General features: G+C 42.7%; 3 protein-coding genes across 7 annotated transcripts in view; 2 read left to right on the top strand and 1 right to left on the bottom strand.

The window, feature by feature from the left end:
• Positions 1-1,795, top strand: part of pex10 (peroxisomal biogenesis factor 10) — an 8,286-nt gene extending 6,491 nt beyond the window's left edge. For all 3 annotated transcript variants that reach the window (XM_072586290.1, XM_072586291.1, XM_072586292.1), the window contains exons 6-7: positions 1-36; positions 739-1,795. The exon at positions 1-36 is cut by the window's left edge and continues 97 nt beyond it. In XM_072586290.1, coding sequence (XP_072442391.1) covers positions 1-36; positions 739-807 — 105 coding nt within the window. In that variant the 3' untranslated portion in view covers positions 808-1,795. The remainder of the gene's footprint in view (positions 37-738) is intronic.
• rer1 (retention in endoplasmic reticulum sorting receptor 1) lies at positions 1,517-34,163 on the bottom strand. Its single transcript, XM_072586293.1, has 7 exons — positions 34,036-34,163; positions 17,646-17,733; positions 15,063-15,167; positions 14,051-14,150; positions 11,108-11,186; positions 7,658-7,793; positions 1,517-5,525 (listed from the first exon to the last, which is right to left on the bottom strand). The coding sequence occupies exons 2-7, from the start codon at positions 17,724-17,726 to the stop codon at positions 5,436-5,438; spliced, it is 591 nt and encodes a 196-aa protein (XP_072442394.1). The 5' UTR covers positions 17,727-17,733; positions 34,036-34,163; the 3' UTR covers positions 1,517-5,435.
• Positions 34,164-55,079: 20,916 nt separating this feature from the next.
• LOC140486985 (MORN repeat-containing protein 1-like) lies at positions 55,080-249,686 on the top strand. 3 transcript variants are annotated; one of them, XM_072586286.1, is made up of 14 exons: positions 55,080-55,176; positions 61,501-61,572; positions 63,709-63,807; positions 66,135-66,245; positions 66,398-66,488; positions 75,229-75,316; positions 96,087-96,183; positions 99,167-99,277; positions 104,238-104,358; positions 108,549-108,736; positions 195,262-195,401; positions 207,802-207,863; positions 242,607-242,683; positions 249,080-249,686. In XM_072586286.1, exons 1-14 carry the CDS (start codon positions 55,116-55,118, stop codon positions 249,226-249,228), a joined length of 1,467 nt encoding a protein of 488 aa, XP_072442387.1. In that variant the 5' UTR covers positions 55,080-55,115; the 3' UTR covers positions 249,229-249,686. The 3 variants fall into 3 exon arrangements, with proteins under 3 accessions (XP_072442387.1, XP_072442389.1, XP_072442388.1); XM_072586287.1 differs by having other exon boundaries at positions 55,118-55,231; XM_072586288.1 differs by lacking the exons at positions 195,262-195,401; positions 207,802-207,863; positions 242,607-242,683; positions 249,080-249,686 and adding an exon at positions 158,388-159,531.
• Positions 249,687-288,358: the final 38,672 nt, after the last annotated feature.

The raw sequence follows: 288,358 nt of genomic DNA, 5'->3' as shown, positions 1-288,358 counted from the left end.
TGCTGGGAATGCATCATGGAATGGTGCAATACAAAGGTGAGATGATGACAAAATGCATTTATGTAGCATCATTAATGGAACAAAACATCCAAGGGCGCACTGCAGGAGCCATGTTAAAAAGATATTGATCCAGGTTATAACAATAGAGTTTAAGAAAAGTAAGGAAAGGAGAGAGATGGAGTTTTCGGGTTGTTTGGGCGGCGCGGCGCAGATACTGATGGATTAATGGAATTCAAAGAATTCCTGTGGAAGCCATTCAGCCAGTTGAGTCCACACTGACCTTTCAAAGAGCATCCCATTGCATTACCCTATCCCTGTAACCTGCATATCTCAGGACCCTATGGGCAATTTCCCATGGCCAACCCACCTAATATGCACATCTTTGGACAGTGGGGGGAAGCCAGAGAACCCCATACGTACACAAGGAGATGTGCAAACTCCAACACAGAGGTGGGATAGACCCTGGGTCCCTGGCAATGTAACGTAACAGTGCTGCCCCACTTGTGAAAGAATCCAGAGATTGAGGAGAGCAGAGATCTCATTTGTAGGGTTGATGTGGGCATTAATTTAGTGCACATCTGGGGAAAGGAGACAAACTGTTCCAATTTATAGCAGAATACCTCCTGGTTACCATCTTTCTTAATGTGAAGAGACTTGAGCTGGTCTCAGGCAGTGTATTAATAACTCCCCATTATTTCTGAAGGACCAACAGTTAATTTGTTTTCAATTTACTTTCAGGCAGAATGTCCACTTTGTCGGGAGACATTCCAGCCACACAGACTCATCTACTTGCGTCATTACATTTAGGATGAAAGAAATAGCATTTCTTTAATGCCTGTCACAACTTCAAGAGATCCCAAAGTACAGCTAACGAAGTACATTTGACCTGCAATTACTTAAGTTTGAAAGAAGAGGCTCAATAGACGTGTGGTTCGGAGACTTCCATCTGATTGACATTGAAGCACAACAACAAAAGCGAACAGAACAACTAAGTCAGCAGCATGTCTGCTCAAAGGAATTGTGACAAGTATGCTGAAATATTACTGCTTTCAAGATCAGATGAAAACCTTAGAGTTCAGACTGTTTGATGCCAAGCTTTATATCTGAAAATAATAGGAGTTGAAGTACTAAACCATTCTCCTTTGCCATTGTTTATCCTTCTATTTTTCAGGATATTATACCTTTGGTACACTTCCATTGGATGCAGCAACTGAGGAGCTCACTTGTTCTGTGTACTTAAATTATGGGAGATAACTCAACCATGGAGGATCTCCAGAGTGCTGTACTGTTTTTACTGGTGAGAATGCAGGAGCTGATAAAGTCCCCTGCTCCCTTACAGCGCTGGTTTGAATGAGAGACATTGTTGTCCAGGCTAGCACAAACCACAACTGGCTCTTGCTGCTGTTGTGTATTGCTAAGTCCAGTAATGTTAAATGTTTACAGTGTACTTATCCATACTCTGGGAAAATGACAGCCATCTAAAGTAGTATTTACAATTCAGTGGTCAGGCTAGTCACTTTATTTAATTCATTTAATTGTTTCATTTTTGTTTTCCCAGAGGAAGAGGGCTGAGAAACAGCATTACAAATTTATTTTGTTCACCTTTATTACAAGTAAAGAAAAGTTATAACATGTGACGCAGAGTTGGGAGTTCATAAAACCTAGCACAAGAAACATGTTTATTTAAAGAAAGGCAATTGGATGTGTATGTGGTGCTGCATAATGCAACACATCGATTTGCACAATGACTAATGATTTGGTTTCATATAAAATTATATAAAATGCACCATTGTAAGAGTTGCTTTCTCTCTAATCTGATTTTAAAACATCAAGCACACCTACATCACACTAAGACAGCACTACAGAAACAAAAATCTCATTAAGCTAAAATAAAAACGGTAATGTTGCAGAGAACAATTTCTGTGCAATGTTTAAATTCATCTCCAGTTACTCCCAACACCCGTGAACAGATCTGTAACAACTGGTAATTTCACCCTCATGGAGTCAAACATCCACCTGTTTATTTAAATATATCAAAAGGAGATGGGACTCCTTCTAGTAAAGGATGCTGGGATTATTCCCTCAGACAGCATAAAAGGCTGCAAAGGCCCTGACTCTAAAATTCTAGTTGACATAAACATCACCTATGGACATTGTGAACAATGTGAAGCAGCAGGTAGCCAAGGTTAATCTTAAAAAAATAAAATCTCTGTACAAGCACAACACTGGTGGAGCTGCTTCACTAAAAGGGGGAGAGGGGGGAGTGGGTGGTTTGTAAGATCTCTCCATGTCCACCTGCTCAGCTGTACTGCATTTACACCTTATATACTAACAGGCTGCTCTTGCCTGTGCCCTGCTGAGGTGAAAAGTTTGAAGAACAGATGCCAGCAATCCCAGTAAATGCGTCACATTAAATAATTGTCAGTAAGGTGCATGTCAAATACACGATTGTTCACATCAGCATTGTAGCACACAAGGTTTCCAGCTTTGTTTTCAATGCAGTTACATCCTTGGTTCCAGAACTTATTTCTGCTTTATCCCCTCTAGTTCTTTCCCTTTAGCTCCTGATGGACTGACCCCTGCAAGTTTACAATTGAATAGGGTGCCCTTCACACAGTGGTAATTCTTCCATTCAGTGTAGACTATATCTGTAACGTGTGCAGATACTGTAAAGTGTGACAAGAGTTTGATAAAGCATTCACAATGCATACTTTTGACAGAGATCATTTGACTGAACAGGAACCCTTGCTATCCCTGCCTACCACCACCACCTCCCTCCACAAACCATCTTGGAACCCTGAACCAGTGACAGTGTAAAACAGACTCCTACCTCAAAAGATTAAGCAAACAGTGAACAAGTCCAGCAAGAGTTGGTATAACCTAGCACTAGTGTTAGCGCTTACTTGACATCTATTCCAATTGCATCAATTCCTGCACATCACACTCACAATGTGATTTAAATAGATATTATATACAGTAAATGCACTCCATGGCAAACAAAAATGCAAGTGGATTGTGGCGTTACCCTGGTTACGCTAGACTTACCAACTCCCAAGCTACAGCACTAGAAGCAAGGATGTCGCTTTTGATCTGCATGTTGGGTGAACAGGATGAAAGGTGAAAGAAATATTATGTGGAAAAACCTAATAAAAACTGGCAACTTCAATCTCCCTCTAGTTTAAGTATTTTAAATACAAAATTAGAATGAAAACGGTTAAGAAAACTAAATACAGACTGGAAATACATACATCACTAAGTAATGTGAAGTCAGGGGTTATACTAAACTATGAGAGTATTGCATTGTAGAGTATTATTTATGCTGTCAGGACACTCCCCAGTAATAAACAGATTGAACAGGTGTACCTTAAAATTAGATGCCACGTACTGTATCTTTCTTTGGATATGGTAAATTACATCTGGAAAGTTAAAGTTTTGTTAAATAAATTAGGTTAAACTGACTCATGCATCACAGGTAAAGTCAGTCTTGTTTATATGTTCCATGCAGGCAACAAGACATTTTCTAAAGGGCAAGGGCTGCTACATTGTGCTGACTATTTCTTTAAAGTAACCTACAGTCTTCAACCCTTCTGTTCAGAGGGTGAAGCTGCTATAGGTTCAAACATTTTAAACTTTGGGGTGTGATGGTGGTTGGATGGGGATCTGATTGGAGGGAGAGTTTGTTAGTACAATTATATAAATCAGGGCATTATCACATTCGGAATATATTCATCCACCTGGTTTGACATTATGACAAATTATTGGGCTGGAGAGCTGAAAATCACACTGGTCAATAAATGATAAAGTCTTTTCATTTGACATCATGTTAATGTGTTGAATTGTGCTGAGGATTCATTTGGTCTCCCAGGTCTCCAGTCTTTTATCCAAAGTGGATAGGCTTTATGAGAGTCTCAACCAGCTAAGTGACTAGAGAAGTGAAGTTTTGCAGTCAATATTAATTTTCAGCTGGGGGCTGAGTGCAAATCCTGGACCACCCCCTCATGCTGCCACAGCTGGCATCAGTGCAGCTGCAGTGCACAATGGGGAACTGGAGTTCCATTTCCATAGGATAATCCAAACACAAACCTATGCACTTTCATATCTCAACCCTGTATTATATGTGATGATTTTAGCTACCCACTGTGAATCTATATTTAATACACAAATGCCCTCTTCCACCATTTCTTTGAACTGGAGGTCCAAATTAGTGCCAATTATAATTTTTGATATGTAATATTTTCCAATGAGGGACTTAATTGGTTTAATGTCTGCAGATCTGTTCTGGAACATTATCCTTTGTTTGCCCTTACTGCTTCTCAGATACTGGTCTCGTTCACACTTTTATCATAAAACCCACCAATCTTTCCCTCTCCCCTTCCCATTATTCATTGTAGGCTTACTATTTACTTTAGCATGTACAGTAAAAAGAGCTCCACTGTATCTTAAAGCTACCCCCTTCCCTTACATCATGAAAACTGTTGAATTTTAACATTTTTTTTCAAAAAAGTAGAACAAAACAAATTCTTGAACACACTTGTAATTGAGGCATCTACCAGTACCTTGTAGCAATCCAAAGTTTAAAGCTCAGCATAGAGTTCATATTGGAAATTTTTTATCAAAATTTTATTTCTTTCGCATTATTAACATCTAGCCTGATGAATTTGAAATACAATGCCATGACTCGGGACATAGATGACAATGTCCTCAAAGTTGACTCGGATTTAAAAATGGGAGAGGAGGAAAGTCCGATCTCCATCTTCAAGTTATTTGGTTCCACAGCACTCAAAAGTGAGCATTTTAGCTTCAAAAGCTGCAAGCCTGTGTTTCGGTGTTCTTGCAAACCTCTTTCCTCTCACTCTCCAAATTCCTCCAATTGCTTCTCCACAACTCTTCCAAGAGGCCACAACATAAAAACTGCGCTTCCAAAATTTGATTTAAACCCAGAAAACATGGTAAATAGCCATCCAATTCTCAACCATTAATTACCAACTACTGATATTGTAGCATCTTAATACTGCAATTTCCTTGTCAAAAGCCTCAGTAACTTGGGGGAGTCATAGCAAGTAGTCTAATTACCCAAGTATGGAACTGATTTGATAGTTTAATTCTTTCTTTCTTACCACATGACGAAAAGGAGGAAGTACAGTTGAAGCAACTGGCAAAAGAAATACAATTAAAGGGAAATTTAAATGAAGTCATCTATAAATTAAATCAAAATGGTCAGGACAAAACGTCTGCGTGTATGTATATCATATTATAAACACTGTCTCTGTGCCAAAAAAATCTCATAACTAAATCACCTTCTAAAATGTACACTTCAGAAAGGCCTGGAGCAAACATGATAATAATAGTCATGTCACGGTTGTGATTATTGTCCAATGTTTACATGTAAAGAGGAGGGGGAGAAGATAATCCAGGAGTGCCATGCAGCACTTTTTCTAACTGGCAAAAGCTTTCGTAGAATCCTCCTTCCCCTTGTACGTCCTTTTCCCATGTGTGAACGGTAGATATCTGTACTTGATCATGTGCTGTTTAAAAGGGCAAAAGAAAAATTACTGAATAATAATTTCATACAATTTCATACTCAGCACTATCAGCGGGAATATGGTTATCTTTCTCTCATTATGTGACCCATGGCAGTGGCTGCTGTCAGCACTTGACTTTGGAGGACATCACTGGATCCCTAGTCAGTTGATGGCATTCAGAATTGGGGGTCCAAGCTGTTTTTTTATTCCCAGAAATAGGGCTAATTACTAAGATGCAGACAGCTGTACCAAGCTCAGCAAAGTCTGAGGCATTGACCAATGGCTTTCTGTCTCACGCGACCTAATAGAGTCAGAGATGTATAGCATCTTTGGTCCAACCCGTCCATGCCGACCAGATATCCCAACCCAATCTAGTCCTACCTGCCAGCACCCGGCCCATATCCCTCCGAACCCTTCCTATTCATATACCCATCCTAAATTCCTTTTAAATGTTGCAATTGTACCAGCCTCCACCACGTCCTCTGGCAGCTCATGCCATACACATACCACCCTCTGGATGAAAAATGTTGCTCCTTAGGTCTCTTTTAGATCTTTCTCCTCTCACCCTAAACCTATGCCCTCGAGTTCTAAATTCCCCCGCCACAGGGAATAAACTTTGTCTATTTACCCTATCCATGCCCCTCATGATTTTGTAAACCTCTATAAGGTCACCCCTCAGCCTTCAACGCTCCAGGGAATACAGCCCCTGCCTCTTCAGCCTCTCCCTATAGCTCAAATCCTCCAACCCTGGCAACATCCTTTTCTGAACCCTTTAAAGTTTCACAATATGTTTTCGATAGGAAGGAGACTAGAGTTGCATGCAATATTCCAACAGTGGCCTAACCAATGTCCTGTATAGCCGCAACATGACCTCCCAACCCCTGTACTCAATACTCTGACCAAAAGAAAGCATACTAAACGCCTTCTTCACTATCCTATCTCCCTGCGACTCCACTTTCAAGGTGCTATGAACCAGCACTCTTAAGATCTCTTTGTTCAGCAACACTCCCTAGGGACCTTACCATTAAGTGTATAAGTCCTGCTAAGATTTGCTTTCCCAAAATGCAGCACCTCGCATTTATCTGAATTAAACTCCATCTGCCACTTCTCAGCCCATTAGCCCATCTGGTCAAGATCCTGTTGTAATCTGAGGTAACCCTCTTCGCTGTCCATTACACCTCCAATTTTGGTATCATCTGCAAACTTACTAACTGTACCTCTTATGCTCGCATCCAAATCATTTATGTAAATGACAAAAAATAGAGGACCCAGCATCGATCCTTGTGGCACTCCACTGGTCACAGGCCTCCAGTCTGAAAACTAACCCTCTACCACCACCCTCTGTCTTCTACCTTTGAGCCAATTCTGTATTCTGAGAGATCTAACCTTGCTAACCAGTCTCCCATGGGGAACCTTGTCGAACACCTTACTAAATTCCAAATAGATCACATCTGCCGCTCTACCCTCATCAATCCTCTTTGTTACTTCTTCAAAAAACTCAATCAAGTTTGTGAGACATGGTTTCCCACGCACAAAGCCATGTTGACTATCCTGAATCAGTCCCTGCCTTTCCAAGTACATGTACATCCTGTCCCTCAGGATTCCATCCAACAACGTGCCCACCACTGACATCAGGCTCACTGGTCCATAGTTCCCTGGCTTGTCCTTACTGCCCTTCTTAAACAGTGGCACCACGTTTGCCAATCTCCAGTCTTCCGGCACCTCACCTGTGACTATCGATGATACAAATAATCTTTGACCCAACAACATGGCTCAAAGCCAAAATTACATTTATGCTGAATTGTTAGTGTTTCTTTTATTGCCGACTTGGAGCTATTTGAAAATATTTCAATTATTTGAATTGGGACCTGCACAGCCTACAGTTTGGGATTTCTTCCACCCAAGCTGTTCAGTAACCAGCACTGACGTAGTTATTGGTGTGCATCGCAGAACAGCATTAAAAACTGCCACTGACATCAATTTTGCCAAGAAAGACGTTGGAACCCTTATGAAGTACAGGTTTCACACTCTGCTCATTACTATGTTGCTTACAGTGGTAGATTTAAGGTTAGGTTCGAATTATATATCTTTGTTCTATCTGTAAAGCAGTGTGTTTCATAATCGATTGGATTTACCTTAATCTGCCTCTTCATGGTAATGCAGAATAGCATAATGAAGTACATGACCAAGATTGGCCAGAAAACAGGTACATTGAAGGCATCGAAAAATGTGCAAACCATGGCTACTATTATTCCTTTTGTAGCAGAGTGCCTGAAAGCAAATACAGACAAAAAAAGGTCAGTTATCATGTTTCATTGGCCATTTTCATCCCATAAAACCTTTTCAGCACAATGACTGTTTGGCTGGTACAGATTTAGATAAACCAGTCAACCTCCAAATCGCTATTCTGCGTGCATAAATCTAGGTAACAAGTGTCAGTAAACATTTTGACCACAAGGGAAATCCTGGCCACACATGAATCTTCTCTCTTCCAATATACAAGCATGTCCACGACTCACTGGAAATTCAGCAAAATCCAGCATCTTAACTAATTATTTTTCGCCCTCATCAAATGAATACTTGGATTGACGCAGTGCCCTCACTACTATCTCAGCTGAGATCAAGATTTCAGATTGGGCTGAGAATCAAACCCAAGACCTCCCAAGCAGCATGGATTAACTACTTTCTACTTTCAATAATTAAATCACTGCAAATCAGAGCAGAGTTGGCAAAGAGGAAATCGGATAGAGGAGTTAAACATCTTGGAGTGACTTGGATCGAGTAGGTAGAGAAAAACTACTCCCAGTGGTGGAAGGTTCTAGAATCAGAGAATGCAGATTCACGATGGCTGGTAAATGAACCAAAGGCATCATGAGAAAAACATTTTCCTTTAAAATAAAGGAAGTGATTAGAGTCTAAAAAGGTGGTGAAGCAGATTAGGTCATGGCCTTCAAAAAGCAACTTACAATGTATTTGATGGAAAATTTATTGCAGGACTGCAGAGAGAGCGAGCTAGAACACACTAAATTGGGAGACCTTCTTGTGGTGCAAAAGTATCTTTGAATCTCCACAGTGTGGAAACCTGATCCTTGAAGCGGGAGGCCCCGGCTCAAGTCCCATATACCCCAGAGGTGTATAATAACATCTCTGAACAGGAAAATAGGTCAATTTTTTTTTAAAAAAGACTTAATTGGCTGAATTGACTGTGCTCCAACCATTCCAAGACATTATTAAACCTATCAGTAGCTGCACAGTTAAGTCCAATCTTCAGCAAACTGACTGTAAATCTAAGAGGGTTATCTCGACAAGAACTCTTTCTTCCCCAGTATTTTAAAGTAATGGATCTCTTCATCTCCCTCAATCCTAGCTTCCGCTGCCAAAACCTTATGTTTTATTTGAAAGTCAAGCTTATTATTCTTGATTGCAGCATTCTTTCATAATTTTAGTGTTTAAGCACACAATCTAATGCCTGGCTCTAATGAAGTACCACAGCTGCATTGAAAGTCCATCTGATTAAGACTCATTAAACTAAGAACTCTATTTGACTCCAGATAATATTCAACATGACGCTAAAATCCTACTGTGCCTGTTTAACAGCAAAGACTAATCCATCTGTCCTGGCAAAACATTTCTTTCAGGTGACATCACCAAAATAGAATTAATTGATATTTCATCTTATTACTATTAGTGGGATCTTACTATGCAAAATATCTGCACTCTTGATCCCATAAAACAGTCGCTCCACTTGGCTGATATCCTCAGGAGGTGTTTCAAAGATAAGCTAATATCTTTTTAGAAAGGTTCCTGGGTCGTTCAGCAGCAACTTTGAAAGAAAATTATAAAAGATCTGCTTATTTTTCCTGGAAACATTAATGGTGGAAATTGAAGTTTAGCTGATGAAGTTTTTTTTAAAGTTTTGATTCTCAATTGGCCACAAGAAGCACTTTTAGATGGTGATTTAGATGGATTCAGCTGACCTCTAAATTGTTCACGAAATTTATGTTGTGTGATGATCACTTTTCATGTTTTTCTCCTTCCCATTGACACCTCCACCTTTCTGAGAGATTGCTGTAGCTCTGCTATAATTTTGCATCAAGTTATTGAATAGAAGGCAATCCTGACCAAATTACTCATTACAATATACTTTGTGGTTCCAGGAGACGCTTCTGATGAACATGATTTTAAATATATAAAAGTAAGAAGAGCGAGATAATTAGTGCTTTGCAACAGATTTTAACACCCAGGTGTCCATTGTCCTCCCATCTCCTAATGATGATGTGGAGGAGCCGGTGCTGGACCACGGTGGACAAGGTCAGAAGTCAGACGACACCAGGTTATAGTCCAACAGGTTCATGTGAAACCATGAGCTTTCACCTGACGAAGGGGCAATGCTCCACCAGCTTGGGATTTCAAATAAATCTGTTGGACTATAACCTAGTGTCGTTTGACTTCTGACCTTCTCCAACTTGGCTGCCTAGGCCCTGGATCTAAGAAATATACATTAAGTATTGGTTAGATAGTTGGTGAGGCGACAATGCCAGTTGAATAACCATCTTTCCCACCCCTCATTCTTTCAAACATGGATATTAGTTTTGCAGAAGACAACGGCCAGCATTCTCCAGTTGTCATCATTTGAATATTCTGTGAAAGAAACCTTGCATTTACAGACCCATCAAGAAACATTTAAAGTAACTTCTTATATAATGAAAGCTAAAGATTAGATGCTGGAAATCTGAAACAAACCCAGAACATACTGGAGAAACTCAGCAGGTTTGGCAGTATCCCTGGAGAGTTGAAAACAGTTCCTATCTCAAGTCCATATTTAGACCTTTTTGAATCATATGACAATTCTTCAGAACAGATATAACAAACTATTTGGAGACGGGACATTGCTGTTGTATGAACAAACATAGCAACCGTTTTACACTTAGGTCTTATTTTCAGTAGGTCAGGGTGAGATGATCTTCGGAGGGTCGGTGCGGACTTGATAGGCCAAATGGTTGCTTCCACACTGCAGGGATTCTATGATATAAATTCCCTACTCCTGTCCAGTCTCCTTCATCCTCTAAAGCAATAGTGTCAGACTGAACCTGATGTGCAGATCTTAAACCATGGAATTCTCTTCTGAAATCCCTCTGTCTCCTCCCCTTCAATAATTAACGGAGCCAGACTTTTGGTCACAGCTGGCAATTATTTTAAACTGCAAAATGGCACTTTCTTCCTGTGCAAAGTAATCAGAATTCTTTTTGTGAGCATACCAAACTACATCCAGTACTATCACCTCACTTGCCATTATAAACACAATGGGCCAGTTAAGTGTGTCAGCGTGCTTAAATTACAAATGCAGAACATCATAACACAAGCAGAGCGCTGTACATCTCTGGCGAGCTGTCAAAAGTCAGGCACTGCACGTTCAAAATGAATCTAATAACTCCATCACGCTTGATCCATGTTCTTTTGTCAATTCACTCGCAGCAGTGAAAAAAGCAAGCTCCAGATACCATGGAGGAAGGGTTTGCATTACAGAGTTTTGAATTTCATGGTGCAGTCACAGTGAAGGATGATCCAGTCTCCAAATGACTTACCAGAACTTGAACTCTGGCAGCCTTCTTATAAACGGTCTAAATTCCTCATTTTGCTTTGTTGGTAAAGCAGGTCCATCATCTGGGAACGAGAGAGGAGTAACATTAATACTTACCAACAGTTACAACACAGTAGTCTCACACAAAGAAAGAACTTTAACACACATCGCACTTTCGCCACCTCAGAAGGTCACAAAATGCTCTACAGCCAATCAGGTACTTTTGAAGTGTAGTCACCATTTTACTATGGGGAACACGGTAGCTGAATTGTGCACAGCAAGATCCCACAAAGTGAAATTCAGACACTGACCTTGTCTCCTTGGCACCACTGGTTCTTGTAGGAGAAAGTGAGGACTGCAGATGCTGGAGATCACAGTTGAGAGTGTGCTGCTGGAAAAGCACAGAAGAGCAGAATTTTGACGTTTTGGGCAAAAGCCCTTCTTCGGGCATTATGCCTGAAGCGTCGATAATCCTGCTCCTTGGATGCTGCCTGACCTGCTGTGCTTTTCCAGCACCACACTCATGACCACCAATTGTTGTGTCAACTAAATCACACAGTAGCTTAGAAAATGTCACTGTATAAAGTTCAGTACATTACTTTTTGATTTTTAAAAAATGATATACAAGTAACTTTAAATTTGTTTCTGTGGCTGTGAAAACTATCAATGCAAACAGACTGTTAATCTTACCTGTATCTTTTAGACATGAGATCTGTGTCCAATTTCTAATTGCTAAGTAGGTAGAGTCACTCTTTGATTTTATTGGAATCTATCATAGATAATCTGACTGTGCACTTGCATCAATGTGAATTGATCAGAGACAGTCAGCATGGGTTTGTGATAGGGAGGTCATATCTGATTATCTGGTTGAATGTCTGACACTGCATGGAGTGCCTCTCACTGCCCAATGGCATGGACTGGCTGGAATCTGCAGTTGGAGGAAAAAGATTGGGTTTCGCACATGTGACCCAATAACCATAATAATGCAGAATCTTCAGGTGAATCCCACTGTCTTGTAAAATTAAATTTCTATTGTGCACCCAGAAGACTAAGTACGGATTATTAGTCAGAGCAACAGTGTCAGGTGAAAGCATAGACAAAGGAATAATGAATGTAAAAACATAATCAAACCTAAATTAATAATTGCATCTTCTCTACTACATGAGCTCTGGGCCCAAGGGGAGCCCCTGTTCACTGGCAGTGTAATTGCTGCATACTGACAGTATAAAATCAGTCAGTCAAGTAAAGCTCATTGATTAAATTCGACATTTCTTTCGCAGTTGTAATTATTACCCACGCACACACAGAGACCCATTCAGTGGTGCACACAAACAGCAGCAAGCCATTAAAAGAGTACTTCTGCTGACAACCTGCCATCTGTGACAGCCTCAGCATCAACATACAAGACTCTGCAGTTCTCAAATATACATTGCCCAGAGAATCATTGGATTTGCAATAAATGTAAATCTCCTGATAGAACCACCTAAACGTTTCAGTGATGGGCAGTCAACCTTGGGAAAATGCAAGCCAGAACCGCTGCAAGTCACACAGAAAACTTAACAATATTCACATCTCCATGAATCATTATGACAACACCAATTTCAATATCTAACTTTCGATGCTTAGCCTGACCACCCCTCATGGAGGAAGGATCAGATAAACATAGGGGCTTTCAACAAGGACTAAATTAAAAACACTTCACAGGACAAAACAAAAATAGGCACATCACATAACGCACAGACCTCACTAAAACATTTCAGACCTATACCATGGTCTCCATATTCCATAATGCAACATAACGAGGTAAACTTCCTTTACAGAGAATGCTTAGCATGTAGAATTTTCAGTCATGAACCACTACTGAAGGGGAGATTGGGAAGATTTTTTTTAAAAAAAAAAGTTGCTGAACTTGGCAGCCCATCCTCCAGTGCACTACAGTTACAGTGTGTGCTATCTACAAGATGCACTGCAGCAAAGCACCATGGCTTCTTCAAAAGCACGTCCCACAGCTGCAACCTGGGCCACCTCAAAGAACAAGTGCAGCAGATGCATAGGAACACCACAGTCTACAAGTTTCCCTTCAAGTCACACACCATCCTGACTTGCAACTATATTGCTACTCTCTCTGTGTCACTGGGTCAAAAACCTGGGAGTTCCTAATAATACTTACACCACGAGATTGGAGGAGTTCAAGAAGGTGTTTCACCAACATCTGGTTAAACATGGGTAATAAATGCTGATCTTTCCATATTCCACCAACCAATGAAATGGAAACAGAACACAGTAAAACAGAAATGTTAAAATCTATGGTGAATATAGGAGTTGGATTATATTTGGTGTCTCATATGGAGGAAAACATTGGCACCATCAGAATTAAGTAGTTTGTTTTGCTGCTGTAATATTCTGGAATGGCAAAGCCAAAAAAAAAAATTCATTCATTTATTAAAGCAAAATATTCAGCGCTGAAAATTGGAAACATAAAACAGCAAGTGACGTAAGGAAGATCAGCATTTGTTGCAAGGAAAGACTGTATGGATCCTCCAACAAAGCTAAAATATCAGGTTCAGGTACAGCTTGGACACTGCAACAATGCATTCAAAAGGTGTTAACAGACTCAGCATCAACTATTCAATCACATATTTCCAATATAGCAGAAATAAATCTTTCTAATTTCTAGATAGCTGGAAGTTTGATAAATCATTTTTCCAATTCACTAATCAGCTTAATTTTACATGCTACTTTTATTTGCAATATTCATTTCTCCATTCAGCTGAGATCAAGCCCCTCCTTCCCACTCAATCCTGTTTCCACAACAAGTACAAATGGAGTTTGATCATTATGTTTCTGATCATTCTCCTCTAAATTAGAAAATCCAATTTCACAAGATCTTGGCATTCTGCAAATTGCTGACATGTTAACTCCCAAAAAACCATTGAAGTCTCAATACCTGAATCCTCCATTAGTGAAGGGTCAACTTTTGGGGAGAGGAAAGCAATGAAGAGGTTGAGGTGGTAAATCCCCAAGGCGTACGTCACAATGTACCATCCCTGAACAATTAAAAAAAGTCACAAATTAGCATCAAAACAGACAGTATTCTAATGGACGCCTATCTTTAAAATGTCACAGATAGCTACAGAACATATTCAAAAGGAAAATGGAATATGGAAATTAAAGTACCAGATGTGGAGTACCAGTTTTGATTCCATGCATCACACCCGAGGAAGAATAAATTAGTCTTGGAGGGTGTGCGGCATGGATTTACTAAAATGATGTCTGAAATAAATCTTCAGAATTCTTGCTCCTAAAGAGCCACAAGTTTCTGCTGTAGGTGGACGATATGTGCATTCAACCATGATGTTCAGTATAGTCAAAACATCTACTGTCTGAATTTGTACAGGATGTGGGAAGACTCCTACAAAGTGCAAATAATATGCATTGATGCACCTCAATAGGGTAAGCCTATTCAGGAGATCAAATGAGAAGTGGAAAAGTGAAGACAAATGGAATGTTTGCTAGAAATTGGATGATATTAGATCTAAAACTAGTCTACCATAATAATACTTGCCACATTCTCCAATTAGTAAGGATTTGTTCAGTACCATGCTCAAAACACAATGGTAATTGGTTTGCTTCACTGGCTTTTCCTCTATTTGTTACCTCAATGTTGCACTCAGTTCAGGGCCAATAGGTAAGAAATGGGCATTTTTACTTTATGGCACAGGAAATCATTCCATTAGTCTGATCTGGATTTGATGCAAAATCAAGAGTCACAAAATCAGAGGGCATAGTGCTACTGCTTTGTCCGTTATTCTGTGCCCCCTCCTCAAAATCTCAACAAAAAGAAAAACGTTGTTTGCAGAAGTTTGCTCCTCAGCTTTCTAAAGATCAAGGCAAGAAACTGTGTCACATGAAATGGAATTTGTTGCAGCCACCCAGTAACAGCACAGGCATATACTCACCTGCAGGATATAAACTCTAATCATGTAGACTGCACCAAAGACAAATGTTACAATCCATCGCATAATGCCATAGGGTGTGGACTTGTCTAAGAAGGACTGGTAGATCTACAAAAGAACATTTTTAAAGATTTCAGTATTTACTTCTTTGTTGATCTTTTCTTTAAACAGATTAATATACTACCTCATCAGAGGAACAATCTTCAAACTAGGAAGCTGTTGTGTTAACTTATCTTGACCTAGGACAGCTGCTGAGTTGCTACAACAATCTCAGGAAAACTGAGCTAATGGGAAAAAAAAGGGGGGGAATGTTACACAAGGATTCCTTCTGAAATAAAAACAGAAATTGCAGGCAAAGATCAGCGGGTCTGGATGCATGTGTGGAAAGAAAACAGAGCTAACGTCTCAAGTCTGGTGACGCTTCATCAGAACTGTTCTGAAGAGAAGTCACTGAACTCGAAATATTGACTCTGATTTCTTCCCACACATCCTACCAGACCTGCTGACTTTTGCCAGCAATTTCTCTTTTTGTTTCAGATCTCTAGCATCTGCAGTTGTTCTATGTTTTGTCTTAGATTCCTTCTGAAAGTTATTTGTATGGATATCAGGTAAGAACCGGGAGATCAGTGTTCCCTCACTTTCCTTTTATAATCTAATAGTTTGCCAACATAACAACTATGTGGGCAGCATGACAGGAATTTAACGGTGGAAATATACCCTAGATGAATCGGTGCCCTCTTTACAGAAAGTTTAAGAAAAATGCTTTCTCTGAACCATCAACCACAAATATTTCACGTCAGTATTTACTGTGGAGAAAGATATGGAAGCTAGGGAACTCACAGCGATAAATATTGATGTCTTGAAAACAGTCCGCATTAGAGAAGAGATGCTGGAGGTCTTAAAAAGGAAAAAGGTAGATAAAACTCCAGGTCCTGATAAAGTGTATCCCAGGACATTGTGGGAAGCCACGGAAGAAATTCCAAGGCCCCTAGCAGAGATTATTGCAACATCTACAGCCACAGGTAAGGTGCTAGAAAACTGGATAGTGGCTAATGTTGTGCCTTTATTTAAGAAGGGCTCTAAGAGAAGCTTTGAAACTACAGACCAATGATTCTAATGTCAGCGGTGGATAAGTTATTAGAGGGGATTCTGAGAGACAGAATTTACATGCAATTTGAAAAAGCAAGGACTGATTACGGATAGTCAGCTTGGCTTTGTGTGTGGGAAATTATGTGTCTCAAACTTGATTGAATTTTATGAGCATGTGACCAAGAAAATGGATGAGGGCAGAGTGCGTTAGACATTGTCTACATGGACTTGAGCAAGGCCTTTGACAAGGTTCCATATGATAGACTGGTTAATTAAATTATATCACATGGGTTCCAGGGAGAGCTTGCCAAACTGATACAAAATTGGCTTGACAGTAGGCGACAGAGCGTGGTGGTGATGGAGGATTGTTCTTCAGATTAGAGGTCTCTGACAGGCGGTGTTCCACAGAGACTGGTGGTAGATCCACTGTTGTTTTTCATTTATATGAATGATTTGGATGAGAATATAGCAAGCATGGTTATTAAGTTTGCAGATAACACCAAAACTGGTGGTATAGCAGACAGTGAAGAAGGTTATCTAAGAGTACAATGGGATCTTAAATAACTGGGTCAATGGGCCGAGGAATGGCAGATGGAGTTTAATTTAGATAAATGTGAGGCATTTTGGTAAGATGAACAAGGGCAGAACTTACACAGTTAGTGGCAGGGCCCTGAGAAATGTTGTTGAACAGAGGGGCCTAGAGGTTCAGGTACATAGTTCCTTAAAAGTTGCGTCACAGGTAGATAGGGTGGTGAAGAAGGCATTTGGTATACTTGCTCAGGTCACTGAGCATAGGAGCTGGGAGATCGTGGTGTGTTTGTACAAAATGTTGGTGAGGCCACTTTTGGAATACTGTGTGCAGTTCTGGTCACCATGTTATAGGAGGGATATTATTAAATTGGAATGGGTGCAGAAAAGATTTACCAGGATATTGCCCGGACTAGAGGGTTTGAGATATAAGTAGAGGCTGGATAGGCTGGGATTTTGTTCATTGGAGCTTAGAAGTTTGAGGGGTGATCTTAGAGATTTATAAAATCATGAGGGACATAGATAAAGTGAAGAGGAAAGGTCTTTCCCAATGGTAAGGGAGTTTGAAACAAGAGGGCATAATTTTAAAGTGAGAGAAGGAAATTTAAAAGGGACCTGAGGGGCAACCTTTTCACACAGGGTAGTTCGTAAATGAAATGGACTGCCAGAGAAAGTAGTAAATGCAGGTACAGTTACAAGATTTAAATCATTTGGACAGGTACTTGAATAGGAAAGGTTTAGAGGGGCATGGGACAAAAGCAGGCAAATGAGACTAGTTTAGTTTGGGAAACCTGGTTGGCATGGATGGGTTGGTCTGAAGAGTCTGTTTCTGTGCTGTATGACTCTACGCCTCAAAGTGCACATGTTTTGTGCCAAAAATTTCTCAATGATATTCTCAAAATGGATAGAAGTGGAGTTCACTCCTATTCAAGGAGTTTTAAGAGGGAGGAAAGAAGGATGGTGTCTTACCTGTCCAATCTGCGTAAAAAACCTGCCGATTGCTGATGGTTTCCCGTGAATGGCATCTCCACTGCTGTCCCCTTCTGACATAATGTTTCTAATAGAATAACAAAATATTTTGAGGGTTGGGGCACTTCTGTTTTCATTAACAGTTTAGATCATATTACCAACCCTCCCCACCCCCCCCCCCCCGAATCAGTGCATTTCCACCAGCTCCCGGTCACTTCATTTACTGTCCCTCTCCCCAACTCTGGTTAGCTCTAATACCTACCCACCAGTTGTACAAGTCCCAAAAATAGAGAACTCCTTCCCTAATTCCCTTCATTATGTTACATCTTGTTCCCTTCAAACACTTCTTTAAAACTCTCTCACCACATTTTCAGTTTTTACTCCTTGCTCCCTCTTCTTGTTGAAGTTTGACAGACTAAACCTTCTTGATATGTTACACAAGTGCTTAATAAATGCAAGATACTGTTGTTTCATCACTCTCAATGCTAAATACTATCAATTCCAAGGAGAAAGTGAGGACTGCAGATGCTGGAGATCAGAGCCGAAAATGTGTTGCTGGAAAAGCGCAGGTCAGGCAGCATCCAAGGAGCAGGAGAATCGACGTTTCGTGCATGAGCCCGAAGAAGGGGCTTCCTGAAGAAGGGCTCATGCCCGAAACGTCGATTCTCCTGCTCCTTGGATGCTGCCTGACTATCAATTCCAACCCCATTCCAATACCTCTTTTTCCTCACATAATTGGAAGAGTTGTTGAACTGGACTAACAGTACAGAGTATATAAATTCATATCCCCAACCCGACAAACTACAAAACAAACAATAATGAAATCTGTGGGCCAGTATGAGAAGAAATGCTCAAAGTCTGTTGGACTGTGCCGCAAATCAACTGGTTCATCAGTGCAACTCATGAAAGAGAAGGAAACCCATTATCCATCCAATTTGTACACCATCCTTCTCAGACATTGACACAATACCCTCAAGGAAACTAGGAATGATTAATAAATACAGCTTTGCAACGATTGCCCAGCCCAAAATCAATTAAAAATATTCTGTGTTGGATTTTCACAATATCAACTGCAGTGCTGATTTTATATACAAAAGCAACTAACATACCTAATTTAATTGGAGTTTTATAACTTAGACAATAAAATCACTTCCTTCATTGCTGATATCCTAAACTCAGACTTTAAAACAGGGTTATTGAGAACGCAAAAATGTTATGTTAAACATCTACAGCCTGTCTGTACACTCATCCAGCCAGAGTTCCAGATCAAGGGCTGTACAGAAACTGCAAACAACGAGATATTCTTGTCTGACAAGATGGCTCAATGTTACAGTGCCTTGTACCTTGGCTGAGAGCTCAGGGAGCAACAACACACCCTTTCTTTTACCAAGTGCACAATGATGCTCAGCTAATGAATGGTCAGATGTCATAAGGGAGCCTTTCTCTGACGAAATACAAGTGAAGGAGTTCACCTCAAGCAACAGGATAGCACTAACCAATTTCTGAGGAAGAGTCACTCAACCAGAAATGTTAACTCTGATTTCTCTCCATAGATGCTGCCAGACCTGTTGAACTTTTCTTGCAATTTCTGTTTTAATTTCTGGTTTACAGTATCCACAGTCCTTTCTGTTTTTATTGAGCAAGTAAAGGTTTCATAGGAAAATGGAAGAAGTTGGGGCAGTTCAGATTTCTATCATGAGCATTTCCACTCTGCTCACAAGTCTGATGAGAAGTCAATTATTTTTCAGGAAAATGGTCCACTCAATATCCAAATTCTACAATGGTCAGAACTACTTAACTTTAATACGTAGGAATCCATTGTTGCCAGTGTTTTGGGATGACATCCCATGATTACACTCAGTCACGTGAAAAGATCAACAGTAGTTGGTGATGGAACAACAAAATTTCTTTTTGTTTTACTGATCCAATTTTAACTGGAATCAAAGCCACCAAAACAGCCAGCCTTTTTAGCCTCTGAATCAGATTGCCAATTTGTGTTGAATTAGCAGTAATCTGGTACCACAGTAAGTGGATCTGAAAGATCAAAAAACGTTATAGTTTCTTCTGCAAATGGGCTGCAAAGGGACTTGAAACCAGGATAATATTTACTCCAACGGAGATTATGTGAAGCCCAGTGTCACAGGTACAGAAACCAATTGGGAAGTGGACAGAATCAGATCACAACCAGACACACAACGTAAAACAAGCAGTCAATAGTCAAAGAATCAGAAGGCCTCAGTCCAATGGTAACACACTCCTATTATTTAAAATCAACCATATCATTGCCTGTTCTAAACTTGGTCTTTGTCAACGAATTTCCACCTCTCCCAGCCTTCTGCTCTTCCTGGGAGTCAGCACTGACAGTGGATGCACTCTGGAATGTAATTAGATGGTTGCGGGCTGAAGAATGATCTAAAGAGACACTTCAACAGAACATTAAGGAAGTGCTGCATTATCAGGGGTGCCATCTTTGAGGTAAGACATTAAACAGAGACCGGTTGCTGTTCTTAACCAACAATTCCTAAAACAGATTAACTGTTGCAACAAATCATTTGTCGTAGCTTTTGTGAAAATTGGCTACCACATTTCAGAAATGTTTCACTGCCTGTGAAGTGCTTTGGGATACTCTCTGATGCCGAAAGAGGGTCTACAAATGAAACGTTCTTACTCTCTCAAATGCTGAGAGAAGAATGAAGGCAATATGAAGAGTGAGAAATGAGAATGCTCCTGGGGATGCAGTAACTGAAATCAATAAGAATCTGATAATGCTCATGTGAGGAAGTACAAAAAATTAATATATCAAAAGGAAGAAAGGATGTGTGGAACATGACTGCGCAAATCACAAAAGGACAAAAGTGAAACAGCTAATCCAATTACTGTTAGGTACTTAGAGGGAAAAAACACACAATGCCTATCATTAGAGGAAATGTTCTAGGGAAAATAATGGGCCTAAAAGCCAGTAAGTACCCTGGATATGGTGGGATGCATCCTTGAATATTAATAGAATTGTCTCAAGAGCACAGATGCACTGGCTGTAACTTTCCAAGAATCCTTCAATTTTAGACAAGTCCTGGAGGATTGGGAAATTGCCAATATAACTTTATTTAGAAAGGGAAGGAGTCAAAAATAGACAGGTGAATATAGGCCAGTTAGCTTAATGTCTGTTGTTGGTAAAATGTTAGAGTCTATTATAAATGATGTGATAACAGAGCATTTAGAATTACATAGTATGATCAAGCACAGTAGCATGGCTTCATGAAGGGAAAGTCATGTCTGACAAACTTGCTAGAAACCTTTGAGGATGTAACAAGCATTTAGATAAAGGGGAAATAGTGGATGTAACACTTTTGGATTTTCAGAAGGAATTTGATAGGGTCTAACCTTATTAAGTAGCCTAAGTGAATGAGGTAGTAAACTAGCATGGATAGAGAATAACTAACTAACTAAAAAACAGAAAAAGGTTCTTGTAGCAATAGTACTGTCCCTACCTCTGATCAAGGAGGCCTGTGTTCAGATCCTAGCTGCTCCAGAAGTGTGTCATAACATCTCTGAACCCATTGATTAGCAATATATAGAAGATAGAGTTGTGAGAAGGAGGGCATTTTCAGGACTGTCATCTCTAACTAGTGGAGTGCCCCAGAGATCAGTGCTGGGGCCACAATTATTTATAATATATTACTAACTTTGATGATGAAAGTGAATATGCTGTAGCTGAGTTTGCGGTTGACACCAAAAATAAGTGGAAAGGCAGGTGGTGAGGATGGCAAACTGTACAGAGGGATATGGATATGTTAAGCAAATTGGCAAAAACCTAGTAGATGGAATGTAATGTGGGAAAATGTAAGGTTATGCATTTTGGTAGGCAGAATAGAGGAGCTGAATATTAATTAAATTCAGAAATATTACAGAAAGCTACAGCACAGGAGTCCTCATGCATTAATTTCAAAAAGATAGCACACAAATTCAGCAGGTAATAGGGAAGGCAATAGAATGTTGGCATTTATTTAATAGGAAATGAGTATAAAAACAAGCAAGATTTGCTGAAACTATGCAAGGCACTAGTCAGACCTCAGCTGGAATACTTAGAGCAGTTCTGGGTCCCTTATCTGAGGTAAGATATAGTGGCATTGGAAACAGTCCCGAGAAGGTTCACTAGACTGATCCCAGTATGTAGGGACTGTCTTATGAGGTGAGGTTGAGCAAATTAGGCTTGTACTCATTGATGCAGCAAAATCTATGTTTCAGGCAAAAGCCCTTCATCAGGAATACCTGAAGGGCTTTTGCCTGAAACATCGATTTTCCTGCTACTCGGATGCTGCCTGAACTGCTGTGCTTTTCCAGCACCACTCTAATCCAGATCTGGTTTCCAGCATCTGCAGTCATTGTTTTTACTTTGTACTCATTGGTGTTTAGAAAAATGAGAGGTGACCTAATTGAAACATACAAGATTCTAAGGGATTTGACTGGTTAGATGCAAAGTGGTTGCTTCCCATTGTGGGAGAGTCTAGATCACAGGGCATCATCTCTGAATAATTTAAATCAGAGATGGGGTGGAATTTCCTCTCAGAGAACAATGAATTTGTGGAATTCTTTATCACAGAGGGCTGTAGAGGCTGGGTTGTTCAGTATATTCAAAGCTGAGATAGACAGATTTTTAATCAGTAAGGGAATTGAGGGTTGTGGAGAAAGACTGGAAAGACTGGATCATCAGATCAGCCATGATGTCACTGAGTGTCACAGCAGTCTCAATGGGCTGAATAATAGCTTATTCCTGCTCCCATGTTGATGGTCTAGGTGTAAACACGTGAATCAGGAGAAGGCCTCTTGGCTGTTTTTTAAAATAGTGATTCAATTAAGATCAAGGCTGGTCTTATTTTGACCTCAAATATGCTTGGCTGCCTCCCCCAATTCCCTTTTGAGTCTCTTGTTAGTCAAGAATCTATTTATTCCATCATACAAATATTCAAGACCCCGCCTCCACCATCTTCTGGAAGAGTTCCACAGACACATAACCCTCAGAGCAAATCTCATCTCTGTCTTAAATAGGAGATCTTTCATTTTTAAAATGTTCTACATATGTATTTTTGAACTTAGATCAGAAATAAATTGCTCTGAATCCAGGACAACTTTCAACTGCTTTGCAAATGAGACAGGAAGGAGCCAGTTTAGGATGGAGCAAGAAAGTGATATTTACTGCTGAACTTTTCCTGTTTCCCAAATAACAAAATGGTTATTGTGATGGTGACACTCTTTTTGGAGGGGTCAGGAGAGGGAAGGATACCAAGGGATGAAAAAGGGCAGACAGATCACAACAATGTCACTTCCTGACATGTAGTTTAAAGGTAATGCTGTTTATTATTTAAAATCAGAAATTCGTGGCTATAAGTAACAATTGGGTGTGAAACTGGGGAGGGCATACAATTTCTAAATTTGAAATGGATTAAATGATACATAGAAAATACTTAAGAGAAACTAAATGACAACATTTTCAATTCTTGATAAACCAGCTTTTGGCAAAGCTTGGTGAAATTCAACAAAACTGTTAATGAACTCACTGCAATTTGGCAGATGGAACACTTGCACTGAAAACTTGTCAGCCACATTACTCAGTACGCAGCCTTAACTGTGATAAGCAGCTCCACATGAGACAACTAACAAAGTCTGATAGCGCCTACACTTCAAAAAAAAGCACAAGCACTCTCCAATATACAGCAATGGTTCTGCATATGAAGGTCACACAAATACTGCTAAACAATTCCCAACTGATTTTCCAAAATGATACTGGGGCTAACAAGGTTAAATTGAGGGCAAGTTTCATAGCCTCTACAGTCCAGAGGATTAAGGGTGATTTAGTTGAGGTGCTTATGATGATTAAAAGATTTAGTGGGCTGGAATGAAATTCCTTCTTCTGAAGGATTTAGACAATTCAAATGAGTTGAGGGTCCTTGTGGTGCAGCGGTAGTGCCCCTACCTCTGAAACCAGAGATCTGTGTTCAATTCCCACCTGCTCCAGAGGTGTGTCCTAATCAACCTGTTCAATGATGTTAGGAAATATCTTCAAAATGAGTTTACCTTCACCAGAAGTGGATTTTTAACTGGAAGAAAAAAAAAATTACATTGTTCCAGGCAACTGCTAACAGTAAAATTCTGAGGTCAGACTGACTGAATTCATCCACTTTTCTCAGAATACTGCAAAAGATAGAACAGAGATGCCATTGCTGAAGAATCATAAACAAAATTACATTGTTGAACTTTCAAAAGGGGTGGTGCTTGTATATGCAGGACACAAAAGTATGACCCTTATCTTCGCTTCAAGTTGAGGTCAAAGGTATCTCGACTTTAAACAACTTCACTCAAGCAATTCAAACATTCAACAAACTTACTGGAGAGAAGTGTAAAATACAAAATTAAAAGAAAATATTGCTTATTCTACTGCTATGGTTGTCTTCTGTGGTCATTGCCTTACAAACATAAATTATTATTCTACACACTTCCCCAAACATACTTGATGTATCACTGTTGTTTACTTCACATCCTTACAGAACCTGATAAAAAGCTGATTAAGTGCAGGATGGAATGAAACCACTGAACATATAAACAGTTGCCCACCACTTTAGCGCACAGAAACCTTTGTACCCCCCTCATACTGCTGTTTTAGAATGTAGTGTGCTTGAACAGAATCACACCACTCTTACATCCAACAATTGGCAGTTTCTTTAAATTTCTCAAATTTTCATGTTTCTTTTCTCTTATTCACTGCTTTTGGGTTGTGGTTCCACAGGCATCAGCCACCTCCAATAAACAAGTCTCAGCCAACCATTTATGAGCAAACCTTCGATCAGCTAGTCAGTGCAGGTGGATCTGACTCCTAGTACACAAGCACACTTCACAGCTGGGCCACCACCTTGTGATCAAGAACAATATCTAGGCTCATTTTCCCTCTTTAACCTCAGTGGACGTGAAGACCAATTTTAGCACTGCTGAGATCAGCTGTCACACAATAGACTGGGAAATGAATCAGAGATTTTACCACTGTTTTCTTCATAAAATACAAAATATTACTTGATATGGTGACATTTGGTCAGATTTGGAGGCCACGATCCAAATGTTTATCAGATATTGTTACGATGCAGACCAGAATCTAGATCCCCACAATAGGTTGGTCTGTTACTGTAGAGGTCACAATTTGATTTCCTCCCATCAAAATAATGTGTTATCGTGAAGGCAAGGTCTATAATCTCTACTATCAGAATAGTGTTGTTAAGCAGCTACAGCAAGAACATAGAGTTTAAAAACAAGGAAGTAATGTTAAATTTAAATCAATGGTTTAGCAATAACTGCAGTAGCATGTGTAGCACTAGGTGTAGAAAGGGGATTGGAAGCATGGAAAGGGAAAAGTTTCACTAAAGTAACAAGATTCAGTCACCATTATGGAGAAAACAGAGGCCAAAAATTAATCCTACTGGAACTAGTGAAGGTGGCAGAGTAGGATGTAATCAAGGTTTTCAATCATGAGAAAGATTTCAAGCAGCAATAGATTTTAGCAAACTGTTTAAACATTAAAACAAGGGGGACGGGGAGATCCAAGATGGCGGCGACTCAGCAAGTCTAAGTCTATAGTGCTCCTCTCAAGGCCTAGGCAAAGTGGGCCACCCTCCCCCACCACACTCACCAAATCAACTAAAAATAGTTTTTATTTAATGTAATTACTGGTTTAGTACTAAATTTATACAGTTCAGTCTCCTGTAAAAATGACTAGGGGGAAATGGGCCTGCAGTTTTCAGCAGGCAGGAGCCCCTCCCCCACCCTCCCCAGCTGCAGCAGAGGCGTCCGCAGCCGCCCCAGGGGACTTACCTACAGTGGTGAGCCTAGTGGAAATAATCTCCAAACTCGACGCGAAGATTGATGCTTTTATAGAAGAGTCCCGAAGTCGGTGGAATTCACTCTCAGCTGCGCTACAAAAGTATGGCCGAGACATCGAAGAAATTGAATGCCGAGTCGGAGGGGCGGAGCTAAAGGCCGCGACTTCTGAGGCCATTGCAGAATCAGCCGTGGATTGGGTCCGGACTCTCGAGCAGCAAATCCGGACCTTAGAGAATCACATTGACGACCTTGATTCTCGAATTCATCGGAAAAATATTCGTTTGCTGGGCCTTCCCGAACGGGAAGGCGGCGGCGGCCAACTTACAAGGTTCCTTGAACACTGGCTTCCACAGTTACTGAATCTGAAGGCTGGATCAGACCAGGTGAGGGTAGAATAGGCCTACCGGGTCGCAATACGCGGGCCCGGCTCAAACCAGCGCCCCCACCCAGTCCTGTTCCAGCTGCAGAGCTATAAGGTGAGGCAGATGCTTTTGGAAGCCTCCAGAAATCTTGGGAAAGATCCACAAGCCATGACTCAAAGGATCCAAGATTATGTTATTTCAGGACTTTTCCCCAGCTTTGGTTCGAAAGAGGAAGGCATTTGATGAAACAAAGAAGTGTTTAAGGGATTTAAACATTCAATACTCCTTGCGCTACCCAGCTATACTACACTTCAGCCATGAAGGGTCCGTGTTTAACTTCGGATCACCGGAGAAGGCTAAGGAACTTTTGGACTCTCTTAAACAAACTATAAGAGTTAATTGATGTTGTTTTGCCCTACCCCCACCCCGGTCTACCCCCCTTTGTTTCCTTTCATTATCTTACTGTTTAATATTATCTCCGAGGGGTGGGAAGAAGGACTTATTTATTCATCCTTTACTTAGCGATTTCCTTTCCCCCCTTTTTAAAAATTTATGTATATATAGGCCAGGGGGTCTAGTTAATGTAGATGGGGGGGGAAGATGGCTACCTTATCTTATTTTATGTTTGTCCTTGGGAGTGGGGTTGTTTTCCCCTGTTATTTTGTATTAATATATTTAATTATTATTTGATGAGGCTGTAATTTTATAGTCATATATGTTCATATATGGTATGAACATTACCAAATATATCCAGGTGTTGGTGTGGGTGGGGGTGGGAGATAGGGTGCTCACTGTTAGTTCTAGTTCAGTAGTATACTTGAATTTTCTTTATCCTATCGTGGGGTGCCTGGGTCAAGGGTGGGGCACTGGTTGGGAGAGGTTATGATGGGTTTTTTTGGAAAGGAAGTGATGCCCCCTGGGAATAAGGGGGAAGATCTCCATTTAAATATATTTCATACTTTTTTTAACTATTTAGAAATGGTTTTTTTATTATATTGATCTGAATATACTAAAGAGCATTTATTTTTGTGAATTTTATATGCTCTATGCTCGGGACGTTTTGGATAAATACGGGTTTTATCGTGATCTGATGTTAACACATTCCGAGCATGTATATAACTGCTCAATTTACGTGTTATCCGTTGGATTTTTTTTTCTCGTGAATAATGTAAGAATTTTAATGATACACTCTGGTTAGTTGTAAGTTAGATGTGTAGTTAGTTGAGTTTTGTCTTTTTTTTCTCTTGGTATTTCTGTTTTCTTGTTTGATAGATTTTGGTGATCATTTATTTAAGATTTAACTGTATATCAATGTTTATACTTGGGTCTTTTAGTTTTCTTTTGCAAACTTGTGGGAAAAAAAACAAGGGGGACAAGCAGAAGAAATGTTTCCAACTAGAGGTGGGGGACAACACAATGCTTTACCACAAGATGATAGCTACAAGGCACAGACTGTAATATTTGTTCAAATCAATTGAGTAACTACCTGGAAAAGGGATAAGGTTATAAAAGACACAGAATGAAAAGTAAACAATGCTGTTTGAAGAATTGGTGTAATTTGAGATATTCTTGATAATTCTACAATAAAACAAATTTGATTTATAATAACTATTATTTACGTGCTATCTGTAAGCCATTATTGGACATGTAACAATTCACTTGAGCTAAGTGGCTGCATTTTGAAATATCACAGGACAGTTACTTAGCATCACACTTTAACTTGCGACTTTTAAACTCTATTCATTTACACATTAGTGTTGCTCACTCCAGGTTGGTATCTTAAAAGTAAATTTGGTCCATGAACAAAGTTTATCCTTCCATGCATTTTAATAGCAATGAATTCCTAACATCACTTATTAATTCTTTCAAGTAAGGTTAATTAAGCATAGCCTCGGATCAGAGGCTCATCTGAATGGTTCATATTTTGCTATGGTTCTTAGAAGGTAGGTGAGCCAAACAATACAAGTTTTCCTTATTAACAGCAGTTGATTTAAGATCAATTTATTTTTGTCCTTTCATATCTAGGTCTAAATATTAATTTTGAATTCAAACATTTTGGTTACTAAATGGTGAACTGATTGGAATTTGAACAATCAGTAGCAATGTTCATCTGCCCACAACAGCACTCCACCCCTGCCTGCCAAGTATTCTTACCCATGCTTCAACATTACCTAACCAATTACATTTTGCAGTGTTAAATGCAATTTATAGGCCTGGCCAGTTTCTGTAGCTCTGGAAAATGGTAGAAAATGCATGTTACCAATATAAGTGTGTTGCTTCTTGCCACAGCTTGCTATTAACTTTTGATATTGCACTCGTGATGCCTCCAGCTCTCTGAAACTGGTAAGAAATACTAACAGGTGCAATCCAGAATGAATTATTTGGGCACTTTGTTGCTCATCCTGGAGCTAAAAAGGAGCAGTTTGTTGCAGTTATCCAATTCACAGCCTCCACAACAAAATCAAAATATCGTTGGTAATGAATGGCAACCAGTTAACAATCTAGAGGTTTATGCCACCCAAGAGTGATTTCATGGCAGCAGTGATATTGAATACCATTATAAACTAAGAGTCATTCTGGTATAATGCACGTTTCATCTATGTGAATTGGTTATAAAGTGATTGACAGATTGTGAACGATGTCTGGACAACACGAACTTTCTACTGAATGGGTATAGCGAGTTTCTATAGCAATCTTCTACAGTGCCATTTTCTATAGCAGTTTCCATAGCACAGGCTTGGGGAGGAAAGCAACTGTCGCATTATAACAGAACAACCTGTATGACAGTCAAGTTGAGCAGTCAAATCCTGAAGTCATAATAAAATGTAGCAACAGATCTCTTACGGTATCGTGTTAGGAACATGGATGTGGCATTACTTGTGAATATGACTTGTCCCCTTCAGGTATGATGCCATGCAGGAGAAATGCTCAAAGCAGGTCCTGAGATCAATCACTGATCAGTGTGAAGGCTGATTACCAAACTCATCTCACCAACAGAAATTAATCTATAACCAAGCTTGCCATGGATTACACCATTCTTTAGAACCTTAAATGTGAAAATCACTCTCAATACATAATGAGTTAGATAGTTACAGCAAAGAATTTTTAAATATTTTCAGTCCTTCACAACCTCATGTTGTCCTAAAGTGCTTCACAGTCAATGATGTATTACAATGCATAAGATTTATAAAAACATACAATATGGAAACTGGTCAGAAGTAAACACAAATAGCAATGGAAACTGGTCTACGGCAGCATTTAAGCTCCACATGAGCCATCTCCCACTTTATTTCACTTTGCCAGCATATTCTTCTACTTATTTCTTCCATGAATACTTATCTAGCTTTCCCTTAAATGCATCTATGCTAACTACATTGACAGTTCTCATTCCTGCTCAATATTGACCTTTAAATAAATCCCAACATCTGATTTGTTGATCAGCCAAAAGCTTACACACACTACAGCAACAAAGGATTCAAACCAGGATGCTTTGAAGTTAAGAAGAAGGGTCTCTGGACCCAAAACATTAACTCTGCTTTCTCTCTACAGATGCTGCTGGACCTGCTGGATTTTTCCAGCAATTTCTGTTTTTCTCCTGAAGTTATGGTGTTTCAAAATTAGTTATACATTGTGTTAGCTGGTCTTTTTAAATAACCAGTCTACAATTATATTGGATCACCAAAAACACTGGACGTAGTCTATACATACTGCTGAAATGTAGTAAAAATGTCAGTGAATTTGTCCACAGCAAGCACCAATAAACAGCAATGTGGTGATGACCTAATCAACAGTTTCAGTGATATCAATTAAAAAAGAATTCTGTTAAGACAATAAGCAAAGTCCTTAACTCTTCTTCCAACAATACCATAGAATTGTACATTTACCAGAGAGGGCAGAAACGGTCTCAGTTTAACATCTAATCCAAAAGATGGCTCTTTCAACAGTGCAGAATTCCATCAACATTGCTCTGAATTTTGTGCTTCTCCAGTCTTTAGGGTGGTACACGACCCCACAGCCTAACCCGACTAATTCATTTCATTTGTTATTACTATGCTGATAAATACGTCATGGGAGAATTTGTAATTGGATCATTGTCGCAAGGTGTCTGTGAGCTTCAGGATTCAAGCAGTCCAATTTCTCAATGAGCTCTTCTTGGCAGATTGCTATTTCTTCCACACCACTGTTTCCACCTAGTCAAAATGCCACCAATATGTTCAACACCTCAGCATAAAATCCCAGCTATCTATTCAGCTGGATATTACAATTTGATAGTCTAGAAGTGATCCCAACATCATGGGAAAATAGAAGAAATACACTGAGGAGCATTCAGCTAATCATGAGTCTGTCAATATTCAATCAGATTATGGCTGATCCATAACTTTACATCGCATATTACAGTAAATGCCAAATACAAATCATATGAAGCATTCCATATATTTACTGCCTCATCTGACATATCACCATCCGTATTTTACTTTAAGGAGGACAGATAAAGCAATCCAATTTCATTTAGGGCAATTAAAGTTATCCAACATAACTACTCTCCCTTTCCAGACAAATTCCTTTGAACAGTTCTATATTAATTAGTTCCTTTCTCTATAGTCTGTGACTGAACAGCGACATTCACTAACTGCTTTCACTTATCAGACATTTTAATCCAAAGTTTCTCATCTAATTCAGATTCTCATCTGCAAGGAACAACATTCTCTTCGGGGATGGCAAGAAAGCAAGAGTATGTGCACTCAAATACAGCCTCATCATGTTCTCAACTCATCCCAATATCCTCCACATCCAATAAAACATTCAGCTGGGCAGACAATGATGTGTAGGCAAATACAGAGTCTATTTATGCACTACAAGGCTCCACACAGAACAAAAGTGGCCAGTGAATCTGTTCTGCTGGCTGAAAGAGGAATATTAATTAATTATATCATCACGAGATTTATTTTCTATTTATCTAAGTGCCAGCATTGGATCATTAATTGCCAGCCTAATGCAAAGACTAAGCAGGACACAGAAGTTCTGAGGAGATTTGGGACAGACAGGAAAAAACTTTATTTTGGTAATAAAAGGTTGAGATTCTATGGAATGCACATTTGTGCTTGAAACAGAGACTACTTCAAGTGACTGTTCTTAGTTGTTGATAAAAGAGGAACATGGAAAGAGTAGGCAAAAGGAATAAGATCTACAGTTCAGGTAGAGATTAAATAGCACCAGACTGGCTTGAGCAAACTACCTGTTTTAACACTGTAATTGTGTGTTAACTTTCTAATCATAACAGTGATTACTCAAGTTGTAAGAATATAATTAACATTAAATTTTGATTTTTGTTTTGTTTCAAATGCCTCCATGACCTAGCCCTACCGTACCTCTAATCTCTGTCGAGAGTGTGATGCTGGAAAAGCACAGCAGGTCAGGCAGCATCCGAGGAGCAGGAGAATCAACATTTCAGGCAGAAGCCAATCTCTTCCAACCTTCTGAGATTCTGCACTCATCTAATTCATATCTTGTGCATTTCCATTATATTTACTGCACCATTGGTGGCAGTGTCTTCAGTGCCCAGGCCCCAGGTTTTGGTACTACCTCCCTACATCTCTCTGCCTTTGAAAAACTCCTTAAAACATATCTCTTTTAGTCATCTGACCTAATATATCCTGTTGTGGTTCAGTATCATACTTTGTTTTAATACAGTGCCTGGAGATATATAATTATTTAAAAAGGTATTAAATAAAGTTATTGTTGCTGAATTTCAGAAAAGTGGAAGCATACAAATTTGCTTTAGGCACTGGGCAAGGCAGTGCATTCCTAAAGCTTGTCTTGAATTACCTAAAATAGTCACTGCAGTGATATTCTGATATTCTTAACTGCTGTTTCTCAGTTTGTGCAGTTAGCACATTCTGGATTTCACTGAGAAATCCCTATGTGTTCAGGATATGAAAACGGTTTTGTGGCTTTAAACCTTTAACTGTACATTTAAAGTGTCAGGTGTATCAGCTGGTGTTCGTTCAGTCCAGATTGTTCCTGCTCACCCACAACTCAAAGTTGTTAATAAGGCTAAACCAAGACCCAACAGGAGCTTAACACCTCCAAATGGAAAAAAAAATCAAATATTGAGAAAATATTCTGTAAGATTTAACCCAATAAACAAACTATTTTTCTTCTCATTTTTTCTTTACAATTGGCACTGGCTCAGGCTGAGGTAAGATTCCAGCAGAATAATAATTAGGAATTGTAGCCTTAAATGATCTTAATCTCTTGCTCATAACATTTAATTAGTATCCCAACTGCTGCTTTGGCTAAAATTAGCTAACTCCAAATATCTAGGGGTTCTTTAACACAATGCTGGCATCCCTACTTCAGAGCCAGGAGACCCAGGTTCAAGTTCCACCTGCTTCAGAGGTGTGTCAAAACTTCTCTAAGCATGTTGACTTGAAAATATCTAAACTAGTAATCTAACTTACTATTCTCTGGTGTTGATGGTTGAGCTCAAGGGTGTATTGACCAACAGCCTAAATTATTTTGGCTTTTGTAACAGCATTTGTTCAATATCCTAATCTGAGGTGGCAGTTCCATTATTGATCAATAATACCAAATACTGTACCGAGTTGAGCGTAGATTCTGAAGTATCCTCTACTGCAAATTTAACTATATTCCTTCACAGAATCACAAAAGTGTTAGAATCTGAAGGAATTTTTTTGGTACAAGACAACTTCTAAAAAGTTGCTAAGGAAGTATAACAGCTACAAATTTCAAAACAGAGATTAATAGAATTTTGTTGGTCACAAGTACTAAGGCTTACAGAATCAAAACAGGCAAATGCAAGGACAGATCAGACAACAATCTAACAGAATGGCAAAGCAGCTTTAAGGATTGAATGACCAGGAAATGTTTTTAATGTGATCACTAGAGTATATCATTTCGGAACTAACTGACAACTACATAGCCAGCGCAAGATCTTGTGTGAGCAATCAACAAATGCACTCAGGCTGCTTTCTACAATTTCATGTCAATAAATACAGAAATAAGGTAGGAATAAAACATATTGAGTATTCACAGGGCTCTACACAACAAAAACTGCCCTTTCCCTGCACAAAGTATAAAAACTCAGACAGCAAGCCAGAATACACTGAGGAAAATTTATATTTTCCTTAAGATCACAACATCTATTTATATATGTTATTCCATGCATATCAACCCTGAATTGATTACTGAAGAGCTAGTGAGGTCAAAAGAGACTGAGTGGGGAAAGGTTGGAGTTGACACCTTGTCCTTGTACACTGCTCAAAATCTTGGGCCAATCCATGGCAGAGCACTAATATGAAACACTCCACAAAACCAAGATGACTAAAATATCACACTGTGATTTTATATTTATACCACATTTCCTCAAACAGCAAACTTATACTAGATTTGGCTATGAAACGGAAACCAAGACCTAAGACATCTGACATCTGTAAACTACCAATCATGGCCTTAGTCTAAGGCCTTTACCTCTGGGAACGAGAGAGTTTCAATTCTGTTAAGACACTATTCGAAAGCAATTTGTTTGACAGACAGAAGAGATGAGCCTGGTAGGGGCTGGCTCCGAAAGACATGCTGGGAGATGCAGTCTTCCCTCCCACTCCTTCCATCAAAGTTTGCGAATCAGGAATTACAACCCCCCCATGATGAACCACACGGGAACGTTGCCCATCCTTTTCCCACACCAGGATATTCTTAAAATACATATAACTGAGACCGAAGACGAAATAAGAACGAGTTACAATTTAAAGGGTCAACTTTCATTGATGAATGCTGGCCGGTTGATGTGTCAAAGGAAGGAAATATGCAACCTCACTGGTGCAGGCTAGGATTTGTAGTCCATTAGCTAGCTCCGGTTAATCTAGGGACAGCTCCAAGAAAATCGTCAAACTACAATTCCCGGCATGCGCTGCGAACGCGTCGGCAACTTCCGCTGTCTCCATTATCTTCCCACCCCCCCTCCCCTCCCGCTAAGGCCGCGACGTCTCCCTGAGGCAGAGAAAGCGCCGCAGGAGGCCAAGGGTCAGGAGAAAAGGCGACAAAACGCAACCGTTACAGTTACGGCGTGTTCCGTCGTACGGTCAGGTTAAAGCAGCGTCCGCCGGTGCCCCGTGTTGGCTTTCCCCGAGGCCCATCACTCTCACCTGAGCAGCTACTCGCTTCCAGCGGCCTCCACTCCTCCACGCTACACGTCACTACGGCCTCGTTCCCGCTCCCTCACAGACCCCACCAGCCGACACCAGCAAACATCGATCGTGCGGCGACTCTGCGCCGCGCCTTTGACGTTGCCACATGTCCTGCACTTGTCGATCCAAAGAACTCGAGAGGTTGCATGTTGTTCACTACTTCACCTCTGGATCTTCATCATCGCCAAGGATACAAACCCATCCATGGTAGCATTAGACAAAAATAAAGATGCTGGAAATCTGATTTTAAAAAAAACAGAAGTTGCTGGAAGATGTTAGCATGTCTAACAGTTATCAGTGGAGAGAAATCAGTTAATGTTGGCACAGATGCTGCCAGATCTGCTGAGATTGTCCAACAGTTTCTGTTTTTGTATCACAGCATTAGAGTGGCTAGAACGAAAGGAGATCATTGTAGTTTTCTCTGTAGCTCCCTCACACTTTTTCTTTTCAGGTTCCTCTTTTGAAACAACCATTTAAATTTTGAAATAATCACACTCTCAGTCACTGCAATGCAAATCCTATTTGCTCATTTCATTTTTAAAAAATCCTCTCATTTCCCAATGGTTATTTTTGCCAATTACCTTAAAACTTACCCCTCTGGTTTTGGACTCTGTTTGCCTTGACCTTTAATTTTTGAACACCTCTGTTAACCTTCTCCAAGAAAAACAGTTTTTATATTCTTCACCACAGACTCATTGTTTTTGTACTTGATCTCTATAAAGTCCAGGCTCCCTAATGCCACTTACTAAAATTGTCAATAAAAACCAAAAGAACTGTGGATGCTGTAAATCAGAAACAAAATAGAAGCTGCTGGAAAAGCATCTGTGAAGATAAATCAAAGTTATTATTTCTGTTCCAGTTCTGAGGAAGGGTCACTGGACCCAAATCGTTAACTTTGATTTCTCTTTATAGATGGCTGCCAGACCTGTTGAACTTTTCCAACAACTTCATTTTTGTTACACAGATTGTCATGCCAGTTTGACAATTTGTGCACATATCCCTTGTTCCAATATTCCCTGTGGAATTATTCCTTTTGTATTGAACGTCTTTGCTCTTCATTGCAAAATATCCTCCTTCACACTTGGCAAAATTAAATTTCAAATGCCAATATCCAAACCTTCCACCAGCCTGTTGTATGTCTGCTCTAACGGAGTTTAGCACTGTCCTCAACACAGTTCATTATATGTCAAAGTTTTGTGGCATCTTCAAACTTGAAATTGTGCCTCACACACCAAAGTTGACATTTATAAGTATAAGAATGTAAGAACAAGGAGCTGAAGTAGGCCACCTGGCCCTTCAAGCCTGCTCCGCCATTCAATAAGATGATATTCTCATAGCCTCAGCTCCACATACCCACCATCTCACTGTCACCCTTAATTCCTCTGCTGTTCAAAAAATTATCTACCTTAGCTTTAAAAACATTTACTGAGGAAGCCTCAACCACTTCAATGGGCAGGAGATTCCATAGATTCACAACCTTGTGGGTCATAGAGTCATAGAGTTGTACAGCATGGAAACAGACCCTTCGGTCCAACCTGTCCATGTCGACCAGATATCCCAACCCAATCTAGTCCCACCTGCCAGCACCCAGCCCACATCCATCCAAACCCTTCCTATTCATATACCCATCCAAATGCCTCAAATGTTGCAATTGTACCAGCCTCCACCTCATCCTCAAGCATCTCATTCCATACACATACCACCCTCTGCGTGAAAACGTTGCTGGTCTGTTTTATATCTTTCCCCTCTCACCCTAAACCTATGCCCTCTAGTTCTGGACTCCCCCACCCCAGGGAAAAGACTTTGTCTATTTATCCTATCTATGCCCCTCAGAATTTTGTAAACCTCAGCCTCTGACGCTCCAGGGAAAACAGCCCCAACCTATTCAACCTATCCCTGTAGCTCAGATCCTCCAACCCTGGCAACATTCTTATAAATCTTTTCTGAACCCTTTCAAGTTTCACAACATCTTTCCGATAGGAAGGAGACCAGAATTGCACGCAATATTCCAACAGTGGCCGAACCAATGTCCTGTACAGCCGCAACATGACCTCCCAACTCCTGTACTCAATACTCTGACCAACAAAGGAAAGCATACCAAACGCCTTCTTCACTATCCTATCTACCTGCGACTCCACTTTCAAGGAGCTATGAACCTGCACTCCAAGGTCTCTTTGTTCAGCAACACTCCCTAGGACCTTACCATTAAGTGTATAAGTCCTGCTAAGATTTGCTTTCCCAAAATGCAGCACCTTGCATTTATCTGAATTAAACTCCATCTGCCACTTCTCAGCCCATTGGCCCATCTGGTCCAGATCCTGTTGTAATCTGAGGTAACCCTCTTCACTGTCCAGTACAACTCTAATTTTGGTGTAAACTTACTAACTGTACCTCTTACGCTCGCATCCAAATCATTTATGTAAATGACAAAAAGTGGAGGACGCAGCACCGATCCTTGTGGCACTCCACTGGGCACAGGCCTCCAGTCTGAAAAACAACCCTACACCACCACCCTGTGTCTTCTACCTTTGAGCCAGTATCCAAATGGCTAGTTCTCCCTGTATTCCATGAGATCTAACCTTGCTAATCAGTCTCCCATGGGGAACCTTGTTGAACGCCTCACTGAAATCCATATAGATCACATCTACTGCCCTGCCCTCATCAATCTTCTTTGTTACTTCTTCAAAACACTCAATCAAGTTTGTGAGACATGATTTCCCACACACAAATAAGTTCCTTCTCAATTCAGTTCTAAATCTGTTCCCCCTAATTTTGAGACTATGATTTCTTGACCTAGCTTCACCCGCCAGTGGAATCATCCTCTCTCCTTCTATTTTATCTATTCCTTTCATAATTTTATATGTTTCTATAAGATCCCCCCTCATTCTTCTAAATTCCAATAAATATAATCCCTGTCTACTCAGTCTGTCCTCATGAGCCAACCCCTTAACACTGGAAACAACCTAGTTAAACTCTTCTGCACCCCTTCTAGTGCCAGTACATCCTTTCTGAAGTAAGGAGACCAGGTGTGGCCTCACCAGCACCCTATACAGCTGCAACATAACTTCTCTGCTTTTAAATTCAATCCCTTCAGCAATGCAGGACAAAATTCCATTTGCCTTCTTAATTACCTGTTGGACGTGCAAACCAACCTTCTGTGATTCATGCACAAAAACACCCAGGTCCCTCTGCACAGCAGTGTGCTGCAGTTTCAATAGTCCTTTTCACTGTTATTTCTACCAAAATGGACGACTTCCCATTTATTAACATTGTACTCCACCTGCAAGACCTTTGCCCATTCACTTAAACTATCTACACCCCGTTGCATAGTTTCACAGTCCTCCACATACGTTGCTGTACCACTCATCTTAGTGTAATTTGCAAACTTTGACACACTACACGTGGTCCCCACCCCCAAATCATCTATATAAATTGTGAATAATTGCGGTCCCAACACTGATCCGTGAGGCACATCACTAGTCACTGACTGCCAACCAGAATAGCACTCATTTATTCCCACTCTTTGCATTCTGTTGGTTAACCAATTCTCAATCCATGCTAAAACATTGCCTGTAACATCTTGCATCTTTATCTTATGCAGCAGCCTTTTGTTGGGCACCTTGTTGAATGCCTTTTGGAATTCTAGATAGACCTACTGGGTCCCAGTTGTCCACCATGTTCGTAATGTTTTCATAGAATTCCAAAAGGTTAGTTAAAGATGACCTGCCCTTCATGAACCCATGCTGAGTCTACCCAAAGGGACAATTTCTATCTAGGTGCCTTGCAATTTCTTCCTTGATAATAAACACAAGCATTTTCATCAACTGTGCCTGGAGGATCATCAACTCGGTGAAGGATGCTCTCTGGGCGGTCCAAAACCTGTTGATCTTCCAGCTGAAGGAGTTGGCCCCGACTGAGTGTTGCAGACTGGCACATTCCAAGGTCCAGGACTACGTGTTGAGGGACGTGCTGAAACTCGGGCAGCTGCCGCCAAGGCGCGGTGGGGAAAGACCACCGTATAACATCTGTCTGCCTAAGAAGAACAGGGGGCCCACCCAGTCATTTGGGCTCTGCTGACGCCTCAGCAGAAGAGCTGGATAGTAAAGGTACAGACTTGTATATAGGAAAATATAAATCTTGATGCCTGTATGAAAAGAAATGTAATTGTGCACAAGAATGGCATGACGATTTGTAAAGAGATCCAAATAATTTTATGAATAAAGTATATTTTTGAAGTAAAAAAAAGACACAAGCATTTTCCCCACTACAGAAATTATGCTAACTGGTACATAATTCCCTACCTTTTGTCTACCTCCCTTTTTAAAACAGTGGCATCGTAAAGAAAAGTGCTAATCCAAGTCCCTCTTTCTTCGGCAGTTTCTTGAGTTGGAGGATGGCTGCCATTCTAGTTCAGTTGCTGTTGCAGTTCTGCAGGTTTTTGATAACGATTTGATTTTGTTTTTGTTAGAGTGACCCAGCAGGGACTGTCGAACCTGTTGAAGTTTTGTTTAAAAGAGCAGAAAGTTGACAAGTGATTGAGTTGAAGTATTTAAAATGATAAAGAGGTTTGCTGTTGGTGTTGGATATTTTGGGATTGAAGTTAATAGAAATGTGTTGTGTAAGGATATCTATCAAGTGATTTGAAACAAAATTAGGTGAATGAAGTTGAGGTGCAGCTCAAGCATGATCTGACTAAATGGTGAAACAAGCTTGAGAAGCCGAATGGCCTCCCTTCATGACATTTTAAAATGAATTTGTAGTTGATCTCACTTTCTGTAATATGATTCAAGTACCTAATGTTTGGTCAATGTTGACACAGATAGACATTGCTGTTTGCTGAAACAAGTTTATCCACACAAATAACATCAACTTCTAGAAAGCTTGTAAATTATTGTGGGTTCTATTCACTATGGGGCTTTGGGAGAAGATGTATTACAAAATGATGGACAGCCAAATATGTAACAAAAAGGCATGTGCCTGTTTTAGGACAGGGCAAATAACAAAAAAAGTGTGATTGGACAAATCACATTTTCAATATGTATTCAATATGATAAACTTCATGTCCAAGTCACCTCCTTTCTTGGAACTATATTGCTGTTGCTGCATTTTTATTGGATTAAAAACTCTGGAACTCCAAATGGCCTTCAATGGTTCAGGAAGTAGAGTCATGGCCATCACCACCTTCCCAAGGGGAAAAAAGGGAAAGGCAGTAAATCCAGGGCTTTCTGGCAAGAGTAACTATGAAATGTATATAGTTTAAAAATGTGTTCCTTGGATATACTTATTTTGGAGGTGGTACTGCAAAGGTTCAGAAAGGGATAAGAATGTTGTTCTACATTGACCTTTTGAATACATTGGATCTATACACTGTTTAGATTGAAATATATTTATGTACAAATGTCTGTCCTAGACTGACTTACTCATGTGACTCCTTCCATGAGGCACACACCCTACAGACAGACAATTTAGGCATCATTTCAATAAACTCCTCCTGGGGACATGTGATGATACTATGGATTTAAGAGGTGTAATTTGTCCATTTTTTTTTAATGAAAGAAGATTGAGAAAGAGGTGCTTCTGTCTGTTGCAGCTAATATCTGGAGTTCTCTTCCTGCTGCTAGAATTTCATGTGAGACAATCTATTTTACTGTATTTGCCTTTGCCAAGGGTGTGCTTTTAGGATGTTACCAAATTGGAACAGTTAATTAGTAGTAGTTAATATATATTATTTTGTTAGGTATTTTGATAGAGTTTCAGTTAAGGCAATTCTTTTATTTTTATTTTGTCTATATTTCAATTGTAGTGTAAAAATGAAATGTCTTTTACATAAAGTCAAGCAGTTTGACCAATCAAATTACATCGGGAATGAATGCCTTACACTTACCTTGAGGGTCCAGGCTACCTTCTTAATACATTTTCAGAGGGTAGGTCTGGTCAATAACACTAAAAAACACAAAAACCACAGTGAAGATACTGCTTAAGAGAAAATAGCTGCAGCTTTCCCCCTACCATCTCCTGCTCAAATTACTGGGAAAACTGGGAGTTCTTCCATGAACAATGGCAGAATTATGTAACAGCTGTGGTTTGTTTGAACAAACCAGAACAAGTACCAATCTTGTATATTTTTATCACTGGCAGGGAGAGACTGTTTCAAAATATTTTCCACTCTAAATCCGTCTGAGGAACTGAAAAAGAAGATGCAGAAATTGTAAAAGCTTTGAAGGCACACTTTGAGCCCCATAGTAAATGTTACATATGAACAGTATGTATTCAATACTAGTGAACACATTGGAAAAGAATCCAATGATCGGTACATAATATCATTAACTCAGCTTGCAATTAAAGGATGAACTAATTAGACACAGGTTTGTATTAGGAATAATGGATGTAAAAGCATAAACACACCAACTGAGAGAAGGTAAACTTACATCCAGATGAGCAATTAAACTGTCCAGCATTCCAAGGTTGTCAATCTACAGCTAGAGCAGATTAATGCAGAAGAAACCAAGTGTTATACTGACAGAAACTCCAGACACACAGGGCAGAACAGTCACAGACAAACAACAGGATGTGAATACTGCAGAAGGCATTGTGTAAAGTGGGAAGGCATGTCCAATACAGGGAGACCAGGGTTCTCACTGCAAACAACTGAATCATTCTGCACACAAGTCTCTGGCTAAAAGGAAGTACAACCACAGGTACAGATGGCCACTGGAGAGATAGTGGCTGAAAATCCTGACAAATGTGATCTCTACCATGCAGCACACACCCTACAGGCACACACCTAAAGCTTCACTTCAATAAACTCCTGTTGAAAACACTACTGTGTTGTGCTTTTGAAACATGCTCTCTGGAGTTCAGAAGAGGTAAAGACGGTCTCATTGAAACATACAAAATTCTAAAGGGGTTTGACAGGACAAATATTCGAGATGGTGTTTCCCCCAGGTTGGGAAAACCAGAGTATAAGGGCACAGTCTCAAGATAATAGACTCGTCATTTAGGTTTGAGCTGAGGAAGAAATTCCTCACATGAAGGGCTGTGAATCTGGGGTTGCAAGTACTCCTTTGTTTAGTATATTTAAGGTGGAAGTGAACATATATTTGTTACTAAGGGGACTAAGGGATAAGAGATTGAGCAGGAAAGTGGACCTGGCTGAAGATCTGTCAGGATTGTTGTGAATGATGGAGCAGCCTTGATGGTATGGCTTATTCCTCCTCCTCTAATTCTCTTGGGCATTTCCCATTTCAGTTGATCTTCCATTCATGGTGGTATCTGCAGCTGCCCAGGACATAAGCTCTGGGAATCCCTCCTTATACTTCTCTGCCTCCCGACCGCTTCTCCCTTCAGATGTTCTTTAAATTTACCTTTGGGGCAAAGTATTTAGGCATCTGCTGAAATTTCATCTTTTAAATTTATTCATGGGATGCATTTGTTGCCCACAGCTAATTGCCTTTGAACTGGGTGGTTTGCTCTGCCATTTCAGACGGCTGTCCTCGAGTCATAGAGTCATAGAGATGTACAGCACAGAACAGACCCTTCGGTCCAACCCATCCATGCCAGCCAGATTTCCCAAACCAATCTATTCCCACCTGCCAGCACCCGGCCCATATCCCTCCGAACCCTTCCTATTCATATACCCATCCAGATGCCTTTTAAATGTTGCAATTGTACTAGCTTCTATCACTTCCTCTGGCAGCTCATTCCATACATGTACCACCCTCTGCGTGAAAAAGTTGTCCCTTAGATCTCTTTTATATTTTTCCCCTCTCACCTTAAGCCTGTGTCCTCTAGTTCTGGACTCCCCCACCCCAGGGAAAAGACTTTTTCTATTTATCCTATCTATGCCCCTCATGATTTTATAAACCTCTATAAGGTCACCCCTTAGCCTCTAATGCTCAAGGGAAAACAGCCCCAGCCTGTTCAGCCTCTCCCGATAGCTCACATTCTGCAACCCTGGCAATATCCGTGTAAATCTTTTCTGAACCCTTTCGAGTTTCACGACATTTTTCCGATAGGAAGGAGACCAAAATTGCATGCAATATTCCAAAAGTGGCCTAACCAATGTCCTGTACAGCCACAACATGACCTCTCAACCCCTGTACACAATACTCTTACCAATAAAGGAAACCATACCAAACTCCTTCTTCACTATCCTATCTACCTGTGACTCTACTTTCAAGGAGCTATAAACCTGCACTCCAACATCTCTTTGTTCAGCAACACTCCCTAGGACCTTACCATTAAGTGTATAAGTCCTGCTAAGATTTGCTTTCCCAAAATGCAGCACCTCACATTTATCTGAATTAAACTCCATCTGCCATTTTTCAACCCATTGGCCCATCTGGTCAAGATCCTTTTGTAATCTTTGCTGTCCACTACACCTCCAATTTTGGTGTCGTCTGCAACTTACTAACTATATCTCTTATGCTCACATCCAAATTATTTTAATCAATGATGAAAAGCAGTGGACCCAGCACTGATCCTTGTGGCACTCCACTGGTCACAGGCCTCCAGTCTGAAAAACAATACCTTTGAGCCAGTTCTGTATCCAAATGGCTAGTTCTCCCTGTATTCCATGAGCCCTAACCTTGCTAACCAGTCTCCCATGGGGAATCTTGTCAAAAACCTTACTAAAGTCGATATAGATTACATCTACCGCTCTGCCTTCATCAATCCTCTTTGTTACTTCTTCAAAAAACTCAAGTTTGTGAGACATGATTTCCCACGCACAAAGCCATGTTGACTATCCCTAATCAGTCCTTGCCTTTCCAAATACATGTACATCCCGTCCCTCAGGATTCCCTCCAACAACGTGCCCACCACTGACATCAGGCTCACTGGTCTATAGTTCCCTGGCTTGTCCTTACCACCTTTCTTAAACAGTGGCACCACATTAGCCAACCTCCAGTCTTCCGGCACCTCACTTGTGACTATCGATTATACAAATATCTCAGCAAGAGGCCCAGCAATCACTTCCCAAGCTTCCCACAGAGTTCTGGGGTACACCTGATCAGGTCCTGAGGATTATCCAATTTTATGTGTTTCAAGACATCCAGCACTTCCTCCTCTGTAATATGGACATTTTTCAAGATGTCACCGTCTATTTCTCTACATTCTATATGTCCCATGTCCTTTTCCACAGTAAACACTGATGCAAAATACTCGTTTAGTATTTCCTCGTCTCCTGTGGGTCCACACAAAGGCTGCCTTGCTGATCTTTGAGAGGCCCTTTTGTTGTAGATCCAGGGTTAAATGTAGCCCATTCCAGGTGAGGATGGCAGATTTTCTTTTCTAAAGAACATTAATGAGTATCTCCTTATGTAATTTAATGTTACATTTGCTTTTTGACACTTCTGTAAAGCACCTAGGATATTTAATTGCATAAAGGCATGGTGGCTTAGTAGTTAGCACTGTTGTCTCACAGCGTCAGGGATCTGCGTTCAATTCCACCCTCAGACAATTGTCTGTGTGGAGTTTGCACGTTCTCCATGTACCTGCATGGATCTCCTCTGGGTGCTCTGGTTTCCTCCCCAGATGTTCAGGTTAGGTGGATTAGCTGTGCAAAATGCAGGGATAGGGAGGCATGCTCTTCAGACTTGATGTGCTGAATGGCCTGCTTCCACACTGTAGGGATTGTATATTTTTTTTAAAAATTTCATACACGTCTTTTGCAACTGCTGCCCAAACTGCCGAATATTTCCAGCCTTTTCTTTAACTTTCCAAGAATCTACTGCCCTCATGAAGTTGGGCATATTCTTGGAGACACAATAAAAGCTCCTGGGGGAGTCTGGGGGGAGGAAAAAGTGTGCAAGGTCTGAAAACTGTTTCGTTCTCACCAACATCTTCGACTCACCGCTAGATGGCCTGCTTCCCAAAGTTAAAAATCACACAACACCAAGTTATAGTCCAACAGGTTTAACTGGAAGTACATGCTTTCACAGTGCTGCTCCTTCATAGGTAGCTAGTGGGGCAGGATCATAGGACACAAAGTTTATAGTAAAAGATCAATGTGTCATACAAATGATGCAATGTATTGAACGAACATAGATTGCTGTTAAGTCTTAAATCATTTAGAATGGATTGCAGGTTTCGATACATTAATATATAAACCCCAGAACTTTCAAGTCACATTACCGAGATAACCTAAGGTTTTATAAAGAAAGATGACATCTCAGCTCAGACAATGCAGTAAAGGTGTGAGGTTAGAGTCTGTTTGTATTCCAACCTTGAGTCTGACCAGTTCTATTTCCAAAGTAGGAATTTATAAAATGTCACATAGACTGACTGTCTACAGATTGTGTGCTTTTTGAACAGAATAGAATGTATTTGCAAATGCAAATTCACCCCGTAGACTTATCTGTGTATGCATGTGTGCGTGTGAGCGAGAGAGAGAGAGGGAGAGTGTGTGAGTGTGCATGTGTATGCGAATGAGTCTGAGTATATGCCTGTGAGAGGGTATGCGCATGAGCGTGAGTGTGTGAGAGAGCATATGTATGCGTGAGTGTGATCATCTGTAAGAGTGTATGTGCATGTGTGTGTATAGTGTAGTGCGCTTATCTGTAATGTGACATGAACCTAAGATCCTGGTTGAGGCCATCCTCATGGGTACCGAACTTGGCTATCAGCCTCTGCTCAATGACTCTGCATTGTTGCATATTCCAAACTCCACCTTGGAGAATGGTCACCCAAAGATCCAAGGCCAAATGTCCCTGATCACTGAAGTGCCTCTTCACTAAGATGGAACATCCCTGTCTATTCATCCATTGTTGTAGCATCTGCTTGGTGTCGCCAATGTACCATGTCTCGGGCCATCTTGCCTGCAGTGTATGAGATAGACAACACTGGCCGAGTCACATGAGTACATGCTGTGTACATGGTGGGTGGTGTCCCCATGTGTAGTGGTGGTATCCATGTCGGCTCTCTGATGCATGGTGTTGTGATTGATGTTGTCCTGAAGGTTGGGCAGTTTGCTACAAACAATGGTCTGTTTAAGGTTTGGTGCTTGTTTAAAGGTCAGAAGTGGAGGTGCAGGGAAGATCTTGGTGAGGTGCTCATCCTCATCAATAATGTGTTACAGGCTGCGAAGAACATGGCAGGTTTTTTACATTACATTGCCTACAGTGTGGAAACAGGGCCTTCAGCCCAACTAGTCCACATCGACCCGCCAAAGAGTAACCCACCCAGACCTATTTCCCCATGCACCTAACACTATGGGCAATTTAGCATGGCCAATTTACCTGATCTGCACATCTTTGGACTGTGGGAGGAAACCAGAGCACCCGGAGAAAACCCACACAGACACGGGGAGAACGTGCAAACTCCACACAGACAGTTGCCCGAGGCTGGAATTGAACCTGGGACCCTGGTGCTGTGAGGCAGCAGTGCTAACCACTGAGCCACCATGCTGCCCTGAGTGGAGTTTCTCCACTCCCGGGAAGTACTAGACAACGAAGTGTACCCTATCAGTTGCATCTCGTGTCTGGCACCTGAGGAGGTCATTACGGTTTCTTGCTGTGGCACATCGGAACTGGCGATCTATGAGTTGGGCATCACATCTTGTTCCTATGAGGGCATCCTTCAGCATCTTTTTTTTATAGATATTTTTATTAGAAATTTAACATTTTTACAAGTTTACAAAAATAAACAAAACTCTCAAGTACAAACATTGATATACAATTAAATCTTAAATATATAATAACCAAAGTTTAACAAAAGAAAAATACCGAGAAAAATAAACAAAACTCAACTAACCACTAATCTAACCTACAACTAACCAGAGTGTATATTTAAGTCTCTTACATTATTCAAATAAGAGAAAGAGAAAAAAAAACGGACAACATAGAAATTGGGTAGTGAGATACATGCTCGGAATGTGTTAACATCAAATGTAACAAAACCCATATTCATGTGGGATTCCTCTCCCAAGGGGCCCCGGACCAGCTTGTAATCTCAATTAAATAAAAGCCCTTGTTAGGATAGCCGAAATATCTGTATTCATATAATTCAAGAAGGGCTGCCATATTTTATAAAATAATTCGGTCGTTTGGTGCACCATATTGGTAAGGAGGTCAAGGGGAATACATTCCATAATTAATCTGTGCCAATTTGAAAGTCCAGGGGGGCCCTCAGCCACCCAGTTTACCAAAATATTTTTCCTTGCACAGAAAGAGAGAATAGAAAATAGTCTCTTCCCATGCATGTCCAGGGAGGATAAGTTCGAAAAGCCCAAAAGGAGAGATACGGGGTCCACTTTAATTTCCGTTCCTAAAATTTCTGTCAGGGCACTTGCTACTTTAGTCCAGTATCTACGGATCTTCTGACAGGTCCATAGACAATGTACAAGAGTGCCCACCTCTATTTTACATTTGGGACTCATTGGAGATGCCCCTGCCTTAAATTTTGCCAATCGAACCGGTGCTATATGGGCCCTATGAAGGATCTTCAGCTGGATAGTCTGAGCTCTGTTACAGATGGTGATTCTTCTGGCATTTTCTCAAATGTCATTCCACATTTCTATAGAGATTTCTAGTCCCAATTCCTCATCCCATGTTTTAAGCAGATTGTCCATATCTCCCGATACTTCATCATGTAGTAAATAATAAATCGTACTGATGGAGGATACCCCCATTGGTCGTAGTACTCTACATTCTCTATCTGATTTATAAAGACTATCTAATAACGTAGTCTTCTTCTGTATATAATCTCGAATTTGGAAGTATCGATAGAGGTCTCCATTAGGTAATCCGAATTTCTGACGCAGCTGTTCAAAAGACATCAGGACCCCAAATTTAAATAGGTCCCCTAGACATGAGATACCCCTGGATCTCCAGAGTTTAAAAGTGGCATCTGTAAACCCCGGTTGGAATCCCCATGCTCCCAATATCGGCGCATAGGGGGATGTTTTATGTGAGTTGCCCTCATTTTGCCACATTATGTTCCAAGCCTTAATTGTGTTTAGTATTATAGGGTTTTTTCAGTGATCCGTAATGATTTTCCTCTTGTCTGAAAATAAAAGGTTAATAAGTGAGCATTTTACTTGAGAAGCCTCGATGTCCAGCCAGATTGATTGTGGACCAAACAAGACCCAATCAGCTATGTAACTTAATAAGGAACTTAACTGATATTTCCTAAAATCTAGGAAGTCCAATCCTCCCCTTGCCTGTGGAAGCTGTAGCTTCTTCAGCTTAATGAGGGGCCGTCTATGATTCCAGATAAAGGAACCCAACCAGCCATATAATTTACATAGTGCCAGCCTCGGCAGCATCACCGGAAGCATTCTCATAGGGTATAGGAGATGGGGCAGGACATTCATTTTAATTAGTGCTATTCTACCCAACCAGGAAATTGGAAGGTCTCCCCATCGCTGGAGGTCCTGCCTTATCCTTTCCAGTAAATGCACAAAGTTAGCCTTGTATAACTGACCAAATACTGGGGTACTAAAAATGCCTAAATATAAGAAACCCTCCAGGGACCAACGAAAGGGAAAATGGGATCCATCCACTAAGTGGGGTATCATAGCAAGGCCACCCATTGGCATAGCCTCCGATTTTAAGAAATTCACATTATAGCCTGAGAATGCGCTAAATGTATTAATAACTTGGATTAAGCAGTTCAGCATCTTCAGGTGTCCATCGTATTCCTCCTCATCCAAACAAATCCTGTGTATGTGTAGGACTTGTCTGTAGGAGATGGCTGTTTTAATATGTTCAGGGTGAAAGTTAGAGCATTGTGAGGTTACCTATGGGTGTATGGTAGAGTGAGGTACTGAGGTGCCCATCCTTAATGGACATGTATGTGTCTAAGAATGAGACTGATTCTAAACAGTAGTCCATGGTAAGTATGATGGTGGGATGAAACTTCATATCATTGTGTTATTGTTTCAGTGACTCCTCGCCATGGGTGCAGAGGAAAAAAAAATCATCAATAATACTGCCTCACACCTTTAATGCATTGTCTGAGCTGAGATGTCACCTCTTTTTATGAAATCTTAAATTATCTCGGGAATGTGACTTGAAAGAAGTTCTGGGATTTACATATTAATGTATCGAAACCTGCAATCCATTCTAAATGATTTAAGACTTAACAGCAATCTATGTTCGTTCAATACATTGCATCAGTTGTATGACACGTTAATCTTTTACTATAAACTCTGTGTCACACGATCCTGCCCCACTAGCTACCTGACGAAGGAGCAGTGCTCCAAAAGCTTGTACTTCCAAATGAACCTGTTGGACGATAACCTGGTGTTGTGTGATTTTTAACTTTGTCCACCCCAGTCCTAACACCGGCACCTCCACATCACTGTTTCCCAAAGTAATGGGTCCCTCACAGGGACAGAGAGGAGCACAGAGCAAGAAAGTGGACCAATGGAATGTTGTATTCCTGCTCTAGGCCCTGAGCAAGGTGGCTAGAATGTCTACAATCAGGAAACAAGGGCCTCCATGGCCACTTTTAAAAAGACAAAGCAAGCCATTTGTAAATGATTGAGAATTACAAATTCTTAAATCAATTCTATGGCTTAATGTTTTCACTTAAATGCTCAACAATAATCCAGCTGCTGGACTGTATCCTACTTGGTACTTACAGTAATGCACACAGAGCATCTGTCCACTGAATGCTTATCTGAAACGTTCTGCCCAGGCACGACACATGGTGAAGCTGAGTATATATTGGATTCTCTGGTAGATTGGAATCTGCGTCTCGACACTGCTCCAAATTCCACTGACGGCTGCACTCAGCATTTAATCCCTTTTCAATGCTGGAGCTGGGAGGAGGTGAATTGCAGTACCACATTGCAGTGGAATGTTTGTGTCAGTCTGCTGCTTTGACACACAGCAGCTTTTGCTGACTGCCAACTTTCTTTGACCTGTTAATGTCACTTCTCCAGAAAATCAGAATAAAATCCCCACTGTTGCACTAGGAACTGGGTTTCTACTTCTCTGCACGCTTAGATTCCTGATGAAGGGCTTATTCCCGAAACATCCACTCTTTTGCTCTTTGGATGCTGCATGACCTGCTGTGCTTTTCCAGTGCCACACTTTTTGACACTTAGAGAGTATCAACAGAATAGAATAGAATACAATATCCTTTAATGTCATGCGTACAGAGGTACAGGAGTACAGTGAAAAGTATACAATAATGCCTCTCATGGTGCCATCTTAGGTGCAAAGTACCTAGGAAGGGTAGCTCAGTGGTTAGCACTGCTGCCTCACGGTGCCAGGGACCCAGGTTCAATCCCAGCCTCAGGCGACTTGTCAATGTGAAGTTTGCACATGCTTCGTGTCTGCATGGATTCCCTCTGGATATTTCGGGTTTCCTCCCACAGTCCAAAGATATGCAAGTTAGGTGGATTGACATGCTAACTTTCCCTGTAGTGTCCAGGGTTTGGTGGATTTGCTATGGGAAATGCAAGATTACAGAGATAGGGCAAGAGGATGGGTCTGGTTGGGATGATTTTCAGAATGGGATTCTATGAAATTTTACATACAAAAAGAGGAATAAAAACTAAAAATTGCATTACCTTACAGTGATTCTTAGAAATAAGACATAGTTAAATGGATAAACATTACAGTTAGATAAACAAATTATAGATAAACATTACATTATCGTAGCTCAGTGCAGGGGCTTCCATGCATGGTCCAATCTGCTGACCGCCCGTGCCAGACTCCAGTCTGACAATCATCCCCGCTCTGCTCCAGGTCTCCAGCCTGCTCTGCTCCGGCTCTCAGCCACGTATTGAAAGTTTAGAATTGATAATCAAAAACAGGTAAGTGTTCAGGAGTGCTTTGTCGGAGGAGAGAGAGAAACTGAGATGTTTGTGGATGGAATTCCAGACCTCAGAACCAAAGCAACTGAAGGTCTTTGGTTAGTTTTTAGCTTTCTAGTCCAGGTTTTATTAATTGAATTTAAATTGCACCAGTTGCCATGGTGGGAATTGAACCCCAAATCATTTTTACCTGGGTCTCTGGATTACTAGTCTACTACAAGTGACATTACAACAAGGCAACTGATTGACATGAGCATATTTAGCTGGCCCTCCAGGCCTCAACTCCCCTTTCATGAAACTCAGCATAGCTGTCAACACCCTGATATTTCAAAAATCTATCTACCTCCACTTCAAATACTTTCAGTGATCGAGTATCCACAACTAAGTGAGGCAGAGAATTCCAGACGTACACCAACCTCCATGAGAAGAAATTCCTTCACATCTCAGTTCAGACTGGAGGCCTGTCACCAGCAATGTGCCACAAGGATTAGTTCTGGGTCATAGAATCATAGAGATGTACTGTACAGAAACAGTCATAAGAAGAGCCTGTGTAGGCTGGGACTTTTTTCCCTGGAGCAAGGAAGGTTGAGGGGTGACCTTATACAGGTCTATAAAATCATGAGGGGCATAGATAAGATGAATAGCCCAAGTCTTTTTCCAAGAGTTTGTGGAGTCCAAAACTAAAGGGCATTGTGAGAGGGGAAAGATTTAAAAGGGACCTAAAGGGCAATGTTTTCACACAGAGGGAAGAGCATTTATGGAATAAGCTGCAAGAGGAATTGGTAAATATAGGTACAATTACAACATTTAAAAGACATGGATAGGTACATGAATAGGAAAGGTTTAGAAGGAAAGGGCAGCAAGTGGGACTAGTTCAGTTTAGGATACCTGTTTGGCATGGATGAGTTGGACCGAAGGGTCTGTTTCCATCCAATATGACAATGAATCTATAAACGAGTTGCCTTATTCCGTAACATACCCCTGGTTTGAGATTCCTTCACTAATGGAAACGTCTTCTCAATACCTACCCTGCTAAGACCACTCAGAATCTTGCACGTTTTAGTTTCTTCTAAACTCTAATCAGGAAAGACCTAAACTGTTTAGCTGCTCTCAGTAAGTAAACCCACTCATCCTAGGAGTCAGCAAAGTGAATGTCTTTTGAACTGTCACAAATAAACACCTAGTCTGGTTATTGTTGATTGGTGTGTGCAAATTGCTTGTATTTTTTCTGACTCAAAAGACCACATTTCAAAAAGTGTTTACTTGGCTGTGAAGTGCTTTGGGATGTTCTGAGGTTGTGGAAAACACTGTATAAATGAAAGTTCTTTACGAATCTGGAGAGTAGGGACTGAATGATCACTGAATGTTTGGTGTTCACTAATGTTGATCATCTTTTAATTCACTTACAGGATATGAACATCTCTGGCCAGGCCAACGTTTATTGTCCATTCCTGATCGTCCTGAGGGCAGTTAAGAGTCGAACACATTGCTGCAGGTTCAGGGTTACATGTAAGCCAGACTGGGTGAGGGTGGCAGAATTCCTTGTCTAAAGGACATTAATGAACGAGATGGGTTTTTCTGACAACCACCAGTGGTTTCACGGTCACCATTAGATCCTTGATTCCAGATTCTTTACTGAATTCAAATTCTACCATCTGCCAGGTCCCCAGTACATAAGCTGAATTTCTGTATTAATAGTCAAGTGATAATACTACAAGGCCCATTGCCTAGAATACAGGTGAAAGGGTTAATGCTGAAGAATACCATAATTACCATCAACAATGAGTATGTCATATGAGAACAACTTAAGACCTTGAAGGAGTAAGACCATTAATTGGGGTTTTCTTCGTAAACTCAATAACAGCATCTATCACATTGATGTAACTTGTACATCATACAATAAACAGTATGAGCCTCTTATCATTAGCTTACCGTGTGATTTTCTGAGACAACACTAGACCAAGCAGGTCCTGTAGGTCCCTACCAGGAAAGAGGATAGTGGCAGCAAACCTACGAGAAAGATGATACAAAATGATGAGCAGTAATGGGGTTTCGTCTTATAACATGGTCACAGCAGCATGGATTCCATTCAGCTGCATCCTACAACATCAGAGGAAATTTAAAGACTCCTTCCAAGCCAGTTTTAAGAAATTGCTCGTGCAGATGGTCAGCAGCTAGAAAAACTGAGAAATCTCAAGAAGAGAACCTCCTGGCAATGAACAACAAAGCAGAATCGACAATTGATGGTCAAAGGTATTTCAGACCTGGCGAGGGTTGTTCAACAACAAGAGGGAGCCCAGAACTCCGTGCAGCTGGAGATTTAATCACACCAAGATGGTTACAAGTTGCATTGGCTGCTAATGATCCATAGGAGCCATCCCAATTTGAGGTACAGCTAGAGAGTGAATGGGCATCAGAGGCTTCATGAATAAACTTGAAGTCCCTGGTAAGCAAGCAGTTTTAAATGGCACAATTTATGGGCTACAAAAACTGGAAATAAAATACAGGTGGCCATAGCAAGTGGCACCTTGAGCAATGTTCCCTTTAAATTGCATGGCACTCCCAAGTGATCCACACACAGTGATCAGCTTTATTAATCATGACATTGACTGCCAATTTCAGAAGAAGCTGCAGAACATGGACTTCAGAGAGTGACACATCCAGAATGAAAATGAGAAGGAATGCTGACCGTGAGGCACAACTATTGTCAGGGAAATCAAGGGCCACAGAAACACATGCCTTGCAATGTTGTGAAGCCACAATTAAAGTGTTAAAGGAGCAATTTAGAAACCTGAACAAATAAAGTCTAATGGGAAAAAAAAGTGAGGGGACCATTGAAGCCATGGGAAAGGCATGACTTAAACTGCAGGTAAGTCAGGAAAGATTTAATTAAACCCCATGCTGCAGGATTCATCGAGAAAGAAAAGGCGTCAAAACAACAGGGATCATTATTTAGAGCAAGAATCAATCAGCTGTGTAAAATGATTAAAAACAAGATTAATTTTGTAGAGCAACTAAGAGAGGCATTCATTCAATAAGGCTGTTAAGAGAACAGAATCATTATTTAAACTACTTTAAAGTGAGGTGAAAGCAAAGATATTAAGGAAATGAGAATTGTTTATTATTTATGGCATTCATCTAGAAAAGCTGCAGAGAAGGCAGAAATCATCTATTATACTCACAAAATGCTGGAATCCTCCATTTTGACCACAAAAGTTCAAAAAACACTTCCATTGTGGCTGTTATCAGTAGCAGCAAAATGGAAAACCTTTACCCCTGACTAATGCACCTAACACTACTATGGCAATTTAGCATGGCCACTTCGCCTGCACATCTTTGGATTGTGGGAGGAAACCCACGCAGACATGGGGAGAATGTGCAAAGTCCACACAGACAATCACATAAGGCAGAAATTGAACACACTGAGCCATCGTGCTGCCATCTTAAAATTTAGAATGAGATTCCAACCCCTCTTTCACCTTGACTGCTCTTCAGTTTACAGAAAAATTTACATTCCTATTCTTTGGCTGTCTACAATTGAGGGGGAAACAGATCAGAGAATTGCTTCATGAGAATTGCTGCTGGATCTAGCCTAACAGGTCCAAGCAGCAAGCAGTCAATGAGGTTCTTCAGGCCAACTGCCAGCCTCTCTCCCACAACTATTTCAATGCTTGGATGTCTCTAAAGAAGGAGCACACGTTGTCAGCCAATACACCAGAGGCTTTCCTAGGTATCAGAATGACTGGAGTCCATAATACAAGTAATTGTTATCATGCAATAAACTACACCTTGTAAAGACAGGAGTCTTTTGTTAGACTATCAGCAATTTCCTTCACATGATCAAACAGTCCCTGTATATCCCTACTAGAATGGAGAATGATGGCAGCAAATCCACCAATTAGCTCAGATAACATGATGAACAGTGGTGAGGATTCATTTTATGACATATAAAAGCTTAAGTTTACAGATAAAACTCAAAAGGAGGTCATTTGGTCTATCAGGTCTGTGGCAATCAAAGAACTGCTATCCTGTCTAATCTAACCTTTCAACTCTTGGTCCATAGACCCACCTCAAGTATAAATCCAGATTTTAAAAAAAGGCCAATAAGAGTTTTTCCCTCAGTCTATACACTTTCAGGCAGTGAGTTCCAGTTCCCCAACACTCTCTGGGTGAAAAATATTCTCAACCCCCCTCAAATCATTTTACTAATTGCTTTAAATCTATGCCCCCAGGCTACTTACTTCCCTGCTGAGGGACATATATTGTTCCTATCTACTCGATTTAGGTTTCTCAATTCTGAACTCCTCAATTAAATCTCCCATAAGTTTATTCTGCTCCCAAGGCAACAAATCCTGTCCAACAAAGCTTTCCTAAATTGATAAAACTTTCCATTCCTAGCACATGAACCTCTCCTGTACTCTCTGCAGTCTGATCACACCTGGTTTGTTTGCAAAAGGATGAAGAATTCTGTTAAATATGTAATATGAACCAGTGGAGGCCAGGACTGGAGAGCAGTAAGTCTGGAGTTGCAACATAAAGAAGAGGGCTGAGCAGGGTACAGGTATGAAACTCATGTGAGAGATTTTACTTGGGCGTCTGGATCCAAATCTGTGCTTTGGGCTTGAGCGGCCAGGATCAGATACAGAATACTGCATTTGAAAAGCATGTTCAAGTTAATCAAATTTTAGGTGTGGTAGTCACGTGGTTTCCTCATGGCATTGCCAACTGAAGTTGGTCATACTCCTGCAGATTTAATCACATGATCTTTTAGCGCAAAAATACTTTCAACTTGTTTTGACATTTGTATAAATAAACAAGTATTCCAGGAAAACAAAACTTTTTTTTTGTAAATGCCCTGGTGATTTGTCAATGAACTGCTCCCAGCAATATCCAGATTTTTTTTTTGTAATTCTTAGAAAACCTAGAACTCTCTGGGAGAGATCTTACTGCAATGAGGTTACCACCAACAAACAAGAAGCTGACAGAAGACAGCTGAAGTTAACAAAACCCATTCAGCACAATATGCCTGTCCCTCCCCTGTCCTTCCAATTGGGCCGAGGAAGATTCCTCATCAGAGTATGAGCAGTGGCCTGTGGGTGGCGCAAACGTTGGGAGGACCGTGACTCTGGCGCCACCTCCTGCCATCATCTTTGCTGGCCGTTGGTCGGGACCCGCTGGAAACTCCGAGTCGCTATTGGTGGGTTTCCCCTAGCAACGGCGCCAGTGCCTCGACCAATGGCTGGCGCTGTTATTGATTTCGGGCCGCCGGGCGATGGAGGTTCTCCAGAGCTCTGGTCGTTATGTCGGGGACGTGAAACGACAGTTGCGGGACGGTGAGGACCCGGAATCGGCCGGTTAACGGGGCAGTGATACGGGCCGTTCAGAGGGGTAATACCTCCAGCCGAGTACAGTGCAGTTGGGAAGTTGGTCTGATGGTTGTTGTATTTACCATGTTAATTTTTTCCCCACATGTCTCTGGTTGTCAAGCGTGTTACCTTAGTGGCAGTGGTCAATCTGCTTGTTATGTCGTTGCAAGACAGTTTAAACTCTGATATGGAGAATCAATAACAACCTAAACAGCTGACTTTAACATAACAAACACAGAGCCATAAGAGGAGGCTATTTTTCACCTCTCCCTCTTTATTAAATATATTTCATCATGTTAAAAATCTCACAACTCCAGGTTATAGTCCAACAGGTTCATCTGGAGTACCTTTGGAGCGCTGCTTCTTCATCAGGTAGCTGTGGAGTAGGATCATAAGACAGAATTTATAGCAAAAGATCATGCAATTGATTCAATATGTTGAACAAACCTAGATCGCTGTTAAGTCTTTAATCTTTTGGAACGGGTTGCAGGTACCAGTTCTGGGATTTACATATTAATGAACTTTTTCCAAGTCCCATTCCTGAGATAACTTAATATTTTATATTAAAAAGGTGACATCTCAGCCCTGACACACTATAGGTGTGAGGTTAGAGTCTGTCTGTATTCCAATCTTGAGTCAGACCGGTTCTATTTCCAAAGTAGGAATTTATAAAATGTCACATGGACTGACTGCCTATTGTATGTTTTTGAACAAAATAGAATGTTTCTGCAAATACATTTGTGATTTGATCTTGATTTTAACTTTTAAACCTCACTGGGGATAACTGTATTCTTAGCACTATGTTTGACAACAAGTCCTTTCATTTAATTGATTTTTTTCAACAATGGGTAGGTGTACGAAGGTAAGAAAGGAAGTCATGCACATTAAACCAGGGTCAGGACTTACAGTGTGAATGAAGTGGTGCAATTTTGATGGATATGTACTCCATTGTGAAAAATTATGTTAGAAATTTAAACAGCAAATGTCCCATCCTGCCTGTCTTTCAGTCTGTCTATTTTCAGCAAATGTCCTATCCTGCCTGTCTTTCAGTCTGTCTATTTTCACATGCACCACTTCTAGTTACACTCCACCTTACTTATAAGGTACAAGAAATAAATGAAGTTGCTATTTATCCAGGCTAGGAGTTACATTAAAACGTCTTGAGGCTGTCATTTACAGAAACATGTGTTTGTCACATATCTTTACTGGACATATTTGCTTTGAAAAGGTTTGACTTTGTCATTGCTAATCTTCAATCCCTCCCTGAGACAAAGGACTGCTGGGGTCTAATCTCTCGCTTTCGGATTCTCTATGACTTTTCTGCAAATGCAAATTCACTCTATAGGGGTGTGTGTGTGTGTGTGTGTGTGTGTGTGTGAGAGAGAGGGAGGGTCTGTGTGAGTGTGAGAGCATGTAAGAATGTGTGTGCGTGATAGTGTGTAGTGAGGTCACCTGTAGTGTGACATGAACCCAAGGTCCCTGTTAAGGCCATCCTCTTGGGTGCCGAATATGTTTAGGATGGAAGCTAGAGAAGTGCACTTCTCTATTACATATTAAAACAGCCATCCCCAACGGACAAGCCGTATGCATTCTGAACTCATCTCTGCTTACCTCGACACTGTCCTATCACCCCCAGTCTAGTAGCTCCCCACATACGTTCGAGACACCACCCATGCCCTCCACCTCCTCCAAGACATCCGTTTCCTCGGCCCCCAACACCTCATCTTCACCATGGATATCCAATCCCTCTACATCTCTATCCGCCATGACCAGGGCCTCCAAGCCTTCTGTTTCTTCCTCTCCCGACGTCCTCAACAGTACCATTCCACCGACACACTCATTCATTTGGCTGAACTGGTCCTCACCCTCAACAATTTCTCCTTCGAATCCGCCCACTTCCTCCAGACCAAAGGGGAAGCCATGGGCACCCGTATGGGCCCAAGCTATGCCTGTCTCTTTGTTGGCTACATAGAACAGTCCATCTTCTGTAGTTACACCGGCACCACTCCCCACTTCTTCCCCCACTACATTGATGACTGCACTGGCACCACCTCGTGCTCCCGCGAGGAGGTTGAGCAATTCATCAACTTCACCAACACATTAAATTTACCTGGACCAGCTCTGACACGTCCCTCCCCTTCCTGGACCTCTCCATCTCCATTAATGACCACCGACTTGACACCAACATATTTTACAAACCCACCAACTCCCAAAGCTACCTGGATTACACCTCTTCCCACCTTACCCCCTGCAAAAATGCCAACCCGTATTCCCAATTCCTCCGCCTCCGCCGTATCTGCTCCCAGGAGGCCCAGTTCCACCACAGAACACACCAGGTGGCCTCCTTCTTTAGAGACCACAATTTCCCTTCCCACGTGGTTAAAGATGCCCTCCAACGCATCTCATCCACATCCCGCCCCTCTGCCCTCAGACTCCACCCCTCCAACTGTAACAAGGACAGAACCCCCCAGTGCTCACCTTCCACCCTACCAACCTTCGCATAAACCAAATCATCCGCCGACATTTCTGCCACCTCCAAACAGACCCCACCACCAGGGATATATTTCCCTCACCACCCCTCTCCGCTTTCCGCAAAGACCATTCCCTCCGTGACTACCTGGTCAGGTCCACGCCCCCCCCCCCAACAACCCACCCTCCCATCCTGGCACTTGCCCCTGCCACCGCAGTAATTGCAAAACCTGCGCCCACACCACCTCCCAGACCTCCATCCAAGGCCCCAAAGGAGCCTTCCACATCCATCAAAGTTTTACCTGCACATCCACCAATATCATTTATTGTATCCGTTGCTCCAGATGTGGTCTTCTCTACATTGGGGAGACTGGGCGCCTCCTAGCAGAGCGCTTTCGGGAACATCTCCGAGACACCCGCACCAATCAATCATTTCAACTCCCCCTCCCACTCTGCCGAGGACATGGAGGTCCTGGGCCTCCTTCACCGCCGCTCCCTCACCACCCGACGCCTGGAGGAAGAACGCCTCATCTTCCACCTCGGAACAGTTCAACCCCAGGGCATCAATGTGGACTTCAACAGTTTCCTCATTTCCCCTTCCCCCACCTCATCCAGTTCCAAACTTCCAGCTCAGCACTGTCCCCATGACTTGTCCTACCTGCCTATCTTCCTTCCCACCTATCCACTCCACCCTCCTCTCTGACCTATCACCTTCATCCCCACCCCCATTCACCTATTGTACTCTATGCTATTTTCTCCCCACCTCCACCCTCCTCTTATTTGTCTCTTCACCCTGCAGGCACCCTGCCTCTATTCCTGATGAAGGGCTTTTGTCCGAAATGTCGATTTTCCTGCTCCTCGGATGCTGCCTGAACTGCTGTGCTTTTCCAGCACCACTCTAATCTAGAATCTGGTTCCCAGCATCTGTAGTCCTTGTTTTTACCGTATGCATACACAGGATCAGTTCAGATGGGAAGGAAGGCGATGGACACCTAAAAGTGCTGAAGGATACCCTCATAAGAACAGGGTACGATGCTCAACTCATCGATTGCCAGTTCCAATGTGCCACAGTGAGAATCTGTAATGACCTCCTCAGGAGACAGACACTGGATCCAACCGATAGGGTACCCTTCGTTGTCCAGTACCTCCCAGCAGTGGAGAAACTACGGCATGTCTTCGCAGTCTGCTACACATTATTGATGAGGATGAGCACCTCACCAAGACCTTGCCTACACCTCCACTTCTCACCCTTAAACAACTGCCAAACCTGAAACAGACCATTGTTTGCAGCAACCTGCCCAGACTTCAGGACAACATCGACTACAACACCGTACTACTCTGTCTTGGCGACCACTGCAAGACGTGTTAGAGTGTTGACATGGATACCATCCTTATACATGGGGACACCACCCACAATGTATGCATGTGACTCGGCCACTGTTGTCTGTCGTATATGCTGCAGGCAAGATGCCCCGAGACATGGTAAATTGGCAAGACCCAACAGATGCAATGGCAACGGATGAATGGATACCGCGCAACAATCGTCAAACGGGGATCGTTATCTAAGGCGGACTTCAGCATACGCAACAACGCAGAGTGGCCGAGCAGAGGCTGAAAACTAAATTTGGCGCTCATGAGGATGGCCTTCAGCAGGATATTGGATTCATGTCACACTACAGGTGACCCCACTACACTATACACTCTCAAGCACACACACAAGCACACATACACACACATTCTTCTGCTGTCTCACTCATGCAGATCCTCTCTCATACATACTCTGTCTTTTTGACACACACATATACCCCACACACTCACCCATGTGCATTCTCTCACTCTCTGTCTGTTTAGAGCCAGTCTGACTCAAGATTGGAATACAGATAAACTCTAACCTCACACCTTTTACTGCATTTTATGAACTGAGATGTCACTTTTTTGTTATAAACTTTTAAGTTATCTTGGGAATGGGACTTGAAAGAAGTTCTGGGATTTACATTTAATGAATCGATACCTGCGACGCATTCTAAAAGATGAAAGATTTAACAGCAGTCTAGGTTGTTCAATATATTGTATCGGTTACGTGATACTATGATCTTTTGCTATAAATTCCGTGTCTTGCGATTCTGCCCCACTAGTTACCTGATGAGGTTTATTTGGAAGTACTAGCTTTTGCAGCTAGTGCTGCAAAAGCTAGTACTTCCAAATAAACCTGTTGGACTATAATCTGGTGTTGTGTGACTCAAAGTTTTGGAATTTGGGAAAAAGCCTCAAACCATCCTGGCCTGAAAATGAGAAGTTTTCTATAGAAAAGATGAATTTTTGCCCTTGGTGGTCAACTGTATATTCCCTTTCATTAGAGTTGACTGACTCCAATTCAGACCTGAATTGGTTTCGGGCAGAACATGTATTGGAGTAATACTCTACTTGGTGGTCAACTGTATATTCCCTTTCATTAGAGTTGACTGACTCCAATTCAGACCTGAATTGGTTTCGGGCAGAACATGTATTGGAGTAATACTCTACTTGGTGGTCAACTGTATATTCCCTTTCATTAGAGTTGACTGACTCCAATTCAGACCTGAATTGGTTTCGGGCAGAACATGTATTGGAGTAATACTCTACTTGTATAACCAACCACATTTCAATAACAAATAAAAACAAATGATGTCTCAACAATTCACCCCCATCCCTTTATTGCAATGCATCCTTAACTGAAGGGTGAATGAGGGCCAAGTGTCAAAGTCCTTCTTCATTTTTCACTCATTTAAATGCCACGTGGGATACACAGATGTTATCAATAGAAATCAAATTAACAGTAGTGTCTCCTTTCCGATTGCAAAAATAAGTGTCTAATAAATAATAAATGTCAAATTATACTTAAAATAAAAGTGAGTATATTATGTCAAAATGTGTTGCTGTGTCTAGTACGGTCTCCAGTCATTCTGATAGCCAGGAAAGCCTCTGGTGTATTGGCTGACAACGTGTGCTCCTTCTTTAGAGACACCCAAGCATTGAAATTGTTGTGGGAGAGAGGCTGGCAGTTGGTCTGAAGAACCTCCTTGAGTGCTTGCTGCCTGGACCTGTTAGGCTAGATCCAGGAGTAATTCTCATGAAGCGATTCTGGTTTGTTTCCCCCTCAGTTGTAGACAGTCAAAGAACAGGAATGTAAATTTTTCTGTAAACTGAAGAGCAGTTCAGGTGAAAGAGGGGTTTGAACCTCATTCCACCATTTTCTAAATTTTAAGATGGCAGCACGATGGCTCAGTGGTTAGCACTGCTGCCTCTCAGCGCCAGGAACCCGGGTTCGATTCCTGCCTTGGGCGACTGTGGAGTTTGACATTCACCCTGTATCTGTGTGGGTTTCCTCCCACAATCCAAAAGATGTGCAGGTCAAGTGAATTGGCCGTGCTAAATTGCCCATAGTGTTAGGTGCATTAGTCAGGGGCAAAACAGGGTAGATGAATGGATCCAGGTGGGTTGCTCTTCGGAGAGGTGTTGTGGACTTGTTGGGCTGAAGGGCCTGTTTCAATACTGTAGGGAATATAATCTAATCTAATCTAAGTGGATCTCCTGTTTATAACCTTTGTCCCAGTAGCAATGGGTGTCAATATGTCAGGTCTCTTATAATGTTAGTTCCATACTCTGAAGTGTAATCTGGGTAACTTTGTGCTGTCTGCATACAAATGTATATAGTCTGGAAATTTTTTTGTAAGTTTATGACTTCAGCTCAGAATGAAATGATTTCTGAAATTTTTTTTACTGCTGTAATTAAGTGGGGAAATTCAACTTTTGTAATAGAACATTGATTTTTATTTCTTTCAGGGTTTGGTCTGTATGTTTATCCGAACAGCTTTTATCAGTATGAGGGAGAATGGAAAAATGGGAAAAAGCATGGTAAGTTATTCATGTGCTGCTTTCTGAAGTATAACATCCATTGTGTATTGTCAAACAAAGAAAGAACTTGTGTTTGGAAATCAAGTTCCCAAATCTTGAACTTTCTGAAAGTCTTTGCAGTCAGTGAAGCACTTTTAGTGGAAGCACTCCTGAGTTAACGCAGGAAAGAGGGCAGCCAGTTTACACACAGCAGGGAATAATGACCAGATAATCTATTCTAGTGATATTGGATGAAACATAAACATTGTCCAGGAGATTGTATTCCAAGTCTTCACTCTTTCAGAATGGTACCATAGGATCTTTTATGTCCACCTGTGATGCTTTAGTATTTGACTGGGAAGGCAATATCTCTGATATTGCAGCATTCCCTCAGTTCTGCACAAGAGTCAGCCTAGATTTTTAGTGCTAGTCTCTGAAGTGGGTCTGCAAATCCACAACCTTATAACTCAGGCTAGTATGCTACCCACTGAGCAACACTGATATTTGTAAAATGGTATGCTTCTATAAGCTTGATTATCATTCTATGCCTTCTCATAGAGTCATAGAGATGTATAGCACAGAAACAAACCTTTCAGTCCAACTCATCTGTGCAGACCAGATATCCTAAATTAATCTTGGCCCATTTCCTTCTAAACCCTTCTTATTCATATACCCATCCAGATGTCTTTAAATGTTGTAATTGCACCGGCCTCCACTATTTCCTCTGACATTTCAATCCATACATGCACCATCCTCTGTGTGGAAGAAGTTGCCCCTTAGGTCCTTTTAAATCTTTCCCGTCTTGCCTTAAATCTATGGTCTCTAGTTTTGGACTCCCCTACCCTGGAAAAAAGACGTGGTTATTCGCCCTATCTATGCTCCTCATGATTTTGTAAATCTCTATAAGATCACCCATCAGCCTCCAATGGTCAAGGAAAACAGCCCCAGCCTATTTGGCCTCTTCCTATAGCTCAAGCCCTCAAACCCTGGCAATATCCTTGTAAATCTTTTCTGCACCCTTTCAAGTTTCACAACATCTTTTCTATAGCAGGGAGACCAGAACTGAACGCAGTATCCCAATAGGGCCTAACCAATGTCCTGTACAGCAGCAACATGACCTCCCAACTGCTGTACTCAGTGCACTGACCAATAAAAGTAAACGTACTCAATGCCTTCTTCACTACCCTGTCTATCTGTGAATCCACCTTCAAGGAACTTTGAACCTGTACCCCAAGCTGTCTTTGTTCGGCAACGTTCTCAGGACCTTATCGTTAACTGTATATGTTCTACCCCAATTTGCCTTTCCAAAATGCAGCACCTTGCATTCATCTAAGTTAAACTCCATCTGCCACTCCTCGGCCCACTAGCCCATCCAATCAAGGTCCCGTTGTACTCTGAGGTAACCTTCTTTGCTGTCCACTGCCACCAATTTTGAAGTGCTCTAAGTTAGTTGATAAATTCATATGCAATGATTCCATATATAGTTTAGATTTTTGTTTAATGTTTTTAAGTTGGGTAGGGAAAGGAGACTAGATATGTGATATCTGTAATTGCTTTTGACTCTGGTGCACATTATATCTAAATCCAAAGTCACATCACAGACTGCAGTGACAGGTTTTCACAAATTTAGATTCTTTAAGCTCCTTTCCATTCTCTGCAAACTTTCTGTTGACTCCACTGAACAGCATATACTGATGTTAATAGATTATTCCTAGTGAGCTCAGGCACACTTTCCGTACAGTTTTGCTATTTTGATTCTCAGCTTTTGGATTTTTCAAATTAAATTTTGGAGTCTTAAGAAAAGACTACAACCCAACATTTTAATCCATAATTGTCCAAATCATTACTCAAAACTATTAATACATCTACATATGATTAGCACTACTTTCTGATAACTGTCACAGCATGGCCTTGACCGTATGTTATAGTTGATTTAAAAACAAAACTGGGTTGCAATCTTTGTCTCCTGTTTTCTTACTCCTGAATGTAATGTCTTTCTCCAAGCAAACCCTTTTTTAAAAGAGTAAGGCAGGTCTGTTTTGTCATTGTTTGCTGTCAATATTCTGATTTGTAACCTGGTCACACAGTTCAAATTTGAACTGTCTAGCACTGATTGACAGGAAAGGCTGTGATTGATTTTGTTTTTGGTCATACTAGGTATTGGGAAGTTTCTCATGAAGGATGGAAGTTACTATGAAGGAGAGTTTGCGAATGGAGAAATAGAAGGGAACGGTATCCGGTACTGGGCTTCCTCTGGTATGAACACTTGTCAAATCGCTATCTGTTAAATTGATCTTTTACACATGATCTTAAAACCCATCCCTGTTTAAGAAAAAGAATAATTTAGCAAATTAAGATCTTGAGGGATCAAGCAAGTGAACTTGCGTGTCATTTTCACTTCAGTGATTTCATACATGCTATTAAACATTTCTGTACTTTATTACAATTTGTGTTTCTGAACAGTTTAAAATTAATGTCTTTGTTTCCTGTACAGACGTTGTGTCCTTAACTTTTTTTTTGTTTGTAAATGTTTAGGTTCTTCTTGGACTGTTCCTATTAATCCCATCCTTTGTTTAATGTTGATTTAAGTATTAGAACTTGCTTGCTGCTTTAGCTGATCACCAAAACCTTGCATTTACGTAGCATCTTTGATCTATTAAAACATTCCAAAAAACGTCACATGAACACTATCAAATATTACTTAACAGTTTCCCACATAATGGCTGTATCAGGATGGATGACCAAAATCTTAGGTTTTAAGGACCATCTTAAAAGAGGTGATTTAGGGGCAAATTGAGGTCACAACAACCAATGATGAAGAATTATATTTGCCGATACATGAGAGACCAGAATTGTAAGAATGCAGAGTTCACAGAAGAACTTGAAAAGAAGGGATAAAGTTTTAAAACTGGTGCTGTCAACAGACCGAGAGGCAATGAGGGTCAGAAAACGCAAAGGCAATGAGTGACTAGGAATTGGTGCAAGTTATGATGCAGACAGCAGAACTTTTTAGTGGAGCTCACATTTAAGGTGTTGCAAGGATCCCACTTGGCTTAGTCAAGAAGGTTTTATCAATTGATACACTGGGCCAGTGATAAGGATGCTATAGAGGTGCAAGTAGGTGATCATTTTCTAGATTACTGTGAATAATATTCTCAATGTGTCCCTTGTGGAAAGTGCTTGTGTGGATATTGGATAAGATTGGGGTTGGGATTCTCTGTGATGGCAAGTGATGAACAGCTTGCTTGTAAATTTTTTTTCTTGGCTCATACATAATCCATAGGCATTCAGCCCCTTTGGGAAGGAAGAACATACTGTTCACAGAAACAATGACTGTTTAATGAGGTAGAGAAGGCATGCAGCTCTTTGAAGCAAAACCTAGCAAAGATTCTGCACCTGAAGGAAAAGACAGTAGACAATAGGTGCAGGAGTAGGCCATTCTGCCCTTTGAGCCTGCACCACCATTCAATATGATCATGGCTGATCATCCTTAATCAGTATCCTGTTCCTGCCTTATCCCCATAACCCTTGATTCCACCATCCTTGAGAGCTCTATCCAACTCTTTCTTAAATGAATCCAGAGACTGGGCCTCCACTGCCCTCTGGGGCAGAACATTCTACACAGCCACCACTCTCTGGGTGAAGAAGTTTCTCCTCCTCTCTGTCCTAAATGGTCTACCCCGTATTTTTAAGCTGTGTCCTCTGGTTCGGCACTCACCCATCAGTGGGAACATGTTTCCTGCCTCCAGACTGTCCAATCCTTTAATAATCTTATATGTCTCAATCAGATCCCCTCTCAGTCTTCTAAAACTCAAGGGTATACAAGCCTAGTCACTCCAGTCTTTCAGCGTAAGGTAGTCCTGCCATTCCAGGAATTGACCTCGTGAACCTACGCTGCACTCCATCAATAGTCAGAATGTCTTTCCTCAAATTTGGAAACCAGAACGGCATACAATACTGCAGGTGTGGTCTCACCAGGGCCCTGTACAGCTGCAGAAGAACCTATTTGCTTCTATACTCAATCCCTCTTGTTATGAAGGCCAGCATGCTATTAGCCTTCTTCACTACCTGCTGTACCTGCATGCTTACCTTCATTGACTGATGTGCAAGAACACCCAGATCTCTTTGTACTGCCCCTTTACCTAAATTGATTCCATTTAGGTCGTAATCTGCCTTTCTGTTCTTGCCACCAAAGTGGATAACCATACATTTATCCACATTAAACTGCATCTGCCATGCATCTGACCACTCACCTAACCTGTCCAGGTCACCCTGTAATCTCCTAACATCCTCCTCACATTTCACCCTGCTACCCAGCTTAGTATCATCAGCAAATTTGCTAATGTTATTACTAATACCATCTTCTATATTATTAATATATATTGTAAAAAGCTGCGGTCCCAGCACTGATCTCTGCGGTACCCACTGGTCACTGCCTGCCATTCCGAAATGGAGCCATTTATCAGTACTGTTTGTTTCCTGTCAGCTAACCAGCTTTCAATCCAAGTTAGTACTTTGCCCCCAATACCATGGAGGAACTTAAGTCTGATCAAAATGTAAAATGCTTTTTTATTTTTTTATAGGAAATGAATATTGTGGACAGTTCTCACAGGGAGAGCTACATGGATTTGGAGTGCTGAAGTACTTAGATGGCACTCGGTATGAAGGAGAGTTTCACTATGGCGTCCGAACAGGTGAATGTATTTTTGACTGATTTTTAATCTATATGTAACCTACCTGTTCAACTTGACATTGTGTCTTGTGACATTTACTATAATCGTAGAACCGGAGGCTGACCCTCTGTTAGTGATTAAAATGTATAAGTCTACTTTAATTCTTTGTCTAGGACACGGAGCATTGATAGATAAAGAGGGCCAGGTGTACCGAGGCTCCTTTCACAACAATAAGAAACAAGGAGAAGGAGAAATGTACTATAAGTAAGTGAAACCTACTTACTGAGATTCTGATGTTTTTATAATCAACCTGTTCAGAGTTGTTAATACATGGCTGTGGAGCAGGTGGGATTTGAACCTAGGACTGATGCTTTGTCAAGTCCCCCTAGTTAGTGAGGCAATATTTACGCATGTGCAAAATGAATAACATAGCTGTTTCCAGCTTCATTCACTTATTTACTTTCCTTATTTTCTTTTAGCTCTACATCTAACCACCAAACTTTGAAAGTCCCAAAATATTATGTATAATGCTATCATAGAAACAGCCTGTTAAGCTCAACCAGTCCATGCTGGTATTTATCCTTCACATAAACCATCTCCCACCTCACTTCATCTTACCCTATCAACATATTCTTCTGTGTGGAAAATTTCATGGTAAACCTTTTTGAAAATAGAAGAGAAAAGTCCAAAACATTAAATACGATAGCTAAGAGGGGAAAATGGTCCCAAAATGTTTGAGATGAAATCCACCCGCTCCTCTCCTCTCATTGTTTCAATAAAATCTGAAATGTGGCACTCAAGGTACCAGAGTGTGATAAGCTCCGTGTAGATCATCTGGAATTCTGAGCCTTCAGAAGTGATGAAGGTGTTTGGTATGCTTGCCTTTATTGGTCATAGGAGTTGGGAGGTCATGTTGTGGCTGTACTGGGCATTGGTTCAGCCAATTTAGGAATACTGTGTGCAGTTCTAGTTTCCCTGCTATAGGAAGAATGTTGTGAAACCTGAAAGGGTTCAGAAAAGGTTTACAAGGACGTTGCCAGGGTTGGAGGCTTTGAGCTGTAGGGAGATGCTTAATAGTCTGGGGCTGTTTTCCCTGGAGCAACAGAGGCTATAGGGTGACTTTAGAGGCTTATAAAATCATGAGGGTATGGATAGGGTAAATAGCCAAGGTCTTTTCCCTGGCGATGGGGAAATCCAAAACTAGAAGGCATAGGTTTAAGGTGAGAGGGGAAAGATTTAAAAGGGACCTAAGGTGCAACTTTTTCATATCGAGGGTGGTGTGTTTGTGTGGAATGATCTACCAGAGAAAGTGGTGCTGGCTGGTACTATTACAATATTTAAAAGGCATCTGGATGGGTATATGAATAGGAACGGTTTCGAGGGACATGGGCCAAGTGTTGGCAAATGGGACTAGATTAATTTTGGATATGGATGAGTTGGACCGAAGGCTATGTTTCCATGCTATACAGCTCTATGACTCTAAAGTAGGACAGGAGAGGATTAGACTGTCAGAAAACTGTCAGAGAAACTTGGCCTCTGTTCTCATTGCACTCACAACACAGACCAGGGCACAGTACCCTGCAAATGATGAACTGTAAAAGTCAATTAATGAGGAAAAAGATTGCTTTGACAAGAACTAATGACTCCTGCACTGCTGTGTTAGAAAGTCTTTGTTGCTCCATCAATACAAATTCCATTCTGTCAAATCTCAAGTGGATTCTTTTGTGAAGGATTTCATTAATATGCCCGCTCGCAGTTACTCATCTATACAGTCATGTTTTCGTGACCTTGTGCTCTTGTTTCATGGTGGTGCCTTGCTCAGAAGTGTTGCCTGCCTTCTTTCAAGCATCTTTCTTGTAACTTTAATATATCCATTTTGTTTTCATTGGCTTTGATTATCTGACTCTCCCTGTGTTTAAACAGTGTTGTTCATTCACTTGCCTGTGCTGAGTTGGCTAACCTTCCACTGGGTTGAAGGCAGGGAAACCATGCAAAGCACCGTAATGTGCCCCAGGGCTAGGGCGATGTCAATAAGACTTAATTCTTGTTCTCCAGTGACCCCTACTGGAAAGTATGTGTTTGTAATTATCAAGTAAAGAAGGCAACAGGCTCAGCTGAGATATCTTCCAGGTTCATTTACAATAAACAACCATCTCATTCAGATATTAGACACTTTAAAAAGCAGGCAACTTCAGGAAAGAAAATAAATCGATGGGAAAAGCAAATGAAATTGCAAGGGAACCAGAATCACTGAAAAAGAGAATGAACTTAACATTTATATTGTGCTGAGACTACAAACAGTGATACCAACTCATCATCCTGCCAGTAAACGAAGGGCATCAGCAAATAAATAGGTACAATGTATTTCTGCACTGTATGAAAATGTTTTGTATTTTTCTCTTCCCACTTCGTATCCTGAAAATATGGATTCCATCCTTGAATACAGTTTTCTATAAATGCTATGTAATATTGAGATACAGTTCCACAGGCACTGAGTGATATTATGGTACAGTTCTGAAAGCACTGAGTAATCATGGGGTACTGTTCCATGGGAACTGATTAATGTTGAGATACTGTTCCACACGCACTGAGTACTTATTTTTCTATTTGTTTATTCATGGTATATGGGCATTGCTGGTTTGGCCAGCACTTATTGTCCATTCGTAATTGTCCTGGACATTGTGAGTTGCTTTCTCAAACTCCTTGGCATGTAGGAAGACCCACAGTGCAATTAAGTAGGGAGTTCTGGAATTGGACCTAGATTTTGGAGCGGAATGGTGGCTCAGTGGTGCCTCACAGTACCAGGGACCTGGGTTCAATTCCCACCTCTGGTGACTGTCTGTGTGGAGTTTGCACGTTCTTCCCGTGTCTGTGTGGATTTCCTCCGGGTGCTCCGGTTTCCTCCCACAATCCAAAGATGTGCAGATCAGGTGAATTGGCCATGCTAAATTACCCATAGTGTTAGAGAGAGTCAGAGAGAAATGGGTCTGGGTGGGTTACTCTTCAGAGAGCCGGTGTGGACTCGTTGGGCCGAAGGGCCTGTTTCCACACTGTAGGGAATCTAATCTAATCTAAACGAAACTATGAAAGAACAGTGGTGTCCCTACATATTTACTGCCCCTATCCTTCTAAGTGGTAGTGGTTGTGAGTTTTGAGAATGCTGTAGAAGGAGCCTTGGTGAGTTACTGCAATACATCTTGCACATGGTGCACATTGCTGCCATTGTGCAAGCTGGTGTAAAAGGAGTAAATGTTGAACATGATAAATGGGGTGTGAATCAAGCAGGTGATTTTAATCCGGACTGTGTTGAGCTGCTTGAATATTATTGTAGCTGTGCTCATCCAGGCAGATGAGGAGTATTCCATCACATTCCTGATAGTGCTTGTGGATGGTAGACAGGCATTGGGAGACAGGAGGGGAGATATTCATTGTAGAATTCATAGAGCCTGATGGTTTCTTGTAGCCACGGTATTTATATGTGGTTCAGTTAAGTTTTTGCTCATTGGTAACCTAAGCATGTTGAAAATAGTTTTGCTGTTAAACTTCAGATTGAAAAGAACTGCTTCTGTATCTGTCATAGCAAGTGCTAAACACTGTATGACCATTGGTGAATATTACCACTTCTGACTTCCTGATGGATGGAAGGTAATTATCGGATCAGCTGAAGATAATTGAGCCTACTCTGAGGAATGTTTGGACTGATATCCTGAGGTTGAGGTGATTGACTGCCAACAAAAGGGCTGCATGGTGGCACAGTGGTTAGCACTGCTGCCTCACAGTACCAGGGATCCAGAATCATTTCTACCCTTGGGCAACTGTCTGTGTGCAGTTTGCGCATTCTCCCTGTGTCTGCGTTGGTTTCCTCCCACAGTCCAAACATGTGCAGGTTAGGTGGATTGACCATGCTAAAAATTGCCCTGTAGTGTCTGGGGATATTCAGGTCATGTGTGTTAGCCACGGTAAATGTGGGGTTACGGGCATTCGGTATGGGGGGGAAGGGGGGGCGGGGTGTGTGGTTTGGGTCTGAGTGGGATGGTTTTTGGAGGGTTGGTGCTGATTCAGTGATCCAAATGGCCTCTTTCTGCACTGTTGGGATTCTATGATGCTGTGAAATACAGACACTCGCAGAATACTTTACACCTGATTAACTTCAGTTTTGCTAGTGCTCCTTTATCAAATGCTGTCTTGTTGTCAAGGACAATCACTCTCCTTTCATCTCTTGAGTTAAGTTTTCTTGTCCACGTTTGGACTAAGGCTGTAATGAAGTCAGGAGCTGAGTGATCCTGATGAAACCCAAACTGAGCAACAGTGAGCAGTTTATTTCTTTGCTTGATAACGCTGTTGATGATCCTTCTATCATTTTGCTGATGATCTGGAGTAGACTGATTGACCAGCTCGGGTTTGTTGCACTTTATGGACTGGATATAACTAGGCATTTTTCCACATTACAGTGGGTATGTTCCAGTGTTGGAAGTGTACCTCTTGGGTAGGAACATGGCTAGTTCTGGAACACAAATCTTTCATATTATTGTTGTCCAGACTTGTAGTATTAGTTCCTTCAATTGTTTCTTGACATAATCATGGAGTGAATCAAATTGGCTGAAGACTGACCACAGTGATGCTGAGTTTGGAGGAAATGTGATATGAATCATCTACTAGGCACTTCTGTCTGAAGATGGCAGCAAATGCTTCAGCCTTGTCTTTGACACTAATGTGCTGGGGACTCCACCGTGCTCCCCCAACCACCACCACCAATCATTAAGGATGTGTGTATTCTCTTCCCAATAAGTTGTTTAATTGTCCACCACATTTCACATGGCAGAACTGCAGGTTTTCCATCTGATCCATTTGTTGTGGGATCACTTAACCCTGTCTATTACATGCATCTATTACATGCATAACTTTCATTTTATCCAGCATATAGGTAATCCTGTATTGTAGATTTACCAGGTTGGTTCCTTATTTTTTAGGTATCCCTGGAGTACTGCTCCTGGCATGCCCTTTGACATGTTTTGCTGGGCTAGGATTGATCTCCCAGCTTGATGATAATGTAGAGTGGGGGATACTGTGGGCCACAATGTTACAGATGGTAGTTTGCTGTGTCCAGAGGGCATGATGAGAAATTAAAGCAAAACTGTATTTCTTTATGTAATTTTGTGTTTAAATGCTATTGTTGGACTTTTAAAATAGCTCTGGCTGATCACTTGATCATAATGTCAGAAACTTGAAACTCCTGTGATGTATAGACATTCCAGCTAAAGTCGACAGAAAGGATTTGGAGATGAGCCATCTGCCTCAAGCCAACTTCTGTCAAAGGAAAATATTTCCAGTGAAATAGTGGGGTGCAATTCCACAGGCACTGAGTAATTTTGAGGTACAGTTCCACAGCCACAGGGTAATGTTGGAGATGCAGTTGCACAGACACTGAGTAATGTTGAGGTACAATTCCACAGGCACTGAGTAATGTTGGCATACATTTTGACAGGCACACTGAGCAATGTTCCATCGACACTGAGTGATACAGGAGTGCAGTTCAACAGTATCTTACTCAAGCAGTCTTTCTTTGTGTGTTTTGGCAGACTGTTCAGTTGTCTTGAATTGGATAGTCAAGTTTTTCAGTGGGCGTCTGGCAATTCCAAATGTGGAAATATGCTGCCAAAAGATTTTTTGTTTAACTAGGCGCCTATTTTAGTTGAAATGTGAAAACATTAATTTATTCAAATGTTATTAACATTTTTAATAAATTCTTCATCAAGGCAGTTTCCTACATGTTCCCCTACCCCATCCAGTTTTGATCTTAGTTAAATGTGGTTGGCCAATGTTTGACCCTGGTAAACCACAGCGGAGGCTGATGTTGGCTGCACCTTATGTCCACACACCTGCACTTTCCAACAGAGTACTAGATAGTGTTTAGGAGCGGAAACCCTTGCTGATTTTCCTCACTCCCACTTCCCACAAGCCAGCGACATTAAGGCCAATTGTTGGTTCCTCCCCTTCATGCCACTAATTTGGCTGGTGTTGCACAGATCGGAGCCTAAAACCTCTCTTGTCTGCTTGAGTCTGTGCTACACTGAATGAGGCCTTTACTCAAATTGCAGTTAGAGGGCTTGCCAAGATTACTTCTGCAGTTTAATGGGTAGGAATACATAAAATGGCCATGGTCTGGAGTCAGTCTTGAGGAGAAGGCATAAACTATCCAAATCAGTTTTTTTATTGCTACCAGTAATACTCCTGCTTTGACCTGCCACTGAGAGCTGTGAATGTCTTCACAACAGGAATATTACATTGATCGAAGAGTACACTACTACAAATTAAGTGTGCCAGTATAACTTCACAGAGTCAGTTTCTGACCTGAATTGCTCTGATTAGAATTATATGAGACACTCCTGAAGGAGTTGGTCTTTCCCCAGTTGGGTTTTAGACCAGATGGACTGTAATTCCAGGACTGGTTAAAGACAGACTAGGTAAGAGTGGTAAATATTGGATTAGTGGTGCTGGAAGAGCACAGCAGTTCAGGCAGCATCCAACAAGCAGCGAAATCGACGTTTCGGGCAAAAGCCCTTCATCAGGAATAAAGGCAGTGAGCCTTTATTCCTCATGAAGGGCTAGTGGTGGTGTTGTCAATGAAATGTCTGAGTGTTTGTTCTCTTACCTTTGTGTTGGAGAGCTATAAGTTAGAGATCCAACTTCTGGTACCCGAATTTTTGACCTCACTGCAGTACTGAGTGAAGGTGGCATTGTCAGAAGAGCTACATTTTGGATGAGATATTAAAACAAGATCAAATAATGGACTTTTCCTGGTGTTCCAGGGAATACTTAAACCCTCAACCAATACCAGAAACACAAACAGACTGTATTAGTGTTGGCAGTATTCACCTGTCTGTGAATAAATGTGACTGTGAGATTTCACAGGTAATTCAGCTGTTTTCTTTCCTTCATTCTTGGTATATGGGCTTCACTGGAAAGGTCAACATGTATTACATATTCTTGATTATCCTTGCAAAAGTGGTAATGTGAACCAATGCATTCTGTATGGTGAGGGTGCTGTGACTGCTGGTGGAAAGGGAATTCCAAGATTTTGATATAGGAAGCTTCTTTGAAGGAACAGCAATATACTTTTAGTTTGTGGTAACTGGTGATTATGAGGGAAACTTGGAGGTCATGATATTTCCACATGTCAGTTGACTTTGACAGATATCGGATGTGCTATTAAGAAGCCTCAGCAAGTTGTTGCAGTGTAGCCTACAGATAGTAGATGCTGCAACCATGGTGTGCCAGTGACGGAGGGACTGTATGTTTAAGCTCTGAAACACCATGAAACATTATCAGGACATAATCATAGAGATGTACAGCATGGAAACAGACCATTCGGTCCAACCTGTCCATGCCAACCTGATATCCTAATCCAATCTCGTCCCACCTACCAGCACCTGGCCCATATGCCTCCAAACCTTTCCTGTTCATATACCCTTCCAAATGCCTTTTAAATGTTGCAATTGTACTAGCCTTCAACACCTCCTCTGGCAGCTCATTCCATACACGCACCACCCTCTTTGTGAAAAAATTGTCCCTTTGGTCTCTTTTATATTTTTCCCCTCTCACCCTAAACATATGCCCTCTAGTTCTGGACTCCCCCACTCCAGGGAAAAGACTTTGCCTATTTATCCTATCCATGCCTCTCATAATTTTGTAAACCTCTATAAGGTCACCTCTCAGCCTCTGATGCTCCAGGGAAAACAGCACCAGCCGATTCAACCTCTCCCTATAGCTCAAATCCTCCAACCCTGGCAGCATCCTTGTAAATCTTTTCTGAACCCTTTCAAGTTTCACAACATCCTTCCGATAGAAAGCAGACCAGAATTGCACATAATGTTATCTATAAATAGAAGTTCTTTCTTCTTTTCCAGTACTTTTCACTACCTTATTTAGTACTTATTTAACAGTTTGAGACTGATTTCCACAGAATAAGTGCAGCTTAAAAAGAGAATAGGGTGAAGGTGGCCAACTGCCATCTTGGCTTTCTCCATTGAGGCTATTGTTGATGCAGTTTCAGCAATAAATTTGTGTACTGGTGACCCTTGACTATTGTCTGTTATTTCCTGAAGAAAAACATTATGAAAATCTTATAAAGATTTTAAGATAATTGGTAATAAAGGAATTTACAATTAAAAGGCATGAAGTTTACCTCAGTGAGGAAGTCATACCTCAGCAAAGCATGGATTGTACTGTGCTTAGCTTAAATGTGAAGTTGCGCCTGCTGTACTGGATCTTACGGTACTTCCTCTTTGTCTCGCTTCGCTTCAGGAAACTCCAGCAGACGGTCTGGAGCCTGCAGAGAACAGATTTATTTATTTTTCTGCACTTTGAGCATACCAACAACAGCAACAGCAAAAAACTTTCCAACAGTAAGTTGGCAGTGTTGCAGCTGCAGCTGAATTGATGTCCTCTGACTGTGCCTGCCTCTAATACTTAGCCAGCACTTTCTCTGCCTTTATTTAAAAAAAAGTCCAAGTTGCTGACTCATGTTATAGTGTGAATCCATGGGCTTTATAAATTTCTGGTGACTTCCCCAGTACTCATTGTTTATCTGCAGGCACAAGAAATGACTGTTGGCTGGCTAGTCCACCTAGGGGAAATGGCAGCATTGGCCACTTCCTCCTTATCCAATGTGCCCATTCCAACAGTGATCGCTACATAATGATCAGGGCAAGAACCTTGGCAGATAGCTCCATCTCACCCAAGTCCAGGGGTTCAAAGGTCAATAGTAGTGCCTTTATAATGGCCACCCTTGGGATCAGCAAAACCCATCATCTCCAAGGGATTAACTCTCCTGATCTGTACATTTCAGTTTCAAATTGAGTTGTGTGCCTGACTGGCAACCGGGGTGCAAGTGGGTTAACAAACTAACCATACGTTTTGAGTTTGCTGCTTTCAGATGAATCATTTGTGAATTTATTCAAAAGTTGAATTAAAAAATGACTCCTATTTTTCCCTCTTATTTCAGGTATGGGAGCCACTATCAGGGAGATTGGGTACTGGACCAGCGACAGGGCCATGGCATTATGCAGTACGCTGATGGTTCTCTTTATGAGGTATTCCTATTTGGCAGTAGATGTCACTGTGAGCAAAGTTTTCAACTCAAAGACAACACACTGCAGGCTTTAACAATTTGCTGATTTTCAGGAGTCCAACTAAACTTGTAAAGCCGTATGGTTTGATTAGATTAGATTACTTGCAGTGTGGAAACAGGCCCTTCGGCCCAACAAGTTCACACCGACCCGTCGAAGCGCAACCCACCCATTCCCCTACATTTACCCCTTTTACCTAACACTACGGGCAATTTAGCACGGCCAATTCACCTAACCTGCACATCTTTGGACGGTGGGAGGAAACCGGAGCACCCGGAGGAAACCCACGCAGACAAAGGGAGAATGTGCAAACTCCACACAGTCGCCTGAGGTGGGAAATGAACCCGGGTCTCTGGCGCTGTGAGGCAGCAGTGCTAACCACTGTGCCACCGTGCCGCCCTTTGTTTGTTCAAAAACAAAGTCAAAGAATGACACCACCCAAAGTGTTCTAAGTTTTATCCTCTCCACCCTTCTCCCCACACTTCAACTATCATCCCTTCGTAGCCTGACAACACTGACATTTATCTGTTTATCTCTCAAACAGTGACATCATATCTAAACAAAGTGGCTATTCCTTATGTGAGAGCTTTTCCAATGAGCATCAACATGTTGTTTGGTCATTGAGGATTTCACAGTTGATTTCAATCTCATGCTCATCCACTGTCAACTGATGAGCTCCAGATAAAGTTAAAAACAATATTTGCATTAATTCCTAATTTGTTTCTAGTTGCTGTGATAATCTGGTTTCAATGTTGAGTTTAGAATTCCTTCACAAATAATAGAACAGCCTCTGTGAAATCTTCTGGCTCATCAAATTTAAATGGAGTTTACCTTTCTCAAGTGAGTTATGTTGCCTCTGTTCAATCCACAAGATTGCCAGAGTAGCTTGTGGCTCAGGTGACATAGGCTGGGTTCCATAATTTTACAAAAACAAAAGCCTGAGCAAATTGTCACTGTTGAACCCCAGTCTGGTGTGAGATCAGTTAATGTAGCACAGTCTGGGGATGAAGTGGTACATTCCCATTCAGTACAACAATAACACAGTCCATTTACAGTACTGTGCAAACTTTCAAGTTTAAATGTTTAATTCCGTCAATTGCAACTGTTATTATAAGGCAGAAAAACTGTGCAACCTTCTTGAATAAATCATAAACTGTTTGAGGTTCCTGCTGCTGCAGTGTGGTAATTGAAATGACTCCACAGAGGCCGGTATCCCATCACCAAGTCATCCTTTATTTACACACGGAGAGTTCTTGACACAGCCCGGCTTCCTCACAGTCAGCTCTCTGAGTGAACAGAATCTCTAATACTCTGCTTATATCTGTCAGCCAGGGCTCCCTGATTGGGGCTGTTAACCTGGTCCAATCATGGGAATCCAATCCATCCACCTGGCTGACCTCAGAACAATCACTACAGTAACCTTTTACAAAATATTTTATGGGAAGTCAGCCTCACTGATAAGGTTAGCATTTGTTGCCTGTCCCTAATTGTCCTAGATTTGCCAGAAGTCACAGTAATTCCTAATGCTAGAAGGAACTTCCGCTGATGACCACTGCAGTGCCCTGACAGACTCCAGCTTCACAGGCAATATCTATCAGAAAAGATTCTAACATATGAGATATTGGAGGCTAGCAATGAAAAGGATTGCTCAATACAACAAGCTTCTCTCGAGTTCTGAAGCATCACATCAAATGGTTGAAACAAAAGGCTCATCGGAATTGTCTTGCATTCTATTTTTTAACCTTTTCAATGAAGGCTAGTGAATTATGATCAGTGTAAGTTAATATTTCCTTGTTACTTTAAAATGCTGAAGGGCTAACAACAATCCCAAAGTCTCTTCTACAGTAAGTGCTTCTGATACTGTTTTTTAGAGAAGTACGGCGCTGGCATCTCTACTCCTGACACAACATTCTGTAAAAAAAAAGCACCAACCCGCAAATCATTAGCATTGACTGCCACTTTGAAATGTTTGGAAAAGTTAGGGGGCAGTCAACACAGCTTCATTTTTAAAGATTGCCTTCAGCTTTTCAAAAGCTAATTGGCGTGCTATTGACCATACCGCTTTTACTTTTTCCTATAAAAAGTGTGTAAATGGTGAAGTTAATAAACTGAAATTGTGCACAACTCTCCGGTAAAACCCACACATTCCAACAATCCACATGAGTTCTTGTTTAGTTTTAGTTGCACTGTTCTTGGCAGCAACCTTAGATACTCTTACTTTTCCAATTTGATTCATTCCATGTGATATCAAAAAAATGGCTGAAGATACTTGATATTGCAGACCCTATAAGTCCCGACAACATCCTGTCAATAGGAATCATGAGGGGCATGGATAGGATAAATAGATGAAGTCTTTTCTCTGGGGTGGGGCAGTCTAGAACGAGAAGACATAGGTGAGGGGGGAAAGGTATAAAAGAGATCCAATGGGCAACTTTTTCACACAGAGTGGTGCATGAATGGAATGAGCTGCCAGACCAAGTGGTGGAGGCTGGTACAATTGCACCATTTAAAAGGCATCTGGAAGGGTATATGAATAGGAAGGGTTTAAAGGGATATGGGCCAAGTGCTGGCAAATGGGACTAGATCTGGTCGACATGGATGAGTTGGACTGAAGGGTCTGTTTACATGCTGTACATCTCTGACTGAGTGGCTTTCTGGGCCATTTCAGAGTATCAGTTAGAGTCAATCATATTGCTGTGATGAGCCAGACCAGTAAGAATTGTAGATTTTCTTCACTAAAGAATGTTCAGGAATGAGGTGGGTTTTCAGTATTGATCATACAGTTACTAAGACAAGCTTTATTTTCCAGATTTTCATTAACTGAATTTGAATTCCAACTGCTGTGGTGGGATTTGAATCCATGTCCCCAAAGTCTCTGGATTAATAATCCATTGACATTACTACCATTCTACCATCGCCCCTCTGTGGAGTGATAAATGGTTTGGGTGGGCGGGGGTGGGGGGGTACTCCCTCTGCAGAGTCATAAATGGGAGGGGCGGGGGGGGGTCACACCCTCTGGGGAATGGTAAATGGGGGGGGTGTGGTCACTCCTTCTTGGCTGGTGGTAAATGGGGGGGGGGGGGGGGGGGTCACTCCCTCTGGAGCATGGTAAATGGGGGGCGGGGGGTCACTGCCTCTGGGGAGTGGTAAATGGGGGGCCACTTTTCTCATGAAGAAATAAATGATGGAGTTCATCCCACTGTAAACCAGTAAATGAGATTTAATTTTGGTTCAGAATGATGGATGGGACTTTACAGCAGTGAATGGGGATTCTCCTATTGCGGGATTGTTAAGGAAGTTTAAGTGAAAATTCCATTGAGTGATAACTGCAGTGAACCCCCCCCCCCCCCCCAGTCTAGGCTGTACCGCTAAAGGGAAAGTCAGAGGGGATAGTTACAGGCTGCAGTGCTGGGTTGTAGGATACCATTAGCAAAGCTGTTGGAGGTGGTGATCAAGCTACCCATTTTAGGTGGGGAAAGTTTTGTGCTGAGGAAAAGGACTGGAAACATTATGAAGTGTATGTCTGATTAAAATTCGGAACAAATAAAACTTCAATCCTAAATGATTAGTCTTGTATAAAATAGTTTTGCAACTGGCATGTTGTTCATAACTTTTCATCTTTAGCTCTGCTTTCAAAATAGAATTCAAAAGATGCGAAACATGATCAAATAACCCTTAAACGGCAGTGTTCTATGGGGAGGAGACCAGTCGATGAAAAATCTGGCTTGGAATAAAATAAAACTTCGGCATGCGAATGGTTAACTCCTACAGGACATTGGATGCCATTTGGCGTCATTGCCCACTGGAGGCTCCAGGCTCCAGTCTCTCCAGACGTCAGTATTGCAGCTGTGTGGAGTGTGTGCAGGCAGGAACACGTTACCTCACCATGGCACTGTGTAATGAATGAATTAATTCAGATTCAGTGAATGATAACATCATTTTCCCATAGTATAATCACTTCTCTTTTCACACCATTCACTGGAAATGTGCTTGTATGTGTGCTTGGGAGTTATGAATCTTAGTTTGAATGTTCTGAAATTCTGATGCACTTAAACCTGCCAAAATTAATAATGCGAGAAGTTAATAGTAAAGGTAACAGTGTCATAGTCCCAGAGGACCATAGGGCTGTGCTCTCATTAGAGAGAGACGACTTGTGGTGGTTTAACCTGAAGTTCTTGAGTGAGGGGTGAGGTTGAGAAAGAGAGTTTTCTTCATGGTAACCTCAGCCAATGCGGGAATTGATATCACACTTCATCACAAACCAACTCAGCTAACCAATCCATAGTGAGAAATTAATAGAGCAATATACTCCAACCTTTGCTGAATGAATTCTTTCTGCTGCACACATCCATGCTCTCTCACCATTTCACTATTGGTAACCAGGTCCTTAGCCACCGAGCATTTTTCATTTCACTTTTAATGTTCCTCATTCACATTCTTAAAAGTCATTGTGACTGAGCAGTGTCAGGGGTTGGGTGGGTGAGCACAAATGACAGAATCTGTTGCAGGCAACAATGAGACTGGTGGAGCATAAGCCTTAGTGGTTGGTAGATATAATGGCAGAAATAGAGTGAGTGTGAGGTATTGGAGTGTCAATAGTGGTGCTTGTGCTAGTGGAGTGGGAGAATACACATTTCTGTGTATTCTGCCTGAGACTGCTCTGATCTGGCATTTTACCAGCCTCCACCAGGGAAAACAGCCCTAACCTATTCAACCTCTTCTTATAGCTCAAATCCTGCAATCCTGGCAACATCCGTGTAAACCTTTTCTGAACCCTTTCAAGTTTCAATGTCCTGTACAGCTGCAACATGACCTTCCAACTCCTGTACTCAATATTCTGACCAATAAAGGAAAGCATACCAAACGCCTTCTTCACTATCCTATCTACCTGCGACTCCACTTTCAAGGAGCTATGAACCTGCACTTCAAGGTGTCTTTGTTCAGCAACATCCCCCCCCCCCCCCCCCCCCCGCCCCCACAGGACCTTACAATTAAGAGTGTAAGTCCTGCTAAGATATGCTTTCCCAAAATGCAGCACCTTGCATTTATCTAAATTAAGTTCCATCTGGCATTCCTAAGCTCATTGGCCCATCTGGTCAAGATCCTCTTGTAACCTGAGGTAACCTTTTCGCTGTCTACTTTGCCTTCAATTTTGATGTCATCTGCAAACTTACTAACTAAACCTCTTATGCTCACATCCAAATCATTTATATAAACGACGAAAAGTAATGGACCCAGCACCGATCGTTGTGGCACTCCAGTTGTCACAGACCTTCACTCTGAAAAACCCTCCACCACCTCTTCTGTATCCAAATGGCCAACCTTGCTAACCAGTGTTCCATGGGAAACCTTGTCAAATGCCCACTGAAGTCCACATAGATCACATCTCCTGCTCTGCCTTCATCAATCCTCTTTGTTACTTCCTCAAAAAAACTCAATCAAGTTTGTGAGACATGATTTCCCACGCACAAAGCCATATTTACTATCCCTAGTCAGTCCTTGCCTTTCCAAATACATGTACATCCTGTCCCTCAGGATTCCCTCCAACAATGTGCCCACTACCGAAGTCAAGCTCACCAGTCTATAGTTCCCTGGCTTGTCCTTGCCACCTTTCTTAAATAGTGGCACCACGTTAGCCAACCTCCAGTCTTCCGGCACCTCACTGTGACTATCGATGATACAAATATCTCAGCAAGAGGCTCAGCAATCACTTCCTTAGCTTCCCACAGAGTTCTAGGGGACACCTGATCAGATTCTGGGGATTACAGATGCTATAGGAAGGATAGAAAGGCGGGGGGTGCAGGAGAGGAAGAGGAATGGAATATTTGATTAAGAATAACATTACACCTATACTTAGGGAGGATGTTCCTGGGAATATGTCCAGGGAAGTTATTTGAGTCAAACTGAGAAATAAGAAAGGGATGACCACCTTATTGGGATTGTGCAATAGACCCCCTAACAGTAAGCGGAAATCGAGAAATAAATTTGCAAGGAGATCTCCGTTATCTATGAGAATAATAGGATAGTTATGGTAGGGGTGTTAACTTTCCAACATGGACTGGGACTGCCATAGTGTTGAGGGCTTGGTTGGAGATGAAAGTGTGTACAAGAAAATTTTCTAATTCAGTATATGGATGTGCCTACTAGAGAAGTGCTAAACTTGATCTACTCTTGGGGAAAATAAGGCAGGGCAGGTGACTGAGGTGTCAGTGGGGGAGCACTTTGGGGCCAGTGACCATAATTCTATTAGTTTTAAAATAGTGATTGGAAAGGATAGACCAGATCGAGAACTCAATTTTTTAAATTGGAGGAAGGCCAATCTTGACAGTATGAGGCAAAAACTTTCAAAAGTTGATTGGACGCAGATGTTCGCAGGTAAAGGGATGGCTGGAGAATGGAAGCCTTCAGAAATGAGATAACGAGAGTCCAGTGACTGTATGTTCCTGTTAGGGTGAAGGTCAAGGCTGGTAGGTGTAGGGAATGCTGGATGACTAGAAAAATTGAGGATTTGGTCAAGAGAAAGAAGGAAGCATATGTCAGGTATAGACAGCAGAAATAGAGTGATTCCCTAGAAGAGCATAAAAGCAGTAGGAGTATACTTAAGAGGGAAATCAGGAGGGCAAAAAGGAGACATGAGATAACTTTGACAAATCAGGTTAAAGAGAATCCAAAGGGATTCTACAAATACATTAAGGTCAAAAGGGTAACTAGAGAGAGAAAATAGTGCCCCTTAAAGATCAGCAAGGCTGCCTATGTGTGGAACTGCATGAGATGGGGGAGATATTAAACAAATATTTTGCATCAGTGTTTACTGTGGAGAAGAATATAGAAGATATAGAACATGGGGAAACAAATGGCGACATCTTGAAAAATGTCCATATTACAGAGGAGTTGTTGCTGGACGTCTTTAAATGCACAAAGTTGAATAAATCTCCAGGACTTGATCAGATGTACCCTGGAACTCTATGGGAAGCTAAGGAAGTGATTGCTGGGCCTCTTGCTGAGATACTTGTGTGACCAATAGCCACAGGTGAGGTGCTGGAAGACTGGAGGTTGGCTAACGTGGTGACACTGTTTAAGAAAGGTGGAAAGGAAAAGTTGGAGGACTATAGACTGGTGAGCCTGATATCAGAGGTTAGCAAGTTGGAGGGAATCCTGAGAGACAGGATTTACATTTATTTAAAAAGACGAGGACTGATTATGAATGGTCAACGTGACTTTGTGTGTGGGAAACCATGAATCACTAACTTAATTTTTTGAAGTTGTTTTTGAAGAAGTAACGTTGAAGATTGATTAGGGTAGAGTGGTGGATGTGATCTATATGGACTTCAGTAAGGCATTCGACAAGGTTCCCCATGGTAAACTGGTTAGCAAGGTTAGATCACATGGAATACAGGGAGAATTAGCTATTTGGATACAGAACTGGCTCAAAGGTAGAAGACAGAGGGCAGTGGTGCAGGGTTGTTTTTCAGACTGGAGGCCTTTGACCAGGAATGTGCCACAAGGATTGATGCTGGATCCACTGCTTTTCATTATTTATATAAATGATTTGGATTTGAACATCGGAGGTATGGTTAGTAAATTTGCAGATGACACCAAAATTGGAGGTTCAGTGATTGGCGAAGAAGGTTAGCTTGGAGTACAACAGAATCTTGATCAGGTAGGCTGAGGAGTGGCAGATGGAGTCTAATTTAGGTAAATGTGAGGTGCTGCATTTTGGAAAGGCAAATCAGGGTAGGACTTAAACAGTTAACAGTAAGGTCCTGGGGAGTGTTGCTGAACAAAGACACCTTGGAATGCAGGTTCATAGTTCCTAGAAAGTGGAGTCACAGGTAGATAAGCTAGTGAGGAAGGCATTTGGTATGCTTTCCAATACTGGTCACTGCATGAAGTATAGGAGTTGGGAAGTCATGCTGTGGCTGTACAGGACATTGGTTAGGCCAGTTTTGGAATAATGCATGCAATTCTGGTCTCCCTGCTGTATGAAGGATATTGTAAAACTTGAAAGGATTTGGAAAATATTTATAAGAGTGTTGCCAAGATTGAGCTTAGGGAGAGACCAAATAAACTGGGGCTATTTTCCCTGGAGCATCAGAAGCTGAAGGGTGACCTTCAAGAAGTTTATAAAGTCATGAGGAGTATGTATATGCTAAATAGACAAAGTTTTTTCCTCAGGATGGGGAGTCTAAAACTAAAGGGCAAAGATTTAAGGTGAGATGGGAAAGATTTAACAGGGACCTAAGAAACAACCTTTTCATGCAGAGGGTGGTGCATGTATGGAATGATCTGCCAGAAGAAGTGGTGGAGACTGGTACAATTACAACATTTTAAAAGGCATCTGGATGGGTGTATGAATAGGAAGGGTTTAGAGGGATATAAGCCAAATGCTGGCAAATGGGACTGGATTTATTTAGGATATCTGGTCGACATGGACGAGTTGGGCCTAAGGCTCTGCTTCCGTGCGTTATGTCTCTATGATACTATTTTAGGTTTGTGAGGAATCTCAAAGTTAGTAAGGTGTAACAATTTGAGTAGAAGGGCAAATTTAAAATTGGCATTGCTGACAGGGAGCAGTGCCTATGAAGTGTGGCACTGGAACAGGCATAGCAGGTCAGGCAGCATATGGGAGCAAGAGAGTCGATAATTCAAGCATAACCTTTCATCAGGACTCCTGTTCTGTCCTGGTGACACAGTCCTGATGAGGGATTATGCCCAAAACGTTGACTGTCTTGTTCCTCAGATGCTGTCTGAGATGCTGTGCCTTTTCCAGCACCCCAACTTTATCGACTGATTCTCCAGCATCTGCAGTCCTCCTTGTGTCCCATGGAGCAGTGCCTTCTGAGAGAGTATGTTAGGACTTCAGGTATGCACAAATTTTCTGGTGCTTATTTTAAATGACACTTGCTTTTCTGAATATCAAAAACCCGAACAGTCTTTTAAAGTAGCTAAGGAAGATTTGACTTGACAGGGAATAAGTTGTTTGTATGAAAGGAGTCAATGTTAAACCTATGTCTCCTGGGAAATAAAATGAAGTGGTTAAATCATGGCAAGGAACTTAAAGCTAAGAATGATCCTGAATTTAAATTTGATGATATGAATTCAATTGTTGGGAAGGACTGTTCAGATATTTGGACGACTGGAATGTTTATTAAAGACTTGTACGTTAAAAACACGGCAATATGAAAAAATATGGAGATCGAGAGTTTAAAAACTGACCAGAAGGTTCAGATCTGTTTTGAAAAGTAAAATGTTGGATACTTTAATGTCTAGCTTTAAGGAAGAACAAATTAAATTGTTGAATCAAGCAAATAAGAAGTAACATAATGGGATTTCTCCGTAGATTCCAATTTATAGCCACCTGTACCCTGAAACCATATCATTTGCCTGCAGTCAACAATGTTGATCTTGACAAAGTTAACCAGACCCAACAAATTATAGAACCTTTGGATTCCTCATTAATGTTAATCCTGACTATACAAAGTCTAATACACATTTATATTTTAAAAAAGGCAACATGATCAGTGCAAAACCATGGTGCTAGTATATAAAAGCCACAACCTAGGTGTTCCAAGAAAAGTTGGAAATGAAGAACTTATGGCTACCTTGTTCAATTTTCAAACTTACTTTATAAGACAATGTATCATTGTTGTTACCAGTATGACATGAAATACATTAGTTTAAAAGTGTTTATGATGTTAAGAACTTGTTGCAATTTGAACCTTGTTGTAAAGAAAACTTTACTACAATAAAGCTTCCTTTTTATCCAGGCTTCAGATGTGTGATGATCTTTGACCAAGAGCGGTACTATAAGGAAAATGTGTAGTTATTCTAAATTTGTTAAATCTGTGTTTTTATTTTCAAAGAATGTTTGAAAACCATATGGATCTTCTGAATTGATCAGTTGCAATATTTTTAGATTAGATTCCCTACAGTGTGGAAACAGGTCATTTGGCCCAACAAGTTCACACCGACCCTCCGAAGAGTAACCCAGCCAGACCCATTACCTCTGTCTAATGCACCCGACACTATGGGCCATCCACCTAACCTGCACATCTTTGGATTGTTGGACGAAACCAGAGCACCCAGAGGAAACCCACACAGACACGGAGAGAATATGCAAACTCCACACCGTCGGTTACCCGAGGCTGGAATAGAACCCAGGTCCCTGGCGCTGTGAGGCAGCAGTGCTAATCGCTGAGCCACTGTGCTACCTAAATACTAGTCCATGTGATCCGGCAACTGTATACCTGGAAGCAGTACCAACAGGGCAGAAGTTAAGACAGAAGCCACACGGAAAGTATGAATAAAAGTTTTAAACAGGAGCTGAAGAATGTAAGCATTCAGTGCATAGATGTAAAAAGAAAGAAGGAACAGTGAGTTTTTGTGTAAATTGATTTTTAAAAATTTGGCCGAAAGGAGATAGGAGCTCTTGGAGTATTTGGTGAGGTGACTTAAAAGGTCTGAAACCTGAAAAGCTATGTGAATAAAGACATGAAAGAGCTGAGTGTTTTCTCAGAAGTGGCCAAATTATGAAACTCAAAGGTGAAAGGTTTCGCTAACCAGGGCTGCTGACTTATCTTGTATGAAGTGCCAATGCATGTTTTACTGCATTTAAGGTGCTACATGAAAGCACAGTAGTTTTGTAACATTATTTTCAATACATTGTTTTATTAGTTTTGTCGTAACTGAAGAAAAAAGTTGGATTCTGCAGTGGGATAAACAAACAATACTGATTATAAATAGAGTTGTAAGTCAACCAAACATCAGACTTGTCTAGGGCATGTAACTTTTTAAGGCTTGAATCCTCATAAAAGGATAGCGCAGTAATAGAGCCTGATGCTTATGCTAGTTGTCTAACAACCCAGAAATCATTAGTTCCTGTCTAACCACTGACAGTGGTGAAATACATCAATGGTGCACTAGAAAAATATTATTGCAACAAGGGGTAGACAATGAATAGTGGCACTAACAAAGTTGTGTGCATGGCTGAGTGCACTAGGTAACAGACTTGGAAGTGTTACTGAGCCCAGCACTGCAAGACAACTGAACTAGCATAAGTGGGACAAAGTTAATTAGACCTTATATGCTTCAGTGGCTGTCATTTAGCATGTGTAGGTGACTTTCAGCTCTTTTGCATTGCAACACGCAACAACCCCTCACAACCAGTTCCCTTCTAAATTTTGTCATTCAGCATTATCAAACAAAAGAAAATTCACACAAAATCAGCAGAAATAGATCCAAACAAGCAAAGAACCACAAAATTCTAAATCTGTCTTTATTTTAAAGCTCCTTGCACTTTAAGATGATTTGCTTGTCTGTAGTGCTGACAGTGGGAATTTGGAATTTTCTTTGCAAAGCACTTAGCAAAACAATTCTGTAATAATCCAGTGCCTAGGTAATGAATCATTTTTGAGTACTAACGGCTGGGACTGTGGAGTTTTGTGTGGGGAATTACTATCCGCCTATGAGAACGAATGTTTGGATTTGCAGCAAATACCTCTCTACGCGTTGGTTGCTGAAGACTAGTACAAACAACACTTAATCATTTTGAAACTCTGCTGCACTATGACCAATATGTGAATGTAATGCAAATTTATGCTGAGTGTTGGCCTTCAGGTTTTGACTAATTTTGCTTCCTTCATACTTGCTTCTAAAGGTCAGCATGGTGGGGTTTGGGTTTAAATCTCCTGTCTCTTCTGTGAAAATACTGCAGTCATTTCTAACATGCTAGTGTTGCGGATGGGGGAGATAGAACTTGGATCATGAATTCAATATTTTAAAATAGGTCACAAGCCAATAATTAATTGTTTAATTTTTCCCTTGCTACCAACACTCTCTTCCCCCATCCCATACTATACCTGACAGCCCCCATCATCACACTGCAGTGTGGCTATTCTAGCGCTTCTGAAATCAACAGCCTTAGAATAGACAAGTTAGGAATGATTGTGTAAAAACTATCTTTTTTTTTCTGTCTTTTTGATTGTGGACTGAAATAAGGAAAACACTAGTAAGGCCAGGATTGTTGAGGGGTTATTTCATGTTTTTGAAAGCAAGTTATCTGACATCATTGTATGAAGTGCTTAGACAGCTGATAGTTCAAGGAGTAGTGGAAGAAGATGCAGACAAGCTGAAGCTAAGGTTGTGTACAAATGGAGATTCAATTGGCAACCAGGAGCTGATTGTTCTGTGGAATACTGACCAGTTATCAAAGGCAAACAGCAACTATGTGATTGGATTTCAGGTAGCTGAACAGTTTTGAGCTGTGAATAAGATAAGGCGAAGCTATCAGATCTCCACCAACTCAAGAGCTGTGTCTGTTCTCTGCAACAAAATGACTTTAAATCTGAAGAAAACTGGTTTATTCTTTCTTTAATAGTTTCTATAAGCTATGACTTTTAATAAGTCGGAACTTTTTATTAGTGTGAACCAGCCAACCTGTGCCTCTTGTAAACCAGTAAAAGAATCTGGAGAAGGAAAACTGAGAAGCAGCATTCTGATCAGCACAAGAAACATCTCAGCAAATCCTGTGAATTGACACCACTGAACTGCTTTCCTATTTTTCCCTTCTTCCATAACACCTGTACTTGTTTACATGTGCATGTGTGTAAGGGGAGGTTATAAGAGAATTAGAGTTTTGACTTGTAAAGTTATGCCAAAGGTTCATAATTATTTATATGTAGCAAGAGTATACTTACTTGTTATGAATAGCTATTCTTGATAAGTACAAAATACTGGTCTGTGTTTTCTGTTAACCTGTCAGAAAATCAAGTAAATTGGGGAACTTTATGACTTTCTAAACTATGTTTAACGTTTGTGATGACTCTGGAAATAGTGGAGTACTATTTTCAGTTTTCCGTCTCAGTGAGGTATAATACTTGGCTCAGTTGGTCACACTTTATTTAAATCATTGGGTGTGCAACGTTTTGGCATATCCTAAAAATGTGATTAAATGCTGTATCAAAGCACATGCTTTCTCTCAAAATTTTGATGAAGATGCTTATTGCCTTAAATCTCTGTTCATTGTCAGCTGACTCAGTCAGGCAGAACTGGAGCTGGCCTGAATATATCTGGTTTAGGAAGAAGCCAGGTCTACTCTACCCCAAACACATTCGTGGACCCCAATCTTCCAAGAGCAACACAGCTCGACATTTCCTTCCTCTAGGCCTTGTCATCATTTGAGGGCTGCCTAAGGAGGTTGTCTGTTTATTACCAGAAATTATTAGCAGTCTGTTTGTTCATAAGCTGAATCTAATTTCAATAAAGAATCTTACTACTGGAAGACAGAAAAGACATCCATTCTATCAGTCAGCTGGATACATCAGCAGATTACTCTAAACTAGATTCAGATGGACAGTGACTTAAAATGAACATAGAAAGGATACTGGTAAATGCAGTTAGTTAGCAAACAACTGTAGAGTGGAACGTGACTGGTGTGAAAGCATTAACCTAGGATCGATGAGTTGAATGACCTGTTCTATAGAATCTATGTATATAATCCGATATAAAGTTGTTCCTGGTCCTCCCCTCCCTGCTGGAAATGTGGATGTATGATTGCCAGGAGAGGACTGGATCATATTTAGCTCTGGGGTCCTCACAATCAGATGGTCTGTCAAAGCTGACATTTGCAGAGGGTCAATTAAATGAAGAAATAAATGGTGTGACACAAAGTTGAGAACATGAATGTTTAAATAGACTATTTATTCCATACCTAAATGAGGGAATAGAAGAAAATCGCTTTCTAAATTCATTTTTCCTTGGGGAAATAATGGTCCATTTGTATTATTGCTCGACTAGAGACCAAGGTAATGTTCTGGGGATCTGGGTTCAAATCCCACCATGGCAGATGACTATGAAACCATTGTCAATTGTCAGGAAAATCCATCTGATTCACTCCCTTTCTTTGAGGAAGGAAACAGCTGTCCTTACCTAGTTTGACCTACATGTGACTCCAGGCTCATAGCAATGTTGTCTCTTCAGGGATGGGCAATAAATACTGTCCTCCCCAACGATGCCCACATCCCATGGGTTAATAAAAAAGCTGATGGCACAGCATATTAACACCATATCATGAAGGGTCGTATTAATGGGATGTACAGCCTGTGGAATTCAGGGTGAAACAATTGGTTAGCCAAATGAGTTCTTTTTGATAATTCCATGCATAGGAAGATATATTTTAAAAAAGCCTGAAATTTACACCAATTAAGTCAGGTATTCTCTCCTAAAACTGAGATTAGATAATTAAGGCAGTGTTATTAGGAACAGTATTACCTGTGCTTTGTTCAACCTGGAAATTCTCATTATTGACTCTATTTAAAAAGTGGAAATATATCGCATTTCCATACACTACCTTCCCAAATTTTAACTCTTTTTGGCTAAAATTTAATATATACAAGCTTAATAAATGTAGGTTTATTATTAATACATGCCACTCTTGACTTGTATGATTTAAATGATCCCTAAGCAGGTAAAAGCACTAGTATTCAAACTTGAACCATGATCCAATCATAGAAAAGGACTTTCATTGTATTGTGCTGGTATCAGTACTAACACTTGAATTAAAGTAGACAGCTTTAGTTGAAGTTCCCTATCCATTATCCTTTGATCTTCTATATTTTTACGTCTGTCCAGTTTTCCTTTAAATAATGTAATGGTCTGTACCTCAACACCTCTCTTGAGGTGAAGTATTCTATGTTCTAATAACATCTGTTTGGGACAGAAAAACATTTTCCTCACTTTCTTCTTCATTCTTCTAAAATCCTGGAGTGAATTCCACTATTATTCCCTCTGGCCTTTTTTTTTCATGCATGAATTTTATTGAAAATATTCCAGGGATTTAATTTGCTTTCCTCTTTGTCCTGTTCATTAGACGCAAGGGTATTTTTAATATATACAAAAGGTTGAGAATGGAGAAAACATTTAAATGCAGCTGCTATTAATGGTAACATTTCCAAGTGCATTGAGTCACTAACGGTATACACCAGAAAGTTTTGATACCCAGTCTATCTTACAACCAGAGTGGTGAAAGGCTAATAGAAGCTGTTAGTATCCCTGGGCTAAGGAACGGAAAATTAACCTGACTTCCTGCTCCTGATGACTACCCAGTGAGCTAAATCACTCATTTGAGAGAATAGGCTCAGGTTTCTATCCTGGCCCTATGAGGTTGAAGAAACTCTTGATTCTCATTGATCTAAGAATGACCATTTGGGCATGGAGGAGAAGCCTTGCTTGTGAAGTTATATGCCAGTTAGTTAAGAAAAAAAGAGAGGAAATGCAGGAGTACTACACTTGAGTTTTACTGTTGAACAGTGGACCATAGCATTTGGATCAATGTCAATTTCTAACAATGAAAAGAATGGGTGGCACGGTGGCACAGTGGTTAGCACTGCTGCCTCACAGCGCCAGAGACCCGGGTTCATTTCCCGCCTCAGGCGACTGACTGTGTGGAGTTTGCACATTCTCCCCGTGTCTGCGTGGGTTTCCTCTGGGTGCTCCGGTTTCCTCCCACAGTCCAAAGATGTGGAGGTTAGGTGAATTGGCCGTGCTAAATTGCCCGTAGTGTTAGGTAAGGGGTAGATGTGGGGGAATGGGTGGGTTGCGCTTTGGTGGGGTGGTGTGGACTTGTTGGCCTGTTTCCACACTCTAAGTAATCACACTCCTGGGAGGTTCCAGAGAATGGAGAATTGCACAACTGATGGCCTTGTTCGTGAAAGGTTGGTAAGGATAATACCAGCAATTACAGACCAGGTAGTTTAATTTTGGTAGTGGAGAATCTTCTAGAAACAATTATTTGGGATAAAATTAGTAGTCATGAAAAAGAATAGGTTGATTAGGAAAAGCCAGCATGGATTTCTAAAGGAGAAACTAAGTTGCTGGAGATTTTTTGAAGAGGTAACAGAAAGGCTCAATGAGAATAATGCTGTTGATGGGCCATACTTATATTTCCAGAAGGTGTTTGCTACAGTGCCACACAACAGACTTGTGAGGAAAAGTATAGGTCATAGTATAAAAGGGACAGTAGCAAGGTGTATGCAAAATTAAGCTGAATAAAAATGCATTTTTTTTTGGGCTGGAGGAAGGTTTGAGGTGGAGTTCCTCATGGATGGGCATCGGGGCCCTTGCTTTTCATGATATATATTAATGATTTGGATATTGGTGTGCAAAGGACAATATCAAAGTTTGCAAATGACACAAGACTTACAGAAACCAAGCTGTGAATAGGACAGTATGAACTCCAAAAGGACATCGATAAATAGGTGGGGAGATAGATGGCAGACAAAGTTTGGTGCAGAGAAGTGTGAGGTGATGAACTCTGGTAGGCAATATAAAATGGTGGTACGATTCTAACGTGCAGGAGCAGAGGGACCTGTATATATGTGCACTGATGATGGCAGGACAGATGGAGAGAGCAGTTAATAGAGCATTCTTGGATTTATTAGTCTGGGCATAGTATACAAGAGCAAGGAGTTGATAGTGAACTTGTAGAAGTCACTTCTTAGACCTCAGTTGAAGAATTGTGTACAGTTGTAGGTGCCACATTGCAGGAAGTATGTGAATACATTGGAGAGAGTATAGAAGCAATTCATAAAAATGATTCCAAGAAAGAGAAACTTCAGTCATGAGGATAGATTTAAGAAGTTGGGACTGCTATTCTTGGAGAGAAGAAGGCTGAGAGATTTAATGGTGGTTTTCAAAATCATGAGTGACCTGGATAGAGTGGTTAGGGAGAAAATGTTTCCGTTTGTAAAAAGAACAGGAATGAGAGAGCAGAGATATAAACTTATGTGAAAGAGAAGCCAGGGTGATGGTAACAAAACCTTTTTCAAATAAGTAATAATTAGGGTTTGGAATGCACTGCCTGGAAATGCACTGGAGGCAGTTTCAGTTGAGGCAGTCAAGAAGGCATTCAATGTTTGTTTGGATAGAAATAGTGTGCAAGGGAAAAAGCAGGTGATTGGTGCTAGATAATGATGGACATGTGAAGAGCCGATGTAGGCTCAGTGGGCCGAATGACCACCACCTGCACCGTAACAATTTTGTGATTCTGTGATTATACCTCCTTTCTAGTCCAAAGCTGATAATTAGTCCTCAAATCAAGTAATACATTCCTCTGAAGTTGCAATTGCATTTCCTCATGAGGGAGAGAGGTGTAAAGAAATGCCGATCATAGAAGGGATAGGTGTAGAGAGACTGTACGTGTGTTCCTGTGAGGAACAGAGGTGTAAAGTTATTGTATGTTCTTGTGAGAGACCGAAGTGTTAGAGATACCATGTAAGCACTTGTCAGAGTTTCAGGTTGTAATGAACTTTACAGTCTTGTGAGGGACATAAGTATCGAGGAAATTTGTCGATGTGTGTACATACTGAATCTCCTTGTGAGGGACAGAGTTCCAGAGGGACTGTATGGCCTTGTGAGGGACGTAAATGTAGAGGAACTTTGCAGAAGTGTACAGGTACTGAATGACCTTGTGAGGGACATTTCCAGAGGGACTGAATGGCCTTGAGGGACAGAATTCTAAAGGGACTGAATGTCCTATAAGTTATAGAGGGATTGTGTGTCCTTGTGAGGGACAGAGATGTAAATGTACTATATTCTGATGAGTGACAAAATGGAGAGGGGCTGTCCATAGAATCAACTAGTATGGGTTAGGGCCAGAAACCTAGCAAGTACAACCCTTTTTTGGTGGTAATTAATTTACTTGTATTAAGGATCGATTGATTAATGGATACAAAACAGTCGGTAGGAATAAGCAAATCTTCAGCTGGCAGGTTATAACTGGTAGGTACCATTTGGGCTAATGCTTTGAGCACAACCATTAACAATCTATATCAATTATTTTCATGAGGGAACAGAGTGTAGCGTTTCAGGATTTGTTAATAATTCAAAGCTAAGGGGGAAAGTAAACCTTATGAAGAACAGAAAGAGATTGCAAAGGAATTTGAACATGTGAAGTGAGTGATGAAAAGCTGGGAGATGGACTGTAATTTGGGTAAATGGGAAATTATCTACTTTTATTGGAACAATAGTAAAACCACAATATTTCTAAAAGATAAAAGACTAAAAATTGTTGGTATTGGACCCAAAAAAAAATATTCTCTGGGTATGACATGCAGCTAGGAAGGCAAATGTTATGTTTGCCTTTATTGCAAGAAGGTTGGAGTACAACAATTTTAAGACTTACTGCAAATACATAGTTAAAAATCACACAACACCAGGTTGTAGTCCAACAGGTTTAATTGGAAGCACACTAGCTTTCGGAGCGACATTCCTTCATCAGGTGATTGTGCAATTACATAGGCTTTGTTCAGACAATACCTGGTAAACTGCAAGTTTGGTTTACTTTCCTGAGGAAGAATATACTTACTTTGGAGGGGTTGCAACAAAGATTCACTAGATTGATGCCTTGGACAAGGGAAGATTGAATAGAATAGATCTATATTCTCTGTATAAGCATAAAACATGATCTCATTGAAATGTATAAAATTCTCACAAAGATTTGACAGTATATACTGACAGGTTGTTTCTTTGAGCTGGAGAGTCCAGAAATTAGATATACAGTGTCAGAACTGGGGAATAAGCATTTTGGACAGAAGTGAGGAGACATTTCTTCACTCAGGCTTGTGAATCTTCCGAATTATCCACCCCAGATGGCAGGGGTTACTCAGCTGTTAGGTTTATATAAAACTGAAATTGAATGATTTATGGGCACAAAGGGAAGAGATTTGGGGATTAGTGAAGAAAGTAAATTTGAGGTTGAAAATCAGCTATGATCTGAGTGAACAAAGGAGCAGACTTCATGTGCTGTATGGTGTCCTACTGCTTCTATGTCTTAGATTGTTTTGTAAGAGTACTTGTCATCTGTCAGCTTTTGGTTAAGATTCCAAAGCAGAGATTTTACAATGATTGCTCCAAATGTTTGGAACATGGAGAATTTGTTGGCTGCTTGTATTCTGCCATTTTTCCCAGAGGAGACCTTGCTCTCCACACCTGCTCATTCAGTTATGGCTGTTTACTACACTGAACAAGTGGGGATTCTTAGAGATCCTTTCACCTATGAAATTTTAGGGAAATAAGTTGATAGGAATGTGCTCCCCATGCATTCCGATGTCTTTGAAGAAAAACACTCCTTGTATTTCTCTGGACCCTTTCTCCGGAATACCTCCAGGAATCAAACATGTTATTTACAGGTCAACTGTAATGACTGTACACAAACATCCTACATGGGTTAAAAGATTCAGAAACAGCTGCTGACTGCATACCATTTATTACCAAAGTTTATTTGGAAACCATCAAAATTTTTGTTGTGTAAAGTAGCATAATATGTTCCAGTGCTACTCTTTCATCTCTGGCCATCAGGTCCAATGCATGCCAACCAGCGATCCAAGGTAGAGTGATGCATGACAAATGAGGTGCATTCATTTTTTGCAAGCAGCCTATTGAAAGATTAAAAAAGAGAGTAAAAGATTGAAGAAGCTATTTTGATCCAGTGACTTTGTGTCTATCCTGGAGTCTCAGCATTACATGCTGTGAGTGCAGTCATGGTACCTTTTAGATTAGATTACTTACAGTGTGGAAACAGGCCCTTTGGCCCAACAAGTCCACACCGACCCGCCGAAGCACAACCCACCCAGACCCATTCCCCTACATTTACCCCTTCACCTAACACTACGGGCAATTTAGCACGGCCAATTCACCTAACCTGCACATTTTGGATTGTGGGAGGAAACCGGAGCACCCGGAGGAAACCCACGCAGACACAAGGGAGAATGTGCAACCTCCACACAGTCAGTCACCTGAGGTGGGAAATGAACCCGGGTCTCTGGCGCTGTGAGGCAGCAGTGCCATCCACTGTGCCACCGTACTGCCCATAGGTATACCTATGTGTATTTAAAGAGTCACTTCAGAAAAGTTGGCAATACAAAGTCCACTTCATTAATCTAACAATCTGGCATTGAAATGCTCCACAATTGAATAACCCCCGTCAAAACTGTCTGCCTAGGTTCTCACGTGAAGGATGGCCAGCTTGAACCAGATGATAGAGAAGGCTGCTGATCTATGTTAAGATGACCCAGTACCCTTGAGAAGAGTTTGGGTGATAATAAGAAGGACAGGTTTGACCTGTTGAATGCCTGCTCTGCTTATTTGCAATTGGGAGGAATTTTCACAGATCTGATTGCTCGTTATGCTTGCTACAATTTATAAGTTTGTGTATAGCAGCTGAATTTTGTATTCACCAAGGTGAGGACCTGGAATTGCTTTGCATTGCATCAGTGCCAACAACCAAAGCTCCCAGACTATATATAGCGCTGCCAGATGCAGTGGCATGCTCCCTTTACCCTGCTGCAACAATGTAGATATATGGTACCATAGGGGATGTATAGTTTTATAATGGCCATATGTTCTATAATGGGGGAGCTTTGGTATTATAGTTGGGGGGTGGGGTGGGGGGCGGGGGGGCATATGATTCTTTGGAGGATATGCTTCTGTAGTGCGTTTGTAATGCAAAATATTATTTTGTGCTAACATTGTGGTTGGGTTACAATACTGTTTTATCGTGGGGATATTAGGGGGGATGTGGTTCTGTGGGGCACATTTGCATGGAGGATATCATTCATTAGAGGTGATAAGGTCCTGCGGAAAATTTGCTTCTGTGTAGAGTATTGGTTTTGGTAAAGAGGAGAGGATGGTTTCTAACCGACATCACATCAGTGGTTGAAATGTTTTCCTTTCATTTCAGGGACAGTGGAGAAATGACCTGTTTAATGGACAAGGCTCCATGATTCATTGTAGTGGAGTCATTTATGATGGAATATGGATCAATGGCCGTCCCGCTGGTGCGTACTCTTCAGACTGCAATACCAATTGCATTTGTCACACTGATAACACAGTCATTGATTAACAATTATGTAGTTCGTGTTGTTTTAGTGATGTAGGGTACTAAGAGGTTATGATCTGATGAAAATTTAGAGGGCATACAATCATGTGTTTTTAATGGTTATTTGAATAGTCACCGCTTGTCATCAAGTGGTCCTATTTCCTCTATTTTATACTTTAGCACAAAAGCTATTTTGTAAGCATCCCAAACATTTGATATTTTGTTGGAAAGATTTTTTTTATTAGATATATTTCCTCTTGATAGCCATTGTCTTTACTATGTTTGTCAAGAGCATGGATAATACTGTTAAGACTGCTGGGCAGCACAGTGGCTCAGTGATTAACGCTGCTGCCTCACAGTGCCAGGGACACAGGTTCAATTCCAGTCACTGGTGACTGTCTGTGTGGAGTTTGCACATTCTCTCCATGTCTGCTTGGGTTTCCTCTGGGTACTCTGGTTTCCTCCCACGGTCCAAAGATTTGCAGGTTAGATTGATTGACCATGCTAAATTGCGCACAGTGTCCAGGGATATGCAGGGTTATGGGGGGGGAGGGGTGTGGTGGTGGTGTTGGGTCGGTGTGGAATCGATGGGCAGAAAGGCTTTCTTCCATGCTGTAACGTTTCTATGATTCTATGATTATTGACCATATTTGGCTTGACAAGGCATTTCAAAGAGTGAACCATATGATGCAGGACAGGAACTATAGTATGGGGTGACAGATCCATTCTCTGATATTAGGAACAAAATACCCAGATTTATTGAATTGAAGATTTGAATTCATGACTTCTGGTTTGCTAGTCCAGGATCATAATCAGTTTATTACTGTCCTGGGCCAGCAGGTGTGCACAAGGAAGCTATCATCAGTATCTAAATTGCTTCACAGTGATAGTATTGGGTCTGAAGATAGTTACACCCTGACCTCAAGTTCACCTGGACCGTCTCAGACTCCTCCCCCCCCCTTCCTAGACCTTTCCATTTCTATCTCAGGCGATCGAATCAACACGGACATTTACTATAAACCGACCGACTCCCACAGCTACCTAGACTACACCTCCTCCCACCCTGCCCCCTGTAAAAACACCATCCCATATTCCCAATTCCGCCACAAATTCACCTGCATCTCCACACACATCATCTATTGCATCCGCTGCACCCGATGTGGCCTCCTCTATATTGGGGAGACAGGCCGCCTACTTGCGGAACATTTCAGAGAACACCTCTGGGACATCCGGACCAACCAACCCAACCACCCCGTAGCTCAACACTTCAACTCCCCCTCCCACTCCACCAAGGACATGCAGATGCTTGGACTCCTCCATCGCCAGACCATAGCAACACGACGTTTGGAGGAAGAGCGCCTCATCTTCCGCCTGGGAACCCTCCAACCACAAGGGATGAACTCAGATTTCTCCAGTTTCCTCATTTCCCCTCCCCCCACCTTGTCTCAGTCAAATATCTCGAACTCAGCACCACCTTCCTAACCTGCAATCTTCTTCCTGAACTCTCCGCCCCCACCCCACTCCAGCCTATCACCCTCACCTTGACCTGCTTCCACCTATCGCATTTCCAACGCCCCTCCCCCAAGTCCCTCCTCCCTACCTTTTATCTTAGCCTGCTGGACACACTTTCCTCATTCCTGAAGAAGGGCTTATGCCCGAAACGTCGATTCTCCTGTTCCTTGGATGCTGCCTGACCTGCTGCGCTTTTCCAGCAACACATTTTCAGCTCTGATCTCCAGCATCTGCAGTCCTCACTTTCTCCTCTGAAGATAGTTAGTTTGCAGGTATGACATGCGGTCATTAAAGCAAGTATTATTTTAACGGTTAGTGTGAAAAGGTTGGACCTTAACAATTATCAGACCTCCTGCAATTACATTGACTTTGTTCAGACAATACCTGGAAAACTGCAAGTTTGGTTTACTTTCCTAAGGAAGAGCATACTTACCTTGGAGGGTTTGCAACAAAAGGTCATGCGATTGATGCCTTAGATGAGGCAAGATTGAATAGAATAGGTCTATACTCTCTCCACTTTATAATATGATCTCATTGAGATGTATAAAATTCTCACAAAGAGTTGACAGTACATACTGACAGTTTATTTCTTTAGTCTGGGGAGTCTAGAAATTAGGGATATAATCACAGAACAAGGTGTTTATGAAAAGCTGTTGAGGATGACTCTGGTTACATTGTTTGTATCAGGCAGTGTTCCCAAATCCAAAGCCAGCTGAAAGCATAGGTGTGTGGACAATGAGTGAAAAATCAATCAAAATTGCCTGAGATTCATTTCCTGATGGAATAATTTCCCCAATTCGTATCGTTAACTGTTATACATAAATTAAGATTATCATCCAGGTGCCTATTGACATGTACTCCAGTAAAAGTCACTGCCTTTAAGGGAAATAGGAAAGAATGTGGCACTGAAAAGAATAAAAATGGGGTTGAAACAGTTGGCTGGGAAAGATTTTCATTTGTAATGAATTAAGTCATAAGATAAAGCATTTTTGTGTTGTATTATTGTAGTTCATCTCTGGTGGTGGTTCTTTATATACCTCCCTTGAGTGTCAGTGACCAGAGCATCTACAGTACTCAAGGTGTGGTCTGTTTGAATATAACTTTGGCTTGTACACTTTTTTTTCTGACTACAGTTCAGTGTACATTTTGTTTTGTTGAATGCGGCTCTGTAGTAATAGATTATGTTTTTGCACTGAGGACATTAATACTCCCACATCCTTCAACTCTGTCCTTAGCTCTTTGCTACCCATTTGCCTTCATAACCTTTTCCATGTTGAATGAAGAATTCACAAAATAAAGTAACATTCCATTCTTCACAGAATTAATTCATTAGTCTAAGGCTGGGGTCCCTGTTACTAGTGTTATTTAGCTTATAGTGTATGACTCTCAATATTTTTTAAATAATGTAATTTGTCTGCTTTTGGGAATAGCTGAAGCCAGTAAGCTGGTGATCCTTGGTGAAGAAATACGGGAGGTGGTGGAGGGCTGTCCTTTCTCTGTTGAAGTTCAGCTCCAAAACAACAAAGGCGAGCTAGTGAAAGGTAAGCGTCTTCCATTATCATAATTATAGAGCTCCTAGAAACCAGAGGCAAACATCACTTGAGACTTAATGCTACTCTAGTAGTTTAGCAGACATATGCACTGTCTGACACTAAATGAATCATTCAGGCTTGAAAGCTCTTCTTGACATTGTCATGTGGACAATGTACACAGTGCATTAATCCCAGTTGAGTAACAGCAGCACTGTTGCATTTGGCCCAGTGGGAAAGGGCATTTGTTTGAATGTTGGGCAAGAACCAGCAAAAGGCTCGAGTCTGATGCATCTTCTCCATGTCATCCCACCAAATCGATCCAGCTGTGGCATCACCATCCCCCACCCACCCAACTTCATGACACCACCCCACTTCCCAGTTTTATTGACTGGCAGCACTAATTACCTGAGTTTGCATATGAAGAATTACCACTTGGGTGAGAAATAAAACTCTGGCAAATTGAGCACCTTGATGATAGAGAATATGATATAACTCTGGCTAGACATGACTTGGAATAAGGTGCAATGAACAACATGTTGTCTAGCGAAAACAAACTCTCTCAGCACAGATTAACAATATCTCCCCCCCCCCCCCCCCCCCCCCACCCAAAATTTGGTTTAGTACCAATGATGCAATGTGTTTCCACAGCCTTGTTCAGCCTTAATAACATGCAGAAAAATATTTAAAACACCACAGGAATATTTTTCTGGAAATTTAGAACTAGTCACATTTTTTCATTATCCTGGAATGTACATCAGTAGATGTCATACACGACAGCCTGCAGCAGATGACCCAATTTCACATTTTTTAAATGCGCGAAGGGTACCTGAAAGAGCAACACTCCAATTTAATTTATTTCATAGACAGCAAATGCTTGCTAATGGCTAGGACCTGTCAGTTGCAATGCTGGTTTCCCGCTAGCAAAACTGATCCAAAGCAAACCCAAGCTGACAAGCTGGCTGGCTGGCAACAAAAAGGCTAACTTTTGGAAGGAACAAACTGTCAAGCAATGGAAATATTTCCTACAAATGCTCACAAATTTGAAAGCACTGTAAGGACTTGATGCCAATCTGACTTTGTATTATTTTGCCCAGTAGCTGATTTGCAATATGCAGAGTGGTGTTCAATTTGTGAATACACGGAGATTGATCATGCCCATTTTCTATTAACTGTTGAACTGGGCCGACTAACACCCTGACTCTCTCACTAATTCAGAGTAAATAGACATGGTTTCTCCCACAGTTGGCACACTATCTGGCATGAAACTAAGCAATACAAACCCAAACATATGATCTAAACTGAGAGCCGGCAACTCAAGCTGGAAAGCATGTGTGTTTGAGTATCAGATGAGGATAAGATCCAGTCCAGATATGATGTTCCCCCCCCATGCTAGAATGGTGTCAGCAATTAATGTTAAGAGTCTAACAAGGAAAGTAGCTGCCTGGGTAAGATAGTATATATCAGAAAGGAAAGGGAAGAAAATTGAATGAGCAAATAAGATTTTTTTTGCATTTGGCAGTTTGAACCAATGAAACTGGTAAGACACAAGAATTATATCAATGCACTGACTCAAAACCAACAAGTTAGAGCTGACGAATTTGGTCTGCAGTTGCCATTTTGTGAGGCCCAAGAAACAGAAAGCCAAAATAGAAGAATAAAATAATAAGCAGACTCAGTGCTTGGAGAAAGAGAAGCTCATTAAAGGAACAAGAAAGATTCAGGAAAGTGTGACAGTAAAACAAAGAATAATTTGGTGATTAAAAGAAAGATAAAAACAGAAAGAAGTCCAAAAGAGGAAAATAAAAGGAAATGCAAAATACAAAATATTGGAAGAACATGAAGACAGGGAGTGTAATTTGAAGAAAAGATTTTTAAAATTGCAAAAGGAGCATATGCAGGACTGTCAGAGACAGGCTGCTATAAATTGGTGCATGTTCAGCTTTGTCATAGAAATGAGACAATAAATGATGCCTGCAGAAACAGCCTTTACTTTAGACTGGCATTTGTCCAGCTTTATAGAGTTAGAGCTTGCATGGTGCCTGTAGAGACAGATCTCTCCGTGGGCTTATGACAGCCTGCTTTGCTTTTACAGAGAGTCGGACCCATAGAAATGAGCTCACCATGGAATTCTGCTTGTCCAATCTGAAATAATAGAAACTGTTGCTTCTCACTACTCTCATCATTTTATCCAGTGTGGACCTATGCCACACAGATTAGGGCAAACACATTTGTGCTAGGGAGTGGTGCCTCCAAAGATATTTCCCACATGCTGAACTCGGTTAAGCTATTTAGGATGGGATGATGAGAAGCTTTCCCTGAGGCATGGAGAAAAGGAGGAAGTGGTTCATGTGCTGTTTCCACTATTGACTTGATTGGCTACAGCAGGCAAAGCTGTACTTTTTTAAAACAAAAAGAATGTATGATACTCTTTATTTGGCTTTAGCTTTAAGTTTAAATTGTTCCCATTCCTTTAAATTTAACTTGCTTACAGTTTTCATCTTCTAATACCAGTGTCTTGTCTGGACCCATTGTCGGCCTGCGCTATGTAATGAATAATTATGCAAATAAGTGCACTTTGGAGAATTGAGCATTATTAGCTTTTGACCTCTCAGATGGGATTTACACCAGTTCTAAATCATTTAGAAATGCCATCACCCTGAAGATGAAAATTGGCCCCAGTAGTCAGGGCAGCAGTGGTAACAGTTAATTGGCATCAGTGTCCCCGAGACAACAGAAAGGAGAGGATAAAGTAATCAACCAAGGCTTGTCGTACCTGATTGCTGTCAAATGCTGGAAACTGTGTTGTGTGGGCATTCAGTGAGAACAAAATTCAGTTTATCTGTGTTCAGCTTGTCTGTGGTGATTCACTATTGAGACCTACATAAAGGGTGGCCATGAGGGTTAGATACCAGATGTTGGCAATGAGGCAATAGTCCATTCAGAATCAGCAACGTCAGGATGAGAGGAGAAAATTAGGGGTGAATAATCGAATTTAACAAATCCTTGTTTGATTTTTCTTTATGCCTAAGCTATAACATGGCCTGTCTCCAGGTGCTGGGCATCATTCCAGCATCAATGATATGTGTTAACAGCTTTGAATCAGGTTGGGTAGCTTGGGCAGAATGTTTTTGTAGCATTCAGTTAGACAACCAGGAGAGTTACTCAATAGTGCAGTAAAATCTCCCTCCAGTGATCTTCTTTTGCCAAAATGTTTGGAAGTGGGTTGAGCTGTATTCCCCTCACAGCTATCTTTGGGAAGAAGCGAGGCAGCCAGATTCTCTCATGTTTCCTTTTGGCAGGCACAACTCTCTGATGTTATAGCATTCACTGTGGAAGTTATAAAATGCCTGGTTAATCTGCTTGCGGTCAGGTGACCGACCCATCTGTTGCCCATATAATAGCAGTCATAACTCGAGACTATTGTTGTGACAACAGATACCTGGAAACACTCGACTGATGGCTTCAAACTGAAAAATCCACTAGAATCTTGCTAGTGCACAGATGTTATATCCCAGCTGCACAAAAGAATTTATTGCTTTCTTGTTGCTATGCCAACAAAAATATATGCAAAAAATAGTGGATTTCTTTTTGTTGTCAGGTTAATAGATGTATCACCCTTGTATTTTCAATTCTTTTCAGCTGTATTAACTGATATCAGCTAAGGGCAGTGGAACGGTTTGCTGCAACTGATCTCAGCAATCTTGGTCTAGGGAGGTAAAACAGTCAAAATTCCAACTCTAAGCCCCTGCTGGGAAGTACATGTGTGTTTGCATGTTGGGTCGAGGGCAGGATTAGACTCAGCTGTGATGCCACCCCATAACTCAGCAGTCCGCTGACAAACTGTGATGAAAATTTGAACATATGGAGCAGACTGTACAACCTTTAAAGAATTTTCCACAATTCAGTATTATCATAGTGAGTATCTATTTAGCTCCATTCTTAGCATCCATAAATTTATCAATCCCTTTCATGGATATACTCAATAATGGAGCATTCTTAGATCTCTGGAGAAGAGAATTTCAAGGATTCACAACACTGTGAATGAAGAAATTTCTCCTCATCTTATTGATCAAGTCCTAATTCTGAGATGATCACTCATAGTTCTAGACTCCCCAGCCAGAGGAAACATGCTCCAAGCACTTATCCTTTCAAGCTCATAGAGAATGTTATATTTCAATTAATTTGCTTCCCATTTTTCTAAACTCCAGGGAATATTGGTCTTGTCCATTGAATCTCATAAGAGAATTCCCTAATCACAGGAATCACTCTAACAATGGCATCCCAACAAGAATTAGAATTGTGAAGGGAGGAAGAAAATGGAATTAAAAATTAAAGAAATAATTTTTATCAGAAGTGTTTAACCGCTGAGAAAGGATACATTAAGAATGAGCTTAAGATGGAACAAGTAAAACAACAGGCCATTTTGCCATGGTGAGGAGTTTTTAAAACAAAATGAGAGATTGACAAAGTATCATTTGTTTTTGTTTCTCTAAATTCAACAATTGGGAAAAAAGTGCCTTATTGTTCGTGTGATCTCTCTTGGAAAACAGACGCTGCCTTTCTAAGTTTTAAATGGCCATGCAATACTCTCTGAGACCATAATGTAGTTCAGATGTAAACCAGAAGTGTCCAAAACCTTTGTCTTTGTGGGCCACTTAGTGCACAGCATTGAGCCTTATGGGCAATGTATCAGGTTTAAAGCCATGTTCCCCATTAATTCTCATTATATTTCAAGCTGCTGATACTAACAGAACCTGGTTTTCTCATTGAAACTTTATCTGGCAATGAGCGAACAGTCCTATTTAAACAGCCAAAAATTATATGAACACTTAAAGTCAAGTTGCCAGGGCAATACAAGTCATAAACTGTGAGCCGAGGCCTCTCTGGTTAGTCATTAGCTCATATATAGAAGAGGGACTGAAGGGGAAGACAGTACTTTTAATGATGATGTGCTTCTGTTTCCTTTTAGCTGAAAGTGGGCGAGTGTTGCAGATCTTGGCAGGAGTAAAGCATGTTAAGCTCTCCCCAAATGTCAGTGATACCTTCCTGGAGCAGGAGGATCTAGAAGAATCACTTTTTGAAACACCATTGTAAGTGTTCTAGATGAAGGTATAATATAAACATGCTTCAGTCAAATGCTGATAAAATGCACCTAATTTCCCCTTCTGGTTTGATTTTGAAGTATAGTTCAGGTTGCTATTCATCATATGTGAACATGAATAGTAAGTGTGGTATGTTGTTCACCTGTTAGTGCCTCCCTCTGAAGCTTTATTGAAAGTATGCACATATGAGCACATACATATGTACATGTGCATTAGATCAGTACTTCTCAAACATTTTTCCAGTGTGATCCCATTTTAATGTTTAAAAATTGTTACAATCCCAGAATACTGTGAGAGTTATGGGAGATGTTGGGAGAGAATTGTTAAGCAGGAGCTGGGGACAGCTGTTGGACAGGACTGGGTGATGTTGTGAGGCAATGAGAGTTGCTGAACAGGGATCAATTATTCTTTCCATAACCATTCTGAAGATTCTGGTAAGCTTGGAATTGCCCACACATGTATAGTAACCTCACCTCCAGTCCCACCAGAATCTACACATGACATTCACCATTGCTGCATTAGAGTTTTTGACACACAGTTTGTGAATCCTGCAACAGATAGTGGTCAGCAGCCTTGGCTGATTCCTTTCCTCCATTTGTCCAGGGTTTCTTAGTTAATGCAGCACATACCAAGACTCTGATATAATTTTTTGCATCTACCTACCAAACCAATTAAAAGAATCTTCAACTTCAAAGAACACGACTTTTGATATAATATATTTTTGACTTAGAGTGTAGGTTTGCTCGTTGAGCTGTAGGTTTGATATCCAGACGTTTCATTACCTGGCTAGGTAACATCATCAGTGGTGACTTCCAAGTGAAGCTTCACTTGGAGGTAACCACTGATGATGTTACTTAGCCAGGTAATGAAACGTCTGGATATCAAACCTACAGCTCAGCAAGCAAACCGACACCCTAAACCTCAACCTGAGCTACAAACCTTCACAAACCTTGCAAAAAATATTTTTAACTCTTTTCCCAATGGAGAATGCATGTAAAAAGCCACACAAAGTACACCGTACAGTTGAGATTCTTCTGAGATTTAATTTTAGGTGCTGGATCTATTTGTTTCATTCACTCTTGTGAGTAGCTTCACTAGCTTGCCACCCCGAGTTGCCCTTGAGAAGATGGTAGTGAGCTACCTACTCAATTGCTGTAGTCCATGTGCTGTAGGTAGACCCACAATGCCATTAAGGAATGGTGATATTATTTTCAGGTGGTGGTGTTCACGTGTATCTGCTGCCCTTCTTGATGGTAAAAAGCTAAAGTTGCCATGGTCCTAGTGGACCATAGGGCTGCTCTCACAGTAGAGAGAAATGACTGGTGGTGGTTTAATCTGAGAGTTCCATGCCTCAGGCAAGAGGAGAGGTTGAAAAACAGTCCTTCATGGCAATCTCAGCTAGTCCGGGAGTTGAATCCAAGCTGATCCTGCTTAACATTTGTTGAGCTTCCACTGCTGTACTCGGACCTCAGGTGTAAGCTGTTTGTATTCTCCTAAAGGCTGGGACACCTGTCCTACATCACAAATGGATTTACATATATGCTGGTGAAGTTGGTCACCACCTCTGAGCTGCAAAGAATAAGCTCCCAGCTCTGCTCAGAATCCTGTGCAAATTTGGTGCCGGACTTTGCTATGCTCCTTTGCATGGAATCCAGACTTTCTGGCAGGTCTACCAGTGCACAAAGCATTTCATTGTGCGTAGCTGTGAATCTGCTCTATTGATGCCCTCATCTGAATCCTGTCCACCAGAACTTGTGTGACCTCATCCTTCAGCATGCTGAAACTTACGGAATTCTGAAAAGCCCCGATAGGGTGATTGCTGAGACGGTTGTTTCTACTGGTGAGAGAATCGAAAACACAGGCACATGATCTCACTGTAAAGGGCTAATCACTTAGGACTGAGTTAGGGAGAAATTTCTTCTCTCAAAGACTTGTGAATCTTTGGAATTCTGTGCCCCAGTGCATTGTGGATGCCCCATCATTCTGTACACGTAACTGCTGTGGATATTTGGTGTCTCAAGGAATCAAGGGACATGGGAACAGTCAGGAAAGTGGAGTTGAATCAGCTTCGATTATTTTAAATGATGGAACAGTCTCAACAAGCACATAATCTATTCCTCCTCTTTTTTTTTCTCATGTCTCATATCTCTGCTGTTCCTGACCTTGCCCTGACCAAAGGCTCCTTGTGCCAAGAGTCTTATCACTTGCAGATCCAATCTCTATGCTAAATGTCAAATTGCACCCAGTGTGAATAACTGAACTGGTAACTTGCTTGTAGTTTTGAATGACAGTACATTTTTGTCAAAATTGCCTTTTTTTCTGTTGCTCCACTGACTGGTCAGGTTGCACTTCTGATATTTGAAAGGGGAAAGGCATAATGGTAAGGTTATAGTGAGGAAAAGAAGCAAAATAATAGATGCTCACATCGTCTACAGCTTGTAAATGAGAAGAGATTATGGGATGAGGAGGAAGAGGGACGTAGGAAGAGGAATTAGGGAATTCCTTAACCATCCCATCAAAGGCCAGTACTGTTGTCTCCAAGGGAATTAAAAGATGCAGATGTGGATGTCCCCCTCTGAATTAGCTGTTGTTGCTCCAATTGCATCACTTTGAACTTCCTGGTGATGTGAGAGAGAGTGTGTCAGTGAGTGTTGTGAAATCTGTTTGATTAGCATGGCTGACATGTTTGAATACTGGATTAATGGTGCTAGAGAAGCTCCTCTAGCTTATCTCTCCACGCTTCAGGCTCACTGCCTTTATTCCTGATGAAGGGCTTTTGCCCGAAACGTCGATTTTGCTGCTCGTTGGATGCTGCCTGAACTGCTGTGCTCTTCCAGCACCATTAATCCAGTATTTGCTTTCCAGCATCTGCAGTCATTGTTTGTACCTCATTGACATGTTTGAATAGCTGACTGCGTGCAGCCTTGGAGATATGGCTGTGAGGCTTCCAGCTATGTAAGTGTATAACGGTGAGATGGAGCACATGAATGTCAGGAAGGAGTTCTGATTGAAAGCGATTGTTAAGCATATAAGTAATGGGTGTGTGGAGATTGAGTTGCATTTAAGACTGGTGGTGAGTATATTCGGTTAGGATATATTAACGTTTTGTGGCACCACATTCAGGTTCTTTATTCATACAGATTGGAAACATACTCTTCATCCCAATTAGTTTATGCCAACCAGATTTCCTACACTGGACTACTTCCATTTGCCTGTGTTTCATCCATATCCCTCTAAGCATTTTCTATCCATTGACATATCCAAATGTCTTTTAAATGTAATCATTCTACCTGCCTCTACCACTTCCTCTGGCAGCTTGTTCCATATTTGCACCGCACACTGTATGAAAATGATTCCCCTCAGGTCCCTTTTAAATTCTTCCCCTTTCACCTTAAACTTATGCCCTTTAGTTTTAGACTCCCCTACCCTGGGGAAAAGACCTTGGCCTTATCCATGCCCCTCCATGATTTTATAAACCTCTATAAGGTCACCCCTTAGCCTCCTATGCTCCAGGGAAAAATGTCCCAACCTATCCAGCCTTTCCATTAACTCAAACCTTCCAGTCTCGATAACATCTTTATAAATCCTTTTTGCACCCTTTCCAGTTTAAGAACCTACTTCTTCTAGCAGGTCAACCAGATTTGTAAGCACTACCGCAAATGTGACCTTACCAATGTCTTATAGAACTGTGACATGGTGTCCCAACTCCTGTACCCAGTGCTCTGACCGATGAAGGCAAACATGCCAAATGCCTTCACCGCCTTATCTACCTATAAGGGCCCTTTCAAGGAATTATGTACCTGCACTCCTCAGCCTCTCTGTTCGGCAACACTCCCCAGGGCCCTACCATTAATTGTATAAGTCCTGTCCTGGTTTTGTCTTTCCAAAATGCAACATCTCGCATTGGGTCTAGACTCCTTGTCCTTGGGGCTAGGTTCTATGATTACCTCTTCCCATTTGTGTCTTGAGGGCCCTTTGAACCTTGGCAAATACAGCATAACTCATCAACTTTCTACTTCCACCAAAGTTTCTGGTGCAGCATCAGAAAGCAGCTTGTTACCATATTCTCCAGAGCAATTAGTCAGTAATGTGTCCATTTGGTGAGGTTGAGGCCATTACTTCTTCCAGTACTAGATGTGATGAAGACATCAAACTCTTTTATTTTTCTGTTTATGCAGTGGTTACACCGCCATCAATTATCCCTTGATGGCATATGTGCCAGAACCTGACAAGCCAGTTAACAGTGCTGAACCAAGTAGATCTGAAGTTACCGCAGTCAGGTCATTGAGTATCAAAGACACCTCTGTGAATGAAGCTAAACTGGATTTTCTTCCAATAACTGGAAACATACATGGCTCATTGCAAGGTAACAGCTGAAATGCACATGATTCATTACATGGTAAGAGCTGAAACATGTGTTGCTTATTCTATTTTCTCAACTGAAATACAAATGGCTCATTGTATGATAAGAGTTAAGAAAACTTGAAAAATAGTTACTGCCAGGCCCAAATCCAGGCTCCATGTTCGGTTCTGCCAAAGACCCTCCATTACCTTCCCCAAATGACATATAGTTTATGTATGAATCTAGAGAATGTAGACAGCTCTTCACTATCACAGCCAAGTCAGTGGACAATTTCACTCACGGTTCACGTGGGTTTCTTAGATAGTAACCAGGAGTGGGGACTAAACCAAGATAATGACTCCTGTACCATCCTGACTAAAGTGAAGAATCTTTGAGAATGAAGCTTACATTTTTCCAGCCTTACAGTTCAAGAAAAGTTGCTTTAACCCATAAATCATCAGGAACTGACAACATTTTCATTATATTAATCAGAATGTGAATAAACAAGCTAGGCATGCAGTCAAATAGTTACAGGTGTTGTTTATTTAACTTCCTGTCACACTCTGATAACTCTTTCATCCTCCACCCCTAAATTTGACCATTCAGCAGTTTGTCTTTTAGCAGCTAATCCCTAAACTGGGGCTTCCCAAATGAGTATCAGGACTCACTTTGTGGAGTTATAAACTGGAATTTTGGAGTCACAAGCTCTGAGGCAGCAATGGTTACTGTAGAGCATTGATTGAGTTATAATGGCTGTGGCCCTTCTCCAACGTGGCCCACCACTCTTACAACAGCATGAACACCATCCCTCTCATCCCTTTCCCCCAAGCCAACATAAGAAAATTCAAACTTCTAAATGGGTTTATAACGGTGAAATGTTTGGGAAGCTCTAGAGTTCCTTCTCTAAATCTCTGCTCTCATAAAATACTTCTTAAACCTACCTGTTTGAGCAATTAATACATCAGCCAACCTAATATCTTATGTTTTTGATGTCTCTTTGAATTGAATTTTAGTCCCATTTAGGCAAGGAAGGGAGGCAGGCGAATGCTAAAAATAGAGCTGGCAAGCCAATTCCTCAATTGGACCATTTCATTTGGCTTCCAGGTTCCCGCAGATAGCAGGAGCCAGTTTAGCTGTTTAGTAGTTTACTCTCTATTGCATCCTGCGGTTGCTTTCAAGCTGGATGTCCTCCAATTGGCTTTCCAGCTTCAAAAGCCTTCCTGCTGTCCTTAATTGCGTGCCTACACTCTGGCCAATTATTGGCCACTCTGGGACAATTCACATTGGATGACTGTATCCAACACAGTTGGAATGCTTCTGACCACCACCCCCTTTGATCTTGACACCAGGGTTCACAAACCCACAGAGAACCTCCTTACTGTTGCATCCGATAATCCTTCTGTAAGACACCTAAGAGACAATTGATAATTGTTCTTAACCAGTCAACATGGATCTTAAAATCTTGGCATCTTTTCCTCACCACCTGCTATGCAATGTTGGAGGCTAAGAATGGAAATGCAATGCTCAGTTATCACATGGTTAAGAATTCATTAGGTAAATCTTTGTCCATTTTTAACATCTGTTATAAATGCACCTGCTCAAACATGCCTGCCCATGGACAAACTGATATCTTCAGTGTTCCAATTTACATCTGTTGTGTTATCCTGAGAGTGTTGGGATGCAGCAGAATGATTTGACAACCCAATTCCTGAACTCCAACTTTCAACTTTGATATTGAACAATAACAGGATGGAAAGTGCAGCCCATGGCTTTCTGTGAAGTCCCACAATATTTATGTATGTATTTGTGACTTCCATTGCTTCCCTTCCCTTTCATATGTTTGTAGCTAGTGGTTTCAGATTAATTGATTTATTCCCAGATGATCCAATGAGGCTTGATGTTTGTTGATTATGTGGCTTTTAAAAGTTCCATTGAGCTAATTGATCCTGCACCTCAATGGAAAAGAAGACATTCATATTTAACGGTAGTTTATTACTGATTTTGCCTATAATTCTGGATATTGCTTACTGTTTGGTTACATACATACTTCTGAACTAAAACATCCCCACCCACCTCAGTTAATTCTATGATAAAATGGCAGCATCTTATCTGTGGTCCTTTACAGCTTTTGAGCCAAGTACAACTTTAAAATATTGCCACTGCCATTAGATTAATGGTCAAGAATGTGATTGAATAGGGGATAGATAGAATCCTACTTCCTGGTGACTTTAGGTAAGTTGAGGTGCAGAACAGGTTCAGAGTGCTGAAAAGCTGACTGTTATTCCTGGGTTTTTATGTTTCATTAGCATTTGGAACTGTGAGCCTTTAAGCGTTACAATGGTGAACAAAATGTTATTTGTGCAACCCTGAGATATGTGAATGTCATGAGTGACTGGAAAAGTTCTGATGAAAGGCTATCCTGAAATAGATAATGCTGTTTCGCTCCAAATGCTACCAGACCTGAATATTTTTGGCATTTTCTGTTTTCATTTCAGATTTCCAGCATTAGTTGTATTATTGAAGAAATATCCTTTTGGATTGTGTATGTGCCTGACTGTCTGTCCCTGAAGATTCAGGGGCAAGGCTCAGTAGGCAGGGCTTCATGGTGACCTCAGCTAGTCCAGAAATTCAAGCCATGCTGTTCACATTGGTGTACTTTTCAGAGCAGCCTTTCAGCCAACCGAGCTAACTAATCCCAAGTTATTTTACTTTTGTGATTGTGAGCACGTCTTTCCCCTTGCCCTTTCAAAAGTGATCCTGTGCCGTATGTGACAGAAATAACTTTCATTTCTAAAGAACCTTTAACGTCTTCTAGATGTCCAGAAGCATTTCAGAGCCAACGCAATAGTCTTCAAGTGTGGTTAGGCCCTATTGTAACATCAAGATGTTTACTTTGTAATTTTAGTCCTGAATGGTTTTCCTGAACATTTTCACACTGCATTCTCCAAAGCAGGATCATTCAGTTTCACAAAGCTTTTCTGAGCTGACTAATTAACAGTTACCATTTGAGTTGCTGCACTGGTGCTGTAATGAATAATCTGAATCTACCCTACATCTGCTCCCTCTGGGCTACCGCACCACAGCTACAGTCCTCTATTGTTAGAAACTAGAGGACTTTCAATAGGAAACTGAGTGTGAAACGTGGCACTAAACATGTCCCAACATATGCCAGTGTGTCAAGATGTTTAGCATCACAGCGATGAATGAGAAAATTAATTGGTAATTAGCCCTCTTGAAGGCTGGAGCCATTTTTTTAGCACCGCATCAGCCCTTAAAACAAGCAAAACCAGAGTTTAATTAATTTCTTTTTTAAAAAAAACTAGTGAGTGCATCTTGTTCCATTTTCTTTGAGTAAAGTTGTTTGCATGTGTGCAAGTGCAGATTTTTTTTTCGTGATTCTTTATGCTGAAAGAGGGTTGCCAGGCATGCAGGTGAAGCTGCAATGCGAGATTATCTTGATGACAAACAAGTGCAGTAAACTTAAGTGTAGCTGGTGGTGACCTTACATTTCTCCCACAATTCTTCCAGCCTGATTCCAAAGGCATACTGTTGATTGTAATAAGACCTTAAGAAGGAAGAGGGCAGTGGTGACACAGGACTGACTGTTTCACTCCACAGTGCCTATTTTCTTCCAAGGTAATTGGAAGGCAAGACAGGGAAAACAGGCAATGGTGGTGATTGGGTTGGTGTGTCACAGGGAGATATGATAGTGAAGCTGAGTTAAATCTGTGCTCTTGGCCTGAGAATGTGTAATGTTTTATGTCAACTTGTACAGTTCTTGACCTTTGTCAGGAGTTCCAAAGGGATTTAGAGAGAGATTGTGGAAGGAACTGCTGTTTGTTTTTTACCGTAGAATGTGGTGTTTCACTTGGTGCTGATGTACTTGGTCACTATCTTTGTCTTTCTGACACGGCATACTTGGCAAGCTCCCCAGACAGGAGCAGGCACACGACACACTGGGTCTACCGGGAGGCTGATGGTGCTGTGCGTGTTGTAATGGGCCAGACTGGAAGCTTCCCCCAGGATGTGCAAATATCATTGTCGAATGAGTTAATTGTGCTCATGGTCTTGGAAGAGATGCTGGAGTCAGGATGAACCTGTTTCATCACTTTGTTGATATAGATGGGGAAACTTTCTTTCCTGGACTTTCTCATCTTCTCACCACTCTTCACTGGCACCGCCTTCTTGGAGATTTTCTTCATGCCCTTCTCAGACGATTGCTGTGTTTTCTTCTCATCAGTCATTGTGACGATCAGTTTGAGACACTTGTGGCCTTGAGATGATATCTTTGTGAACTTCTAGCATGTTTAGAAATAATCTATTTAACTACATTCATGGCATTGGATATCATGAGAAGCCAGAGAAAGTGAGAATGCAGATGCTGGAGATCAGAGTCGAAGAGTGTGGTGCTGGAAAAACACAGGTCAGGCAGCATCTGAGGAGCAGAAGAATTGACGTTTCGAGCATAAGCCCTTCATCAGTAATGAGGCTTGTGGCCCGAGGGGGTGGGGCTGGAGGGAAAATAGTTGGGAATGTGATAGGTTGATGAAGGTGGGGGTGAATGTGATAGGTCGGAGAGGAAGGTGGAGCAGGTAAGTGGGAAGGAAGATGGACAGGTAGGACAATTCAAGAGGGTGGTGCTGATTTGGAAGGTTGGGTCTGGGATAAGGTGGGGGGAGGGGAAATAAGGAAACTGGTGATCCAATCAGATCCAATCTTCCAACTTAGCACCGCCCTCTTGAACTGTCCTACCTGTCCATCTTCCTTCCCACCTATCCATTCCACCACCCTCTCTGATGTATCACCTTCACCCTCACCTTTATCTACCAATCGCATTCTTAGCTACCACCCCACTCCCCTCCCATTTATCTGTCAGTCCCCTTGGGCCACAAGCCTCATTCCTGATGAAGGGCTTATGCTCGAAATGTCGATTCTCCTGCTCCTCCAATGCTGCCTTTTCCAGCACCACACTCTCTCATGAGAAGCCAGGCAGGTTGATAATGACTCATGTTATGAGATGTAACGAAGATTGTATTTGACCTCAGTGTGTCCATTTCTGGACTTCAGTACTTTCTGTAACTTTACTCCTCCCTATGTTTATAACCTTCCCCAGTCCCATAAACCTGTGGGTTCTGTGTGTGTCTCCAAATCTGGCCTCCTGGGCATCCAGGATTTTCATCAGTCCAGCATTGATAACCAAGCAGTCAGCTGCCTTGACCCTATAACTGTGATTATGCTGCTGAAGTATTTTGGAACATTCTGGCATTGTGCAAGACATTATATAAATGCAAAGTTTTTGTAAACGCTGGATTTCCCCCCTTAAACTCCTACTTTTCAAACTTTCAGATACTCCTTAAAACCTTCGGCCAAGTATTTTGTCACCTGGCTTAATAGCTCCTTTTTAAAAAATTCATTATGGAATGAGGGCATCCCTGGCTAGGCCAGCATTTATTCCCCATCCCTAATACACCGATGGCAGTTAAGAGTCAACCACATTGCTATGGGTTTGGAGTCGCATGTATGCCAGACCAGGTAAGAATTTGCAATTTCTTTCCCTAAATGACATTAGATGTGACATCATGATGGATGTGATACTTATTTTCATCTGATAATTCTCCTGTTGAGATCCTTGTGATAGTTTACTGCAACGAAAATGTGATTAAATGCAAGTTTCTAGATAATTTTTAATTGCCTCACTGCTCCCATTTACTCTAATTCTTTGTACAAGTTTTTGTCATCCGATGAGTACGTATCACAATTTCTGATAGCCCTCTTGTCTCTCAGTGAAATAACTACATGAGTGTAGACAGTGAGTGTTCGCAGACTATCTGACTGTAGAAGGAAAGTTGCACAAACCAAATTCTCTCAGTCCCAAAAACTCCCTCACACACCTTCACCCAGCCTTACACCTTCAGTTACAGCAGGGCTTGCTATTGAGTTTTCGATATTTCCCAGTCTGGGTAAAGCAAACCCTTGCATGCCTCTGCTCTCCACTCTCAACCAAGATCCGTGTTGTAACACCCTAAAGACAATGTCAGTTTCACAAGGAAAATTGTCGCCAGAGCTGAGCATGTATGACACTGCAAGGGAGACAGTAAGTTTCCTTCATTACAGCAGTGATTGCAAAGTGCTTGCCTGGTTGTTATGGACATTGGAGAGTGTGAAAGGCATTGTATGCAAGTGGGTTTTCTTTTCAAGTAAAAGATAGAACGCAGAATTTTTGAGGTATTGTGCTTGAAATGCATGGCAAATCCAGCCCCCAAAGGCAATAACTTGCTGACTTTATTAATCTCTTAAAATTCTATTTGAACCTCAGTTTCAAAGCCTCTGCCAGATAGTAATTAGGATCAAGAATCCTACCAAAATTTCCAACTTCCCTTTGCCTTTATACATTGAAGCCAATTATAATGCCCCCACTGCTGACCCCAGCTAAGATCAGCTATCTCAATACATACCAGGGATCAAACTTGGTAACTGTTTATGCTTAGGATTCATATCTACAAAGGACAAAGTAAAAGCAAATGGAAATCAATTCATTAACAATCCTAACATCTTATTTAACCTCCCAAATCCGAAAAGATATGACCTGCTGTTTACAAATCTTCTTAGTCAGCAGTGTCAGGGAAAGGAGGACCAGTTGCCCTGTCTCCCTCAGCTCCATTCAGTTCCCGTATTCTGAAGGACAAGTTAACCTAGTTCCTTTGGAGAAAAAAAAAGTCTGCGTCAATTGGTTACTTTTATATCTAATCCTCCTTCCTATTGCTGAGCCTGCGAGTTTTGCAGTCTGCTTGGCAGGATGATAAACACTCATCCTGAGCCAGCATTTGTGGCTTTAACACAGATTGGCAGGGACTGCAGCAGACAAGGCAGGATAGTCCACATTGGTTGCTCTAATTGCATTTGCGCACAGAACAGTTATTGTGAGACTAGCACAAGTGCCAGAAACACTCTCCGATTAGTTACCCTATTAAATAACTGTGCCTGTGAGTGTTAGTTTGTAAAAAAAATTTCAGGATGTGGGTAGAGCTGGCAAAATCATGTTTTTCTTACCTGTGCCTAGTTGCCCCAAGAAAGTAATGGTGGGCTATCTAATTTAAAATACAGCAGTTCCTTGGCTAATGGTGGTTGTAAAATGGCTTCAGAAATTTAAAGAACTCTAAAATATTGATCCAATAACAATGAATAAGCAGAAGTTATCTTTATATATTGATGGTATGTTTTGAGGAATGCTTGGGGAAGGATTTCTTGTAATCTAATTGCTCTTATTCCATTTGATGGTGCATTGTTTGGGGCTGGGAAGTGTGATTAACGTAAGTTTAACGAATTGGAGCTGAAGTGTGTCAGTGGCAGAAGGCATGCATGCTGATTCCAAAGGCTGTGATGTTGATCAAACAAGCTGCACTATTGATAGTGAATACTCCATCTCAAGGTGGACAATATAAAGTCAATCCTCTGGAATTCTGAATTGAATGGCCCTTTTTCATTCACACTCACTTAAGTAACTTTCATTTTTCCATATTTTAATCTCTGCACATTTCTGAGTTGTGAAATGCAAGTAAGAAATCCTGTGGCTTCTGCAGCTCCCCTGTAGAGCTGGTGGTCAGAAAGAGTGGTCAGCTCTTTGGCAAAATCAAGGAGTTTGTATATTTAACTTCTTCACAGTGAACTCCATGACCTGGAATGCAGCACAACTTGCCATTCCTCACACCTATCTCTACATTTTCTTGATAAGAATATTAGCACAGGAACTAATTTGTGTGTGTGCATCAGGACAGAAACTATTGTCAGTTTGTTGGATCAGAGAGTGTATCCATTATCTCCATGCCTGTTCTTTTACATGTACACATACATACATGCACACACACACACAGTCATATAAACACAGGTATGCACGTACAAGTGCACACAAAATCCAGCAACTCACTGGACGAAAATTATGAGTGAACCTCTCATATTTTTCTCTTTCCTTGTTCAGGGTTATTGATGGAACTTATTAATACATGAACTAATGCCTTTAGCTATGACCAGCTAACTCATCATAGACTAGACATGCAAATTAGACTTCTTGATAGCTTAATTTTTCAAATTCTCAAATGATGTTTTCATAATTATTTATCAAAGCGACCTGCTGAAGCAAAAATACAGACCATTTTCTCAGAATAAAATTATAGGCAATATTATTCACCATATTTTGTATTCTAAGGATGTGAAAATATACCAAATAGTGTCCCTCAGGTGACAGTTTTTCTTCTTCCTGTATTCTTACTAACTTTGAACTCGAGGATATATTTTCAACTCATTGCCTAGGAGTAAGTGGAAGACCAAGCCTAAGAAACATTGAGCTGTCTCATACTTAAATGCATTCTCTCCTGGGATCTCCCCAGTCTAGAACTCTCCGATTCTTTTCATCCTTCCTCACCCCCCCCACCACCCCAACCTATACACTTTCAAAACCCTAAGTTTGGCATTATCTGATTGTTGCCTTCCTGCCTTTTCTCCTGGCCTTTTTATCTTTGACAGTATCCTGTATCATGACCTTGGTGCTTCACCTATGGTTCTGAGGTTAATTAGTATTAACAAAAATCCAAAGTCCTTCACAGATTTTGGCAGCAATCAACAGGTCTCAAAAGGAAGATCAGCCATTTCTGATGGCCCACAAATTAACAGAGAATGGACTGACCTGGAAAGAAACAGGTTGACTCAAGCTATCAATCAGTAAGCTCAAATTGCAAATAACTCTGATTTGAGCCATTTTATCCAAGCTGGAACAAAACCAGACTTCTGCTTGGTTTAAGCTTTGAGTTGCTCTATTGAAGCAGAATTTAAGCTTTTTCATGTTACCTGAGAGAATGTTCATTCTGATTCTATGGTTTTTGTAGAAATTTAATTGAACTAATCTGTATAATTTTGGTGAGCTGGCCAACCCTAGTAAATTCACTGTCCTCACTTCAAATGCTCACAGAAGATGGACTGTAGGGAATTTTATGTTGCCCATTTGTGAAATTTCTGCATGATTGAAAAGGACAGAGACATTCATAGCCATGTTTGAACAATTCCTTCCCTGCTGGAAGGATTGTTGATTTTTTTTTGTTCATCGAACAAGTGATCAATGAGTTGTGCTCAAAGCATTGTCAATTATGAAATAGTCATAAACAAAGAATGAGGAAGTTTGTTGATCAAATAGCCTTTCTCACTCAGAAATGATACTTTCAAATTTTGTTTCCGTTCCACTGAGGAGGATCTCCCATGGAAAGTGCACACGGTGTACTAATAATAAGCAAGTGGTGTAGCAAGCCCCTGATGATGGAGTGGGAAATGACACAACCTCTTGTCGCAATTAATGCAGATCACCATGATCCAGATGCAGCCCTCAATTCGTTCATTGACATGAAGAATGGCTAATGGCGAGGACTCAGTTGGCATCTGTTTAACTGTGCCCAAGCATGAATCAACGCCTTTAGGAAAGCAGAAGGCGAAAATGCTTTCTTTTTGCAAAGGAAGGAGCAGGTTGGAACTTGAATTCAAAGTGCACTGCAAGCTCAATGATTGCTCTTGCTCCCTAATTGTGATCCTCTGATTCCACCAGACCTGAGCAGGACCTTTGGCTGATGAAATTCAACATGAGCAAGTGCGAGGTCTTGCATTTTGGAAAACAGAATGCAGGCATGGACTTTTTTTTATAAATTGTGAGAAAATTCATAAAGCCAAGTACAAAGGGATCTGGGGGTGCTAGTCTAGGATTCTCTAAAAGTTGATTTGCAAGTTGAGTCCGTGATTAAGAAAGCAAATGTAATTTTGTCATTCATCTCAAAAGCAACGACATGCTTTGGAGACTTTATAAATCTATAGTTAGGCCCGATTTAGAATATCGGACCAATTTTGGGCCCCACACCTCAAGAAGGACGCACTGGAGCATGAGCAACGGAGATTCACACGGATGATCCCTGGAATGGTAGGCCTAACATATGATCAGCTGACGATTCTGGGATTGTATTCATTAGAGTTTAGAAGGCTGAGGGAAGATCTAATAGAAACTTACAAGATAATGCATGGCTTAGAAGGAGTGGACGCTGGAATTAATTGCCATGGAGCGCAGTGGAGGCCAGGACGTTGATGTCTTCAAGGCAGAGATTGATAATTCCTTTCGTGGTCAAGAATTTAAGAGCAATGGGGAGAGTTGTGGGTAAGTGGAACTGAAATACCCATCAGCCATGATTAAATGGCGGAGTGGACTCGATGGGCTGAATGGCCTTACTTCCACTTCTATTGTCATATGTTCTTAAGACCTTGGAACTTTAGGTAGTTCAAAATGTTCAGGGAAAGAAGTTCATGACAAATCAGGGAGGAATCCAAAGTCTCTATATCACAGATTAATAGACGGTTTGGGACATTTGATCGATAATTAACACTGTCATCAATGTTACCCAAGCCATATTTAAGCAGATTTGGAATGTACAGAAAACGTTCCAAATTAGATGTCCAACCAGCACAAACTGTTGGGACGATCGACTTTGACTCCTGAATGAACTGAGCTTGGGCATTCTCAACCTGTAGTGTAGGCAAAGCAGTTTTTTTAGGGGCTCTTGTAGGGCAGTGATAGTACCCCTACCTTTGAACCAGGAGACCTGGGCTCATGTCCCATTCTGCTTCTGAACAGATTGATTTAGGAAAATACATAGCTGTGTGAGAGCTCACCACACAAACCATCTTAAATGCAGCTCAAGTTAAAATTCGGAATTGAAGGACAGCTAGCACAGGAACTGGAAATGTCACTAGGTCGAGGTTCCACTCTGAGGGTGTGGAGGATGGTGGAGATAGATGGTTGGTACCTGGCCTCACCATACATTATACAGGGAAAGAGAGCTCTTCCTTCCTTCATTGTTAGCCATGATGTGGAGATGCCGGTTTTGGATTCGTGCTTCCAAATAAACCTGTTGGACTATAACCCTGGTGTTGTGATTTTTTTTTACCTTCATTGTTGATAGCTTGTAACCTGACAAGCATAAATATTCACACCACATTAATACCTCACCACCACAATAAAAATTAAATTGAGGTATAAAAGGTATTCGCAAAGCACAGCACCAGAAAACAGCACAGGTTCACCTGCACTTTGTCCAAGCTTCCAAAATATTAACCTACAGCAAGTACTTGAAATGTAGTTCATTAATTTTACTGAAGTTGTGAATTCCATATTTAGTCATTAGAAGACTGTAGGGCAGCCAAGTTTTAAAAGAATTTTTTTAAGAACCTTCTATAGTGGTCTAGATATTAATTGAATAAGTAGGCAACCTTAAGCAGCTATAAAAAATATCCAGTAACTCGACTAGACAAAACAGATAGGACAGTTACATATTGCAGCCCTAGTGTTCCTCCTGTATTGATTTGTGCACTTATGGAACAGCACTTGATGTATTAACCATGCTGAAGTGCACCAGAAATAGAAGTGGAAGCGCGAGTGAATAATGCATTTGGATGGGAGAGCCATCTCCCTGAGACACAGCAAGCATGTAGACAGAGTGTTCATTTATGGGTTTGCAGAAAGCAGCTGCACTTACACAAAAAAAAAGTCACTATAGTGGCTTATCCTGGAAGAGCTTGCATCGTAAAACATTGTTCACTGGTTAAAGAAATTAATTATGTCAGCCAGTCTGACATAGAATTTATTTTTCAATGTACAAGTCCTTTGTATGTCAGTTACTCTTTCACTACTCTGAAATGAATACTGTTAGTTTGCAAATGTCCTCATGTCTAAGAAAACTCATCAGAATTGTTTTGAAATTTATATTTTTCTGCACATTGATTTCTCTGCATGTGAATTTCTCCATTTCTCTTTTCTCTTTATTTTAAGTTCTCCCACATCCTTAACATGCTGCATTGCATTCCCTATATGGCAAGTGACCAGCTTCCTATCTTCACTGTTTTCAGCCTATAGTAGTTCAGTGATAGCATTGACATCTCTGAAACACAAGGTTTTGAGTTCAAGTCCCACTTTAAAGCCTTGAGCAAAAAAGCTCCAAGCTGACACTGCACTGTAGAACTGAGCGAAAGCTGTACTGTCGACATGTCTGATGAGATGTTAAACTAAGGGACCATTTGTCCTCTCAGGTGGATGTAAAATATCCTATGCTTCTACTCAAATAAAAGTAAAGAGATTCTTTCCAGTCTCATGACCAATATTTATCTCTCAACCAACATGACTTAAAGCAGTTAACTGTATCTGACCATTATCACATTGCTGTTCAAGGGATCTTGTGTATCAGCTGTTTGGTACATTTCCCATAATACAATGGTGCTTATACTTCAAAAGTACTTCATTGTCTATAAAGGGCTTGGAAAGCCCTGAGGTTGTGAACAGCACTAGAAGGGTTGTTGGATTCAAAACTTTAATGCTGTTTCCTTTCTTTCAATGCTGCCAGACCTGTTAAGTTTCTCCAGCAGTTTCTATTTCTGTGTGTTTCAGACCTCCAGCATCTGCAGGTATTTGTTCTATTTTTAGCACTACAGAAGTGATGTCCAAAATGAAAACCCTGCTGGATTTTTGTGAATGTAGAACATTTCACCTGCACAGCACCTGAAACCTTGAATCTAATACAGTCTCTGAACCTGAAACAAATCCTGGAACTAGATTGACATACCTTTTCAAAAATGTCTGGTTTTTGGACAATTCTCATTTTCAGACAATGGATTTTGGGCATTGTACCTGTGCATTAAAAGGATTTCACTCTCTTGCTGGTGGTGACGGCAGTGTAGGGTATGCTTCAGCTCTGTGCCTGTATGCTCCTGCTGGCTGAGTTCTTTTCTTTTCTCTATATTTCTTTTCTGTTTTGTTTCTTCATTTCTGTCTTGTATCAACGTTCACCTGCTTTTCTGCGGCTGCAGTGAAGGAAGGCTGTTGCGAGGGCCTGTTGTGACAGTAGCAGTATAGTGGATCTGGATATCTGTTCTGCATAGCCATAGTGGCTGTGACTTTATTGAAGGCTTCATCATTGGTGGGTCTGGTCTGTTCCTTCTGGTGGCGGTATGGTGGATTCAGTGGAGGCTGCATGGGCTAGTTCCAGTTCATTCCTCAAGGCTATGGTAGCAATGCGGCAGCTTCAGGCAGTGACTGAAGGCTTCAGCATTGGTAGTGTGGTGTGTCTGGCCCAGGATTCCTTGCCTTAGTGGCCACAGCATCCCGTAGCCACTCCAGCAACCCAGAAGTCGTGGAGTGAACAAAAGGTGAACTTTATCCTAACTTTGACTCAATTATTTCTTTTTATAATTCCTCCAATTAAAATTATGCTGAATTGTGGCGACGTTTAATACACATCTCACTGTGTCTTCATAAGTACAAGTGACAATAATTTGCTGTTCTATTCACACTCATTTCTTCTTTTAGCTTTTTAAAAAATCTTTCCTTAAGATAAAAACAATATTTTTTTATGAAAGTCATTGCCAGTACAGCACTGAACTATATGGATCAGAAGATCCCTGGTGTGATCCCCAATCTGCACTAAGTTAATGGCTCTTTATTAGATGGACGAACAAGTTTCATTGGCTACAATGCTTGCTACCATTGAATAACTGGAGAAACATTAACTGTGCAGGCCGAGTGAAGAATGGTTACATTAACAAAATGACAGAGGGCTAACTGCACTTTATGAAACTGCTTTAGAAGAAGAAAAGAATTAGACCCTCCTCGTTGGCAGCATTGTGGGAGCGAAATATGAGAGGAAATTCAGTAATTCCTGGAGCGAAGAACATGGAAAATTTCAGTAATTTAAGGAGTGAAGAATGTGGGGAAATTCAGTAATACTGGGCGGGAAGAACGTGGGGAATTTCAGTAATTCCGGGAGCAAAGCATGTGGGGAAATTCAATAATGACAGCCTGTATCCATACCACTGGCAGCTCTGTGGAAGTTCTTCCTTGACTGCTGAGCTTGTTAGTTTCATAACTTATGCTTCAGAGGATTAACTAATTTTTGGAGCCTTTGAATCTGGTCTGTACTTGTCTGGATGCTCGTCCTGAGTGAATTGTGTGTGGGGAATTTCACATAGCTCTTGATGAATGCTGCTGTGCTGATGAAGGGAGTTTATACAGAATTAGGTCCGATAAGAGCTTAAACAAGAGGACTGAGGACTGCACATCCGTCTCCAGACAGCCTTAGCAGCTTGCAGACTGCAGCTGCTGGTACCCTCACAAGGAGACCGGAGATGCTGACTGTGTCAACAGTCTGCCAGAAAATACTTTATTGATCGTTTTACTGGCACAAACCTGTACTTAGGTCTGTAGCATGAGGCTGATGTATAAATATTTTATGTAGCTTAAAATAATAGAGCTCTTAAAAGGGCGATGTCTCCATTTCAGGATCCAAAATAGTCAGAGGGACTGCGTGCAATTCCAGTCTCGGTAACAATAAGGATATGAACACAGCATCTTTAATGCAAATAACCTACAGAAATCTGTTTGGCGCATTTGGTAATACTCAGCTCTACGTTCTTTAAGTTTCACCACCAAAATCTGTGCCTATAATCTAGGCTGATACTCCAACACTGTCACAGGTATTCATCAAAAAACATGGTATTTTCACAGCAAACAAGCCAACGTTTGTCCTCTTGTCCTCACCATTACTCAGCACCAGACAAATGAAGCTGCTTCCTCAGGAGCACCACAATCCCTATGCTCCTCAAAGTAAGTTCAAGGTCATGGCTCTTGCCATCCTTGCTCATGATGGAGAGGGTGAGAAAATCTATGGGGCCAACTTCAAGACACCGTGGCAGGTAAGTTAAAGGGGTAATCATCTTGGGGAGGAGTGGAAGTGGTAGTGCCTCTGATAAGTCCAGGATTGGCCCAGTTGACCATCAACTACCTCCCCCCCCCCCCCCATCCACACTCATCAAAGCTGAAATGCTGGACCATTGACGTAACATACGTCTAATGTGTTGCAAGTCATATACCAATAGATTCAAGGGTCGGACGGCGGTCCCAATTGTAACCAGGTCAGCTAGGTGGATTGGGGATGTTAATCTGGTTCAATCATGGGCCCCTAGCTGACAGATAAAAACAGGAATAAGAGGTGGGCACCGTAGGGTGTGGAGTGCTTTATTCCCCCCCCCCCCCCCCCCCCCCCCCCGACTCTATTTTAATTTAGTCCCTGCCCTCCCCTTCACGTTTTGAACACGCAGCATTGGCCTTTTTTGTGAAGGGCGCTGTTTGTCACTGGCCACTCGGGTGTTCCTGGTGGCGCAAAATGAAGAAAGATGTATGCACTTATCTTTCACTGTGTCACATGTCTGCATACACACAACATGGGTGCTGGGAAAGAAAAGAAAAAAATATATAACCAGGAGACTTAGTAAATAAAAACAGGAATGGGAGACACCCTAACTCTCCAGGAGTTGAGTCTGACAGAGCCAAGGACTTTCCACGTGTAAATAAGGGTGAATTAGTGACTGAATACTGGCCTCCTCGAATTATTTTGGTGGCAATGAGAGTAAAGCACTTCCTGAAGAAGCTCGCTTGCAACAGTCATCTTTGAGTTGGCATAAGCACTGTTTGAATTATGCTGTTATTTGGCAAGCTTGACTTGTTTGACCTTGTTGTTGAAGATTGGGCCCAGTATGTGGAAATAATGCATTACTTTTTTCTGTTATTAGGAGCTTAACTTTCCCTGAGACACCAACTACTAAAACCTTTCAAGAGTTGAGTTAAAGAATATTATGACCCCTAACTTCTCCTTTTTCTGAGATGTCATTTTTTTACTCAGCAAGAACTGAGGAATCTGTGTTGGGATTTTTGACTAAGACTACAGGCAGAGCCATGTGACTTTGGTTTAACCCTTAATGAGATGCTGAGGGTCCAGTTGGTATATGGGATTAATGACGTAACCATGCAAAAGCACCTGTTAGCTGAAGCACAACTGGCTTTATCATCGGAAAATGTGGCAAGTGACGATGTGATTTGCAGGGTATTCCGATTGAGGACACTGTCACCAGTCTCGGCAAAAGTGAGTACTGCAGAAGCTGGAGATCAGAATCACGCTTAGGGTGGTGCTGGAAAAGCATAACAGGTCAGGCAGCATCCGAGGAGCAGGAAAATCGACATTTCAGGCAAACGTCTTTTTCCAGCACCACTCTAATCTTGACACTGTCACAGGTCTAACTGAGCTTGGGAAGCACTACTTGAGTTCAGATAATTGCATAGCTTCGTTCAAGATATATTTTGAATACAAGGACTCTAGGTCAGCTCACAGTAAAATCCCAAAACAATGCCAACCCTCGGCCAAACTGTTAAACGTTTCTTCAGGATTGTACTTTCCGCTGGTGTGTGGACTCAAGACTGCAAAAGAGTCCCACGCGACCCAAGTTGAGTAAGAGAGCTCATTGGCCGGTATTAGGAGAGTACACACCCTGGAAAGTCCACAAACATCTGGTTTGGAACAGTTAAATTGCTTAGCAACATCCAATCAGAGCTAATCAAAATAAATGTATGGTTAGATGGTCACCTGGTTCTAATGGAGGTCAATACTAGTGCGGTTGTTTCATTGATTGCAGTCCCAGTCTTTAACAAAATTTGCTCTGGACTCCAACCCTTAAGTTTGTACAAGAACTTGGTTTGACTTAGAACCTATACCAGGGAACCTTTACAGATTAACGGTACAACTTTGGTTCTGGTCTCTTAGAAGCAGCTGGTTCAGTTTCCCCTGAATACAGTAAAAGGCTTGGGCCCAAGCTTGATGTAGTGAAATTGGTTGAGAAAGATTCATTTAGATTGGCACAACATTCTTTTGATTAGAAAATGGCTGCTTGAGTGAAGGTGTTTCAGGAAGGTCTAGGGACTATCAAAGGAGGTAAGGCAACCTTGCATGTTGACCAGGAAGCAATTCCATGATTCTGCAAGGACTGCCCTATGCCATTTGCCTTACAGGCAAAAGTAGCGGTAGCAATCAGAAGGCTTGAATTCAAAGGAATCATCGAACCAGCACAGTTTGCAGAATGGACAGCACCGGTCGTACTGATTGTGAAACCCAACAGGTTGGTTCGCCTTTGTGGGCTTTTTATATAGACGGTAAACTGCTTTTCATAGGTGGATAAATACCCAGTCCCTCACATAGAGGATTTATATGCAAAACTGGCAAAGGGGGGCTGTCTTGCACAAAGCGAGACATGAGCCATGCTTACTTACAATTGTGGTTAAATGAGGACATATAGAACATAGAACAATACAGCACAGAACAGGCCCTTCGGCCCACGATATTGTGCCGAACATTTGTCCTAGCTTAAGCACCTATCCATGTACCTATCCAATTGCCACTTAAAGGTCACCAATGATTCTGACTCTGCCACTCCCATAGGCAGCGCATTCCATGCCCCCACTGCTCTCTGGGTAAAGAACCTACCCCTGACATCCCCCCTATACCTTCCACCCTTCACCTTAAATTTATGTCCCCTTGTAACACTCTGTTGTACCCGGGGAAAAAGTCTCTGACTGTCTACTTTATCTATTCCCCTGATCATCTTATAAACCTCTATCAAGTCACCCCTCATCCTTCGCCGTTCCCATGAGAAAAGACCTAGCACTCTCAACCTATCCTCATACGACCTACTCTCCATTCCAGGCAACATCCTGGTAAATCTCCTCTGCACCCTCTTCAAAGCTTCCACATCTTTCCTAAAGTGAGGCAACCAGAACTGCACACAGTACTCCAAATGTGGCCTTACCAAGGTCCTGTACAGCTGCAACATCACCTCACGACTCTTGAATTCAATCCCTCTGCTAATGAACGCTAATACACCATAGGCCTTCTTACAAGCTCTATCCACCTGAGTGGCAACTTTCAAAGAGCTATGAACATAGACCCCAAGATTCCTCTGCTCCTCTACCTTACTAAGAACCCTACCGTTAACCCTATATTCCGCATTCTTATTTGTCCTTCCAAAATGGACAATCTCACACTTGACAGGATTGAACTCCATCTGCCATTCCTCAGCCCAGCTCTGCATCATATCTAAGTCCCTTTGCAGCCGACAACAGCCCTCCTCACTATCCACAACTCCACCAATCTTCGTATCATCTGCAAATTTACTGACCCACCCTTCGACTCCCTCTTCCAAGTCATTAATAAAAATTACAAACAGCAGAGGACCCAGAACTGATCCCTGCGGAACTCCACTTGTAACTGGGCTCCAGGCTGAATATTTACCATCGGCCATCACTCTCTGACTTTGACCGGTTAGCCAGTTCTCTATCCAACTGGCCAAATTTCCCACTATCCCATGCCTCCTGACTTTCCGCATAAGCCTACCATGTTACAATTAATATGCTACAATTAATATCCATAAGGGTTTGGACCAATGTACAAGACTGCCATTTGGCGTATCATCAGCCTGTGCAATTTTTCAGTGGACAATAGAGAACATTTTACAAGGTCTACTGTAGCTCACCATTTATCTAGATGATGTGCTAATAATTGGGAAGACCAGTAGGGAACACATAGAGAACCTGGACATAGTCCTTAGACATTTCTCCCAGGTGTGCGTGTGCTTTAGATGGAAAAAATGTGTGTTCCAGGCACCCCAAGTTATCTACTTGGACTACAGAGTCAACAAGAGGACAGGTTTGGATGCAGACTTAGCTGTATTAGTGGGGCAGTGCCCAGAGTGCCAACAAGGACCAGTAGCTTCCCCACATTAAGGGAATGGCTGGGTAAACCCTGGACTCAGTTACACATCACCTATGCAGGTGCCTTCATGGACTCAATGTTCTTAGTTATTGAGGATTCAAAAGTGGCTGGACATGCATAGAGTTCATTTGTCAAACACAGGGACGATGACAGACAAACTGCGCACTTCTTTTGTAAAACGCGGACTCCCAGAAGCATTGGTCACATATAACAGGCCATCATTTACCAGCTGGGAACTTGAGTATTTCATAAAGTCGAACAGCATTCGATATATAATGACAACTCCATACCATCCATCATCCAATGGTTTGGCAGAAGGAATATCCAAACTTTGAAGGCAGGCTTAAAGACACAGCCTAAACATTCACTAGATACCAAACGGTCCCATTTCCTGTTTGATTAGAGCACCACCCCTCATGCAACTAAAAGGATAGCTTTAGCAGAGTTGCTAATGGGGCAAAGGCTCCACACCCGGTTAAATCTGATCTGAGCTGAGGGGAGAGGGTGAAACAGCATCAGGAAAGCCTATGTCAGACACAAGTCTCCATTAAGCGAGATAGACAGTTTATTTCAGGGGATGAAGTTTGTTGTAGAAATCACAGAAATGGCCCTGCATGGGTAAAAGGCTTGGTTGACGTGAGGTCAGATCCTCTGATGTATAAAGTTCAGGTAGATGTGATGGTCCTGAACAAGCATGTGAAAGCTGCAAACTTATAAAGGGAAGGGCAGGAGCAAAGCATGCCCGGTTCCTCTGAACAGTCAGAAAGCTTGGCAGAAGCAGTGGGTTTTTCCCTTCCATCAGGCGTTGAAGATTACTCAGAATCTGAGATGGGCACAAAGGATATCGTTACCTCAACACCTTTGCCACCTGAAGAAGAGAACGAATTTCTTCCAAGACGCTCTGGGTGCAAGAGGCAAGCTAATGTGCATTATGCACCACTCATATCAGAGGCAGAGTCAGTGGAACCAGTTCTAAAACATCCCAGGAGGAGCGACAAGAAAAAGAACCTGCCTATGTCCTTGGACTCAGAGGGGGAGGGATTGTAACGAGATCAGCCAAATGGATCTCATAGAATATGAATTCCCCGCTTGGGTCTGTTAATCTGGTCCGATCAAGGAGCCCTGGTTTACAGATAAAAACAGGAGTGTCAGACATCCTGACTGCCAGCAATGGAATTTCAGGATCTCGGCGTGAATGTCCTGGCAAGGAGTATCAGCCCATATCTTCTACCTCAGAAGGTGAATGTGTTCACTTTGTATTGATGTGTAAAGACCACATTTGAGCATCATTCAGAAGTCTGTAAATTGCCTGTTTTAATTTATCTGACCTTTGTGTCTAGTGTACTGAGGTTATTTCAGAGAAAAATGCACTTCCTGTACTTACTAGTCATTATCTGGTGTTACATGATCCTGTGCTCAACAAACTCTCTAAATCATGCTCTCTCTTATCACCAAGATCTTTTTTTTAACTCAGTTAGTTTGCCTTTCTGAAATACATCTAAGAATAAATAATTCAGACTGTTAATGACAAAATTAATTTTGTTACAACAGATTTAGACACCTTATACAGATGTGGATGGTAGTAAAGGAAGGAATCTTAAATGAAATCCACCACCCTTTTCCAAAAGAGGAAATCTTGTGCCTCAATGCACTGACATCATAAACATTCACAGATTGACCCTGCAAGCCAGCATAGATCAGGCAAAGAGATGAAAGACAAAGTCAGCCTTTCTCCTAGTGATACCCATGGACAGGCCCTCGGGCAAAGCAAGCTTCAGAGAATTCATTCATAAATAGCTGTGCCTGAGCAATGTGCTGCCAGAGACAACTTCTGTTCTAATCAACATCAAAGGGACACCCTAAAGTTATGATATTTTGATGTATAACGTATATTAAAAACCTTTGACATCATTATTGGCTGAAATGTAACGTTGTGCTTAATTACAACTGTACCACCAAATGATTCCTCCTATATGTGTATTATCTAAAGATCAAGAGTTATGAGAGGAAAAAAGCTGAAAGATCAAAATTGCCACATTGTCTTTCAATGATGCCAATATAATTTTCATTGCTGAGAATCTCAGCAACAAATTAACCCTTTGGCTAAGGGATTTCCCTGATCTTTTACAACCAATCAATTTATAGGGTAAATCAATCAGTTCTGTACACCCAGTAGGAAGTCCCACTCCATAGTAGCACAGCTAGGAAAAGGAACTACAACCAGTCTTTTGATGCTTTCTGAGTGCTGACCCTACTCCTCATCCACTGTTCACAGGTTTCACCCCTTTTGGCAGGAATTGCTAGAACAAGATCAGCAGCTACCTTGAATTCTTCCTCTTTATCCAAGGCTTTGCTGCTGAGTTCTTTCACTTGAGACCATTCTACTGGGTGAGACAGCCAACTTGGGAGACACAAAGGATAAACTCAGAGATGGGAGGCTTAACTATTGGACTTGTTAGCATAATTTAAATGTAGAATTCCACTGAAAAATGTTTTCCCACACATAAATAATTTAAATATTGACTCAAATGAGAACATCCTGAAAAAAGTTACAAGGAAAATGTTTCCAATATGGTAAAGCAATTGTATACTTACTTCTCTCCTCATGTTAGTTGTGTATATCTTAATAACACAAAATTACATAGTCCAAGCAACACAGACACAGGCCATTTGATCCAAGTGATCTGTAAACCACACCTTTATTCCTTTCTCTTACATGTCTATCCAGCATTTCTATAAATGTATCTATTTTATTTGCAGCAACTACACCTCGTGGTAGTGATCCTGCATTCTAACAAAGAAAACACAATTTACATGAAACAGAAAACCTTATTTGGAGTAAATTGATTGTAACATCAGTTGCTTAATTTTCAGACAATGCACGGGGAAAAGATTATTCCTGTCTTGCATAGTAAAAATGCAGTCCTTGTAGAATAGCTATTGAACTCCCTCCAAAGTCTCAGCTGCACAAATGCACTTCTAAGTATATGATAGAGATTAGAAGCTTTGCAGGTTTGATGCTCAGTTTATTTCAGGTTACTTGATCTCAGATGGGCGGTTGGCAAAAGTGCTACAGTTGGGCTCAGCAACTGGGAAGGAGAGAAAATTAGCTACGGGATGTTCTTGAAATGATGTTGAGGCAGTCCACAGGTTTGGAGTCGATGTGGTAGTGAGTGAAGGCCATGCATGTGAACAACAAGGTTGTACTGAGAAATGAAGAGTAAGACAGTCCCAATGTAGAGGAAGTAAACAACTGATTAGAGAATTCTACACGTATATTTAACAATTAAAGGGATCATGATGGCATGTACATAGTTTGTTTTGATTTGAATCTTCTGTAATGTCACCAAGTTGGGTAAAACACAATTAAGGACAATTGTGAAAGACGTACTTCACTCCCTTTGAGTGAACTGGTTGCACAGCACTATAGAATTTGATTAGAGCATGCAAATCAGGACAAGTCTAAATGCATACAATATAGAATAGTACAATACAGCACAACACAAGAACAGGTCCTTCGGCCCAGCATGCCTGTGCTGATTCCTATTCCTTATTTAGACCTGCTACTTATTGCCCATGCATGCTTTCTACCCCTTTGTTTGCCTCCCATTCATCTGTCTACCAAGATACATCTTAAAGTTTGCTAACATGCATGCTCCTACCACCTCCATTGATAATGCATTCCAGGCACCCACCACCCTCTGTGTGAAAACTTTTCCTTGCACTTCTCTCCTAAACTTTCCCCGTCTTACCTTGAACCTGTACCTTCTTATGGTTAGCCTTTCCATCCTAGGATAAAGTATCTGACTATCCACCTATCTATGCCTCTCAATTTTGTAGACTTCTATCAGGTCGCCCCTTGGCCTCTGTCTTCCCAAAGAAAACAATCTTAGCTAATTCAACCTCTCCTCATAACTAAATCCTTCCAGACAAGGCACCATGATGGCAAACCTTCACTGCACCCTCTTCAAAGCATCCGTGTCCTTCTAACAGTGTGGCAATCAGAACTGCACGCAGTGTTCTAATGTGGCCTCATTAAAGTTTTGTATTATCTGTAACATAACTTGCTGAAAATGTGTTGCTGGAAAAGCGCAGCAGGTCAGGCAACATCCAAGGAGCAGGAGAATCAACATTTCGGGCATAAGCCCTTCTTCAGGAATGAGGAAAGTGTGTCCAGCAGGCTAAGATAAAAGGCTAAGATAAAAGCAGGCTAAGATAATCTCCGTCACCACACCGGATTATCTTAGCCTGCTGGACACACTTTCCTCATTCCTGAAGAAGGGCTTATGCCCGAAACGTCGATTCTCCTGTTCCTTGGATGCTGCCTGACCTGCTGCACTTTTCCAGCAACACATTTTCAGCTCTGATCTCCAGCATCTGCAGTCCTCACTTTCTCCTGTAACATAACTTGCCAACTTTTATATTTGAGGCACCAGCTGATGGAGGCAAGGCAAGTATGTCTTCTTGACCGCCTTTTCCACTGTGTTGCCATATTCAGGGATCTGTGGACCTATACACCCAAATCCCTCTGTATGTGAATGCCGCTAAAGATTATGCCATTTATTGTATGATTCGCGCTTGAATTTGGTCTTCCAAAATGCATCACCTCATGTGTCTGGATTAAACTCTGCCATTTCTGTGCCCAAATTTGCAATCTATATAAATTCTGCTGTATCTTTTGACAATCCATTTCACTATCTGCAACTCGGCATACAGTCATTGGGATGTACAGCATGGAAACAGACCCTTCGGTCCAACTCGTCAATGCTGACCAGAAATCCTAAATTAATTAGTCTTATTTGTCCCATATCCCTCTAAACCCTTCCTATTCATATCCCCAAACAGATGTCTTTTAAATGTTATAATTGTACCAGCCTCCACCACTTCCTCCTGCAGTTCATTCCATACACACACCACCCTCTGCTTGAAAAGGTTGCCCTTTAGGTCCCTTCTAAATCTTACCCTCCTCACCTTAAACCTTTGCCCTGTAGTTTTGGACTCCTGTACCCTGGGTTAAATATTTTGATTGTTCACTCTATCCATGTCCCTCATGATTTTATAAACTTCCATAAGGCCAACCCTTGGCTTCCGACACTCGAGGGAAAATAGCCCCAGCCTATTCAAGCTCAAACCTTTCAACAATGGCAAAATTCCTGTAAATCTTGATGAATCCTTTCAAGTTTCACAACATCTTTCCTTACATGTTCTAAAGATCAGCAGTGCTTTTATGTAAATAGAATCAATGGAAATGCTACTGGTGCTAAAGATCACATCTTTGGGAACTGATGACAGAATGAGCCAGATGGTGTGGGAAAGTAATGACATAATTAACAATTCACAGTTTAGAGGTGCTTACATTTAAATCTAATTTACTTTCCAGAAAATGTGGGCACATTTTACACAACTTGTTTTGCCAAACATCACGTTTTCCACAAATGGAATTTGCTTTTAATTATTTACAAAAAGTGTAATCAAATCATCCATCTCTTCTCTATTGGCTTAGTTGATAAAATGGTACTCAATGTGGAACTTAGCCACATGAACCAGGAAGATCCCAGATTCAATCTCCAATCTGTGCCAGGTTAGCTGATGCCAACTGTTATAATAGGCCTCAGCTTTCCTGGTCCAGAGTGGATAAAAAGCTGTAATTATGAACTTGCTGCTTCTGATTGTTATTCAGTGACCCCGTCTGGAAATTACATTTCAGTGGGTGTTTGATGACTACAGAATTGTGTTCAACTGTGAACCATCCACTGTCAACTAGCCCATTGACACTCTTTTCCTGGGCTGTAGGAGCCAATTTCCTCCAATTACTTTAGGTGTTAAAGAGTCTCCAATGCGGCTGAGATGGTGATTTAAACTGCAATGCCCTGTGAGCTCTATTTTACTGAACACCATCTTTGTAAAGGAGTTGAAACACACACCAGGAACAGAAGCTGAGTATGATGAAGGCTTTGATTAACAATTGAATTACCTGGTACCACTCATTATCAGGGCTACACTGCATTTTGCTGGCCAACACTTCAATAAAAACCCTCTCCAAATAGAGACCAGACTTTCAGATGCAAATCATTTTGTATATTTTCTAATCAATCTGTTTGAGGGCCCTCTTGTGTTTAGAAGTAGTGGTTCCCCATGCCTACCACCCCAGCCCAGCCAAAACCAAGAGGCCCAGGTTCAAGTCCCATCTGCTCCAGAGGTGTGTATAACATCTCTGAACAGGTTGATTAGAAAAACAGGGTAAGTTAAAAGAAAAAAATTAATCAACCTGAATGGAGATGTTATGACACAGCACTGGAGCAGATAGGACTTGAATATGGGTCTCCTGGCACAGAAGTAGGGACACTACCACTGCATTACAAGAGCCCTCAGTCATAGCTGAGCATTTTAAGAGATACTTAAGGATGTACTCAGCTTCCACTGTTTATTTGCTGCTTGCGATGGTCTGGCCTCACTATATCTGAAGAGGAATTTTGAGACCTCCTGGGTTTACTATTAACCAGACACTTAGTTGGGTTTGCTATGTAACTACTGTAACAACAAGAGCAGGTCAGATGCTGCAAATTCCGTGGTCACTAACTCTCCACCTGACTCACTAAAACCAGTCCACCACCTACAAGGCACAAGTTAGGAAAGTGATAAAATATTGTCCACTTGCCTGGATGAGTGCAGCTCCAAACTTATGATCTGCACTAACTTGAAGAAAAGGAACAGCAGACACATGGGAACATCACCACCTGCAAACTCCCCTCCAGGTTACACACCATCCAAGCATTCAAAGATACTCATAACACATAAAAGAATTTTTCAACTTGATTTCCTACCTTTTTCAGTTATTATTCAATTGTGCTTCTCTACTTGCTGGTCAACCTGTCCGGTCTTACATGTCCTCCCTTCCTCTGATCTAACTTTCTAACCATGTTTTCCTGTTCCATCAATGTTTTGTCAGAAACCTACCAAAAGCTGATGAACAGCTTCATAAAAGCTGATAGTGTGACTCTTGCCCTAAAATCATCTGTGGCTTCTCATTTGGTAGCACTCTTTTCTTAGTCCAGGGTTTCAGCACTAAATCCAGCCTGACATTGTATGATATTGCTGAGGGAGCACTGCATTGTTAGAGGTGCCAACTTTCAGATGAGATGTTAAATTGAAGCCCCTTCTGCCCATATCAGTGGATGGAAAAGATCCCATTGCACTATTTTGAAGAAGAGGAGGGATATTATCCTCATTGTCTTGGCCAATATTTATCCCTCAATCAATTTCATTAAAATAAATTAACTGATCATTGCTTTTTGCAGTCTGTTTAAGTTGCTCTGTGTATGTTTGCATATTGGCAGTCATGTTTCCCACGTTACAACAGTGACTACATCTTAAAAATATATCTTGTTTGTAAAGAACTTTGTGTCATCTGGTAGCCATGAAAAGCACTATATAAGAAGCATGGAATCAGACAGTTCAGAGAAGGCCTTTCAGCCTATCAAATCTGTACTGACAAATTGCAAATATCTTTTAAAATATAGCTGTGAATGTAGAAAGATTGTTACTTAGCCTGTAGGTGAGGCCAATATTTGATCATTTTCATTGTGAGGGCAAATAGCAATCCCAGGTGCTTTAAAGTGGTGTTTATATCAATAGTGAAGTTAAAAATTGTGAGGATGAGACTGATGATAGTGCAAGGTTTGTTATCTCCAGGACAAACGCACCTGAAAGTTTTGATTTTTGACACTGCGTTGTGACTTTTCCAGCATTTTGGAGCTTCCTTTAAATTTTCTTTTGAACAAAAAGTAAACCCTTCTAGAATGGTTAGAGATATTGTAATTGTGAAAACAAAAGTAGTTGTATGGACTTTAATAAGTCAAAATAAATGGGTTTAAGCCATCCATTAAAAGACTAGAGGAAGTCTAAAGAACATGTTATGTGTTTGTTCTCTATTATTACCAACATTAATTAAAGCCTGTGTTGCTCTTTTGAACTTGTGAAAGCAGATTTTTTTCATTTACTAGCATCCACAACCTTTTGAAGGAGACAGTTTCAGATTTCTACTATCGTTTGTGCGAAAAACTACTTCCTGATTTCATTCCAGAATGTCCTAGCTCCAATTTTAAGATTATGCTGCTTTGTTCCGAATTCCCCCAACGGAGGAAATAGTTACTCTGTGTCTAGTCTATCAGATCCCCTTATCATTTTAAACATCTCAATTAGATCACCTTTCAGTCATCTAAACTCAAGGGAATGTAAGCCACATTTATGCAAACTGTCTTTCTAAATTAACACTTTAAGCCCCAGTATAATTCTGATATATCAACATTGTATCCCCTTCAAGGCTACTTGTGTCCTTCCTGAGCCCAGCATTCCTAATGGGGTTTGACCAAGGCTTTCTACAACTGAAATCCAATGGCCAACACTTCCATTTGCCTTTTTGATTACTTTTTGTATCAGAGTATCACTTTTAGCAATTGTGCATATCCTGTTTCTCTGGCTCTAAGTCTCTCACCACTAAGAAAATATTAGTAAACCATCTTTGTACGACTCGTGACGTCTAATCTGTTTCTATATTTGAAAACCCTCCTGACATCCCAGCTCTTTGGGTAACCTTCAATCACTTTTCCCAACTCACTACAAGCGCTCAATATCCGTCCCTTTCTTCCTGTGTCTGGGTCCCTTCAAAATAAAGATCTTGCTGAAATGCTGCTTGCAATAATCAATCTTCTCAATTCAGTAATTATTTAGGATTTATGTAACAAATAACTGTTTTCATTGTTTTATCTTTCCTGAGTCTCATGTTAGCATATTATATCCACTTATACATGCATTTCAGTAAGTCAATCGAATTTGATGAATCCACAGTCCAAAACAACTCAAACATGTTGAGAGGAAATGGATGAAATATCATCTATTTTTCTGAGCGTACTTTTTTTCCTTTCCTTGAGTCACTAGACCCCTCATCCATCAACAAAAGAAAAGGAACAAACCCACAGGAGGAAGCCCTCTATGGTAATTGCACCTGATTGTAACCTGGTGGCAGATTCCCAGTACTGCATCAGCCTCTATTGTTACTTGGAGTCCTGAGATCCTTCTTGCAGCGTGTGAAGTTTGAGCTGACCGCCTCCCAACTTGGGCAATTAGCCAGTGCCAGCAATGTCAGAAAGTAATCGTGAACACAAAAAACAAGCACATTAAACCTGGCAAACATGGCTCATTGTCATGGATCAACTCCACTTGCTCATTTTCTCACTGTAGCTAAAACAGTAGTAGCTGCTAACATGGAGTTTAAATATAAACTTTAATTTCTCATTAATTTCTGTAACTCTCAATTTGCTGACACTATTCAATCCTGATTTTCTGATTAAACATTTATCCACCAACATGATAATAGCGCTAAGAATCCTTATCCTCAGGCCCAAGAAATGTAGCAGGACAAACAATGAATAAGAAATATTTGCGTCAATAAAACTGAACAATATGTCTCACTGGCTACATATGGCCCAACGGTAACAGTTTAGACATTACTGCCTTATTTCTTCTTTGTGTCTCTCTCCAGAATGACTTCTAGTTGCAGTTGAACTGTTCACTATAATAGCTTTCCCTGATGGCTTGCTCCACAAATCTATTTCTTTTGGGTTGAAATGTTCCTTCTGACTTTCATTAGTGTTTCTAACTTCCTTCTTTATGTCATGTCAACTGATAGAATGGGGTACAGTACAAAACAGCTCTGTTTGCATCAAACAGAAAGAGGTCTTGGTAGTTCAAACTGATCTTATCTGTTATGTCAAAGGGAGTTGGTTAAGCCACTATCTATGTCAGAATGATCTACAGACAGACATTCAGTGCCAGGAGTTTAATGACCGTGAAAGAGTTAATACAGACAACATGTATAATGACACAAATACATGTCACACATCTGTGGTTTCAGCGTGGATAGAGATGGAGGATCCATGTGCACTGCTGTCCCTGGGGCTATGCATGTTTCACAGGTTGTTGGTTTTCTGCGAGTTATTTGCCTCTTCACAGCTGGTGCCTCCCTCAGAGCTCACAATCAAAATTGGATGTGGAAGATTTCCATTGGTTAGGTTCAGTCAATGGTAACCCTTTCAGATACACTCACTGCTGCCGCCTGTGGGTAACCCTTCTTACTGCACAATGTAAAACCTGCTGCTGAAAATATGGATTAATTGTGTAAAACTATCTATAACTCATTCTAAAAATGAAAGAAAATCTTTAAGTTGTATTGTACTTTTCACAACCACCAATGTCTCAAAGTGCTTTCCAGTCAATCAGATAAAGTACTTATAAAATGTAGGCACTATTGCAATGTAGGAAACTTGGGTATGTATCCTTAAATGTGAAATTGGCATTCTTGGCTGAAATGATAACACTGTTGCCTCCAAAAAGAACTTGAGCTTTCAGACCTGACTCCAGAGACTTGAGCCCATAATCTCTGCTAGTATTGCTTATGCAGAATGGAAGGAGTGCTCTCATTTGAATATGGCATTCACTTGAGGCCTACCTGTGTCTCATTGGTTCTGGTGGAAGTCAAAAATCCTGTGAGTCTGTTTGAGAAAGATGGGGGATTTATACTGGTATTGTTGGTAAATCAACCCACAATCAACCACACCACAAAACTGTGAACTGGTAAATCATGTCTGTTGTTTATGGGGCAAAATTACTACTCCTGTTCACCTGATTGTTCATCTGAAGAGTAATTTATTTGACGTTTTGCAATTCAGAGATTTGATGAGGTGCTATTAAGACATTTCTGGCACATATTTACAGAGTAGGAAAGTACCCTGATTTATAACAATTTCAGGAAGGCTATTTCTTGTCCATTATGGCCTTGCTGTAGAATTCATTCCTCATTGAAATAAAATCCCTTTGATCTGATCAGGCTCTTCTGGTAGTTGAGAAAAATTAACACACTCACTGGCAATGCTGTCTGTTGGGTTGCCAACCCACCAAGATTCCCTGGTGTTCCTTGAAATAATTAATGAACCCTCAAGATACTGCTGCAGGAAATCCTGGATAAAAATCACAGAGGCATTAAACTAACCTGTGTAAATTCTTATTTGTTCTGAACATTTTCATTTGTGAGATTATGAAACTATTGAAAGAGAAGCCTGTATGGTCAGCTGGGACAGTACTCTAATGAAGCCTTCAGGAATTCTTGCAACCACAGTTCTTCTGTTCTGTTGACACAATCTCCCTTGTAAACCTGATATTGTGACTTGCCCCCTCTCCTCTCCTATGCAAGTAGCTATTCATTGTGTGCAGCTAGACTGAAGTGCTGGTAGGCTATTTTACCACAGAAGGCACTACACAAAACACAATCCTACCTTTAGCCAACAGCTTCTTCTGTACAAACAAATCTCGCAACAACGGTTACTGGTGACTTTCAAGAGTAAGAATATGGGTGTTTTTAGCTTTGTCCCTTGTACCCCTGCCCATCACCACTGTTTGAAGTCTAATGCTACAAATCCGGAAAACTTTGGGACAGAGAGCTGGACTGCTTCGAGAGTTAGATCTGGAGTATTTGATGAGGTTGTACAGCAACATTTGGGGAGCTAGAGCTGGAGTGTTTGGAACAAATCTTACTTAAAGTACAAAATGTGGTCATTTGCTGAATGTATTTAATTGGTCAGGACGGATCATATGGTACAGCTTAGGGCAGAATGATTTACAGATGGCTACTTACTGTAGGACTGGAATAACTTGTCTAGCATTGAACCTGGTATTAGTTTTGACAGAAATTGATAGTATTTCAACCCAGTATTTATCAGTACACAGAAGATTAACTGTACTGCCAAATAGTTCTTGAGACGATACTCTCCTATAATCCTTTGCAGATCAAATTTTATGCAATCCTGTTTGCAGTTCACCAAAGCGATTGGTTCACCTGACATGTTCCGGAGCTCTTTTGTAATCATGCAGTTGAGTGGTTTATTCTGATGGTTGAATAAACGCAGTAAAACAATCCAAGTGAAGCTTTCTATACTTGTGCACTCACTTTATTGGATGTGATATTCATTGGTAGTGATAGATATCATATGAGTTTCCATCTTTCACTGATGCTCTTCTCACCTCCCCTTCCCAGTTTCTCCACTTGCCATGTTACTCCTGGAGCTGGTGACTCATATTGAGTTGGCTTCCAAAGGGTGACTGTACCTCACCCATGAATTGATGTTTTTTTTATTCATGGGATGTGGGCACCACTGGCTGGCCAGTATTTATTGTTAATCCCTTGTTGCCTTGAGAAGATGGTGGTGAGCTGCCTGCTCGAACTGCCCCAGTCCATTTGATGTCGGTGCACCCACAATGCTGTAAGGGAGGGAGTTTGAGGATTTTGATCCAATAACACTGAAGGAACAGCAAGATATTTCAAAGTCAGGATGGTGGCTTGAACCTGCAGGTGGTGGTGTGCTCATGGATCCACTGCACTTGTTCTTTTGCTGGTAATGGCTGTAGGTTTAGAAGATGCTGTCTAAGAAGCGTTGGTGAATTTCTGCAATGCATCTTGTAGATGTACACACGTTATTACTGATCATCGGTGGTGGTGTGCTGAATGTTTGTCGATGTGCTATGTCTAGATAATTGTTCAGAAAGGAAGAAAAATTGCATTTATATTCCACTTGCATTACCCTGGGACACCCTGAAGCACCTGACAGCCAATTACGATATGATTTAAGTGTATCACTGTTGTGTATGAAAATACAGCAGACTATTTCTGCACAATCTGATCCCTGGAACAGTAAAACGCTAAGAGAAAGACCACATGTTCTTGTGATGTTGGTTGAAGGATAAATGTTGGCCTGATCCCCAGAGAGACTTACTCTATTCTTCTGAGGGTCATTGAATCTTTCGAGACTATCTGAAAGAGCAGAAGGGGCCTCAGCATTGCATCCCATCTGAAAACCAGTCCCTCTGACAGTGCAGTCATTCCCTCAGTACTACACCAGTGTGCCTACCAGAAATTCGTGCTCAAGTTATGCAACCTGCTGATTTTATAGAAGCAATGGTCCTAACATGGAACTAGAGAACTGGTAGCCTTTTTGATTATCGTGTTTGAGCTTGATCCATTCTCATCTGAACCTTCTAAAGTTAAATTTAGACAACTTTGCAGCCTCTAGGGATCAACATAGCAGACAACAGCTTTAGAGCATGACCTTTGCCCTCCATTGGCCCCTCCCCCCACCACATCTTATTTGTTTCTTCTGGCTTTGCTCTCAGCACAGTGGATCCATTTTCTCCTTTTCATGACTACCGCTTACACCGATTTTACACTCCTTTCTCTCTTTTACCATCTTTTGTCTTTTGTCTGAGCACCCTCATCACCTGTTCCATTTGTTCCTCCTTATCCCTCTGTCAACAACATAAGACCCAATTCACCCCTGTTTGCAGACATATTGGGTATTTAGTGGATCTGCTAGTGAGGATCCTGGCCTTTATGTTGTCATGCAGCAAGCAGAGAATGGTGGTGAATTTCTGCAGGCTGCCACATGGAGGCTGTTCAATAACCCTTCCTGGCTGACAGAGTTGAAGGTTACTGTGAGGTCAAACAGGGCAAAATTGAATTTGATAGTGCTCCATTGTGCAGCATTCAAGCTCACAAAACAAACAATCTCTCAGTGACTTTTGGTCCAGAAATGTATATAAAGTCATAGAGATGTACATATGATCAAGATCCTGTTGTAATATGAGGTAGCCTTCTTCACTATTTGCTACACCTCCAATTTTGGTGTCATCTACAAACTCACTAACTATACCTCCTATGTTTGGTATGCTTTCCTTTATTGGTCAGAGTATTGAGTACAGGAGTTGGGAGGTCATGTTGTGGATGTACAGGACATTGGTTAGGCCACTGTTGGAATATTGCGTGCAATTCTGGTCTCCTTCCTGTCGGAAAGATGTTTTGAAACTTGAAAGGGTTCAGAAAAGATTTACAATAATGTTGCTAGGGTTGGAGGATTTGAGCTATAGGGAGAGGCTGAACAGGCTGGGGCTATTTTCCCTGGAGCATCAGAGGCTGAGGGGTGACCTTATAGAGGTTTACAAAATTATGAGAGGCATGGATAGGGTAAATAGGCAAAGTCTTTTTCCTGAGGTCGGGGAGTCCAGAACTAGAGGGCATAGGCTTAGGGTGAGAGGGGAAAGATATAAAAGAAACCTAAGGGGCAACTTTTTCACACAGAGGATTGTACATGTATGGAATGAGCTGTCAGAGGATATGGTGGAGGCTGGTACAATTGCAACATTTAAGAGGCATATGGATGGGAATATGAATAGGAAGGGTTTGGAGGGATATGGGCCAGGTGCTGGCAGGTGGGACTAGATTGGGTTGGGATATCTGGTCGGCCTGGACAGGTTGGACTGAATGGTCTGTTTTCATGCTGTACGTCTCTAAATGCCTTCTTCACTATCCTATCTACCTGTGATTCTACTTTCAAGAAGCTGTGAACCTGCACTCCAAGGTCTCTTTGTTTAGCAACACTCTCTCGGACCTTACCATTATGTATATAAGTCCTGCTAAGATTGGCTTTCCCATAATGCAGCACCTTGCATTTATCTGAATTAAACTCCATCTGTCATTTCTCAGCCCATTGGCCCATCTGGTTAAGATCCTGTTGTAATCTGAGGTAACCTTCTTCTCTATCCACTACACCTCCAATTTTGGTGTCATCTGCAAACTTACGAAAATTACTTATGTTCACATCCAAATTATTTATATAAATGATGAAAAGCATTGGACCCAGCACCAATTCTTGTGGCACTCCTCTGGCCACAGACCTCCAGTCTGAAAAACAACCCTGCACCACCACCCTCTGTCTTCTACCTTTGAGTCAGTTCTGTATCCAAATGGCTAGTTCTCCTTGTATTCCATGAGATCTAACCTTGCTAACCAGTCTCCTATGGGGAACCTTGTCGAACATCTTACTGAGTCCATATAGGTTACATCCACCGCTCACCCTCATCATGGGAAAATATGACTCACCTGCTCCCTGCTGCCAATTGAAGGCACAAGTAAAGCCTACTTAAAGGTTTCATCCTACACCACTGGTATTCAACCACCAGCAATGGGGTGATCACTTGTGAGGGTTTGCTTGCAACTTCCAAAAGCATATCCTTGGGCGGCATGGTAGCACTGCTGCCTCACAATGATAGGGACCCGGGTTTGATTCCAGCCTGGGGTGACTGTCTGTGGGGAGTTTGCACATTGTCCCTGTGTCCGGTTTCCCCCCACAATCCAAATATGTGCAGATAGGTGAATTGGCCATCCTAAATTGCCCATAGTGTTAGCAGCATTAGTCAAGGGTAAATACAGGGGAATGGGTCTGGGTGGGTTACTCTTAGGAGGATTGGTGTGGACTTGTTGTGCCGAAGGGCCTGTTTCCATACTGTAGGGAATCTAATTAATCCATATCCATTGTTCAAAGAACACAGAATCAAGAAGGGGGAACCCTCTGCCCACATTGCTGAACAGACTACGACCTCCCACAACCCCATCGCACCTTTACTCCCCTATGGCCTGAATGCCACTGTGATCCTGGGCATCTGCACAGTGCAATACCTGCCATTTCTGCTGCTCACACTGTCACTGCCTGCAGTGCACAGTTCCTAACCTCTGATTGGTCATCAGCTCTCTGTGGAGTGAGATGTCTACCCCCAGGCACCTTGATTTTGGCAAAGGCCTTGCTAGCCACTGAGAGACACCTCAATCAGTAAGCGTACCCCAAAGGAAGTGACCTAGGGCAGTTACTGGCTCTTCAGCTACAGGCAAGACCTCAAAACCCGCATTAAATATCACCCTAGGAGTGCCAAGGTGAGGAAGAAATGGAAGGCGAAGAAACAGCGTTGCCAATTGGGAAAGGTATTAAACTGCAAAGCCTGACTAGCATCTAGTCTTTATCAGTACACAGTGGATAATCTACATAGCATATGGTTAATCAGATGAACCTTTCCAAAAATAAACTGTACATATCATGTCTTGCTTTGTCTATCATCTATTCACATCAACCTTTCATAAAAGTGAGAGGTTAACCTGACATGTTCCAGACAAAGCATCTCTAGGATCATTTTGCAAGACATTCAGCCTTTGTGATGAATAAACTGGGAGCATTTTTGGTCCTGGGTTCCCTCCAACTCTGTGTTTGTTTCACTTGTTCTGATTCCTTAGTTGCCATGATACATTTCTTTTATGCCAAATAGTTAAAACGTATTGTTTTTGAAATAAAATTATGTTTATATTTTATTTCAATGAATTATGCTGAATGTACTGGCTGTTTTAATAGTCCCTATTTCAGTGTAGTGGTTTAACATGATTAGCATCTATTAGTGAAATTTTGGTTGTTATCTGTACTTTTTGCATTGTTTTTTGTTGTGATTTAATCACAGATGTAAAGCATTACCACCCAAGTAGAAAATCGCCAATTAAACCAATAATTAAGGGGCGGAATGGAGCAGAATAAGCCTAGTAACTATTTGACGTCAATGTGTTTTTGCAGTGAACGTGTCATTAACTCTTAAACTGCTGAGAACTCCAGGGAACTTCAGGCTTCCTTTGCAGGCTACTTTTATAGCTCAAACACCAAGACAGACATCAATATTACAGGTGAAAGTGCTACTCCCAGAATGTAAATATTATATCTGTGCAATCCAACCCTACATTACGGAGAGTGAGATTCTCTTGGCGTTTATCTGGTTGAGATCACCTGACAACAGAATTAAGGCCTGTATGAGTCAGTTCCACACTGGCTCTGCCCACTGACCTTCTGTGGAATTGGGCTTGACAAGACAGACGCTGAAATGGGGTTCCCCCTGGCTGGATATTCTCGAAGTTGGGATCACAGTCTCACATTAAAAGATTGGCTATTTAGGATTCAGATAAGGACAAATGTCTTACTCAAAGAGCAAGAACTGATTAGGGATTTGTGCGTGGGAAAACATGTCTCACAAACTTGATTGAGTTTTTTGAAGAAGTAACAAAGAAGATTGATGAGGGCAAATGTGATCTATATGGACTTCAGTAAGATGTTCGACAGGGTTCCCCATGGGAGACTGATTAGCAAGGTTAGATCTCATGGAATACGGGGAGAGCTAGCCATTTGGATACAGAACTGGCTCAAAGGTAGAAGACAGAGGGTGGTGGTGGAGGGTTAGATTAGATTAGATTACTTACAGTGTGGAAACAGGCCCTTTGGCCCAACAAGTCCACACCGACGCAACCCACCCAGACCTATTCCCCTACATTTACCCCTTCACCTAACACTATGGGCAATTTAGAACGGCCAATTCACCGAACCTGCACATTTCCCTGGGGTAGGGGAGCTACAGGGCATAGGTTTAGGGTGAGAGGGGAAAGATATAAAAGAGACCTAAGGGGCAAATTTTTCACGCAGAGGGTGGTACATGTATGGAATGAACTGCCAGAGGATGTGGTGGAGGCTGGTACAATTGCAACATTTAAGAGACATTTGGATGGGTATATGAATAGGAAGCGTTTAGAGGGATATGGGCCGGGTGCTGGCATGTGGGACTAGATTGGGTTGGAATATCTGGTTGGCATGGATTAGTTGGACCAAAGGGTCTGTTTCTATGCTATACATCTCTATGACTCTAGTTGTAAACATTGGAATTTTATACCCAAGAGGGCTGCAGACACTGACTTGTTGAATACATTCAGGACTGAGGAGTTTGGATACAAAGAGAATCAATGGGGATGAGGAAAGGCCGGGAAAGAGTATTTAAGGTAGATAATCATTCCATGGTTTCATTAGATTAGACTCCCTACAGTATGGAAACAGGCCCTTTAGCCCAACAAGTCCACACCAACTTTCCAAAGAGTAACCCACCCAGACCCATTCCCCATATTTACCCTTGACTAATGCAGCTAACACTATGGGCAATTTTAGCATTGCCAATTCGCCTAACCTGCACATCTTTGGTTTGTGGGAGGAAACCGGAGCACCCGGAGGAAACCCACACAGAGACGGGGAGAATGTGCAAACTTTACACAGACAGTCACCCGAGGCTGGAATCAAACCCAGCAGTGAGGCAGCAGTGCTAACTACTGAGCCGCTGTGCCATTGATTGCCAGAGTTAGAGTAATGTCGGTTGTAATATATAAATCAACCTTTGTAGCCTCCAAAATCCTTCCAAAAACAGGTTTGACTTATATACTGAGGATAAAATGTGACCTGCCATTGTAGGTAGTCACCATTTTGAAATGTGAAAAATTTAATGTGGAACAGATTATTGAATGAATTTATTCAGCAAAGATACTTTGAATTATAATCAAAGAGCTTTAAAACCCATGAAGTTCATCTTCATGGGCATTCACAAAAAATACTTTGAATTCATTGAGCTGCTTTGACTATGCTGTCATCATAAGCATTCTGTGATGGATCAGACTTGGTGCATTTAGTCTCGTAATCATCCCTCCAGAAGAAAACATCTTCTTCCCTATTCAGGGAATTGGATAGGCTACATTTTGAATTATCTGATGACCATTTGTGCAACAGGACCATCCCATGATTTGGGGATGAAACTGATTTTTCTTCACAGATGCTAAGAGACCTGCTAAACCCCTCCAGCAACCCCTGGTCTTGCTCCTGATTTTGGCATTGAGTTCTTCCATGAGTCTGAGCGAGTTTGATTTTCTGCTGCAACACTAGACATTTTTTATCCATAAAGTGACTGCACAAACTAGGTGTTGCTGTGAAACTTTGCTGGATTCATAATCAATACATTTCTGGAGGTGATATAAGCATTCTGATGTTTTTCAAGGACCTATTTTGATATATGTTTCTCAAGATCTAGGCCAGTGGTTGGTCAATGTTCCCATGATGTATTTGGTCTTGGATATCTTCCCCATGGGGGTTCTTCCATTCACGCACCAGTTTTCCATTCACATCAAATTCCTTCAATGCAGCACAATTATTTAACAAGTTAGCAGATGTTCTGACTTTTAGCTTGAGACCAACTTTATACTTCATTTAGTTTGTTGGAAGCCTCTTTTCTCTTTGTCATTCGCAATATAAGACATGTAGTCTGCTCTGTGTGGGTATATCTTTAAGTCCTGTGCATCTTCACAACACAGTCTCTATCGCCTGCTTGATCCCTTGCACTCAATTATAAGGTACTGGTAAGTAAAATGTGCATTTGTAGTATGAAAAATTGAAGCTGACAACTAATTCTAGAAAGGGGTAAGGTGGGAGCTGCAATTTATGTCCTGTATATCTGCAAAAACATAACTTTATCAGGAATATGGGGTCATCTTATGCACCAGGATGATTTATACACAGCAATCTACTCCTGCTTCTGTACCTTGTATACTTATGTCTTGTTATACACATGAACAACCCATCCTTGAAAGAATGTTATGTACCAAAGTCAAAACAGTTACCATAGGTTCATTAGTGTTAATGATTTAGATAACTTAAGATAACTGCCCAGAGAGGAAATATCAATAGTGGTATTTTTTAAATGTTGACTGTCCTGCTTTCATTATGTAAATACTTGGACACAAATCCTCCACATTTGTTTTGCAAGTGTTAGCACACATGTAGGTCTCTATGTTCCTGTGAGGGAAATTTGCTGATCATGTTCTGCGTACACTTACACTGATCACAGATTGGGGCAGAGATGATGTCTTGCCAAATTTCTGACCCATATCACAGTTGAGTGTGGCTGGGAAATTTAATCTACACTATTCAAACTCAACTTCAGCATATACTATACCGTTAACTGGATCCATTTCCTTTCTTGCTTATGTTGCACGAGTTGATTGCATTCAAAGTCATTAATATTTGGATAGTAAATAGGAGGAGTTAACTTGCACTTAATACTCAAACAACCCTGACAATTGCTGACTATTTCACACCTTGTCTTGTCAGTTTTACAGTGAGCATTTAAATTCTATATTCTTAATTTTCCTCCCTCGTACCTGCAAGTTCCATTTATATCCACAATCCTCTAATACTTCACCAAAGTGGCCATTCTGATTACATTCCTGTGAGACACATTGGCAAGTTTCACAATATTAAAGGCCAAATGTTGGGTCTCAATAAGTGGATGCCAGATAACATTGACAGGATGCAGAACTGGACTGATAAGTGGCAGATAGAGTTCAACCTGGAAAACTATGAAGTGATTCATTTTGGAAGGTCAAATTTGAATGCAGAATTCAGTATTAAAGGCCGGATTCTTGGTAGTGTAGAGGATCAGAGGGATCTTGGGGTCGATGTCCATAGATCCCTCAAAGTAGCCACCCAAGTTGATAGGGTTATTAAGAAGGCGTATGGTGTGTTTGCTTTCATTAGCAATTTAAGAGCCGTGAGGTTATGCTGCAGCTCTATAGAGTCCTGGTTAGACCACATTTGGAATATTGTATTCGGTTCTAGTCACCTCATTACAGGAAGAATATGGAAGCTTTAGAGATGGTGCAGAGGAGATTTACCAGGATGCTGCCTGGACTGGAGGGCATGTCTTATGAAGGAAGTATTAGGGAGCTAAGGCTTTTTTCATTAGAGCAAAGAAGGGTGAGAGGCAACTTGATAGAGGTGTACAAGATGATGAGAGGCAGAGAGTGGATAGCCAGAGACATTTTCCCATGGCAGAAATGGCTATCACAAGGGGGCATAGTTTTAAGGTAATTGAGGAAGGTTTAGGGGAGATGTCAGAGGTCAGGTTCTTTGGGAATGCACTGCCAGCGGTGGTAATAGGTTCAGATACATTAGAGACATTTAAACAACTGGATGACAGTAAAATGGAAGGTTTGTAGGTTAGTTTGATCTTGGAGTAGGATAAAGGTTTGGTATTGAGGACCAAAGGGCCTGTACTGTGCTCTTCTGTGTTCAATGTTCTAATAAGTTAGTTGTGATTAGATCAGAGATCCTCTACTGCACTACAGCAGGTGTGGTTTGAAGAAACCAAGAGGCAGGAGCCAGGCAATTGTAGGACCCTAGCTAACCTTTTCACAGGGCAGCAATCAAAACTGGGACCACCAAGCTGGGAAAGGTCTGTTCTACACTGTGCCATGTATCTGCCTACCAGTGACCTGTAAATCTTATTTCATGGCTGGCAGTTATGTGGAGTTTAAGGGTCAGCAGCAGATGCAGACACCATCTCAATCTTAGCAACTCCTTCCAACAATTCACATTACTGATAATCCATCTGCTTTGAATGGATTCTGTAAATGCACCTTATTTATCTTTTCTCTGATCAGTTCCCAGGCTCTAATTCATCTGACAGAAAAGACTATGTCCAGATTTTCCATGCTGACAATTTTTTTCTGAAAGGCACTATTCTTAAGCCTATAAAGAATGAAAAATGGAAAGAAAAATCTCTTTTCAGACATTAAGTGATTAACAGTTTCCCGCTGCATCTAGTCCTATGATCTGACCTTATCATCTGATAGCCTCCCACTAAGAGTACTAAAGGAGATTCAGCATGTCTGCAGCAGTGTGTGAATAACAGAATTTAATGAGCCATTACTTCACCATTATAATTTAACGCTTCTTACTTCCACTGTCCCTCAGTCTCATCCTCCTCTTGATCATTATCACTGGCTTCAATTCTCTTCATTTCACTTAATTGGTGCCAGTTAAGAGGTCTGTGACAAGTCTGTGTATTTTTTAACCCAGCATGTTACAGTCAAGGTGCTGATAATTGCACAATTGTTATGTGCAAGGCAAGACCAGTCCTATGCAGCCCAACACTCTCTTACTCTGCTAATTGGATTTCAGATTATTAGAATGCTGAAGAGCCACTGACAAATGAGAAGGTTAGATAATCTCAACGTACCTTTTTATTATTAAGGACAAAAGGAGGCAATAATTGAAATGGCACTACAGTTTATAATTAATGGCTTGTGTTTCCCAGCAGCAATAAAGGTCAATTTTCCACAGGATAGTTTTAAGTACTCTGCAGTATGATTTTGGTGTAAGACCTGTAGGAAGCAGACTACTTTAATTGTGAGCTGAAGCCATTGTAATGATTTCTACAATTTGGCAGAGTGAAGGGTGGGATTTCATACTGTCTTCTCATTGCCCCAGTGATCCAGAAACTATAGAGATAAGATTTTGAAAGATAACATTCACCTCTTCCAACAGATTTAATGTTGCTTTGCTCCAAATTATCTTCAAAATAAGAGCTGTTACAACAACTAAATGTAGAAAGTTATTGGGTGATCTAATTGACTTTAGATGATTAAAAGTTTCATAGAGGGTAGGTAAAAAATATTTCCTCTGTTGGGGGAGTTCAGAACAATTACAACTAGGCCGTTCAAGGATAGAGTCAGGATGTACGTTCTCACACGAAAGATGGTGGAAATCTGGATCACTCTCCCCAAAAATCTGAGAGACCAAGAGTTAATTAACAAATTCAAAACTGAGGTGGCTTTTCAAATGTGGGTAATAAAATGCGGGCACAGTTACAATGTTTAAAAGGCAGTTAGATAAATACATACATAGGAAAGATTTGGAGGGATACTGACCAGGAGCAGACGGGTGGGACTAGTTTCATTTGGGATTATGTTTGGCATGGACTGTTTGGAGCGAAAGGTCTGTTTCTGTACTGTTCGACTGTGTAGCCGCAAAGGAATGGCAGTGGTGGTAGAGGTGGGAAAGCTCAGACTCACAAGGGAGGTTGAGATTGAAGTGTACCACTGACATCATGAAGAACTCAGCAAACACTGAGATAAAGTAATGATGACAGTGAAAATGACCTTTGCTATGCCACAGAAATAGTTCAAGAGACATAATAGGTGTCAGCTACTATGTTTGGTCTTTGTACAAATTGTTTTACAATATTAACTCAATAGACACTTAATTGGCTCTGGATCACCATAGGCTATCCTGAAAATGAAAGGCGTTATATAAAGCAGCTTTTCCTCTTGTATGGTAGATATTTAAATTATATAAAGAATAATTTTGTTTGATTACGTTTGTCAAGGAAAATATTGCTTTATTGCATTGTTTGCCTCTGTGTTGTGAACCGTTCTGTGCATGTCTCCCCTCCTGGGGGAATCACACAGATACAAGGCTGCGTAGCCAATTTTTGACCTGTACAGGACACAGAGGCTACTACATTTATTTGTGAGGAATATATCAATACCAGGAGTTTGCTTTCTAAGAGTCAGTCTGGGCTCAGTCCTTTTAGAGGTTTCAGTGACACAGGCTCAGGGCTTCCTTTTAGCTTAGAGCTTGGAAACTTCAGACCCATTTCCATTCATGACACACCTGGCAGCTTTTCCTCACAGTGCAAGGGGCCACTGTGAAAACTCACAGCATGGCTTAGATTAGAATCAGTCTGAACATTGAGGCACAGACAGCCTCACACAGGGCACCTCACACCTTCAATGCGTTATCTGGGTTAACATGGCATTTATTGTTAAAGTTCACTTGAGAATGTAACTTTTAAAAAGTTCTGGGATTTACATACGAAAGAACTGAAACCACCATGGTCATTCTAAAAGATGAGAGACTTAACAACCAATCCAGGTCTTTTTTCAATATATAATTTCAGTTTAATCACACTGTAAACTTTTGCTACAAATTCTGTCTTACAATCTTATACTCCACAACCATCTGATGATGGTGGAGCGCTCTGAAAGATAGCGCTTCCAATTAAACCTGTTGGACTATAACCTGGTGTGGTGTGATTTTTAACTTTGTACACCCCAGTCCAACACCAGCATCTCCAAATTATAGCATTGACAGCATTGTGGGCCATGTAATTAAAGCAGAAGTAATATCTGGATTTATTTTGAAACTAATGCAAGGAAACATTGATAAGATACTGTTAATAGAGCTGTCAACATGGAAAAAATATTGAGAGTTAGATAAATTATGAAAGCCACTAAATATATACTTATAATGAGATTTATAAAATTAGAATTTTCTGATGAGGAAGTTAAACACTTAATGTTTCACACATTTTGACATTCCAAGACATTTTGACATTCCAAGGGCAAAATCTCTTTTTAACTAGAAGACAATATAGTAGAATAACAAAAGTCATTTTCAGCCACTAGCAAGTTAAATAATCTAACCAGGATCTTTCATTCACCATCCCCCACCAAAATCTTAGTGGAGCATACTAATGGGGGCAGAAAATGGATCATGGCAATCCAGCGGATTTCCTGTCAGACATGACATTGCAATAGATCTATCTGTGCCCCTGTATATGTGGAAATGAATTGAAATAATAGCAATGGAAATACATTAGGCAATATATTTTCTACATTTTACTCAAAACACTGCTGAATACCAGGTAAATCAGTTTATCTATGGCATCCAATATTGTAATGGGAACTTTTGAAATATTGAGGATCTTGTGCAGATAATTATTCCACAATCACTTTCTCAGGCTATAAGGCAAATTTATTTTGGATTTTAAACTTTTACTCTTTTCAAGGCTTGCAGCCTCAAGATAAATCTCTTCAACAAAATCTGAAAGGTCTACCTGTTGGAGGCAGGTATGCATTTGTTCCAGGCTAGAATGTTGGTCAGATTCAGGCACACATCTTCATGGTTGTTGACAGTCAGTTGCTTCAGGGAAGCACCCCAATTTTGCTCAGGCTGAACATATTAATATATATGTGTTTCCATGAAACTGTTAAATATGGTTATATTACTTTAACTCAGCTGTTTAAAATCAGCAATTATAAATTGATGCTCTTATTGTGACACTGACCATATTTCCATGTTAGTAGTTTCCAATTCTTAACCATCTCAAGCTCACCCTTCAACCAAGAGTCACCCAGCATTGATGGGGTTGCCGCTCTTTTCCTGTTGACCTCTGTGTGTAACTGAATGGTAATGTGACAAATAGACAAAGCAGAGTTAACGTTTTTGGGTCCAAAAGCAGAGTCACTGGACCCACAGATGCAGCCATACCAAGTGAGCTTTTCCAGCAATTTCTGTTTTTGTGGATATAAGATTCTCCCTGGCATTGGCCTTACATGGGCTCAATCCACGCCATTGTCCAATGTCAGGTTAGACACCTGTTTGGATCACACTTTGCAGGATGCTGAGATTTTCACTGGATCGAAGATTGAAGATGATGTTTCAGTCTGTCTCTGAGGTTAAGTTCTCTCAGTACAGCTTTTACTGGTCCTGGCAAAATCAGATGTTTCATATTATAGTTAACAACCTTTTCGGGCATGCTGAGACACACCTACACATCAAGTGGGACTTGAATTCAAACCCTATGTTTCATATTATATACTTTCTTTTGTAAGCCCAAAACCTGAATGGAGAACAGAATAATTTCCAATGTGTTAACAAGGTCTGCCTTGAAACCCAATCTTTTCTAGTTGGAAATGACCTGCAACAAAAATATCCCCAACACTTCGGAGATCCACTGGCCCAAGGAAGAGGATGTGCTGTATGATGTCTTTGCCAAACTGAGCCAGACTCCTGACTGTGACAGGAAGTTGGCTGATAGGTCATGGAATTCACAAAGCATATTCCTGTGAACCTCTTGTATGCTGCCGCGTCAAGATACTCAACTGAGGTCCCCATAGGAGAATATTTCTGCAACATCACCCTCCAGTGACCTGGCATACGAAAACGTCCTTACTCCCTGACCTGGCCGTGCTGTACCGATATGCTTTGCTGTTTCTCTCCTCCTTTGGTTTGCTGTGGCTGGGCAGGCAGCAAGAATGGTGGTGGTGAGAGAAAGGAAGGTGGGGGAGAAAACCAGAATCACATCATCTGCAACTTGCTTGTCATGTCTGATAAAGATTGACTCTCACATTGCTAAGAGTCGAGAAGGGCTTGAAGCAGAAACACAGTAATATCATCAATGTTCTCAGCAATGCCAAATGACATGGATTCTGTCACATATACTACCCCCATGATTTGGATACACATTTCCTTCTTGGAGCACAGGAGATGCAGGTATCATTGCACCCTTCTCCTATTGATTTTTCTATGACCTCTTATGCTGTGTACAATTTTTTTCCAGTAATATGGAGAGAGGATTTCATTGATGTGCTGCAGTGTGTTTGAGTGATGGTCCTGCTCAGCTGGTAGCTGAAAATATGTGGAAGTAACAGACTGATTGTGAGACTGGCTTTGTTGGTATGCATGTGAGAGTAAGGTGGAACATCTGGAAGTTTTGTGCAAGTTCTGAGTGCCAGAGACTGGTGCAGGGACTAATGATGATGTGATACACTGCAGAGTGAGAGGTTGGTGCAGTGGTGACAAGAAGTTGTCATGTGAAAATTCACTCACTGACTTTAACTATCCAAGTAAAGTCATTACACTTCTTGCAGCAATGGTGCCAGATCCTCAGGACCAGACATCCCTGGCTACCTGCTCCCAGTCCCTCCACAGAGCTATGCTTGAGGTACTCCTGCACAGCTCTCCTTGGTTCTCCAACAATGCTGAACCATGGCATCTCTCCTCTTGTTCATTACATGATATAAGTGTTCCAGTATTACATCTGTGGGCCTCGGTGCCCTCTCTCCATCCTGGCATTCCATTTCCCTTCTTTAGAATTGCAGGAATAGCATTCAGCAGCAGTCTCCTGTGATTCTTTAGGAAACACAAGCGTTATGAGTGCATGTTGCCCAGGCCCCTGCTCAGCATTAAGACAGCTAGCAGTGTGGACGTTCCCACACCAACGCTGCAACTATAGTGACAACACAGCACCAAATTTATATGCTGCCTTGCTTCACAACAAAAGAAGGCAAGTTACGAATCATGATTTTGATGCTCTAAAACAGCACAGATCAACTTGTAATTGTTGAGAATCATGTTGGTCAATCAAACACAGTAAGTCTTGCATAGGTGCTCTTTTTGTCATTCGGGTGGTAATTTGTTATTTATAGCTCTCATCTTTGTAAACTACAAGATGAAACGATTGCTACATCTATTATAATCCTTTGGAGTGGGGGAGAGAATGCGCTGATTCTGGGGCTACAGATTTCCCACAGATTTTAACATATTTCTGCAAAGAAAAATTTGTCCCAGATTTTCATTCTCGTTGGCTCTGACCATGGGATATCTGCAGAAAATGTGTTCCAGATGTCACGTGGGTGTGAGACACAGAGGGAAACAAAATGGTCCATCCATCAACTAATGCAGTGAAGCGTAAGCTGAGAGCCTCTCTTACAAAGGCTTATGCCTGAGAACTGCTCTGCCCTTGAAAACTCAAAGCCAGCAGTTTTGCTTCATGCAGGCAGGGTACCAGGTTTGCTGACTCACTCAGATGTTTAAAAAGTCCTTTCTCGAGACAGAAACCTCAAACAGATGTAGACCTTTACGCACAGGAAAGAAGAGAACAGATTCAGCAGCGTCCTTTGAAGGCACAGACTAAGTTGGGAAGGCACTATTGGCCCTTACGCAGGCCTTGATTTGGCAGGCTATTCAACTGCAGAGAATCACACAATTCTGTCGTTACCCCTACTGTCTTACAGCCGTCACAAGGAAGTACAGTCAAGGCCTGGGGCTTTTCCTGTCGATAGCCTAAGGATGTAGAAGATAATTATAACACCCTAGATCAAATTAAAATAAATTTTAATAAACCTTGTCTAGAGAATTATTTGCAGCATTCATTGTAGAACTCGATTCTTACACTACATATGTGGAGGCAACTTTACAGAAGCCATTTGGTTTTAGCTGCTGCAAGATAGAGATAAGTAGCTTACATTTATGTAGCACACTTCACATGCTCAGAATCCTCTACAGTATTTTTACAGCCAACAAATAGTTTTGAAGTGCTGTCACTGTTATTTCGTAGGGAAATAATGTGCACATAGAAAAGTTCCAGAATAATGAGTCAAATGACCACATCATCTGCTTTTGGTGGTTTGTTTGAAGTAGGAATGTTGGCTAGGACATTCTCCTTGACTGAATAGCCATTGGATCTTCAATGTTAAGCTGAACAAAACGATGAAGTGTTCGTTTAACATTTCGTTCAAAGGATGGTGCTTCTAACTATAAGTGCGTCCTCAGAATTGCAATAAATATCACTCCAATTTATATGGACAAGTCCTCGAATGGGGTTTGAACCCAATCTGTCTGATACATGCTAGGGGGAAGCAAATACATTAAAGGTTCCTCACCTAAGGGGAGCTGCAGATGTATGGATATTCATCAGGCTTAGCTGTGATGCCTTCCAAGGTCCATAAGTCGTCTAACACTTACTATATTTATGTAGTGTTTTTCACAATGTCCTAATGCATCTCACAGCAATTGTAGTATTTTTAGTAATGTAGTCACTGTTACAGGAATCATGGCACAAAATTTGCACAAAGCAAGATCCCACAAAACATAATGCGATGATGACCAGCTAATCTGTTTGAGTGATTTTTTTTGGAGAGATAAGTATTGGTCAAGTCACCAGAGATACATTACGTAAATCTGACCGGGTAGTTGGCGCCAAGTTATATCATCTTGTTCATAGGATAACATTTCCTACGCAGCATTGGAGCATCAGTCGAGATTTTGCCCTCATGTCTCTAGAGTTAGAGTTGAACCCTCTCTCACTTAGAGGTGAGAGTGCTATCCACTGTGCCATCTGCAAAATGGTTACATCACTGCACAACCAGAGGAGGACTAAGGGGCCCAGGGCATTTTACTTCAGCAAGAAGACAAGCCCTTCAGGAATGTAAAGAAGAAAATTGGGATAAACAACTGGTGTGGTGATAAGAGGCTTTAATATTGGATGGATGATTATTTTCAGACATTATCAGGCAGAACACCCGTCTGCAGGAACAGTAGGAGATTACGTTCTAGCAGCATTTCCTATGCAGAAATAGTCAAATGAGCAAACAGAATTTTGATGCAGTACTGTAAAATTTTATTATTCTCAATGCAAATCAGTCCAGGATTTACAATTTCCTACTGAAATGGGACTTGTGCCTTTAAAAAGCAGAAAAGATGAATTATGAAACATAGGACTCCGTCACAGAGTCAGTCACCCTCTGGAGCAGTGTAATAAATTCCCCAGAGAGAAAGACTGCCATCTGTTAGCCTGTCATTTTCCATAACGCCATGTGGCAGTTTTCCAGACAGTCTCACGCAATGTTCTCGTCTGCCTTCTCTGACCTGGCACAGTAGGGCCACAGGAGAAAAGGCGCTTGCAGCAAAATGACTGACTAATCATTTCCTGCTGTTCCCACCAGGAGAGCAGGATTAGAGGTAAGGAAAGCATGCGTATCTACACTGTTCCATTGCAGGTGGCAAAAAGCATGATTTTTGGAAACAAAGTTTTTTATACGCACATTCATTTACATATACATAGTACATAAATCTATGTGTGTATAATATGTTCAAACATATCGAGGCCGTTTGGTGCATGACAAAAGGTATAAGGCATTATTTCATTCACGAGATTAAGACTTCACCGGCAAAGCCAGAATTTATTGTTCATCCCTAATTGCCCTTGAGGAGGTGATTGTGACGTGTTTTCTTGAACTGCTGCAGTTCATGTGGAGCAGCCCTACCCCCCCATGCTATTAGGATGGGAAGTCCAGGATTTTGACACAGTAACACTGAATTATTTCCAATTTCCAATTGTGTGACATTTGGAGAGAAACTTGCAGGAGGCGTTGTTTCTGCGCATTTCTGCCCCTATCCTTCTGGATGGTAGAGGTCACAGGTTTGGAAGGTGTTCTCAAAGGGGCCATGGTGAGTTGCTGTAGTGCATCTTGTAGATGCGACACATAGATGCCATTATGCACCAGTGGTAGAGTGAGTGAGTGTTTGAACTGTTGAACGGGGTGCTAGTCCAATGGGTTGCTTTGTGCTAGATGTGCAGAATTTCTTTGTTGACATCCAAGCAATAGGAGACCATTCGATCACTCGCCTCAACTGAGCTTTATAGATAGTGGGCAGGCATTGGGGAATCAGCAAGTATGTTCTTCACTGCAGAATGATAAGTCTCTAGTCTTGTAGCCACAATGCTCATCTTGCTGGTCCATTTAAGTTTCTGGTCAATAGTAACCACCAAGATGTTAATGGTGGGCAATATCAGCAATGGCAATGCCATTAACCATGCTAGTTTTCTAGTGGCAAGTGATAGGATAGGAATCTGCATATTAATGGTGTGAGATGCAATCATTCCCCTTAAAAGGCATCTTTCTGCTGGGTCACAGAATCTCATCTCAACACCTGAAACTTAGTTAACAATGCAAATTGTTGCTCCTGATGTTGAGAAAGGCCCCAATGGCTTTGTCACATTATTTTGCCAGTTTTCTCATCTTAGCCCACATCATTCAAACACCTCAAAAGATTCTGTCCACAGGGTCTAGGATTAATCAGGGTTTGAAAAGTAGAATACTGCAGATGCTGAATATCTGAAATCACAGAAAATGCTGGAAACACTCAGCACTTCTGGAAGCATTTGTGTTAACTCTGTTTCACTCACCTTCACAGATGCTAGGTATTTCCAAAATGTTATGTTCTTATATCAGTTAGAGTTTAATTATTTGATGATGAATTTGCACAAGGTTTGAGTGTTCTCACACTGAAAATCAGAAGTGAAAATGATACATTTTTTCTTTCAGCATTACATTTCCAAAACAAAAAGATGGAGAGTATTTTTTAAGGTAAAACAGCTGGTCTGACTCTTATAATAGAGTGTCTTTGTGTATTTCAAACCACTTATTTTTACGGGAAGGGTTTGAGAGAAGAATTATATTAACAGCGTTATTTGTCACAAGGAAAGCTAGCTTGGCTTCCAACCAAACAGTGGGACTATGAACTGCTCAGCAATTCCAAGAGAATTAGCAGGAACAGCAGCTGCAGTTCCACATAGCCTTTATTGATCTGACCAAAGGTTTTGCTTCTGTCAGTCGGGAATTGTCAAAGACCCTGTCAAAGGCTGGCTATCCAGAGACATTAATCAATGTCCTCCAGCACCTCCAAAATAAGAAGTTGGTAGCAGTACTCACTGACAATGCTCACTAACAATAATATGCCAGAATCCTTTGAGGTCAAGATAGGAATGTGTCATCGCCCCCATCCTTTTCTCTATCTTCATTGCTATCATTCTTGATCTTCAAAAAGGACAAGAATCCCAGTGGTTTGGATATTATCTACAACAGGAACGGAAAACTTTTCAATCTCAACCAGTTGAAATTCAGGAAGAAAATAACACCAACCTTGCTCAATATCTGATGATGATTTCATCTCCTCACTCTTGGAAGAGAATCTTCAAACCTCAGTAATGCCTTTGGAAAAGCATTCCAAAGAATTGGTCCCAGACTCAATCTCAAAAATACTCAAGTCCTTTACCAACACGTCCCAAGGCAAGTCTCAGTCCATGCCTCCATTAAGATCAATGGAGAAATCCTCCCAAATGTGGAAAACATTCCTTACCTTGGGAACCACCTCTCATCTAAGGCTGATATTGATGCAGAGATCCAATATTGTATCCAATTTGCAAGTGCTATCTTTGGCTGCAGAAGGTGAGAGTCTTGATTACCATGACATCCACACTGATAGCAGTCATCCTTCTGACTTTTCTGTATAGCTTTGAAACTTGGACTATGTATAGCCACCAATTCAAGGCCCTTGAGAGGTACCATCGGTGATATTTGAGAGGGATTCTGTCCAGCAGCTGGGAGGGGAGGCATACTAACCTCAGTGTCCTTGAAAGAACCAATAGTCCCAGCATTAAGGCCATGATTATCCAAAACCAACTGCACTGGGCCAGCCACATACTTAGAATGTCCGATCTGACTGCAAAAGCAAATCTTCTTCATCGAGCTCAAGGAAGGCATTGCAGGAAAGGAAGACAAAGGATGCAGTTCAAAGACTCCCTGAAGGCTTCCTTCAAGAAATGCAACATAGACATGAAATTCGTGGGAGACCCTCATTCAGAAGAAACTAACTTGGAGGAACCTCCTGACTGAAGGAACACAATTCTTTGAGAACACTCATCAGCAATAGGAAGTACGTAAAAGGAACTGGAAAAAGGCATGCCACTGAGTCAAGACGAAGGACCAGTTCCATCTCCCAGATATGTCAGCGGAAATGCAGCTCTAGGATCATGTTCATCAGCAATACAAGGACCCACAGAGCCCATGACTAGGGACATAGAATTTTCTAGGAAGACAATCGTACCCAATGATCAGCAATGAGTTATTTGTCTGAATAAGAAATTTGAGAGGGCATTCTATTGTTAGCTGTTAAGTTGAAGTTTTATTTATAAGGGCAACAAGTTAAGACCCAATTTATAGAGCAAGAAGCAGATCTTACTTTAACCTTGGAATTTGTGACTCAACCAGTCACAGTTAATTAAGTTGTGATCTGGATTTTTTTTTCAACATTTCATTACATGGAAAATGATTGTACTCTGAAGAACTTTCATTGCAACCCTGAATTATTAACTCAGTATTGTAATGAACCCAGTTGACCACAATGTTAATATGTCAGTGACTTTTGAAATGAATGCCCTCAGTAACAAAGTGACACACTCTGTTTCACCAGTTTCTACCCTTCATACCGGGATACCTCACAGAACTGGAATTTCTAAATGGGAGAGAAAGTGAGAAGAAAATTAGCAGAAGTGAATCAGCTTTGCATAACTTCATGGTTAATACACTTAAAGCATCAATTGACATTGAACAGGTCATCCTCTTAGCTTGACTATCAAGGGAGGTAATAGACCTTAAGAGGGAGAAACAAAACACTGAAGAATAAGAGGATTAATGCAGTCATTTGAAAATCAAAAAACGTATTGTAATTTATTGGCTTCTAAATTGTAATTATTTAAAAATCTCTGCCTTGTCACTTGACCTAATTCATTTGCAACATTTCTTTCCCTGAAGGTATTTTATAGGTTGTAGCCCATAACCAATGCAATGACAGCATATCCTGTTTGGATTCCTGTAATTATTTAATTCTAATCATTTCCGTTTAAAGAGTGATTTAATTTTACTGCTGCAGTCTGGGGCTCACTGGTCCTGCTTCCCAAGTAAATTAGGTATGCAGAAATTGCTAGCTGTCAGATCTTTGGCCATATACCGGAGAGTTGCCAACCTCAGCACATTACCAAGAGTGAGATTTTATGAGGACAAAGAGCTAGGAGGCACACAAAAGCCACTTCAATCCAACAAGGCATTAAGGCAACAGAATTTGCATATTAGACAGAAACTCACTCAAAGTCTTCAAGATTGAGAAAGTACCTTTTTTATGATTCACAACGAGGGAACCATGCACTGCCCAAAATTAAATAACCTAGTCCACTGTTCCTATCCAGACAAGCTCACTAGCACAGTGGGACCTGTACTTGATTATTTTAAGAACTTCATATACTATGTAGACCACATGTGGCATTTCACATGAAAAGGCGGAGGGTATGCGAAACTGTAACTTCTGAAGTATGAGTGACAAAACAGCATATGAAAATGCTCAGCAAGTCAGACACCATCTGTGACAAGAGAAACCAAGTTAATGTTTCAGGTTGACGATCTTTTATTGCAACTGGAAGCAGTTAGCAAGGTTGTAGAGTTTAGGCAAATACAGAGGTAGGGAACGTCAGAGGGTGGAGGAAAGAACAAACTGGAAGCTCTGTAATAATATAAGAGGCAGGAGATATTAAATGATGAAAAGGATAATAGTGCTTCAGAAGCAGATGATAATGGAACAAGAAACAGAAGGGGTCTCGAGGATGTAAAACTGTGTCATCATCAATAATTGCTGTCTGAAAAGATGATTAGTGGTTATAATCTGATATTAATTTTGAGTTCAGAGACTGTAAAGTGCCTAATAAAAAGATGTGCTTTTCTTCCTCAAGGTTAAGTTGAGCTTTATTGGAACAGTATCAGATACTAAAGACAAGAGTTTAAAATGAGGATGGGGCAGAGAATTACGATGACAAATTATCAGAAGCTCAGTATCAGGTTGACAGACTGACCAAAATTTCCCAATCTGTGTTAAGTCCCCTCAGTTTAGAGGAGACCATATCATAGAGACTGAATATGTTTTAATAAATTGAAAGAAGTGTTCATTTGGAATGAGTGTTTGTACCCTGGACAGTGGGAAGGGAGGAGTTAAAAGGACAGACGTTACATCTCCCACATTTACACAGGAAGGTATTATGGGGAGGTGAGGGGGTGATGGGCTGGTGTGAATGAGGAGTGGTCCAGAACGTAATGGAGGGAACAGCCCTTTGGAATTGTGAAAGAGTAGACAAAGATCATTTGATAGTGGCTACATTGCTGGAATTGGCAGAAACTATGAAGCATGATCCATTGAATGTGGAAGCTGATGGATTGGGACGTAAGGACAAGGGGAGCCTGATCATGATTCTAGGAGAAAAGGGAATGTATGAGGGCAAATTTGTGGGAAATGGGACAGACACAATCAAGGGTCCTTTTATCCACAAGGGAGAAGAATCTTGGGTTAATGAAACAAAGTTATCAGAAACACTGGTATAGGAGGTATTATCATTTGAATAGATGAGATGGAAGAACTGAAAGACTGGAATAAAGTTCTTATTGGAGATAGATGGGAGGAAATCTATCCAAGGTAGTTGTGGGAAGTAATGGACCAATAGTTGATATTGATTCAGAGCCCATCCTCAGTAAAATAGCTAGAAAAGCTGAGAAAGAGAAGGACTTTTTAAAAATTTATTGTCACTTGCATTTTACAGTGAATAATACAGTAAAATACAGGTTGAAGCTTCAACAGTCACCAAAATAGTTTGAGAATAAAAAGGAAAGAAGATATAACTGAAAGAGTCCTGAGCACTAAGCCAGGTCACCAACAACACCTACACCACCTCCCTTCCTCCACTGCCTCACTACTGCCTGCGCCAGACCCACCAATGTAGAGATCAGCACTCCTTAGGCACTATCTCTTCACCACTGGGCCTACCTTGCCAATGCCGCAACTAATGCTGGGTTCTGTGCTGAATCCACATTCGCACGGCAACCAGGAGTTCCAAGCTCTGCTGCCACCTCGATGATGCCAGGAGTCCCTACTCTGGGCACACTGTGCTGCTGCCACTACAGACACTTCCTCGCTCTGGGCCTACTGCACCCAGGAATCCCTGGCCTGGCAGCCAGACTAGGCTGCCACTGTCATCATGACAAGAGTCCCGCTCCGGCCTTACACAGACCACATGGAAGTGCAGGATGGTTAAAATTGAAATCTTCTAGCTCAGGCTAGAGCAATAGACACATGTGGTTCACAGTACCACCTGCTCCATTACTGTGTAATTAAACATTGGCGATTGTATCAAAACAGATTTGGGAGAAAATGAGGACTGCAAATGCTGGAGAGTCAGAGTCAAAAAGTGTGGTGCTGGAAAAAGCATAGCAGGTCAGGCAGCATCTGAGGAGCAGGAGAGTCAACATTTCGGGCATTCATCTGGTTCACTAATATCCTTCAGGGATAGAGAATCTACCATCCTTGCCTGATCTGGCCTACTTGTGACTCCACGTACACAGAAATGTGGTTACTGCATCAGTATTTACTGTGGAAAAGGATATGGAAGATATAGAACGTAGGGAAATAGATGGTGACACCTTACAAAATATCCATTTAACAGAGGAGGAAGTGCTGGATGTTTTGAAACGCATAAAGGTGGATAAATCCCCAGGACCTGATCAGGTGTATCCCAGAACTCTGTGGGAAGCTAGAGACCTGATTGCTGAGCCTTTTGCTGAGATATTTGTATCATCGATAGTCACAGGTGAGGTGCCGGAAGACTGGAGGTGGTAAGTACAAGCCAGGGAACGATAGACCAGTAAGCCTGACATCAGTGGTGGGCAAGTTGTTGGAGGGAATCCTGAGGGACAAGATGTACATGTGTTTGGAAAGGCAAGGAGTGATTAGGGACAGCCAACATGGCTTTGTGTGTGGAAACCATGTCTCACAAACATTGACTGAGTTTTCTGAAGAAGTAACAAAGAGGATTGATGAGGGCAGAGCGGTAGATGTGATCTATATGGACTTCAGTAAGGTGTTCGATAAGGTTCCCCATAGGAGACTGGTTAGCAAGGTTAGATCTCACGGAATACAGGGAGAACTAGCCATTTGGATACAGAACTGGCTCAAAGGTAGAATACAGAGGGTGGTGGTGGAGGGTTGTTTTTCAGACTGGAGGCCTGTGACCAGTGGAGTGCCACAAGGATCGGTGCTGAGTCCTCTACTTTTTGTAATTTATGTAAATGATTTGGATGTGAGCATAAGAAAGTTTGCAGATGACACCAAAATTGGTGGTGTAGTGGACAGCGAAGAAGGTTACTTCAGATTACAACAGGATCTTGACCAGATGGGCCAATGGGTTGAGAAGCGGCAGATGGAGTTTAATTCACATAAATGCGAGGTGCTGCATTTTGGGAAGCAAATCTTAGCAGGACTTATACACTTAATGGTAAGGTCCTAGGGAGCGTTGCTGAACAGAGACCTTGGAGTGCTGGTTCATAGCTCCTTGAAAGTGGAGACATAGGTAGATAGGATAGTGAAGAAGGAGTTTGGTATGCTTTCCTTTATTGGTCAGAGCATTGAGTACAGGAGTTGGGAGGTCATGTTGCAGCTGTACAGGACATTGTACAGGCTGCTGTTGGAATATTGTGTGCAATTCTGGTCTTCCTATTGGAAAGATGTAGTGAAACTTGAAAGGGTTCAGAAAAGATTTACAAGGATGTTGCCAGGGTTGGAGGATTTGAGCTATAGGGAGAGGCTGAGGCTGGGGCTGTTTTCCCTGGAGCGTCGGAGGCTGAGGGGTGACCTTATCGAGGTTTCCAAAATTATGAGGTGCATGGATAGGATAAATAGACAAAGCATTTTCCCTGAGGTCGGGGAGTTCAGAACTAGAGGGCATAAGTTTAGGGTGAGAGGGAAAAATATAAAAGAGACCTAAGGGGCAGCTTTTTCACCTTGTACGTGTACGTGTATGGAATGAGCTGCCAGAGGAAGTGGTAGAGGCTGGTACAATTGCAATATTTAAAAGACATTTGGATGAGTATATGAATAGGAAGGGTTTGGAGAGATATGGGCCGGGTGCTGGCAGGTGGGACTAGATATCTGGTTGGCACGAACAGGTTGAACCGAAGGGTCTGTTTCCATGCTGTACTCTATGACTCTTAATTGCTCACTGAAAGGATCTAAAGAGCCAATCAGCTCAAGAGCATTTAGGGATAGTCAATAAAAGTCATCCTTGCCAATGACACATACAACTCATGTCAGCATAAAAACAAAGATTTCCAATTTGTCCAGTCCTGATGCCGGTATGTCTTGCTGCACCAAATTGCCCAGCTATGCTGTGACAAAGGCACAGCAACATCCCATAGCCCACTCCACCTGTAATTGTTGCAATAACTTGACGTATCCAAAGCACGCTACCTACCAGCCACATCTAACCCAAAGGTTCAAGTTAGGCAAGCTCAAGACAATAGCAAATTGAGCTGATAGATCAAGGGAGAGTTTTATTGGTTATTTTAATCAGACTTGTTAATTGTATATTAATTGGATGTTTAATTGAATTCAGATAGTGGGTATTAACTGTATTCACTTGTGCTTATATGAAGATATTTTTAATCAACCTGTACAGATGTTATGGCACATCTTTTGAGCTGGTGGGACTTGAACCCAGACCTTCTGCATTCCTATAAAAAGGCGGTAAATTTTGGAGGTATCTGATATTTAATGTATGTCGTTGTACATGAAGGCTTGTGAGTGTACAAAAAACAGGCTCCAGTTGAATCCTTCACCTTGGGAACCATTCTCTACAACTAGATCATACTCAAACATTCTCGCAAATTTGCGCCTACTTCTGCCCTGTCGTTGTGGGAAATCTTCAATATAAGTGGAAGTGTATGGGCAAATTCTGAAACTATACACAACACACAATACATATTTTTTCATTCCCACCTTTGCTATTGGCGATTAAGATGTTCAGAAGCTTTTGTTGTGTCACAATGGGTCATTAATAGATAATTAATGAGGATGATTATAAGACAAAGGACTGCAAGGTCACCTCACATTATTGCATGTCTGTTGCACTGTAGGTGAAATGAATTTATGAAAAAAATCACCTTCCTCTTATTGAGTGTCCCGTGTCAATATATAAAGGAGAGGAATATTTGAACATGTAGCAAATATGTAATTAGGCTTCTTGTTACGTTCACCCTAGCCACTGTTGTATTCAGTATTGTGTTCAAGAGTAACAGAACAGATTTTGGAAAGGGATGCCAAGACTGCCTTCACTGTGTCAAGATCAGGGGGGCACCAGGGTCTAAAGCTGTGTCATGTTGAGGTTAATGCCATTTGTTCCTGACATGCAAAACCAACAGCAACCCCGTCCTGGACTTGCTGGATTCGCTAAAGCTCGCAAGTAGAAAATCTAGTAAATGCACGTCTTCCAGACAGTCAGTCTCAGAAAGTTTTCTTTAATTTTACTAATTGCTATTCTATATCAAAGCCATTTAAGTGCCAGTGATACACTGTGACTGGTCTGAGACCAGTAGCAATGATTGCCCTGGAATCTTCAAAAATTCAAAATGAATCTCCAGGACACTATAAACAAAATTACAAGGAAAAATAACTATAGCATTAAAAAGTGTTTTTTCTTCATTTTATGTGAACACTAATTTCTTAATTTAAAAAGAATTACAGATGATTAGAGAAAGGGCTGAAAATCAGATAACAAAGATTCATTTTCTAATTTGTGAGTTTCCAAAGATAAGAAAGTGGAAAAACGTGCATGTGAACATGAGATCATATTATGAAATCTCCAGGAATATGATCAGTGGTCTGGTCAGTCAGTGACTCATTCTGCTATAACGCAAGTTTCATTAACACGAATTTGCTATAACATGATTGATGAATTGGGAACACTTTCTAAAGCATGAAGTTTTAAAGCATGTATTAGTTATAATGCGATTCCAGCACCATTAGTTAAATGGTGCTGCTATTACGTGATTTTCTTATAACATGGGACTGCACGAGAACAGAACTATCATGTATTGTAATGTGTCTAGTTCTTGGCATCAAGGAAACAGAGCAGTTACTTTGCACACAGATCCCGCAAACACTAAATATGAACAGATAATCTACTTATACGGTGTGGTTGAAGGAATAAATCTTGGTCAAGACACTGGGGAGAACACCATCCTTTCGTAAAAATAGCATCATGGAATTTTTTTTGTCTACTAGGACAAATTGGACATCAATTTAACATCTCATTCCAAAGTAAGCAGTCCCAATAAGTTAAGAAGTTAACAGCTCGACAGAGTATAGTCCCTACCAGCAGGCCCATGAACTGACTTCAACTATATTCACATAAGCATGGAAGTGTATCCACTGCTTGTGTGGAGAGTAGGGTGAAGCATCCATAATCTCAGAACATTAAAAGAAAACCATTGTTTACATTTATTATAGGTAGTCATAGCCAAGTTGGCTGTAAATCCTACAAAGCTGTAAAGTGAATTTTGTCAGCTCAGCGTCAATCGGTTGTACATGGAGTGATATATGCAGCCAGAAGATCGCATATGTCCACTTCATAAAAATGCATTTGATAAAGTTCCACTTGGAAGCTATACTGCTCAAACTTGGGTATGGATTAGAAATTTAAGGAGTTTTTAAAAAGAAGCAGTTCCTGTTGAGGTGGGGTAATGTCAGGTTTGGCAGAGAAACTGAGAAGGCCACCACCCTAGCGTTCAGAATTTGGATTGCTACTCTTTCTAATTGACATATATTTTACTTTGATTCCATAACATAATGTAAGATTGTTGATAGCACCAAACTAGACAAAACAGTGAAATTGGAGGAAGCAGCCCAAAAATTAGAGAGTAAGACAAGCTAAAAGTAAGCAACTAGGTCAAATTATGGAGGATGGAATATAATGCAGACAAGTAATGCACATAGGAATTAAAAATGGAAATTACACATACTTTGGCGTTCATATGACAACAAAGATGAAACTTAGAGAGACAAAGGAGTATTAGTTTAATGTTTGAGATATGTTTAGCAGCAATCAAGAAAGTTAATAACATGTTGAATGACATAGGAAAGTGTTAAAATAGATATCAGAGGAAGTAGTGATCAAGCTATACAGTGGTCTGGTCAATCAACGACTCGAGTATTGTAATGTGACTGGTTCTTGTCATCAAGGAAACAGAGCAGTTAATTTGCACACAAAGCCCACAAGCAGCAAATATGACAATGATGAGATAATCTATTTATATGGCATTGTTGAAGGAATAAGTCTTGGTCAGGACATTGGGGAGAACACCTTCCTCTTATACAAGTAGCATCATGGATTTTTTTGTCTATCAGGACAAATTGGGCATGAATTTAACATCTTATTCCAAAGACAGCAGTCCGAATAATATAGCAGTCCTTCAATATTACATGGAAGTGTCCCATGTTTTCACTGCTCTTTGTCCGTGCTCTGGAACAAGTTATTGGTCAAGATGTAATTAGAGTCAGAAAATCTGACTTCCAATGTATCATCGATGGCAATACAAATATTATAAATCTGTCACTGAGGACACTGAATATGATAAGATATTTAATTGGGAGATATTGCTTCATGCATTGTTATTTCATACACGTTGATGCTACGCTCAAAAAAGCACACCAACACCTCTACTTCCTTAGAAGGCTAAGGAAATTCAATATTTCGTCTTACCAGTTTTTACAGATGCACGATAGAAAGCATCCTATCTGGATCACAGCTTGGTATAGCAACTGCTGTGCTCAAGATCACAAGAAATTATAGAGTTGTGAATATAGCCCAGTCCACAATGGTTATACTCTCATCTAAGCTCTTCCATCAAGCCGAAGATGCATAAGTTTGAAACATGTACCAACAGATTCAAGAACAGCTTCTTCCTGCTGTTATCAGACTTTTGAACGGACATCTCATGTATTAAAATTTTTCTTTCTCTGCACCTTCTCTGTAGCTGTAACACTATATTCTGCATTCAGTTCTATTACCCTGATGTACTTATGTAAGGCATGATTTGCCTGGATAACATGCAAAACAGTACTTTTCACTGTATCTTGGCATATGTGACAATAATAATAAATCAAAACAAATCAAATCAGATCTCCTTGCCTAATTCCTGCCATCTTACACCTCGCTCACTTTTTTAAAAATACCTCTTAAAATCTGTACAATGGTACTGTACCTTTAAACTGTCACCTTAAACCCTGTTCAGTTTTGCCATTAACCTCCCAGTTCTCCCCACTCCTTAAATGACAGACTTTGTGAACATCTTCCTGTAAATGACTAGCTTTGTAGAGAATCAGGTTGGCTGTAATTGCAATTTGCTGAGTCAGTTCTAAAAAAAGCCAGTGAGCATATGTAATCTTTTCAATTCAGCTGCTGCCCACAGAAAACAAAACCAAAGAATTATGTCAGAGTATTCTTGCAAAGACATTGATGCATCTCCAGTTCATGCCAGTAAAGTAACACATTCACAAACTTCTTAAATCTTGGTGAATGTAGCAGTTACTGGCAGGCTGAATCCACTGGGACAATAACCGACATCAAGTCAATGCCTTCAGCAGTTTATTATCTACAGGCACAGACTGTTTTCCGTTCTCCCACTCTCACTAGTTTGATTGACTCCCATCTCATTCAAGCATGAGGCTGTGAAATTGCTGCATTGAATCATTTTTCACTGTAATGTTAAAATATTTTAAAAAATTTCTTTCACTGCAATTCCAGTTCAAGTGGTCAGTCGTGTTATGTAAGGAAAGTGGCAGCCAAATTGTACACAGCAAGTTCCCACAAACAATGTGATAATGAGCAGACAATCTGTTATACTGATGCTTATTTGCAGTTGAACAAGTGGCCAAGGCTGGACTTGGATGTTAACTATTCTACTTTGCTTCAAAATATTTTATATCCACTTGAGAGAGAAAACAGGGACTTCGGGTTAACATCACGTTCAAAAGGCCTGCCTTGTATCTGGTGGTAATTGGCAATCTTGTGGGTGGTGACTACAATTTAGAAAAACAGAGCTATAATGTTATCATCGTTCTACTCCAATGTTCACTGTCAAGAAAGTGCTAGCTGCCAGCAAATGATGACAAAATGGCACCTAAACTGAAGAATTTTAATTTTCATCACCATCTCTGTGAAAAATCAGATGAACGATATAACAGCCTCCTGTTAACAATGGCAGCAATGATTATAATCTGGAGTTTTGGGATTAATCTAAAAGTTAAATATCATTTTAATCCATACCAGAGTTTTAAATAGAGATATATTCATCAATTATTTGAAGGCAGACTGCTAACTTGTAATTAGCAATGTACTGATCCTAACCAGAGGATGTGTTCCTAATGAAAAAGTGTTGAGATTCTTGACATCAGAAATATTACATGACAGTAAGTTTGATATGGAAGGGAGGAAAACAGAAAAAGTTTCTGTCCCTTTGGGTCTATTATGAATTTAACAGATGCAAGATGAATGTTCTGCCACGTGCAGGCAACAGGACCGTGGATTTACTGCAGTCAACTTGTGACACTGTAGCCTGTCAGCATAGAAAAGATTTCACCTGCGATTATAATTGGACCATACAGTCACTAATTTCATTATGATGTTGGCTTAGCAGTAGCAGGATTCCCTCGTGAAAATTACAATGCATCCTCATTGGGATAATTATTTAACACGGGAATATTGTTCCTTCACATATGGTACTGAAGAGTGGTAGAACTGTATCCTGTCCTGAATTGACACCACCATGGGAGGAGGGAGAAGTTCTGACTTAATCTGTTGTCTCAATCACAAGTAATCTAGTTTATTTACATCAGTGTAGACCTCAATGCAATCTTTGTAAACAGTCAGGTGCTGCATTTGATTTGCAAAGCATATCCACAGAATGTCAGTTTTCATCAGTCTCTGGTTCCCTTTCCCTGAATGAGAGGTAGGGAGCTCAAGCCCCACAGCAGGACTTCAGAATGAATCTAATTGACTAATTCACATAGCGCTGTAGGTGCCACATTGTCAGAGGCACAGACTAAACATTAAACCACTTATTTACTGATACCATAAATGAATGAAACTTTGTGTAATTCACATTAAAATTGATTCTGATCACAATACCACAAAACAGCAGCAATCTAACTGTCTTTTTCTAATATGGACAATGTGACCTGCCTTTTGGCATGATTAAAAAAGATAACTGATGAAGACCAAACACCTCTCCTGATGTCTGGCCAGTATTCTCCCTTAGCCAACACTAGCAAAAACAATTCATTAATCTCTTTGTTATTTGTGAGATTTTGCCCATGTAAATTGCAGGGTCTGTCTGTCAACATAGTAGCAGTGACGAGTTTTAAAAATAATTTAGAATACGTAAATTGTGTCAGCAAGTCCTAAAGATATGGTCGGGGACCGTATGAATACAAGTTCCTTCTTACATTGAAGAGCACATCTTTCTTTGGTGATGCCTTCGCCATTAACTCCATCAAGGTATTTGGCCCTTTCTAGAACTTCGATGGCAACTTCACTGACCTCATCAGCACTGTAATTTCTCTGAACATGTTGATATCTGAAGGGTATGCCCCAATCCTAAATTGTGCATCCTTGTTGTTAACACATCAGAATTTTCCCATCCTTACCTTCACTTACTGATTCAAGCTATAATTCATAGAATGTTCCAGTATGGAAGCAAGCCATTCAGTTTAACAGGTCCATGCCAGTATTTATATTCATGCCTGAGACTAGAGTATCTTGACTGTGTGCTTTTTCTTCACATAAAAGTATAAACACTAGTGTTGAAAAGATATTCAACACCAGATTTGGAAGAGACCCCAAACTCTGAAATAGAAACATTTGTAAGGAAGGAATTAGAAATGTCAATTCCAATGACATTCTTCTCCTTTCCAAGTTTCCTGATCTTGACTCATCGTCACCAATACCTTGTTCAGTCAGAATGACAATATGGAACATCAGGCTACACACATGGTCCAAACACCGGCACCTGGTCAATTGTGGCCAGAGTCATATAAGTGTCTGTATCATCAGTGTAATAACTAGAGCTAATGGCTGCTGGACTGATTATCAACCTGTTCATTCAATCACGTGCTTCAAGCAGATGGATGTTACAGAAAAGATGTCTGTGAAAGATCAAGGTCGAAACTCAGAAGGACCCAATGAAAACAGATTAATTGCCTTATAGAAAAATCTTCAAACTTCAACCATAGAATAGGGATCAATGCTGGGTCCCTTATTGTTCGCGATATAAATAAATGTGAAAATAAAGAAAATGTGAGGAGAACAATAAGGTTGTGAATGACACAGATTGGTCAGGTGGTTGACAGTGAGGAAGAAGGTCTTAGGTAATAGGAAGATATAAACGGATTGGTCAGATGGGCAGATCAGTGGCAGTTGGAATTTTAGCCATGAAAAGAGAGGGGTGATGTACGTTAGAAGTAGTAACAAGACCAAGAAGTACTCAAATGAATTGCACTTGGGAACTCAACGGAACAGAGCTCCCGTGTTGTTTGTCCATAGATCCCTGAAGGTGACAGGCCAAATTAATAGGATAATTAAGAAGGCATTGAGACCATTTGTCTTTATCAGTCATGACAGTTTAAGGGAACTGACAGTTCAAGAGAAAGGAAGTTATATAGAAACTTTACAAAACTTTGGTTCAGCCACAGCTGGAGAAATGGGTGCAGTTCTGATCACTGTCTTATGCGCAGGGTGTGATTATACTAGCGGGGGTGCAGAGAAGATAGACCAGGACGTTGCCTGAGATGTGGCAATTTGGCTCTGAAAGAGGCTGGATAGGCTTGCTTTGTTTTCTTTAGCTCAGAGAAGGATGATTGGAGACCTGACTATGGTGTACAAGATTGTGACAGGCGTGAGCAGAAAGCAGCTGTTCTTGGTTAAACAGCCAATAACAAGGGAGCATAATTTCAAAATGAAAGACAGGAGGTTTAGAGGGTTTTGAAGAAAAATGTTTTCACTCAGAGAATAGTGGAAATAAGGAATGGGCTGTGAGACAATGTAGTTGAGGTGGGAAACTCACAACCTTTGAAAAGTATTTGGATGAGCACTGAGAGTCATAGAGATAAACAGCACAGAAACAGGCCCTTTGGTCCAACTCTTCTATACAGACCAGATATTTGACATTAATCTAGTCCCATTTGCCAGCATTTAGCCCATATCGCTTCAAACCCTTCCTATTCATGTACCCATCCAAATATCTTTTAAATGTTGTAATTGTACCACCCTCCACCACTTCCTTTGGCAGATATTCCATACACGCACCACCCTCTATATGAAAAGTTGCCCCTTTGGTCTCTTTAATGTATTTCCCCTCACCTTAAACCTATGCCCTTCTACTTTTGGACTCCTCTAGCATGGGGAAAATACCTTGATTATTCACTCTATCCATGCCGCTCATCATTTTATAAACCTCTATAAGGTCACCCTTCAGCTTTCGATGCTCCAGAGAAAATAGCCCCAGCCTATAGCCTCTCCCTATAGTTCAATCTCTCCAACTCTAGCAACATCCTTGTAAATCTTTTCTGAACCCTTTCAAATTTCACAACATCCTTCCTTTCGTAAGGAGACCAAAATTACATGCAGTAATCCAAAAGTGGCCTAACCAATGTCCTGGACAGCCACAACATGACTTCCCAACTCCTATACTCAATACTCTGACCATTAAAGGCAAGAATACTAAACTCCTTCTTCACTATATTGTCTACCTGCAACTCCTCTTTCAAGGAACTATGAACTTGCAAGGTCCCTTTGTTCAGCAACACTCCCCAGGACCTTACCATTAAGTCCTGCCCTGATTTGTCTTTCCAAAATGCAACGCCTCACATTTATCTAAATTAAACTCCATCTGCCACTTTTCAGTCCATTGGCCCATCTGATCAAGATCCTGTTGTACTTCTTCGCTGTCCACTACACGTCCAATTTTGGTGTCATCTGCAAAATTACTTACCATACCTCCTGTATTCACATCGACATAATTTATATAAATGACAATAAGCAGTGAACCCAGCACCAATTACTGCAGCACACTGCTGGCCACAGGCCTCCAAGCTGAAAAGTAACCCTCTTCCACCACACTCCTCCTCCTACCTTCTAGCCAATTTTGTTTCCAAATAGCTAGTTCTCCCTGTATTCCATGTGCTCTAACCTTGTTAACCAGTCTACCACACAGAACCTTGTCAATCTTACTGAAGTCCATATAGATAACATCCACCAGTCTGCCTTCATCAATCCTCTTTGTTACTTCTTCAAACAACTTGAAATGTTACAACATTCAAAACAATGGGCCAAGTGCTGGAAAGTTGCTTCTTATTTAATTGAGGGACATGGGCGTCACTAGCTGGCCAGCATTTATTGCACGTCCCTAGTTGCACTTGAAAAGGGGATGGTGAGCTGCCTTCTTGAAATGCTGCAGTCCATGTTAGAGGAGTTCTTGTCAGTGCAAACTCAATGGTCTGAAGGGCCTCTTCTGTCCCATATGACTCTATGAACAGAAAATGAATGTCTGCAGTGCCTATAATGCAGTTAACCCAGTATCATCAATGCCTACAAAAATATCATTTAGATTTTCTGTTCAAAAGCATAAGGACTAATATGAAAATGATCAGATATCAATTAAGTGACTGATCACACAAATGAAGACTTTCTGTGCCATGTGAAATGGCTCATACTCTAAGCAAAAGAAAATGGCTGAACAATCCACACAGGCAGAGGTACAAAGGAGAACCTGTGACGTGAAGAATCAGTGGGCAGACAAGGCAAAGAAAATCAACATCTAGCTGACATGGTTGATATCTGAGACTTCTTCACTAAAGACCATTTATGGTCCAGGTACTCAAGTCCCAGCTCCTCTGATGGAGATCTGATGAAGGAACTGAAAACTGTTAAGGCTTTGCTGGGAGCATTTTGAAGACTTTTTCAATCAAGAATTCACTGTTGATGAAAATGTATCATCTACATTCCACAACCTCTAGTTTGAGGTCAGCTTTGAACTGTACCAACGCCAGTGGAAGTGCTGAAAGCCATCATACAAATGAAGATCAACAAAACAGCAGAAGGCAATGGATTGATTCCTTGCTAAAATCTTTAAATACAGTGGAGAGCTTCAGACTCTCATCCTACAGATCTGAAATGAAGATGTTTTTAGATTTCTTTGCAATATATTTATTAGATTTCCCTCAGTGCAGAAACAGGCCCTGCAGCCCAACAAGTCCACACCAACCCTTCCGAAGGGTAGCCCACCCAGACCAATTCGCCTACGCCCTACTAATGCACCTAACACTATGGGCAATTTAGCACGGCCAATTCACCTGACCTGCACATCTTTGGACTGTGGGAGGAAACCAGAGCACCCAGAGGAAACCCACCCAGACACAGGGACTTTTGACTTGACAAAGGCTTTTCGACTGCAAGGTATGAGAAACTGTGGCAGATTCTGCTGAAATATGGATGTCCTCCAAAATTCGTCACTATGCTTTGCCTGCTTCAGGCTGTGCTAGCAGTGGATCCAAACAGACCCCTCTTAAGTTAAGAGAGGAGACAAATAAGATGGTGTCATTGCCCCATCTCTCTTTTTGATCTTCCTAGCTACTCTACTCTGTCTAACTAGAGACAAACTCCCTGTTGTAGTGCAGATTATTAATTGAATGACAGTAAACTATTTAATCTCAGACGACTCCAACAAAAAACTAAGAAATCCTGACTTCAGTCATTCAGCTCCAATATGCGAATGATGGAACAGTAAGTGCATTGTTGGAAATGAATTTCCAGAAAATCATCAATGTACTTACTAAGGCATCTGAGAAGCTGGAACTCACTCAAAATTCAGAAGACTAAAAGTGTTCTATTAACAAGCTTCAAATGCACAGCATTGCCAGGTGAGCAAGTGAGCGTTTGAAGATTGTGGCATTAAAACTGAAACTAAATTCATGATCCTCCATATAGTCATGATCCATATCTTACATTATGGGGCTGAAACATAGACAATACACTGGAGTCATACCATTCACACTGCCTGTGGAAGATCTGACATAGCAAATGGATGGACAGTTGCACCAACATTAGTGTCCTGTGACAAACAGACACCACAAGCAGCGAGGGCTATGATCATCTGCCATCAGTTTTACATTGGTCATATAATTCAGATGTTCTTCTCCCATCTCAGGGCAGACACACCAGAGGAAGACACAAGAAGCATTTCAAGTATGAGCTGATTATCAGTATGAAGAAATGTGATTTTGACTTTGTCCAACCCAGTCCAACACCGGCACCTTCACATGAATAATATTCATAACTGAGACTAAAGTGCCTTACCCGAATGCTCATTCTTCACCTCAAAATAGTGAGTGATGAAAGGATTTTCACTAATGGGAAACAAATGCGGAGCATGCTGGAGAAATTCAGCAGGCCTGGCATCATCTGTGGAGAGAGAGAAACAGAGTGAGCATTTTGAATCCAGCATCTGCAGTGTTTTGCTTAGATTTACTGGAAGAGTGTCTCAAAGATAAAGTTGTCCTCACACATCTTTACATCAGTGCTTTCCAGAGAAGACAAAGGGCAAGAATCCTGGCTGATTTTCCCCACCAGGCTGGTTTCTATCCAACCCTGACAGATTTAGTTAAATTAACAAACAAGCAGGGATCAGACTAGGGCCCTCCTTGTCTGTATTGTTTGGAACTCGAAGTGTAAGAAAATATGTCAATCAAACCTATGACTGATGGGTTAATAAGTTAGTGTTGGAGTAGGAGCAGTACACACAAAGCATTAAATGTAGCTCTAAGCTCAAAAGCCAGGTCTCATTAAGGTGTGATGGGGAGGTTAATGGTGCCCTACCTTCCAAATCCTCTGGGACCCTATATATCCTGGCCCTGTTTTAATGACCTCCATTATCTAGTTCATCTGCTTTCTCTTTTATTATTCGGTTTTGTTTTGTCAAAGAATCCATGGGGGCCTCAATTTCACTAGTGCATATCATCCTCCCAGCTGTGGCCCTGATTCCATGCAGTCTTCAGCGGAGGGCATTGAGGCTTGAGGATTCCTGGAATACTGAGTTCCCACAGTCAAGAATGAATGAATATTAGCTGTGAATTCAGCATAGGAGCAATTTTGAGACCTGCCCCCTCAGCAGTTTCCTGTTGCGAGTTTTCTCCCTGTCTCTCCTAAAAGTGTTGGCTTTGACAGCCCTCCAATACCTCAGTCAAGGGCCCACTCTTTATTTACGAACATTAAAGAATATGTTTCGATGGCCAGTCAATTAGAAGAGCATCACAGCCATCCTGATGCGTGGTCCTTGTCCCAACTACCAGTTCCAAACAAAGGCTGATCTATTCCTCTGTTCTGCTGAAAGGCCTTCTATCTGAAACATGAACTCAATCCTCCACTCTTCATAGAGGCCGTGTGACCAGCTGAGCGTTTCCAGCGATTTTATTTTGTTTCACATTTCCATCATCTGTGGACCTTTGCATTTTCATTTCCTCCCCACCCTGTCACCCACAAATCCGTAACCTCTGAGCGTCCATGGTAAATTACATTGCCTCGTGCCAACAGTTATATTGTCATTGCAGTCTTAAAGGCACTGTGTAAGTACTTGCTTACTTTCAAACACTCAATTGTTATGATGTTTCTACCCCGCACCTTAAAGTTCTCCAGTGTGACAAAACAGTCCAGTTAAGGAGATGGAAAATATGACAGGTGTATGGATTAGCTCATAAACAGCCTATAACTATTTATGCCCTATTATTAGCCACCACATCTGTGAATTTTATGGTAATTGTCACACTGTACTCACCAGCCAGGGAGTTCCTGGTGATTTAGTGCCGTCTTCAGATATCCTATTCAGCTTATCAGCATGTAATAATTGAGAGGGTAGTAAAAGTATAATTAATTGACATTTTGCTCCTGGAGAGGTCAATTCCCTTGTCCTCGTCCCTGCTGTTCTGAGTCTCGTCCTCCTGCCTGTCTGAGAAAGACGGGTGTCTGACCTTGGCCAGCAGGTTTAGTTACGAGTGTGTTAATTAAAAGAGACACATGGGGAGTTGCTTGCTGCTGCTTCCCTCTGTGACCTAGGCTTTAACTCCAAACTACAGAGGTCCTGTAAAGAAAGAGGAATCTGCATTATTCACTTGATCAGGGTGGTGAACTGTGCATGTCATTAACCCTGGGTCAGGAGCAGGGCTGGTGAAATATCTATCAGGAGAACACAGATTGGCACCAGTACAATAGGGAAGATGAAAACCATTTTAAAATGTTCTGATTTTTGTATTCTCTCGGTTTAATGTCCTGCATTCAGGTTAAAATTATAACCCCACTAGATTTCCACTTTTGCTTCCACTAATCACATCTGCAAAGAGCATCGGGGTTAAATTTGGTGTATTGATTCCAGTTGAGTTATTCACTGTATTTATTGCCATTAATGGCCAGAGTGTTATTCTAAGTTATTCAACATTTTACATTGATTGTAAATTTTAATGCTTAGAATACCATAGAATCCCTACAGTGTGGAAGCAGGCCATTCAGCCCATTGGGTCCACATCGCCTCTTTGAAGAGCATCCCACCCAGACCACTTCCCTACATTATTCCTGTTACCCTGCATTTCCCATGGCTAGTCCTCCTAGGCTGCACATCCCTGGACACTGAGCAGTTTAGCATGGCCAATCCACCTAACCCGAACATCTTTGAACTGTGGGAGGAAACCATAGCACCCAGAGGAAACCTACACAGACACAGTGGGAATGTGCCAAGTCCACACGGACAGTCGCCTGAGTGGGGGAGGGAGAAATCATACCTGGGTCCCTGGCGCTGTGAGGCAGCAATGCTAACCATTGAGCCACGGTGCTGCCCAAAAGAAGAAGAACTAAATATCAGTTAACTTCTATTGCTCAGAGTACTGGGTATTCCTGAGTCAGGTATGACACGGAAAATTTACAAGCAGGTCCCCAGCCCAGCTGTATAGACAGTATGAACAGTGAGAGCTATATATGTACCGGCTCAGCATCACTGCCCAAAATTGTAATATGGTAACACAATATCTTTGTGCAAAACCATAATGTCTTCTGAGAGCCAACCTCAAAACAGCAATTCACTGTATCGTCAAACCGCTTTTTTCAGTGATTCACAGGGAGTATAGGAAAGTGCCTGCCAATCTATACACCCTAGACCCTAATCTTATAAGAACAGCCATACTGCACCAGCATGACACTTTTCTTCTCAAACCTTAACATCTTTGAGGGCTCCCTGAGTGAAGTTGCCAGTTTAGTGTCAAATTATGGAGAGTATAACAAATGAAAGCCTGAAACTCAGGTCACTTAAAACCTAGAACTGGCTGAGAGAGGAGGCAGGATTCGGGTGCTGGAAGAGCACAGCAGGTCAGGCAGCATCCGAGGAGCAGTAAAATCGACGTTTCGGGCAAAAGCCCTTCATCAGGAATAAAGGCAGAGAGCCTGAAGCGTGGAGAGATAAGCTAGAGGAGGGTGGGGGTGGGGAGAAAGTAGCATAGAGTACAATGGGTGAGTGGGGAGGGGATGAAGGGGATAAGTCGGGGGCGGGGGGAGGGTGGAGTGGATAGGTGGAAAAGAAGATAGACAGGTAGGACAAGTCATGGGGACTGTGCTGAGCTGGAAGTTTGGAACTAGGGTGAGATGGGGGAAGGGGAAATGAGGAAACTGTTGAAGTCCACATTGATGCCCTGGGGTTGAAGTGTTCCGAGGCGGAAGATGAGGCGTTCTTCCTCCAGGTGTCTGGTGGTGAGGGAGCGGCGGTGAAGGAGGCCCAGGACCTCCATGTCCTCGGCAGAGTGGGAGGGGGAGTTGAAATGTTGGGCCACAGGGCGGTTTGGTTGATTGGTGCAGGTGTCCCAGAGATGTTCCCTAAAGCGCTCTGCTAGGAGGCGTCCAGTCTCCCCAATGTAGAGGAGACCGCATCGGGAGCAACGGATACAACAAATGATATTAGTGGATGTGCAGGTGAAACTTTGATGGATGTGGAAGGCTCCTTTAGGGCCTTGGATGGAGGTGAGGGAGGAGGTGTGGGCGCAGGTTTTACAGTTCCTGCGGTGGCAGGGGAAGGTGCCAGGATGGGAGGGTGGGTTGTAGGGGCGCGTGGACCTGACCAGGTAGTCACGGAGGGAATGGTCTTTGCGGAAGGTGGAAAGGGGTGGGGTGGGAAATATATCCCTGGTGGTGGGGTCTTTTTGGAGGTGGCAGAAATGTCGGTGGATGATTTGGTTTATGCGAAGGTTGGTAGAGTGGAAGGTGAGCACCAGGGGCGTTCTGTCCTTGTTACGGTTGGAGGGGTGGGGTCTGAGGGCGGAGGTGCGGGATGTGGACAAGATGCGTTGGAGGGCATCTTTAACCATGTGGGAAGGGAAATTGCGGTCTCTAAAGAAGGAGGCCATCTGGTGTGTTCTGTGGTGGAACTGGTCCTCCTGGGAGCAGATACGGCTGAGGCGGAGGAGGCAATCATCCCATCAATCAACTGGATTTACCAGACACTCACTCTTAAACTGAATTCAGGTTAATGTTGACCTCTAGTAAGTATTAAAGCAAGACTGAGCAAATCAGTGAGTTAGCATCCTATTCTTTCAACCTGGTGACCAGCTATGGAAACACTCCTGAGAGGCAGCTGATAGAAGAAAAATAGATAATCCATTTGGCTATAGTTATGGGGCTAGGTCTAGAACCTTAGAAGCAATTATAGTTTTGCAGAGTATTATTATGGCCCTCCCATTTTAAGGCATAGCTTTACAAATATGTACCTTGCCCCTGCTGCTAACCACTATTGACAGTTTGCAGATATGCAGCTGGGTAGGGACTTGCCTGTAGTCCCTCTCAGTGATATTGTGCAACTAATTGCTGCAAATTAAGTGACAGACAGCTGATAGACCAACAGCTGGATTTCTCTTCAGGCTCTGTTCGGGACAGCACTTGTGTTCATTTGTTGCTCACAAGATGTCCAGATTGGTTGTTGTGGGAGAAGTACTGGCACAGACTGTATCCCCTAATACTCAAAACGCAGCTCCACTGAAGTATCAGAGGGTAAGTGAATCATTTAACAAAGCAAATTATAAATATGATGCTTGCACCTTTGATGAGTCACAGTTATATAGTACATGAGAGTTGGGCCGGTAGGGTTCAAGTCCTGCCTGTTCCAGAGCTGTGTCATAACATCGCTGATTAAAAATATCTAATGCAGGAGAGTAAATGGGCTGATAATGCCTTTCACAAATTAATTCAAAAGCAGAGCAATGAAGTGTCTGGAGAATCAAAGGGGCATAAGCTAAAAATATTGTACAGCTGCAATGTAATGTGAAGTACGAGGGAATTTACAAGGAGGATACAGAAAGTCATTACATGTCAAGTGAGTACGGTAGTTAAATGATTTCACCAGAAGAGAATTATTTTAACTCTTAATATTGACCGGTGAATTTGCTGCTGAAGTCAACCCCATTAACATAAAGTTATTGCCCTTCCCACCATGTGTATTGATTCTTGCTCAGGTCCCAGCAACAGCTCTTTGACAGCTGGTTATTCTTTATGTCTGAGCCCACCAATGTCGTTTGCTTACTGAGGGCATCACAACCGAGTCTTATCCTGTGTACACCCAACATACCTTGGCATCAAGTAAAATGAAAAGTAGCAACCCAATCCACTCTTTCCCTTCCTGCCATCACTCTGGCAGGCCAAGAGCTCGAAGGACATTCTCATAGCACGCTTGGTTGAGATAAGAGACAAAAAAAAGCAATAGGTCTAAAATCTGTTTCTGCTTCAAATCATAGAGGTGCACTGGGTAATGTACAAATGAACACCATCAAAGAGACAATTTTCATGTCTAGATTAAAGTGGTGCTGGAAAAGCACAGCAGGTCAGGCAGCTTCTAAGGAACAGGAAAAATCAACATTTCGGGCAAAAGCCCTTCATCAGGAATGAAGGCAGGGAGCCTCCACCCCGGATGAAGGGCTTTTGCCTAAAGCATCAATTTTCCTGCTCCTCGGATGCTGCTTGACCTGCTGTGCTTTTCCAGCACCACTCTAATCTAAACTCTGATTTCCAGCATCTGCAGTCCTCACTTTTGCCTAATTTTCATGTCTAGCCTCAGCAATGAAATCATTTTGATTTACTCATTGTTTTCGGATTTTTACATATATATGACCATCCGACAAGACCTCAGTCTTGTCCAATATTTCTCAGGATTCTGTTGTCTTACCTTCTTTCTTTTCTTAAAATAAAATCACTACGTTCATTTATAGAGAAATTTCTAGGAGCACAAGTAGACAATGCGTTGAATCTGGGTCAATTGAGGTGACATTGCCAATGTGCAGTGAGTGAGTTAAGCTATTTTCTGACCCCCTAAAGGAAAAATAATGAATTGTCAAATAGAACTTATTACCCACTCAAAATTAATTAAGCCATTCAGCTATTACATTAACACATCTAATGGTAAATGATTTTACATTGAATCAAAAGAGCTCACACAGTGTTGGCAAGCAGTGGCTATTGTAAGCATTGCCAATGGTGAAGGGAGCAATATATTCAACATTCTACTTAGCAAACACAGCGATGTGTGGGCATGCAGAAAGATTTTCTGTTATTTTCAATCTTCTGGCCTCCCCTAAAGTTATTGGTTTCTGACTGGGGTACAGTTCCACAGGCACTAGCTGGCTTTCAATATTTCTCTCATGATTGGGTTTTGATAGTAAACACCATGGTGACTGTGGTTTTTGTTCAGTAGACATGTGATTTATAGAAAGGTTACTGTATAACAACCAGAAATTGATTTTTCTTTTCACTTCCCTACCTCCTACCCAGTCTAGCAGGCACTGAAACTAATTGTAGTTTCCCAATTATTGCCCTGGCTATGATTAGATGTATCTCAATACAGAGTAGGAATAGAATCTAGGATCTTCCAGCTTGTGTGGTTTAATTGAACAATCAAGGACAGTAGTCAAATATATCACTTTCACCTTCATGCCCACAGCAGTTTTTGAATGAAGCAATGGTTAGAAACAAAAAAAACTGCAAAAGCTGGAATCCAAGTTAAACAGGCAGGAGGCTGGAAAACACAGCAAGTCAGGCAGCATCAGGAGGTGCAGAAGTCGACCTTTCTGGTGTAACCCTTCTTCAGGCATGGTTACACTCGAAACATAGACTTCTCCACCTCCTGAAGCTGCCTGGCTTGAATGCAGCAATGACATTATGATATTAATACACATGTACTGCGGCATGCAGCAGAACTTCAGAAGTCTTTTAGCTATACTTTTGCAATCCAAGTGAAAAGCTATACTCACTGGGATCACAGCTCAGAGAATCACAGGAAGAATGATCTGACATGTTACCTATTAACACAGTTTCAGTACTGGAATTGCAGTATTATCTCAGGGGTATCTCAGCAACTCTCCTAATGCTTCAGTTGGCAAAGGCGGTGCAAAATTGAGCCAGAGATTCAGGAAAATGGTAGAATTCATTCCTCAGATTTTGCTGTAAATACGATGGCTCAGTGAGTATTGCTCTTGCTGTGGGTCGGCAGTTGCAGACTCAAATTTCCATAATTTGACCTGACATTTTTACAGCAGTACTGAGGAAGTACTGTAGTCAGAGGTGGCATCTTTAAGGAGGAGAAAGTGAGAACTGCAGATACTGGAGATCAGAGCTGAAAAATGTGTTGCTGGAAAAGCGCAGCAGGTCAGGCAGCATCCAAGGAGCAGGAGAATCGACGTTTCGGGCATAAGCCCTTCTTCAGGAATGAGGAGGGTGTGCCAAGCAGGCTAAGATAAAAAGTAGGGAGGAGGGACTTGGGGGAGGGGTGTTGGGAGTGCGATAGGTGGAAGGAGGTTATGGTGAGGGTGATAGGCCGGAGAGAGGGTGGGGGTGGAGAGGTCAGGAAGAAGATTGCAGGTCAAGAAGACAGTGCTGAGTCTAAGGGTTGGGACTGAGATAAGGTGGGAGGAGGGGAAATGAGAAAGCTCATCCTCCAGGCATCGCCAGACCATGGCAACACGATGCCTGGAGGAAGAGCACCTCATCTTCCACCTAGGAACCCTCCAACCACAAGGGATGAATGCAGATTTCTCCAGCTTTCTCATTTCCCCTCCCCCCACCTTATCTCAGTCCCAACCCTCGGACTCAGCACTGTCTTCTTGACCTGCAATCTTCTTCCCGACCTCTCTGCCCCCACCCCCTCTCCGGCTTATCACACTCACCTTAACCTCCATCCACCTATCGCATTCCCAACACCCTTCCCCCAAGTTCCTCCTTCCTACCTTTTATCTTAGCCTGCTTGGCACACCCTCCTCATTCCTGAAGAAGGGCTCATGCCTGAAACGTCGATTCTCCTGCTCCTCGGATGCTGCCTGACCTGCTGCGCTTTTCCAGCAACACATTTTTCAGTGGCATCTTTAAGCCAAAGCCCGATTCTGCTCCCTCTGATGTAAAGTGTCTAATGTCACTATTTGAGTAAGACATAGCCCAACATGTATCCCTGAGCTAAAAATTAATCTAGCTATTATCATAGTTAGATGTCGGAGCTTGCTGAGGACAAACGGAGTGTTCCGCAGCTTACTTTGCAACACTACTCTTCAAAAGGACTTTATTGGATGTAAAGTGCCTTGGTACATGCTGAATATCTAAAGAGACGATGTAAAAGCAAGATTTGCTTTCTTACAAAGAGTCTTAGAGCAGTGCTGAGTTTGCTGGGGAAAATTACTTCTGATCTCTCAGTGATCTTAATTTGTGTAGACATTTGTGGGGAGCAGGATCAGGTTCAGATCTGATGTAATCTGCTACCAAGTAGTCTGAGGGTCATCAAGGAAAGAATGCCAATGATATTGCCTCATGTCTCTTTCTCTTTGTACATATGCCAGTAGCTTTATAAACCTGCCAACATTGAACATAGGCATATTACAGAATTCTGTCATGTCAAAAATGTGAAGCTTCAAACTGACAAGCTGTTTTGTTTTAATGAATCATTGATTCCAGGTGCAGCTGGATGGGGAATGGCAAGCGTCTGCTTTGCGCCTGTCTTTCCTCTGTGCCAAGTTCTCAGCATCGCTCTGGTCATCTGTGCGCTGCCAAGGTGCCATAGGATTGTTGGTGCTTGTAGAACACTAACAGTCTCAAAGTTAGCTCCTTCAAAAAAGGCTGGCAAAAGTGAAGACCTTCAGAAAAGGATGCAAACTACATAGGATAGTCTGGCATAAATCAAGATCAGTGAGGATAGTGCAGGAGTGTCAAATAGGTAAAAATAATGACTGCAGATGCTGGAAACCAGATTCTGGATTAGAGTGGTGCTGGAAAAGCACAGCAGTTCAGGCAGCATCCGAGGAGCAGGAAAATTGACGTTTTGGGCAAAAGCCCTTCATCAGGAATACAGGCAGAGTGCCTGAAGGGTGGAGAGATAAATGAAAGGAGAGTGGGGATGGGGAGAAAGTAGCATAGAGTACAATAGGTGAGTGGGGTGGGGATGAAGGTGACAGGTCAGAGAGGAGGGTGGAGTGGAAAGGTGAGAAGGAAGATAGGCAGGTAGGACAGATCATGGGGACAGTGCTGAGCTGGAAGTTTGGAACTGGGGTGAGGTGGGGGGAAGGGGAAATGAGGAAACTGAAGTCCACATTGATGCCCTGGGGTTGAAGTGTTCCGAGGCGGAAGATGAGGAGTTCTTCCTCCAGGCGTCGGGTGGTGAGGGAGCGGCGGTGAAGGAGGCCCAGGACCTCCATGTCCTCGGCTGAGTGGGAGGGGGAGTTGAAATGTTGGGCCACAGGGTGGTATGGTTGATTGGTGCGGGTATCCCAGAGATGTTCCCTAAAGTGCTCTGCTAGGAGGCATCCAGTCTCCCCAATGTAGAGGAGACCGCATCGGGAGCAACGGATACAATAAATGATATTGGTGGATGTGCAGGTAAAACTTTGATGGATGTGGAAGGCTCCTTTAGGGCCTTGGATGGAGGTGAGGGAGGAGGTGTGGGCGCAGGTTTTGCAGTTCCTGCGGTGGCAGGGGAAGGTACCAAGATGGGAGAGTGGGTTGTTGGGGGGGACATGGACCTGACCAGGAAGTCACGGAGGGAACAGTCTTTGCGGAAGGCGGAAAGGGGTGGGGAGGGAAATATATCCCTGGTGGTGGGTTCCGTTTGGAGGTGGCGGAAATATCGGCGGATGATTTGGTTTATGCAAAGGTTGGTAGGGTGGAAGGTGAGCATCGGGGGGGTTCTGTCCTTGTTACAGTTGGAGGGATAGGGTCTGAGGGTGGAGGGGCGAGATGTGGACGAGATGCGTTGGAGGGCACCTTTAACCATGTGGGAAAGTAAATTACGGTCTCTGAAAAAGGAGGCCTTCTGGTGTGTTCTGTGGTGGAACTGGTCCTCCTGGGAGCAGATACGGCGAAGGCGGAGGAATTGGGAATACGGGATGGCATTTTTGCAGGAGGTAGGGTGGGAAGAGGTGTAATCCAGGTAGCTGTAGGATTCGGTGGGTTTGTAAAAAATGTCAGTGTCAAGTCGGTCGTCATTAATGGAGATGGAGAGGTCCAGGAAGGGGAGGAATGTGTCAGAGATGGTCCAGGTAAATTTAAGGTCAGGGTGGAATGTGTTGGTGAAGTTGACAAATTGCTCAACCTCCTCGCGGGAGCACGAGGTGGCGCCAATGCAGTCATCAATGTAGGGGAGGAAGTGGTGGGGAGTGGTGCCGGTGTAATTACGGAAGATCGACTGTTCTATGTAGCCAACAAAGAGACAGGCATAGCTGGGGCCCATGCTGGGGCCAATGGCTACCCCTTTGGTCTGGAGGAAGTGGGAGGATTCGAAGGAGAAATTGTTAAGGGTGAGGACCAGTTCGACCAAACGAATGAGTGTGTCAGTGGAAGGGTACTGATGGGAACGTCGGGAGAGGACGAAACGGAGGGCTTGGAGGCCCTGGTCTTTGGTGTGCTTTTCCAGCACCACTTTACTCCAGGAGTGTCAAATGCCATGTTTGGCAAACATTGAGAAGAAAAGGCTGAGAATGTGGAAATATTCTCATTTCCATGTGACATCTCCCACTCTGTTCTTGACTATCTTCCTCAGTCAGTTCTCTCTCCATAGACTTTTAAAACTTTTCTATATTGATTTTCTTTCCAATCACTCAGTTGAATCTTAGAAACCCTACAGTGAAAAAAAAGATGCCATTTAGCCTGTCAAGTCAGCATGGACCTTCCAAAGAGCATCTCACACACAGACCTCTACCCTGTCCCCATACCCTGCATTTCCCATGGCTAATCTTCCAAACCTGAACATCCCTAAACACGAAGGACAATTTAGCATGGCCAATCCACCTAACCTACACATCACTGGATTATAGGAAGAAACTGAATCACTCGGTAGAAACTCACAAAGACACAGGCAGAACATGCAAACTGCACACAGACAGACACCCAAAGCTGGAATTGAGCCTGGGTCCCTGGCACTATGATGCAGCACTGCTGACCAATGTGTCTCCCATTGGTACGTTGGCATTGTCGTGGCAGATCCATAGTCCAACTTGCACTATAGTAAATTAGAATCACATTGATCATACAAGTAAATGATGAGCCAAAAAGTAATACGTGTGAACTCCCACCTATTTGAAATTGAGGAAAATATATTGCTGTCAGCCGTAAACTGTGGTTTAGAACGCAACTGCATTGGTACACAAATATTAGATTGCAAACATGATCAAAAGAGGAAAAATCTATTTTTCTCAATCAAAAGTGCCCAATGCAACTGCTTCTTTATATGTTAGTGGCTTCCTCAGTGCTCCCTCAAGTATGTTCAGTGAGACAGAACACTAAACATTGGCTTCCATTCCTTCCTAAAATTCTACTCCAGAGTGTCCCAAGTGTCCAGCCTCGAGTCCCTTCCTCTTTCTCATTCATGGCAATGTAACCCACTAATACACCAGGGACAGCCAATCCTACCTCTCTGACACTGCTCATTCTCCTTGTGTATGTACATGACATCCAGTCTTGGATGAGAATTGCTTTCTCCAGTCATTGTGGTCACCAGAACAATCTTGCAAAGATGCATTTTCAGCTCCACTCCTGCACATGGCTAAAGCCTTAGTTCTTTGACAACTTGGAGCTCAACCTTTTACGCTGTGTTCTATTTTATATGGATGGATTAATGTGTTTGAATGTGTTCCTCTATATTCTATTTTAAATTAGTCATTAACAAGTCAATTTTAAGGATTTACAGGGTGTATTAACATAGCACCTTGGAGAAAGCTCTACTCCAAACCAATAGAAAGACTTGCATGTAGAGTATTGCTCCTTCAATGTCCCTCGACTGTTCTAATAGAATAATTTCATCTATTTTACTCAGGTTTTATATGTTGTCATTACTTCCTGATATATGATTCACACAACCCTAAATTAACTTCACTTGGTCTGCTTAGGTGATTAGCTTTGAACCAAAGCTTTTTAAGCCTGGACTATCAAACCTGGACTACACCTCCTCACACTCAAAAAACGCCATCCCTTAATCCCAATTCCTCTGCCTCCACAGCATCTGTATCCAGGATGACCAATTCAATCATAGAAAATCCCAGACGGCCTCCTTCTTCAAAGACCGCAATTTCTGCCCCCATGTAGTTGACAATGCATCTCCTCTATTTTCCATACCTCTCCCTTGCATCCTACCCCTCCCAATGGAACAAAGGTCAGAACCCCCTGGTCCTCACCTTCCACCCCACCAACCTCTGTGTACATCGCATCATCCTTCACCACTTCCACCACCTACAAACAGATCCCACCACTAGGGCTATATTTTCCTCACCACCCCTATCAGTGTTTCAGAGAGACCATTCATTCTGCAACTCTTGTATGGGCCCCAACTATACCTGTCTCTTTGTTGGCTACATAGAACAGTCCATCTTCCGTAATTACACCGGCACCACTCCCCACTTCTTCCTCCCCTACATTGATGACTGCATTGGCGCCACCTCGTGCTCCCGCGAGGAGGTTGAGCAATTCATCAACTTCACCAACACATTCTACCCTGACCTTAAATTTACCTGGACCATCTCTGACACATTCCTCCCCTTCCTGGACCTCTCCATCTCCATTAATGACGACCGACTTAACACTGCCAAAAATGCCATCCCGTATTCCCAATTCCTCCGTCTCCGCCGTATCTGCTCCCAGGAGGACCAGTTCCACCACAGAACACACCAGATGGCCTCCTTCTTTAGAGACCACAATTTCCTTCCCACGTGGTTAAAGATGACCTCCAATGCATTTCGTCCACATCCCGCACCTCCGCCCTTGGACCCAACCCCTCCAAACGTAACAAGGACAGAACGCCCCTGGTGCTCACCTTCCACCCTACCAACCTTCGCAAAAACCAAATCATCCGCCGATATTTCCGCCACCTCCAAAAAAGACCCCACCACCAGGGATATATTTCCCTCCCCACCTCTTTCCTCCTTCCGCAAAGACCATTCCCTCCGTGACTATCTGGTCAGGTCCACGCCCCCCTACAACCCACCCTCCCATCCTGGCACCTTCCCCTGCCACCGCAGGAACTGCAAAACCTGTGCCCACACCTCCTCCCTCACCTCCATCCAAGGCCCTAAAGGAGCCTTCCACATCCATCAAAGTTTTACTTGTACATCCACCAATATCATTTATTGCATCCGTTGCTCCCGATGCGGTCTCCTCTACATTGGGGAGACTGGACGCCTCCTAGCAGAGTGCTTTAGGGAACATCTCCGGGACACCCGCACCAATCAACCCCACCGCCCTGTGGCCCAACATTTCAACTCCCCCTCCCACTCTGCCGAGGACATGGAGGTTCTGGGCCTCCTTCACCGCCGCTCCCTCACCACCAGACACCTGGAGGAAGAACGCCTCATCTTCCGCCTCAGAACACTTCAACCCCAGGGCATCAATGTGGACTTCAACAGTTTCCTCATTTCCCTTTCCCCCACCTCACCCTAGTTCCAAACTTCCAGCTCAGCACTGTGTACATGACTTGTCCTACCTGCCTATCTTCTTTTCCACCTATCCACTCCACCCTCCTCCTTGACCTATCACCTTCATTCCCTCCCCCACTCACCCATTGTACTCTATGCTACTCTCTCCCCACCCCCACCCTCCTCTAGCTTATCTCTTCACGCTTCAGGCTCACTGCCTTTATTCCTGATGAAGGGCCTTTGCCCGAAACGTCAATTTTGCTGCTCCTCGGATGCTGCCTGAACTGCTGTGCTCTTCCAGCACCACCAATCCAAAATCTGGTTTCCAGCATCTGCAGTCATTGTTTTTACCCTGTACATCGTCTTACCCACTTATCCACTCCATCCTCCTCTCCGACCTATCACTTTCCCACCCACCTTCATTTACCTATTGCATTCTCAGCTTCCTTCCCCTCAGCCCCACACCCTCCCATTTATCTCTCAGTCCCCCCCAGCCCACAAGCCTCTTTCCTGATGAAGGACTAATGCCCGAAACATCAATTCTCCTGCTCCTTGAATGCTGCCTGACCTGCTGTGCTTTTCCAGCACCACACTCTCGACACGGAAAATCTTTTAATTCCCAACCTCTTCTCTTACAAATCTTTATTATTTCTCTGAATGAAACTGCTACTTTAATGCAGGTTTGTGCTGCAAAATGTCTCGCTCCTATGCTGCCAATCCTTGCCAGGCTTATCTTATGTAGGATTCTTTGTAGTGGCTGAGAGAGGAAGACTGAAATCAGCACAGAAGATGCTGGAGGGAAGAGGGGTGAAGAAACAGCTGATAGAGAATAAAACAAGCCCCAGAGCAGAACAAGAGAGGTCATCCCATTACTCTGGGTCACATTCTAACTGAGACCCTAGAGGTGACCGTCTGTTTAATCACTGAACATCTAATATTCACCATACACTTAAGAAATGTTGGTACACAGAATAGTGTAGGACAACCACAATTCTGATTAGTAAAGTGGTCTTTTTTAAGTTTATGAATTAACAGAATTGGGTTCTTTGTGGAGAAGATCTCCCTGCAAAAAGGCTATCCTGTTTCTTGTGGTATAGCAACAGAAAATTAAGATTATTCAGATAAAGCTATTGTACCTCTACTGCAGGGAGGGTATAATTGCAGCACAAAAAGTTTACATAGGCAATTTTCATTATAAATGCCAACAATGGAATTTGTAATAGGACAAAATTGACATCCAATGCATTCAGACATATGCACTTAGGTGTACAATAGTCAAATAACATTATCAGTGTTGAGAAAGGGCATGTACTGCAAAACTATATGTTCAGTCAAGAAATTACCCATTTCTCTCACACTGTACAGACCAAGCTTATTGACTAAATACAGCATGCAAGCTGTTTTGGCCTCAGTCTTTTGCTGAGCTAGGTCATTCCAGAAGATGGGGCAGGAGGAACAGTACCATCACCCTCAGTGCACTGGGAGAGGGAAGACTTGCAATCACTTAAGGTATTTCCACAGACTAAGTGCCAGTGTGTTAATCTCATATGAAGGCCCAATCTGATGCTCTACATCAATAACAGTTTACCAATGGTAGTTTTCTGCAGCTGGTTACAAATAATGGCCTCTTAGCTATGAATTTGCATTCCAAGTAAGCAACCGTAGCTGACAGGAGAGAAACTACAGGTAAAAATAGACAAGGTATGTTTGGCAGTAAGAAAATATAAACCTGTAATCTGTGCACTTAAGTACTAAACTAATTGCAACAGATATGGCCTTATTCCTTCCTATAAATTAAGTGTTTGATTCAACCAGTTCACTTTTGATAAACCTTTTACATTAATAACTGAAATTAACAATTAACTCTGTCAAGGGCAACTGAGAGCATGTTTCATGCATCGCACCCAGTGACCTATTAGCCAGTGAAAATAGCCTCCAGATTGAAGCAAATACTCAGCTTCTGTGCAGACTAAGCCTTATAAACAAATGAAACAAAAAGGCTGGAGCTACGAGGGAAAGTTCTCTTATCGTTGTGATGAACAGATTCTGCTATTTTACATAGCACTGCCACTGGTGCTATCACCAGCCTTACTCAAGTGTTCCATGCTCCGTTTTTGTTACATAGTCTTTCAGGTCCTCTGAGGAGTTAATTATGTGTATGTTTGCTGCAACTTTTTAAAAAATCTTAAGAAATAAAAATCTGAACAGATGGGAAAGGATTAGGTGATTGACTCTGAGTGTCAGACAGCATGGAAGTGAGCTGTTTGCTAACACAAACAGATTTATCTCCCCTGTTCTTCTGGCACAATCAATGATTGCCACTGTGTTTGGCATTCTAACTTAAGTCAGTGAGTACCATGGTGATAGTGATGCTCAGGGACCAGAAATACATTGCCCCTGCTACCCACAGGGTATTACATACAGTCCCATGCTTCATTATCTCAACAAAGTCAGTTAATTTCAATTCCTTGCTTAATTCCTCTTCGCTACGGGAGAACAGAAGAAGGGCAGTGAGCATACACCAGACCATTCACATTAAATAAAATCAGAGAAATAAATCCATATCACTTTATAGTGAAGAAACAGGGGAGGGGCGACCTTTAATATTATGAAGTGGTCGATACGGTAGAAAGAAAGTGTATTCACGTGTAAGGGAGACCAAAACCATGGCTCATTAATCTGTGACCATCTTATTTTAAACAATTTTGGAAGAATGATAAGAAATTGGCAAGTCTATCATCTGAAAAGGTTGAGATGAGTAGGAAGATGTATTTAAAGGAAAAAAATCATGAGGGAGAAAGGCCACAAAGTTAATTGAAGAAGCTTCATTTCTAGAAACTTGCAAGTTTAAAAATCAGCTGAGGCATAGAGTACCTTCTGAGCAGCTGGATCTTATGAGCTAGAAAGGTCCTCGATACAATGTCCAGTTAATGTTAGGTTAACTCATCCCAGCCCAGTGGGCGATAGTGAACTGCAATTAATTCCATTTCTTCTGGAGTAAGGAGTCGAAAAGTGCACTGCTGGAAAAGCACAGCAGGTCAGGCAGCATCCAAGAAGCAGGAGAGTTGACGTTTCGGGCATGAGCCCTTCATCAGGAATGTGGGACATGGTAAAGGGGGCTGAGTGAGGGTGGGGGAGAAGGTAGCTGGGAAGGTGATAAGTGGGTGCAGATAATTGTGATAGCTCAGACGGGAGGATGGAGCGAATGGGTAGAAAGGGAGATGGACAGGTAAGACAGTTCAAGAGGTCAGTACCAAGTTGGATGGTTGGATCTGAGATGAGGTGGGGGAGGGGAGATGAGGAAACTGGTGAAATCAATGTTGATTCTGTGTGTTTGGAGGCAGAAGGTGAGGCGTTATTCCTACAGGCATCAGGTGGCTAGGGTTTGGTGGTGGAGGCAGCCCAAGATTTGCATGTCCTTGGCAGAGTGGAAGGGGGAGTTGAAATGGTCAGCCATAGGGAGGTGGGGTAGTTTAATGTGTGTCCCAGAGATGTTCTCTGAAATGTTCCACAAGTTGGCATCCTGTCTCCCCAATGTAGAAGGGACCACATCAAGAGCAACAGACACAGTAAGTAAGGTGTTTGGATGTACAGGAAAATCTCTGCTGGATGTGGAAGGATCCCACATGGCCTTGGATGGAGGTGAGGGGCAAGGTATGGGCACAGGTTTTAACACTGCTTGCAGTGGCAAGGGAAGGTGCCAGGACTTGAGGGTGGGTTGGTGATTAGGAGGGAATGGTCTCTGCGGAACGTAGATAAGGGTGGGGAAAGAAATATATCTCTGGTGGTGGGGTCTGATTGTGGATCACTACCTAGCTACCTGTTCCCACCATCACTGGAAACTGCACACGTATCAATGGTGAGTGGTGAAATACTCAAAACGAATGAGTGCATCCGAGAGAGAGAGTGGGGAAAAAGATATGTTAATGCCTGTCTACCTTTCACGAAGTTCAAGTCTGGAATATGATTGTACACACATCATTCACCAAACTGTGTGCAGTCAACAACAATAAAAACATGCAAGTATATACTGCCTATAACATAATTAAATACTTTCTGGTGCTAAAGAGCATTATCAATAAAAAAAATTTTGGACTGAATCACACAAAGAAATATTAGGATAGGTGATCAAAAGCTTGATCAAAGAGATATGTTTTGAGGAACGTCTTACAGAAGGGTGTGCAGAGAGGTTTGGGGAAGGAATTCCAGTGTTTAGAATCAAGTCAGCTGAAAGAAAGGCTATCAATGTGGAACAATTCAAATCAGGGATGTACAACAGGCTAAAATTCAAAGGGCACTGAAATGTTAGAGCTGCAATGCTGATAACAATGGGCAAGGCAATAAGGCAGCTTAAATCCAAAGAGGAGATATAAAAATTCAGATATTGTCAATCTAGGAGACAGTAAATCAAAAGTTCAAAAGTATGCAAGACAAAGTAAACTGCTTAATAGACATTCCCACTCTCGATACATTTGTCTTCTGCAACTGACCAGTGTATATTATCTGTAGGATGTGCATCTATTGCAGCAGTACCTCGTGCTGCCATGCTTTCAGCCACTGGGAAGGCTAAGATCAGCAACATCATGGGAACACCATCCCCTTGTAGTCACATACCATCTGATTTGAGCATTTGCCATTCTTCCTTTCCACGGTGGCTCAGTAGTTAGCACTGCTGCCTCACAGCACCAGGTACCCAGGTTCGATTCCAGCCTTGGGTGACTGTGCAAACTCCACACAGACATTCTCCGTGTCTGCATGAGTTTCCTCCCACAGTCCAAAGATGTGCAGGTCAGGTGAATTGGCTATGCTAAATTGCCCATAGTGCTAGGTGCATTAGTCAGAGGGAAATGGGTCTGGGTGGGTTTTTCTTCAGACCGTTGGTGTAGACTTGTTGGGCCAGAGGGCCTGTTATCACACTGTAGGGAATCTAATCTAATCCTTCATCATTTGATCAAAATCCTGTAGCTCCCCCTTTCGAACACCTTTGTGAAAGAACTATTAGCACAGACTGCAGTGGTTCAAGATGGTCTGGAACTACCTTCTCAGAAATGTTGGTTATGCCAGCTAAGTTCTCATCCCAAGAACAAGAATTAAAGGCTCTAAAGTCTCAAACATCTGTTCCATTGTCACATTTCATTGTTCATTAATTTGTTGTACCATTATTGTTCAGAGTTTGGCTGTTACAGTCACCTATTGCAAAATGTTCAATAGAGGAACTTGGTAAACAAAATTGACTGTGAGTTAATGTAAAATGGTGCACAAACACCTGTAATGGGACTCTTGGGTTATATTCCTTGGTGATAAGGTTAGGAGGTGAACTGATAATGGAGATTAAAAATAATTGACAGGATAGAAATTGAATGATTCTTCTTGAATTTTAATTTGGAAATCTAGAAAAAGGAGAAACAACATCTTATCATTTGAACTGAACAAGTTAAACACAAATCCTGCAAAAACCTCTTGAAAGGGTTGTGGCAGTGCAGAATGCTGCCACAAAGCACACTTGTTGTAGAATCAATTGAGAAGCTCGAAAAGCAAATAGGCACTTATTTGGAAAGTAAATTTCCCATTCCCTAGCTTTGTAGGATCCTCCATCCCCAAAATTCAACAGGAATTCTCCATTTCCCAAATCTGGCCTCTTACACATTCCCAATTCCCATTGTTCCATTATTAGCAACCATGTTTGGGCCCTAAGCTCTGAAATTCTTTCCCTAAGCCTCACCACCCCTCACCCTCCCAACTCCTTAAAGTTATTCCTTAAAGCCTGGCTCCTTGACTGAGCTATTGGGCACCTGTCTGAATGTTCTGCAACATTTTGTCTGACTATTCTCAGATGAAACACAACTGCATGTTTTCACTTGCTTTAAAAAAAATCTTATATCAAGCTTTTAAAGTGTTTTAAGTGATATTGCGATGGGGTGAGGTCTAAGATTGTGGCTAAAGAAATGTCATAAAAGGCTCAGTGAACCATATGCTGAAGTGCTATTCCTGACAACAGGTTATTAGTGGTAATTGTCAACATCCTAGTTGACTGTTTGTATTTTTGCAGGGTCCCAGTTCACGCCAACAGTGGAGAAGGAATCTTCTGCTCCACCCAATCAGAGAACAGAAAATGGTTATGTGGTGTTTTGTAATATTGCATTTGCTTTGCCACCAGACAATTATTCACCTTTGGATGAATTAGAAAAGGTAAGATCTTCAAACAGATGAGCTTTTCCCACTTTCTAAATAAGTTATGCACAATACTGGAAACCTAGAATAAAAACAGTGTTGCAGACAGCCAGCAGGCCTGGAATTGTCTGTGAAAGGAAGAAGAGTTAAATATGACTTCATTAGAATTGGAAAGAATTCTAAAGAAAAGTCATATTTAACTTCAAATGGTGACTCTGTTCCTCTTCATAAAAAAGGGCCTCAGCACACAAATAGACTGACCCATGATGTTGTTTGAGAAAACTGACTCACTCCAAGAGGGGATGGAAACAGAATTGAGAGATGCTTCCATAGTGGTCAGGTGCAGATAGAGTGGAGAGAGATTCACACTCATGTACACAAAAACATTTCCAAAATGATTCCCTACTCCCCTATCTGCAGGGCTGGTGAGATATTTCAGCTGACTACCATTTGCAAGTATCTTCAGAAAAACTCCTGGCCAGCAAAGTAGATGGTGAGCTCCCTCCCTGTTAATTGTTAACTGCCTAACTGGGTGAGCCTTAACTGAACTTAAGAGGATTAGTATTTATTCAATTTTGTATTTTCTAAATTCCTTTCGAGATTCACTTTGCAGATTCCACCATAAAGCTAGACTGCTGACATTTCCCGGAGTCCCTAAGCACTCCATTACTGCAACTCACTCCTTTAACTCTTCCATTTTAAAGCAAATGTCTCCATAGAGTAACCAACTCTCAATGCAGGATTCCCAGAGGGCAGGCAGAGTTTTCTGCACCAATTAGATACTATATCAGAAAAACAGGTAATTTAATAATCACATGTTCCTGATTATTATCAAGATTAACAATTCAATTGTTTGGAAATTTCCTGATGGACTATTACAAGGAGTGCCTCAGTGGCTAATATATATATTAAAAAAAAGTTAATGGACTTGCATTTATACAGCATCCTTCATGTCAAGCAATCCAGCCACTGTTGTAATGTAGGGAAATGCAGCAACTAATTTGTGCACAGCCACTTACCACAACAGTGATCATGATCAGCTGATCCATTTTATTCTCAATGTTGGTGAAGGATAAATATTGTCAGAACACATGGAGAATTCCCATGATATTCATCAAAATCATACCATGGGACCTTTTATATTGCCTTGGAGGGAATTGATGTTTCATATCAAAGATTGCCGCTCCAACAATGCAGTACTCCCTCAGTACTGCACTGAAAACATCAGTCCAGATTTGAGCTTATTTTTGGAGTAGGACTCCACAATCTTCATACTCAGAAGCTGTTGTACTGGAGCCCACCACCAAAGATATATTTCCCTCCCTACCCCTATCAGCATTCCAGAGAGACCTGCAGAGAATGGTCTCTCATCAGGTCTATGTCCCCCATCAGCCCACACCTGGCACCTTTCCCTGCCACCGTAAGAAGTGCAAAACCGGCACTCACTGCTCCCCTCACTTCTGTCCAAGGCCCCAAGGGATCCTGCCACATCTAAAAATTTACCTTACTCCAATATCATCTACTGCATTTGTTGCACTCTGTAGTCTCCTCTAAATCAGAGAGACAGGACACCTTCTTGCAGACTGTTTCAGAGAACATCTCTGGGACACTTACACCCAACCCCACACTGTGGCTGAACTCCAATTCCCCCTCCGACTCCATCAAGGACATGCAGGTCCTGGGCCTCCTCCACTGCCAAACCATTACCACCCAACACCTGGAGGAAGTACACCTCATTCTGCCTTGGACTCTGCTACCACATGGGATAAATGTGTATTTCAATAGCTTCCTCATTTCCCCTTCCCCACATTATCCCAGTCCCAAACCTGCAACTCAGCACTGCCCTCCAGACCTATCACCTATTGCTTTCTCAGCTACCAATCTCTTCCCCCCCACCCCCACCCATCTTTTATCTCAGCCCCAGCCTGCTCCTCAGATGCTGCCTGACCTGCTGTGCTTTCCCAGCAAAACATTACTCTAGTACTAACTAAGTCAGAGGTGATATCAGCCAGAAACAAGACTTCTCTTCTGACTCATGGCACAGTGGTCAGTGTGTTAGTTTAGGTTGTAAAACAGTGTGATATCACTAATGTGGGTTCAATCCCCACACCAGCTAGTGTACGGTACACTAGTAAATAAAGTGTGACAAGAACCAGCCTTTGCAGTTATTTTAAAACAGAACATTAAGTTTTGAAATCTCCATTTGAAAGTGCCATAATTGTTTTTAGTGTTATCTCTTACACAAAGTTCAAGATGGTTTAGAGTTTCCCCAGTAGGAAACTGGAAAAAACCATTGCCTTTTAGGTTGTGTGCTCTCCTTCTCAACCTCACCCCTTGCCGGAGGCATGGTAGCCCTCAGATTAAATCATCACTGCTATGATCAGTCAACTTGACTACTGAATGGCTAGCACTGCTGCCTCAGTGCCAGGGACCCTGGTTTGCTTCTAGCCTTGGTGACTGTCATAATTGTCTACTCTTGTGCAGGTTTCTGCTGCGTGTTCTAGTTTCCTCTTACAGTAGAAGACTGTGCAGGTTGGATGGATTGGCCACAAAAACTCTGGGGTTACATGATGGGTGAAATGCTCAGTCTTTTATCATTCACCCATTTTATTGAAAAGTCACTTTGGGATAACGTGCACCCAATAAATATGCTGAATGCCTTTAGAATTTTTTTGCATTCAGGAAAAACACCATATTGCTGCTTCACCAAGCCAGAATTTCTGCTGTCACAGTACTCTTCAACTGGTGAAGTTGAGCACCCCAGCCTCAAAGGGGATGTTTTTCCTCCCTTTCCTACAAGGGAAACTTTGTTTAAGAGGCAATACTAAAAGCAATTATGGCATTTTCAAATGGAGATTTCAAAACTTCATGTTCCATTTTGAAATAACTAGAGGCTGGTTCCAGTCACTTTGTATTTACTAGTGCACAGTACACTGGCTGTAACTCGCCAGCTCAGTCTGACAATAAGATTCTAATCTCCTGGTTAATATTTTAACAGTACAAATTAAAGTTAACATTAACAACTATTCAAGAAACAGCAATTTACAGGTGAAAGGGGCAACAAAGCCAGATCCCAAACCCCACCATATAACCAGGTCACAGGGAAACAAGGATAACCTCAAATCCCACCTTATATCAATTAAGGAGGAAACAGTAAGCAAAATCCCTTCTGGTACAGAATCCATTGTCATGAACAGTTCTGTTCAAAATGTAGAGTCCATTCTCAGGAAGCATCCACTTCAAACTGCAGAATCAATCACTAAAAACAGGATCCATAACTGAGGGTAGAGTCCACTTCTTCAAGCAGCAAATGCACACCCCACACATTCAAATCACCATAGAGGCCTGGCCCACTCACAGGAACATAGTACATTGTAAAGGTACAGTTAATTCATAGAGGTTTAGTCTACTCCCAAGCTCCAGGACACAGCAAATGCTCACCTCCCAGCACACACATCTTTACAGAGGCCTAGTCCACCAACTAAGGGCCAGCTCATCTGGAAAGGTACATTTTCTCACAAGGGCTCAGCACTAACACCAAAAAAGTAAAAACAAAAAACCCCAGAGTGCAAGGGCTAAGTCCAACCACAAAAACAGCATTATCCTTTTCCTAAAAGGAAAGGAAAACAACAGGCTATAACCAACCAGTGAATCAAAGTTTCCTAATGAGAACTGAGGTACACTTGAAATAAAGTGACTGTGTCAATCAAGCAGTTTAGAAATCAGTCCTCAAAAAAGGAATGAATTAACAAACTAGCTATAATAATTCAACCTGTTCAGGAATCAGGTTTCCTCCAAAAACAAAAACCAACAGCAGTAACTAACTTACAGCCAGTATAGTCAGTTCCCAAAACTGAAGAGATTCTAAACCTCCTGGTTTAGATTTTAAAATATAAAAACAAAACAGTTAACATGAACAGCTATATACAAAAAAAAAGACAAATTTACAGGGGAAAGGAGCAGCAAAGCCAGAGACCAGACCCACCATATAACCAGGTTACAGGGAAGTGAGGACAAACCACAAATCCCTCTCCTGAGATTTTTCTCAGCTGTGGGTAAGGCCTAGGCTGCAGTGGTGGTGGTGGTAACTACTTATGCAGCTAAACACAGCTTAAACTAAAGGACATATGCACATGCACAAACCAAAAAGAGCTCTGGAAATAGATGGGAGTGGGGGTGGGCATGTGGAAGGTAAGGAAAAAGAAAACTCTCCTCCTCCAAAACACTATCAGCAAGAACACACTGACTGTAGCACCATCCAGCAGAGTCAGTCACCCCTGAACTAAAGAGATTCTGAACCTCCCTTTTTTTTTTAAGAGCAGTACAAAACTACAAATGAACAGCCACATACAAGAAACAGCACCATATAACCAGTCTTAAGAAAAACAAGGACAAACTACACATCCCTCTCCTGGTTATATTGGTCAGCCAAGGCTTTCCTGATTGGCCCAGGTTAACAACTCCAGTCAAGAACCTCATAGTCAATGAAGTCCATCTGGTTCCTATCACTACACATTTTACTTTTTTTTGTCAATATTTTATCCACCTGCGGAGTTTTATGTTGTTGTACTCAACTCTAATACTTCAAAACTGGCATGAGGCATTGTTTGGTGTACAGCTAATTTAGCTGTCTAATTAGACTTTGCAAGTCCTCTATTTCAGTTTTGGAAGCTGCTGCATCTTTTTGTGAGGCCCTACTTTGATTAAAAACTATGGGGCTAATATTATCAAAATAAGATTGCTCATGCAAAGTGACATTTGATGTATTTTACCTGATTTCCAATCCAATGTACTTAAGAGCCCCAAAAGCCTGACTTGCAATTTTGAATTCTGTGCAAAGCCCATTCATGACAATATTTTCAAATTCACAGCTCTCACTCCACAAAAGATTATCTATGTGCAGTATAAAGAGGCCTGAAAGCTGCCCCTCCCGGTGATAACAAAACATGGCAGGGTCGACTTTTTTTTTCTCTCTTTGTCTTTTTTCCCTTTTTATTCCCTTTCCTCCCCACACTACTGCCTAACAGCAGTAGTGCTTATTTTCCCCCAGCACCCATGTTGTGTGTGTGCAGGTGTAGGACACAGTGAAGAACAACAAGTGCGTACATCTTTATTTATAGTCCACCACCCAGAGAAAAGGAAACACCTAAGTGGCCAGTGACAAGCAGTGCCCTTCTTGACAAAGGGCAAAGCTGTGTGATCAGACAGTGAAAGGGAGGGCAGGGAATAAATCAAAATAGAGTTGGAGGGGGAAATAAAACTCTCCACTCCCTGCAATGCCCACGTCTCCCTGCAGGGTCTACTTTTTAACTGCAATCAGCCTAATTTTGATAAGACGACTTTAATGAGAAGGACCAAACTCTAGAGGCCTCATTTAGGCCACAAATGTATTTATTTAATTTCTGGAGTGTCCCCATTGTGTCTGGTGCCTCTTGAGTAGATCTCCTTGCAGAAATTCAGCTTTACTATCAATTGATCTACATTCCAAACATTTGTTGCTAACAAAAACAAGATAATTTTCAGAATTCCTTTTCCTGCTATTGGTTCACCTACTGTTATATCTTGGTCTCCCATTTTTTCTTCAAAGTCCCATGCCACTGGCTTTGTTTTGAGAGAAAAAAAACTGCAGATGCTGGAATCCAAGGTAGATAAACAGGAGGCAGGAAGAACACAGCAAGCCAAGCAGCATCAGGAGGTGGAGAAGTTAACATTTCCCATGTAACCCTTCTTCAGAATTGGGATGGATGTAAGGGGAGATGCAGGTAAAGGGGGTGGGGGGGGGTGCAGAGTGGTGAGGTAGGGATAGGTGAAGACAGGTAGAGGGAACAGCTGGTTGGTCAATGGGAGGAATGAATCCAGTTGGTGGCTGGAAAGTAGGGTCAGCCAGAGGAATGGAAGGGAGGGGGTGGGGCTGGGAAGGGAGTTAGGGGATGGGAAGGGAGGTTATTTGGAATTGGAGAACTCAATGTTGAGTCACCAGGGTTGTAGACTGCCTAAGCAGAAGATGAGGTATTGTTCCTCCAATTTGGGGTATGATTCATTGTGGCAATGGAGGAGACCAAGGATGGTCATTGTCAGAAAGGGAGTGGGAAGTGGAATTAAAATGGACGGTGGCTGGGAGGTTGGGTCAGCCCCTGAGGGCCCAGCTGCGATGCTCAGTGAGTTCTTCCCTAAGTTTACGTTTGGTCTACCCAATGTAGAGAAGACCACATTGGGAGCACTGGATACAGTACATGAAACAGCTTCTCCAGTATACTGTTTAGTGGAATATTTAAATTGTTCCCGATATATGCCACGAGTCTAATTTTCTACCTGAATAATATGACCTTTCTAGCAATTTTTAAATGATCCAGGGAAACATATTTAACCTGCATCTCCTCCAACCTAGTTTACTGTATCCGGTGCTCCCAATGTGGTCTTCTCTACATCGGGGAGACCAAACGTAAGCTAAGGGAACGTTTTGCTGAGTATCTCAGCCAGGCCCTCAGGGGCCAACCTGACCTCTTCCAGCCTCCAGCTTGTCTACTGGCCTTGTTTTAGCTTACAAGTCCCATCAGCAGACATCTTTTTTATGTGTATTTGCCTATGAGTTAGGGCATAGACTATCTGGCCCATCTATGCACACCCAAATTCTGTACAGCTTTTTAATTCTGGATGTTGGACATCTTTTAACTTTTCTTCTAGTTATTTATGACCACTAAGATTTCTGGTCTTATGGCCTGTGCCCCTGGTGAGCAATCGTGGTTTGTACTAAAATTCTTGTAATTCTTAAATTATGCACCTAGCTTGCTTTCCTGCTTTTTCATGGCCTGCTGCTCCTTAAGCCCCCCCCCCCCCCTTTCTTAGTGAAGAGAATCACTTTCTAGGGGCCTAGTTCACTCACAAACCCATTGTTTGAGCTTATACAACGTGTTAGAGTCAGAGTCAGACAGCATGGAAACAGACCCTTCGGTCCGATTTGCCCATGCAGACCAAGTTTCCCACAGTCAGGTGTGCGAGATAGAATTTCTTAAAAATAAAATATTTTCATCCCTCTGGTATGTTGCCATCAATTCTGCAAAAGGAAATTCTGTAACTCTATCATTTATAGAGCTCAATATTTTCCAAATGCTTTATCCAGATCTATGTAAATTAGAAAACATCATTCCAAACAGTCTCTACAAATCTTCTCTCAAGGCATTTTTCATTTTGGAGTTCTTGTCTTCCATCTTTGTACTTTATGTTCCATCATTCCCCACAATGATCCAGTTTTCATATTTTTTGGTGGCTTTCCCTGCCCTACTTATAATATTCACACTTCTCCATAGACAAGTCCCTTCTGGTAAATAATTAATCTCGTACCCAGGCATCCCTTCAGACCATATTAGATAATAACACGAGAAACTGAAGGTTTGGGGACTGCAGCATTTCCATTGAGAGTTCTTTCATCAAGAAAGATCTGCATATCTGGCAGGGGCACAACACTTATTGAGAACATACTAAAATAGAAACAGCCTGACTGGTTCATCAAAGCTGTCTCATTCCAACATGGACCATTTCTACATAACATGAGCTTACGTCTCCCATTGTCTAGATTAGAGTGGTGCTGGAAAAGCACAGCAGGTCAGGCAGCATCCGAGGAGCAGGAAAATCGACATTGCGGGCAAAAGCCCTTCATCAGGCATAGAGGCAGGGTGCCTGCAGAGTGGAGAGATAAGTGAGAAGGGGAGTCCTATTGGCCCACCCTGGCAAGGAATTTCTCAGGATAGGTAAAAAAAAACCCTTAGGGTGGGTCTCCAGGAATTTAATCTCTGATCCTCTTAACAGCAAGCTGCAAGGAGATTAGGGTGGCTAGTACAACAATACCAATGCCCTACCCACTTGAAATGTCTTCCACACAAAGTGGTTTATTCAGCTGTAATTCTTTTGAGGACATGCAGCAATTTAGAGGCTGATTACTCTCTGGGAAAGGATTGATATCGAACCAGATGTTAGGCTTTCAGATGCTAACCTCCCATTGCCCCCACTTCAATCTTTCCTAGCCATCTAGCTCAAGAAAGCCTATCTTGTGAAGCTGATAGATATGCATAAAGAAAGGTACATAAACTGTTGTGTACATTTCACAGAATCCCAAGATAGAAACAGAGAAGAGCCATTCACGGCTTCTTCTGCTTTTTTGATATTTCGCAAAAGCTTTCTGCCTGATTTACCCGAAACAAAAATACATCACAAGTCTTAAATGAGTATGAAGAATTTATAGATTTAAGCCTCTTGTGGCAGGATGGTTGTGACTACTGTTTGGCAGAAGGCTGCAGGTTGTACAGAGGCATTTAAGAGCATAGGAGTCTGACAACCAGATATGAACAGCTGGGGAGTAACTATGGGTTTGTCCTGGTGTTTGACAATGAGGAAGGTAAGTTCTATCACTGCAGACTCTCCCAATGGGAGAACGGGAGCCACTTATTTTGGCAGGAGTTAAGGATTGATGCAGGGTCTTGTGAAAGTAGAGTGAGGGCACAGAAAGTGGAATGGTTTTTTTTAAATTATTCACTCATGGAATGTGGGTGAACATTTATTGCCGAGTTGCCCTTGAGAAGGTGGTGGCGCACTGCCTTCATGCACCACTGCAGTTAACCTGCTGTAGGTTGACCCCTTAGGGAGGAAATTCCAGGATTGTGATCCAGCAACAGTGAAGGATCAGCAATGTCTTTCCAAGTGAGGATAGTAAGTGGCTTGGAGGAGAACTTGCAGGTGGTGATGTTGCCACATATCTGCTGCCCTTGTCCTTCTCGATGGAAGTGGTCATGCTTTTGTGCGGTAGTGTCTAAGGATCTTTGGTGAATTTCTGGAGTGATCTTGTAGATAGTATACTCTGCGGCTACTGAGTGTCAGAGGGAATGGATGCTTTTAGATGTGGTGCCACTCAAAGCTACTTGTCCTGGATAGAATGGAGCTTCTTGAGTGTTGTTGGAACTGCACCCATCCAGGAAAGTCAGGAGTATTCCATCACACTCCTGACTTCTCCTTGTAGATAGTAGACAGGTTCTGGGGAGTCAGGAGGTGAGTTACTTGTTGCAGTATTCCTAGCCTCTGACCTGCTCTTGTAGCCATTATTTTTATGTGGTGAGTCCAGTTGAGTTTCTGGTCAGTGGTACCCAAGGATGTTGATAGTGGGGATTCAGTGATAGTAACGCCATCGAATGTCAACACACGGTGGTTAGATTGTCTCTTTCTGGTGATGGTCATTAGCTGTGCTGCAAATGTTATTTGCTACTTGTTAGTCAAAGACTGGATATTGTCCAGATCTTGTTGTAGTTGAACATGGGCTCCTTCTGTATCAGAAGATTTGCAAATGGTGCTGAGCATTCTGCAATCAACAACGAACTTAACTTCTGATGTTATGATGGAAGGGAGATCATTGATGAAGCAGCTGAAGATGGTTGGGCCTGGGACACTACCCTGAGGAACTCCTGCAGAGATGCCCTGGGATTGAGATGACTGACCTCCAACACACAGCCATCTTCCTATGTGCCAGGAATGACTGAAACCAGCAGAGAGTTTACCCCCTGATGTTCATTAATTTGAATGTGGCCTTGATGTCAAAGGCTGTCACTCTCACCTCACCTCTGGAACTCAGTTCTTTTAAGCATATTTGAACTAAGGAAGTCAGGAATTGAGTGGTCTGGTGGAATTCAAACTGAGCATCACTGAGCAGGTTATTGCTGAGCAGGAGTTGCTCGATATCATTGTTAATGACACCTTCCATCAATTTACTGATGATCAAGAGTAGATTGATGGGGCAGTAACTGGCCAGGCTGAATTTGTCTTTTTTGTGTACAGGACATACCTTGGCTACTTTCCACATTCTAAACCACATGCTTCACATTGCACATTCTTCTGTTCTGAAGGAAGGTCATTAGATCCGAAATGTTAACTTTGCTTTCTCTCGACAGATGCTGCCAGACCTGCAGAGTGTTTCCAGTAGTTTCTGACTCTGTTTCTGATTTCCAGCATCTGCAGTTCTTGAGGTTATTTCTAAATTTTTCATGTTGTCTGTTCGAGTAGATGCTGGTGCTGTAACTGCACTCAAACAACTTGTCTCGGGGAGCAGCAAGTTCTTGAGCATAAATCTTCAGTACAATTGCCAAATGTTGTCAAGGCCCACAGCCTTTATAGTGTCAAGTGCCTCCAACCATTTCTTGATATTGCCTGGAGTGAATCGAATTCGCTGAAGACCAGTATCTGTAATGCTGGGGACCTCTGGAGGAAGCCGAGGTACTTTTGGTACTTGGTACTTTTGGCTGAAGATTGCTGCAAAAGCTTCAGCCTTATCTTTTGCAGTGATGTGTTGAGCTCTTGCATCATTGAGGATGGGTGCATTTGTGCAGCCTCCTCTTCCAGTGAGTTGTTTAATTGTCCACTGCCATTCTCGACTGGATCTGGCAGGCTGCAGAGCTGAGATTGATCCATTGGTTGTGGGATCATTTAGGTCTGTCTATCACTTGCTGATTATGCTGCTTGGCACGCAAGTAGTTCTGTTTGGTTGCTTGACCAGGTTGATACTTCATTTTTAGGTATGACTGGTGCTGCTCCTGGCATGTCCTCGTGCACTCCCCAATGAACCTGGGTTGATCCCTTGGCTTGATGGTCATGGTTGACTGGGGGAAATGCCAGGTCATGTGGTTACTGGAGTACAGTTCTGCTGCTGATAGCCCACAGCACCTCATGGATGTCCAGTCTTGAGTAGCTAGATCTGTTGGAAGTCTGTCTCATTTAGCATGGTGATTGTGCCACACAACAGATGGAGGGTATTCTTATTGTGAAGTCAGGACTTCATCTCCGCAAGGACAGTGTGGTGCTCACTCTTATCAATGCTGACATGGACAAATGCATCTGCAAATGGCAGATTTTTAAGGATCAGGTCAAGAATGTTTTTCTCACTTGTGACTTTGTTCCTTCACAACCTGTCACAGACCCAGTCTAGCAGCAATGTCCTTTCGGACCCGATCAGCTCAATCGGTAGTGCTGCTGCTGATCACTGTTAGTGGTGGACATTGAAATCCCCCACCCAGAGTACATTTTGCACCCTTGCCAGCCTCAGTGCTTGCCTCCTCCAAATGTGTTTGCACATTCTTTGCTGTTAAAGCTCCCATCGTATCCTATGCATAACTCATTTGAACTGGCAAACATTCCCAGGGTGTTGGGAAGGAGTGCTGAAGCCCTGACTGAGGATTGCATCTTGCTGTGGTAGGGGTTAGATGTTTCAATAAGAAATCATGAAAATTAGAAATCCAGGCCAGTTATAGACTGCATTCACCAGCTTCAAGCAGACATTTCATCCGTATGTAGCACAGCGATACTTTCAGATGGCATGAAAAATGCTCCCCCCCACCCCACCACACACACACACAGCTCCCAAAGGCAGCTCATTAGCATCTTCTCAAGGTCACTTAGGGATGGGCAATATGCCCTGCCAGGGAGCCCTGACATATTAAACTAAACACACTCACACACAGTGCTATTAGGGAGGGAGGTCCTTGATTTTGACCCAGTGACAGCGAAAGAATAGTGATGAAGTTTCAAGACAGGATGGTATATGCCTTGGGGAAGAGTTTGTATGTGATGGTGTGTTCATGCATCTGATGCTCTTGTTCTTCTAGATTTTAGAGGTCACTGGTGAGACAGTCTCTGAAAAAAGAAGCTTAGCAAATTGCTGCAGTGTGTGTAGTAGGTGGTACGCAGATATGATGCACTACTGGGGGAGAGGTTGAGGGAAGGGAGAGAATAGATTAGAGTGGTGCTGGAAAAGCACAGCAGGTCAGGCAACATCTGAGGAGCAGAAAAAACCAACGTTTCGGGCAAAAGCCCTTCATCAGGAGGCTTTTGCCTGAAACGTTGATTTTCCTGCTCCTCGGATGCTGCCTGACCTGCTGTGCTTTTCCAGCACCACTCTAATCTAGACTCTGATTTCCAGCATCTGCAGTCCTCACTTATGCCCAGAAGGGAGAGAATGGTCTGCTTTGTCCTGGATCATGTTGAATTTCCTGGGTCTTGTTAAAGCAAGCAGATGGTGAGAATTTAATCACATCCTTGTCTTGTGCCTTACAGATGGTGTACAGGCTTTGAGATGTTAGTAGACGAGTTACATGCCAAAAAATTATGAAGCTCTGACTTATCCTTGTAGCCACAATATTTATGGGCCGAGTTCAGTTAAGTTTCTGATCAGTTGTAACTCCCAAGGATGTTGAAAGTGGAGGATTCAATGATAATGAAGCTTTTGAACTTCAGGAGAAGATGGTTAGATTCTTTCTTGTTGGAGATGGTTATTTCCTGACACGTGTGTGACTTACCAGTCATTAACCAATGCCACAGGTTTTAACCAAGCGGTCTCTTGTACTTTGTATGATATAAATTATTGTGTCCTAACTTTTCATTACAGAAACCGAGCAAGAGGTTGAGTAGCAGAACAACAGTCTCACAGGAGAAGATATCTGAGAGCAGGTGGGTGTGAGTTACACCTTAGTCAGTGCAAATGTCTCTGTGTAGCACTTAACTAAGTGCCCCATGCCTCGGGAGAAGCAGCAAACAGTTGTTAGCTCATTTTCTTTGTAATGAGCGGCTAGTCTAGGGAGCAAGAACTGTCAGGTTGCTGCAGTAACAATATCTCAGTGGGCTGCACCTTCACAGACACACTTCGAGACCTTTCAGTAGAGTGCCAAAAGAGCACCCACATTGTAAAAAGTAATTACACATCTCAGTGTGGCAAACAGAAATATTTATAAAAGTCACAAGTGCCCAACTATGTACGAGGTCTGTCAGCTGTTTGATAGACAAACAATGGCTTAATGGGTTAATGTTTGAAACAGAGGCTACTATTTAGACTGTCTTTCAGTGCCACGTTAATGCTACATTGATGTGGTGTAGATGGCAGCTGCAACATAGCATACAAGCCGGCTTTGCCAAACTCTGCTGGACCCTGTTTGATTCCTACTGGTTTATTTCTGGGATCCCAGCCTCTGTCTTCCGATGCTGACAGACCAGTATTATGTGCAATGAAAAAAAAAATGACAAATGCAGAAAACTCAGGGTTCACCTTCAGAGAGAGAATGGCTGACACGATAAATTGTCCTCCCACCTCTGACTCAAACCCAGCTCACTGAGATGGAACTGAAGTCACCTAATTTGCTGCTGGCTGCTGGCTGCAGGTGTCCAAAAGTAATTGCTTTCACACTGTAGGGCTGATTTTACAAAATCATGCTCCCAGTGGGGAACATTGCACACCCTGAGCACATAGTCAGAAATTGCCAGCAGGTGAGGCTCATTGCCAGGATTATGTACTCATAAAGTGACCCTTGCATTCGTGCAACTGACAGAACCAGTCTCCTTTATCAGATGGTTTCCTGGAGCCATAAACCTGTAGGCCTGTCATTCAACCATCAGGATAAACACAACATTTTTGCAAAAATCTAAAAGCCTGTTTCAGTCCTGCACATTTGCCATATATCTATCCCTCACCCTGCCTTCAGTTGCCTTGGCCTCAAGATCTGAAAATCCATCTCTAAACTTGACACTTCTCTACCCCTTCTTCCTTCAAGACATAAAATTGACCTCTTTGGCCACACTTTTGGACGCTCCTGTTCTAGTAACTCCTGTTCTAGTGTCAAATTATGCTGATTATGCTTCTTGGGGCATTTCATGAGGTTAACAGCACAAAGTAATTGTTGTTGTGAGACTCCCTTTGAAAGCCAGCACACCCAATGAAGAATATAACAGTGAGAAAGTAATACCCCATGACTCTCTCTCCTTAAGACTGGCTGAAATGCTACTCACAACTATGAAGCACTGAGAGTGTGAGTCATATTCAGTGGTTTGGAGATACAAAAGCACAAACCTTTTAATGATTGCTTCCAAAAACAGAACATGTTAATAAAAACACAAGAAGGTAGATGTTCTGTTAATACTTAAAGTGTAAACCTGAACTGTAAACTTGGCTGTTTTCTCCACAGTTGCTGACTATGAGTTTCCTGCATTTTCAGTTTTTGTTTCATGTTTTCAGCATCTGTAGAATATTACTTTTAACCAGAAATAGGATCATAGAATCCCGAGTGTGAAAGCAGGCCATTGGGTCTATTGAGTCCACACTGGCCTCTCGAAAGAGTATCCCACCCAGGGAAATCAGCCCCAATCTATTCAGCCTCTCCGTGTAACTCAAACCCTCCAACTCTGGCAACATCCTTATAAATCTTTTCTGAACCCTTTCAAGTTTCACAAAATCCTTCCGATAGGACGGAGACTAGAATTCATTTTTAAAAACACGAGCCTTTCAATAGTAATAACAGAATACTGAATGTAATTGCAGTGTTATGCACTCACACAAACACATTAACATGCATGTGAATACACAGGCACATAGCAGCTAACGTCGCAATTCAAAGATAATGAGGACTGCAGATGCTGGAGAAGTCAGAGTTGATAAAGTGTAGTGCTGGAAAAAGCACAGCAGGTCAGGCAACATCTGAGGAGCAAGAGAGTCAATGTTTTGCACTTGACCCTACATCAGGACTGGCGAGGAGGAAGGGGCTAAAAAATAAATGTGGGAGGGGGCATGGGGCTAGGGGAACGGTAGTTGGGATGGCGATAGATGGGTGAAGTTAGGAGGTGATTCTGGTAGGTTGGTGGGGAGGGTGGACCGGATGGATGGGAAGGAAGATAGACAGGTAGGACAGGTCAAGAGGGCGGTGTCAATTCAGAGGGTTGGATCTGGGTAGGGGTGGAGATTTGGAAACTGGTGAATTCAATGTTGAGGCCATGTGATTATAGGCTCCCAAGATGAGGTTTCTCCTCAGTTTGCGGGTGGCCTTGTTTAGGTGGTGGAGGAGGCCCGGAATAGATATGTCATGGGGGGAGTGGAAGGGGGAGTTGAAATGGATGGCCACAGGAAGGTGGGGTTGGTTGGTACATAAGAACCAGAGATGTCTCCTGAACTGAGTTTGCACTCGGTCTGTCCAATGTAGAGGAGACCACATCAAGGGCAACAGATGCCGTAAATGATGTTCGAGGAGGGTTGGAGGGTTTGAGCTATAGGGAGCGGCTGAATAGGCTGGGCCTACCTTCCCTGGAGCGTCAGAGGCTGAGGGGTGACTTTATAGAAGTTTATAAAATTATGTGGGGCAAGGTTGGGTAAACTGACAAGATCTTTTCCTAGGAATGAGGGAGTCCAGAACTAGAGGGCATGGGTTAGGGTGAGAGGGGAAAGATTTAAAAGGGACCTAAGAGTCAACTTTTGGGATGGTGCATGTATGGAATGGGCTGCCAGAGGAAGTGCTGGAGGCTGGTACAATGACAACATTTAAAAAGTATCTGGATGGGTACGTGAATAGGAAGGGTTTAGAGGGTCAAATGCTGGCAAATGGGACTGGATTAATTTAGAATACGTGGTCAACATGAACGAGTTGGACCAAAAGGTCTGTTTCTGTGTTGTACATCTCTATGACACTATGTGCAAGTAAATCTCTGCCGGTTGTGGAATGATCCTTTGGGGCTGTGGACTGAGGTGGAGAGCTGTGGGCGCAGGTTTTGCATCTTTTACAGCGGCAGGGAAAGGTGCCAAGTGTGGAGAGGGGCTTGGTGGGGAGTGTGGACCTAACGAGGGAGTCACAAAGGGAACGGTCCCTATGGAATGCAGATAGGGGTGGGGAGGGAAATGCATTTTTGTTGGACCCAATTCCACATGCACTTGGTACCGTTTAACATTGTACCAATTCAGCAATTTTTCATGAGTAGGCCAACATAAAAATTGTCAATCCATCATCAGACTCAGGACTCATCATAGTAAATGTCTTCTAAAAGTAAAAGAAGGAAATGTGCAATTTAATGCACAGTAAATAAAACAGTAAATAAAACACAACAGCAGTGCAAGTTAAATAACTTAAACGGTTCACAGGTTTTAATCTGCAGTCTGGAAACTAGCTGGGGATATGCTTGCTGCTCTGATTTCCCTGCCCACACAGTAGAGCCATAAAAGTATTCTGCAGTGCATCCGTCGCAGTCAATTCAAACTGGAAAATGTGTTGTGGCAACAATGCACTTAGCACCTCATGTAGTAATGTTGTCTAGCAGACTGGTCACAGCAGGTAAACTCTGTGACATCACCTTGTCTAGCAGCAGAGAGAATGAGCACAGCTCTGGGACAGGAACGTATTAAACAATATAAATGGAACCCGAGAACCCAAAGGTAGCATAAAGCAAACAGTGAATTCTGGGCAGTTTTATTACAGGTACATAAACAGAGCTGATGAATTTCACCGCTTATAGCAACTAAGTAAATAATCTGTACTCTATAAAATCCTGCAGTGCTGGTTGTATATTTTCTCCTCATGGGGATTTAAGGTCCTATGTTTTCCATTCTCTTTCTGGTGTAAAATTGTAATGCTGTAACAGTAAAAACATTGCAGTCACCAATTAGCGTGACAAATTGAAACTATTGGTCATCACTTTGCAAGGTCACATAGTACATTTTCTCTGCTACCTCATTTCTTGCCTGGAGTGAAAAATATTCACATTCACTTACCTGTGCTGCCCTATTCCCAACCACCTGATAAGAATCTATGCTGCAATACAGGAGGAGTTGTTTGTAGGCAGATCAAATCAATCTAAATGATAACTGAATGTGTGAATGCTGTCACATCATATGAAGGGGGCAGGTTAAAGTCAGTGCAGTACTGTACATGGAACATTGGCGTGTAAATATAATACCCATCAGTCACTGTTTGAAATTTTGTCAGGGTAGTAACTGCAGAGGTAAGGAGGGTTAGGTGGGGCGTTATAGAGACAGTTCGACCCAGTCACCTGATAAAGCAGGTGTCATATGCGCACACTCGACTCCACTCTACAGCAACATCAACTCACCCCATCTCAAAGCTGTGTTGTTCCCCATTTCACTTCATCTTTCATCTCAAGCATCACCTCAACAAAAGACTTTTTCTTTTAGGCATCAAGGAGCGCAAGCTCTAGCAAACTTATTGACACCAACATTCATCCTGCACGCCCACCACTTTCCACCTCTCGGACCTCATCTTCTGCCTTCATTCAGAGCCAATCCCTTACTGCCCCTTAGCACCCACCTCTTCCCAGCCCTCAGATGCTATCCCTTTCTGACCCCCAGAGGTCACTCCCCCCAACTCCAGACTTTGCTGTGTGTTCACCATACCTGCTGACCTTCACCTCTAAGACTAAGCTTGGCAAAGGACTTAGCTTCATACGCCTATGCTCCACCTTAATGAAGTTTGGCTCCTGAAGAAGGGCTGATGCCTGAAACGTCGATTCTCCTGTTCCTTGGATGTTGCCTGACCTGCTGCGCTTTTCCAGCAACACATTTTCAGCTCTGATCTCCAGCATCTGCAGTCCTCACTTTCTCCTCACCATGTGTTTGAACTGTTTTTCTGCTGCCTCCATCTCTGCACTCACTTCTTCAGTTGTTCCCTTCATCTGCCTCCAGTATTCACCCTCCACTTGGACCCCTTCCTCTGGTCTCTTACCAGTCCTCGATCTCTTTGTTGAAAACTGCCGACATGACATTGGCCGTCTCAATTTCTCTGCTCCTCTCACCCACTCTAACCTAACCTCCCCCCCCCCCCCCCCCCCCCACCCCGAGATCGTAGCACTTTACGCTCACAGGTCCAACCCTAACTTTGTTATCAAACCTGCTGACAAAGGTGATGCCGTTGTAGTCTGGCACACTGATCTTTACCTTGTGGAGGTTCAATGCCAACTCTCAGACACTTCCTCCTACCTTGCCCTGGACCAGGACCCCACATCCAAACATCAAGGCATTGTTGCCAGGACTGTCACTGACCTCATTACTTCCAGAGATCTTACCCCTACTGCCTCCAACATTATAGACTCCCAACCAGCTTCTACCTCCTTCCCAAAATCAACTAATCAGACTGCCCTAGTAGGGCCGCTGATCTTGTTTCCTCCGACCTTGACTCCATCCTACCTGCCCTTGTCCAGACCCTGCCGACCTACATCTATGACTTCTCTGAACACCTCCACTTTATTGATAATTGCTAGTTCCCTGGCCCTAACTGCCTCCTGTTCACCATGGATGCCCAATCCCTTTATACCTCCATTCCTCACCAGGATGGTGTGAGAGCTCTCAGCTTCTTCTTCGACCAGAAGCATGAACATCCCCTTCACCACCACTCTCCTCTACCTGGCTCTTCTCTCACTCAATAATTTCTCGTTTAATTCATCGCCTCACTTCGGCCAAGTCAAAGAAGTGGCTATGGAAACCTGCAGTTATCCCCTGCCTCTGTATGGGGTATGTGGAGCAATCCTTGTTCCAGTCTTATATTGCCTCCTCTCCCACAACTCCTTTCTCAGCACATCGACGACTGTTTCGATGCCACTTCATGATCCCACCTGGACCTTGAAAACTTTGTAAATTTTGCCTCCAATTTCCACCCCTCTATTTCTGACACTTGCCTTTCTTCCCTTGACCTCTCCATCCCCATTTCAAGGAGTAAACTGCCATCCACTATAAAGTCACTAACTCCCAAAACTACCTTCATACAGCTCTTCCCACCCCACATCCTGTCATGGTTCCATCCCATTCTCCCAGTTCCTTCACCTATGTCATATCTGTTCAGATGATGCCACCTTCTCAAAACTGAGCTGCTGACACACCTTGCTTCTTCCGTAACCATGGTTTCCTGCTCACTGTGGTTGACACAGCCCTCAATCGCATCTGACCTATCACCCAAACCTCTGCCCTTGCCCCTTCCCATGACTGACAGCAATATGATCGTTGTCCTCACCTTTCATCCCACCAAATCCTGCATTCTCCGCCATTTCTGACAACTCCAGCAGAATGCCACTACCAAACACATCTTCCCCTCACTTCCCCTGACTGCATTTCACAGGGATCATTCCCTCCATGACACCCTAATCCATTCCTGGATGCTTACCAGCACCACCCCCTTCCCACATAACGTCCCATGTAAGTGCAGAAGGTGCAACATCTGTCCCTTCACCTCCTGCCTGCTTACCATCCAGGGATCTAAACAGTCTTTCCAGGTGAAGCAGCATTTCACCTGTACTTTCTCCAATCTTGTGTATTGTTTTCACTGCACCCAAAGTGGCCTACATTGGATAAACCAAATACAGACTGGTGACTGCTTTGCAGACCACCTCTGGTCCATAGCCAGTCATTCTAACGCAGCATCCTGTCCACATACCCACTTGTCTGTCCTCAGTATGCTGCAGTGATCCAGCAAGCCACTGTGGTAACTAGACGAGCAACATCTCATTTTCAAACTAAGTACTTTACACTCTGCTGGGCTCAATATTGAGTTCAACATCTTCCAATTGTGAACCCTTCCTTCTCCTTCTTTTAGCTTTACTTATTGTACTCTCTGCCTCCATATCCTGTTTCCCTCCGCCCACTCCAGTTCTTTCCAGTCTGGCAGTTAGACACACATTGTTCTGCCATTCTCACCTTCTGATCACTTAATCTGCACGACCAGCAGCCTTCCTCCCCCAGCACTCCAACCGTCTTCTCTCCCACCCCCCCTATTGCATAAATGCTGACCCTCCACACTTCACTTCAGCTCTGATGAACAGTCATCTAGACTTGAAACGTTAGTTTGCTAAGGTTTGCTGCCTGACCTGCATTTTTTTGTTTTCAGTGCTGTTAGTCAATAGGGGAGTAAAGATAAATGTCCTGATTCCCCAAGATCCTACAGCAGAGTAGACCCACATGTTTCATAGCTCATGCTATCTACCTCAGAAAATTTTATGTCATTTTCAGGACATGAATGTTGCAGACAAAGCCAGTATTCATTGTTCTTCCCTAATTTCTCTCGATAAGGTGGTAGTGCGCTGCATTCTGGAAACACTGCAGTCTGATGATGGAACTATTCCTGTTATATATGATTTCCAGGACACTAACCCCGCAGTGAGGCTGGAGAAGCTGATACATGTCCAAATCGGGATTCTGTGTGACTTGGAGATGATAGTATTGCCATGTACCTGCTGACTTTGTCCTTCTAGGTAATAGAGGTTACATATTTGGGAGATGCTGTCAAAGAAACCTGTGCAAATTGCTGTCATGTACGCTGTAGATAGCACACTGCAGGCACTGTGCACTGGTGAAAGGAGTAAATGAGGTGACAAAGCACTGCAAATACATTCAGAATATTTGACAAGATGTTAAATTGAACCACCACACAGCATGTATCAGCTTACTTTAGCATCTATTTTCAGGTCAACAGCCATCATTTAGTTTCAAAGAAGACTTTTGATCTTCCTTTAGGAACTTTAGAAGAAACCACAGGGCATGCTTCGAAGCATGTGCATTTCCAAGTGGTTCTCCAATGAGCAACAAGGGACTACCATGAGAGGAAAACTGGAAATGCACAGGAGGGCAGCACACAAACAGTATTTTGGCATATTTTAGTTGCAATCTGGAGTAATTGTTAAAGGGTGGTCCATCTCTGAACAGTTAACAGAAGAGTAGAATTCCATCATTACTGTCAGCTGGACAGTCATGTGTGATTGGGGAATACCTAAAGAGATCAGGTGAAAAAACACTAACAACACACAAAGATCACCTAAATAGTCCAGTGAATTTTTAAAGGCTCCCCTCCAGCCATGCCCCATTAATACGTTTGCTGTGCATCTACATTTGCTTCAGGCATCACCAGTCTATAAGAACAACTGATTGGGTTTGCTGCAGTGTGCAATTGTGGCTGCACCCTCTGTCGCCCTGCTACTTTCACACTTTTGTTTCATCCTTCACAAGACATTGATGTCCCATAAATTCCAACAGCCATCACTTACATGCAGCATTGTACTCAGACAGAAGGTTATGAGTTGCGATCCCACTTAAGTCCCAAATTCCAGGCTGATGAAATTGTAAGGTGAAAGTAAGGACTGCAGATGTTGGAGGTCAGAGTTGAGAGTGTAGTGCTGGAAAAGCACAGCAGAGAACCAGAGGAAGAGATTCTGCTCGGGTGCTGCAGGTTCGATGCAGCAGACATGTGCTGGCAGGGGAGATACCACGGGGGTCATGTTGTGAGTCGGTGGAGCTGCTGGAGATCATCGCTGGATCGTGATAGGATGTCGGAGGTTCGTTTGGTTGTGCTGACTTGCTCTTGGTGGATCTTTATGCTGGCTTCGGCCTAACGCCAATTCAGGTACCAGCCAACCTCAGAGCTATGGGCTCAGCAGCCGCTCGCAGCCCAGGCCAGGGCATTCGCAACACAGTCAGGGTGACTGTGAAGAAGGTGGAGGAGCACACACCGGTCGATCGCACAGTGTTCATGAAGAAGACTTTGCTGGAGTGCTGTGGGTGGGTATTTGGTTCGGGGGGGCTGGGGCGTGCACCAAGACCTGGGAGGAGCGGATCAGGAAGATGAGACAGAAACTAGGCAGATGGGGGCAACGGTCGCTCTCCATCGCGGGAAAAAACCTGGTCATCAGGTGTGAGGTACTCTCAGTATTGCGATATGTGGCACAGGTCTGGCCTATCCCCAGGACCTGTGCCGCCGCAGTCACCCGGGCCATCTTCCAATTCATTTGGAGATCAAAGATGGACCGGGTCCGAAGAGACTCTATGTACAAAGACCGGTGCAATGGGGGAAAAAACACGCCCAATGCCACCCTCACCCTGATGGCCACCTTTGTGTGTGGCTGCATCAAGCTGTGCGTGGATCCCCGGTACGCAAACACAAGTGTCACTACGTACTGAGGTTCTACCTGTCCCCGGTGTTGCGAAGGATGGGCCTGGCCTCGCTGCCGCGGAACGCTCCGAGTAGTTGGACCGTTCCGTATCACCTGTCCTTCGTGGAGAAATTTATGAGGAAAAACACCTTTGACCACAAGTCCATCAGGAAGTGGTCAGCATGTAGCGTCCTTGAGACCCTTCGGGAAAAGGAGAGGGCGGATCCTGTCGAGCGGTTCCCTGAGCAGACTGTCAAAGCCATTTGGCAGAATGCCTCATCGCCAGAACTTTCCAACAAGCACCAAGACGTGGCTTGGCTGGTGGTGAGAAGGGCTCTGCCTGTGAGATCCTTTATGCACGCCCGGACTCTCTGCCGCACCGCACGCTGCCCTCGAAGTGGCTGCGGGGGGGACGAGACTGTCACACACCTCCTTCTGGAATGTGCCTATGCAGAGGAAGTCTGGAGAGGAATGCAGTGGTGCTTGTCGAGGTTCGTCCCGAGCAGCGCCGTGACGCGGGACTCCGTGCTCTACGGCCTGTTCCCCGGGACTCACACCGAGACGAACATTAACTGCGCCTGGAGGATCATCAACTCGGTGAAGGACGCTCTCTGGGCGGTCCGAAACCTGTTGATCTTCCAGCTGAAGGAGTTGACCCCGACTGAGTGTTGCAGACTGGCACATTCCAAGGTCTAAGACTACGTGCTGAGGGACTAAGCTTGGGGCAGCTGCCACCAAGGCGCGGTGGGGAAAGACCACCGTGTAAGATCGGCCTGCCTAAAGAAGAACAGGGGGCCCATGCGGACGTTTTTTTGGGCTCTGCTGATGCCTCAGCCAAATATATGTATATGTACAAGATTGAAAAATGCACAGGATTGTAAATGACAAGGATAAATTCGAATCTGTGTTTGTAAATATGGACATATGTATGGCATGATCAAATGTACAGACCATCAAATCATGTTATGAATAAAGTATATTTTTGAAATAAAAAAAAATCTTATCAGCGACCGGCCTATCCCCAGGACCTGTGCCGCTGCAGTCACCCGGGCCATCTTCCAATTCATTTGGAGATCAAAGATGGACCGGGTCCGAAGAGACTCTATGTACAAAGACCGGTGCAATGGGGGAAAAAACACGCCCAAATGCCACCCTCACCCTGATGGCCACCTTTGTGTGTGGCTGCATCAAGCTGTGCGTGGATCCCCGGTACGCAAACACCAAGTGTCACTATGTACTGAGGTTCTACCTGTCCCCGGTGTTGCGAAGGATGGGCCTGGCCTCGCTGCTGCGGAACGCTCCGAGTAGTTGGACCGTTCCGTATCACCTGTCCTTCGTGGAGAAATTTATGAGGAAAAACACCTTTGACCACAAGTCCATCAGGAAGTGGTCAGCACGGAGCGTCCTTGAGACCCTTCGGGAAAAGGAGAGGGCGGATCCTGTCGAGCGGTTTCCTGAGCAGACTGTCAAAGCCATTTGGCAGAATGCCTCATCGCCAGAACTTTCCAACAAGCACCAAGACATGGCTTGGCTGGTGGTGAGAAGGGCACTGCCTATGAGATCCTTTATGCACGCCCGGACTCTCTGCCGCATCGCACGCTGGCCTCGAAGTGGGGGGTGACGAGACTGTCACACACCTCCTTCTGGAATGTGCCTATGCAGAGGATGTCTGGAGAGGAATGCAGTGGTGCTTGTCGAGGTTTGTCCCGAGCAGCGCCGTGACGCGGGACTCCGTGCTCTACGGCCTGTTCCACGGGACTCACACCGAGACGAACATTAACTGCGCCTGGAGGAACATCAACTCGGTGAAGGACGCTCTCTGGGCGGTCCGAAACCTGTTGATCTTCCAGCTGAAGGAGTTGACCCCGACCGAGTGTTGCAGACTGGCACATTCCAAGGTCCAAGACTACGTGTTGAGGGACGCGCTGAAGCTTGGGGCAGCTGCCGCCAAGGTGCGGTGGGGAAAGACCACCGTGTAAGATCGGCCTGCCTAAAGAAGAACAGGGGGCCCATGCAGACGTTTTTTTTTTGGGCTCTGCTGATGCCTCAGCCAAATATATGTACAAGATTGAAAAATGCACAGGATTGTAAATGACAAGGATAAATTCGAATCTGTGTTTGTAAATGTGGACATATGTATGGCATGATCAAATGTACAGACCATCAAATCATTTTATGAATAAAGTTTATTTTTGAAATAAAAAAAAATCTTGTCAGCGACCCAGGAAAGTATGCAGAACCTGCTCCTGCTGCAGACGATGGGGGTCAATGTCACGGAGGACCTCAAGGAGGTGAAGGGCCAGCAAGCCTCGCTCTTTGCCTTGGAGGCCTCCAAGATAATCTTCCGGTCCAGGGTCCGCTCGGTGGAGCAGGACGAGATGTGCCCACGTTTCTTCTTCCAGAAGGTGCACAAAGAGAGCTCCGTGCTCAGCAGCCTGAAGGAAGAAGATGGCTCCATAACGTCATCTCATGCTGACGTCATGAGGATCAGCAAATCCTTCTGCACCAGCCTGTATGACTCGAAGCCAACCGACAGCGTGGCCTCCCAGTCGTTCCTGTCCTCTATCACGGAGGTCCTAGATGACGGAACACGAGAGAGGCTGGTCCAGCCGCTATCTCTGGATGAACTGACCAAGGCCCTCGAGTCCTTCGAAAAGAATAAAACTCCCGGAAGCGACGGCTTACCGGTCGAGATTTATTCCGCTCTTTTGGACTTGATCGGCCAGGACCTGCTGGAGGTTTATGTCAGTATGCTTCAGGCAGGTACCATGAGTGAATCCATGAGGAAAGGCATCATCACCCTCATCTACAAGCGGAAGGGGGAGAGGGACGAAATTAGAAATTGGAGACCGATCTCACTGTTAAATGCAGACTACAAAATCTTGTCAAAGGTCATCGCCAACCGGGTCAGGTCTGCTCTGGGATTGGTGATCCACCCGGACCAAACCTGTGCTGTACCGGGCAGGAAGATCTCTGAGAGTCTTGCACTCCTCAGGGATACGATCGCCTACATGCATGACAGGGGGGTGGACACCTGCCTCATCAGCCTAGACCAGGAGAAAGCCTTTGACAGGATATCGCATATATATATGAGGGATGTCCTCTCCAAAATGGGCTTTGGGGAGGGAATCAGAAATTGGATCAGACTGCTCTACACCAACATTATCAGTGCAGTCTCAATCAATGGGTGGGAATCAGATAGCTTCCCTGTAAGATCTGGAGTCAGGCAGGGATGCCCCCTCTCACCCGCCTTGTTTGTGTGTTGCATAGAGCCATTTGCCGAATCCATCAGGAAGGATGCGAGCCTGAGAGGGGTGACTATTCCTGGCAGCGGGGGCCTGCAGGTTAAGGCCTCCCTGTACATGGATGACGTCGCTGTTTTCTGCTCGGATCCGCTATCCATGCACAGATTCGTGTGCATCTGTGACCAGTTCGAACGGGCCTCGGGGGCCAAGGTAAACCGAGGCAAGAGCGAGGCCATGCTCTTCGGGAACTGGGCCGACCAATCCTCTATCCCCTTCACCGTCAGGACTGACCACCTGAAGGTGCTGGGTATTTGGTTCGGGGGGGCTGGGGCGTGCGCCAAGACCTGGGAGGAGCGGATCAGGAAGATGAGACAGAAACTAGGCAGATGGGGGCAACGGTCGCTCTCCATCGCGGGAAAAAACCTGGTCATCAGGTGTGAGGTACTCTCAGTATTGCTATATGTGGCACAGGTCTGGCCTATCCCCAGGACCTGTGCCGCTGCAGTCACCCGGGCCATCTTCCAATTCATTTGGAGATCAAAGATGGACCGGGTCCGAAGAGACTCTATGTACAAAGACCGGTGCAATGGGGGAAAAAACACGCCCAATGCCACCCTCACCCTGATGGCCACCTTTGTGGCTGCATCAAGCTGTGCGTGGATCCCCGGTACGCAAACACCAAGTGTCACTATGTACTGAGGTTCTACCTGTCCCCGGTGTTGCGAAGGATGGGCCTGGCCTCGCTGTTGCGGAACGCTCCGAGTAGTTGGACCGTTCCGTATCACCTGTCCTTCGTGGAGAAATCTATGAGGAAAAACACCTTTGACCACAAGTCCATCAGGAAGTGGTCAGCACGGAGCGTCCTTGAGACCCTTCGGGAAAAGGAGAGGGCGGATCCTATTGAGCGGTTCCCTGAGCAGACTGTCAAAGCCATTTGGCAGAATGCCTCATCGCCAGAACTTTCTAACAAGCACCAAGACGTGGCTTGGCTGGTGGTGAGAAGGGCTCTGCCTGTGAGATCCTTCATGCACGCCCGGACTCTCTGCCGCACCGCACGCTGCCCTCGAAGTGGCTGTGGGGGAGACGAGACTGTCACACACCTCCTTCTAGAATGTGCCTATGCAGAGGAAGTCTGGAGAGGAATGCAGTGGTGCTTGTCGAGGTTCGTCCCGAGCAGCGCCGTGACGCGGGACTCCGTGCTCTACGGCCTGTTCCCCGGGACTCACACCAAGACGAACATTAACTGCGCCTGGAGGATCATCAACCCGGTGAAGGATGCTCTCTGGGCGGTCCGAAACCTGTTGATCTTCCAGCTGAAGGAGTTGACCCCGACTGAGTGTTGCAGACTGGCGCATTCCAAGGTCCAAGACTACGTGTTGAGGGATGCGCTGAAGCTTGGGGCAGCTGCCGCCAAGGTGCGGTGGGGAAAGACCACCATGTAAGATCGGCCTGCCTAAAGAAGAATAGGGGGCCCGTGCGGACGTTTGTTTGGGCTCTGCTGATGCCTCAGCCAAATATATGCATAAGATTGAGAAATGCACAGACCTGTAAAAAGCAATGATAAATTCTGATCTGTGTTTGTAAATGTTGACATATGTATGGCATGACCAAATGTACAGATCATCAAATCATTTTATGAATAAAGTATATTTTTGAAACAAAAAAAAAGGACGTGTACTGCCTGCAGGTTTTCCCTGGGGCAGGCTATTTCAACGTGACCTTCAGGAGCGTGAAGAATTGCGAGCAGCTCCTGAAGGTCTTCAAGGAGAAGGAAGGGGAACTTCTGTTCTCCATCTTGTCGGCGGTCCCGTTGTGTGTGCTACCTGCACGGAGGAGTCGGGTTGTAACAATCCATATGTACAACCCCCATGTCCCAGCAGCAGATGTCCTAACCTTCCTGAGAAGATACGTCCAGGTCAAGGGAAAAAGCACCGATGTGGTCGATCCTTTCAGGATCTGGACCAGCAAACGACAGGTCAGGGTAACCTTGAGGGTCTATGCCAGTGGGAACATCCTCCACCCACCCTCCAGCTTTGCTATCGGAGGAAGCAGAGATTACCTGACGTACGCAGGGCAGCCGAAAATGTGCCGAGCCTGCGGGAGGTCAGGCCACATGGTGGTCACAGGAAGGCCACCCAATCAAGGAATATAAAGAGGCCAAGAACTGTAATCTGTGCGGAGAGGCGGGCCACATGTACAAGGCCTGCCCAAGACGAGGGGCTGCCACCTACGCACAGATGTCCGGAGGTGACAACACAAGCCGTGGACCACCTAAGACCATCAAGGTACCACAAACCATCACGGGAATGGTGTCTGGAGGCACCCAGAAGGAACGGCAGGCTGTAGCGGAGCAGACGGCAGACAGCGGGGAGGTGCAGCAGCCGATCCAAGCTCCTGCAAGACAGACAGAGGAAATGGAAGAGGAGGGAACAAAGGAGGCAGAGGATTGGATTACTGTCAAAAGCAGGAAGAGGAAACCTCGCCAGGCCCCCAAAGCCACCCAGCAAAGGGGGAAACGACACCTACACGACGAGGATACAGGCAGCTCTTCCGACGGTGAGGACGGGCACAAGGAGGGTCGTCACCAGAGGAAGAGACAGAGCGCCGTGAGGAGAAAGGAGGGCAGCACCGCCCAAACAGGAAAAGACGATCCCTCTGAGGAGACAGGTAAAGACCTCCCCCCACCCGGTGAGAACCACGAGGTACCCACCGCCCCACAGCTCCAGGTAACTGGGAGCAGCGGTCCTGTGTCAGCCCCGCTGTCAGACAGAGAACTGGACTGTGCGGACCCTGGGCCCGACCCGAAGACGCCAGAGCGGGGGAATGGCCCCAGCGTGGAGCTGTACAGCTACCTCAGCCCTGGGAGGGTCCAGCAGTTTGCTGTCACCACGGGGATGCACACAGCTACCCCAGAGAGGCAAGACCAACAGCAAATGAACACTGGTAACCTCATAAACTGTTAAAATGGGGATAAGAGTTGCCAGAATCAATGTGCGTAACATCAAATCGGCTACGCGATGTGTATCTACGATGGCCTTCCTGGCCAAAGTTAAAGCTGACGTCCTATTTCTGCACGAGTGTGGAATACCGCACCTCAGCTGCTACAGGAGATGGTCAAGCTCGTGGGCCCATGGGCTGCCAGTTTCGTCAGGGGGCAACAACAGCTACGCCTCCAGCCTGGGTATCCTGTTGTGAGGAGGCAACTTCACCGTCTCCGAGGTTAAGGAGGTGGTGGGCGGGCGCCTCCTCGTCACCGACATCATGTGTAGGAATGTTCCCCTGAGACTGATTAATGTGTACGCCCCAGTGGGTAAGAGTGAACAGTTGGCTGTCCTGCAGCAGCTTCCACTGTTGCTGGCTACGTCCAGGCCAGTCATTCTGGCCGGAAACTTCAACTGTATCATTGATGCAGATGGACGATCCGGTGGGGGGGGACAGTAAACTGGACGCCACGTCCAGAGCCCTGATGGACACGGTAAAAGATGCCAAGCTGCACGACGTCTTCAGCACCCCTGCAGACGAAGCGCAGCATAGATACACCTGGTTACAGGCAGACGGGTCTATCCGCTCAAGGATAGATTACCTGTTTGTGTCCCGAACGCTCTCGGTCAAATCCACCGATGTCAAGCTGGTGTTCTTCTCTGACCACTGCCTCCTGCTGGCCAACTGTCAACTACAGGACGAGCAGCCGGCTGGAAAGGGAACGTGGAAGCTGAACACAAAGCTGTTGACCCCGGTAAACATTGAGGAGCTCAAGAGGACTACGCAGGTTGGAGAACCATGGAGCCCCTCTTTGAGTCCCCAGCGGACTGGTGGGAAACAGTAAAAGGGAACATCAAGAGGTTCTTCATCCTCAAAGGTGTTCAGGAGGCGAGAGAGAGGCGGGGAAAACTGTCCCAGCTCCAGGAAAGTATGCAGAACCTACTCCTGCTGCAGACTATGGGAGTGGACGTCACGGAGGATCTCAAGGAGGTGAAGGGCCAGCAAGCCTTGCTCTTTGCCTCAGAGGCCTCCAAGATGATCTTCCAGTCCAGGGTCCACTCGGTGGAGCAGGACAAGACGTGGTCACGTTTCTTCTTCCAGAAGGTGCACAAAGCGAGCTCTGTGCTCAGCAGCCTGAAGGAAGAAGATGGCTCGATAACGTCATCTCAGGCTGATGTCATGAGGATCAGTAAATCCTTCTATGCCAGTCTGTATGACGCGAAGCCAACCGACAGCGTGGCCTCCCAGTCGTTCCTGTCCCCTATCACGGAGGTCTTAGACGACAGAACACGGGAGAGGCTGGACCAGCCGCTATCTCTGGACGAGCTGACCAAGGCCCTCGAGTATTTCGAAAAGAATAAAACTCCCGGAAGCGACGGCTTACCGGTTGAGCTCTATTCTGCTCTGTGGGACTTGATTGGCCAGGACCTGCTGGAGGTGTATGTCAGTATGCTTTGGGCAGGTACCATGAGTGAATCCATGAGGAAAGGCATCATCACCCTCATCTACAAGTGGAAGGGGGAGAGGGAGGAACTCAGAAATTGGAGACCAATCTCACTGTTGAATGCGGATTACAAAATTTTGTCAAAGGTAATCACCAACCGGGTCAGGTCTGCTCTGGGGTCGGTGATTCACCCCGACCAAACCTGTGCTGTACTGGGCATGAAGATCGCCGAGAGTCTCGCACTTCTCAGGGATACGATTGCCTACGTGCAGGACAGAGGGTTGGACACCTGCCTGATCAGCCTGGACCAGGAGAAAGTCTTTGACAGGATATCACACACGTATATGAGAGATGTTCTCTCCAAAATGGGCTTTGGGGAGGGAATCTGCAATTGGATCAGACTGCTCTACACCAACAGTGTCAGTGCAGTCTCAATCAATGGGTGGGAATCCGATGGCTTCCCAGTCAGATCTGGAGTCAGGCAGGGCTGCCCTCTCTCTCCTGCCTTGTTTGTGTGCTGCATAGAGCCATTTGCCGAGTCCATCAGGAAGGATGCGAATCTGAGAGGGATGACGGGGGATGCAGCCACACACTGGGCAACGGGGGAGAAAATACACCCAATGCCACCCTCACCCTGATGGCCACCTTTGTGTGTGGCTGCATCAAGCTGTGCGTGGATCCCTGGTACGCAAACACCAAGTGTCACTACGTACGGTGGTTCTACCTGTCTCCGGTGTTGCGAAGGATGGGCCTTCATTGCTGCAGAACGCTCCAAGTAGTTGGACCGTTCTGTATCACCTGTCCTTTGTGGAGAAGTTTATGAAGAAAAACACCTTTGACCACAAGTCCATCAGGAAGTGGTCAGCACGTAGTGTCCTTGAGACCCTTCAGGAAAAGGAGAGGGTGGATCCTATCGAGCGGTTCCCTGAGCAGACTGTCAAACTCATTTGGCAGAATGCCTCATCGCCAGAACCTTCCAACAAGCACCAAGACATGGCTTGGCTGGTGGTGAGAAGGGCTCTGCCTGTGAGATCCTTTATGCACGCCCGGACACACTCCCACACCACACGCTGCCCTCGAAGCAGGTGTGGGGGGACGAGACTGTCACCCACCTCCTTCTGGAATGTGCCTATGCAGAAGAAGTCTGGAGAGGAATGCAGTGGTGTTTGTCGAGGTTTGTCCCGAGCAGCGCCGTGACGCGAGACTGCGTGCTCTACGGCCTGTTCCCCGGGACTCACACAGAGACGAACATCAACTATGCCTGGAGGATCATCAACTCGGTGAAGGATGCTCTCTGGGCGGTCTGAAACCTGTTGATCTTCCAGCTGAAGAAGTTGACCCCAACTGAGTGTTGCAGACTGGCACATTCCTAGGTCCAGGGCTACATGTTGAGGGACGCACTGAAGTTTGGGGCAGGTGCTGCCAAGGCGCGGTGGGGAATGACTACCATGTAACATCTCCCTGCCTAAGCACACGAGGCCGACACAGTAAGGGGGCTCTGCTGACCCCCCAGCTAAATATGTGGATAGTAATCATACAGACCTGTATATATGAATGACTACTCTGTTTCTGTATGCAAAGAAATGGAATGTTTACATATGTATGGCAGGACCAATTGTACAGATCATCAAAATATTTTATGAATAAAGTATATTTTTGAAATTAAAAAAAGAACGAGGAAGAGATTATGCCCTTCTCCTGCTCCTTGGGTGCTTCCTGATCCGTTATTCTTTTCCAGCACTACACTCTCGACTCTGGTGAATTGTAACCAAAGAAATGTCTGCGCTTTTGGTTTGCTGTTTAGACAACATGGCCCTCGTTTGAAGATGAGTGGGAGAGTTCTCAATGAGTGAGCCAATATAGATCCCTAAAACAATATCACTTTAATAGATTATCTGATCATTCGGACTTCTGTTGTTGATGGAAGCTTTCTGTGTACAAATTGGTTGTTGCACATCCTGCCTTACAACAGTGACCACACTTCTAAAAGACTGAATTGACTGTGAAACACAGGGGGATGCCCTGGGTATGAAAGATGCTACAAAAATGGGAATTTTATTTTACAAAACTGTTCAGTTTCTTTTGCTCAATTTTCTTCTGTCATCATCTAAAGGCACAGAATTCGGCCTTCTGAAAGTTCCAGAGGAGATGGGCACCCCTGATCACATTGCTCTTCACTGCTGACCATGTGTGAGCTCAGGCAGTTAATGGCAGCTATGCAACTACCAAGGATACTGCGCTTGAGGCTGATTGTGTTCTTGCACATGCACAAACACACTCCTATCATAGTCACAGTAACAATCACAAAGGCACGCAGCACTCATATACTTGTACTCCTCTCCATGCAGGATAATTGGTTAGCAGTGAATAGCACCTATAATTTCCCTTCCTCCACCCAGGGCCATTTTCAGTACTGATTCACTTCCCCAAATCAGAACACCTTACTCAGTATAAACAGGGGATGGTGTTTGAGACCCTTTCTCAGGGTAGTCAGACCCAGTTTCTCACTGGCTGTGCATGCATCAACTGAGTCTAAACTGATTAAAATTTTAGCAATTACTTGCATTTTTGATTCAATTAGCAAAAATAACCCATGTCCCTTATGATGGTGGTTCAGTTGCTTTGGGCAAATGAATCACATTTATAAACTGCCAAGGACATGAAGTACTGAACAAGCTAATTATTCAATAGTCGAAAGATCTAATGGTCATGCCACTCACAGTAGACTTCAAAAAAGATGTCAACCAACTTCTGTGTTTTCCAAGGTGATTCTGAAATGTTCCAATCTGGAGCTAACCCTTGGTTTACACGGCTGTCTGTGTCTCAACAAATTAAGGAGCAAAATACAGACAGCAGGCAAATCTTCAAGCAATTTTATTAAGTGAAGAATGTTTCTAACATTCTTTTCCAACAGCTTCCCCTCTTCTTCTGAAGATGCCTGATAAGCATTGTTCCCTCTTGTACCAGTTTATTTGATATTGGGATATGATTTTACTTGTTTCAGTCTAACTCCTCCTGTGATATGGGTCAGTGTGTCATCATCTGCTGCTGGGATGCAGTTCCATTTATGCCAGTCACTGTCCTGTCAGCATGTTGTTCTGCTTACTGAGAATTATAAGCACAGGCCATTTGGGTCAACTGATCCATTTATGATCCAATCAAGCCTAGGTGCTGCCTGGTCCCTTTTGGGATAGTTACACTTTCTCCAGCCACTCATTAGTACTTCATCCAAGTGGCTACTTATTTTATTGTCATTTTCTTATTTTCCTTTATTTGTAAGCTTAAACAGTGAGTGTCAGCTGGATATATAACTGCACGGATCATCATTACTGAGTCCAGTCTTAGCCTTGTTCAACATGCATCCGTATAATTGTATAGCATGCTTTATTGGACAGCATTAAACAACAGAAGGCTCGATGCCTTATTGTCATGTTAGGTTTTGTCCATTCGCAGTGACACAGTAGATCTTTCTTGTAGATAGGAAACAGTTTATATATTGTAGTTTGCATTTTTGAGCATTCATCTATGCTCCCATGTCCTACTCTCCCTCCCAATAGATCAGCATAAGAAAGATGGCTGGGGTTACTAGAAACCTGTTATCTCAGGACATCACTGTGAGAGTCCCTGAGGACTGTGTCTTACCTCAGTCATCTCCATCTGCTTCAGCAGTGATCCTTCCCCCATCATAAGGTCAGAATTGGATATGTTAACTTTTGATGGTACAGTGTTTAACTACGTTCACATTTGCTCAAATATTGAAATGGAATCCGAACAAGATTCAGGCTCAGGCTGACAACTGGCAAGCAGCACTCATGCCACACAGGCAATGAGGACCTCTAACACGAAGGTTACTAATCACTTTGCCCTGATATTCAGCAACATTACCATCACTGAATCCTCCACCATCAATGTGCCGGAAGCTTTTGACCAGAAAATTTAGACACATAAATACTGTGTCTAAAAGATCAAATCAGAGGCTAGGGATTTAGCAGGGAGTAACTCATTTCCTAATTCCCCAAGGCCTTTCAGTCATTTACAAGGTACAAGACAGGAGTACGATGGAATTCTGTTCACATGCCTGGATGAATTCAGCTCCAGCAATATACAAAAAGTCTCATCATCATCCAGGACAAAGCTGCCCACTTAATTGGCACCCATCCACCATTTTACATGTTCACTCTCTCCATCAACATCACAGAGTGACAGCAGTGTTAAACATATACAAATGCACTACAGCAACCCTCCCAGGCTTCTTCAATATAACACCTCTCTAACCCATGACCACCACCACTTTGAAGAACAAGGGTGGTACATGCATAGGAACAACACCAGCATATCCTTATTCTCATTGAAGTCTCACATGGGTTTCTGATTTGGAAGTGTATTGGCATTCTTTCCTGGAATTCCACCCCTAAGCAGTGCTGTGTGTCTACCCACACAATAAACTGTGAGCTTCAAGAGAATAGCGCACCATCACTTTCTCAAGGACCATCAAGGACAGACTATAAATGCTGACCTTGCCAGAAATTCCCATATACCAAGAACATAGATAAAAGAGTCTAGTTTTCATTGCCTTTTCTATTTTTCATTCATTGCAGTTCCAAGAAACAAGCATTCTTTGTAATAATGTTTCAGTCGTACGTGGATGATTTTGCTCTCTGATGTCAAGATATTTATGATTTTTGGTTATTAATGGGTGAACAATGCCTGGAAAGATTGGTTCTTTATTTACAGATGTTTTCCATTTAAAAGACACTCCCAAACTGATACAGAAATCTCAGCAGAAAGCCATATGGAATATATAAAGCCGTCTTACTGACCCAGTGACATTCCATCCACTGATCTGGCACCGACAGCTAAACCTTCACAGCATTCCTTCTTGTTGTGTGTTCACTTCATTCAAGTGGCTATTCTACACAAGAGAGCCCAGCCATCAAGCTTTCCAACCACTGACATTGGCGTAGCTAATCTCACTCCTAACTATTCTGCCTTCACTCAGCACAAACACACACAAGCATGTGTACACATACTCATATATGCACACCCCCTCAACATTTACACATAAACACACATTCTCAATATAGTCTTAACTAACACGCACACACACGTAGCCCCCAAAATGCACGCACAAGCATCTATGTTCACCCCCAGTTTGGTCACGTATAGGCACAACCTCCAGCATACACACAAGCATACTGTCAACATACACGCACAAACATTTAGACAAACCTATGCACATAATCGCAGCATATACACAGTTTTCAAAAAGAGTGATTGCCATCAGAAGTGGGAATCTAGTTTCTAATTCCTCACATTCTCTTTTGCCAGACTTCTCTGCTTCCTAATACAGGGTGTCCCATACTCTCAATAGGCACCCACATAAACATATATAGGCATCCCCTCTGCATGCACATAAAACATATGCTCTCAATGCATACGCATGTACAGCCCTAACATACACAAGCATATATGTATATCCCCAAATGAATGCACACACATATGCACATCCCTCAACATACATAAAATCACAGGCATACTGTCCATAACACACTCAAACATGGAGACAAACCTATGCATACAGCCGCAACATACTCAGTTTTCAGAAGGAACATTCGATTTTCATCAGGGCTAGGAATCATTTTAGATTTTATTGTCACGTGTACTCAAGTGCAGGAGTGTGGTGAAAAGTGCATAATGTCCCAACACATGTCGCCATCTTGGATACCAAGGTACAAAAAAAACCTTAGGTACAAAGTAGTAAGAGAAACAGTTAAAAAGTTAAGCATTATTTCATAGAATAGTAAAAAATAAAGAAATTGGTGACAGTTTACAATAAAGTCTTTCATAGTTCAAACCAGGAAAATAAAGGGGTAAAGTAAAAGTTCAACCATCCTTGATGAGTCCTCCACTTATCTCGCTCTCCGGGGAGACCTCAGCTGTCTGTTCTTGAAACTACTGCTGCAGAAACCGTTGCTGTGCTGAAACTGCTGCCTCTCTGACTGCTCCCCTCCCACCTGGGTGCCTTGGGAATCTGCCCAGACAGATCCACTCACAGGCTAAACTGAGACACCACCATGAGCCGCTGAGTGGCCAGGCCAGGACCCACCTCAAGCCGCCAAGAGACCAGGCTGAGAGTCGCCGAGAGGCCAAAGGGGGAAAAAGGGAAAAAATGAGAAGGAAACAGGAAATGTCCTAATCAACCACCATCTTGACTGGAAATCATTCATTACTCGCATTCCCTTCTACCAGACTTTGCTGCTCCCTAACGCAGGTTGTTCCAAAAGTTGCTCAGTCTGAGATTAGTTAACTTAGCATAGACCATGGGTTTTTCTGACAGTTGGCAATGGTTTCATGGTCACCATTAGACCCTTAATTTCAGATTTTAATGATTTCAAATTCCACCATCTGCCATGGGAGTTTAAAACTGGGTCCCCAGAACAGTACCTGGGTGTCTGGATAAATAGTCTCACAATAATGCCATTAGGTCACTACTGTTCCCTTTAGTGACAGTACGAGGGTGAGTAGTCAATTGCAGCAGAATAACGATGGATTGATAATGGAGCTGTCTACTTTGAGAGTGAATTAAATCTGTCTGGAATGTCACAAGTCTTCCCAGAGTTGAGTACTTGGGTACCAGGGACATAGTTGAAGTGCTGGAATCCCTTTGAGCTCCTGAGCTAGCTGCTGGTGGTGACTGGGAAATCTTTGAACTTTCGCTCTGCTATAAAGGCACATCACATGAAAGAAAAGATAGTTGAAAAACTTAACAGCATTCACTTGACTTGTTATTGAGTATTTCCTTCGCTTGGATACTGATAGGCAAACAACACCTGTGGAAACCCACGCAGACACGGGGAGAATGTGCAAACTCCACACAGACGGTCTCTGAGGCTGGAATCAAACCCGGGTCCCTGGTGCTGTGCGGCAGCAGTGTTAGCCACTGAGCCACAGTGCTACTCCAGAAAGATTAGTTTGGAAATGCAATGAAGCTCCACAGCAAGCCAAGTAAACGCCGAATCTACAACCACCTCATCCACAGTCAGATACACTAACGATTGCACCACCAGCCACATGCAAACATGCTCCATTGCTCAGCAACACAATTAAGTGGGGAGTGTTGAAGAAGTAAAAGATGAGAATGTTGCATTATTTTTAATCTCAATTCACCTCATTACCCTGGACCTGGCCTGTAATAAGGCACATAGGTTGGCAGCTCCCCTATCAAGGATCAGTAATTACTGCAGTGAAGCTGTTCCCATTCTACCGCAACCTTTCTCCCAGTTGTGGTGTAAAGGTTTAAATGGGTAGTGTAATGAGAGCCTGGGGGATAATTGGTGGTTGCTGGTGAATTGCAGAGCAGCAATTCAATCAACTGCTTCTGATTGTGTCCCAGGCCCCAAGAGCAAAACCCAAAATTGAAATAGCTTTAAACACGCTGCCAGCTGCTTGTTAATCTTTATTTCCTCTGCTATTTCTCTCCTCCTTTTCTGCTTTATGTCTGGGTTTATTCCTGGCTGATGCTGTCCCTTGTCCCTTATCACTTAAGTGGCCTGTGGGCTTTAGATAGCAAATGTCTTTGTTGTCCATCACAACTGAGTCCTTGACCTGTCTTGTCCTTTTCCAGTTTACGTTGTTGCCGTTACTGAAGATGGCTGAAAGGTTAATGGAAGCAGATTCAGTAGGAAATTTCAAAGTTGAGTTGGATAAATATTTGGAAAGGAAAACTTTGCAGGGCTACAGGGAAAGAGTAGGTGAGGAGTGGCATTAGTTGGACAATTCTTTGAGGGCCATCACATTCATGGTAGGCCTCATTCTGTTCTGTGTGACTTAGTGGTTCTATGCTGTGCCCTTTACACATTGCTACTTTACAGGAGTGGGAGATACCAGATGAGAGATCTGGAGCAAGAGCCCTGGTTTGGTCTGTTGCCATCCTAACCTTAGGCTCACTGAGGCAAATTTTCCAGGTTAAACAGTTAAACATGGGCCCTCGTGGTCTGTAAAAGCATCATGGTACATTGGTTATACCAATCAAGGAATCAACAAGCCAATTTCTTCAGCCTGGGGTTGCCAAACCCAGAGTGTCCAGGAGATAATTTTTAATTTTAAGAAATTTAAACAAAATTGTGACGTTCTTTTGGCTTGCACTGAGCTTTGACAGTTGTCTATTTCCAAGCATACAGCCTGTGCCTTCATGGTGCAAATAATAAAGTAAAGCAGGTGTAAGGCCTGAACACCGACCAGCTGTATCTGACGGATGTAATTTGGATGCTGTGGGCTTAAATGTTAAATCCCTGCTGCTTGGGATGAATGTTTCTCTTCTGACGCAAAGCTGATATAAGAATGTTGCACACTATATGGAGCGGATGATACTGCTGAGGTAATGGGAATGCCATCTGTTTTAACCCCTTCCCAACTGTACACCACTGACACAAATTAACGCTGAGCTGAATCAAATTTGTATACTCAGCCAAAAACTAAAAGAACCTGTACTTAATTGTTCCCCTGCCTTTTCGAAGTGGAACAAGCGGGCATTATGTGGTGGGATTGCAGACGTTTCACATGGGAGACCTTTATTGATAATCACTAAAACCCCAGGAAATTCCTTGACCTCTCTTGCACGTCCTCCCCCTGCCACTACAGGAGAGAGAGACCATCATCAGCCACACATGCAAAGATCCTTTTTTGCCAGTAATTTCCCATAAGACCTCCCTCCCTTTCCAGAATCTGACACTCTGAACAAGTTTTCACCATCGAATGTCACTGAAATAATTTTACCATGAACTCTCTGCATGGGTTTACATCTTCAGGTTTTCAAAACTGGTGGGGTCAGCACAATCAGATTCAACCTTGAATTCACTTTGCCTAAATTTCAGACACTGCCAGATATGATTGAGGTCAGGGATCCCAGTGAAAGTAGTACGGCAAGGGTGAGTAACTCAGTGAGGGTGAATCACACTGTGAGGGTGAGGGATATAACTGAGCTGAATAATGCAGTCAGGGACAGTAATGCGGTAACAAAAGCAGAAATTGCTGGAAAAGCTCAACAGGTCTGGCAGCATCTGTGGAGAGAGATCAGAGTTAACGTTTCAGATCCAGTGACCCTCAATCAATAGACTTGAAGCATTAACACTGATTATTCTCCACAGATGCTGCCAGATCTGTCAAGCTTTCCCAGCAATTTTTGCTTTTGTTTCTGATTTACAGCATCCGCAATTCTTTCCGTTTTTATTCAATAATGCAGCAAGGGTTTTACATGCGATGGGGAAGCAACTTGTTACAAACCTTAGTGACATAATGGTCAGAATTTTGTTTGATTTTAAGAATAAGTTAGAATTAGAATTACTACAGTGTGGATACAGGCCCTTCAGCCCAATAAGTCCACACTGACCCTCCAAAGAGTAAGCCACCCAGACCCATTACCCTACCTTATTACTCTACATTTCCTCTGGCTAATGCACCTAACCTACACATCCCTGAGATCTTGAGATAGCCAAGCTACCTTTGGATCCTTATCAGGCTGCTCTTGTGTTGGATGAAAGCCAGCCCTACAGCCGCCTCTGCATGGTGTGTTGTTTCCTCTGTAATCCATGACTGTCTTTCCTCTTCCATGTTCCAACATGTGCTAGTTTTCTGGAACCTGGATCTTTATGTAGCTTTCCATGGATGCAGCAATTAACTCAGTTGGACTCTGGATGACCTTCATTATTCCTCACGATACAGCCCTCCAACCTTGGAACCTACAGCCTATGCAATGGTTTCAACACCATATCTTTAACATTAAGATTCTTGGGCCTGTGAATGTTCCTACAAGGCTGAAAATGGAATAACACCCTATTTATTACGACCCCAAACAATGACCATTTTTGGATGCCATACTTCTCAGAATTAAATGAATCATGGGACAGTTGGGATGTTAGTGTTAGGAAGGTAAAAACAATGACTGCAGATGCTGAAAATCAAATACTGGATTAGTGGTGCTGGAAGAGCACAGCAGTTCAGGCAGTGTTAGGAGTTGATCAAGCCTATTCATCTTTATTGAGCAGTGAGATTTTCCCTTCAGTACTAAGCCCTTAAATAAGCTCGAATAATAGTATTTTTCAGTTTCTGTTTCATTTCCTTTAGTCGTGGGTGTTTGTACTGTAAAGGAAGACTTGCAAATAGAGCCTGGGCCGCTTTCTACTGCAAAGCCTCTGGCAAGGTTTTCTTTTGTGACAGGATTTGGGAGAGTTGGTGGTTATTAATTTTCCACTTGACTCATCCACCCATCCCTCCACACTATACTTTTACTCTAATTGTAGGTGGCCTTCTCTTTTCCTCTTTTCCTCTATTTTTCTTACATCACTCCCTCTAATTACTGGCCCCTTTGCTAACTCTCTTGGTATTTCTGCTTTTACTCCGATCCCATCCGGGGCCTTAGCGTTATACTACCTCTTATTCAAATGAACTGTTCACCCTCCCTCCTGAGGGTACCTTATTTCTGCATTGCCTTATTATTGCGTTCCCATTCTAAACGTGCAATTCCCACCCTTCTTTGTCTCCTGTAACTCTGTCATTGTGATGCATCCCAGTTTATTCCCTTCCTGGTCTCCTGTACCTCTGTCATTGTGATGCATCCCAGTTTATTCCCTTCATTCCCCAGGATCCTTCCAGTGCTACAAAAAACTGCATCCTTTAAAACCTAACCCCTACCATGCCTTTCTACCTAACCCACCTTTATCTGAACCTTTTGAATTGAGCCCTTTTATGAGTTAAACCAGTTTGCCTGCTCTGGTCAGGTTTGTTGACATCAGCAAGTGTGACAACCTTGCTTAGACAGAATATGAAGAAGAAGGAGTTATTGGGTGTCTCGAATAACATCAAGGTTTGATAAATCCCCAGAGCCTGATGAGATCGATTCCAGGATTCTGAACGAGGCAAGGGAGGAGAATGATGGGACCTTTTCAGAGATCTTTAGTCACAGGCGACATCACAGGAAACTGGAGAATAGTCAGTATTATTCCATTGTTCAAGAAGTGCAACAGAGATTTTACACCAGTCAACCTTACATCAGTGGATGGGAAATTATTGGAGAAGGTTCTTAGAGACAGGATTTACTCACATTTGGTGAAGAACTAACTTATTAGGAATAGCCAGCATGGCTTTATGCAGGGGAGTTCTTGTCTCAGCAACTTGACTGAGTTCTTTGAGGAAGTGACGAAGATGAAGTGGGCGGCACGGTGGCACAGTGGCACAGTGGTTAGCACTGCTGCCTCACAGCGCCTGAGACCCGGGTTCAATTCCCGCCTCAGGCGACTGACTGTGTGGAGTTTGCACGTTCTCCCCGTGTCTGCGTGGGTTTCCTCCGGGTGCTCCGGTTTCCTCCCACAGTCCAAAGATGTGCAGGTCAGGTGAATTGGCCATGCTAAATTGCCTGTAGTGTTAGGTAAGGGGTAAATGTAGATGTAGGGGTATGGGTGGGTTACGCTTCGGCGGGGCGGTGTGGACTTGTTGGGCCGAAGGGCCTGTTTCCACATTGTAAGTAATCTAAAAAATCTAAATGATTGATGAGTGTCGAGCAGTGTTAAGAAAGTGGTAGACAGACACATGACTAGGCAGGAAATAGTGGGATATGGGCCATGTGCAGGCTGATGGGATTAGTTTAGAATGGCATCATGGTTGGCACAAACTTGGTGGGCCAAAAAGCCTGTTCCTGTTACTGTATTGTTCTATATTCTCTGTTTGTTGACCCAGTCAGGCTTCAGCCTTTACACTGCATGCCTTTTTACACTGCATAAAAATGAGCAAGGTCACATATAGTTACATTTGATGAGCTGGTTGACCTATTCAGGCTTCACTGTAAGCATTTGCACAAAGAGATGGCTTGATTGTGAAGGAACCAAGACACTTTCGAGGCTTTTATTTACCAGAGCTTGGGGGAAGAAGCCTATCCCACCTGCATGAGTTTAGAATGATATGGGGAGGATCTAATACAGAATACTGAATGGCCTGGACAGAGTAGATGTTGGGAAGATGTTTCCATTGGTGGGAGAGACTACAAAGGTAAGTCTTCAGGAGAGGGCATAGCCTTAGAGTAAAGGGAAGACCTTTTAGAACAGAGGTAAGAAGAAACTTCTTCAGCCAGAGAGTGGTGAATCTATGGAATTCATTGGCACAGAAGGCTGTGGAGGCCAGGTCATTGAGTATATTTAAGACTTAGATAGATAGCTTCTTGAGTATCAGGGGGAATCAAGGGTTACAGGGGGAAACTTATCAGCCATGATTGAATGGCAGAGCAGACTCGATGGGCTGAATGGCTTAATTTCTGCTCCCATGCCTTATGGTCTTATGGTCTCATATCTACAGGCGGTTTATGGGCATGCGTTTTCTAGTTTTGCCGAAAAATTGAGCTTTGAACATAATTCCTGTAGGTATGAGGTGTTAATAGGCAGTCATAACATGCTGATGAATGTTCTGCAATGAAGATGAATGAGTGGGTGATGCAAAGAAGGTTAGGTATTAGAGTGAGAGAAGGTAAAAACAATGACTGCAGATGCTGGAAACCAGATTCTGGATTAGTGATGCTGGAAAAGCACAGCAGTTCAGGCAGCATCCGAGGAGCAGTAAAATCGACATTTCGGGCGAAAGCCCTTCACCTGTATTCCTGATGAAGGGCTTTTGCCCGAAATGTCGATTTTACTGCTCCTCAGATGCAGCCTAAAATGCTGTGCTTTTCCAGCACCACTAATCCAGAAACTGGAGCGAGAGTGACTAACAGTGTGAGTGAGTGATAGAATGGTGAGTTATACACTGAGGCAGCATAACATGAGAATAATGCATCATGCACAGATAATGTGTCAATTTCTAAGGTTGAGTGATGTCATGATAATGAGTCTGGGTGTGTCACACACTGAGAATTTGTGACACAGTGGGGGTGAGTGGAGTAGCAAGGGTAAGGTAAATGATGAATTTTCGTGAAGGCTTATATCTCTTTTAATGCTTTTCATTATTGCAACTCTCCTGTGTCTGCCTCCTACACAGCATTATGACAGGCTTGTCCATGCCTTCTCTCTATGTATTTGTGTAATGATTGAAAAAAGAACAAAATAAAATATTGATATGTTGACATGGCAACCTACCTGCTGTTGTAGATTGTAAGACCATCTTAGAAATGGAAAGAATAAAAGTCTTTGTGCATCTTTAAGTAGAAAGCAAGTGAAGGATTTGGTTTGCAACAAAGGTAAGTCTTCAGCTGACAGGGCCTTGGAGAGTGACCTTGGAGAGTATAAATGTGTTTCATCTTTACTGCACAATTGAACTGGCTGACAACAGAATATAACAATGTGAATTGTGAGTAATACTGACAAACCAATATGCAGAATGGTGCAATGCAGAAAACTTGGGCTTCCATTGCTACTTTTCTGTGTTTTAAAGCATCTTACCCTATACTCATATAGGGTATGGGGTATTAGTGTTACAGTCCAAAGGTTGCACACTACTAAACATACTAAAGGAATAAAGTGTGAGGCCATTTCAGGAGGTAGTTACCATGGATTTACTTTCTGTCTAGTACAATATAAGCCTAGCCACAGGATAAATACCGCAGGGAATGTGTGTGATGGCAGAAGTGTACTTGGCATGAGAAGTCTAACAGAGGGCCGAACACCAGCCAAACAGAGAGAGGCCAGAATAAAAATAGAACATGTGACTGTGTAGCACTTTGGTGAAAGTGATAGGAATAATTTGAACTTTATGCAAGGGTAAAACAAATGTTAATGAGTTGACAGACCATTTATGTTTCTCCCCATTTCTAGTTTCATTGACACCAACCACATTGTTTCAACAATAAAACCAAAAAGCTGGAAGAACAGTGCCTCATTTTCTGCTCGAGAACTCTAGAACCTTTCGGACTCAATATCGAGTTTAACAATTTTCGGGCTTGAGACACCTTATCCCATGTCCTTACCCCAACCCCCACACACTGGGCCTTGTTGTCATGTGGCCTGCTATTACACACTACCCATTGTTAGCCAGTAATAGTCCCCAGTAGCAACTGTTCATTCTCCTAGGCTGACCATTATCTACTCCTTTGTCTGTTCAACTGTTCTTTTCTCTCTTTGAGCTCCATCTCTACCTATTGTTTACTCCATACCTCCACCCCCTCCCCCCCCCCATGCCACCTCTGTATAAAAAAGCAACTTTTTCCTCACGACCATCAGCTCTAAAGAGGGGTCACTGGGCCCGAAACATTAACTCTGATTTCCCTCTACAGATGCTGCTGAGCCTGCTGAGATTTTCCAGCAATTTCTGATTTTATTTTTGATTTCCAGCATCCACAGATCTTTTGATTTTTTTTAATGCACTTAATTGCCTAAAGTTTTAAGCAAAGCAGAATCCAAAGTTATCTTTCTGATGCTTCAATCTTGAACAATTTTTATATCCCTCTGCATCCTACATTGTATTTCCTTTTGCTTTGTGGGCATTTTTGTAGCATTAGAATACATTATATTGACAATTGGAACCTATTAATATTTTTTAAGCATGCTACACCAAATGGGCATAAGCTATAGTTTAATGGCTTCAGATTTTAATGTACCCTCTTAAAATGGGAAGCAATGGTGTGTGTGTTCAGAACTTTCCTTGGGGCCTGACTGTTTACACTGGTTGTCCCATTCCAGTATTGTGTACTATGCCTTCAGGACTTGCTGGTTGCGTCCTCACAATTGGAAGCACTAATTTTAGAATTAGAATCCCTACAGTGTGGAAACAGGGTCTTCGGCCTAACATATCCACACCAACCCACCAAAGAGAACCCACCCAGACCCATTTCCCCGACGAATGCACCTAACCTACACAACCCTGAACACGATGGGCAATTTTTGCAATAAATTGCTAAAACCTGCACATCTTTGGACTGTGGGAAGAAACCCATGCAGACACAGGAAGAATGTGCAAACAGGCAGTCGCCCGAGGCTGAGAACTGAACCCAGGTCCCTTTCTCTATGAGCCAGCAGTGCTAACCACTGAGCCACCGTGCTGTCCCATTTTTGTATTATTTTTGTTTACCTCTGGAGTTAGATAAAAGACTGATTACTGTAGATATATATCAGATTTTAGTTCACCCCCTATTTGTACTAGATTCATTTTATATTTTAAGAGAGAATGTTGAGACACTTCAACTGAAAATTAAAGTGAAATATTGTGCAGGCACAAGTTAGTTTGCCCCTAATAGCAATCAGCAACTTAGAGGATGATGCTTGGATCTGGGAAGGTTGTCAAAGACTTAACTAGATCACAAGGTAAGTGTAGGGGGGATGCCACTGTATCATTGATGTGATTTAGAATAATTTGTCTTAAAGCACCCAAAAACATTAGAAACATCTTATTAATTCTGTCAGGTCACCGCAAAGCACTTCACACACAAGAATGTACAGTATGTAGACAAATACAACAGAGTAACAGAGATGTGAGTGGGATCGCCTATGAATGTATCAGATTTTACGTACCATGTTGAAGAGTGAGGGAGATTTACAAAGGGCTTCCCCAAATATAGAAACAGTGAGGTGGACCCTGACATTTACTGAAATTTGCAAGTGGGGAGGGTGCACTTCTGGTTGAGAAGCCCTGAAGTTTGGCTTTCTCTACAATTCATGCATTTTTAAACCACTTTCCTACTTGGAAGTCAACATGTTTGACAGGCTTGACTCCCTTTTGGTTAGAGACAAAAAAACTGCAGGTGCTGGAATCCAAGGTTGACCAAGGAATCCCAGCCCCTCCCCCTCTCTTCCATTCCGCTCATTGACCCTTCCTTCTAGCCACCAACGGATTCATTCCTCCCATCGACCAACCAGGTCATACCCCTACCTATCACTACCTCACCACCCTGTCCACCCACCCCCTTTATCTGCAGCTCTCCTTACACCCACCCCCAGTCCTGAAGAAGGGTTGCACCCAAAACCTTGACTTCTCCACCTCCTGATGCTGCCTGGCTTGCTGTGTTCTCCCAGCCTCCTGCTTGTCTACTTTGATTCCCTTTTGGGCAGGAAACTCTCCAGATATTGCCACAAGCCAGAATCCTCAGGATAGAGATGGCAGAAGTGGATTGTCCGGAAGGTTGATGGATGACTGCTGGGATTCAGAGTGACATGAAGTGGAAGTTCATTGGGAGTCGGGGTGGGTGAGATCATGCGTACAATCCCGCATTTGAGGTTTAAGTCCATGTAGGAATCAGATAAACTTAGCCTGCTAATGGAAATCATTTCTGCCCCTTCTGGCCCAGGGTCAGGCCTGAGAAAGCACTTACCTGCTCAGTGTATTGGGCTTCTCTTTGGGTGCTGGATTTCCTGATATCTAAGAAACCCAGCCAGTCAATACTAAAGCTGGAAGCAAGATTAAACGTGAGTTTTTAAAATATTTAATAACCAACCCATCTTCCTTGATCAGGCCACATATCTCATCCCACATCCATTAGAAGCAAAAGGGATACTGAGAGACAGGTTGGGCTTGGGTTTGAGATTTTTACATGTTAACATTCCACTCAACCCGAACCAAACCATTTGGCAAAATTACTCACGGAGGGTAAATTATCTATCTCTCTGCTATTGTTACCATTCTATGTCTCATGAATTTTAGTGTATATGTAAAGACATAATTTCCAGTTTTCCTGGATCAGCCACTTAATGGCAGAAAAAGGCATCTGAAACGCTGAACCTCTGTTTAATTATTTGTAAACAGATTGGAGACAGTTTGTGAATGCATTCCATCCCAAGTCCAAGTAATAGCAGCTGCTTGTTTGGCTGTGATACCACAACAGCCAGATAGTCTTCCAACTCATGAATAAATTGGCTAACTTGCAGGAGAGCTGCTTCTGCCAGTGGAATCACACCCTGGCAAGAATTATGAGCCCCAGTTTCCTGATCAACTAATAAACTGCTCAAATTATGTTCAAAAAATCCATTCCAGTATATGCAAGAGGAGGAGAATTAAACATGATTCATTTTAAGTGTAAGAAATTATGTTAACTATTTACTGTAAAGATTACTGACTGCCCAGCAATGAGTCTGAAGCACTCCCTCCTCTTAACCATACCAAATTTATTTTCCATACTCATGGCATCATTGGATTGAACTGCAATTGGATTGCAATTGAATTTTCATCTTGTAACTCACTGCAAATATTATTGTGCACATATTGATGGTTCTCTGCTTAATACATTAAACCAATTGGCTTCTCTATACATATCTCTAGCTATATAACTATTATCTTTCAGAGAGCAACACGCCATGTGAGGTTCACATTACTCTCAGCCTCTCCAATGCGGTCACCAAAGAATGGGATTCTGAAAACATTTGTCTACTTAGTTCCACACAAGTTAAACTACTTATTTTTAAAGTTCAGACCCCATTAGGTAATCTCTATCAACGAGTAACTCTGGTCAGGTCTCAGTGTATGATGTAGGCCTGCACATAGAGACCCTGTCACCAATTAGGAACAAAGTGGATGCTACAACTGAGAAGCATTCAAGCCATTCTATCTGGATGCATTCAGATGGGCAGGATGGTTGTCCTCACTTGTTTTGTCCTATGGAACATCTGTGGTCACCTGAAGGACAGCTGACTCGCTATGAATTGAACTTTAGGATACCATTAGCCTTCCCTCCCTCTCCTGATCATTCGCAGTCAAATAGATTGCCCAAGCAAGCACCGTCCATGGAAAACAGTCAATTGACCAAGATGTGCCCGAAACCTGTCAGATCTTGAGCCCAGATGAATGTTTGCACCTTCAGGAGCAGATTGAAAGACAATAACACAATATACTGATGGGAGCAAAAAGCAAAAGGCTAGTATTTCACTCATCTCCTGTTTTTCTTTACAGATCTGAAGTCAGTATCAAATTGAGCGGGAAATCAAAGAAGAAGCAGAATGTCACCGATCCACAGATTGTGAAACCAGGTAAGAGAGGAGGTTCAGTCTGTTTAAGACTTGCTTGGCAGACAACAGCCACAAAATGCTGCAGCGCAAGTAATGACTAAGATTAGCCTCAAAATGAGATCAATATCTCAGTTGTCCCACCCTGAGCAGGAACAGCCCCATTTGTTCCGACATTTGCAACAAAATAAAGACTCAAGTGAAGTTCAAATCAAGGTAATATCTTTATGTGCAGCAGTTCTGTACAGCTTTTGCTATAAAGTACAAGCATTGGAATTTGACAATCCCTGCAATTGCAAAAATACCAAAGACATTTTCCAGTTGCCTCGGGCACTATTTACATACATGGAGGCAAAAGGAGGGTCTGAAAACTGAACAGATCCTTGTTGTATTTTGGCAGACAGACCTCAGACAGTGGTCTTTCCTCACTGCACCTTGGTGACAGTTACCCCAAGCCTTACTGTGTCCCTCAGCATGTAGTCCTGGGCTTTGGAATGTGCCAGTCGGCAACTCTCAGTTGAGGTCAACTTTTTGCACTGGAAGACCAACAGGGCATCTTCCACTGAGCTGTTGGCCTCCCAGGTGCAGTTGATATTTGTCTCGGTGTGCATCTGGGGAACATACCGAAGAGCACAGAGTCCTGCATCACGGAACTGCTCTGGATGAACTTCGACAAAAACCCCTGCATCTCTCTCCAGGCCTCCTTGGCAAAGGCATATTCCAGATGGGATGTCTGACAGTCTCTTCACTCCGCCAAAGCTATTTTGTGGGCAGCATGCAATGGAACAGAAGGTTCGGGTAGACATGAAGGATCTCCCAGGTCCCTTCTCACCACCAGCCAAGCTACATCTTAGTACTTGTTGGAAAGTTCTGGTGATGACACATGCTGCCAAATGACTTTGACAGTCTGCCCAGGGAACCACCTGACAGGATCCACCCTTTCCTTTTCCTGAAGGATCTTGAGGATGCTACGTACTGACCACTTCCTGATGGACTTGTGGTCAAGGGTGCTTTCCTTTACAAATGTTTTTCAAGAGGCTCAGGTAATGCAGAAAGGTCCAATTACCTGGAGCATTCCATGGCAATGAGGCCAGTCCCATCCTTCATAATACCAAGGATGGGTAGAATCTGCAAATCCAGGTGATATATAGTGACGGCAAAGAGAAGGAAGGTGCTTTTCTCTTCATAGAATCATAGAATCCCTACACGATAGAGACCAGTCGGAGTGTCGGATCTCCAAAGAGCATTCCATGTAGAACCACTCCCTGCCCTTTCTCTGTAACTCCACGTTAACTATGGCTAGTCCACCTGGCTTACACATTCCTGGGCATGGCAGGACAATTTTCAGCAAATTACCTGACCTGCACATCTTTGGTCTGTGGGAGGAAACCGGAGCACCTGGAGGAAACCCAGGCAGACATTGGAGAATGTGCAAACTCCCAATAGACAGTCGCCCGACGTTGGATCAAACCAGGGTCCTTGATGCTGTGAGGCAGCATTGCTGTTGCCTAACCATTGCTTTTGCATGTGTTACAAGGAAACTCCCATCTATACGGCACCTTTCACAACCCCAGGACATCCCTCAATCAGCATCACTAAAGAGAAAGATTATCTGGTCATTATCTCATTACTGTTTGTGGGAATCGTTCTTCCTATGTTCCAACAGTGGCCACACCTTAAGAGTATTTAACTGGCTGTGAAACACCCTGAGATATACTGAGGTCATGAAAGGTTCTGGGGAAATACTACTTCCTTCTTTCACTGTTGTATTATAGGACACTGTTCAATTTGTGGCTTTCAACTGAGTTGGTACAGTGAACATGATGCTGATAAACCAACACACTTGGCACACGCTGAGCTGGCATTAAGTGTGATTAGTGTTTCTAGCATTTTAAAAAGTTGCCTGGGCTGACAGCACAAAACAGTGAAGGAAATCACGTTGGACAGCTAATCCTACATTAGTTGAGTCAGAGCATGTCAGCATCACAAGCCCTGATTCTCTGCACTTGTTCTTTGTTATCGTAATAGATATCGCCTGTGGTTAAGGTTATTAAATAATGTCTATTTTTTAAAAATACCACACTTCAGCCCACCTGTTGCATAGTGACTAATGTCGGTCTCAATACTGAGTGTCAGATTATAAACTCAAGTATAGTGAATGCTGGGAGTGAGTGCTCAGTGTGAAACAAGGCTTTAATCACCGGCTATACATCAGCACTTCTGAAAACACAACCCACAGCTCACAGGTCGGTCAGAGAGAAATTATCTTTCATGTGGTTCTGACCAAAATGTCAGCCTTGCTTCAGTAAGTAGCACTCTCTTCACACTGAGTCAGAATGTTGTGGATTCAAGTTTCACACCAGAGATTTGAGCCAGAGCCAAGGCTGACACTCCCAGTGCAGCACTGAGGGAGTGCTTCACAATCAAAGGTATCATCTTTCAGATCAGATGGTAAGCAGAGGGTCCTGTTTGCCCTTTCAACCGGACATCAAAGATCCCACGTTACTACATAAGAGAAGAGCTGTGGAGTTGTGCACACCCATTTTCCTATCCACTCCCCTAGATTAGATTTGATAGATTATCTACAGTGTGGAAACAGGCCCTTCAGCCCAACAAGTCCACACCGACCTTCCGAAGAACAACCCACCCAGACCCATTCCCCTACATTTACCCCTGACTAATGCACCAAACACTACAGACAATTTAGCATGACCAGTTCACCTAACCTGCACATCTTTGGACTGTGGGAGGAAACCTGAGCACCCGGAGGAAACCCACGCAGACACGGGGAGAATGTTCCCCAATATTTATCTCTTCACCAACATCACTAAAAACATATTATTGTATCTGGTCATTATCACTTTGCTGGTTTGGGGATTTTACTGTATGAAAATTGATAGATGCATTTCCAATATTAATGCAGTAACTACATTTTGAAAAGGGAGTTAGTTAGTTCAGTTGGCTGGACAGCTAATTTGCAATACAGAATGATGCCCATAGCATAGGTTCAATTCCCACAATAGCTGAGGTTACCATGAAGGGCTCTCTTTTGTAACCTGTCCCCTCACCTGAGGTATGGTGACCCTCAGTTTAAACCACCACTAGTTATCTTTGTTTAACAAGAAAACAGTTCTATGATCCGTAAAACTACAGTGACTTTTACATTTGAAACTAATCAAGTTTTGTAAAGCACTTTCTGATGTTCTGAAGTTTGAATGATGCTATGTAAACACAGGCTTCTCTTTTTTGAAGAGTCATTATCAGACCTGAAACATTAACTCTTTCTCTCTCCACAGATGCTGCCAGACCTGCTGAGTTTCTCCGACACTTTCTGTTTTGATTTCAGATTTCCAGCCTTTGCAGTATTTTGCTTTTATTCTTTCTCTGTACTCGGAATGCTATTTTGTGTAGGCTTTATTTCCCCCTTTTTCTAAACTACATCTTCAAGACAAGATAAAACAACCTTTTGTAGAGGTTTTCGGCTCAGCTGTATAAATATTTTTACTGTACATTGCAGCACACACACTGTGACTTGTCTCATTCTTTGGAAGAATAATATTATGCTTAATTTGGAAACCTCCCCCCCACCCCCAGAGAGTGTCAACTCTTGCTGGGTACAGTTCCACAGACGCCAGCAGACCTCCATTAACCAATCCCATTTCCCATACCTTAAGTAGACCTGTGAGAGTGGGAGATTTTGGGTAACTGAGAGAACCAAGACATGCCAGCACAGGTATATTGGGCCGAATGGTCATCTTCTGTAATATGAAGTTTCTGTGTTTCTAGATAGAAAAATAGAAGAGGTACAGGTCCAGTTAAGTGGCAGAGCAGATCAAATGGCCTCTTCCTTTTCCTATCGATGTGGAGGTGTCGATGTTGGACTGAGGTGGACAAAGTTAAAAATCACATAATACCGGGTTATATTTGAAAGTACAGGTACACAATCCTTTGTCCGAAATCCGAAAAGCTCAGAAATCTGAATTTTTTTTCGTGGAGTCTGAAGCGTCATTTTGGCGTGCAAACAGGTGACCCAACTCCACACCCACTCGAACCATGTCACTCAGATGTGACATGGCAGCATGGCTCAGCGCTGGTAGGTGTCAATTGTGTCTCAGCGCTTGTGCTATTCACACGTGCATCTGCTGTTAGGTAACGGTTTTTTATTTCACAGTGAAAATGTCATTTATTATGAAATCAAAAAAATTTCCAAATTCCAACAAACAACTGGCCCCAAGGATTTCCGATAAAGGATTGCGTACCTGTACTAGCTTTCGGACCACTACTTCTGACAGAAAAGCAGGGCTCCGAAAGCTAGAGCTTCCAAATAAACCCATTGGACTATAACCTGGTGTTGTGTGATTTTGAACTTTTTCCTTTTGTTTGTCATCACAGGTGAGCATACTATTGACCTTACTCAAACATCAATACCAACTTCCTAATCAGGATCACTGGAGAGATTAGGAGGAGTATGCTGGTTCATTTTTCTCCTCAGCCCAGGGGTATCATGTCATGCTAACTATTGTCATCACACACTGCAGAATGATGTGAGACTTCTCTGGTTTGTATGAAGTAATATTCTCATTAGGTAGCACACCTATCATCCAACTGCCAGCAAAGTGCGTCTGTCACAAGATGCATAAACTCCTTGTGCTAAAGTTCCAAATTATATGATTCTGTTACATCCTAAGAGGGATAGAAGCCAAAGTTGAAGGAAGGGGTGGCCTGTGTTAAAGTATTCTCTCAGGTCTGGTTCCACACTGACAGAAACCCCTAGTTTTTATCACTGATCTTTGCAGAGTTTTCTGGAACAAACTGTTGCAGTATGGTTGCAACAATTACCTCCTTCTGACAAGGCTGTTTGTCATTTATATAAATGATTTGGATGTGAATATCAGAGGTTAGTAGATTTGCAGATGACATCAAAATTGGTGGTGTAGTCAACAGTGGAGAAGGTTACCTCAGAGTACAATGGGACATTGATCAGAGGGGCTGATGGGCCAAGCAGTGGCAGATGGAATTTCATTTAAATAAATGTGAGGTGCTATATTTTGGAAAGGCAAATCAGGGCAGGACTTATACACTTAGTGGTAAAGTCCTGGGGAGTGTTGTTGAACAAAGAGACCTTGGAGTGCAGGTTCATAATTCCTTGAAAATGGAGTCACAGGTAGATAGAGTAATGAAGAAGGTATTTGGTATGCTTGTCTTTATTAGTCAGTGCATTGAGGTCATGTTGCAGCTGTACAGGGCATTGGTTAGGCCACGTTTGGAAGACTGTGTGTAATTCTTGTCTCTCTGCTATAGGAAAGATGTTGTGAAACTTGAAAGAGTTCAGAAAAGATTTGCAAGGATGTTGCCAGGGCTGGAAGGTTTGAACTATAGTGAGAGGCTGAACAAGCTGTGGCTGTTTTCCCTGGAGTGCCAGAAGCTAAAGGTGACCTTATAGAGGTTTATAAAATCATGAGGGGCATGGATAAGGTGATTAATTAAGGTCTTTTCTCCAGGGTGGGGAGTCCAAAACTAGAGGTCATAAATTTAAGGTGATAGGGAAAAGATATGAAAGGCACCTAAGGGGCAACTTTTTCATGCAGAGGGTGGTGCATGTGTAGAATGAGCTGCTACAGGAAGTGTTGGAGGCCGGTACAATTACAACATTTAAAGGATATGAATAAAAGGGTTTAGAGGAATATAGGCCAAATGTGATTATATGGGACTGGATTAATTTAGGATATCTGGTCGGCACGGACGAGTTGGACTGAAGGGTCTCTTTCCATGCTGTACATCTCTATGAGGCTAATGCAGAAAGAAAGGCAGTCATTGTTCTTTGCTCCTGATTCCTAAACAGAGATTCCATCTACAACAACGACTTGAACTTTTGTAGCACCTTTAACAAAGCAGACCAATCCAAGGTGTTTCACAGCAGCCTTTTCAGACAGAAGTTGATATCGAGTCAGATAGGGAGATATTAGCCCAGGAACCGAACGCTTAGTTCATGAGGCAGTTTTTAATGAGCGTGTTAAAGGATAGAATGGGAAAGAAACAGCGGGTTTAAGGAGGGGCCTGGACAGCTGTAGGAATGGCTGCCAGTTGAAGAGCAATGAAAATCAGGAATGCTCATGAGGCCTGAATTGAAGGAGTGTAGAGTTGTCATCAGCCAAGGACAGCTCCAGACTCTCCCAGAAAGACACCCACCATTGAGTAGTTTGCCACATTTACATTTAGTTGTGTGAAAACACATGAGATTCCCCTGTAAGACTCACACAAAAAGGCCACACACTTGAATGTAGTACAGGGCACATTGTCATTGACCTTGGAACTATATATTCGATTTGTGTACCAGCCTTCAGGGGATGGGCAAGTTAAACTTTCAACTTAAAGATATTAAAATTAGAAAATTTAAAAATGATACTCTTCCAATTTCAGGTGATTATGTTATTATGGTGAAGGACGTGACAACTCCACCTTTCCTGGATCGCACTCTCCCTCCAGCTTTCATTCTCCTGAAGGTGAAACCACACAAAGCAAGCAAAAAGAGCAGCAGAAAGGAGCACCAGAAGGTGTCCAACAAGTAATGAAATTCCTGAAGAACATTACATCTGACGAAGTTTGAGCAATAGCTTTTGTGTATTATTTTTGCTCTACACCCCTTTGATCTGCCAGACATAACCCCCTTCTTTGATCTTTCCTTTCTCCACTCCTCCCTTGATACCATCACTTGGGGTGACAGCTTGAAACACTATTTCATGTCACACGTTCATAGCCAGAAAAGAGTGCAGACTCTCATCCCATTAGTCTGGGTCAGAGTTGAGTCCAGTTCTGAGAAGTGAAAGGGAATATGCTAAACCACAGTAAACACCCAGTCCCAGAATAGTCTGCTCTATAAATGAGACCATCAAGTTCACAGAAAGAAAAGTCCCTGCTGAAAGCGGAGGTGTCATTTCAGAACAGATTTGCACCAGAAGAGAGTGGTTGTTTTTTGTATTCTGTTTACTTCAGTTCATTAAGGTATAAATATTTTTTAAGGTCTCTATTTAATAAACCATGTGTTTGAATGTTTTCACTTCCTTTAAAACTGCAAGGGTCTCTAAGTTTCAGATGCAGCTGGTGGAAGGAAAGTCTTTATATCTCATTGAGAGGTTCATGTTTATGAAGCTGAACAGGATGGTCAGATCTGAAGGAAGTTAGGGCAGCAAATATTTTCTGAAAACAACTTAAATACTATACCAAAGTGACCTGCTTGCCCATCCAAATTACAGCTTTCCCAATGTTTTTGTCAGTGTGTAAATGTGCCACATTCAGCAATATCACTCCTTAGCTTATGCTGGGTTAGCAGATTTCAGCTGGACTGGTTATAGTGAAGCTATCATCTGCCTCACTGCCCACAGTTAATTACCCTGCCATTTAAATCATTACTCAGATGTGGTACCTGGTTGACCTCCAAACTGTAATCCTTCCTTTTTACAGAGAAGTGCAAGGCTATGGAAAAAGAATATGGAGTCACCAGGTTAGCACAGGCACGATGGCCCAAATGGCCTCCACTTCTGTTTGGTTATATGAAGTGGAAAAAAAGTTAAGGGGAATTTTAAATTTCACCACAGTGCAGCTATCTTTCTGTTAAAGATCTGTGTTGGCAACCACTTTTGATAGGATCTGGAACACTCCTTTCTGGGTGAATGTCTTTCTTTCTGCCTCTGATATTTCGATTTCTCTCTCATTTTGATTTTTTTCTGTGTCTCTGTCCCCAAAACATCCTTATAATGCTGTAATGCTTGTAGTCTTTTAGCTGGCAAATGACCTGCTTTATTTATCATACCTGTTGCCTCTCCACTTTCTGTCTGCTGCAATCTTCAGTTGACCCTTACGTCTCAGCTTCTTGATTGACAGCAACTCTGCTCCCCCACCTCCCAACATCGTAACCATGACTACTCCTCCATCTGTTCCCCCACTAGACCCTTCCTGCTCCTCTGTACTCAATGATATTGGCCCAGAGTCGTGTTTTTTGTTAACCGTCAGTGTCGCATCATTAGTTCAATACGTCAATTAATTCTCTCTGGATAGTTCATTTAACTATGTTTTTTTGAAATGTATAAACCATTTGGAAAAAAGGCTTTTTGACGTATGAAACATTGGTTTGTAGATAATCTGAACAGTGCACTGTCTGCTGGGAGTCATGGTTCAAATTGTTTCCATGAGTAACATTCAGAATCAATTGAGCCTCTAATCTGTCCTGAGCTATAGCTCTTAACTGTCCAACCGAAACATCAAATGGAGAGGAAACTTCCAAGAAATACCTCTATAGTTCTACTTTAGCACCTCTACCACACCACATCAGTGACAGAGACTGTGAAAAATGAGTGTGCTTGTAATCATCTCCTAAAATGCAGAATTGAAGACAACAGGGAGAAACCTGCTAGAAGTTGGGGCAAAGGCATTGGAAGAGGGTTACTATGGACAGGAGAAATCCATCAAGACTGTCCCACCATTTAATTAGATCATGACTCATTTGTATCTTGACTTCATCTTCAATCCTTAGTTTAACACCTGTTCATAACAAAAAAATTATTAGTCTTCATCTTGAAAGCTCCAGTTAGCCCCCAGCTTCCACAATGTTTTGGTCTAAGGATCCAGATTTTCCCTTTGGGAAAGAGTGTTTCCTGACACCAGCCCCAAGTGGTCTGATTCTAATTTTAAGATGTTACCCTCTTCTTGTGAACATCCCCAGCAGAGGAAACAGTACCTACTTTATCAAATCCTTCAATCATCTTAAATACCCTCAATTAGTTGTCTACAATCAAGATAATACAAGCCTTATCACACAGAATGCTGTTTTGAAGAATCATATTCAACTTCAACTCTGTTTTTCTCTCTCTACATAGGCTCCTAGGCCTCTTGAAGTTTTCCAGCACCTGTTTTTATTTCAGATCGCCAACATCCATATTACTTTATCTGTACTCTCTGTCCTTATTGTTTAAGTCTGTTACCCCTGAGAAATATTTGGGACTGTTAGGGGTATTACAGAATCACTGTGGATGATGCAGTCCCATCATTGCACTGACCATCTCTGTAATTTGTATACCTTTCTGTCTCTGGAAAGGATTGATGTCACGAAGATACAGTTTCCCTCTCAGAATTTGACCTCACAGACATTGTGTGAACAGGTTACCCAGTTAGAAGCTGGATCAGCATCCAAAATGACAGGGTTCAAGGAAAGAAAAAGGGAGAGAGACCTGTGATATAATAGGGGGTGAGTGACTAATTGACAAAAGAGATGAGAGAACAAAGCAAAAGCTTGCCACCACTATTAATCTGAATTCGTAAACAGTCATCATCATTACTGTACTTAGAAAGCAGTTTCTTCTCAGTCCCCTGGAGGATGATGAGACCTCTGCAGATGTCAGCTGGGTTCTGAAAGGTCTTTGAAAGCAGCTTGGCATCAATAACTATTCAAAGTTGCTTTTCTCTTTGCAGAGTTCACTGGTGCTGTTGCCTGAAACCAAACCCCTCCCATCCCCAGCCATGATGAGGTTATTTACTGTGTCCAACAATCATGGTTCCACTTCTCAGTTTGCTTTTTCAGATGGTGAAATGAATTAAAAACCTTCATATCTGAAGCCTCTGCATCATGAGACTCTCAGACATATGGATGTCTGTGCAGTTTACACTGTAGATATTTCCATCCAAAAACTGCCTTCCCTTGAAAACACCTCATTCCCCCAAGTCTTTGCCAACTTTCTGCTCAAGTCAGCCACTGGGAAGTGCACACGAGCTACTTGAGTGCAACCCTACACCTCCCCCTGAGTATCAACTTCATCTGACTGTTAGTGCTCCTCACCAAGTAATGGAATATGAGAGGGAGCATTTATCTATGTCACACTGCCAGCTTGTACTCAAGAGTGTGAACATTCACATGTTTCCTCAATGTGCTGGTTATGGCCCATTGTGAAACTAAAGCAATACAGACAAGAAGGCCCAAGTTTCATCCCTAATCAGCAAGCAGAACCAGCTGGTCTCAACAGTTGGACTCAGTGCCTTTCATAATCTTAGGATGTTCAACAGTCAATATAATCAAGTACATACTTTTGCAGTGTAATCCTGGTAGTATATTAAAGAAACAAGAAAGCCAATTTGTGCATAGCAAGGTCATGCAATCCACAGTGAGATAAGTGAACAAGTAATTTTTAAGTGAAGATGATTGGGGAATTAAAGGTTGATCAGGCCACTGAGGTGAACACTTTTGATCTTTCACATTCACCTTACAGTGCAGGTTTAATGTTTCATCTGAGAGAGACCACCTGCAACACTAGCATTGGGCGTGTCAACCCTTAGAATGATTATGTGTTCTGGAGTGGAACTTGAACCTAGGACTCAGAGGCAAACATTAAAAAAGTACAAAAACCAAAGATTAATACTTCAAAGGGAGAGAGAAACCAGGCCAGTGAGGAACATGCTTTTTATTGCTGCCTGATGACCTCAGTTCCCTGTGGTTGTTGGGTGAAGATGGGACTGGATTTGGCTGTGATGCTCCTCCTAACTTCAAACTTCCTGCACACAGTCATTATCTGGGGTCACAGAATCAATATAGTCACCAGTACTGGATTTGAAAAGGCTGCTATGAACTGCCAAACAAGAGATGAGTCAGTATCTTCAACAGGAAGTAAAACAAGAACATGCAAGAGGAGTGTACAAGGTTGGACAGGTCTAACACTATCTTCCCAACAGCTTGTTTTGGATCACCAAGGAAAGGGTGCAGTATTCCAAATATCCCCGGCATCATTCAAAACCTGGATTCATTCAACGCCTCGTTTTGACAGTTTCTGGTTAATCAGAGTCTCTCTACCCCAAATGTTTGTCTATACCTGGACATTTATACCTAAAGGCAAGTTAGGGTCCCTATCTCTGCAGGAGTGGTCTGAACCCTCCAAGAATTGAAGATTAATCTCCAGGTTAATATTGTGAATAGCCCCAAAGAGAAATATCACAAGGGTTTTTTGCAGTCTTCTTATTATTTTCTTTTGAAATACTTTAATCAGTTGGTTATAAAAATATTGGAGATGTGGGGGTGGAAGCTGAGTGGTTAGAGGCTGAGAGGACACTCATATTAAAGCGATTGTCAAATAAATCATACATGAAAAGGGATTTTTTACACATTAAGTGATTAGAGCCTGGATTACACGATATCAGGTGGAGGAAAATACAAGTGTGGTTTTCAAAACTGACTTTGGATGGTTGCCTAAAAAGGGGAAAAAGAAAATTGCTGGACTATGGGATAAAGACGAGAGAATGGGACCAACTGAGTTGCTCTTGTAAAGAGCTGACATGGACATGATGGACTGAGTGGCCTCCTTCTATGCTGTTACCATACTATGATTCAATGTTTCCATGATGAAAGCTCCAGGAATGCATCCAATCGAAGTTGGCAGCCCTACAACGGACCATTCACATGAGCATTGGCCAAGTAAAGTTGGGCAGTTTTCTGAGAGGTTTTCTCAGAGTCAGTCTGTCGCCAGAGTCTAAAATGAAAGATAAATGATGTGTTAGGCTGCAGAGGGCAGCAGTTTTTCGTGAGTCCCACTTTATTTTTTTGGACCATGTGATGGGCCGGCCTCCTGCTCCACCCGCCAACCCCCCTCTGCCTCCTCTCCCTTCTCCAATGAAGCAAATAATCAGAAAAGGGACTGCACACGGCTTCCTTTGTAGCCGCCCCCACCGCAAAATACAATCTTTACTTCATCGTGGAGTTGTAATTGTTGAAACTCTTGCCAGCTGGGGCTCGTATTTTCTTGCAGATGTGAGATGGGTTTGTGGTTTGCCCTTTCAGCACAATGAATGCTCTGTTAATCAGCTAACATTCAGAATAGTCTGGTGTGGGTTTGGATGGCAGCCAGCCTAATCCATCAGGCAATGGATTGTTCATTCCAGGCAGAGCAAGCAGAATGCCACCAGGACCGAGGATGATCACTCTGCATAGACAGTCCTCCATATCTCACAGGAAGATAACATCAGAGGGAGTGAGAGAAAAGAAAATAAAGCAGTCGTATGAATAATTTATCGTGCATTCATTCTGCTGACTTAAGTTACTTCTGCTGCAAGTAACTAGCAGCAGCCTCCTCTGAAGAGGGTAAGCCCCATAAGAAATGCATCACTTGGTGCTACACTGAGCCACCCAGAAAGGGCAACTTCAATTTTCAGTCTGTGCTAATTTATTCAAACATGTTTAGCATGGTGGGTAAGATAGACCTCAGTGCCAGCAGGGCTGCTAGCAACAGTACAGCAGCTTGCATTTATATCCCACCTTTAACAGTATGAAATAGCCAAATGCCACTTCACAGATCCTGGATTGGGATGAAGGAAATGACGGAGAGCAAAAATCTCCAAACCCTGACGAGATGGATCAGTCTACAAGGAGACATCGTGGAGTGATTTGAAAACAAAGATGAACATTTTTAAATTGCCAAGTGCTGTTGTAAGTCTGCAAGCTCAAAGGAATCGGATGATTGGGACTTGGTCCATGTTAAGACAAGAGCAGCAGAGCTTTGAATAACCTCAAGGTAGTGGCAGATGGAAGATGGGTGGATAGTCAGGAGTTGTTGAGTTTGGATGGGACAAAAGCAAGGATCAGAATTTCAACAGCAGATGGACTGAGGTGGGAGAGACAGGAGCAAGTAAAGAAAAGTAGCTCAAATTCGTTTTTGTGATCTCCACCCGGTGCCCCAACTGTGAAGGGCATCTATCATCCAGGAACAGGACCCAACTCAGTAGCTTAACCATCTAACACACAACAGTTTAGACTCACGCATTACAAATGGCTATTTGTAGAGATAAGACTGATCCCCACAGAATTCAATCTCTTCAGGAGGAAGGGAAAAGAGAACTGCAATAATACTTTCTTAATTTGGTATTAAGCACAATGATAAAGGAGAAAAGGTCTTTACAGGCTGCACTGCTGTGTAATTGGCTGATATGATGCATGTTACATTATTTAAAAACTTCTTGGAGTGTTCCTATGGGTAATGCTGGCAAGGCCTCGTTTCTTCATTTTGAGATCAGAATCTACCTTGTACTGTGGGTCCAGAGGTACACAGACTGGCTGTGGTGTACAGACTCCTTTCTCTCTCAACCAGCTGAGGTTTTAGGGCCAACCAACAGCTTTTCAGATCATTTTTATTAGTGAATTTCACAACTTGCTGCTGTGGGATTTCCAGTCCCACTGAGCCCCAGTCAAATATACCTCTTCTCACCTCTCAGGGACTGAACAATACATTAATATCAGAAAGCTATGACCCTTGATTTAGAATCCACCACCTCATATGTTCCAATTCCAGGAACATTAGAAGAGCTCCATTTAAGAATGTGGAAATCTCTGTGACATTTATTGTAACCTGTAATGTCCGATATAGGATTGTTTCATTGTCTCCAACTCGTCCCCATTTTCACTGCAGAGAGAAGTTAGATGGAGCAGAAACACTTTAACACTCACATGGACTAGTTGGGCTGACTGACGTTCTTTCCATGTTGATTTCTCTCTCTCTGTGTATTTTCACCAAAGATTGGTGAGGAAATTCAGAGCAGCAGAAATGAAGGAAATGAGAGTTGTCTAAGACAGAAAAAGGTCTGAAACAACTGACAAAATGGACCAGTCTGGCCCATATGTGTCTGCAGTCCCACACCTGATTGACTCTTGATAGTCCCTGAAATGTCAGCTATCAGTTGTATCACAATCATTACAAAGAATAGCAAGAATAAGTAAACCATTTGACTGAGACATAGGAATCAAATCAAGACTTGATGAAGGTACACCCAGCCCAGAAGATTCAGTACATTCATTCTCAGTAACATCTGGGGTCTGGTGTCACAGACTTAGCAAGCCACAGTCTGACACAGTCATACTGTCTGAATTGTAAGATACAACGCACGTTGTGGACTGCTCCTTCACCATTCCCAGCTACCCTCGAGTATGTAACCTCCAGTGGCTACTAGGATCAGTAAAATATAAGGACAGAATGTGTAACTTCACAATTGGGGCTGAATTACATCTCTGAATATGGGTCTTAACCAGGAGACTACACGTTGACTCCCCAGGTGTAATATCATGGCAGATCCATAAAGCAAGAAATATCCTTCGATTTTTTTTCAAAGTGATTTATGACAGTACTTTTTCGACTTTCAGTTTTAAGCAGGTGACCTCACTGACAGCACCACATGTTGGAGTTTGAGTGTAGCCTGAGCATCACTTTCCGATTATGTCAGAATACTTACCTCAAGTATCATGTTCAGCATCTGAAAGTGATAGAAACGCTGCTCGGTGGCAATTAGTTTATAGGTGCCTTGTGCTGGTTTTAAAGCTGAGAAAGAAATTCAATATTCAAATAGTCTCCCGTCTGTGACAACACTGCAGAACGTACAAAACCCATCTCAAGTGTCATGTTTGCTGTGCAAACTGGATCAGAAACGGATGAGTGCATCAGTGTGTGAGCTCATCATTACTCCTGCTCTCCAGAGGTTTCAATGAGAGGAAAGCAATCTCTTTGACCCATCTTCCCTTCATTTGTGCTGACACAAGTCACAGGCTAGACAAGGAGAGCATTCTTAACTCTTACATGGCCATGGGAACGCACCTTAAATGCCTATCCTGAGCACTCACACTGGCTCAGTGTCTGAATGTAGCTGTTTCTCCTGACTGGGGTCCGGGTCACAGAATCAATCTCCAATCTGTGTTGTGCTGATTCTAGGGGCAGAATCTTATTGGGGTCTGAGCGACGTGGGCCATGGTGAAAGTTCTGGCAAAATCAGGTAAGAAGCCTGGCGAGGCTTATTGTGATGTCGGGAGCAATTCTTTTCTGTTTTTGTCAGTCAGCGAGTTAAGATTCTTACGAAGCAAAGGCAAGTTGCCACTCAATGGGGGCGATTGTGTGTTAAATGCCTTATTATCGGCACAACTCAACTTTATTAATATTCAGCTTCCTACCTTATCAAATGCCTCAAACAAGCTGGATGTGGAACTTGGAGTACACACCTGAGTACACTGCTGTGACCAGCCTTCATGTTGCTCAGCACCAAACAGCATCTCAGGTCACAATCCATGGGTACCAGCCGCACATCTACTCGCCCATGGATACTGGCATCTGATATTTGGCAATCGTTCACAACCATCGTGGCACTTATCAGATACATGTGCAAGAGACTCAGGAAGTACAGGCACACATTGCACCAGCAGCTGCCACAGATAACTGCAACAGGGGCACTTTATACACAGGCACTGAGTTCATAGATTAGATCAAGTTGTATCTCAGGGCTGCTTGCTTGCTTGCAGTACTTACTCATTTAGTGCCATCTATATGCCCACAGCATCCATGCTGTGCCATACAATGCCTGTTAGCACATTGCACTTCAGCCAGAGTGAGAGGTTTTCAGTAATGCTGTATTAACGAGCTCTTCTGTGCAGTCACGCAGACAAGTTGCTGGTTCTTAGGGATATGGCTGGGACTGGGAGAAATATTCTGCCACCAAGTTTTCAATCTGACACTTAGAGCATCTGCCAGCTGCTCTTGCAGCAAACACACTCCATGTTCATTCAACCAAATGGCCATGTTGGAAACTGGGTGGAGCTAGTCCTCAGTCCAGTCAAGGGAAGATCCTCTGTTGGTCAGAATGTGCCAGTACCTTCAGTCAGTAGGACAGTCTACACCAATGCAGTAGTTAGGACATGGACAATGCTCAGCTTGCGATGCTCAGCATCAGGAGATCAATCCAAGTGCAATCCAGGGAGGGAGCAACGGGCTTATGGCAGCATTCAAGGGAAAGGCAGCCATCAACTGCAAAGACCTCAGTCAGGTGTCTGACCTTTAATATTCAGGAGCTGCTTGCTAAAGTCAGTTGAAGGTCTGGACTGAACACAGATAGGGCTCTGCCTGATAGTTGTTAAGGAGGGTATAAGAGAGGTTTGTAAGTGTAGGCTCATAGAGATGTACAGCCCAGAAACAGACCCTTTGGTTCAACTCGTCCATGCTGAACAGATACCCGAACTTAATCTAGTCCCATGTATCAGCACTTGGCCCACATCCCTCTAAACCCTTCCTATTCATGTATCCATGCAAATGCCTTTTAAATGTTGTAATTGTACCAGCCTCGACCACTTCCTCCGGCAGCTCATCCCTCTCTGCATGGAAAGGTTGCCCCTTAGGTCCATTTTAAATCTTTCCCCTCTCCCCCTAAACCTATGACCTCTAGTTCTGGACACCCCCACCCCAGGGGAAAAAGCAGGGAGATCACTAAAGCTGGGAAGCTGCAGACAGGGAGAATAGAGGCATTTGAGGAGGCGTCAACAAGGAAGGAGATGGCATAAACCCAAGGTGTAAAGGGGTGTTCAAAATAGTAACAGGAGAGTGTGTTAGGCTACAAGTGGGGACATTTGTCAGTGGCCTGCTCAAAGGGAGCATGGAGAAATCGGGTAACGTTAGGTCTCAGGAAGCAGGGAGCTCAGTTGGTAGTGAGGTTCGTATGTGGTGTCTCCACATTGGAGAGGATGAGTGGAAATGGGCTGTTGGAGTAGAATGAGGTAAAAGGAGACATGGAGGGTCCAGGAGAGGTGGTACCTGAAGACCGCGTGGAGGCCTGGGCTGACAGCATCTGCTGCAAGCTATGTTCCCAGCCATCACTTGCCCATTCACTAGATTCAAAATACAACTGGAAAATAACTGGGACAATGCCCAGGGTGGCTGGAGTCGATGTCAGTTTGATGTATAAAAGCAGACTCCATATTTGCTGGAGATTGAGGAGGTAAATATATGATTTTCAAACCTTGCTTTGCGCGTGGAATGCTTGCAGAGTGAGCATGCTGATGCATTTCATGTTGGTCAAAGGTGAGTTGTACCATATCATTGGTGCAGCTAAACTAACATTGTCATCTCAGTGATGCAGAAGCTTGTGGCAATAGCAAAAACTAAGGAGAAAGCTGGCTAAAACACCCTGTTACTTATGAAACTTTGAAGGGTCTCCTGTGAGGCAAGGGGAACATCACTATGGCCACTACTGAATGCAATGGAAACAATGTGGTTCAAGGATTTGAAATGGGCTCAGAGCATAGCAAACACATTCTTTTCGATGTAATGTGTTGGTGACTTAGCTGGCATGTAAGTACTGCGATCAGGGCTGTGGTGAAACAGATGGTTAAAGATGTGGTTCAGCAGCTTGCAGTAGTCAGGAGGGCAGTGGTGCCCTCCAGTATAGACCAAAAAGAGTGTGCTGCACCATCCGGTTGGGCTGTGCCCTGCACAATTGGAGCTGGTAATGAAGTGATGTGGTAGATACTGAGAAGCCAAGGTAACAGAAGAGACTATCTGTGGAGAGGGACAAGGACTTTGAGCTGGATGTCAGAGCTTAGTTTCACTGGGTGCTACAGGGCCTGATTGACACCCAGCTCCAATGGATGCGAACAGGCTGCAGTGGATGTGATCAGGTTGCAGTGGATGTGATCAGGTTGCAGTGGATGTGATCGGGCTGCAGTGGATGTGGTCAGGTTGCAGTGGATGTGATCGGGCTGCAGTGGATGTGGTCAGGCTGCAGTGGATGTGATCGGGCTGCAGTGGATGTGATCGGGCTGCAGTGGATGTGATCGGGCTGCAGTGGATGTGGTCAGGCTGCAGTGGATGTGATCGGGCTGCAGTGGATGTGGTCAGGCTGCAGTGGATGCGATTGGGCTGCAGTGGATGTGATCAGGCTGCAGTAGAGGCGATCGGGCTGCAGATCTCCATCATGGAGTGTCAAGCTCAATATGCCAGTACTTGGTTTGTATTGTTGGTGAAAACCGCAGCCTGTATTTGTTTCATTTTGCTGTCTGTCAATAAAGCTCACTTTTGGACTTGTCAAATGTTTGTCTGTCAGTGATGTTCCCTTGGAAAAGGCACAGCAGGTCAGGCAGCATCCAAGCAGTTACACAGTCAACAATTCAGGGGAAGGGAGGAGGTGATAGTGATAGGTCAGTGGGAAGGATGGTGGGAAGCAAGATGGACAGGTAGGTCAGGTCAAGAGGGTGGATCTGAGTTAGAGGGTTGGTTCTGGAATGGATTGGAGGGAGGGGAGATTTAGAAACCTGCGAATTCAGTGTTCATGCCGTATAGATGTAGGCTCCCAAAGCAGAAGATGAGGTATTCCTCCTCCAGTTTGCGGGTGGCCTTGTTCAGGTGGTGGAGCAGGCCCAGAATGGATGTCATGGGGGCAGTGAGAGGGGGAGTTGAAATGGATGGCCACAGGAAGGTGGGGTTGTTTGGTGCTCATGGACCAGAGATGTTCCTGCAACCGTTCCGCGAGTTTGTGCTCAAGCTCTCCGATGAAGAGGAGACCACATCAAGAGCAACAGATGCAGTAAGCAAGGTGCGAAGATGTACAAGTAAATTCCTACCAGATGTGAAATGATGCTTTGGCGCCTTGAACGAAGGTGAAGGGAGAGGTGTGGGCATAAGCTTTGTACCTCTTACAGCAGCAAGGGAGGGTGCCAGGAGTGTAGAGGGGCTTAGTGGGGAGTGTGGACCTCCCACTCTCCTAAGGATATCCATGCTGGGCCTCCCACCTTCACCCACCTACCACCTAGCTTTCCCCTAGCCCCACCCCAGCTTCCCCCTTATTTATCTCTCAGCCCCCTTCCCTCTTCCCAGTCCTGAAGAAGGGTCCTGCCACATCGACTCTCCTGCTTCTCGGATGCAGCCTGACCTGCTGTGCCTTTTCCAGTCCCATGCTTTAGCAACTCTGACTCTCCAGCATCTGCACTCCTCACTGTCTCTGAGTGATGTTCCCTTACTGGACAATGACAATATGCAGGTCTCCAGTGGACACTGGGGGAAGAGGACCAGTGACTGAGAGGCCCAGCTGATTAAAGGTTGTATATGTGAGGGGGTGTCAGCCATGAACAGTGTGGCTTATATGGCTGCTATGCCATTATGTTGTCAATGGTTGGGGAGGGGGGAGGGGGCAACACCAGATTGCCTTCAACAATCTGGGCACAGAACAACCTACATGAGGAGTAGATTAGATTATTTACAGTATGGAAACAGCCCTTTGGCCTAACAAGTCCACACCGACCAGCCGAAGTGCAACCCACCCAGACCCATTCCCCTACATTTACCCCTTCACCTAACACTACGGGCAGTTTAGCGTGGTCAATTCACCCAACCTGCACATTTTTGGTTTGTGGGAGGAAACCAGAGCACCCGGAGGAAACCCACACAGACACGGGGAGAATGTGCAAACTCCACACAGAGAGTCGCCTGAGGCGGGAATTGAACCCAGGTCTCTGGCGCTGTGAGACAGCACTGCTAACCTTTTTGCCACCGTGCCGCCCAGAGATGGATTGGGCACAAGGGATGCTGGTCTGGTAAGTGGTGAGATTGTAAATGATAAGATGGGGATGGAAATGGACAAGAAGAAGGGTCGCTAGTTATTGAGGTGTGTTTGATACGGAATGGTGAGAAATCTCTTCAGGTCTCGTGGTAAAACCCATCTGAAAAGCTCAATAAAATTGGCAGTTAGTCAAAAGGTTGAAGTTTCTGCCCTCGATGTGGGTTGAGGATCAGTTCCCTTTTGTAAAACTCTTCTCTCCATTCAGGGTGACAATGAAACAATGGTTCTTATAGTTCAAGCAATGGAGGCTAGAAAAATGTTTTCACACAAACACTTATTGTTACTAGAGGAAGGATGTGATCACAGAAAAGAGGGTACAGAAGACATTTAGCGGGATTGTTGTCAGGAATAGAACATTTTTGTTGAGAGTCTGGATTGGATACACATGTGGTTGTTGTCTTTGAAACCGAGGAAATGAGGGTATATTTTGTTGAGGTCTATAAAATTGTAAGAAGCTGACACAGAGTTAAATTATAGGTTTTGTGGCACAGTGGTAGTGCCCCTACCTCTGGGTCAGAAGTTCTGGGTTTGAAGCCCATGCCAGGGCAGTTGTTGGCCATGGAATGTGCAATTGTAACGAGTACCAAGCTGTAACTCCTTCCAACACACCTGACGGCAGGTGGTAAGTGCAGGAGAGTTTTCTGGTCAGCCATCCCCGGAGAAGATAATGACAACAACGACTGTAGGACTTTGACCATAAGTATAGACCAATCCAATGAAAATCCATGGGCCGACCCTTGGTAACAAGGATGGACGAAAAGACAGCTAGACGAACAGAGTGAGTAGGAAGGATGTATTCCCTTTAATAAAGAGACCAATAACCAGTGGGCACAGGCTTACAGAAACTCCTTCACTGTCGCTGCCTCAAGATCCTGGAGTTCTCTCCTTAAAGGCATTGTGGGTCTTCGTACAGTACACAGGCTGCAGTGGTTTAAGGGGCAACTAGGGATGGACAATAAATGTTGGCCCAGCATTCACATCTGCCACTAGTGAATATTTTTAAAAGTGCAAGAATAAGAGTGGATTTGAGAAGTAAGATGCAGAAACCATCATCACATTTACTGTTGATTACGATGTATAAATCAATCTGGCATATAAAATGATCCCATTTCCTCAGCCCAGCCCCAAAAAGCATAAACTCGACAGACAAGGTGACAGCCACAACATGCTACATCTGAATTAACAGGAAGCCTCAGATTTTCACTCTGCAAGTGACTATTTTATTGATAGTTCCTTATAACCGGGTGCAAAGGACCAAGTAGGTGATAAAAACACTGTTGTAAAGATGAATGACAGATTAAGACACACCCACGCATAGCAGACTCCCAAATAGGGAACAATAAATTTGGGCACCACTCGCTTTTTTACTCAGTGTATAAGTCCACCCTGTTTGTGAAGAAACTTTTCCAGGTTTCAGTGATTGACCTATAGACCAACCTCTGCAGTAAAAAACACTAGGACATCTACTCGAGGTGCTGTAACCTGAAGGGCAATGAACCAAGAGTTGGAAAGTGGTATAAAACAAGTTGGCTCTTTCTCAACTGGCAAGGACGTGATTGGCTGAATGCCCTCCTGAACTGTAAATCATTCTATGTTTCTATGTATTACGGTACTCACCAGTACTACTTGGTAAATGTAATCAAAGCTGAACTGTCAAAACAGCGTGACATCGAAGGGTCTGTTTTGACAGCAGTACTGGAGCTTACTACCAGTCAGATATGCAGCTCAAAGCAGAGCCTGGAGCATTTAACCTTATCCACTAGCAAATGCATTCTTTACAAGAAGTGCTGCCTCGGATCATCATGTGCTCTTACAATGTATGAGCCGTTGCCACAGGAATGGTGTGTGCTACAGTGTTTGTCCAGGCTAATATTTACAGCAGTTGCCTTGGAGATGTCTCAGCACTTACAAGAGATGATCGCCCTCCTACTTTGAACTGAAACTGTCCCCCTGCACCATGTCTCCTTCAGCCTTTGGTTCCCACCTCACCCCACTCAGAGATCCCACTATGACTGCAAGTGTTCAGTCAGATTTGGTGATTGTTCTGACTTTTTTTTTGCCCTTCTGAGAACCACATCTGGATACTCTATCACAAGTGACCGCTAAAGTCAAGCGAAAACCATCAGCTGTTGGAGGAGAGTAGGCAAAACCTGTGATGATGGCAGGGCAGAAAATGGAATCTTTGAAAATGTACAGATATTGCACAGAAATGGGTATAATACAAAGATCCAAGCCGGAAAGAGAAATTGGATTACATTTTTAACCAGGCCCTTTCACAAAATAGACCCCACCCCAGTGAAAGTGTACTTTTCGGTTCAATGAATAAGACTGCTGGGAAGTTTCTGACACTCCTTTCTGACACATCGCCCCAAGCAACTTTCAGTGAGTTTCGAATGTGCACAAACTTGCAGAAGTACAGCACTGATCCTGCCAGGTTTGGCAGCAAGTGTGGGAAATGTGTGAAGACACAATAGCCAGCAGAAGTAATCTGAATAAAACTGACACGGTCATTAACGAGTGCTATCATTCCATACACGTAAGTACACAGACACACACATGCACATAGAGGCACACAGAGACTCTCACATTCGCACTTTCCATCTCCCATTTTTCAGCCTTTGACCTACCTCTGCTACACTGGATCCCAGCACAATCGCTATCCATAAAATTGCACTCCCCTGCACACTACCAGCCCCCCCCAACTGAGCTCACACACATCCCTATCCAAATCCCTATACCCAGGCCTTCCCATTATTGAAGTCACTTCTTCCTTCACCAGCGCACTCTCCCTCCATGAGATCATTCACGTTCTTAAAGGTGGGTCCTTACAATATCCCACTTCTCTCTCTCATTGTCACTAACCTAACCACGTCTCAGCACCCTTAATTTAATGGCCGGACTCCATTATTGACACTATTGTTTCCAACTTCTTACACACAATATAAAATCATCACTTCTGCCCATGAAATGACTCCTGCCTGCAGTTGCATCACTCACATTCTCACACAACACCTACAGCCTGCCCCAGTGACCACCCCCCCGCCAGCCAGACCAACCTCCCCTTTTCGTCAGTCTCCTTGGTGCATTATCCCAGTCGCACTCCCTTGATCATCTTCTCTTGCCTGTGCAACTCAGATTATTGACATCCCATTTTAATCATGGCCTGACATCAATGAAAGTTCCCCAGAGCAGCCGAGACTCACTGCAATATGCCGGAAGGTGCTTACCTCACCTGGGGCACACCTCTGTTACTTGGTTGTGAGTTTGAAGCCAAATGTTCCTCACTTGCGCAGATCTTAATTGAGAGAGAAACCTAATTCAGTGAGTTGGTCTTTTAATGAGCATGCATGAGATGAAAATGCATGCGAAAGGGTTTCCCACAGCTTATTGGCAGGAAACTTAACCAGCCTTTAACATTCCAAAGGCTTTGTTTTAAAGTTCTATAAAGGTCATCCCACTGTTTTGGAACTTTGGCCTTCTGCAGAGGTATGGTCCCCCACTGCCTTTGTCCTTGCCTCAGGTGGGTCCAGAATGTTCCAAAAAACTCACAGGTAGATACATGTAGATGCACACACACTGGGAAAACCTTTTTTTAAATTGGACATCTGATCTCTGAGCTGACTCTTCTGAGCAAGGTTCGCTGTACCTTCCCCTAATCAGGCAGATTGAAGGGCAGCAGCAGAAGGCTTTGCCCTCAAGTCAAATCCCATGACCCAGAACTTGCTTCTGAAAGGAAAGCTGAGATTGTGAAGGCCAAACTGTGAGGCCAGTGCTTTCCTTTTTTGGGGGGGGGGGGAATGGGGGAGTTGAATTTTAAGCTCAGGGATCACGGGGAGGGGGTGGGGGTAGGCAGGGCTCATGGAAGTGAGCAGATCTGGGTTGCTCTTAGCTCTGTCCCCTTTCCTGCCCCCCCCCACCCCCTGCACAAAAATGAGCTGATTGAGGGGCAGCCCAGGCTCAAAGGATAGAGTGGCCCTTCTCCTAATTTCTATATTCATACAATGGCACATGTTGACATAGCATACACCGAGTAACACACACTCACACCCAGACAGATTCAAACACACGTTCTCAAGACCATCAAAGACAAAGCAGCCCATTTGGTTCCCATAACTTTATTCCTGCCAGCACCATCAGCAGTGTGTACCATCTGTAAGATGCACTGTGGTCAGATTAAGTCTCCTTTGCGATCACCTTCTATTGTCTTTATCACCTCAAAAAACAAAACCAACCTGTGTACAAGAATACCAACACCTGCACATTCTCCTCGCTGTGACACCACATCCTGGATGGAGGAGTCTGTGTATGGGACAGAGCAAGGGCTAACGAGGTGAGTGTGGCTTTGGGCAAGATAGAACACCAACAGCAGAGTTCGGAAATGAGCTGAATTTTATGGAGGAGGCAAGGTCAGTTTGGAGAGCATTGCAGTGGTTGAGTCTGCAAGTGATTTGTGCTCATGGTGTCATTGAAAGGGTTAAGGCTGTATTGATGCACAGTATAAGAATTGTGTTTCTCCAACACTCGTCCCTTCATCAGGAAGGAGACTGTTTTTTCCATGAAAGGACAGGAAAACAAACAATTTGTTCTGTGATATTGGTGAAGATAGCAGTGCAACATGTCCACAGACACAGAATAGTAAGAGACTTACCCTGGAACTATGAAAGAAATGTGCTTCTTACAATGATAGGGCACAACAGGATGTAAATGACACATGGTCCGTTCAGCCTTTAAACATCACATAGATTTGGGATTGCCAACTCTTGGTTGGACATATGATTGATTGATTGTTGTCACATGTACTGAGTTACAGTGAAAAGTGTTGTATGTTCTATGGGCAGATAGTACCATACAAAGTGCATCAGGATAACAGAACAAAGTGTAGAATACAATGTTAGAGCTACAGAGAAGGTGCAGAGAGAGAGATCAGAATTAACATTTGAGAGGTCCATTCCGCAGTCTGATATCAGTAGGGAAGAACTTGTTCTTGAATCTGTTTGTACATGTATTCAAACTTTTGTTCCCACTTGTTCAGTAAGAGGATTAAGAGATATGGAGTGATGGTGGGAGACAGTGGTCAGTAGACAGTAGTCAAAGACAATCCCAGCTAATGATGCAATAAGCTTGAAAGGCTGAAGAATCTCCTCCCTGTTCTCCTGCAATAGGCTGTAGCGGTTCAGTGTGCAGAAGTGGGTACTGCAGATGCTAGAGATTAGAGTCAAGATTAGAGTGGTGCTGGAAAAACACAGCAGGTCAGGCAGCATCCAAGGAGCAGGAAAATCGACGTTTCGGGCAAAAACCCTTCATCAGGAATGAGGCTGGGAGTCTGGGAGGTGGGAAAGATAAATGGGAGGGAGTGGGGCTGGGGGAAGGTAGCTGAGAGTGCAATAAGTGGATGGAGGTGGGAGTAAAGGTGATAGGTCAGAGAGGAGGGTGGAGCGGATAGGTGGGAAGGAAGATTGATATCCGCGTCCAGCACCTCCGCCCTCGAACCCCACCCCTCCAACTGCAACAAGGACAGAACCCCCCGGTCCTCACCTTCTACCTCACCAACCTCCTTATAAATTGCATCATTCACTGATATTTCTGCCACCTCCAATCGGACCCCACCACCAGGGACATATTTCCCTCCCCACCCCTATCCACTTCCCGCAAAGACCGTTCCCTCTGCGCCTACCTGGTCAAGTCTATGCCCCCCAACAACCCACCCTCAGCTCCCAGCACCTACCCCTGTCATCACAGCAATTGCAAAACCTGCACTCACACTTCTTCCCCTCAGCTCCATCCAAGGCCCCAAAGGAGCCTTCCACATCCATCAAAGTTTTACTTGCACGTTCACTAATATCATTTATTGTACTCGTCTACATTGGGGAAACTCGTCTACATGCGGTCTCCTCTACATTGGGGAAACTGGGCGCCTCCTAGCAGAGCGCTTTAGGGAACATCTCTGGGACACCCGCACCAATCAACCCCACCGCCCCGCGGCAAAACATTTCAACTCCCCCTCCCACTGTGCCGAGGACATGCAGGTCCTGGGCCTCCTCCACCGCTGCTCCCTCACCACCCGACGCCTGGAGGAAGAACGCCTCATCTTCCACCTTGAGACCCTTCAACCCCACGGCATCAATATGGACTTCACCAGTTTCCTCTTCCCCTCCTGCCACCTTTCCCAGTTTCAACCTTCCAGCTCAGCACCGTCCTCATGACTAGTCCCACCTGTCAATTTTCCTTCCCACCTATCTGCTCGACCCTCCTCTCTGACCTATCACCTTCACCCCCCCCTCCATCCACATATTGCGCTCTCGGCTACCTTCCCCCCCAGCCCCCCCCCTCCAATTTATCTCTCCACTCTCAAGGCTCCCAGCCTCATTCCTGATGAAGGGCCTCAGCCCAAAACGTCAATTTTCCTGCTCCTCAGATGCTGCCTGACCTGCTGTGCTTTTCCAACACCACTCTGATCTTAACTCTAGCAGTTGAGTGGCCTTGTGTTTTTCAGATTTCTCTCAGTACTTGCTTCCGACCCACAGACTTTCTCCTTTCTTCAGTTGCTATTCTCCTTCTTTGTTCCTTTCTCACACTCTCACTCCTTTTGCACCCTGTTTCATTTTGTGGATTTATCTCACACTATTCCTCTGTTTTCCATTAAAAGAGAAGTGGCAGTGATTAGCTTTCTGAGGTCTGGGTGTGCTGGTCAGGCTCAGGCCAAAAGGAGCTTTGGTCTGCACAAAAGCAATTGCTAAGTCTAGAGAGCTCCAAGACCGACTTACATAAATTCTCTTAAGATGGTGTGTTTATTGCCAAATAACAGATCTGAACAACTTCACCCAAATATTTAATATTTAATGTATCACAACATCTGTACACCTTGTATTGTTCACAGCACCTTCTCTGAAACAGAATGGTTCATTACTGCTGGTCCATTCCTTGTCATGATTCACCTGAGATGAAACATTAAACAGAGGCCACTGTCCTTTCAAGTGGATGTAAAACGTGAAGAGCAGGGCAGATCTCCCAGTGTACTGGCAAATATTAGGCTCTCGACAAACACCACCACAATTTGATTAAAAGCAAAGTATTCCAGATGCTGTAGCTCTGAAGTAAAAACAAAAGTTGCTGGAGAAACCCAGTAGGTCCTGGCAGCATCAGTGGAGGGAGGAAGGGAGTTAATGTTTTGAGTCCAATATGACTCTTCTTTGGAATACCATCCCTGTATTATCTGCTTAGTTTGACAGATGAATCTCTTGCCATACTTCCTACTTACCAAACATGACTGTATTTCCAGAATGGTTTGTTGGCTACAAGTGCTTCGTGTTTCTTGTAGTGGTGAAGGCGCCAATATAAACGGGATATCTTCCTGTTAAAACTGGTGTGACTAGTACGTGAAATTCAGAACCAGTTATTTCCTTTTCCCATTTCTCAGATTTCATCAACATTGTCCAAAACCTTAGCCAGCTGCATTTTTTCACACAAATTTGCATAGGGCAACAGTATCGATATTGACATTCATTTCTGAGCATCGACAGGAAGGGGCTTTGGGGAGTCCTGAAGTTGTGAATGTTTCAGAACAGCCTTGAAACTGAAACCCAAGGTCTTCCTGATCTGACACGACTGGGACCCTGAGAGAACCATATCCCAGAAAGGCTTTCCATCATTAATAACCTCTTTGCAAGATATGATATTATGAAATTTTGAACTTTTAACTTTTAGTTAAGGCCCATCCGATGATGAGCTGAACTGCTTAGATCAGGAAAGGCCTGAGCTTTGGATTTACAACAGATTTCCAAAAATCCACTTGTGGAAAAAAAAAGACATGTTTTTAGTGCGCTTTTCGTCATATCAGGACATCACAAAACATTCTTTGTCTTAAAGTGTAATCACTGGAGGAAGTGAGATCAATACAATTAGCCTCAGTGTCCTGTGGCCTGTGCGTGTGAGGTGTTTCACATTTATATTAAGCACACCCTGTAATGTTATTTACACAGAACAGCCAATGTGAACACAATGCTTTTTGTTCCTTCAGCCTTGTCTGCAAGTTTGCAAATGTAATCATTCCCGGAACTTGAAGATTGCTCCTCCAATGTTTTAAATCAAATGGTTACTAGTTGATAAAGTGAAATGAATGGAAGTACAGGGCTCCCGGCCAAATGTGACTGGCATTAGGTCACCCGTTTCACTCAGTACTGTTAGTATCTAAAATGTAGCCAGCTATAAGTAGGACATGTTTGTCTTTATAAGAAAAGTTGAGTGTTATCTTATCTGGTTAATTTCTTTGTTCCAAGCTTATGTCTCAGCTTGCATTGCACATTGTCCTGCAGGTCCCCATCCTCCTCTCCATCCCTTCCACCTCCATCACTCTGTTATTGATTCAGTTCCTTCCCATGACTTCCCCGTTTGTTGAATATTTCTGCCTGAACCTCCTTCCCTCTGTTCACATCTTCAACAGCTTCCTCAAAATTTACCTGCTCAATCTCCACCTCTCTTGGTTACCAGGACCTATGAGTTCAAAGACTAAATACTTGGGCCTTATTACAAAGAAACCCCCGGGGGCTGGATCATAGGGACGCTAATAAAACCTTTGAATGCAATCCCATTTTGCACTAGAACACTCCTTCATGCTTGCCTTCATTGTTCAGACTATTGAGTATAGGGGTCGGGACGCCATGTTGAGGTTTACAGAACTGTTCTGGGGAAGGACCACCAAAACGTTAACATTGATTTTTCTTCACAGATGAATTTCCAGCAACTTCTGTTTTTGTGGCAAGAATGTAAGAGACAGAAGCAGTAATAGTCCACAGAGCCCACTATCTCTGCACTGCCTTTCAATACAATCATGGCTGACCTTGAGCTTCAAACCATTCTCCTGCCCATCCCTTTGCCTTGATTTGCTGAAAGACCAAAAAAAAATCCATCGGAGCCTTAAATATATTCAACGATGGAGGACCACAACCTTCCAGTGTAGAAAATTCCAAAGATTCCTAATCCTTTGAGTGAAAACACATTCCTTCATTTCTGTCCTAAATGATCCTTCATTTCCCCTGAGATGTTATTTTCTTGTTTTCAATGTTTCAGACAGTGGATAGGAGCTCATATGATAATATCTCCAGTAACACGTCTACCCAGAATTGGAATTGCTACCACACCCTCTAACTCCCTTAACTATCTCCTGTAAAAGGCTTTGGGGTGTTCACTTATGTAAAAGACACAGTAAGTGTCCAGTGTCTTAGTGAAGGAATGCCATTACTGGGGAATACTATACTTATATTGTATTATATCTACTTATGGCACCCTGTGGGCAGGAATGTAGTACAAATTGGCCATTGAGGAGATCTGGAAGATCCAATGTTGAATCAGATTGGTATCATCATACAGTCATACAGCACAGAAACAGACCCTTCGGTCCAACCCGTCCGTGCTGACCAGAGATTCTAATCTAACCTAGTCCCATTTGCCAGCATCTGGCCCATGTACCTTTAAGCCTTTCGTATTCAAATACCCATCCAAATACCTCTTAAATGTTGTAATTGTACCAGCCTCACCACTTCCTCTAGCAGCTCAGTCCATACTCTGCATGAAAAAGTTGCCCCTCAGGTCCTCTTTAAGTTATTCCTGTCTCACCTTAAACCTATGCAGTCTAGTTTTGGACTCCCCTAACCCTGGGAAAAGAAAACTTGACTATTCATCCAATCCATGCCCCTCATGATTTTATAAACCTCCATAATGTCAACCTTCAGCCTCCAAAGCTGCAAGGAAAACAGCCCCTGTCTATTCAGCCTACACCCAGAACTCAAACCCTCCAACCCTGCAACATCCTTGTAAATCTTCTTTGCATCCTCTCAAGTTTAACAATGTCCTTCCTATAGAAAGGTGACAAAATTGTGCGCAGTATTTTAAAAGCAGCCTCCCCAATGTCCATGACATCCTAATTCCCATACTCAGTGTTCTGACCAATGAAGGCCAGCATGCCAAATGTCTTCTTCATGACCCTGTCTACCTGTGACTCCACTTTCAAGGAACTATACACCCCTGCACTCCTTAGGTCCTTTTGTTCAACAACACTCTCCAGGGCCTTACATCAACTGTAAAAGTCCTGCCCTGGTTTCCCTTACCAAAATGTAACATTTATCTAAATTAAACATCATCTGCCACTCCTCAGCCCATTGGCCCATCTGATCAAGATCTGTTATACTCTGAGGTAACCTTCTTCACTGTACCACCTATTTTGATGTCATCTGCAAACTTACTAACCATTCCTCCTACATTCACATCCAATTCATTTATATAAATGACAAAAAGTAGTCAACCAAGCACTGATCTTTGCGGCACACCTCTGGTCACAAGCCTCCAGTTCAAAAAGCAATTCTCTACCACCACCGTCTGTCTCCCACCTTCAAACTAACTTTGTATCCAATTAGTCAGCTCTGGATCCTGTGTGATCAAACCTACTAACCAGTCTATCTTGTCAAACTCTTTGCCGAAGTCCATATAGACAATTTACCGCTCTGCCTCCATCAACCTTCTTTTTCACCTCTTCAAAAAACTCAATTAAGTTAGTGAGACACGATTTCCCACATCAATGCCAAATGAATTTCCCAATCGGTCCTCACTTTGCAAATGTAAATCTTGTTCCTCAGAATCCCCTCAAACAACTTACTCACCACTAATGTAAGCCTCACTCATCTATAGTTCCCTAGTTTTTCCTTACAGCTTTCCTTAAATAACGTCACTGCATTAGCTAAACTGCAGTCTTCCTGCACCTAGTAGGTTTAGTAATCCAGTGACCTAGAATAATAAACCTGAGAGTATGGATTTAAATCCACTATGAAAATCTTGAAACAAAAGTTTGTTATTAGTACTGTCCTGGCTTATCTAACCCAAGATTTGTTTGCAAAATGTGGAAACGTCAATCCTTGTCTGTTCTTTAAACTAAAGATTAAACTAAGGCCTTATCTTCTGGGTGGGTTTGAGATTGAGTTCATGTTGAATCAGGCTTGACCATCATGTTCATTTTGCTCCATGGCCCAAAACTCATCATCTACAGCATCTCGTAAGAGACAGTCCCCTTGGAGATCCCCCTCAGAATCAATCCCCCAAGAATCTGCATCTTGGGTGGGGAAAAGTTGATAGAAAATGTGGAAATTAATAATGGCAAGTGTTTTTAAGAACCTGTATGTTTGAGCTATCACGCATATTTTATGGCTCTGGTCAGTAAATGTCAGGATAGGCTGTAATATGCTCTAGGTTCTGGATTAGTGGTGCTGGAAGAGCACAGCAGTTCAGGCAGCATCCAAGGAGCTTCAAAATCGACGTTTCAGGCAAAAGCCCTTCATCAGTAATATGCTCTAGTATTCCCTACAAGCTCGACATGTATCCTGAGCCAGTATTCCCTGATTCAATCTCTTAAACTGAGACCCTGTCTTCTCTGGATATGAAAAATTGAGAAACAATGGAGTTCTCCTCAGTGGCCTGGTCAATATTTGTCCCAGAGCCAATATCACTTAGAAAAATTATCTGGTCATTTGGGTCATTGTCTTTTTGTAGGAATTTGCTATGTGCAAATTGACTATTGTATTTCTTAAATTACTAGTGACTGTGCTTCAAATGTACTTCATTAGCCATAAAGTGAATTGAGATGTGTTTAAGTTTCGAAACAGATTAGAGAATGCTTTGTTCAATCTTCTTTCTGTCTCACTGCATATAATCGTATTCACTTTCTTGACACAGTTCAGAGCTTGTCTCAGCTCCCAAACTCCCGAGCGGAAATTTAAATTTGTCCATCCTGTTGTTCTCTTCGAGTTAAATGATCTCCATAACCTTGGGGTCTACATTCTCAGCTCAGAGAAAACTCCATTGTAGGAGAAAAGGCTGCCAAAGGCCTGTTTGGATTATTCCTGAGTATTTATCATCTGACTTGCCACCCACCACTCTTGTTACTTCACAAATAATTTTATAATTAAAAAGTAAAAAAATTCTAGTTTATGTAAAGTAAAACAGGCCTTTTTCTTTCAAATGCCCCTTAGGTGACTCAGTGATACTGGTGGCTCAGTGATTAGTGCTCGTACCTCACAGCACCAGAGATGCAAGTTCAATTCCACCTTCAGGAGACTGTCTGTGTGGAGTTTGTATGTTGTCCCTGTGTCTGTGTGGGTTTCCTGCAGGTGCCCTGGTTTCCTCCTACACTCCAAAGATGAGTAGGTTAGATGGATTGGCCAGGCTAAATTGTCTGTAGTGCCCAGGGATATGTAGGCTGAGTGGGATTAGCCATAGGAGAAAGTGAGGACTGCAGATGCTGGAGTACCAGAGCTGAAAAATGTGGTGCTGGAAAAACACAGCAGGCCAGGCAGCATCCGAGGAGCAGGAGAATCGACGTTTCGGGCATAAGCCCTTCTTCAGGAATGAGGCTGGTGTGCCAAGTGGGCTGAGATAAAAGGTAGGGGGAGGGAATTTGGGGGAGGGAATTTGGTGGAGGGGCACTGGGAATACGATAGGTGAAAGGAGGCGAGGGTGAGGGTGATAGGCCGGAGAGGGGTTGGGGGCGGAGAGGTCGGGAAGAAGATTACAGGTCAAGAGGGCGGTGCTGAATCCAAGGGTTGGGACTGAGATAAGGTGGGGGGAGGGGAAATGAGGAAGCTGGAGAAATTTACATTCATCCCTTGTGGTTGGAGGGTTCCTAGGCAGAAGATGAGGCGCTCTTCCTCCAGGCATCGTGTGGCCATGGTCTGGCGATGGAGGAGGCCAAGGACCTGCATGTCCTTGATGGGGTGGGAGGGGGCGTTAAAGTGTTCAGCCACGGGGCGGTTGGGTTGGTTGGTGCGCTTGTCCAAGAGGTGTTCCCTGAAACGTTCCGCAAGTAGACGGCCTGTCTCCCCAATGTAGAGGAGACCACATCGGGTGCAGCAGATACAGTAAATGATGTGTGTGGAGGTGCAGGTGAATTTGCGATGGATATGGAAGGATCCATTGGGGCCTTGGAGGGAGGTGAGGGGGAGGTGTGGGCGCAAATTCTGCACTTCTTGCGGCTGCAGGGGAAGGTGCCGGGAGTGGAGGTTGGGTTGGTGGGGGGTGTGGACCTGATGAGGGAGTCATGGAGGGAGTGGTCTCTCCAGAATGCTGATAATGGTGGAGAGAGAAATATATCCCTGGTGGTGGGGTCCTTTTGGAGGTGGTGGAAATGACTGAGGATGATACGATGTATCTGGAGGTTGGTGGGGTGGTAGGTGAGGACCAGTGGGGTTCTGTCCTGGTGGTGATGGGAGGGGCGGGGTTCAAGGGTGGAGGTGCGGGAAGTGGAGGAGATGCGGTGGAGAGCGTTGTCAACCACGTTGGAGGGGAAATTGCGGTCTTTGAAGAAGGAGGCCATTTGAGTTGTTCAGTAGTGGAATTGGTCCTCCTGGGAGCAGATGCGGCAGAGGCAGAGGAATTGGGAATATGGGATGGTGTTTTTACAGGGGGCAGGATGGGAGGAGGTGTAATCTAGGTAGATGTGGGAGTCGGTCGGTTTGTAGTAAATGTCTGTGTTGAGTCGGTTGCCCGAGATAGAAATGGAGAGGTCTCGGAAGGGGAGGGAGGAGTCTGAGACAGTCCAGGTAAATTTCAGGTCGGGGTGGAAGGTGTTAGTAAAGTGGATGAACCGTTCAACCTCCTCGTGGGAGCACGGGGTACCGCCAATATAATCATCGATGTAGCAGAGGAAAAGGTGAGAGGGTGGTGCCAGTGTAGCTGGGGAAGATGGACTGTTCCACATATCCGACGAAGAGGCAGGCCTAGCTGGGGCCCATGCAGGTGCCCATGGCTACTCCTTTGGTTTGAAGGAAGTGGGAGGATTGGAAATATAGGGTAGAGGTCTGGGTGGGATGCTCCCTGGAGGGTCAGTGTGGACTTGATGGGCTGAATGGCCTGCTTCCACATTGTAGGGACTGTACAATTTGCTTTCTGTTTTGGATAGTAATGTCTCCATTTAATTTTTAGAACCTCAAGGTCAATCCTGGTCAGTTGACAACTGTGTTTGTAGGTGGAGGTTGGGTTGGAGAACATTTGATTTCCTTTAATTTTGGAACCTGTGAACCGCTGCACCTCTCCATTGAGCCCCTCAGCACCACCGGCCTCTGCTGTTTATTACCACAGCATCCAGCTTGGTGATAAAGCTGTAAATCTGAAACAAAAATGAGAAATTGCTGGAGAAACTCAGCAGGTCTGACAGCACCTGCGGAGAGAAATCGGAGTTGACAGTTCAGGTCCAGTGACCCTTCTTCAGACCTTGTCCAGGGCGTGGGTGCTGGTGCTCAGCTTGTATTTGACGGGATAGCCGAACTCCGCTAGCCTGTGCCCTTCGTCTCTGCGCCATTTTACATCCTTTTCACAGCTGCATTGACTCACGTCAAGACCCAGAGCATTTCGTAAGGCCGGCAACACCGCCCACACCACCCCCCCCCCCTCCCATCCCCTCCCCGGTCCGTCAAAGACCTCCACAACTCCGAATGGATAGGAACACTCCTTCAGTCATTTCCTCCCACTCATGGAATCCTCCCCCTTGCTCTGTCTGCCAATGGTCTCCCATGCTCCAGCCTCCCCACGTTGAAAAAGCTGAACCTTTAGCTGAATTGAAGGCGCCAGTAAAGGAGTCAACAACTTCAGCTGGCAAGAGGCAGAAGATTGGCAATGGGCTTATTTCAAACAAAAATTACAAGCAATAAGAATGTGGAGCGTCAGCCAGAGCAGACAGGGTTAACTGCTGGAGAAGCTGAACAGCTGCAACAGGATGTCTGTACAAAACAATGGACTATTCTGATACAAGCATCAACAAATCTACTTGAAAGATGATTTATGCATCCCTGTGACAAAAAAAAATGAGATGCTGTCATTTCCTTTCAGTAATTCACCTAGGGTGAAATATATCCAGCTCAATCTCCAAGCCAAGGAGTCCAGCCCTTCCCCTGCCATTGGCACTCACACAGCTCCAGTCTCCAGCTTTCATTAACTCCAACCTCCCCACTTCACGCTGCCCCAGCAACTCACATCGATCCTGCAGCAGGAATGTCGGAAAATGTCCCAAGGCACTTTGCAGGAATGTGGTCGGACAAAGTAATTTGCTCCTCCTCTGTAATTGGCGCTGAGCCAGATAAGGAGATTTTAGGACAGATCACCGAATTCTTGGCCAAGGAGGGACGTTTTTAAGAGGGATCTTAAAGGAGGGCAGCGAGACAGAGATTAAGGGAGGGATTTCCAAAGCACATTGGAAAGCACAACCACTGATGGTGAGATGATAAAATGTGGGGATCTACACAAAGTCAGAGGTGGAGGAGTGCAAGGAGCCCAGAGATTTGTAGGAATGGAAGTATTTATGGAGGTGGGTTTATGCACAAACAGGATGAGAGACCCTTCCCATTCTTCCTTCTGAATATTGCAATTACTGGTGGATGCCTGACAAAATGAAAATGGAGCTGTGGACCAAGTATGGAGTTATAGAGCTGTACAGCTCGGAAACAGACCATGCCAACCAGATATCCTAAATGAATCTAGTCCCATTTGCCAGCATTTGCCCGATATCCCTCTAAATCCTTCCTATTCATATATCCGTCCAGGTGCCTTTTAGATGTTATTATTGTACCAGCCTAATCAATCTCGCTTTCCCAAGAAAGAGAATAGGGATAACCCTGGGAATTGCAGACCAGTCAATCTTACATCGGTGGTGGGAAAATTATTGTCAGGATTCTGAGAGACAGGATTTATGATTATTTGGAAAAGCATAGTCTGATTAGAGACGGTCAGCATGGCTTTGTGAGGGGCAGGTCATGCCTCACAAGCCTTATTGAACTCTTTGAGGATGTGACAAAACACATTGATGAAGGTAGAGCAGTGGATGTGGTGTATCTCGATTTTAGCAAGGCATTTGATAAGGTTCCCCTGGTAGGCTCTTTTAGAAAGTAAGAAGGCATGGGATACAGGGAAGTTTGGCTGTCTGAATACAGAATTGACTGGCCCTTGGAGGACAGAGGGTGGTAGTAGATGGAAAGTATTCAGCCTAGAGCTCGGTGGTTAGTGGTGTTCCACAGGGATCTGTTCTGGGACCTCTGTTCTTTGTGATTTTTATAACTGACTTGGATGAGAAAGTGGAAGGGTGAGTTAGTAAGTTTGCCGATGATATGAAGGTTGGTGGAGTTGTGGATAGTGTGGAGGGCTATTGTAGGTTGCCACGGAATATTGACAGTATGCAGAAATGGGCTGAGAAGTGGCAGATGGAGTTCAACCTGGAAAAGTGTGAAATGATTCATTTTGGAAGGTCAAATTTGAATGCAGATTACAGGGTTAAAGGCAGGATCCTTGTAGAGGAACAGAGGGATCTTGGGGTCCACGCCCATAGATCCCTCAAAGTTGCCACTCAAGTTGAGACAGTTGTTAAGGTGTATGGTGTGTTGGCTTTCATTAACAGGGGTTTTGAGTTTAAGAGCCGCGAGGTTATACTGCAGCTCTATATAGTCCTGGTTAGACCACTCTTGGAATGTTGTGTTCAGTTCTGGTTGTCTCATTACGGGAAGGATGTGGAAGCTTTAGAGAGAGTGCAGAGGAGATTTATCAGGATGCTGCCTGGACTGGAGGGTTATGAAGAAAGGTTGAGGGAGCTAGCACTTTTCTCATTGGAACAAAGAAGGATTAGAGGTGACTTGATCGAGGTGTACAAGATGATGAGAGGCATAGATCGAGTGGATAGCCAGGGACTTTCTCCCAGGATGGAAATGGCTATCACGAGGGGACATAATTTTAAGTGATTGGAGGAAGGTTTAGGGGAGATGTCAGAGGCAAGTTCTTTACGCAGAGAGTGGTGGGTGTGCGGAATGCTCTGCCGATGGTGGTAGTAGAATCAGATACATTAGGGACATTTAAGCGCCTCTCGGATAGGCGCATGGATGATAGTTCAATGAAGGGTATTGTAGGTTAGTCTGATCTTAGAGTAGGATAAAAGGTCGGCACAACATGAGGCCCAAAAGGCCTGTACTGTGCTGTACTGTTCTGTTTTCTATTTTCTATGTTCTATCAGTTTGCAATGGACCCAGACATGAGGTGAGGAAAACACCCTGTGGTGGAGAGCTCTGGGAAATCCCCTGGCTTGTGCCAGCCATATTCCCAATACCACTGCCATACCTCAATGTCCTCATGTACTGTGTCTTAAGAGAAGCCGTCACATTGAAGTTGCTGGGCATGGATACATCAGGTTACTGCCTGATCTGTGCTTTTGAATGTGGTTCATCAGTTATTGGGGAGCCCGAATATTTGCATTTTATTGCAAGGAGACCTCAGAGGTTTTTGAGGAGAAGATCTTTGATATTAACTGTAAACCAAGCTGATCTGGATAAACAGAATGGAACCAGAATAAAGCCAATAGTCACTATGGTAACTGTCCAAGATGAATCAGCCATTCAACTTGGCTAGAGACAATGTAGCAGCAACTCTCAAACACAGAGTTTTTTCATTCAATGATAACAAGAAATACATCAAGAAGTAAACATTTAAAACAAATATATTTGCACAATCCAGCACTTTAGTGAATTGAAGGTTACCAACTTCTCAGGGCAACTCAAGCTGGGCAATAAATGCCAGTAAAGCCCATATCCAGAGAATGATTCTTTTCTGAAATAAAGCACATGTGACACCACTCCGAGAGTGGCATCCTAGGCGAAAGTGAGCACTGCAGATGCTGGAGATCAGAGTCAAGGTTAGAGTGATGCTGGAAAAGCACAGCAGGTCAGGCAGCATCCGAGGAGCAGGAAAATCGATGTTTCGGGCAAAAGCCCTTCTTCAGGAAACTTGATGGCATCCTGTCAATTTGCCTTTAAACATCATTTCTTCATACATATTCATACTTGATTTCACCCCTCTGACTCCAATGTTGGTGGATTTAGTTCTTAATCTGTACGGGATAATTCATTAACACCATACACTCGATAGATTTGTTTTCCTCTTAACTTTCTTTATAGTGATAGGTTTATTGGAAAAAGGGGGAAATCCTTTGACAGGAATGGCAGGTGTTAAAGTTAAAGTATCAGCTGGAGAGAGAAGGAATAAACAAGATCACTCAGTGATCAAAGGGATTGATTACATTTGCTGGCTGTATAATGAGCAGAAAGACTAAAAATTCATGGAAGTCTGAGAGATCACAGAGTAGGGACAGAAGGGTGAGCTGTGACAGAATTTAACTGTGTTAAGTTCTAGCCACTTCACCTTAAGAGGTTTATGTTAGAATCAGAGGGAGTGCAGCATCAGTTTATTAGGAAACATAAAGATTAAATCATGATGAGAGTTTACTCAAACAAGTTAGGATTGTACTGTCTCAAACTTTAATTTTGTTCATTCAAAGCATGTGGGAATCACTGACTAGGCCAGCATTTATTGTCCAACTCTAAAAGGCCTTGAGAAGGTGCCAATGAGCTGCCTTCCAGAGCAGTCCCCATGAGGTACAGGGAGCTGTCAGGAAGGAAGCTGACAGCAACATTGAAGGAATGGTGCCTGAGGTCCAGGATTGAATGGTGTGTGGCATGGAAGGGAACCTGCAGGGGGTGGTGTTATTTACTGCCCTTGTCCTTCTAGGTGCTAGAGTTCACAGTTTGGGAAGGTGGAGGAGGAGCCTTGGTGAATTACTGTAGTGCGTCTTGTCGATAGTACAGACTAATGTATCTGTGAGTCACTCCTCTAAGATTTCCTAGCCCCAAACCTGCTTTCCTATGTACAGAGATTACATGACTGGTGCAGTTCAGTTTCTGGTAATTTTATTGTCACTATCTAGGTTTTATGAGAATCAACAATATCAAATGAGGGAAACTGTTTCCGCTCACTGGCGTTTAGGACTAGGGGACATAAACTAAAGTTGGAAACAGTCTTTTCAAGAGTGAAACTAGGGATGAAACTACATGCAAAGGATGGTAGACATTTGGAGCTTTCATCCACAAATGGCGGCGGAAACTGAGTTAGCATCTTCTCCTTCAACATCTGCCTCATACAAAACTGGGGTCTGTCAGAGCAAAATCTGCTCAGAGTGAAACCACACTCTTGTCATGGATCATATCTGCTGTGGGTGGAACTATACTCAGGCCTGGTGTCTGAGGTGTCTGAACTGCACACAGCCTGGTGTCTGCTATGAGTAGAATTGTATCCCAACCGGTATTCCTCACACAGGATGTTTGGCTGCAGGAATGTTGCAGTTTTGAAAGAAATAGTAATTCGATTCGACAAATTGTATAAATTGTGAGGTCAGAATTTGCTACTTATCTGTTTGTGTCTCAGGAAAGGAAATGAAATGATAGATAAGCAATTTTTTTTAATATTACCGATAACCTTTACTTCTATTTGTATCCTTTCCGCAGGAAGTACATCTGGTACAAGCTGGGCTGGGTTCTCACCCAGTGTGATCCTGAGGCATGCAGGCAACAAGGTCCAAGAATCAACTTGTCTTCATTTCACACTTTTGGTGAGCTGATTGCACAGAAAACAATTGATGAGAGAGAGCAGGGCTATCTGAACACCCCACAAGTGTATACATCTCCTCCTTTCCTCGATTCAACCCACTCGGACCCCTGTGTGTGAGACCAGCTCGTAACCTTCTCTTCTTCAGAAGACATTGCATCAACCAGTTCAATGTTCTCTGTTACTTACAAACTCTCAGGTTTTGTAGCCATGTAATCCTATTTTGCACCTCCTCCAGAGTTCTGCATTTACTGTTACAGAATCTTACTGATTCCTTTGACAAGAAACTGCATTCCTTCAATAATATGAGTTTTAAACACATTTTAGAATTTACCCAACCTGATTCAAGACCTCACAATATATCCTTCAGCTATTCCTACTTCCCCTGAATCTCAGTCTTTTATAGTTAATTATAGTCCAACAGGTTTATTTGGAAGCACTGCTCCTTGTTCTCCTCACCCCCTGATGAAGGAGCAGCACTCCAACAGCTAGTGCTTCCAATTAAACCTGTTGGGCTATAACCTGGTGTTGTGTGATTTTTAACTTTGTCCACCCCAGTCCAACACTGACATCTCCAAATTATAGTTAATTGACTGGTAAGAGCTTTGCACCATCCCCCACCTCACTCCAGTTGTAATAACCTTCTAAAGGTTCTCAGGAAGGGTCACTCAACCCAAAACATGAACTGATTTCTCTCCCCAGATGCTGCCAGACCAGTAGAGGCTTTCCAGCAATTTCTGTTTTTGTTTCTGATTTCCAGCAGCTGAAGCTCTTTCAATTTTTAACCTTCTAAAGCTGATGCTTTTAAAGGGACCACACCTTTACTCAGGATCAGGGCCAACACTAGCCTCCTTGGAGCAGTCTTCTTTCAACAAAGTGGAGTTGACATCTTGATGCCTCATTTGTTATTTTTGGATCATGCTGACACTGATGTTCAACCGGTGTCCACACCGAGCAGTTTTACCAGCTGCTGAGCTATATACAGAGGGATGTTTAAGGACTCCACTAAAACAACCCTTTCAGCAATGTTGGTGCCTGGGCTCCCTGACTTTCAGTTCCACTTGAGCGCATAGTAACTGCACTGCCATATTTTTCTTCCATTTTCACTGCCAGTGAGGAGAATTCAGCCCCAACGATTGCCTTTTTTGGAAGAAGAAGATTAGGTCAAATGGTGACTTTTACACTTGCCTTTACTGCACAGATTCACTAAACGATTCTGTGGCTGAGCGTGAGCTGGAAATCCCAAACTCCTGTTTCCAAAGGTTACCATGATAACAGACCCAGCAGCAATGCTAGATGGCTCTTTGGAAACACACTAATCACAATCTCAGGGGTTGAGGTGGTACAAGATGAGAAGATGAACAGCTGCCAATAAAATGCCACTGTTTCATGTTTGGAGATGATGTTTGTACCTGCCTTGCAATGACTAATGCAAATTGTCTCCAGTCGATCAGGGGTCAGCAATGACTCAGATACAGAGTTGTGCCACAGGGCACCTTTACAAAATGCATTCAAAATGGAGACATCATGAGTTGGCATTTATTGCCCATCCCATTGCCCTGAGAAGATCGATTGTGGGCCTTCTCCCATTCATCCTCTCTGCCCCATTCTCCTCTCTTTCCTAGATCCTGATCTCCCCTTACCTCATATCCCACTCCCCTCTTGCCCCACTTCCTGCTTGATTTCAGGAGTGGGGCAGCTGCTGACGCGGTGGTCACTGTATCAGGAGTTCTTGCTCTCAGTGCCCCCTTTGGGTCTGTGGCTGTGGAGTTTATTTCAGGGACAGCAGGCTGCTACTTGAAACAATGTTTAACTTTGAATCCATTGCATATCCCACGGTGTTACTGCCCATGAGATCACAGCACTGTGATTACACGGCAGTGAGTGCACCCCCTGTGTTTGTGATGGCAGGAAATGCAGCTTTAATTCTCTACAGCCTCTGACATATTCCCGACAATGCAACGCTCCATTCCGAATATCATGGCTTCTTCAGCCAATCAACTCAACGTCTGGCACTGGGAATGTTTATGCAAATAACTACTGCAGAGAATTGAATACTATCAGAACGTCATCATTCTGATAAGGTTTACACCAGTTCTTAACTATTTACAATGGGATTAAATCTACAAAAATTTTACATCTGTCCTCATGAGTGGACTTGTTTTGGTCCTCATTTATCCTTCAACATGCATCACTAAAAAAGCTGATTATCTGGTCATTAGCACTCTGCTGTTAACACAGTTTATTTGCTGCTGGGTTTCCTACATTTCAAAACCATTTCATTGGTTGGAAAGCACTTTGGGGACATCCTGAGAATGTAAATTTATTATCAATGCAAGTCTTACTTTCATTTATAACTGCACTCATTAAATCCAATCTCAATTATTTAATTTTGCCCAGAGGTGGTATTTTGTTAAAGTTACCCAGAGTTTGGGGTATTTTTTTCAAAATGAGCAATGTGCTAGACGCTGGCCTCCCACTTTCCCTCCAGCTCCTAATAGCTGGATGAAAATGCCTCCAATAACCTCTTGGGTGGCCAATGGTCAGAAGTCCACAACTGGGCACTAGGGGGCACTCTTGTGAGGTTGGAAGCTAAGGCACACTGTTTGGGCAAGTCTCAGGGATCTCTGCCTTGCAACTGCATGAGTTGGGCAAGTGGTGTGTTAATAATATTAAGAAAACCATTCCATTCCTCACTGCTCCCCTTCCCTTGCTCACCTCAAAGGAAATGTTTTACTTTTAAATAACTGGCATGGAATATTTCTCCTCCTTAACTCCTGCATATTTCCAACTCCCGAGGCGCAAGTGATAGCCTATTTCCCAGGTTCTTAATGCTCCTTTTGCTCGGCTTGCCTGGTCTTGCACTGTGTGTGGAATGTAGAACTCTGTGCTGCTGATGGAGATTAGATATGCAGAGGGCCAGGTTCCAAACCCCCTCCCCGTCCCCATCCTCTCTACCACCACCTCCTTCAACCCTGCACCAACCCCCACCCCCCCCAAACCTCCTGAAGGCATTGACTCTCCTTGGGGTGCTACAGACAGTGACAGTCTCCAGTACTAAAGAGGCTATTTACCAGGTTATTCGACTTTAGTATGCATCTTGCCTGAGTTGGATACTCCTGGACTTGAACTCCAGTGGGTTTCAGCATGGTAGTGAGCTACCCTTGCTGACAATCAGTTCAAGGAGAGCTTCTGTTTTGGCTGGCCCAGCACAGGTATGGGATCCAGAGCAGGGTGGCTCAGCCCCAGTGCTACAATCCCAGTGAGCACTAACTGACCCTGAGCTGCTTTCTGAAATGACTGAGCGGGCCACTCAATCCACGGGCAACTAATTAACAATAGGCCACAAAACCCTTACCTTTTCTGGCAGCCCACGAAAATAATAAAGTTTTTTTTTATAAACCAACAAATGGCAATTTTGTTTTAAACTCCTTCACGGAAGTCACTCAAAGAGTTAAAAACAAAGCGATCTGCAGTGCGTTTAACTGAACAAGGAGCAGTGCCAGAGGAATGACGGGGTTAATGCCTGTGGTCCTCTCACTGCAGGCTGCCTGAGAGAGTGCAAGAGAAGGCCAGCAGTTGGCTTCAGCTCAGCACTGGGAGGGCATCGCATTCCATCTCAGCTTCCTGCCTCATGAGAGGCTCCTTTCAGCTCCACATTCTTAACAGCTGTATCTGAAAACCAACAGTGACATACCCTCTCTCTGTGCCTGACAGCTCACTAGTACAGGCAGCCCATCCCTGTGTTATTACAGCAATGGCTGGCTGCCATTCTTCACTGTGGCCAAAAGGCACAGTCCTAATCAGACAATGACCTGGAATTTCTCCGAATACCAGGTCACACTTATTCCTTTCTCTGTTTATCGGTAAAAGTCAATTTGTCCCACTTATCTTTAAAACAGAATTACATCGAAGTTACAGCACAGAAACAGGTCATTCACACTAGCCAGACAAAACCAGCATTAATGCACCACATCGGCCTCCTCCCACCAATTTTGTATTTATCTCGACTTATCTCCAAACCCTTCTGTTCCATTCTCCCTCACTTGTTTCTCTCGCTTCCCCTTAAATACATTCGTGCTGTTCACCTCGACTACTCCATGTGCCAGAAAAATGCACCTGGCTTTCTCTGGGTAAATTCCTGATGAAGGGCTTTTGCCCGAAACGTTGATTTCGCTGCTCGTTGGATGCTGCCTGAACTGCTGTGCTCTTCCAGCACCTCTAATCCAGTATTTGGTTTTCAGCATCTGCAGTCATTGTTTTTACCAGGTTTCTCTTCAATCCCACTTTTAGAATTATTAATGGCCAACTTTCACGCGTAGCCACCAATTTTATATTCGCCACATGCTTCTATCAAGTGTCTTCAGACCTTTAAGGACCTCCATTGGATCATCCCTCAGCCTTTGCTTTTTGAGAGTCCCAATTACTTCAGCCTTTCCTGGTAATTGTGCGCTGTCAGTTCTGGGGTTGTAAATCTCTCCTAGATCATTATTGCACCAGCAAGAGCACCTATCCATCACTCCCTTCTCACTGACCTACAATGACTCCGAGTACAGCAATTTCAAAATTCTGACTCTTTGTTCAAATCCTTCTATAGCTTCAGCAGTTCCTATCCCCAGAACCTGCAGCCTTCCAACCCTCCAAGATCACTGTGCTCCCTCACTTCTGGCCTCTTGCAGATCCCTGATTTCCAAGATTCCATGTATGCCAGCCCCATCAGCTGCCCAGGCCCCAAGCTCTGGAATTTCCTCCCTGAACCTTTCCTTCTCTCCACCATATCACCTTGTCTGAGACTGAGCCTGACTTTGAACAACTGTTCTCGTATCACTTTACAAGCCTTGGTGTCAAATTCTGTTGCTCCTGTGAAGCACCTTGAGATGCTTTACTACATTGAAGTTGTCACTCAAATGCAAGTGATTGTTGTTGACTCTGTATCCTTTTGATACTGCGGAGAACAAGAGAACAGTATCCCAAGTGTGATCTAACCAAGTCTGAGCAAGTTTAACAGAGCTTCCCTTTTTAATTCTTTCCTTTGAAAAGTGACCCTCTGCACTATGTTTGCATCTTCTATCAACTTGTTAGCCTGTGGTATTATCTAGAGTGATCAGTGAATCTTTCCCACTTTCCTGAATAGTTTCCTTCCTCTCTCCTAACAATTGTTCTCACTGCCTGTCCCCTTCTGCAGAAAGGATTCCACAAGTACCTGCTCCGACACTCCGCTGTTAGCAACTCTGTTGTCCTTGAAACAACGGAAAGCCAGACCTGGTCCTGGTTGAGTGCCAACTGTTGAGGGGGGTGGTTGAAGTGCCCCTGCACATGCTCAGAATTAGAAACCCTGACCATGTGACAGCCACCCCCTCCTGACACTGGCTTACAGAGACCCTGAGATCGGCACTGACACCCAGTCACGTCAAGTAACCCAGGGCTCCAATGAACAAACAACAACACATTGACCAATTCCAGTCCTTCTTGCAGTATTCTTGGGTCTACATAGAGGCCAGAAAGGATGTGATGAGTCATTTCTATACCAATCAGGGGTGGGAGGGTGTGGAAACAGGACTGGGGTTGGACTTATGTTCAGAATTTATATGTAACTATCCTCCGTTAAGCACATTTGGCTGAAGAGGTGGACCTACTTTTATCAGATAGCTATACTGGGGTTTCAGTCCTGAGATGTGTTGGCTGTAGTTCAGATTAGGCTTTGTTTAAATGGACACTGTTCATTGTTTGCTGTAAAATAGACTTTTGGTTGAGAGCCGGATGTAAGTCCTGTCCCATCTCCAACTCACTGGCTGACAGTGATGGCAACACTCCTCCTTGTTTTTGGTGGAACTGAGTGGTTGTCCTGTTTAGTCAATCCCTGGGAATGTAGCCAAAGAGGTACCACCAAAGAGGCCCAAAGGACAGCACACATGTGGCTCAGGTAGGAACGTAGTAAGAGAGAACCTTACTGCACAGAAGGAGGGTCCATACAGTGTACCATGCCTGTGCCAGCTCTTTGAAAGAACTCTCTGATTAGTGCCACTCTCCTACTCATTCCCCATAGCCCTGCAATATTTTCCTCTGTCAAATATTTACCCAACTCCATATTGAAAGTTATCATTGAATCTGCTTCCTCCACCTTTTGAGGCAATGCATTTCAGATCACACCAACCCACTGCATGAAAGGTTTTCCCTCAACTTCCCCCCCACCCCACTGTTTTTTTTACGTAAATGACCTTAAATCTGTGTTCTCTGGTTACCAAGCCTCCTGCCAGTGCAAACAATTTCTGTCTAACCACCCAAACAAATCCCTTCGTAGTTTTGCACGCTTCTGTTCAATCTCTGTTCACCATTTTTCTGCTCCAAAGAGAACAACCAAGCTGCTTGTCTTTTTTTTGTTATACTGAGAACATTTCTCTAAACCTTCTCTAAGGCCTTGCCATCATTTTGATCCCTGCATTAATACTCAATGTAATACTCTGAGGCCTTACCAATGATTTATAAAGGTTCAGCATAACTTCCTTCGCATGGTCATATAACCTGTCATCAGCCTGTCTGTTCAGGAGTGGCCGCACGAATCCTTGACTATGTCGGGTCTGACAAATGTCATTTTGAGTCAGAATTATGGAGCAGGTCTGAGGGAACTTTCCTCCCACATCCGATCAGCAAGAGGTGTTGAGTTCTCAGTGAGAGAACTGAGATAAGGATTCTACGGTGCTGCAACACTTCCTCTTTCGTAAACACTGCAAATCGAATTTTTATCTGTGAGTTGGAAAAGGCCAGGAATGGGGGAGAGGCTATTCAGAGCTGTGTCTGAGCCCCTGCCAGGTTCATCATTGAGAGCAGCTGTTGACCACAGATAGATTTTCAACGCCTTTC

This window comes from Chiloscyllium punctatum, chromosome 16, assembly GCF_047496795.1.
Source record: "Chiloscyllium punctatum isolate Juve2018m chromosome 16, sChiPun1.3, whole genome shotgun sequence".
NCBI lineage: Eukaryota > Metazoa > Chordata > Chondrichthyes > Orectolobiformes > Hemiscylliidae > Chiloscyllium > Chiloscyllium punctatum.
The sequence above is the reverse complement of the archived record's forward strand: the minus strand, read 5'-3'. Positions and strand labels throughout refer to the sequence as shown.

What these genes read in the sequence shown, in the direction of transcription:
- LOC140486985 (XM_072586286.1), top strand. Translation starts at nt 55,116, where the DNA reads ATGGAGGTTCTCCAGAGCTCTGGTCGTTATGTCGGGGACGTGAAACGA. An exon ending in GAAACGACAGTTGCGGGACG is followed by an intron (nt 55,177 to 61,500) that starts GTGAGGACCCGG and finishes TATTTCTTTCAG; the next exon opens with GGTTTGGTCTGTATGTTTAT. An exon ending in CCGGTACTGGGCTTCCTCTG is followed by an intron (nt 63,808 to 66,134) that starts GTATGAACACTT and finishes ATTTTTTTATAG; the next exon opens with GAAATGAATATTGTGGACAG.
- rer1 (XM_072586293.1), bottom strand. Translation starts at nt 17,726, where the DNA reads ATGTCAGAAGGGGACAGCAGTGGAGATGCCATTCACGGGAAACCATCA. An exon ending in TTTTTACGCAGATTGGACAG is followed by an intron (nt 15,168 to 17,645) that starts GTAAGACACCAT and finishes GTTCTTTTGTAG; the next exon opens with ATCTACCAGTCCTTCTTAGA. An exon ending in TTAGAGTTTATATCCTGCAG is followed by an intron (nt 14,151 to 15,062) that starts GTGAGTATATGC and finishes TTAATTGTTCAG; the next exon opens with GGATGGTACATTGTGACGTA.